At 54.0% G+C, this 281,924-nt stretch overlaps 1 protein-coding gene, 34 non-coding genes and 1 pseudogene across 35 annotated transcripts; 19 read left to right on the forward strand and 17 right to left on the reverse strand.

Annotated features, from left to right (window-relative positions):
- Nucleotides 1–1,099: 1,099 nt before the first annotated feature.
- On the forward strand, nt 1,100–170,295 carry LOC120375572 (zinc finger protein 850-like; the record flags this gene model as incomplete). Its single annotated transcript, XM_039496265.1, has 2 exons — nt 1,100–1,813; nt 169,195–170,295. Coding segments are annotated over 2 exons (1,815 nt in total), but the record flags the coding sequence as incomplete, so codon positions are not given.
- Nucleotides 24,429–24,500, forward strand: TRNAE-UUC. The gene has a single exon. It is a non-coding gene; the product is annotated as a tRNA-Glu (tRNA).
- TRNAA-UGC lies at nt 25,720–25,791 on the forward strand. The gene has a single exon. It is a non-coding gene; the product is annotated as a tRNA-Ala (tRNA).
- Nucleotides 28,825–28,897, forward strand: TRNAM-CAU. Its single transcript has one exon. It is a non-coding gene; the product is annotated as a tRNA-Met (tRNA).
- TRNAK-UUU lies at nt 30,125–30,197 on the forward strand. Its single transcript has one exon. It is a non-coding gene; the product is annotated as a tRNA-Lys (tRNA).
- On the forward strand, nt 58,967–59,039 carry TRNAK-UUU. Its single transcript has one exon. It is a non-coding gene; the product is annotated as a tRNA-Lys (tRNA).
- On the reverse strand, nt 60,050–60,123 carry TRNAT-UGU. Its single transcript has one exon. It is a non-coding gene; the product is annotated as a tRNA-Thr (tRNA).
- Nucleotides 62,503–62,575, reverse strand: TRNAR-UCG. Its single transcript has one exon. It is a non-coding gene; the product is annotated as a tRNA-Arg (tRNA).
- Nucleotides 67,759–67,951, reverse strand: LOC120376371. Its single transcript, XR_005587255.1, has one exon. It is a non-coding gene; the product is annotated as a U2 spliceosomal RNA (small nuclear RNA).
- LOC120376542 lies at nt 72,318–72,534 on the forward strand. Its single transcript, XR_005587400.1, has one exon. It is a non-coding gene; the product is annotated as a small nucleolar RNA U3 (small nucleolar RNA).
- TRNAS-AGA lies at nt 77,347–77,428 on the reverse strand. Its single transcript has one exon. It is a non-coding gene; the product is annotated as a tRNA-Ser (tRNA).
- Nucleotides 83,139–83,211, reverse strand: TRNAR-UCG. The gene has a single exon. It is a non-coding gene; the product is annotated as a tRNA-Arg (tRNA).
- On the reverse strand, nt 91,986–92,058 carry TRNAY-AUA. The gene has a single exon. It is a non-coding gene; the product is annotated as a tRNA-Tyr (tRNA).
- TRNAE-UUC lies at nt 98,406–98,477 on the forward strand. Its single transcript has one exon. It is a non-coding gene; the product is annotated as a tRNA-Glu (tRNA).
- TRNAA-UGC lies at nt 99,748–99,819 on the forward strand. Its single transcript has one exon. It is a non-coding gene; the product is annotated as a tRNA-Ala (tRNA).
- On the forward strand, nt 102,513–102,585 carry TRNAM-CAU. Its single transcript has one exon. It is a non-coding gene; the product is annotated as a tRNA-Met (tRNA).
- On the forward strand, nt 103,808–103,880 carry TRNAK-UUU. Its single transcript has one exon. It is a non-coding gene; the product is annotated as a tRNA-Lys (tRNA).
- Nucleotides 113,469–113,542, reverse strand: TRNAT-UGU. The gene has a single exon. It is a non-coding gene; the product is annotated as a tRNA-Thr (tRNA).
- TRNAA-CGC lies at nt 128,846–128,918 on the reverse strand. The gene has a single exon. It is a non-coding gene; the product is annotated as a tRNA-Ala (tRNA).
- On the forward strand, nt 129,031–129,104 carry TRNAI-AAU. Its single transcript has one exon. It is a non-coding gene; the product is annotated as a tRNA-Ile (tRNA).
- On the forward strand, nt 131,553–131,625 carry TRNAV-AAC. Its single transcript has one exon. It is a non-coding gene; the product is annotated as a tRNA-Val (tRNA).
- Nucleotides 133,517–133,588, reverse strand: TRNAG-UCC. Its single transcript has one exon. It is a non-coding gene; the product is annotated as a tRNA-Gly (tRNA).
- A 7,074-nt stretch (nt 170,296–177,369) lies between the features above and the next one.
- Nucleotides 177,370–177,441, forward strand: TRNAG-UCC. Its single transcript has one exon. It is a non-coding gene; the product is annotated as a tRNA-Gly (tRNA).
- Nucleotides 177,442–179,342: 1,901 nt separating this feature from the next.
- Nucleotides 179,343–179,420, reverse strand: TRNAV-AAC. Its single transcript has one exon. It is a non-coding gene; the product is annotated as a tRNA-Val (tRNA).
- Nucleotides 179,421–183,039: 3,619 nt separating this feature from the next.
- TRNAC-GCA lies at nt 183,040–183,111 on the reverse strand. Its single transcript has one exon. It is a non-coding gene; the product is annotated as a tRNA-Cys (tRNA).
- Nucleotides 183,112–184,466: 1,355 nt separating this feature from the next.
- Nucleotides 184,467–184,548, forward strand: TRNAS-AGA. Its single transcript has one exon. It is a non-coding gene; the product is annotated as a tRNA-Ser (tRNA).
- A 13,322-nt stretch (nt 184,549–197,870) lies between these two features.
- LOC120376618 lies at nt 197,871–198,073 on the forward strand (annotated as a pseudogene).
- A 2,714-nt stretch (nt 198,074–200,787) lies between these two features.
- On the forward strand, nt 200,788–201,003 carry LOC120375930. The gene has a single exon (XR_005586864.1). It is a non-coding gene; the product is annotated as a small nucleolar RNA U3 (small nucleolar RNA).
- Nucleotides 201,004–204,264: 3,261 nt separating this feature from the next.
- Nucleotides 204,265–204,475, forward strand: LOC120376588. The gene has a single exon (XR_005587445.1). It is a non-coding gene; the product is annotated as a small nucleolar RNA U3 (small nucleolar RNA).
- Nucleotides 204,476–209,415: 4,940 nt separating this feature from the next.
- On the reverse strand, nt 209,416–209,497 carry TRNAS-AGA. Its single transcript has one exon. It is a non-coding gene; the product is annotated as a tRNA-Ser (tRNA).
- Nucleotides 209,498–212,278: 2,781 nt separating this feature from the next.
- Nucleotides 212,279–212,350, reverse strand: TRNAQ-UUG. Its single transcript has one exon. It is a non-coding gene; the product is annotated as a tRNA-Gln (tRNA).
- A 13,650-nt stretch (nt 212,351–226,000) lies between these two features.
- On the reverse strand, nt 226,001–226,072 carry TRNAQ-CUG. The gene has a single exon. It is a non-coding gene; the product is annotated as a tRNA-Gln (tRNA).
- Nucleotides 226,073–228,364: 2,292 nt separating this feature from the next.
- Nucleotides 228,365–228,437, reverse strand: TRNAK-CUU. The gene has a single exon. It is a non-coding gene; the product is annotated as a tRNA-Lys (tRNA).
- A 7,467-nt stretch (nt 228,438–235,904) lies between these two features.
- Nucleotides 235,905–235,976, forward strand: TRNAC-GCA. The gene has a single exon. It is a non-coding gene; the product is annotated as a tRNA-Cys (tRNA).
- A 37,268-nt stretch (nt 235,977–273,244) lies between these two features.
- On the reverse strand, nt 273,245–273,317 carry TRNAK-CUU. Its single transcript has one exon. It is a non-coding gene; the product is annotated as a tRNA-Lys (tRNA).
- Nucleotides 273,318–280,942: 7,625 nt separating this feature from the next.
- Nucleotides 280,943–281,016, reverse strand: TRNAT-CGU. Its single transcript has one exon. It is a non-coding gene; the product is annotated as a tRNA-Thr (tRNA).
- Nucleotides 281,017–281,924: the final 908 nt, after the last annotated feature.

A 281,924-nucleotide genomic window follows, 5' to 3' on the forward strand; every position in this document is an offset into this window, starting at 1 on the left:
AACTCTCCTGCCACTTTGAGCCAAGGAAGCCGGCCTTGGGACGTTACTGCTTAAAAATGATCTGGGGTTAAAACCGTGGACTATTCTTTGTGACAAGTATCCCACAAATTCCACTGACCTCCCTTGTTTTCTTTACCTGACGTAGGGTTTCTAAATTCCAAACCTGATGTAATCTCGCAGCTGGAGCAGGGGAAGAGCTGTGGGTCCCAGACCTCCAGGGCTCTGAGAAAGAAGTGCTCCTGAGAGCTGCCTGCACAGGTGAGGGATTGGTTAAACCATCTCAAAAACTGTCCATGAATACAGGAAATATTTGGGATGCCCTACAAAGACCTTGTGAGCTCTCCAAATTCAGGATTGTTCCCTTCAGATGTGGAATCATTAGATGTCACTCATGGCTTCCCACCTACCCTAACTGACAACTGGCAGCAGGTCCCTCCCCAATCTCGCTTTCCCCTGAGTGTTGTGGTGAGATACACACCCAGAACTGATCCCTTCCTCTCTCCTCTGGGGAAGGGTTTGGGGAAAATGAGCTCCTGATAAGTTTGATCTCTCCCACACATATTTTGGTTTGTTCATCCCTTTTTCCCTTCCTGTCTCTGAGATTTCCTTTCTCTCTGGCGCAGGGAGTGACCTATGTCTGGATTCTCTCTGTCTCCCATCAGGTGTTGGGATGGTGAGTGAGAATGAGGAGAATCCTCAACAGGAAGATGATGAGCAAGTAGAATCACATAGGACATTATCAGGAAGATCCAAAGGGAATGTTTCCGGGAGTTGTGCACTGCCAGAAAAAGAAAAAGCCTGTGAGACTCAGCAGAGTCCAGAGGAAAACTTAAGTAGCCTCTCAGACCTTATTACACACAAGAGAATCAACTTGGAAGAGACACATTACACATGGCATGAGTGTGGGAAAAGCTTCAATGAGAGCTCAGACCTTTTCACACATCAGAGAATCCACAGAGGAGAGAGACCCTACATGTGCTCTGAGTGTGAGAAAGGCTTCAATCAGAGCTCTACCCTTATCGCACATCAGATAACCCACACAGGAGAGCTGCCCTACACATGCTCGGAGTGTGGGAAAAGCTTCAGTTGCAGCTCAAACCTTATCACACACCGTAGAATCCACACTGGAGAGATGCCCTACACATGCTCTGAGTGTGGGAAAAGCTTCAATCAGAGCTCACACCTTATCACACATCGTAGAATCCACACAGGAGAGCTGCCCTACACATGCTCGGAGTGTGGGAAAAGCTTCAGTTGCAGCTCAAAGCTTATCACACACCGTAGAATCCACACTGGAGAGACGCCCTACACGTGCTCTGAGTGTGGGAAAAGCTTCAATCAGAGCTCACACCTTATCACACATTGTAGAATCCACACAGGAGAGCTGCCCTACACATGCTCTGAGTGTGGGAAAAGCTTCAGTCGGAGATCAACCCTTATCAAACATCATAGAATCCACACAGGAGAGAAGCCCCACACATGCTCGGAATGTGGGAAAAGCTTCAGTTGGAGCTCAGACCTTATCACACATTGTAGAATCCACACTGGAGAGACGCCCTACGCATGCTCTGAGTGCGGGAAACGCTTCAATCGGAGCTCAGACCTTATTAAACATCGTAGAATCCACACCGGAGAGACGCCCTACACATGCTCTGAGTGCGGGAAAAGCTTCAAACGGAGCTCAGACCTTATCGTACATCAGAGAATCCACACCGGAGAGACACCCTACACATGCTCTGAGTGCGGGAAAAGCTTCAATCGGAGCTCAAATCTTATCGTACATCAGAGAATCCACACGAGAGACACCCTGCACGTGCTCTGAGTGTGGGAAAAGCTTCAGTCAAAACTCAAACCTTATCTCACATCGTAAAATACACACAAGAGAGACCCTACACATCCTCTGAGTGCGGGAAAAACTTCATTGAGTGCTCAGACCTTGTCATACGTCGTAGAATCCACAGTGGAGAGAGATTCTGCACATGCTCTGCATTTGGGAAAAGCTTCAATCAGAGGTCATTCCCTATTAGATATCAGAAAATCCAAATGGGAGAGAACTGTGAGAAATGCCTTGATTAGGGCTGGCCAAAGATTTGTTTTTTAAAAAATCACATTTGCTAATTCCAATATAGTGATCTCTGCACCATCTTCACCGTGGTCTCTCAGCTCCCCCAGATGAATTGCCTCCTTCTGCCTTTTGCAGCTCCCCCTTCTTTGGGGTCAGTTCTGTGATCTTTTCTATCAACTCCTTTCCTTTTGACTCATAGGAGCGTGTGTCCCTCCAGCCAGGAATGTTCATCAGCTCCAGGTCGGGGAGAGAGGGTTGATGCCGCCAAGCTACCCTGAGGCAAAAGCTACCTGTGTCTTACATCCACTAGGACTGTACATGGAATTGGCTGCTCAAGTTAGTGATTTTGGTGTAAAAAGACAATCATAGTTGTAGAGCAGAAGCAGCCCAGGGAGTGAACCTAACAGGTAATGATCAAGTGATCTCTCTCCTGCCATCCATCTCCACCCTCTGACAAACAGAGGCTAGGGACACCATTCCTTACTCATCCTGGCTAATAGCCATTCATGGACTTAACCTCCATGAATTTATCCAGTTCTCTTTTTTAAACCCTGTTATAGTCCTAGCCTTCAGAACCTCTTCAGGCAAGAAGTTCCACAAGTTGACTGGGCGCTGTGTGAAGAAGAACTTCCTTTTATTTGTTTTAAACCTGCTGCCCATTAATTTCATTTGGTGGCCCCTAGTTCTTGTATTATGGGAGTAAGTAAATAGCTTTTCCTTATCTACTTTCTCCACATCACTCATGATTTTATATACCTCTATCATGTCCCGTGTGGCAAAATACCTGCCCCTCTGCTTGTTAGCTCAGTCCGTCCTAGCTTCAGAGGCACAGGCTAGGCACAAGGGAAAAAAAAACCCTTCTCAATCTCCCAAGGCCGGGCTGATTCCTTCTCAGCCAGCCTCCTAGTTCTAGTTTCTTTTCCTCCCCTGGGGAGAATGCCCTCCGTCCTGCAGCGAGTCTCAGAGTTCAGCTGTCCCTCCTTGCTGGCAGCTGCCCTGCTTCTCTCGTCCTCCTTCCCCCCTGGCTTCCTTGTCAGGGAGGGTTTAAAAAGGTCTCTAGCAACTGGGGCCAGCTGAACCTGATTAGTTTCTTTCCAACCCCTGCCCCAGCTGAACCTTATTTTGCTGGCTAAGCCTTCCTGGCTAATTGTTACCCCTCTCCAGGTAGTTAATTGGCCTGAATTTGCCACACCCCCCTTAGTCTCCTCTTTTCCAAGCTGAAAAGTTCTAGCCTCTTTAATCTCTCCTCATATGGGACCCGTTCCAGACCCCTAATCATTTTAATTGCCCTTCTCTGAACCTTTTCTAATGCCAGTATATCTTTTTTGAGATGAGACCACATCTGTACGTAGTATTCAAGATGTGGGTGTACCATGGAGTTATATAAGGGCAATAATATATCCTCCGTCTTATTCTCTATCCCCTTTTTAATGATTCCTAACATCCTGTTTGCTTTTTTGATTGCCTCTGCACACTGCGTGGACATCTTCAGAGAACTATCCATGATGACTCGAAGATCTTTTTCCTGATTTGTTGTAGCTAAATTAGCCCCCATTATATTGTATGTATAGCTGGGGTTATTTTTTCCAATGTGCATTACTTTACATTTATCCACATTAAATTTCGTTTGCCATTTTGTTGTTCAATCACTTAGTTGTGTGAGCTCTTTTTGAAGTTCTCCACAGTCTCATTTGGTCTTAACTATCTTGAGCAATTTAGTGTCATCTGCAAACTTTGCCACCTCACTTTTTACCCCTTTCTCCAGATCATTTATGAATAAGGTGAATAGGATTGGTCCTCGGACTGACCCTTGGGGAACACCACTAGTTACCCCTCTCCATTCTGAGAATTTACCATTTATTCCTACCCTTTGTTCCCTGTCTTTTAACCAGTTCTCAATGTTAGAGAGAATCATGAACTGCTCAGAGACAATTAATGCAGAGAAGCAGGAAAATTTGTCAAACATATGACTGGTTCTGACTTATTTACTTGGTCTTCAAAGAGAACAACAAGCACCTGAGTCTCCTTCCTATCAGTAACCCCCTGCTCAGCCAATCAGGGTAGAGACTGAGGACGGGAGGCTGAAGGTTCTCACCAGAGAGCCCAATGGATGGCCCAGGTCACCGGTGGGGATCACTGCCCGAGCACTATTTCAGCCCCACATTTTTGGGTGGACCTCCCACAGTGGGAGGTGCAGAGCACTCCCCCGCAACACACACACACCCCGCTCCTGGTATTAGGAGGAGAACAGAAACGTTTGGTGCTGGGGCCCACAAAAGATTAATCCGGCCCTGATTGGCTGAGTACTAATTCAGCCCCACATTTTTGGGTGGACCTCCCACAGTGGAAGCTGTAGAGCACTCCTCCATGACACGCACCTCCTGGTGTTGGGAGGGGAACAGGAAAAAGGACAAAAGAAGCAAGAGACAAAGAGAAAGGAGGGAGAGAGGGAGGAAGAGGTGAAACAAAAAAGACAAACCCCAATGTCCCCAGTGATTCTAAGGGACAAAATCCCAGGAGCAGAATAAAATTCGGCCTCCTTAAGCTCGTGTTTTCCATGCCTAGAATTCAACTGTCACCAGATGGATCAGACTGAACAGGTTTCAAACCTTGAGGAGGCTCTTACCTTCTAAACAGGGACGGCTGTTTTCTAGTAAAATCACTAAAAGGGATGGAGAAAACTCGAAAGAGGTTCCTCCTGGCGCTCACGTACGTGAACCCGAATACTCTCTCAGTCCTCAGAGAGAGACCTGGAGAAGGAGACTTGCTGAAGCAAAGCCACAGGGGTCTCTGAGGTTTCCCTGGCCCCTCGCCCCTCTCCTGCCTGGCTGATGTCAGCATCTCTCTGTGAGGTCACCACCACCTTTGACCAATAGTCTGAGGTTCTGTAAAAGGCCTTTGTGATGTCACTGCCACACCCCTCCCTTGCTGTGCTAATGTCCTGCCCCTGGCCAGGCACTTTGGAGGTTTGAGCTACTCCCTGTGGATCACCCCACTCAAGGAGCGTTCGTTCTAGGAAGCAAGCCGGCTAGACAGGAAAACATCAGACACTGCTCCCAATGTTACACTCAGTTTTTCAGGCTTATCACAGGCCTCCTGTATGACACAATAGCTACTTTTCGGGCAAACACATTCCAGAAAGGCATCTAGTCTTCATTAAATGACATCAGGAGATGGAGAATCCACCGCTTTGCCTGATAGCTTGTTCCTGTGGTGAATCATCTTCGCTGTTGAATATTTGTGCCTTAGTTGTAATATGAATTTGTCTCTTTTCACCGTCCAGCCATTGGGGCTTGTTATGCCTTTCTCTGCTTTAATACCCAATCTTTTCTCTCGATTAAGGTCCTTCAACACTTCAATGACGTCACCTTTCAATCTTTTGATAAGCTAAACAGGTTGAGCTCATTCAGTAGCTCACTAGAAGGCATTTTTCTCCAGCCCTCAGAACATTTGATGGCTCTTTGCTGCCCCAGCTCCAATTTCACAACATGTTTTTTCTAATGAGGACACCAAAACTGGGATAGGGGCAGGTCTGAGCTCTCACACCAAATGGCTCATTGCAGTTGCCAGAATCTGTGAGCAGCTCATTTAGTTTATGCCGAGGGTTGAGTCCTGCTTTGTGCCCAGTGTCTGAGAATGAAAATCCTAAACCACCCTTTGAAATAACGAATGCAGCAGGACGTGTTATTGTCCCTGCCCCAGTGCAGACAGACCAGTGGAGAAATGCCATGAGTCCAGGGTAATACTCCCCTGCGGTTTTACCATTTCCACTCGCTAAACTCCCTCCCACCCTTCTGGGCTCCTAGAGCAGGGGACTGAGCCTGAGCCCAGACACGGACACTGCAACTTTACTCCAGACCAAGCCGCATGGCCCTGATTAACTCGACACGGGCCAGCCGAGGGTGTTTCATTGCACTGGAGACGTAGCCTAATGTTATGTCTACACTGTGATTAACACACCCAGGGCACCTGTCTCAAAGCCCGGGTCAGCTGACTCAGGGTTATGGGGCTTGGGCTGCAAGACTATAAAATTACAATGCAGACATATGGGCTTGAGCCCAACCTCTGAGGCCCCATGCGAGGGGAGGGTTTCTGAGCCCAGGCTTCAGCATGAACACAAATATCTGCCCCTCAGCTTTAGCTCCAGGAGCCCAAGTCAGATGACCCAGGCCAGCCCTGCTGCCATCTTTATCCCAGGAGAGATGGACTCTAAGGGTACGTCTCCATTGCAATGTAAGCCCAGGTGTGGCACGCTGTGCTCATAGCAGCACCTTGCAAGCCCCATATTCACCACTCTCATATAATGATGACATGGTTTGTACAAAGTCTGCCTGGTGAGGTGTCATTTCAAAAGTCTCGATCTGTTGAACATTAATATCATGTTGGATTGTGTGTGCTCGCATTGGTTGGGAAGTTATGAAGTTTTGCTCTGTGGGCTTGGCTACACTTGCACTTCAAAGCGCTAAGTGTAGTCAAAGCGCCAGCACTGGGAGAGAGCTCTCCCAGCGCTGTCCGCACTCCACCTCCCTGTGGGGAATAACGGACAGAGCTGGGAGCCGCGCTCCCAGCGCTGGGGCTTTGACCACACTGGCGCTTTGCAGCGCCGCAATTTGCAGCGCTGGAGAGGGTGTTTTCACACCCTGCTGCAGCGCTGCAAATTTGCAAGTGTAGCCAAGGCCTGTGTGTGTTACTGAGATATGGGTTGGGAAATGCCCATCGCCAGCCTTTCTGGTGTGACAATGGAGGAGCCAGACTCGCTGCTGGCCCATTAAAGGGATCCACACTGCCAAGGACTAGCCCAGGAACCGGGTACAATGCAGGCATCTCCGAGATAGCACAGCAACAAAGGACACTGCTTGACTCATGTCATAGCTAAGGAGCTTCCTAGCAAGTTGGAAGAAACTATGAAAGAGGGGTAGAGACATCATGACTTGGCCTCTCTCCCCCACAACTCAACATCTGGAAACACACCTGGAGGACAAAGACTGAACTGATCAGAAATCAGAAGAGAATAATATTAATACATTCAAACCAAAGTCCCCAAACAGACTAGTATTGGGTTCTCAGCAGAAAATTTTCAGTTTGGGGAATTTTGTTTTCTCAGTCAGACCTTGCCAAGGGAAGCAGGGAGAAAATGTTGGAGTTGCCTCCTTCAGAACAGCTTGGCCTAGACACTAGCTGTGGTTCACTGTTGTAGCCTTGCTCAGGATGGGAGTATTTCAATTATTTGGGGGAGGTCCCGGGGTGTTTGGGGGAGATGATGAGGATGTTACCTTTTGAGATAAAAACTAAGAAATACGGGACTAGAGATTTTTTTTTTAAGAAATCTGGGATTTAGACATTTTATTTAAAGCAAGGGGGGAATCTGAGTTTCTGAGAAGGTTTTTGTTTGCAAGAAGCAACATTGTTTGATCTGTCATTGTACCAAAGGGGGAGATGGTTGTCTACAAAGGAGGGGTGAAGACTAAATGCATCCGATGAAAATGGGATTCAAACCCATGTGTGCAGAGCACAATTGATTAGCAGTCCACCACCTTAACCACTCTGCCACCTCATCAGAACTATCAAGAAAAAGACAGGAGGAGGAATCTAAGGCCAGCAGAGATAGGGACACTATGGAGTTTTGAAATACTAAGCGGAAGCAGGGGCTGAATGAGCTCCCCCCTCACATCTAGTGAGGAGCTGGGGGAAAGACTTCAGGAACAGACCGTGTTTGCACAGACACACCTACTCTGCCTAGTTATGCAGCATGATGGGGCCACTTTCCCAAAATGACCAGTTTTGGCTGGTGGTGGGTTACAAATCACTTCAGGATTGAGTGGAATGAAATGTTGTTATCCTTCCTGCATGAGTGAAGGGCAGCAGAACATACCTAGTCGGTCCTGATGGGTGGGTGGGTGGATGAGTGAGGAATTGCTTTTATTGGACTTTGTAGAAGTGATTGAGAACATCACCCTAAACCAGTGGTCCCCAAACATTTCACACTGTGCCCTCTTAGCCATGGCTGTGGCCCCTCGGCAGCCGCAGTCAAAAACCGGGGCTGGGAGTGGGGCTGTTGCTTGCTGGGGAGAGGGGTGCAGACAGGGGTAAGGGGGTCGAGGCCAGGGGCGGCTCTAGGCACCAGCGGGGCGGCATCCTGGGAGGCGTCATTTGGTGGGGCTCCGCCCGGCCTGCGGCTCACCGGCCCGGGCCGAGCGGACCGACCTGCGCGCATAACTGCGGCGGCGGTCCCGTCTTCCCGCTGCCGGTTGAGCTCCCGCAGGCATGCATGCGGCAGGTCCGTCCGGGCTCCGTGAACCTGCCGTAGGCATGCCGGCGGGAGCTCAACCGGAGCCAAATACCGCCCTCCCCAGGATGCCGGAGCCGCGGGAAGAGGGGACCCGCCGCGGGACTGGGGAAGGGCGGCGCAGCGCTCCGCGCTGCTTGGGGCAGCCTGATTTGTAGAGCCGCCCCTGGTCGAGGCTGTGCTGGGAGTCAGGGGCCCAGGCTGAGGGTGGGGTTGGGGAAGAGCTGGGACAGTGTGGGGCTGAGTGGTGCTCCCTCCCTGCCCTCCATGGGGCCTGGCTTGGGCCCTGAGGTGCCCCCATGAATGTTCCTCTGTGTCTCCCTAGGAATCATGCCCCACATTTTGGGGACCACTGAACCCTACTGGCTAAGCAGGGGCTAGTGATGCCAAAACCCAGGGAAAGGGAGAACAGGGGCAGCAGCCCTGGCACCAGAACCATGGCCCCAAACACTTCTGCCTGCGGCCCTGCCCTCTTTCAACCCTTCCACGCCTTCCACCCACGGCCCCATCCACTGGGCACCTCTGTTTCACCCCTTCCCACTGGCCCCACCCTGCTCACTCATTTACCCTCCCCAGCCACTGCAGCCCTGAGACCAGAGAAGCTCAGTGTCCCTGCAGCCCCTGGGCCAGAGCGGGGATGGGAGCTCCTCTAGCGCTTGGGACGACATGGGAAACTTTCCAGGGCCCCAAATCAGCCGGGCACTCGGTGATCAAAGGGGCACCCTGCGGCAGTGCGAAGGTGCACACTGCCAGTGTAGTGTCAGACACGGCTTCTGGGGGCTCCACACACTTCGCCTGCTTGTACCCGGTGCAGGAACATTGTGGGGAGGGGCAAGTGATGACACAAAGTTGCAGCTCACCCACCCCCAGCGTCCCTCCGTGGCCCCATAGAGGGTTGGGGGGAGCGAGGAGCAACACGAAGTGCCCCATCCATCCTGGTCACTGTCCCCATCCAACCTGGGCTGTGCTGGGAGGGGAGCATCAGAAGCTGCTGCTCTCTGCCCTCCCCTGATGCAGCCCGGCTGAGGAACGTGACCTGGATGCAGGGAGCTCGGATGTGCTGGAGATATGTTGGGAAAAGGGACTGTCTGAATTGCCAAGGCAGGAAACGAACAATCTACAGCAACGTCATTAGCCACAGACACACTCTAGCCAGGCTCCAGCCAGTAGGGAAATGGGCAGGAATTCTTGCTGCTCAGCCACGGCCACACGTACAGAGCTGCACAGCAGTGAGTGTGCTGGGGAAGCTGGTGTGAGCAAACCACTGGAAATGACCCTTCAGTGAGAACAGAACCCGAGTGTAGAAAGGCTCCCGTGTTAAGTGGTTGTGGCTGAGGCCTTAGGGAGCTGGGGTATAACAACATAGGTGTCTTTCTGTGGAGGTTTGAGTCTTGCTAGGCAGGGAAGGCTGGTGTGTGGTGTCTCCATGGTTGTACTTTCAGTGATGCAGGTCTCTCTCTCCCATTGTTCCATTGGCATCCTACTAGATTGCCAGCTGCTTTCCAACTGCAATGTGGAGACAGTGAGTGTGTGTGGGGAGAGACAGTGTGTTGAGGTAGGTAGGAGCGGATCATTATTATCCCTACTTGAAAGAGGGAGAAGCTAAGGCTGAGAAAGGAGAATTGACTTGTCTTAGGTCACACAGCCAGTCACTGGCAGAGTTGGTAATAGGACCCAAGAGCCCTGATTTTCAAACTAACCATCGGATCTTGAATTTCAGACATTGAATGACCTGAATAAAGTGCTCTCCGATGAGCTCCACACCAACAACAGTGCACAGTAATTATTCAAGTATCAGAGGGGTAGCCGTGTTAGTCTGGTTCTGTAGAAGCAGCAAAGAGTCCTGTGGCACCTTATAGACTAACAGACGTTTTGCAGCATGAGCTTTCGTGGGTGAATACCAACTCCTCCCGATGCAACACACGAAGAAGTGGGTATACACCCACGAAAGCTCATGCTGCAAAACATCTGTTAGTCTATAAGGTGCCACAGGACTCTTTGCTGCCAGTAATTATTCAGCAAGTATTTGAGGAGAACTGCAATGTTAGAGAAAATCATGAACTGCTCAGAGACCATTTATGCAGAGAAGCAGCAAAATTCATCAAACATAGAACTGGTTCTGACTTATTTACTCGATGTTAAAAGAGAACAAGGACCTGAGTCTCCTCCCTGTCAATAACCCACTGCTCAGCCAATCAGGGTAGAGACTGAGGACGAGAAGCTGAGGGTTCTCACCAGAGAGCCCAAAGGATGGCCCAGGTCACCGGTGGGGATCACTGCCCGAGCACTATTTCAGCCCCACATTTTTGGGTGGACCTTCCACAGTGGGAGCTGCCGAGCACTCCCCATAACACACACACACACCTTCTGGTGTTGGGAGGGGAACAGATGAAAGGACAAAAGAAGCAAGAGACAAAGAGAAAGGAGAGAGGGATGGATGGAGGAAAAGGTGAAACAAAAAGGACAAACTCAAATGTCCCCAGTGATTCTAAGGGACAAAATCCCAGGTGTGGAATAAAATTCTGCCTCCTTAAGTTCGTGTTTTCCATGCCTAGAATTCAACTGTCACCTGATGGATCAGACTGAACAGGATTCAAACCTCAAGGAGGCTCTTACCTTCTAAACAGGGATGGCTGTTTTCTAGTAAAATCAGGAAAAGGGAAGGGGAAAACTCGAAAGAGGTTCCTCCTGGTGCTCACGTACGTGAACCTGAATACTCTCTCTCAGTCCTCAAAGAGAGACCTGGAGAAGGAGACTTGCTGAAGCAAAGCCACAGGGGTCTCTGAGGTTTCCCTGGCCCCTCGCCCCTGTCCTGCCTGGCTGATGTCAGCATCTCTCTGTGAGGTCACAACCTCCCCACCACCTTTGACCAATAGTCTGAGGTCCTGCAAAAGGCCTTTGTGATGTCACTGCCACACCCCTCCCTTGCTGGGCTAATGTCCTGCCCCTGGCCAGGCACTTTGGAGGTTTGAGCTACTCCCTGTGGATCACCCCACTCAAGGAGCGTTCGTTCTAGGCAGCAAGCCGGATAGACAGGAAAACATCAGACGCTGCTCCCAATGCTACACTCAGTTTTTCAGAAATTAGTCAACTTTATGGCCAGAAGAGACCATTAGAGCATCTAATCTGACCACTTGAGGATCACTTGAGCTGCAGTCAAGCACTCTACCACTGAGCTATACCCCCACAATGACCTGAGTATGGAATCGTGATCTCCAGGACTTTGAAGGACAAATCCTGCTTCATCGAGCTCCTTTGCCATTCCCAGACCACAGGTGGTTTTAAAAATGGGGTTTGATTAAACTTCTTAAATGTGGTAAACACCACAGCTTGCACCCCCACTGATATAGCTTCTCCCACTGACATAGCTGCCACCACTTCCAAAGTGGCATAACTGCACCCACAGGAAAACTCTCTCCCCTCAGCATAGAGCAGTGGTTCTCAAACTGTGGGTCAGGACCCCAAAGTGGGATGTGACTCTGATTTAATGGGGTCACCAGGGCTGGCATTAGACATGTTGGTGCCTGGGGCTGAAGCCAAATGTCTGAACCCCACCACCCAGGGCTGAATCCCTCAAGCTCTGGTTTTGCCCTCCCCTAACTGGGGCAGGGCTCAGGCTTTGTCTCCCCTGCCTCTGCTCAGTGTAGAGGGGCTTGGTCCCTCTTTCCAGGGCCATGTAGTAAGGTGTTTTTTTTTGGCAGAAAGGGGTTGTAGTGAAAGGAAGTTTGAGAAACCCTGGCATAGAGCCTCCGAATATGTCTAGACTTGGCTCCCTGTGGCAGACCAGACACTGAAAGTACAGCCATGGAGACACCACACACCAGCCTTGCCTACCAGGCAAGAATCAAACCTCCACAGAAAGACGCCTGTTGCTTTCTAACCCATCTCCCTAAGCTCTCAGCCACCCACACTTAACAAAGGGGCTTTTCTACACGATGGTTCTGGTCTCACTGAAGGGTCATTTCCAGTTGTTTGCTCAGACCAGCATTAGGGGAAAATGGTGCCCTGGGCAAAGCTTGTACTTTGGCACTTCCCCATTGCCCCTGGACGATCCCCCTCCCCCTTTACCGCTAGCTCCTGCACTCCCAGCCCTTGCACCTCCTTCACCCCTAACTCCTGCCCCTGCTGTGCCCCCTTTGCCCTTAACTCCCTGAGCCACCAGCCATTGCCCCTCTCCTGCAGCCCCTTCACATGGCTCCAGTGCTGGGGGGCCCTGCACTTGTTCTCCCTTTCCCTGGGCTTTGGCATCACTAGCCCCTGCTTAGCGAGTAGGGTTCAGTGGTTCCCAAAATGTGGGGCATGACTCCTAGGGGGACACAGAGGAACATTCATGGGGGCACCTCAGGGCCTGAGCCAGCCCCCATGGAGGGAGCAGCGCTCAGCCCCACTCTGCCCCAGCTCTTCCCCAACCCCACCCTCAGCCTGGGGCTCCGATTCCTTGCTCGGCCTCGACCCCCTTACCCCTGTCTGCACCCCTCTTCCCAGCAAGCAACAGCCCCACTCCCAGCCCCGGTTCTTGACCGCGGCTTCCGAGGGGCCACAGCCATGGATAAGAGGGCACAGAGTGAAATGTTTGGGGACCACTGGTTTAGGGTGATGTTCTCAATCACTGCTATGAAGTCCAATAAAAGCTATTCCTCACCCACCCAGCCCTCCATCAGGACGGACTAGGTATGTTCTGCTGCCCTTCACTCATGCAGGAAGGATAATAACATTTCATTCCATTCAATTGTAAAGTGATTTGTAACCCACCAGCAGCCAAAACTGGTCATTTTGGGAAAGCGGCCCCATCATGCTGCATAGCTAGGCAGAGTAGGTGTGTCTATGCAAACACGGTCTGTTCCTGAAGTCTTTCCCCCAGCTCCTCACTAGATGTGAGGGGGGGAGCTCATTCAGCCCCTGCTTCTGCTTAGTATTTAAAACTCCTTATTGTCCCTAGCTCTGCTGGCCTTAGATTTCTCCTCCTGTCTCTTTCTTGATAGTTTAGGTGAGGTGGACGAGTGGTTAAGGTGATGGACTGTTAAGGTGATGGACTCCCAGACGATCTTCTGCCTCTCGGCTGCCGTGTTTCTGCAACAGGGAGAGGGCGGCTCAGTAACAGGGGAACATAGAACATAAGAATGGCCAGACTGGGTCAGACCAAAGGTCCTTCTAGCCCAGTATCCTGTCTACCGACAGTGGCCAATGCCAGGTGTCCCATGGATCAAGTGATCCATCCCCTGTTGCCCATTCCCAGCTTCTGGCAAACAGAGGCCAGGGACACCATCCCTGCCCATCCTGGCTAATAGCCACTAATGGACCTGTCCTCCATGAACTTATCTAGTTCTTTTTAGAACCCTGTTAGCGTCTTGGCCTTCACAACATCCTCTGGCAAGGAGTTCCACAGGTTGACTATGTGCTGTGTGACGAAATACTTCCTTTTGTTTGTTTTAAACCTGCTGCCTATTCATTTCACTGGGTGACCCCTAGTTGTTGTGTTATGAGGAGTAAATAACACTTCCTTATTTACTTTCACCACACAAGTCACGATTTTATAGACCTCTACCATATCCTCCCCCCCCCGCCCAGTAGTCTCTTGTCCAAGCTGAACAGTCTCAGGCTTTGTCTACACTGGCACGTCTCTCCTGCCAACAAACAGCAGCTACTCTGTGCGCCTGTTAGCGGCACGGCTGTAGCGGCACAGCCGTGTTGCTAAAAGCTGCGGCGTGTAGCCATAGCCTCAGTCTTATTCATCTCTCCTCATACGGAAGCTGTTCCGGACCCTTCATCATTTCTGTTGGCCTTCTCTGAACCTTTTCCAATTCCAATGTATTTTTTTGAGATGGGGTGACCAGATCTGCACACAGTATTCAAGGTGTGGACGTACCATGGATTTATATAGAGGCAATAGCATAATTTCTGTTTTACTGTCTCTCTGTTTCCTAATGATTCCCCACATTCTGTTTGCTTTTTTGACGCCGCTGCACATTGAGTGGATGTTTCCAGAGAACTATCCACAGTGACTCTAAAATCTCTTTCTTGAGTGGTAACAGCTAATTTAGACCCCATCATTTTATGTGTATTTGATATTATCTTTTCCAATGTGCATTATTTTGCAGTTATCAACACTGAAATTCACCTGCTCGGTAACAGGGGAAAATCATAAATGCGCCTGGGGGCGGGTGGCAGAGTTATTTACCAGAACACAAGATCTCTTGCGGTGAGTGATGGGAAGTTCATTTATCCCAGGAAGGGAGGCGGGATCAGGGCCGGGGTGAGCTGTACATCACCTACAGGATGTACAGCTACAGGAGGGACACTTCTCCCCGAAACCTCATCAACGTGCACTGAGCCAAAGCCTCCATCTTTGCAGCCCACGTTTCATCTCCTTCCTCCCCATCCCCCGCAGGAGCTAGAAAAGATCCCTGGTCACTGTGACGTCCAGACAGCCCATGGGCAGGGGCTCTGGGCTAACACAGACTGACCCTGTGCTGCCCAGCAGCCTCCTGCGTCCTAAGGGCATCATGTTACCCCCGTGTCTGACCCTGCAGGCTCCCTGGGCTCCAGCGGGGATGGGTCCCTGGCTGAGGCAGGCAGGGTGGGCCCTGCACTCACCAGGTCATTCTTGTGCCAGGCAAACCCCAGTGGCGGGGGGCTCTGGGCACCTACCAGCAGCTCCTCGCTTTGCCGCTGCTCCTCGGCTTTGGCTGCTTCTCTCTCTTTTCCCAGAGGGGCCAGATGCTTTTGTGGTACCTCCTGGAAGAAGCAGGGGAGGGAGGGTTAGAAACTGCTGCAAACCTCCCAGCTGCCAGATTTCAGGGCCCGTCCTGCCCTGCAGACGCCTGGGCAGGGTCCCTGGGACTCAGACTGAGAGGAGCTGGTGAAACAGGGAGCAGCTTTTCCAGAGGAAACGCAGGGCCCCAGGCTGCAGTGACAGGGGTGCAGCCCAACCCCCAGCTCACCCACATCCCAAGCAGCCAACTTCAGACAGTCCCCCACTTTCCCCAGCGCCAGCCCCCAAAGCCCCCGCAGGGCCAGATCTGAACATGGAGCCCCCCAAACATCCTCCAATCTCCAGCCCTGACCCCCCAGCGCACCCCAAACTCCCAGCAGCCCCACAGTCCCCCCCAGCCCTGACCCCCCACCGCACCCCAAACTCCCAGCTCCCCCACAGGCCCCCCCTGCGCACCCCAAACTCCCAGCAGCCCCACAGCCCCCCCAGTCCCGACCCCCCAACACACCCCAAACTCCCAGCAGCCCCACAGGCCCCCAGCCCTGATCCCCAGCGCACCCAAACTCCCAGCAGCCCCACAGGCCCCTAGCCCTGATCCCCAGCGCACCCCAAACTCCCAGCAGCCCCACAGTCCCCAGCCCTGATCCCCCAGCACACCCCAAACTCCCAGCAGCCCCACAGGCCCCCAGCCCTGATCCCCAGCGCACCCCAAACTCCCAGCAGCCCCACAGGCCCCTAGCCCTGATCCCCAGCGCACCCCAAACTCCCAGCAGCCCCACAGTCCCCATCCGCTCCCCAGCCCGGCTCTGACACCAAATCCGCCCCCGATTCCCCTCCCCTCGCTCCCGGGCCCAGCCTGGGCTCCGAGCTCTGCAGCCGAGCCGCGCTCCAGCCCCTGCAGCTCCTGGGCTCCGCCCCGCCCGGGCCACTCGCCCCGTAGCCCCGGGCAGCCCCGCTCCGGCCGCGGGGAGCGCGGGGACCCCGGGCAGGGGCGAACCAGGCAGCCGGGCCCGGCCCCTCCCGGCAGGAGCGTGTCCGCCCCACGCGTGTCCCCGCCCCCCGGGCCCCGCCCCTCGCGTGTCCCCGCCCCGCGCTGCCCCCGGCCCCACCGCGCTGCCCCGCGGGCTGCAGGGCTGGAGCAGCCCCGCGCCGCGCTCCCGGCCCCGGCCATGGCCCCGCTGCCGCACACAGGGGCGGGGGCCGGGCCGGGGGGGGGGGCAGGAAGGGGCGGCGCCTACCCGGGCCTGGCCCCGCCCCCGGGCCCCTCGCGGGGGGGGTGGGCCCCGCGGGGAAGCGGGACCCGCCTCAGCCCGGAGGGGGCAGGAGAGGGGCCGGGTCTCCCCAGGGGAAAAGCGGGGGCGGGGCTGGTGCTGCTGAACCATCGGACCAAGGAGCCCCCGGCGGAGAAAGCAGCGAGCGCGGGTCAGTTCAGCGCTGGGGGTGGGACCCAGCGCGTGTCAATCACCTGCCGCTAAAGCGTCTAAATCCCCTGGGCACAGCTCGCCAGGGCACAGCTGGGAGCTGCACTGTGACTACAGCCTGCAGGAAACCTCCGCCCCTCCCCCCATAGCAGAGTGGCGCAGCGGGAGCGTGCTGGGCCCATAACCCAGAGGTCGACGGATCGAAACCATCCTCTGCTGGTTTGGTTTTTTATTACAGCCCTGGAAATAATCCAGCTGCCTGCGTGTGTTCAGAAAAGAAGAACAAATTCTCTCCCTGTTCACCCTTCCACGGTGATTAAAGGAAGGAAGAAAGCCCGGCAGAGCCCTGCCCCACAGAGTCCCCTCCTGGAGGGCGAGAGATGGGCAGTGACTAGGGCTCCAGCTCAGGGTTGCCAGGTTTATATAACTTTTGGTGATGCCCAGAACGGGTCCAAGTCCTGCCCCTTTCCCCCCCCCCCCCCCCGTCTGCCTAAGGCTCTGGGAGGGAGTGGGATGGGCAGGGCAGGGGAGGCAGTTTGGATGCAGGAGGGGTGCATGCTCTGGGAGGGAATTTGGGTGCATGAGGTGCAGGCTCTGGGCTGGGGCAGGGGTTGGGGTGCAGGGGGGGCAGTGGCAGACTCAGGGAGGGAGTTTGGGTGTGTGCAGGATCTGGGCTGGGGCAGAGTGTTGGGGTGTGGCACCTTATCTTGGGAAGCTCCTGAAAGTGACCCGCACCCACATCTGGCAGCAACTTCTACATGGAGGAGGCTGGGGGGAATCTCCTGGGGCCACTGCCCACAGGCACCACCCCTGCAGCTCCCATTGCCGCAGTTCCAATGGCAGAGTTGGTGCTTGGGGCAGGGGCAGCGTGTGAGAGACACACCCCACAGGGACGTGCCAGGTGCTTCTGGGAGTGGTGCGCCGTGCAGAGCGAGGGTGGGCAGGAATCCGCTTTAGCCCCACGGTGCTGCCGGTAGTAGTGGCAGGAGCCCCCGGGGCCTTTCTAATCGCCCGGGGCCAGCTGATCTGACTTTCTGATAGGGAAGCCACAGGAGTGGTCATGCACCCCTCATGAGCAGTTCTGGGGAGTCTTTTGGGGGCTCCTGGAGTAGGCAGCAGAGAGGTGCAGCCTCACCACAGAGTCTGTTTCCCTGGAGGGGAGAGGGGGCTGCAGGGTGATATCCCACCTCTGGGCATCCAGGAGCCTCTGCTCCCCACTGTCATGCTGGAGCCTCCACATTTATTTATTTATTGGCAAATAAAATTTGCAGAATTCTAAAATATTGTGCACAGAATTTTTATTTTTTTTTGGTGCAGAACTGACTCAGGGAACCTGCTTGGATTGTCGCTGCTTGGTGAGCCACTCAGCCACCACACCAATGCACAGACAGAGTGCCAAGCCCTACCGCTATATGGGGGTGGGGGCTGGGGTCGGGTCACACACATTCAGACTGTTCGCTCCCCCAGCTACAAACCGACATTAGCCGTTACTGACAAGGTTTGTCTGGGTTCTTTTCTTTATCTCATGCTGCTAGTTAGAAGGATCAGTATTGATTTTTTTTTCAAAAATACACAACCCCCTAAACCTGCTTTTAGCAATCAGCATAATTTAGTGTCCCCTTATTTTTGCCTGCCCCAGCACAAAAGAAGAGGCTTTTGTGGGTTTCCTGACTCAGAGGATGAAAATGACCGTGCGTCGGGCCGCACTGCTGTGAATCGTTGTCGAGTGGAACCCCTTGTTGGCATTGGTAGTGTAGACGCAGCCTCAGACTCGGTGCTGGCCAGGGGAAGTATTGCCCCTAGAGTCACCCAGGGATGGTGTGGGATTGTCCCAGGTTACTGGGTGGGGGCTCGAGCGGGTTCTGTGTTGTGTTGTTAAAAAGGATCCCCAAGATATTGAACCCTGGGCCATGTTGCTGCCGACTCCAACTGGCAGAAGGGTCACAGAGAGAAGCAGGGGGAGGGGAGGAGCACCAGTGAATTTACGCAGTTATTCAGGGAGGCAGAGGCCTGGCAGAAGGAACTACCTGTGCAAGCCCTGTTGGCAGAGAGGGGATCTGTGATGCCCTCGGCACTGGAGCTACAGCCCAGGGATGGGGCAGTAACTGGAGCGAGGAAGATCTGTGAGCTGGGAACCCCTCTCCCCGGGGATTTCCCCTGCAGGCCTGTTTCAGGGTCTCCCTTTGCTCTTTCCCTGTGTAACCCAGTGGTGCTCAAACTTTTGGAACTGGTGACCCCTTGCACAAAGCAAGGTGCCGAGTGCGACCCCCTCCCCCCCATCAATTCAAAACACATTTTTTCATATTTAACGTTATTTTAAATGCTTAATTTATAACCCAATTCTTTCAAATGAGTTTAACTTTTCTCACCACTTTTAAATTCATCCTAGAACACACGTCGATTGAATTATTGTTATAAGCAGAAAAGGGTTTTTAAAATAGTTACTGTGTAACACTGGGGGTGTGAAGACATTTGTCAATATCACTTTTCACAGCAGACTTTGCTCCATTGCCACCCTCACTGCTGCTGCCTTCAGAGCTGGGTGGTTTGTGACCCCCACATACAGGGGCGGCTCTACAGTTTTGGCCGCCCCAAGCAGTCATGCGCGAGGCGCCCGGGCCGCGGGAGCAGCGGACCTCCCGCGGGCATGACTGCAGAGGGTCCGCTGGTCCCGCGTGGCCCGGCTGGACCCCCCGCGGCTGCGGACGGTTCGCGGATCCCACGGCTCCGCTTGAGCTGCCGCAGTCATGCCTGCGGGAGGTCCAGCCGAGCCGCGGGACGAGCGCCCCCTCCGCAGTCATGCCTGCGGCAGGTCCGGTCGTCCCGGGGCTCCGGTGGACCTCCCGCAGGCATGACTGCGGCAGGTCCGCCGGCGCAGCCTGCCGCCCCCTAGATTTGGCCGCCCTAGGCACCAGCTTGTTTTGCTGGTGCCTAGAGCCGCCCCTGCCCACATAATAACCTCACCCCCCCCACGAGGGGCTGTAAACCCCCATCTGAGAACTCCTGGGATGCCCCCTTCCCGCTCTGGCTGGGACACTTGGCCCCTGTCCTGTTCCCAGGGGGCACCTGCTCTCCTGGAGCTGGATCGGCCACTCCTGAGGGGAGCCAGAGCCGGGGGGGGGGAGAGGGGATGTCAGTGGGGCCAGCAGCGCTGGGAGCCACAGACACAGGGGAGCAGAGATGGGCTGAGGAGGGGCCGCTTGTGCAGAGTCACTTCCCTGCCCACCCCCAGCGCTTGCCCCGCCTCCATCCTCTGGGCCCTGCCTTAATTCAGACAGTCCCTTTCCCGCCATATCCCCAGCACATCAGTGATTGCGATAGCAGGGGGCAGGTTTTCTCTGGGGCACTGAGCTTTGCCAGGGGGTTGGTGGCTCCTTTCTTTCCTCACTCTGGAGTAAACTCAGCTTTTTATTCCATCCTTGACGATTCATGGAATAACAACAGCAGCATGAAGAAAGAGGTGGGTACAGCGGGTCTCAGGGTGGGAGCAGAGAGGTGCAAGCGGTGGGGTGGGCTGGGCTGGGCTGGGCTGGGCAGGAGGGGACAGAGAGGCGTGGGTGGCAGGCAGGATGGGTGTCACAGGAGGGGCAGAGAGGTGTGGGTGGCAGGCAGGATGGGTCTCACAGGAGGGGCAGAGAGGTGTGGGTGGTGGATAGGATGGGTGTCACAGGAGGGGCAGAGAGGTGTGGGTGGCAGGCAGGATGGGTGTCACAGGAGGGGCAGAGAGGTGTGGGTGGTGGGCAGACCTTGGGGCAGAGGGTGTAGAGGCACGAGCAGCAGGTAAGGAGGAGGGAGGAGAGGAGCGAGCAAGAGGTGGACTAACTTCTAGGGAGCTTCCAGCGCTCATGCCCAGCCTCCCGACATGCAAGAGTCATGGGCCACCTGTTCTCTGGGTCGTCACTAACCAAGTCCCTCCCCAAGCTCTGTTGATGGGAGAAGCCCTCCTGTTGACACAGCGCTGTCTGCACATGGGTTAGGTTGATAGAATTGCATTGCTTGGGGGGGGGGTAAATTTTTTTACACCCCTGAGTAATGTAGTTAAACCGACCTAATTTTGCAGCATAGACCTGTGCAAAGAATCACACACCCACCTTGGGAGTAAAACTTCACCTGCTCCTCGGCTTTACAGAATCCAAACAAAAGCAAAGCTTGTCAGGCCCCAGTGGCAATGGCAAGGAGTCAGGTGTGGGCAGACACTGTGTTATAGCTACCCACAGGCACCCTGGCTTAAAGCATCTGTTTTGTAAACAGGAGATCCTGGGTTCAACTCCCAGTGGTGCCTGGTTGTTGGGGCACCTGCCATTGGCTACTGTCAGAAGACAAGATTCAGAGCTAGATGGGCCTTTGGTCTGGCCCAGTGTGGTTTTTCTTATGGTTTAAATAACACTCACAGGCACTGACAATAGAGTTACTGAACGTTTGGGAGTTAGGAGCAGGTAGGTCAGTGGTCCAGTCCCCACACAGATGACCCCCTTCCTCTGGGACAGGGGCAGGTCTGAGCTCTCACCCAAATGCTCATTGTGGCTGCCAGAATCTGTGAGCAGCTTATTTAGTTTACGCCAAAGGTTGAGTTCTGCTTTGTGCACCGTGTGTGAGACTGAAAATCCTAAACCGCCCTTTGAAATAACGAATGCAGCAGGACGTGTTATTGTCCCTGCCCCAGAGCAGACAGACCAATGGAGAAAAGCCGTCGAGTCCAAGGTAATACTCCACTGCCATTTTACCTTTTTTGCTTGCTAAACTCCTTCTTATCTGCCCGGCCCAGGCTGTCCTCTGCCTCAGCTGCTGCTCCCGGCCTGCTCTAGAGTCAAACACGCAGGGCCCCCAGGGGAACAGAGGCTGGGACAGGGCAGCAGCCTGGGCTGGGCTGGGAAGATGCTGGGAGTTCTCGTTCCCTGAGAACTGGCCCGGCTCCCTTCTCAACAGCAAACAAATCAATTCCACACCCCCTCCCCAGAAAAACCAGCCTGGAGCCAAGGGCAGCAGGGGACGATTCCCTCTAGTTCCCACCGAGGCAGGAGAGAACCCAGGGTGTTTCTAGCAGAGCTTGTGGAACTGACGTGGGGAAACCAGCCTTTAATAACAGGCAGTTCCAGTTTAAGCTCAGTGTTTTTAACAATTTCTACAACATTAAATAACCCTTCAATCGTAGTGTCACCATCCATAAAATTGCTTCAGCCTTCTAGGTTCCTAAGTGCACAACTAAACATCTCTTCAAATCCAAGGGAGTGGAGATCAGTCAATGTTCAGAGTCATCCCATATAAAAGAACCATGTTGTGGTACATACTGGCCCCATCATGTGGCCATTGCCTTTCCCTCCTCTCTGTTAAAAGTTTTAGTATTTTGCACAGAAACTTTCTTCCCTCAGGAGAGTCCTGGGAACCAGGGCTGCCAGCCAGACAAACACCTTTAAGAGGCAGCGTAATCTGTCAAAAAATTATCTCCCTCCTTCAGTTCAGTGACACCCTGAAATGTTACTTATCAGGGCAGAGCCAGAGGATTGAAAGCAACTACATGAAACCCCTGTGTAGCTAACAGGAATGAACACAAACACTCCCTTGTATCTGAAGAGATGTTTAGTTTTACCCTTGGTAAACTACAAGACTAAAGGGAAAGGCAGTGGTGGTGCCAGATATAAAGAGTGAAACACGAGACAATCATCATAGTTATGCCCATAGTGACTGCAAATTATTTCTAAATTCTTCTTATTATCATCAGTGTATTATTTTCTCTGGAGTCTAGACATTGACTATATCTTGACCAAGACATTTAGATCTTGATAAAATAATCGACTGCCCCTGGTGAAGGCAATAGACTTGATGCCCACTGGGGTGTCCCTACACAGGTTCAAGTATTAACAACAGTGGCTGCCTTTTAGCCATAGCTTTTAATCAGGGCAATAAATTGATACAAACTCCTGTAAAATCATTTTCCAGCCTGACTCCTTCACCCACATTTGTTAGGGCATTGGGCCACCATGTGAACATTTCATTTCCCTCCTCAATTTCACACAGAGACACAATTTCCTTTGCACAGATCCATGAACAGCAAAACCTCCCTGTGTCTCTTGTCTGAGCCAGGGCATTCGATTCCATTGAAACCTTCTCTCCTGCAATGGCGATGGTCAGACAGAGGGGACGTGGCCACCTTCACCTCTGACAGTGAGATATTGGCTCAGCTCTTTCTTTATGCTGCTGCTGTTAGTCCATGAAACATCAGGGATGGAATGCAAGGCTGAGTTCAACCCCCTGAAACATTTCAGTGCCCCAGAGAAATCCTGACCCCGGCTGTTGGAATGATATGGTGGAGATTCGAATAGGAAAGGGACTGTCTGAATTGTCAGTGTGGAGAATGAACAACAACGTATAGCAATGTCATTAACCACAAACACACTCTCATCCTGCTCCAGCTGGAAGGGAAATGGGCAGGAACTCTTGCTGTTCAGCCATGGACACACTTACACTAATGCAGCCGTGAGTGTGCTGGGGAAGCTGGTCTGAGCCATTTGAAGTGACAATTCTGTGAGAACAGAATCATGGTGTAGTGAAGTAACTGTACATTAAGTACTTGTGGCTGAGTGGTTAAGGTGATAGACTAGAAATCCATTGGGTTCTCCCCACACAGGTTTGAATCCTGCCAACTATGGAGGCATTAGTATGTTGGTAGTACCTGAGTGTCCACAGAGCCAAACTAGAGGCAGATTTGGTCTCACTGTGAGGTTGGCTACACTTAAAATGCTGCTCTAGCACTGTGGAGTAGACAGCTGCTACAGTGAGTGGAGGGGTTTTCCATCCCTGTAATAGCTACATTGACAGAACATTCTTTCCTTTCATTTAGCACTATCTAACCACGGCTTAGGTCAGCTTCATTATACTGGTTTTGGAGTTTTTCACACCCTGAAAGACCATCATGCTCCACCAACTGAGCTAGCTAGATTTGAAGTCAGTCAACTGCCCAGTCGCAGTGTAGAAGGAGCCTAAGGGTGTTTATTTGTGAGCTGAGGTTCCCTGTCTGACATTTGCCTTCTTTCCTGGTTTGTTATGTCTCCAGCGAGCAAACCGGCCCTGTCACAAGGCTGGTTAGATGCTGCTCTCTAGCCCAGAGAGCTGGGGTTGATTTAGCATGCTGTCGCCATCAGCTGGTCAGAGTAACCAGGGTGGGAGGGTTGAATTTAGGATTCTCCCACCAAGGGGAGGTGCTGTTGGACTCATCTAGTAGGGGAGAGTCTGAAAAAGCTTCTCAGCTCCCAGAAAGGGGGTAGACAAGCCAGTTCCCCCCCCACACACATTTTCAAAGGGAATCAGGTCCCCTGAGGAAAAACTTAAAAGAAGCCTGGCCCAGGAGTGTCAGAGAAGGGAATCACTGTTTGCTTTAAAAGGTGGGTGAGGGAAACCTGCAGGTCCTTAGATCCCTCCATCATCTGATACAACCATTTGTGGGGAAGGTCTGGGGAAGCAGAGGAGGAGGGAAAAGGGCTTGCAGCTGTTGTGCAATCCCCATGCTCCCAGCAGAAGGGTCCGGGGGGCTCAGCACTCAGAACTCACAAGATGGCAAAGCTCAGAGCCCCATTACATGGAATCAGAATGTGATCAGCTCACACCCAGGGGGAGCAACACCCCTCCCATGGTCTCTATGCCAGAGCTCCTATCAGCTCAGTGTCCTTCCTGCAAGAGTCGGCTGCTGAGAGGGTTGCAATGGGTTAAATGAAGGCAGAGGAGGATTGTTCCTCATGGGTTTTTTTGTGTGTCTCTGTGATCCTGCTGGAGGAAGCATGATTTGAGTTTGTTTCAGTGGCTTGGGTTGGGCTGAGGTTGTGACCCTGAGCACAGGGGTTCTCTGCTCTTAGCCCCTCAGGGAATGGACAATGGAGCAGTTTCAGAAAGTGGCTAGAAAGTAGCCTAAGAAAGTGTAGTATAAGTGAGAAGAACAGCACCATCATCACTTCCCTGGTGGTCTAGTGGTTAGGATTTGGCACTTTCACTGCCAAGACTTGGGTTCAATTCCCAGTCAGGTAAAAGTGACTTTAAACCAGAAATGCTTCAGTTATTCTTCACTTGCAATGTAAACAAATCCATGGGATTCTCCTGATTCCCCCCATCTTCCCAGTGTCTCCATGGCTGGCTCAAGGCAGCAAGCAGGTCCCTGGGGTGGTCAATGGAAAGAGGAGGCTTCAGCAGCAGTTTGGAGGGGAGGACTTGCAGCTTTTTTATTTTTCCCTCTGCTTGGGGCAGCAAAAACGCTGGATCTGGCCCTGCTCCATGAAAGACAATTTCTTAAATCCCAGACGAGTGGAGTTGAATCAGTTCTCAGCCTGAGTCCTTAGGTCTTAATCCTGAGGATATTGTCCCATCATGGAGCCATTTCCCGCCTCTCTTTCCTAGGGAAGCACAATTTTCCTTGCACAGACACAGGAACAGCAAGATCTTTCTCTGTCCCTTGTGCAAAGCAGGGGGCCAAATTCCAGGGAAACAATGCACAAGCAGGGGGCCCTGGGCACATCCAGCCCTGGCCGTGAGATGTTCCCTCCCCTCTTTCTTTATGCCCCTGTTGTTATTTCATGGATTGTCTGGGATGGGGGAAAAGCTGAGTTCACTCCAGGTGGAGGGGGAGGGGGAAAGAACCCTGAAAATCTCAGGACCCAACCCCTGCTACCAGGATCACCGAGCTGCTGGAGATTTGAGTAGGAAAGGGACTGTGTGAATTGTCAAGGTGGGGAATGAATAACAATCTACCACAAGATCCACCTCATTAATCACTGACACAGGCTAATCCTGCTGCTGATAGAAGGGAAACTGGGAGTGATTCTTTGCTGTTCAGCCATGGAAACAGTGACCCAATTGCACTGCAGTGAATGTGCTGGGGAAAGCTGGACTTCACAGGCAGGTGGAAACACCTGGAGCTCCCCACCCCACTTCTGCCGCCAGGGTGAGGTGTTGAGCTGCTCACAGCATCCCCCATCATGACCTTGCAGCACAGGGTGGCAGCACCCCCCCACCCAATGCAGGGGAGAGGGCTGAGTGTATCTCTGCACCCTGAGTCCAGAGCACAAACTCTCTCTGCCCCACACATAGAATCTGGCCCTGCTGAAAAGTGACCCCTATGAGCAAGTAAGCTGTGGGAGAGCAGGTCTGGCCCTCAGAGAGGGGAAAGGGCTTCTCGTGAGGCTTATAGGTCACTGGATGCAGTGGAAACAGGAGGGCTCTGAGTGTAATCCATAGTTTACCTAACCTGTGTGGGGATGTAGCTCAGTGGTAGAGCACATGCTTTGCATGTATGAGGCCCTGGGTTCAATCCCCAGCATCTCCAAGTTCATTTTTTCACCCTGGTGCTTTGCTCATGCCCAGAGGGGATGTGGCCCACCAGTCTCCCTGCACCAGTTTCAATCCTGCTCAGTAAGGGGCAAGTGCCAATTGCATGGGGGTGGGGTTCTGCTCCTAAGTCACCTTGGTACATTTAAGATTCCCACCCGCTGTGCTGCTTGGGACAAGGGTAGATTAGAAGGGAGAATCCTCCAGCACTGGAGGGAAAGGTCCCATCTGCACAGACTGAGAGGCCAGGAAACACAGGGGCAGTCAGTGCTCAGAGAGGAGAGAGGTCAGTGATTTACACCCACCAGGGGACACTGTCTTTTTGAGTATCACAGGGGTAGCTGTGTTAGTCTGGATCTGTAAAAAGAGACAGAGTCCTGTGGCACCTTATAGACTAACAGACGTACAGGAGCATAAGCTTTCGTGGGTGAATCCCCACTTCATCAGATGAATGGAGTGGGAATTCTGTGCCCGGCTAGCCAACTACGAAAGCAATTCCTCCTCCCTTAATGCTCACACCTCAGCTGCTAGAAGACTGATTCTTGCCTGCATATTTATATGTGCCCCTGGAAATTTCCATGACATTCATCTGACAAAGTGGGGATTCACCCATGAAAGCTCATGCTCCAAAACGTCTGTTAGTCTGTAAGGTGCCACAGGACTCTCTGTCTTTTTGAGGTGAGTGCAGTTTGCTTCGGATGATGCTGACGATGGGTAGAAAAGAGGCTGGAGTCAATGACTGATGAGATCACAGAAGGGGAAGGGGAATGGCAGCCCCACAGAAGGTCCTGGGTGCTCAGATGCCCCAGTTATTGCACCCTGGCCTGTCACAGAGAGAGAAAATACACCGAGGGACACAGCCCCCCTACAGTGATCCCATGGACAAGAACCTGGCTGGGAGTTGGGTGAAGGTTCCCTCTGGGCAAAGGGGAGCTGAAATCCCTCAGTGTCCTGGAGTTTGAGCAATGGAAGCTTCAAACCCTGCAGGGGTGTGGGCTGAGGTGCATCAGCAGAAGGTTGGGCTGGACAGGGGCGGCAGGTTTGTACAATTTTTGGTGGTGCCCAGAATGGGACCAAGTCCTGCCCCACCCCCACCCCCCTACACCTGCCTAAGGCTCTGGGAGGGAGTTTGGGTGTGGGAGGGAGAGGGTTTGGAGTCTGGGAAAGAGTTTGGGTGCAGGGCCTGGGCTCAGTCAGGGGGTTGTGCTGCAGCAGGGTGTGTGGGGGGCAGGCTCTTGGAGGGAGTTTGGGTGCAGGTGTGGGGTCTGGGTTGGGGTTGGGGGTGCAGGAGCGGGTGATGGGTGCAGCATTTACCTCGGGCATCTCCCAAAAGCAACCTGCACCCTCCTCTGGCAGCAGCCCCTAAGCGGGAGGGCCAGGGGTGTCTCTGTGCATGGCTGCCCGCAGACTTCATCCTTGCAGCTCCCATTGCCACAGTTGGCAGAGTTGGCACTCAGGGCGGGGCAGTGCACGGAGACCTCCCCCACACCAGGGACGTGCCAGCCGTTTCCGGGAGTGACGTGCCACATGGAGTGAAGGCGGGCAGGAAACTGCCTTAGTCCCCTTGTGCTGCTGGCGGTGGTGGCGGGGGTCTCCGGGCCCTTTTAAATTGCCCAAGGGTGGCAGGCAGCACTGAGGGGGACACTCCCAAGGGCCTAACGTTGCTTTGCACAATGATAAATCTTGGAACAGGACAGAAATGAAATGGCAGCAGAACCTAAGGAATTAAAAGCCTCCGGATTCTTGTGTGTGCACTGACTCCGAATGGAAACTGTAATTTGACTTGCTTTGTGTCTGCGGCTGGTAAAATATCAAGGCAAAATCATTCCAGTGATCGTGACCCTGGGATTGAGGAGGCTTTGGTCTTATTAAAATGTAACTAGCATGTTACACTTGTGTTTTTAAAGGTGGCTTCCCCAAGCAATCCCAAGTTGTTCTTCCCACAGCTGGCTGATGGGGGCAGCAGGGATCTCCCAATCTGGGGAATCTCTCTGGGCCCCACTGTTAATTCTCCATCCTTTCTCCCCTAACCATGCCCACCCTCCCCCACATTATCAATGTTTTGGAGAAACCCTCCCTCCCTTTATGGGATACAGACTCTGTGACAGAGACTGACTGGGGCTCCTCTCTGCACGGCCCCAGTGGGGAAGGAAAGAGACTGGAGGGAGGGGGAGAAGACGGGCAGAAGGAGTCAATTGGGGCTAAACCAAAACAGAGGACATTTTCTTTCTGTCAAAGTGTCCTCGAGTCTCATGGCTGAAAAGCCGCATCTTGAATTAGGTTTGATGCATCAGCCTTTCAATTACCAGGCAAAGGTGTGAATCACAGAGACTGATAACTGCCGGCTTCCCAGCTTTGCCTATGGCTTTGGCTACACTTGCACTTCAATGCGCTGCCGCGCAGCGCTTGAAGCGCTATGTAGTCAAGCGCCAGCGCTGGGAGAAAGCTCTCCCAGCGCTGTCCGCACTCCCCCTCCCTGTGGGGAATAACGTACCGCGCGGGGAGCCGCGCGCCCAGCGCTGGGGCTTTGACCACACTGGCGCTTTGCAGCGCCGCAATTTGCAGCGCTGGAGAGGGTGTGTTTTCACACCCTGCTGCAGCGCTGCAAATTTGCAAGTGTAGCCAAGGCCTGAGAAGCACCTGCACTGGTGCAACTGGTTAGCGCAGAGGGGGCTACTGCTGGGATTATGAATTCAAGCCTTATTTGGAGCACTGGTTTTTATTACCTGTGTAGTTTCCCCAACTTGCTTTGCTTAATTTGCATGGAAAGTGCCCTACTAGGAAAAGGAGAGTAAGTTCTAAAATATGGAAGTAGGTGCATAGCTTGGAAACATCCCCCCTGTGCTGCCATTAGTTCCAGTAGATTGTTCACTGGCAGCCTGAATTGATTTCTTTGCTGCTGTGAAAGCTGCCACGAAAAGTCTCTGGTCACCAGAGCTCCCTGCTTCTTCCAGCACATCTCTGGCTCCTTCCCTGCCCCAGTCACTGCTGTAGGAGGGTCCTATATACACTGAGCCTAAAACTTTTCCAAGCCTTCTTAGCGCAGTTGGCAGCGTGTCAGTCTCATAATCTGAAGGTCCTGAGTTCAAGCCTCAGAGAAGGCAATGGCTTTTGCTCCCTGCTTCAGATTTTCTACAGGAAATCAGAGAAAAGAAACTAGAGGAGAGTGGTTTCTAGACACCCTCCCACCCATCTCTCACTTTCTAGGGCATTTTCTTTTCCTTCTCTATGGACCTTGTATTTTTCACAGAGCAAAATAAAACAAAAACATGCAAGTCCAAGCCTAATACAGTATGAAACTCAATACAGATCAAATCTCACCCTCAGAGATCTTCCAATAAGCTTATTTTGCAGACTAGACTTATTTTATGTCTGGGCCCAATCTTTTCACCTCGTATAGTCCGTGTTCCAGCTCAGGTGGTAGCTAGGGGATGTCTCATGACTGCAGCCATGTTTGTTCAGTTCCACCCCCTTATACAGCTTTGGTACAAGGCAGGAATTCTTTGTCTCTCTCTTGGGGAAGAGCCCCAGGTTTAAGATGGATTCCTGTACCAGGTGACATGGTCACATGTCCTGTGAGACCCCCCCAAGCCTTCATTCTTCCTGGCCTGACTCACAGATGGTGCAGGACAGAGCCATCTCCAGTCAATTGTCCTGGTTAATGGGAGCCATCAAGAGTCCAAACCACTGTTAATGGCCCACACTTTGCATCATTACAACAGGACCTCAGAGTTATAGTTCATATTTCTAGTTTCAGATACAGGAATGATCGGTTCATACAAATAGGATGAACACACACCGTAGATTATAAGCTGTGTAATGATACCTTACAAGAGACCTTTTGCATGAAGAATAGTCCACTCACTTTATATTCACACTTATTAGCACCTTTTCATAAAATCCTATGGAGTGCAACGTCACAGCAGGGAAAGGGTTTGACTGCGGCACCTGGGAGCAGTTGAGTTTCATGTTCAGGCTGTGGTATGAGTTCCTCCAGGTTTCTCATAAGCAGACAGGGACCTTCGCGGGTGCTCTCGATACAGGAATGGCCCCGACACGATAAAGTGATGGGGATTGCATTTTCCTTTTTTATTTCTGTATTTCCAATGACATTTCTGTTTGTGATTTTGTTTTGCTTTGTATAACTGTGTTTTCTCCTGGATTTGATATTTAACTAAAAAAAGAATAAGACCTCAGGGCGCCGGATGGAGGAGCAGGCTGGGGCTAGGACTGCTAAGAGAGCACGAGTAGCAGGTTTTCTGTATTGTTTCCTGCCCTCATTTTCATGACGAGTTTCTCATCTGCACAAAATTTGTTTCTTTTATATGTGAGCCTGGCTAGCTCAGTTGGTAGAGCATCAGACTTTTAATCTGAGGGTCCAGGGTTCAAGTCCCTGGTCAGGTGAAGCAGGAGCCCTTCCCATCAAAATAGAAGAAGGCATCTGTCTAGGGTGTTATTTGACCTTTTTTCCCCAGGACTTGGCTTTTCACTAGGAAGGGCCATGTACTGCCTGGGACTGAAGGGGCAACTTCCTCACATGCCCACTGGCCTCTCAGGCTGGATTAAGAAAGGCCTCTGGGAGATGCAGCAAACTGCTGCATGACAACTTGGTGAGCAAAGGCAGGGCTGCCCCCACAGGATCATCCACACCAGAGCTCAGCAGAGGTCTGGGGGTTCCCTATTGGTCCCATGGTGTAAGGGCAGCACTGGGGACTTTGAATCCTGCAATCTGAGCTGAAGTCTCGGTAGGATCTGAGGGCAATTCCTGTGCCACAAACCCTGCTGGGTCTTCCAAGGCTCTGTCTTGCTCTCTCCAATGCCATGAAAGCCTGTCTTTTGCCCGCTAGCTGTTGTGACTTGAGCACAAGAGGGACGTTTGATCCAGAAGCCTGGCCGTGCCTGCAGTCCTGTAGGTAGGGATGCAAGCTCCATTTCCTCTGAGTCCTGAAGCTGGGCTGCAGCCTGGCCTGGGAGGCAGCCCTATTGGTTGACCTACTGGCCCAAAGTCAGTTGGGCGGTGTTGGTGTTCCCCAGGGATGCTGACGGGCCTAAGGGAGGGAGGCTCAATGCTCCCCCCATCAGGCAGGGCGGAAGAGGAGGGCTGCAAGCAGGGCCGGCTTTAGGCCGACTTGCCCGATTCCCCCGAATTGGGCCCCGCGCCTGAGAGGGCCCCGCGCCGGCAGCGTCTCCCGGAAGCAGCAGCTGTTGTTGCTAGGCAACGAGAGACCCTGGCCGGCTGAGGCAGAGGCAGCCGCCTGGGTGTTGCAGGTCAGGAGGGGGGAGGAGGCACATGTGCTTTGCAGCCTTCCTTCCCCTCCCCCACCCCCGGCACTCACCTGGAGGAGACGCCGAGGGAGCTTCCGGCCCGGTGGGAGACAGGAATCTCTGCCGTGACCTCACTCACCTGAGCAGCTGCTGGGGCTTCCAGCCGTGAGTGTTTGACCCTGTGATTCCCCGGAGGGTTGTAATATTGGGCTGGTGTTGTGGTTTTCGTGGTGTTGCTGTTTGAGGGTGAGTTGGTGCCTGCCTGTGTCTGGTTCAAAACTAAAGCCGGGATCATGTAACCCAGGAAAAAAGCCCCGAGCCGGTACTTAGTGCTGTGAACTCCAGGTGAGAGAGAGAGGGAGGTTTGGAGGAGGAAACCAAATACATCAAGAGGGGAGAATGCAAAAGGTCTGCAACATGGCAGGCTGAGACTTCTCTCCCCCCGCCCTTCCTGGCAAGAGGGGAAACTGAGGCACGGCATGATCTGATTCCCCTCTCCAAATTATTTTGCAAAGAAAGAGGACGGAGGCTCCTATCCAGACCAGTTCCCTCCCATCAACTCTGCTTTCCCTGCTGCAAGATCTCTGTAGGGGCTGAATATTTCCATTAAACTATGGCGCCTTCATTTGCCCTACAACAATAAATTAGACCAGCTTTTGGGGGGGGGGGCTATTCCCCTCCCCCAAAGCTGTGGGGATATTAAGGTTTTTTTGAGGGGGGGCATGATAATATTCCAGATCAATCAAATGCCCAGCTCAGCTTTCTAGCCATCCAGCAGCTCTAGGGCAGGGAAGGAAGGTGCTCTTGGTGCAGAGTGGTTGCAAAACAGGGGTGAATTTAGCGTGGGGAGTCCGGTTGAAATCCCGCCTCATGCAGCCATACAGAATCGCTGGCAGTGCTGGGAGAGGCCAGGAGTGGAAGCAGGTGGCCTGGGGGTGGGGGGACATTTGCCCTCAGTTCTGGGCTCTGGGATGGACTAGGCTAGGTGGTGGGTTCAGTCTAGTCTTCCAGCCTGTTGCTCTCACTGGGGTTTGTGGTTTTCATCTGGCTCCACTGAAAAGATCAAACAAGCCCAGTAGAAAAGCGGGGTGAGAGAGGCGGGAAAGGGTGTGTAATGGGTTAAAGTGCCCCATCAACGAAAGAGTAAAACCAGAGTTTGACTGGGTTTCCCCCCAGCCACCACTCCTGCAAACACTGGGCAAGGGGCAGCCCCAGTCCCCACCGAGGGTAGGGTGAGGGGCAGCAGAGGAGGAAGGAAGCCACATGTGATGGCAGTCCCCTCCCCTCCCCCTCCCAGCACCCACCACCCCCTCTCCGGCCCCCAAACTCTGTCCCAGAGCCTGCACCCAGCCCTCCGCACTCCCTCCCAGAGCCTGCACCCCTCCACCCTTCCTGCACCCCACCCCGTGCCCCAGCCCAGAGCCTGCACGCAGCACCCAAACTCCGTCCCACTCAGCCTGGGCAAAGCTCTCCTCCGTCTGGCTCCCAGCCCCTCTCCAAGGGTTGCAGCTATCTGGAGGTGCTGCCTTCCACACCTTCCTAATTCACACCTCATTCATTCAACAGGGCAACTGATTACAACGTGGGGGGAAGATCTTATTCTACTCCAAGCAAAAAGACATTTTTCTTTTACCTTAATTACACTACCTTTAGGGCCTGCTATAACATATTACCAAGGTTCAATACAAAGTCATATAAAAGTTATACAAAAATGCATAATGCAGAGATTTATCTACAACTGCATTGATTGACTTCTGTGTGCAGTAATATAGTGACCCCTGGGTCTTTGAATGAGGCTTTATACTTGGGGGGAAGGGTGAGGGGGTAAGTGGTGGGTGGGCACAGAGGCGAGCAGTGAGCCAGCAGGGGCTCTAGGGGCGGGCATGGGGGTTTCTGGCAGGGGAGGGAGAAGGTGAAAGGAGGCGAGTGGTGGGGACTGACTAGGAGGGACGCAGCAAGCCAGCGGGATGCTAGGGGGTAAGGAGGGGTGTGATGGTGGGGCCGAGCGGGGAGGGGGCAGGTCCTATTTTACTGCTGTGATCTGGTCACCCCATGTGTGCCGTTTCTTCCTCCCTCCCCAACCTTGTTTCCATGGGGCGGAGCTGGGGAAGGAGGGTTTGTTTCCACGGGGCCGGGCGGCGCTGGGGGGGGAAGAAGGGGGGCAATTTTATATTAATAAGGAAATAGTTTATACATTTTAATAAAATAAACATTAGTGAAGAAAATCAGTTGTACAACTATCAAAACAAGCTATTTTCCTGATATGAAAGTGCAAATCAGCTAATTAATATATGATGCAATGTATGTAATAGATAATTTTGTTATTATTTATATAGTCATGGAAAGTAAATAATACATGGAAGAAATGAAAGGGGTTTTTAAAGGGTTTTTTTGTTTTAGTCATCCCTGCCGGGGCCCCATCAAAACTGTTCGAATTGGGCCCCGCACTTCCTGAAGCCGGCCCTGACAATGAGGCTAATCATCTAGTGGAACAAGCTCCGCAAGGGACGTGGTTAATTCCCCATCACTGCCCTGTGTAAATGAAGACCGCAGCTCTTGCTGCGGGACACCTGGTGTGTGGGTGTCCCTGTTCCCCCTTCAGAACCTCTGGTACATGGTGCTTCCCTCCTCCCAGTTCAAGATCCCCATCATGTGGGTGCTCCCATCCAGGATCTCTGGTGGGTGTCTCTGTCCCCACCCCATGAACTAGCTCCCATGTGTGGTTTCCCCTGTCTGCCCCCATCTGGGATCTGTGGGTGTCTCTGTTCCCCTTTTCAAGATCCGTGTTGCAGGGGGGTGTCCCTCCCCCCAAGTCAGAATCCCCAGCGTGTGGGTGCTCCCATCCCCCCCTGCAGGCTCTGACTGTATAAAAAGAGACCGTGTCTCACTGTCTTTCCCAGGCTATGCTGCAGGGGCTATTCACAGGTGCGACCCCAATACTGATTGGCATGGGAGTTTTGACCTGCTCTGTTTCCGACCTGGGCCGGTTCACCCCTCCTTAGGCAACCTGGGGACCCCAAGCTTCCCTGGAATCACCATATTGATGCTGAACTTAGTGTGGACACCCGATCGGCAGGGGCGGCTCTAGAAATCACGCTGCCCCAAGCAGCGCGGTGCCGTGCGCCGCCCTTCCCCACGGCACCTCTTCCCGCGGCTCCGGTTGAGCTCCCGCAGGCATGCCTGCGGCAGGTCGACCGGAGCCCGGGATTAGCGGACCTCCCGCAGGCATGACTGCGGCGGGTGCCGTGGTCCCGCGGCTCCGGTTGACCTGCCGCAGTCATGCCTGCGGGAGGTCCAGCCGACCCGCGGGACGAGCGCCCCCTCCGCATTCATACCTGCGGCAGGTCCACTCGTCCCGGGCTCCGGTCCACCGGCCCAGCCTCCCGCCCTCCGAAACGGCAGGGGACGCCCCCTACATTTTGCCGCCCTAGGCATCAGCTTGGTTTGCTGGTGCCTAGAGCCGCCCCTGCCGATCGGCACAGCCCCCTGCAGCCCAGAACTCCTAAGTTCAAGCGATCCACCAGCCTCAGCCTCCCCAGGAGCTGGGATCACAGGCACCAGCCACGGAGCCCGGCTGGTTACAGGGTCTCCCGCTTCCAACTTCAGGCTTCAGCCTGGGAGCTCTGTGCTCTGAGCAGGTGGAAGTGGAGCCTGGAACTGAGCTGATGCGCTGAGGGTTATTTGCACTGCGCGCTTCACATGGAGGTGAAAACACGGGGCACAGATCTTTGAGCACAACCCTCGTCCTGAGCAATGGGTGAGTGGGGGGGGGGGCTGCATAAAGAGAAACCGGCTCTCCCTGGCAGGGCTGCAGCAGCTCTTCACAGGGGCAGTCCCATGGCCAATCGGTACCAGAGTTTTGAAAGCCTCCTTTCCTGGGCGGGCTCCCCTCTCTCTAGGGGGAACTGGTGGCCCCAAACTTCCCAGAAACCAGCATAGCAAGGCCAACCTGAGCACAGACACCTGCTCAGCACCCCGGGGTGCAGCCCTGAACCCCGGCAATCAGCTACGCTCAGCTGCCCACCCAACAAGCGTTACACGCAGGAGCCTTCGTGCCTCGCGTGTTCAGCTCCCTCCCAGCATCAGCTTCAAACTCCCCTGCTCAGTTCTAAGCGTTGGCCACACGGGGGCAGCCCGGAGCTCAGCCAACGCCTCCCGTTGCTGGTTGCGTTTCCCGCTCCTCGTGGCAGGTTCACACCCCGCAGGCAGATCTCTGAATCGGAGCCGAACCGTTCCCCAAATCCAGCGCTTTAGCAGCAGCTTTGCTAGGAAAGCGCTGACGTCACCAGGTAAAGTAAGAGCCAGAGCGCTGTGTCCAGGAGCCAGGCTCTGCGGGGGGGGGGGGGGTCTTAAAAGAGACCGTGTCTCACTGTCTTGCCCAGGCTACGCTGCAGGGGCTACTCACAGGCACAACCCCACTACTGATTGACACAGGAGTTTTGACCTGCTCTGTTTCCGACCTGGGCCGGTTCACCCCTCCTTAGGCAACCTGGAGACCCTGAGCTTCCCAGGGATCATCCTATTGATGCTGAGCTTAGTGCGGACACTTAATCAGCACAACCCCCTGCGGCCCAGAACTCCTGAGCTCAAGTGATCCGCCGGCCTCAGCCTCCCCAGGCGCTGGGATCAAAGGCACCAGCCATGGAGCCCGGCTTATTTTGCTGCCTGGCAGCTGGAGCTTTAAACTCTGCTTGTGAGCTCTGTGCCTTGGTCAGATGGGGACAGCCTGGAACTGGGAAATGCTCCTGCTTCCCCCGCCCCCGTCTCATGTGGAGCTGCAGGCGCCGCTGTCCTCCCAGGTAAGATCCCGGATGTTTCGGTGCCCCCTTCCCCCATCCAGGAGCCCAGGTGTCCGGGTACCTCTGCACCCCATACAGAATCCTGGATGTGTGGGTGTCCGTCCCTCTGCAGAGGATACCGGAGTGTGGATGCCCTTGTCCCCCCCTACAAGATCCTGGGTGTGTGGGTGCCACTCTCCCCCCAGCAGATCTCTGGTGGGTGGGTCCCCAGGGTGTGAGTTCTCCCATCCCCCGATACAGGCTGGGGGAGGGGTGTATAACTGGCTCTCCCTGTCCTGCCCAGGCGGTGCTACAGCAGCTGTTCACAGGGGCAGCAACCCCACTGTCAGCCTGCAGCTTTAACCTGCTCCAGGGGTGACCTGCTTCACCCTCCTGTGGGAGCCTGGGGACCCCGAACTTCCCAGAGTCACCTGATTGATGCCGAGCTTAGCACAGACACCAGCTCAGCCTGGCAGGGTGCAGCCCTGAGCCCTGACAACCAGCTTCCCTCCGCCTCCTGCTGCACAGCGAGGATCCCACGCGAGAGCCTTTGTGCCCCACGTGTCCAGCCAGGTCCGTTCCAGCTCCAGCTTTCAACTGTGCTTGTGAGCTCCCATCTCCGGCTACACGGGGGCAGCACTAACGGCCTCATCTAAATTTGACCCTTCAGACCGCAGATTATAACCCAGCGGGCAGATTATAACCCAGGAAACCAAATCCTTCCCCAAACTGACAGCTGAAGCAGAAGATCCCCTTGGAAAGATCAGGAATTTTGCCTTTAAAAACAAGGAAAATGTGCATTGGTCTCTTCTGTCTACAGCGAGAGACTGAAGAAACTCAATTGATTTCATTGACTGGAGGTTAAGAGGGGATTTAGTCACTGATTTTAAATACACAGTTTTAAAAATTCCCAGAGGGGGGAATATCTGATTTTAAAGGGTTCTTTAATTCACCAGACAAAGGTTGAACACGACCCCCTTGGTTTGCAGTCAATGTCACAAAACGCCAACTGGAAATGACCATTTTTTAACTGTGAGGCTAATTATCTAGTGGAACAAGTTCTGTGCAGGAATTGGTTAAATCCCCATCACTGCCCTGTGTAAATGAAGACCGCAGCTCTTGCTGCAAGACACCTGGTGTGTGGGTGTCCCTGTTCCCCCTTCAGAACCTCTGGTACATGGTGCTTCCCTCCTCCCAGTTCAAGATCCCCAGCGTGTGGGTGCTCCCATCCAGGATCTCCGGTGGGTGTCTCTGTCCCCCACCCCATGAACTAGCTCCCGTGTGTGGTTTCCCCTGCCTGCCCCCATCTGGGATCTGTGGGTGTCTCTGTTCCCCTTTTCAAGATCTGTGTTGCTTGGGTGCGTCCCTCCCCACAAGTCAGACTCCCCATCGTGTGGGTGCTCCCATCCCCCCCTCCAGGCTCTGCAGGGGGTGTCTGTATAAAAAGAGACTGTGTCTCACTGTCTTGCCCAGGCTACACTGCAGGAACTATTCACAGGTGTGATCCCACTACCGATCAGCACAGGAGTTTTGACCTACTCCATTTCTGACCTGGGCCGGTTCACCCCTCCTTAGGCAACCTGGGGACCCCAAGCTCCCCCGGGATCACCATATTGATACTGAACTTAGTGCGGACACCCGATCGGCACAGCCCCCTGTAGCCCAGAACTCCTGAGCTCAAGCGATCCACCAGCCTCAGCCTCCCCAGGCGCTGGGATCACAGGCACCAGCCACAGGGCCGGGCTTGTTTTGTAGCCTGGCAGCTGGAGGTTTAAACTCTGCTTGTGAGCTCTGTGCCTTGGCCAGACGGGGACAGCCTGGAACTGGGAAATGCTCCTGGTTCCCCCGCCCCCATCTCATGTCGGGGTGCAGGCGCCGCTGTCCTGCCAGGTAAGATCCCGGATGTTTCGGTGCCCCCCATCCCCTGTCCAGGAGCCCAGGTGTCCGGGTACCTCTGCCCCCCATACAGAATCCTGGGTGTGTGGGTGTCCGTCCCTCTGCAGAGGATCCCGGAGTGTGGATGCCCTTGTCCCCCCCTACAAGATCCTGGGTGTGTGGGTGCCACTCTCCCCCACTATAAGATCTCGGGTGCGTGGGTGCCCCTGTTCGCCCTTACAGCATCCCTGGTGCACGGGGGCCTCCCTCCGTCCCAACTCAGGGGCCCCAGGGTGTGAGCGCTCCCATCCCCCGATACAGGCTGGGGGGGGTATAACTGGCTCTCCTTGTCCTGCCCAGGCGGTGCTACAGCAGCTGTTCACAGGGGCAGCAACCCCACTGTCAACCTACAGCTTTAACCTACTCCAGGGGTGACCCATGCAGGTCGGGAGTGAGGGGCACCAGCAGAGCTGAGAGTCTGGAGGTCAGGACTGGGATAGCAGGGGCTGCGGGTGGGGAGTGAGGGGCACCGTCAGAGCTGGTTGACGCCTACGGGGCTGCAGGTTGGGAGTGAGGGGCACCAGCAGCACAGTAACTGGAGAGCTCAGCGAGGAATCAAGGGGGCTGCGGGTCGGGAGTGAGGGGCAACTTCAGAGCTGGAGGGAGCGCAGGGGGCTGCGGGTCAGGAGTGAGGGGCACCAGCAGAGCTGAGAGTCTGGAGGTCAGGACTGGGATAGCAGGGGGCTGCGGGTCGGGAGTGAGGGGCACCGTCAGAGCTGGTTGACGCCTAAGGGGCTGCGGGTCGGGAGTGAGGGGCACCAGCAGCGCAGTAACTGGGGAGCTCAGCGAGGAATCGAGGGGGCTGCGGGTCGGGATTGAGGGGCACCAGCAGAGCTGTGAGGGGTAGTGGTGACACCGCAGGGGGGGCTGCTCAAGAGGCAGTGGGCTGGGGGCAGGGCGGGAGCTCGGACAGGGGTGGGGTCAGGCTGTGCGGGTCTCCTGTGACTGGCACCAGACTGCAGGGAACCCCACGGCCGGCAGCCCCCTGCTGGGGGTCTGGACACTGCAGCCCCGCGGCACCCTGCTGGGGCTCTGGTCACTGCAGCCCCCGCTGCAACCTGCTGGGGCTCTGGTCACTGCAGCCCCCGCTGCACCCTGCTGGGGTCTAGTCACTGCAGCCCCGATGCACCCTGCTGGGGTCTAGTCACTGCAGCCCCCGCTGCACCCTGCTGGGGTTCTAGTCACTGCAGCCCCGCTGCACCCTGCTGGGGTCTAGTCACTGCAGCCCCTGCACCCTGCTGGGGTCTAGTCACTGCAGCCCCGATGCACCCTGCTGGGGCTCTGGTCACTGCAGCCCCCTGCACCCTGCTGGGGGCTCTGGTCACTGCAGCCCCGATGCACCCTGCTGGGGCTCTGGTCACTGCAGCCCCGATGCACCCAGCTGGGGCTCTGGTCACTGCAGCCCCCGATGCACCCTGCTGGGGCTCTGGTCACTGCAGCCCCAACCTCACACTGGAACAGGCCGGGAAGGTTTCTTCTCGCGCTCCCATTGGTCAGGGCTCTGCCTCCTCTTCCTATTGGCTGTCTCGGGAGGCGGAGTTTCGAGAGGGCGTCACGTGGCCTTGAAGCGTTCGCGAGGCGGCTCCTGAGCAGCCCAACCCCGAGCTCCCCCTCCCCAGTGCCGCCCCTCCCCTCCCTGCCCCGCCCCACCCTCCCCCGAGCTCCACCTCCCCACTGCCGCCCCTCCCCTCTCTGCCCCGCCCCAACCCCCAGAGCACCCTCCCCAGTGCCGCCCCTCCCCTCTCTGCCCCGCCCCCAACCCCCAGAGCACCTCCCCACTGCCGCCCATCCTCCCTGCCCCGCCCCCACCCTCCCCCAGGCTCCTCCGCCACTGCCGCCCATCCCCTCTCTGACCCCGCCTCCAACCCCTGAGCTCCCCTCCCCACTGCCGCCCATCCCCTCCTGCCCCGCCCCAACCCCGCGAGCTCCCCTCCCCACTGCCGCCCCTCCCTCTCTGCCCCGCCCCCAACCCCCGAGCTCCGCCTCCCGGTGCCGCCCCTCCCCTCTCTGCCCCGCCCCACCCCCGAACTCCCCTCCCGGTGCCGCCCTCCCTCTCTGCCCCGCCCCAACCCCTGAGCTCCCCTCCCCACTGCCGCCCATCCCCTCTCTGCCCCGCCCCAACCCCTGAGCTCCCTCCCCCAGTGCCGCCCATCCCCTCTCTGACCCCGCCTTCAACCCCCAGAGCTCCCCTCCCCACTCCCGCCCCTCCCCTCTCTGCCCCGCCCCAACACCCCCTGCTCCCCCTCCCCACTGCCGCCCATCCCCTCTCTGCCCCGCCCCAACCCCCAGGCTCCCCTCCTCACTGCCGCCCATCCCCTCTCTGCCCTGCCCCAACCCCCAGGCTCCCCCTCCCCAATGCCGCCCATCCCCTCTCTGCCCCGCCCCTAACGCCCCCAGCGCCCCCTCCCCACTGCCGCCCACCCCTCTCTGCCCCGCCCCCAACCCCACCTGAGCTCCCCTCCCCACTGCCGCCCCTCCCCTCTCTGACCCAGCCCCCAACACCGCCCCAGGCTCCCCTCCCCAGTGCCGCCCATCCCCTCTCTGCCCCCAACACCCCAGGCTCCCCTCCCCAGTGCCGCCCATCCCCTCTCTGCCCCTGCCCCAAACACCCCCAGGCTCCCCTCCCCAGTGCCGCCCTCCCCTCTCTGACCCCGCCCCAACCCCCAGCTCCCCCTCCCGGTGCCGCCCCTCCCCTCTCTGACCCAGCCCCAACACCCCCAGGCTCCCCCTCCCCAGTGCCGCCCCTCCCCTCTTCTACCCCGCCCCAACACCCCAGCTCCCCCTCCCCAGTGCCGCCCATCCCCTCTCTGCCCCGCCCCTAACACCCCCAGCTCCCCTCCCCAGTGCCGCCCATCCCCTCTTCTGCCCCCACCCCAAACACCCCCGAGCTCCCCTCCCCCAGTTCCGCCCATCCCCTCTCTGCCCCGCCCCAACCCCCAGGCTCCCCTCCCCAGTGCCGCCCATCCCCTCTCTGCCCCGCCCCAACCCCTGAGCTCCTCCCCCAAGTGCCGCCCATCCCCTCTCTGCCCCGCCCCAACACCCCCGAGCTCCCTCCCCACTGCCGCCCATCCCCTCTCTGCCCCGCCCCCAACCCCCAGGCTCCCCTCCCCGGTGCCGCCCCTCCCCTCTCTGACCCAGCCCCCAACACCGCCCGAGCTCCCCCTCCCCAGTGCCGCCCATCCCCTCTCTGCCCCGCCCCAACCCCTGAGCTCCCCTCCCCACTGCCGCCCATCCCCTCTCTGCCCCCGCCCAGACACCCCCAAGCTCCACCTCCTCCAGTGCCGCCCCTCCCCTCTCTGACCCCCCCCAACACCCCAGAGCTCCCCTCCCCGATGCCGCCATCCCCTCTCTGCCCCTGTCCCCAACACCCACCCAAGCTCCCCTCCCCACTGCCGCCCATCCCCTCTTCTTCCCCCAAATACCCCCAGCTCCCCTCCCCAGTGCCGCCCATCCCCTCTTCTGCCCCCACCCCAAACACCGCTCCGAGCTCCCCTCCCCAGTGCCGCCCATCCCCTCTCTGCCCCGCCCCAACCCCCAGGCTCCCCTCCCCACTGCCGCCCATCCCCTCTCTGCCCCGCCCCAAACACCCCCAAGCTCCACCTCCTCCAGTGCCGCCTCACCCTCTCTGACCCGCCCCAACACCCCAGGCTCCCCCTCCCCGATGCCGCCCATCCCCTCTCTGCCCCTGTCCCCAACACCCACCCAAGCTCCCCTCCCCACTGCCGCCCATCCTCTTCTTCCCCCAAATACCCCCAGGCTCCCCCTCCCCAGTGCCGCCCATCCCCTCTTCTGCCCCCACCCCAAACACCGCTCCAGCTCCCCTCCCCAGTGCCGCCCATCGCCCTCTCTGCCCCGCCCCAACCCCCAGGCTCCCCTCCCCAGTGCCGCCCATCCCCTCTCTGCCCCGCCCCCAACCCCCAGGCTCCCCTCCCCGGTGCCGCCCCTCCTCTCTGACCCAGCCCCAACACCCCCGAGCTCCCCTCCCCAGTGCCGCCAATCCCTCTCTCTGACCCTGCCCCAACACCCCCGAGCTCCCCCTCCCCAGTGCCGCCCATCCCCTCTCTGCCCCGCCCCAACCCCTGAGCTCCCCTCCCCAATGCCGCCCATCCCCTCTCTGACCCCGCCCCAACACCGCCCCGAGCTCCCCCTCCCCAGTGCCGCCCTTCCCCTCTCTGCCCCGCCCCAAACACCCCCAAGCTCCACCTCCTCCAGTGCCGCCCCTCCTCTCTGACCCCGCCCCAACACCCCAGAGCTCCCCTCCCCGATGCCGCCCATCCCCTCTCTGCCCCTGTCCCCAACACCCACCCAAGCTCCCCCTCCCCACTGCCGCCCATCCCCTCTTCTTCCCCAAATACCCCCAGGCTCCCCCTCCCCAGTGCCGCCCATCCCCTCTTCTGCCCCACCCCAAACACCGCTCCGAGCTCCCCCTCCCCAGTGCCGCCCATCCCCTCTCTGCCCGCCCCCAACCCCTGAGCTCCCCTCCTCAGTGCCGCCCATCCCCTCTCTGCCCCGCCCCAACCCCCGAGCTCCCCTCCCGCACTGCCGCCCATCCCCTCTCTGCCCCGCCCCAACCCCTCCCGAGCTCCCCTCCCCAGTGCCGCCCATCCCCTCTCTGCCCCGCCCCCAACCCCCAGGCTCCCCCTCCCCAGTGCCACCCATCCCCTCTCTGCCCCGCACCCAACCCCAGGCTCCCCTCCCCACTGCCGCCCATCCCCTCTCTGCCCCGCCCCAAACACCCCCAAGCTCCCCTCCCCAGTGCCGCCCATCCCCTCTCTGACCCCGCCCCAACACTGCCCGAGCTCCCCTCCCCAGTGCCGCCCATCCCCTCTGCCCCGCCCCAACCCCCGAGCTCCCCTCCCCACTGCCGCCCATCCCCTCTCTGCCCCGCCCCAAACACCCCCAAGCTCCACCTCCTCCAGTGCCGCCTCACCCTCTCTGACCCCGCCCCAACACCCCGAGCTCCCCTCCCGATGCCGCCCATCCCCTCTCTGCCCCTGTCCCCAACACCCACCCAAGCTCCCCTCCCCACTGCCGCCCATCCTCTTCTTCCCCCAAATACCCCGAGCTCCCCTCCCCAGTGCCGCCCATCCCCTCTTCTGCCCCCACCCCAAACACCGCTCCGAGCTCCCCTCCCCCAGTGCCGCCCATCGCCCTCTCTGCCCCGCCCCAACCCCCAGCTCCCCTCCCCACTGCCGCCCATCCCCTCTCTGCCCCGCCCCAACCCCGAGCTCCCTCCCCACTGCCGCCCATCCCCTCTCTGCCCCGCCCCAACCCCCTCCCGAGCTCCCCTCCCCAGTGCCGCCCATCCCCTCTCTGCCCCGCCCCAACCCCTGAGCTCCCCTCCCGGTGCCGCCCCTCCCCTCTCTGACCCAGCCCCCAACACCCCCGAGCTCCCCTCCCCAGTGCCGCCAATCCTCTCTCTGACCCTGCCCCAACACCCCCGAGCTCCCCTCCCCAGTGCCGCCCATCCCCTCTCTGCCCCGCCCCAACCCCTGAGCTCCCCTCCCCAATGCCGCCCATCCCCTCTTCTGCCCCGCCCTCAACACCCCCCAAGCTCCCCCTCCCCCAGTGCCGCCCAACCCCCTCTATGCCCCCGCCCCAAACACACCCCGACACTGCTCCTGGTTTTGGGAGGGGAACAGGAGAAAGGACAAAAGAAGCAAGAGACGAAGAGAAAGGAGGGAGGGATGGATGGAGGAAAAGGTGAAACAAAAAGAACAAACCCTAATGTCCCCAGTGATTTTAAGGGACAAAATCCCAGGTACGGAATAAAATTCTGCCTCCTTAAGCTCGTGTTTTCCATGCCTAGAATTCAACTGTCACCAGATGGATCAGACTGAACAGGTTTCAAACCTCGAGGAGGCTCTTACCTTCTAAACAGGGACGGCTGTTTTCTAGTAAAATCAGGAAAAGGGAAGGAGAAAACTCAAAAGAGGTTCCTCCTGGTGCTCACGTCCGTGAACCCGAATACTCTCTCAGTCCTCAAAGAGAGACCTGGAGAAGGAGACTTGCTGAAGCAAAGCCACAGGGGTCTCTGAGGTTTCCCTGGCCCCTCGCCCCTGTCCTGCCTGGCTGATGTCAGCATCTCTCTGTGAGGTCACCACCTCCCCACCACCTTTGACCAATAGTCTGAGGTCCTGCAAAAGGCCTTTGTGATGTCACTGCCACACCCCTCCCTTGCTGGGCTAATGTCCTGCCCCTGGCCAGGCACTTTGGAGGTTTGAGCTACTCCCTGTGGATCACCCCACTCAAGGAGCGTTCGTTCTAGGCAGCAAGCCGGCTAGACAGGAAAACATCAGACGCTGCTCCCAATGCTACACTCAGTTTTTCAGAAATTAGTCGACTTTATGACCAGAAGAGACCATTAGAGCATCTAATCTGACCCCCTGCATATCACAGGCCTCCTGTATGACACAAGAGCTACTTTTGGAGAAAACACATTCCAGAAAGGGATCTAGTCTTCATATGATGACATCAGGAGATGGTGAATCCACCACTTTCCTTGGTAGCTTGTTCCTGTGGTGAATCATCCTCGCTGTAGAATAAATGTGTCTTATTTGTAATATGAATTTGTCTCTTTTCGCCTTCCAGCCATTGGGTCTTGTTATTCCTTTCTCTGCTAGATTAAAGAGCCCTTTAATACACAACCTTTTCTCTCCATTAAGGCCCTTCAACACTTCAATGAAGTCACCTTTCAATCTTCTTTTGATAAGCTAAACAGGTTGAGCTCATTCAATAGCTCACTAGAAGGCATTTTTCTCCAACCCTCAGAACATTTTGTGGCTCTTTGGTCATCAGGCTCCTGAACTGCAGCTGGATGTGGTTCTTGTTCTTCTGCACAGCACAGCTCCTGGAGAAGAGGGATCTGCAAATGCACATTCATATGATCCCTTTGTTTAATTGATGAAAACATAAACTAGACACTTAGAGGATTGGAACTGATTTCAGCTGATGGACAGCTTTGCTAGGTTTTTATGCATTTGGACAGCGAAATGTTGAGTGTTTACATTCATATCAAGCACCCCCGTATAGTGGAGCTCCTGAACAGAATGGAGAATGGAAATGAAAATATTTTCCTTTTTAAAAAAAAAAGAAAGAAGGTTATAAGAGAACACAGGGGTTTCAACCAAGGACCACTTAACTGGCTGGCAAGCACTCTACCACTGAGCTATACCCCCATGACAACAGGAGTATGGAATCGTGATGTCCAGCACTTTAAAGGACAGACCCTGCTTCATCGAGCTCCTTTGCCATTCCCAGACCACAGGTGGTTTTAAAAATGGGGTTTGATTAAACGTCTTAAATGTGGTAAACACCACAGCTTGCACACCCACCGATATAGCTTCTCCCAGTGACAGAGCTGCCACCTCTTGGGAAGTGGATTAACTGCACCCACAGAAAACTCTCTCCCATCAACATAGAGCAGTGGTTCTCAAGCTGTGAGTCAGGACCCCAAAGTGGGTCATAACCCTGTTTTAATGGGGTCGCCAGGGCTGGCATTAGAGTTGTTTGGGCCTGGGGCTGAAGCCAAAAGTCTGAGCCCCCCCACCCAGGGCTGAATCCCTCAAGCTCTGGTTTTGCCCTCCCCTAACTGGGGCAGGGCTCAGGCTTTGCCTCCTCTGCCTGTGCTCAGTGTAGAGGGGCTTGGTGTGTCTTTCTAGGGTCATGTAGTAAGTTTTTTTGTTTTTGTTTTTTGCAAAAAGGGGTTGTAGTGAAAGGAAGTTTGAGAAACCCTGGCATAGAGCCTCTGAATATGTCTAGACTTGGCTCCCTGTGGCAGATCAGACACTGAAAGTACAGCCATGGAGACACCACACACCAGCCTTGCCTAGCAGGCAAGAATCCAACCTCCACAGAAAGATGCCTGTTGCTTTCTAACCCAGCTCCCTAAGCCCTCAGCCACCACCACTTAACAAAGGGGCTTTTCTACACTGTGGTTCTGGTCTCACTGAAGGGTCATTTCCAATTGTTTGCTCAGACCAGCATTAGGGAAAATGGTGCCCTGGGCAAAGCTTGTACTTTGGCACTTCCCCATTGCCCCTGGACGATCCCCACTCCCCCTTTACCGCTAGCTCCTGCACTCCCAACCCTTGCACCTCCTTCACCCCTAACTCCTGCCCCCTCCTGGGCCCCCTTTGCCCTTAACTCTCTGGGCCACCAGCCATTGCCCCTCTCCTGCAGCCCCTCACATGGCTCCAGTGCTAGGGGCCCCGCACTTGTTCTCCCTTTCCCTGGGCTTTGGCATCACTAGCCCCTGCTTAGCGAGTAGGGTTCAGTAGTTCCCAAAAAGTGGGGCATGACTCCTAGGGGGACACAGAGGAACATTCATAGAGTCAATGAAATCAATTGAGCTTCTTCAGTCTCTCGCTGCAGACATTTCCCTTGTTTTTAAAGGCAAAAATCCTGATCTTTCCAACGGGAGCTGCTGCTTCAATGTTCAGTTTGGGGGAGGGATCTGGCTGCACTCAGAGATCTGCCCGCGGGTTACAATCTGTGATCCGAAGGGCCGAACGCAAACAGCGTTTAGATGGGACCGTTAGTGCTGCCCCCGTGTGGCCAAAGACTAGAACTGACCAGCAGAGTTTACAGCTGGAGCCTGGGACGCTCCTGAACAAACTGGGCACAAAGCCTCTCGCGTGGGACCCTCGCTGTGCAGCAGGAGGCGGAGGGAAGCTGATTGTCAGGGCTCAGGGCTGCACCCTGCCAGGCTGAGCCGGTGTCTGTGCTAAGCTCGGCATCAATCAGGTGATTCTGGGCAGTTCGGGGTCCCCAGGCTCCCACAGGAGGGTGAAGCAGGTCACCCCTGGAGCAGGTTAAAGCTGCAGGGTGACAGTGGGGTTGCTGCCCCTGTGAACAGCTGCTGTAGCACCGCCTGGGCAGGACAGGGAGAGCCAGTTATACCCCCCCCCCAGCCTGTATCGGGGGATGGGAGCACTCACACCCTGGGGACCCATCCACCAGAGATCTATGGGGGGGAGAGTGGCACCCACACACCCAGGATGTTGTGGGGGGGGGGCAAGGGCATCCACACTCCGGGATCCTCTGCAGAGGGACGGACACCCACACATCCAGGATTCTGTATGGGGGCAGAGGTACCCAGACACCTGGGCGGGGGAAGGGGGCACCGAAACATCCGGGATCTTACCTGGGAGGACAGCGGCGCCTGCAGCTCGACGTGAGACGGGGGCGGGGGGAGCAGGAGCATTTCCCAGTTCCAGGCTGTCCCCGTCTGGCCAAGGCACAGAGCTCACAAGCAGAGTTTAAAGCTCCAGCTGCCAGGCTGTAAAGCAAGCCGGGCTCTGTGGCTGGTGCCTGTGATCCCAGCTCCTGGGGAGCCTGAGGCCGGTGGATCGCTTGAGCTCAGGAGCTCTGGGCTGCAGGGGGCTGTGCCGATCGGGTGTCCGCACTAAGTTGGCATCAATATGGTGATCCTGGGGAAGCTTGGGGTCTCCAGTTTGCCTAAGGAGGGGTGAACCGGCCCAGGTCGGAAACGGAGCAGGTCAAAACTCCCCTGCTGATCAGTAGTGGGATCACACCTGTGAATAGCCCCTGCAGCGTAGCCTGGGCAAGACAGTGAGACATGGTCTCTTTTTATACAGACACCCCCCACAGAGCCTGGATGGGGGGAGGGGAGCACCCACACGCTGGGGATTCTGACTTGGGGGAAGGGATGCACCCAAGCAACACAGATCTTGAAAAGGGGAACAGCGACACCCACAGATCCCGGATGGGGGCAGGCAGGGGAAACCACACACGGGAGCTAGTTCATGGGGTGGGGGACAGAGACACCCACCGGAGATCCTGGATGGGAGCACCCACATGATGGGGATCTTGAACTGGGAGGAGGGAAGCACCATGTACCAGAGGTTCTGAAGGGGAACAGGGACATCCACACACCACGTGTCTCGCAGCAAGAGCTGTGGTCTTCATTTACACAGGGCAGTGATGGGGAATTAATCACGTCCCTTGCAGAGCTTGTTCCACTAGATGATTAGCCTCATTGTCAGGGCGGCTTCAGGAAGTGCGGGGCCCAATTCGAACAGTTTCGATGGGGCCGGGGCAGGGACGACTAAAACAAAAAAACCCTTAAAAAACCCCTTTCATTTCTTCCATGTATTATTTACTTTCCATGACTATATAAATAATAACAAAATTATCTATTACATACATTGCATCATATATTAATTAGCTGATTTTCACTTTCATATTAGGAAAATAATTTGTTTTGATAGTTGTACAACTGATTTTCTTCACTATTTTATTAAAATTTATAAATATTTCTTTATTAATATAAAATTGCCCCCTCCTTCCCCCCCCCCCAGTGCCGCCCGGCCCCGTGGAAACAAACCCTCCTTCCCCAGCTCCGCCCCATCGAAACAAGGTTGGGGAGGGGGGTTGCGGGAAGAAACGGCACACATGGGGTGACCAGATCACAGCAGTAAAATAGGACCTGCCCCCCTCCCTGCTCAGCCCCACCATCACACCCCTCTTCACCCCCTAGCCCCCTGCTGGCTTGCTGCATCCCTCCTAGTCAGTCCTCCCCACCACTTGCCTCCTTTCACCTTCTCCCTCCCCTGTCAGAAACCTCCATGCCCGCCCCTAGAGCCCCTGCTGGCTCACTGCTCGCCTCTTTGCCCACCTGCCACTTACCCCCTCAGCCTTCCCCCCAAGTATAAAGCCTCATTCAAAGCCCCAGGGGTCACTATATTACTGCACACAGAAGTCAATCAATGCAGTTGTAGATAAATCTCTGCATTATGCATTTTTGTATAACTTTTATATGACTTTGTATTGAACCTTGGTAATATGTTATAGCAGGCCCCTAAGGTAGTGTAATTAAGGTAAAAGAAAAATGTCTTTTTGCTAGAAGTAGAATAAGATCTTCCCCCCACTTTGTAATCAGTTGCCCTGTTGAATGGATGAGGTGTGAATTAGGAAGGTGTGGAAGGCAGCACCTCCAGACAGCTGCAACCCTTGGAGAGGGGCTGGGAGCCAGACCGAGGAGAGCTTTGCCCAGGCTGAGTGGGACGGAGTTTGGGTGCTGCGTGCAGGCTCTGGGCTGGGGCACGGGGTGGGGTGCAGGAAGGGTGGAGGGGTGCAGGCTCTGGGAGGGAGTGCGGAGGGCTGGGTGCATGCTCTGGGATAGAGTTTGGGAGCCGGAGATGGGGTGCTGGGTGCTTGGGGGGGAGGGGAGGGGAGGGGACTGCCATCACATGTGGCTTCCTTCCTCCCGCGCTGCCCTTCACCATAGCCTCGGTGGGGAATGGGGCTGCCCCTTGCCCAGTGTTTGCAGGAGTGGTGGCTGGGGGGAAACCCAGTCAAACTCTGGTTTTACTCTTTCGTTGATGGGTCACTTTAACCCATTACACACCCTTTCCCACCTCTCTCACCCCGCTTTTCTACTGGGCTTGTTTGCTCTTTTCGGTGGAGCCAGATGAAAACCACAAACCTCAGTGAGAGCAACAGGCTGGAAGACTAGACTGAACCCACCACCCAGCCTAGTCCATCCCAGAGCCCAGGACTGAGGGCAAATGACCCCCCACCCCCAGGCCACCTGTTTCCACTCCTGGCCTCTCCCCGCACTGCCAGCGATTCTGTATAGCTGCATGAGGCGGGATTTCAACCGGACCCCCCCCCCCCTGCTAAATTCACCCCTGTTTTGCAACCACTCTGCACCAATAGCACCTCCCTTCCCTGCCCTAGAGCTGCTGGATGGCTAGAAAGCTGAGCTGGGCATTTGATTGATCTGGAATATTATCATGCCCCCCCTCAAAAAAACCTTAATATCCCCACAGCTTTGGGGGAGGGGAATATCCCCCCCCCCCCGAAAGCTGGTCTAATTTATTGTTGTAGGGCAAATGAAGGCGCCATAGTTTAATGGAAATATTCAGCCCCTACAGAGATCTTGCAGCAGGGAAAGCAGAGTTGATGGGAGGGAACTGGTCTGGATAGGAGCCTCCGTCCTCTTTCTTTGCAAAATAATTTGGAGAGGGGAATCAGATCATGCCGTGCCTCAGTTTCCCCTCTTGCCAGGAAGGGGGGGGGGAGAGAAGTCTCAGCCTGCCGTGTTGCAGACCTTTCGCATTCTCCCCTCTTGATGTATTTGGTTTCCCCCTCCAAACCTCCCTCTCCCTCTCACCTGGAGTTCACAGCACTAAGTACCGGCTCGGGGCTTTTTTCCTGGGTTACATGATCCCGAATTTAGTTTGGAACCAGACACAGGCAGGCACCAACTCACCCTCAAACAGCAACACCACGAAAACCACAAAACCAACCCAATATTACAACCCTGCGGGGAATCACAGGGTCAGACACTCACGGCTGGAAGCCCCAGCAGCTGCTCAGGTGAGTGAGGTGCACGGCAGAGATTCCTGTCTCCCACCGGGCCGGAAGCTCCCTCGGCGTCTCCTCCAGGTGAGTGCCGGGGGTGGGGGAGGGGAAGGAAGGCTGCAAAGCACATGTGCCTCCTCCCCCCTCCCCCCTCCCCCCTGCAACACCCAGGCGGCTGCCTCTGCCTCAGCCGGCCAGGGTCTCTCGTTGCCTAGCAACAACAGCTGCTGCTTCCGGGAGAGACGCTGCCGGCGCGGGGCCTTCTCAGGCGCGGGGCCCAATTCGGGGGAATCGGGCAAATCGGCCTAAAGCCGGCCCTGCTTGCAGCCCTTCTCTTCCGCCCTGACTGATAGGGGGGAGTATTGAGCCTCCCTCCCTTAGGCCCTTCAGCATCCCTGGGGACCACCAACACCGCCCAAGTGACTTTGGGCCAGTAGGTCAACCAATAGGGCTGCCTCCTAGGCCAGGCTGCAGCCCAGCTTCAGGACTCAGAGGAAATGGAGCTCGCATCCCTACCTACAGGACTCCCGGCATGGCCAGGCTTCTGGATCAAACGTCCCCTCTTGTGCTCAAGTCACAACAGCTAGCGGGTAAAAGACAGGCTTTCATGGCCTTTGAGAAAGCAAGATAGAGCTTTGGAAGACCCAGCAGGGTTTGTGGCACAGGAATTGCCCTCAGATCCTACCGAGACTTCAGCTCAGATTGCAGGATTCAAAGTCCCGAGTGCTGCCCTTACACCATGGGACCAATAGGGAACCCCCAGACCTCTGCTGAGCTCTGGTGAGGATGACCCTGTGGGGGCAGCCCTGCATTTGCTCACCAAGTTGTCATGCAGCAGTTTGCTGCAGCTCCCAGAGGCCTTTCTTAATCCAGCCTGAGAGGCCAGTGGGCATGTGAGGAAGTTGCCCCTTCAGTCCCAGGCAGTACATGGCCCTTCCTAGTGAAAAGCCAAGTCCTGGGGAAAAAAGGTCAAATAACACCCTAGAGAGATGCCTTCTTCCATTTTGAGGAGAATGGTTCCTGCTTCACCTGACCAGGGACTTGAACCCTCAGATTAAAAGTCTGATGCTCTGCCAACTGAGCTAGCCAGGCTCATGTATAAAAGAAGCAAATTTCGTGCAGATGAGAAACTCGTCATGAAAATGAGGGCAGGAAACAATACAGAAAACCTGCTACTCGTGCTCTCTTAGCAGTCCTAGCCCCAGCCTGCTCCTCCATCCGGCGCCCTGAGGCCTTATTCTTTTTTTAGTTAAATATCAAATCCAGGAGAAAACACAGTTATACAAAGCAAAACGAAATCACAAACAGAAATGTCATTGGAAATACAGAAATAAAAAAGGAAAATGCAAACCACATCACTTTATTGTTTCTGGGCCATTCCTGTATCGAGAGAACCCGCGAAGGTCCTTGTCTGCTTATGAGAAACCTGGAGGAACTCATACCACAGCCTGAACATGAAACTCAACTGCTCCCAGGTGCCGCAGTAAAACCCTTTCCCTGCTGTGACGTTGCACTCCATAGGATTTTATGAAAAGGTGCTAATAAGTGTGAATATAATGTAACTGGAACATTCTTCATGCAAAAGGTCTCTTGTAAGGTATCATTACACAGCTTATAATCTACTGTGTGTGTTCATCCTATTTGTATGAACCGATCATTCCTGTATCTGAAACTAGAAATATGAACTATAACTCTGAGGTCCTGTTGTAATGATGCAAAGTGTGGGCCATTAATAGTGGTTTGGACTCTTGATGGCTCCCATTAACCAGGACAATTGACTGGAGATGGCTCTGTCCTGCACTATTTGTGAGTCAGGCCAGGAAGAATGAAAGCTTGGGGGTCTCACAGGACATGTGACCATGTCACCTGGTACAGGAATCCATCTTAAACCTGGGGCTTTTCCCCAGGAGAGAGACAAAAAATTCCTGCCTTGTACCAAAGCTGTATAAGGGGGTGGAACAGAACAAAGGTGGCTACAGTCATGAGAAATCCCCTAGCTACCACCTGAGCTGGAACAAGGACTGTACCAGGCGAAAAGATTGGGTCCAGGCAAGAAATAAGTCTAGTCTGCGAAAGAAGCTTATTGGAAGATCTCTGAGGGTGAGATTTGATCTGTATTGAGTTTCATACTGTATTAGGCTTGGACTTGCATGTTTTTGTTTTATTTTGCTCTATGAAGAATACAAGCTCCACAGAGAAGGAAAAGTTAATGCCATAGAGAAGTCTCTCTGTGTGTGTGAGATGGGTGGGAGGGTGTCTAGAAACCACTCTCCTCTAGTTTCTTTTCTCTGATTTCCTGTAGAAAATCTGAAGCAGGAAGCAGAAGCCATTGCCTTCTCTGAGGCTTGAACTCAGGACCTTCAGATTATGAGACTGACACGCTGCTAACTGTGCTAAGAAGGTTTTGAAAAACTTTAGGCTCAGTGTATATAGGACCCTTCTACAGCAGTGACTGGGGCAGGGAAGGAGCCAGGGGTTTGCTGGAAGAAGCAGGGAGCTCTGCTGCCCACAGACCTGTCCAGGCAGCTTTCTCAGCAGCAAAGAAATCAATTCACGCTGCCAGTGAACAATCTACTGGAACTAATGGCAGCACAGGGGGGATGTTTCCAAGCTGTGCACCTACCTCTTCATTTTAGAACTTACTCTCTTTTTTCTAGCATGGCACTTTCCATGGAAATTAGGCAAAGCAAACTACACAGGTAAGAGAAACAAGTTGGAGAAGGTACATGGGGAACAGAATCTAGTGCTCCACATAAGGCTTCAATTTATAATCCCAATACCTTGCCCTGCTGTACTAACCAGTTGCACCACTGCAGATGCTTTTTAGATGCATTCGGGAAGCAGGTAGTTCCCAGTCTCTGTGGTTCACACCTTTGCCTGGTAATTGAAAGGCTGATGCATCAAACCTAACTCAAGATGCAGCTTTTCAGCCATGAGACTCCAGGACATTTTAACAGGAAGAAAATCTCCTCCTTTCTGGTTTAGCCCCATTTGACTCCTGCCCGTCTTCTCCCCTTGTCCCCCAGTCTCTTTCCTTCCCCATTGGGGCTGTGCAGAGAGGAGCCCCAGTCAGTCTCTGTCACAGAGAGTCTGTATCCCATAAAGGGAGGGAGGGAGGGGTAGCTCCAAAACACTGATAATGGGGGGGGGGAGGGGTGTCTGTGATTAGGGGGAGAAAGGATGGAGAACTAACAGTGGGGTCCAGAGAGATTCCCCCAGATTGGGGAGATCCCCTGCTGCCCCCCATCAGCCAGCTGTGGGAAGAACAACTTGGGATTGCTTGGGGAAGCCACCTTTAAAAACACAAGTGTAACATGCTAGTTACATTTTAATAAGACCAAAGCCTCAAACCCAGGGTCACAATCACTGGAATGGCTTTGCCTTGATATTTTACCAGCTGCAGACACAAAGCAAGTCAAATTACGGTTTCCGTTCGGACTCAGTGCACACACAAGAATCTGGAGGCTTTTAATTCCTTAGGTTCTGCCGCCATTTCATTTTTGTCCTGTTCCAAGATTTATCCTTGTGCAAAGCAATGTTACGCCCTTGGGAGTGTCCCCCTCCCTGGTCCTGCCTGCTGACCATGGGCAATTTAAAAGGGCCTGGGGACCCCCGCCACCACCGCCAGCAGCACAAGGGGACTAAGGCACTTTCCTGCCCGCCCTCGCTCTGTGTGGCATGCCACTCCCGGAGACGGCTGGCACGTCCCTGCGGCCCTGGGGTGGGAGGGGTCTCTACGCGCTGCTCCCTCCTCCAGTGCCAACTGTGGCAATGGGAGCTGCGGGGGTGGAGTCTGCGGGCAGCGGTGCGCAGAGACACCCCCAGCCCTCCCGCTTACGGGCTGCTGCCGTGGTGGGGTGGGGTGTGGGTTGCTTTTGGGAGATGCCCGAGGTAAATGCTGCACCCCTCACCATCTCCTGCATCCCCAACCCCCTGCCCCAACCCAGACCCCACACCAAAACTCCTTCCAAGACCCTGCTCCCCACACACCCTCCTGCACCCCAACCCCCTGACTGAGCCCAGACCCTGCACCCAAACTCTCTCCCAGAGCCCAGCCCCTCTCCTTCCCACACCCAAACTCCCTCCCAGAGCCTTAGGCAAGTGTGTGTGGGGTGTGGGGCAGGACTTGGTCCCATTCTGAGAATCACCAAAAATTATACAAACCTGCCTCCCATGTCCAGTCCAACCTTCTGCTGATGCACCCCAGCCCACTCCCGTGCAGGGTTTGAAGCTTCCATTGCTTAAATTCCAGGACACTAAGGGATTTCAGCTCCCCTTTGCCCACAGGGAACCTTCACCCCACTCCCAACCAGGTTCTTGTCCATGGGATCACTGTAGGGGGGCTGGGTCCCGCTGGGTCTTTTCTCTCTCTACGACAGGCCAGGGTGCAATAACTGGGGCATCGGAGCACCCAGGACCTTCTGTGGGGCTGCCATTCCCCTTCCCCTTCTGTGGTCTCGTCTGTCACTGACTCCAGCCTTTTTTCTATCCATCGTCAGCACCATCCGAAGCCAGCTGCACTCACCTCAAAAAGACAGAGAGTCCTGTGGCACCTTACAGAGTAACAGACATATTGGAGCATGAGCTTTCATGGGTGAATACCCACTTTATCAGACGCATGTGGCAGAAATTTGCAGGGGCAGGTATAAATATCCAGGCAAGAATCAGTCTAGAGATAACGAGGTTAGTTCAATCAGGGAGGATAAGGCCCTCTTCTAGCAGTTGAGGTGTGAGCATCAAGGGAGGAGAAATTGCTTTTGTAGCTGGGTAGCCGAGAGTCAGGGCCAAGTATCCCTAGGCCACCCCGACAGGTGTTTGAAGAACAGGGAAACAAAGGGTACCACAAACTTATGTTTTTTTGGATGAGCCAAGAAAAGGGAGCAGCATTGTCCCCCTTGGGTAGCCCCTGTTCAATTCCAGGTCAGAAAGCAAAACTCCTCTGCAAGAATATCCAAAAAATATTGTGTTTCACTTCACTTCATAAGTACAGTTGTGTGGCAATTAAATGATGAGCCTAAAGTTTCATAAAAGCAAAGAACATTAAACAAAATAGTGTGGGAAATACGGATGTATCTGAGGAAAGGGCTTGGAATGAAGGAAGACAAAACTTGATCGGTCGAGAGAACAGGCCCTGTTTCCCCCTGGTTTGGAGCTTCTCTCACAACTACTGGAATAGCAAAGCTAAGCAAATGGGGTTCTATTGTTGCACAGGAGATTGAAGTGAGGTTATTTTCTCCAGATGGTCATGTCAGGAGTGGGATTTGAAACTACGTCTCTATGCAGAGACCAGAACACCCAAGAGATAGGGAAAAAAGAGTCTTAAAACTGGCACTTTAGACCAGTCCACCATCCTCCTGCTACAAAAAACACGACTTATCAACCCTAGTTTTCATTAATAATTGATGAACTCTTTAGGGAGGTTGAGATGGCACATCTCTTTCGACTCCTAGAGACCTTCTACAGCACAGCTGATTTTTAGACACACTCACCCGGACCTAAAGTTACACGTTTCCTGGAGCTCCATGAGTTCTGTGGTGTTGGAATCTCCCTGCTCGCATTTTAAGTGAACAAAAGATGGGTGCTGGCATTCTGAGACAGTAATGGTGAACCTCAAAATCCTGCCCTGGGGGCCAGACAGTTAAGCAACCAGCACCCACAACCTCTACCATGACAGCACCCTGTCTGGGAACAACTCACTTACCAACAGCTGGGGTGTGAAATCCTCATTTCTTTGTTGTTCTATCACTGTAGTCCCCACTTTCCTATTGCTTGTTTGAATAATCTCTGTCTGGTGCTGTGATTCTTTCTGTCTGCTGTATAATTAATTTGTTGAGTGTAAACCAATTAAGGTGGTAGGGTATAATTGGTTAGATAATCATTTTATAATATGTTAGGATTGGTAAGTTACATTTCAGTAAAATGATTGGTTAAGGCATAGCTAAGCAGAACTCCAGTTTTACTATATAGTCTGCAGTCAATCAGGAAGTAAGGGGGGGGGGAATGGGATTAGAGGAATTAGAATTATGTTTTGCTAAGGGGGGGAATAGGAACAGCGAAGGGGAACAGGGACACAGGCAAGGCTCTGTGGTGTCAGAGCTGGGAAGGGGGATACTGAGGAAGGAAATTGGAATCATTGCTTGCTGGAAGTTTATCCCAATAAACACTGAATTGTTTGCACCTTTGAGCTTCGTGCATTGCTGCTCTCTGGTCACGCGAGAAGGACCAGGAAATGGGAGGGTGATGGGATAAACCCTCTAACAAGTACGTCTTTCAGGGTGTGAAAAACCCCAGAACCAGTATAATTAAGCTGACCTAAGCCATGGTTAGATAGTGCTAAATGAAAGGAAAGATTGTTCTGTGAATGTAGCTATTACAGGAATGGAAAACCCCTCCCCTCACTGTAGTAACTGTCTTCTCCACAGTGCTATAGCAGCATTTTAAGTGTAGACAGCCTCAGAGCAAGACCAGATTTGGCTCTGTGGATGCTCAGGCACTAAGACAACAGTAATTACAATATACTAATGCATCTGTAGCTGGCAGGATTTGAATCTGTGTGGAGAGACCCCAGTCAATTTCTAGTCCATTGCATTAACCGAGGGTAGTTGATTATTTTATCAAGAGCCAAATTTCTTGGTCAATCTCTAGACACCAGAGAAAATAATAATAAGTATATAGAAAGATTTTGCAGTCACTATGGGCATAACCATGACGATTGTTCTGTGTTTCACTCTATATATTTGGCACCACTGCCTTTCCCTTTAGTCTTGTAGTTTACCAAGGGTAAAACTAAATATCTCTTCAGATACCAGGGAGTGTTTATGTTCATTCCTGCTAGCTACACAGGGGTTTGATGTAGCTGCTTTCAATCCTCCAGCTCTGCCGGGACAAGTAACATTTCAGGCTGTCACTGAACTGAAGAGGGGAGATCATTTTTTGACAGGTTACGCCTCCTCTTAAAAGTTTTTGTCTGGCTGGCAGTCCTGGTTCCCAAGTCTCTCCTGAGGGAAGAAGGTTTCTGTGCAAAATACTAAAAGTTTTAACAGAGAGGAGGGAAAGGTGATGGCCACATGATGGGGCCAGTGTGTACGACAACATGGTTCTTTTATGTGGGATGACTCTCAACACTGACTGATCTCCACTCCCTTGGATTTGAAGAGATGTTTAGTTTTGCACTTGGGAACCTGTAAGGCTGAAGCAATTTTATGGATGGTGACACTAGGATTGAAGGGTTATTTAATGTTGTAGAAATTGTTAAAAACACTGAGCTTAAACTGGAACTGCCTGTTATTAAAGGCTGGTTTCCCCACGTCAGTTCCACAAGCTCTGCTAGAAACACCCTGGGTTCTCTCCTGCCTCGGTGGGAACTGGAGGGAATCGTCCCCTGCTGCCCTTGGCTCCAGGCTGGTTTTTCTGGGGAGGGGACGTGGAATTGATTTGTTTGCTGTTGAGAAGGGAGCCAGGCCAGTTCTCAGGGAATGAGAACTCCCAATATCTTCCCAGCTCAAAGCTGCCCTGTCCCAGCCTCTGTTCCCCTGGGGGCCCTGCGTGTTTGACTCTAGAGCAGGCCGCGAGCAGCAGCTGAGGCAGAGGACAGCCTGGGCCGGGCAGATGCTAGGAGCAGAGCACCAGAGGCCTCTACTGGCTCCCTCCTCAGCAGGAAACAATCAGTCCCCACACGCACCCCGGGACAGCAGCCTGGAGCCAAGGGCAGTGCCCAGTGGGGGTTTCTCTTTTTCCTCTTCCTGGGGTGAGCAGGGACCTGGGGGTGTTTCTAGCAGGGCAGTTGGAACTGAATTGGGAAACCAGCTTTTAATAACAGGCAGCTCAAGTTCAGACTAATTTTGTTACAATTTTCTTTATAATGTAAAATAATTCAAAAGTAATCAGGCAGGAATGATTGTAACTCTTTTCTCCCGGGCATAGAAAGAAACGGCTTTTTGGCTTTTCATGATACGGGAGTCAGGTTTGTTCACTGTTCAGAAGCAACGTGCTCAGAAGCCTGTTGTGTTTCATTTCTTAGGTTCTGCTGCCATCGTGTGGCCATTTCCTTCCTCTCCTTTCTGTCCAAAGCGCAGAGCCCAGTCCCTCCAGGGAGAGAACATCTTTCTTCTTTCCTTCCTCAACAGCCCCCTTCCTTGGAGAGCCCCTTGCTGGGGTCTGGGTGGGGAACAGCCGTTTTTGAGGATTAATTTCACACCATATTTGGTGTTGATATATAGATTTTACAGCCAGATTAGATCATTAGGTACCTCTGATCTGACCTGATTCAGAACAGAGTCCAGAGAATTTTATCCAGTGACTCCTACAACCACCCCAAGATCTTCTGGCTGAACGAGGAGGGTTCATTCAGAAAGTCATCGTGTTTGGATGTAAAGGTATGAAATGATGGGGAAATTGGCCCCTCTTTCAAGTTTAAATGTTGTAACTTCTACATCTAGACCGGGGTGGCCAACCTGAGCCTGAGAAGGAGCCAGAATTTGCCAACGTAACTGCCAAACGTGCACCTTTGTATGCAACTGCTGAGTCAGTTGTGAACCTTGCTACCATTATCATTATCCCTTCGAAATGATGATGGTGATGGACACTTGGCTCTATATCCCAGTGTGCCCTGGACGTCTACAGGTTGCATTAGCCAATCCAACCATTCGGCACTTGCAGATGGGCACCTCTGTATTGTGCCTGAGTCTTGTAGAGCTATGAAAGGCTGGTAGATGCCGATATTTTCCCATCTTTTTAGCCAGCACTAATACCAGGCCAGGCCAGGGCTGGGAAGAGAGAGAGAGCAGCAGGTTTCCCCTATTGTTTCCTGCTCACTTTTTCTTGACTAGCTTCACCTCTGCACCAATTGGCACTTTTCCTATGTGAGCCTGGCTAGCTCAGTTGGCAGAGCATCAGACTTTTAATCTGAGGGTCCAGGGTTCAAGTCCCTGGTCAGGTGATAAACTTCTCATTATGATTGTAAAAATCTGACTTTCTGGAGTCTTCTTTGGTGTTACTCTTTCTCTTCAGGATTTTCCTTTCCTAAGAAGGGCCTTTGTGTGGGGGGGATTGAAGGAACAACTCCTTGACATCCCCTCTGTCCTTGCAGCCTGGAGGAATAAAGGCCTCTGGGCATAGAGCATGTTCCTTCCCTACACACACACACAGAATATCCCTAAGGAATTAGAATCACCCGCTGCCTTCCCCTGTCCTGCTGGATCCCCAAATGAAGATGCTCTTCAGCCCAAACCCATGTCCCCTCTTTTCCCAGGGCCCCTCAGACCCAACCCTCAGTCCCTCCTATGCTCACTGCTCCTCACTCCCAACCAGAGCCTGCTCCTCTTCACCCTTCTCCTCTGTCCCAACCCACAGCCCCCTCCTATTCCCAGTGCCCCTCAATCCCAACCCACAGGCCCCTCCTCCTCACGCTGCTCCTCAATCCCAACCCACAGCTCCCTCCTTCCCTCCAGCAGCAGGTGCTTCAGACCCCCTCAGGAAGATTTTCTTGCAAGGTTTCGTGTATGGGTCTGCATGTGGATTTTACAGTATGTTGGAAATAGGTTGGGTTGCTTGCCGAAATGATCACTGGTGGCTGGTGTTGGATTCCCAGTCTCCATGTTATTGGGGCAGGAGAAACAAAGGGTTGTTATCCTTGAAGTGTGAATCAAGGACTCAACCCTGGGTGTAAACTAAATGAGCTGCCCACAGATTCTGGCAGCCACAAAGAGCATTTGGTGCGATAGCTCAGACCTGTCCCTGTCCCAGAGGGAGGGGGTCACCTGCAAGGGGCTTGGACCATTGACCTATCAGCTCTTAACTCCCAAACTTTCAGTAACTCTATTATCAGTGCCTGCGAGTGTAATTTAAACCATAAGAAAAACCACACTGGGCTAGACCAAAGGTCCATCTAGCTCTGTATTTTATCTTCTGACAGTAGCTAATACCAGGTGCTCTAAAAGCATCTCAACAAGGCACCACTGGGAGTTGAACCCAGCATCTCCTGTTTACAAAACAGGTACTTTAACCAGCTAAACCATGGTGCCTGCTTGTGGCTAAAGTACAGTGTCTGCTCACACCTGACTCCCTGCATCCCCACCTGGGCCCCACAAAGCAGAGCAGCAGGTGAGGTTTTTCTTGCAAGCTCTGTGTGTGTGTGTGTGAATCTTTGGCCAGGTCTGCACTACAAAGTTATTTCAGCAGAATTATATTGCTCAGGTGTGTGAAGAACACACTATGCTCCCTCGGTTGGCACTGCAATGCCACATCTGGTGACAAAACTGCCCTGTTTTGGTGACCAAATAAAACCACTTTGATGAGCTTTTTGCAGCAAACTTAAAGTGACAGAGTGTCAGTGTAGATGCTGCTGTTCATTATATCACCATAACTGGCCTCCTCCAGTATCCCACTACGCCCTCTGTGAACTCGCCTGCCCTGCATTCCTGCTACAGAGCCATGGGCCCCTCCCCTTTCATCGCTCCGGGAAGTTCTGACAGCTGAGCCTGCTGCTCTGCTGCAGCAGCCAGGAGCAAATCACTGCCGTGGATGCTGCTCTCTCCCACACTGCGAACACAGAGCAGGGTGGCGGGGACTTCCTTACATGGGGGACACTGGCATCCGAACTGTGACACCCCCAGGACACCCCTTCCCTAGAGGAGGCTCTTACCCTCTAAACAGGTTCGTCTGTTTTCTAGTAAAATCACTAAAAGGGAAGGAGAAAACTCGAAAGAGGTTCCTCCTGGCGCTCATGTCCATGAACCCGAATACTCTCTCAGTCCTCAAAGAGAGACCTGGAGAAGGAGACTTGCTGAATCAAAGCCACAGGGGTCACTGAGGTTTTCCTGGCCCCTCGCCCCTGTCCTGCCTGGCTGATGTCAGCATCTCTCTGTGAGGTCACCACCTCCCCACCACCTTTGACCAATAGTCTGAGGTCCTGCAAAAGGCCTTTGTGATGTCACTGCCTGTCACGGACTCACAGATCGTGCCCACTCTTGGCCCCGTGCGGTCCGTGGGGGGTGCCCCTTTCAGTGCGACAGCCCTTCACGGGGGTCCACTCTCTCTCGGGGTCAGGCCCCTCCACCTCCTGGAGCTGCCCCTCTCTGAGCCTTAGCACGTCTGTCTCTCGCCGTGGGCCCCTCAGGGAGTCCACGCGCTCTGGACCTCCTGGGCCTCCTCACCCCCGAAGGGGTTGATGCCCCCTGTTCTCTAGACCGGAGTGACTCTCAGCCAGCGTAAAACAGGAGGGTTTATTGAGCATTGAACACAGCACAGGAAACTCTCAGGGCCTCAGGCCTGGCCTCTCACAGCCCTGCAGCCAGGTGGGCTCTGCCTGCTTCCCCTTGCCAGCCCCAAGCCCCCCGCTTCCCAGCTGGGCCTCCGATATCCCGGGCCCCAAGCCCCACCTCTGTCCATTGTCTTTTCTCCAGGTAAACAGGGTTGCCTGGGCCTCCTCCCCTCTCTGCCCTCCTCTGGCTGGAACAGGTTGGTCACGGGGTCCTCTCTCTGCAGCCCATTGTCCTCTCACTGGCCAGAACTGGCTGTGACTCCTGAGCTGGGTCTCCGGGTCACCAGTCGCTGGGTTCTCCATCCTCCAGGCCATCAGCCGGGGTCCCAAGTCCCTCTCCGATCCTCTGTAACAACAAACTCCCTCTCCCCTCACCTCGTTAAACCAGTAACACCCGGGGACACTGAGTCCCGCTCCCTGTGCATGCAAACCACTGGAAAACACAGAAAACCCTAAGAAAATCCCCCACTTCGTCACAGAGCCCAGCACCTCTCCTCCTCTGGGCACCTGGAGCAGAGGCGGCTGGTGCTGACGGCTCCAAGGGAAGGCTTAAAAGCCACAGAACAACTGAGGTCAGGGCCAGAGAAGGGCAGGACCATGCCTAGGTGTGGCCTGCAGATGGCACAAAAACACCCAGCCAGGCTGCTCCCTGCCATGCCAAACACCCACTGAAGGCCACCCGCAGACCAGCATGTGGGGCAGCTGCTGATGCTTTGTGGCCAACATCAGAAGATGGTAGGAAAGCAGGGCAAGCCCCCCTGGTGGCGCCTCTTACTGTTCCCACTCTCCATGCTCACTTTGGCAGTGGGGCAGGAGATTTTTCCCCAGCTGGCGAGAAGCAGAGAAACACCCAGGCTCCATGTAGCAACCCCCTGAAGCACAGGGACAGGTGCACACTTGGAAGAGGGAAACTGCTCCACACGCTAGCCCGGGCAGCCGCCCATTTTCTCTGGCAAGTCAGGAAGGGCAAAGGTGAGACTGGAAGCACCTGGGGCTCATGCCCCAGCCTTTGTGACACCCAACCCCCAACTCCTTCCCCGGGGCTCTAGCTGAAGCCAGAGCACTGGCCTGAGCGGCCAAGAAGAGGTTCCAGCCCTGAAGGGAGCAGGACGTTCAGCCCAAAGGTAAAACTGCACAAGCACAACCACGAAGGGACTCGAACCCTCAATCGCCTGATCCGAAGTCAGACGCCTTATCCATTAGGCCACATGGTCACACAGGAAAAGGCCCTCCAGGCACTTCTATGGAAAAGGCCGACACTGACGCATCCGACGAAGTGGGGATTCACCCACGAAAGCTCATGCTCCAATACGTCTGTTAGTCTGTGAGGTGCCACACGACTCTTTGCTGCTTTTGCAGACACTGTGTTTCTCAGGTCAGCTACTGAGGGGGGCAGAGACTCTCTGGGCACAAGAAGGCGAGTTCCCAGTGAGATGTGAGACTTAATTCTCTGGAGCCAGGTGCAGGGCTTTGGCAGGGAGGTTCAGGCATGAGGGATTCGGGTGCAGCGGACGGACCGGCTGTCTAGGTGCAGAGATTTAGTCTCCCTGAGGAGGAGGAGGGGGAATCCTGCTGACAGGCAGTGGCCAGGGCCGGTGCAACCACTAGGCAAACTAGTCGGCCGCCCAGGGTGCCCAGTGGTTGGGGCACCAAAAAGCGCACTCAGGGGAGGCGGGGGAGTGGAGGTGAGCTGGGGCAGGGGGCTGGGAGGTGCGGGGGGGGGCTGCCCACAGCAAGTAACAGGGGTGGGGGTGTGCAGGGGCACCGCTCCCTGTCCCAGCTCACCTCTGCTCCGTCTTCTCCCCTGAGCACGCCGCCCCCGCTCTGATTCTCCTCCCGTCCCGGGCTTGCTGCACTAAACAGCTGATTGGCACCACAAGCCTGGGAGACAGGAGAAGTGGAGCGGCACCGGCGTGCTCAGGGGAGAAGGCGGAGTGGAGGTGAGCTGGGGTGGGGAGCTGCTGCAGGGGGGGCTTCCCGGCTCTTCCTCATGGCCCCCGCCCCTGCACTCACTGCATGGTAAGTGGAGTGACCCAGCCCCAGCCTGGTCCACTCCCCTGGCTCCCAGCCACGCCGCCGGCGAGTGCTGTGGGGCGGTTCCCCCCCTCCCCCAAGCTTGGGAGCCAGGGGAGCAAAGCAGGCTGGGGCCCCAGGCCTCCATGGGGGGAAGCAGAGGTGGGCTGGTCCCAGCCCTCCGTGGGGTGTGGGGGGCTGGCTACTTCCTGGGGGAAGTGGAGTGACCCAGCCCCAGCCTGCTCTGCTCCCCTGGCTCCCAGGCTTGTGTTGGTGTTGGCTGGATTTGTGCGGGTGTTTGTGTGTGTGTGGCTGGATTCATGCATGTGTTCGTGTATGTTTGCAATTGTGTGTGTGTGCATGCTCTGCTGCCTTCTGCCGGCGTGAGAACCATTTCTCCATATGTCACAGCCCCCATACCGTCGACCCTGATGGTGATTTCCCCATCTTACAAGGGCTGGCTGGCCTCACCTGTCTCCCCTCTGCAGAGTGTGGTGGGGCTGCAGCTCACCCCCTGTGGGGCAGGAGGGCCAAGGTGCAGGGCACTGGGCTTCAATGCACCTGGAGAGCAGCTCAGGTGAGGCTGGGCAGGGCCTGTGGTGTCTGTTCTGCGTTGCCTGGTGTGAGTCCATTGCACAATCCCCAGCCACGCCGCACAGCGCGCCCCGAGAGGGGGCCAAGCAGATGATCCAGCACGAGGGGATCATTCTCATTGGTAGCTGTCCAGTGGCAGTGAGTTCCACAGGCCTTGGCACATGCTGTGTGGGGCAGGAGGTCCTTGTGTTGGGAGCAGTGGGAGTGAACTGTGTGCATTTGTGTCTCTGAGCACGATTGTGAATATTATGGTGTGTGGGGGGTGATTGTGAGTGTGGCTGGAGATGTGATTGTTTCTCTCTTTGGGGGTTGGGCTAGCATGTCCCTCTGGGTGTGTTGTGTGTGAGTGTTCTTGGGATTGTGTGAGTCCCTTTGTGCGTCAATGTGTGTGTGTGTGTGTGAGAGAGAGAGACTTGCTGCAGGATACAAAGTCCTGCAAAGCCATTTCCTACTGGTTATCCCAGCAACACACTGACACAAACAGTGTCACAGACACACACACACACAGAGTAGGGCTCAGCCTCACCAGCAGAGGGCAGCAGGGACACATACATCTCTCCTGGGCCAGCTTGGACAATTTCCCATCAAGACCTGGCACAGCGCTGGTGCCCCCACACGGGGTGGGCAGTGACTGGGCGGGGGATGGGGGCAGGGCTTTAGGGGTATGGGGCGGAGGCAGGGCTTTGGGGAAGGGGCGGGGCGGGCTTTGGGGCGGGCACAGTGGGGCAGGGGCAGGGCTTTGGGGAAGGGGCGGGGCGGGCTTTGGGGCGGGCACAGCGGGGGCTGGGGCAGGGCTTTGGGGAAGGGGCGGGCGGGCTTTGGGGGCGGGCACAGCGGGGCAGGGGCAGGGCTTTGGGGGAAGGGGGTGGGCTTTGGGGCGGGCACAGCGGGGGCGGGGCTCGGGGACGGAGCCGGGCTCATTCAGCCCCGGGCCAGGCTGGGGGAGTCGCGGGGTGACAAGCTCAAGGGCGGGAACTCGGGGGAAGGGGCCATGTGGGGGTGGGTCCTTGGGGAAAGGGTGCAGGGGAGGGCTGTATGGGGGGCAGTGTGGGAGTGGGGAGCCAGGGGAAGGGGCAGAGTGAGGTGGGGTGCTGGGGAAAAGGGGCAATGGGAGGGTGGTGCCTTGGAGGAAGGGGCGGGGATTAGGGGGAACAGGCGATGTGAGGGGGACCTCGGGGTTAGGGGCAGAGTGAGGGGGCAGGGGCATGGCTTTGGGGCGGGGTGGGGGCAGGACGTGGGGAAGGGCACAACGAGGGGGCAGGGGTTTGGGGAAGGGGCGGGCAGGGGCAGGGCAGGGGCGGGGCTTTGGGGCGGGCACAGCGGGGCTGGGGAAGGAGCAGGACTCATTCAGTCCAGGGGCGGGTCTGTCCGGGGTGACACTGTCCCTGCAGCGGGTGTTTGAGCCGGGCTCCCGGGAGGGGCGGGGTTGGGGGCAGCGGGAGTCGGGGGTGACACGCGGCCGGTGCCTGGGCCCGTCGGACCCACCCAGACCCGCTCACACCCAGCGGGGTTACAAGGGCGCCGGGAACATCCGCGGGCGGACACGTGGATCCAGCCCCCGGGCAGAGCCGGCCCCGGCCCCGGCCCCGCCCCCGCCCCCGCCCCGACCAGCCGGGGGGAGGGGGGGGGGGGCAAGCGGCAGCACGTGCCTACGCGCTTCACACCCTGCACCGGGGGGCCGGGGCTCTCTGGGGGCGGGGCGGGGATGAGGAGTTGGTCGGGGGGGGGGGAGGTGTCAGGTTGACCCAGGGACCCGCCCTCACCTGGGCTGGAGAGGAGGAGGCGCCCCGGGGCAGGCTGGGAGTTGTAGTTCCTGGCTCGTCTCACAGCGGAAGTGACGCACAGTTTGCTCAGACAACGCGCCCCCTCCTGGTGCACTCTGGGAAGCGTAGTTCTCTCTCTCTCTCTTACACGCAACCTTCTATTGGAGGAGGGGCTGTATCTGGTCACTTCGCCGAGCCCCTCCCCGCTCCCTGATTGGCGGAGAGAGCGCGGGACAGAGACTCGGCGCGTGGGGGGAGGCCCCGGTTCCCTCCCCCGAGGCTTCGCTGCCCCCCCCCGCGCGCTGCGGCCGTTGGGATTCGAATCCCGCTCGCGGCCAGGGGCGGTCCCGGAGCGGGGGAGGGGGCTGGGCTGCTGCGCTCTGTCCTCTCCTTATGCAGCCCAGGTGCCGAAAGTGACCTGGATGCAGGGAGCCCTGATGTCGCTCCTTGCTCCCCCCTCACAGCCCCCTAGGGGGGGCACAGACCAACATTGGGGGGAGCAGTAGCTACATATGCGAGTTGCACTTTAATGATACAGAGATTGCACTAAAGCACTTTATATTTCACAGTGTAAATATTTGTAATAAAACTATATATAGTGAGCACTGTACACTTCGTATTCTGTGTCGTAATTGAAATCAATATAATTGAAAATGTAGAAAAACAAAATATAATCCCATAATTTTAAATTAGTATTCTATTTTTAATGGTGTGATTAAAACAGATTAATCATGACTTTTTTAAAGCTAATTGCGTAAGTTAACTGCGATTAATTGACAGCCCTAGATTTGAATTTTTCTGTCCCATGCAGGACAAGCTGGAATATCCGTGTGCAGGGAAAGAGCCTGGGGGGAATTGTGCTGTGAAATTATTTCCTGTTCTGACATGTCCCCAGTTGCCCTTTTTGCCCTAACAGGCTGCAGCGCAACATCCATGTTTTGCTCCAGCTCATTCCCTCCTCCCAGGGGCCGGGGAAGGGAAATGGCTGCAGTGGAGCCAGTTGAGGGAAGGATTATCAGGGAGTTGCTGGCGGGTTCCCTTGGCGGGGAGAAAAGGCAGTAAATACATAGGGGGTGGGGACTTCTTCCAGGAAGGTTGGTCTGGGTGGGAGAGGGCAGGAAATCCCCAGGGTGGGGGACAGGGAGTGACAAACCTGCTGGGATTTGTTTACTGTGAGGCTCCAGCATTTCTCAAATGTGGCCACCAGGGGCTTTTTATTGTGGCCACAGCCTCCTGGGTTGTAATTAAGGGAGTGCGGTGGGGCTCAGGCTTCAGGCTTCTGCTCTGGGATGGTGGGCGAAAGGCTCAGTCAAGATACATGGAACGTAGGCTGGGTGGGGATAAGTCTGTGTAACTCATCCAGTTATTGATATACATGTGACCTCGAATATTACCAATCTGTGTGTCCCTCCCAGACACACAACCCCCCCAACCAACCATCTCCCAAACAGACCCTCAGGCCACGTTTACACTTACCTGCTGGGTCGACGCGGCGAGTTCGACTGCTCGGAGTTCGAACTATCGCGTCTGATCTAGACGCGATAGTTCGAACCCCGGAAGCACTAATTCGAACTCCGGTACTCCACCGCGGCAGGAGGAGTTGCCGGAGTCGACCTTGGAGCCGCGGAGTTCGCTTCCGCGGCGTCTGGACGGGTAAGTAAGTCGAACTAGGGTAGTTCGAATTCAGCTACGTTATTTACGTAGCTGAATTCGCGTACCCTAGTTCGACCCCCGACCTTAGTGTAGACCAGGGCTCAGTCTGGAAAGCATTTGTCTCTCATGTTGTTGAAAAGACTCAAAGCAAACAGAAGAATCTCAGCTTTTAAAACAATCCTCTAGCAAGACAAAGAAACTTACATCTGTAGACTCAGAAAACACTCCCAAGATATTTTAACAATATGTTGTCACGAAGAAACCAAAGTGATAAAGAGGCCTGATTTTTTAAACTATTTTAAAAAAATCTTCTCAAATCAGCATCTTTAGAGTGAAACTTTTTCTGCTTTTCTAACCAGACAGTTTTCCCCAAAAGGAGAGGCACTGGTCCTGGAGACACTGCAATACCAGGTCAATGCATAGGGTGGACAGAGCAAGCTCCTATTCCATCCCCTTGTTTCAAAAATCAATTTAATATACAGTCCTCAAATAAAGGACCGATCAGATATTAAACTGATAAGAACTGACACTACGCTTGATCTTAGCTCCAAGGAGCCGAGAAGCGATGCTGAGAGTCTCGGATGCTAGGCAGCCGCTCTTCCCCCACTGCTTTCTACTTCAGCTCGAGGAGCTCCCAGACACGCACCAAACACCATTCCCGACACTTTGATAACTAGGTAACTCGAAGCATAGGCGGCAGGTTTGTATAATTTTTGGTGGGGCCCAAAATGGTGGGGCCCCCCTGATCCCACCCTGTAAGCTGATATAAAATGAAGCTACAACGCGTCAGTGCCACAAGATTACAAGGGTCAATTAAAAGTGGAAAGTCAGAAGCAGCACTTGCCTACTTCAATATACAGTATTATATTTTGTTGCACCTGTTGTGATGAAGTGGGAATGTTCTTAATATTTTATCTGAATACTGTGTGGGTGCCTCAGTTTCCCCTGCAAGATGCCAACTGAAGGTGTTGGGGACAAAGAGATCAGGTGGCCTCCCTGTCCGGAAGAGACACAGAGGCCAGAGGAGGGAGTGTCAGTTTGGAGCTGGCTGGGGAAATGGGGAGAGACCCAGAACTTGGGTCTGGGCTCCCCACCCCCCAAGATGGACCTGACAGAGGGGTTCTGTTTTCTGTACCAACAAGCTCTGTTTAAACTGAGGGGTTGACAGTGCAGGAGGGTGCTCAGGGTTGGGGTGCTGGGGGTGCAGGCTCTGGGGTGGGGCAGGGCTGGAGATAATGAACTTGGGGTGCAGACAGGCTACCCCAGGGCTAGGGCCAGAGAGGACCCCCCCCCAGGCAGCACACTCACTCTGCACCATGGTCACTGCACATGCTCCTAGGGCCTCTCTCAGGTCCAGAAAGCCCACTCGCCTCCCCTGTGGTGGGTACCAGGCGGGGGGTTGCCATCAAGTGTGGCCTCCCCTGTTGCTGACCCTCACCATAGCCTCACTGGGGATGGGGGATGGGGCTGCCCCTTGCCCAGCGTAGGGCAGGAGTGGGGACTGCAGGGTGGTGGCTGGGGGGGGGAACAGGGTGTCACAAAATTCACCCAAGCCCCAGCTGCTCATGTCTTGGGAGCCCCCCTCCCACATCTCCCCTGTGGTGGGTGGGTGGGTGCTGGGGGGCAGGGGGAACTGCCAGCACATGTGGCTTCCTTCCTCCCCTGCTGCAGCCTGCTGCCCCTCACCCTTGTCTCACTGGGGATGGGGCTGCCCCTTGCCCAGCACTGGCCAGGAGTGGGGTTGTGGGGGGAGGGGGCGGATCACAGGGTCAAACCTCGCAGAAGCCCCAGCAGCTGCTCAGGTGAGTGAGGTCCACTCCAGATGTCCATCTCCTGGCCAGAGTCCCCCTTGGCGTCTCCTCCAGGTGGGTGCTGGGGGGGGGCGGGAGAGAGGGCTCCCAAGCACGTGTGTGCCTCCTCCCCACTCCTCTCTCCCCCTCCCCCTCCCTCGGTGCTCCAACAGGCTGCCGGCCGCTGATCTCTATAGCCTTAGGCCAGGGGTCGGCAACCGGTGGCTCGCGGCTCGCCAGGGTAAGCACCCTGGCGGGCCGGCCCGGTTTGTTTATCTGCCGCATCGGCAAGTTCGGCCGATCGCGGCTCCCGCTGGCCACGGTTCATGGTCCCAGGCCAATGCGGGAGGCAGGAAGCGGCGCGAGCCGAGGGATGTTCTGGCCGCGGCTTCCTGCCTCCGCATTGGCCTGGGACCGCGAACCGCGGCCAGTGGGAGCCGCGATCGGCCAAACTTTCCGACGCGGCAGATAAACAAACCGGGCCGGCCTGCCAGGGTGCTTACCCTGGCGAGCCGCGAGCCACCGGTTGCCAACCCCTGCCTTAGGCAGAAGCAGCTGCAGGCAGCCTGCAGCACAAGCAAGGGAGAGAGGCACTGGCTGTTTGTTTTTTTATTCAGGCAGAGAAGCTCCAAGGTGGGGGGGCAGGGGACGCTCCAGGCAGGGCCAGGGGAGAAACCCGGCTCCAAATATTGGTGGAGCACAGCCCCCAGTCTTGAATATTCCTGGTGCTCGAGCACCTCGAGCCCATATAACCTGCTGCCCCTGGGTGGGGGCTTGGACCCAGGATGGACCGGCAGCCCCCTATCAGCTCCCCACTCCCCTAAGTTCCCTGTGCAGCAGCTGCCTGCAGTTCAGCTGTGTCCCTCCCCCCACTGCCATGTGCTGCTCCTGCCCTCTGCCTTGGAGCTGCTCCCCGAGACTCCTGCTTGCTGCTGGGGGGAGGGAAGGAAGAGGGAGGGCTAATGTCAGGGTGTCCCCCTGCTCCTGCACCTGCACCCCGCTTACCCCATCTTCCATAGAGCAGGACTCAGGAGGGAGAGAGCTTGCAGCAGCTGGGGTCTCAGCAAGCTGATCTAATTAACAAGGCAGTGTACTTAAGGGAAATGTGCATATCTCCCTCCATTCCTGCTGCCTTGCAGAGTGAGAGAGTTAATCCTTGAGGGCTCAGCCAATTGCTAGTTCATCATTTAGCAGTAAGGGAAATATCCCACCCTCTAACTCCTCCACCTCAACCAAGCTTCACAATCATCATCACTGTGTATCAGTATTAAATTGTTTGTTTAAAACTTATACTCTGTGTGCATGTGTGTGTGTGTATACGCACAAACAATCTTTTGTCCGGTGAAAAATATTTCCCTGGAACCTAACCCCCTCATTTACATTAATTCTTAAGGGGAAATTGGATTCGCTTAACATCGTTTCGCTTAAAGTTGCATTTTTCAGGAACATGACTACAAGGTTAAGTGAGGAGTTACTGTATAGACTGCTAGTTGGAAAAGGGAGAGGGGAGAGCACAGACTGAGTGGTTATACTTTGTATACTGAATAAAAGAAGGAGTTTTTTCAGTGTACCAGAAATCTAGTTATGAGGAAGGTTAGATCTAATAGCTTTATTTAGAAACTTGCATAACGCTTAGGTGCAGATAGTCTGGTTTTCTTTTTGCTGGGATGGGTTTTGAGTAAATCATTAGTCTGCTTGGTTTCTTTCATAATCTGAAGTGGATTGAGCCTCTAAATCCTTCTACTCCTCCCCCCTCCCTCCCAAATGTGAAGGGGAACAACCTCAACCTTTTATCTTATTCTGCTTTGTAGGAGAAAGATGCTCTATGTAAATAGTCATGATCCATTTAGGTTAATTCTTATGCTGAATGGCGAGTAGGAGAGGGTATAAATCATTGGAGACTCTTGCCCCACTCCCTCTGTGGCCTGTGTTTTTCTTTGTTTTAAAATGAGACTGTCTAGTTTTTATGTAAATATATTTGGGGGGTTTCACTCATATTTATATTGCTGTGAATTTCATGTGCTCTTGTCTCACAGCAGACATGGGGGGAAAGCCTGTGGCAATGGACTTTGCAAAATTATAGACTAGTGATTCTCAACCTGTGACCCAATCACCAGCTGCGGCCGATGTGGCATCCTCAGGGCCATACAGGTAGTATATAGTGTGTGGATTCTGCTCACATAACACAGAGAAAGTTGCCTATGCAGCTCACAATAGTAAATAGGGTCAGATCAGAAGATATCTTCTTTCCAAGTGGGAATTGTGCAGGGACGAACAACAGACCTAGTGCAGCTGTGTTGCTACTGTTTGCTAGCCCTGAAATCGTTCCAAATGCCTTGGTTCAAGTGGCACCAGTTCTAAAAGTAAGGGTGATTTAGTGCTGTGGTTCTCAAACAGGGGTATCCAATGGTCTTCCAGGGGGTACATCAACTCATCTAGATATTTGCCTAGTTTTACAACAGGCTACATAGAAAGCACTAGCAAATTCGTAACAAATTAAAATTCATACATTGATTTGTTTATACTGTTCTCTATACTACTATACACTGAAATGTAAGGACAATACTTATATTCAAGGGATTTATTTTTATAAATATTGCATCTGATTTTGTAAGCAAGTAGTTTTTAAGTGAGGTAAAACTTGGGGGTATGCAAGAGAAATCAGACTCCTGAAAGGGGTACAGGTGTCTCTAAAGGTTAAGACCCATTGATTTAGTGCAGGTACCACCAGTAACATAGAACCCTGCAAAAACTTCTAGTGCAGATGAATTTGAGAGCAAGCCAGAGAGAAACAGCTGCGGAGCATGCTAGAAAGGGCTGACCTGTCCGCATTGTCTGTGCCTGACAAGCTGTCATGTGGCACAGAGGCGCCTGTGAGAGGTATGGCAAAGCAAGAGGGTTTGATTAGTTGCTAGGAGCTCCACATGCTAATCAGGAGGTGTGTTTCTGTAAATAGCGACATAAACATCTTCTAATGGCCAGTCTTCTAAAGCTGTCTCAATTGTGCTTTAATGAAATGGGAACCTGGTTTTAGATTTTTGTTCTTTAATTCGCTGGGGGTGAAACCCCTTGTATGAAAACATTCACCATGGGAAAAAGCTTGCGCACATTAGCCTGGGTGTGTAGCTGAGCACAGCTTTATTAAGACTATACTTTCAGGGATCATTTCTATAGTTTGTAACTAGAGAATTGTGGTTAAAAGTGTCTGACCTTGCTAACCACGATGAGGAGTTAAAGTGTTCTTTTCTGAGCATGAAGTGAGTGGACAGTGTTGCTTTAATGCACCTGCTGTCTGCTATTGATGACTGTTCTTGCTTTCCTTTTGGGAAGCTGTTAGGAAGAGAACACAGACTGAGTGGTTAGTCCTTATAAAACAAATTTAAAAATAAATGTTTTGGGTTTTTTTTTCTGTTATCTGAATTTATTTAAAGCTTTTGTGCAGTTCTGTTTAGTAGCAAGTCTTAGTTTGTTTTGGTAGAATTTAGAAGAAAAGTAAAGGTAGTGTGAAAATGGTGTTTTAAAGGTTTTTAATTCAGTACTTACTGAAAGTTTTTTTAAAATTTCTTTATGCTGCTCTCTCTCTTTTTTTCTTGTAATCTATTTAAGGATTTAGGTAGGGTCCTGTGTCTGCATGTTCTCTTCCTTTTCCACTTGCCTCTCTGCTTCTCTTTTCTTCCCTTCCCATTTTTCAGGAAGCCCCTATTTTTTACTTCTCCTGCTCTGGCAGGGGGTACGCAGTTTGCTCTTGGCCCCAAGCCCATCAGACAATCCACACAAGATCTGAGAGTATCTGTCTCTTGGCCGTATAGTGGGTAGAGGGTTCTAAAGCTGTGTCAGGGTGTGTCTACACTATGGGATTATTCCGATTTTACAGAAACCGGTTTTTGGAAACAGATTATATAAAGTCACGTGAACGTGGCCACACTAAACACATTAATTTGACAGTGTGCGTCCATGTACCGAGGCTAGTATCAATTTCCGGAGCATTGCACTGTGGGTAGCTATCCCATAATTCCTGCAGTCTCACCCGCCCTTTCTGGAATTCTGGGTTGAGATACCAGTGCATGATGGGGCAAAAACAGTGTCATGGGTGATTCTGAGTAAATGTCGGCAGTCAATCCTCCCTCTGTGAAATCAACGGCAGACAATCATTTCGCGCCCTTTTCCCTGGATTGCCCGGGCAGACGCCATAGCATGGCAATCATGGAGCCCGTTCAGCCTTTTTTCACCGTCACTGTATGTCTACTGGATGGTGCTGACAGACATGGTACTGCAGTGCTACTCAGCAGCATCCCCTTGCCTTTTGCAAATTAGCAAAGATAGTTGCCAGCCACACTGTACTGTCTGCTGCTTTGCAAATTGACAATGACAGTTACACTGTACTATCAGCTGCTGTCATGGGTGCTCTTGGCCAGCCTCAGTGAGATCAGCTGAGGGTGCATGGACAAAAATGGGAATGACTCCCCAGGTCATTCCCTTCTTTAAGTTTTGTCTAATGGAAAGTCAGTCCTGTCTAGACTATCAGGTAAGCCAATTAAAGACCCAGACAGGCAAATGGTGGCTCCAGGTCAGAGCCCCAGACATCCAGCAGAAATGATGAGCTGCATGCCATTCTAGGGGGTGCCCCTGCAACAACCCCACCCATTGCTTCCCTTCTCTCCCACCTCTCCTGGGCTACCGTTATCCCCCATTTGTGTGATGAAGTAATAAAGAATGCATGAATTTGAAACAACACTGACTTTATTGCCTCTGCAAGTAGAGCTCAAAGGGGGGAAGGGAGGGCAGCCTCCAGCTACTATGATATTCCAGGCAGGACTGAATCTCCAGGAGACAAAGCTTAAAGAAGAGAATGACCTGGGAGTCATTCCCGTTTTTGCCCTGGCATCCCTGTCCGACCTCACTGAGGCCAGCCAGGAGCACTCGCGGGACGACGATGACAGATACCAGTCCTACTGTACCGTCTGCCGTCCGGAAGGGAAGGGGATGCTGCTGCACCGCGTCTGCCAGCAGAATCCAGTAGACATACGTTGACATTGAAAAAAGGCAAGAAACAATTTTTTTCCATTTGCTTTCGGGGGGGGGGCCCGACATAGACCCTGAACCACCCGCGACAATATTTTTGACCCTTCAGGCTTTGGGAACTCAGCCAAGAATTCAAATGGTTTTCGGAGAGTGCGGGAACTGTGGGATAGCTACAGACGTCAGTTGCCCCTCCCTCCATGAGCATCCATTTCATTCTTTGGCCTTCTGGTACGCTTGTCTCAGCTCCTTAAGTTTCAGCACTGTGTTGAGTCCCTGCTGTGATTCTGTCTATCATGGCCTTGGACATTTTTTCAAATGTTTTGGCATTTTGTCTTTTGGAACGGAGTTCTGATAGAACAGATTCATCTCCCCATACAGAGATCAGCTTCAGTATCTCCTGTACGGTCCATGCTGGAGCTCTTTTTTGATTCTGGGACTGCATGGTCACCTGTGCTGATCAGAGCTCCATGCTGGGCAAACAGGAAATTAAATTCAAAAGTTCGCGGGGCTTTTCCTGTCAACCTGGCCAGTGCATCCGAGTTCAGATTGCTGTCCAGAGCAGTCACAATGGTGCACTCTGGGATAGCGCCCGGATGCCAATACCATCGAATTGCGGCCACACTAACCCTAATCCGACATGGCAATACCGATTTCAGCGCTACTCCCCTCGTCGGGGAGGAGTACAGATACTGGTATTAAGAGCCCTTTATATCGATATAAAGGGCTTCGTTGTGTGGACGGGTGCAGGGTTAATGTGATTTAACGCTGCTAAATTCGATATAAACTCACAGTGTTGACCAGGCCAGAGAGAGCAGCAGGTTTCCCCTATTGTTTCCCACTCTTGTTTTCTTGACTAGTTTCTCCTCTGCACCAACTTGCTCCTTTGTATTGTGAGCCTGGCTAGCTCAGTTGGCAGAGCATCAGACTTTTAATCTGAGTGTCCAAGGTTCAAGTCCCTGGTCAGGTGATAAACTACTCACCAAGATCTTATGCTGTCTTGCTGGAGTCCTCTTTGATGTTACTTTTTCTCTTCAGGATTTTCCCTTTCCTCAGAAGGGCCTTTTTGTGTGGGGGTTTGAAGGGGCAACTTCCTGACAGCCCCTCTGTCCTTGCAGCCTGGAGGAATAAAGGCCTCTGGGCATAGAGCATGTTCCTCCCCTGCACACACACACACACACACAAACAGAATATCCCTAAGGAATTAGAATCACCTGCTGCCTTCCCCTGTCCTGCTGGATCCCCAAACGAGGATGCTCTTTAGCTTAAACCCATGTCCCCTCTTTTCCCAGTGCCCCTCAGACCCAACCCTCAGTCCCTCCTATGCTCACTGCTCCTCACTCCCAACCAGAGCCTGCTCCTCTTCACCCTTCTCCTCAATCCCAATTTAAACAGCCACACTGGGCTGGACCAAAGGCCCACCTAGCTCTGTGTTTTGTCCTGTCAGTAGCCAATACCAGGTGCCCTAAAAGTTAAGCAACAAGGCACCACTGGGAGTTGAATCCAGGATCTTCTGTTTACAAGACAGGTGCTTTAGCCAACTAAACCTTGGTGCCTGCCTGTGGCAAAAACACAGTGTCTGCCCACACCTGACTCCCTGCCATCCCCACCGGGGCCTGACAAGCTTTGCTTGTGTTTGGATTCTGCAAAGCAGAGGAGCAGGTGAGGTTTTCCTTGCAAGCTCTGTGTGTGTGTGTGTGTGTGTGTGTGAATCTTTGGCCAGGTCTGCACTGCAAAGTTATTTCAGCAGAATGATATTGCTCAGGTGTGTGAAAAACACACAACGCTCCCTCGGTCGGCAGCTTGTGGCTGCGGCACACACTGCAATGCCACGTCTGGCGACAAAATTGCCCTGTTTTGGTGACAAAATAAAACCACCTCGACGAGAGGCCTAGAGCTTTGTGCAGCAAACTTAAAGTGACAAATTTTCAGTGTAAATGCTGCTGGTCATTATATCACTATAACTGGCTTCTACCAGTATCCCATAATGCCTGCTGTGAACTCGCCTGCCCTGCAGTCCTGCTACAGAGGCTGGGCCCCTCCCCTTTCAGAGCCTTCCCATTTTTAAAAGCCCTGGGGTGTTGTTCCCCCCTGTTCAGGCACCCCTGGGGCCCTGCACTTCACACAGCTCTCCCTGATTTCAGCTGTTAGTGAGGGAGCCTCACTGCTAGCGCAGACTGGGCAGTTTCTTGCATGAGAGACTCTGTCCCAAAGCAGGACTAAAGTTTGGGAATAGATTCATAGACTTAAGGTCAGAAGGGACCATTATGATCATCTAGTCTGACCTCCTGCACAAGGCAGGCCACAGAATCTCACCCACCCACTCCTGTAACAAACCCCTAACCTATGTCTGAATTATTGAAGGCCTCAAATCGTGGCTTAAAGACCTCAAGGTGCAGGGAATCCTCCAGCAAGTGACCAGAGCCCCATGCTGCAGAGGAAGGCAAATGTCCAAGAACAATTCTAAGGGGAAGGTGAATGCAGAGCAATGACACTGGCGATGCCCAGACCTCCAATGGGGGCAGCGTGGAAATTAATAATGGGAAGATCATTTGCGAAATTAGTCATCACTGACAAGATTTGTCTCTGTTCCTATTTCATGCTGTGGTGTTAGTTAGAGGAATCAGTACAGATTTTTACTATATTGATTAAACACTTAATTTTATTTACCCAAGCCAAAAACTTAGTGTCACTTATTTGTTCTCTGTCCTAGCAAGAATGAATTGAATTTTGTGACTTTCTGGAAAGTGCAGCGAGACTAAATGTGGGGAATTCAGTCTGTGTATTTGTGAGCTGATGTTTTCCTCTCACAGGTCAGTGCCTGCATTGAAATACCCAGAGGGATCTAAGGGCTGGTGTACGCTGGGCACTGAACTGGCAGAGCGATGTCTCTCATGGTGTGACCCCCCCAACAAACCCATATAGTTAAGGTGACCTAAGCCCGGGTTAGATAGTGCTAAAGAAAAGGAAGAATTGTTCTGTCCATGCAGCTATTACAGGGATGGGAAAATCCCTCCAGTCACCGTCTACTCCAAAGTGCTAAAGCAGCAGCGTTTTAAGTGTTGACAGAGTGAAACTAGATTTATCTCCAGTTCGCACTGTGGATGCTCAGGCACTAAGACTACAATAATAACAACAGCAGCGCAGCGCTTGCGTAGTTGGCAGGATTTGAACCTGTGCAGGGAGACCCCAATGGATTTCTAGTCCATCGCCTTAACCACTCGGCCACAACTACTTGACATGCATCCCTTTCACTGCATGATGATTTTGTTCTCACTGAATTGTCACTTCAAATTGTTTGCCCAGACCAGCTTCCCCAGCACACTCACGGCTGCGCATCAGTGTAAGTGTGTCCTGGGCTGAACAGCGAGAATTCCTGCCCATTTCCCTTCCGGCTGGAGCAGGATGAGAGTGTGTTTGTGTGAACGACATTGCTGTAGATTGTTGTTCATTCCCCACTCTGACAATTCAGACAGTCCCTTTCCTAGTCAAATCTCCAGCACATCGTTCCAATAGCAGGGGGCAGGATTTCTCTGGGGCACTGAAATTTTTCAGAGGGCTGGCGCGTGTACTCAGCCTTGCATTCCATCCCTGGTGTTTCATGGACTAACAACAGCAGCAGAAAGAAAGAGCGAAGCCAATATCTCCCTGGCAGGGATGCAGGTGCCATGACCCCTCTGTCTGACCGTCGCCATTGCAGGAGAAAAAGGTTCACTGGCATTGAATGCCCTGGCTCAGACCAGAGACACAGGGAGGTTTTGCTGTTCATGGATCTGTGCAAAGGAAATTTTGTCTCTGTGTGAAACTGAGGTCAGAAATGAAACGTCCACATGGTGGCCCAATGCTCTAGGGAATGTGGGTGAAGGACTCAGGCTGAGAAATGATTTAACAGGGGTTTGTTTCAATTTATTGCCCTGATTAAAATCTATGGCTAAAAGGCAGCCACTGTTAGTACTTGTACCTGTGTAGGGATACCCCAGTGGGTGTCAAGTCCATTGCCTTCACCAGGGGCAGTCGATTATTTTATCAAGGTACAAATTTCTTGGTCAAGGCCTAGGCTCCAGAGAAAACAATACACTGCTGATAAGAAGAAGTACATCAAAAGATTTTGCAGCCACCATGGGCATAACTATGATGTGTCGTGTTTCACTCTTTATACCTGGCGCCACCTCCTTTCCCTTTAGCCTTGTAGTTGACCAAGGGCAAAGCTGAGCATCTCCTCAGATACCAGGGAGTGTTTATGTCCATTGCTGCGAGCTACACAGGGGTTTGATGTTGCTGCTTTCAGTCCTGCGGCTCTGCCGGGATAAGGAACAATTCAGGCTGTCACTGAACTGAAGGAGGAAGACCAGTTTGTGACAGGGAGAGGGACGCCTCCTCTTAAAGGTGTTTGTCTGGTTGGCAGTCCTGGTTCCCAGGTCTCGCCCGTGGGGCTCCAGCAGTTTTGGGACCGGGTCACTCCCTTGGCCCCACCTGCTGCCCCCAGGCGCTCCCCGCCAGGGGCCCCAGCAGTGCAGCGGAGCTGAGCAGCATCTGCCTGCTCACTCCAGTGGCTGCCGGCCCCTCCGCATGGCAGGGCAGGGTGGGGCTGTGCCTCCACGCGCTGCCCCTGCCCCGACCCCCTGCAGCCAATGGGACACTGCGGGGGTGATGCCTGGGGGCAGCAGCACGCGGAGGCCCCCCAGCCTGCCCCACCTTGGAGCCCCAGGGAAGCGCCACACTCCTGACCCCCTCCCAGAGCCTGCACCCCCCTCCACACACGCCTGCCCCCAACTCCCTCCGACAGCCTGCACCCTCTCCCTCCACACACCCCCTCCCGCCTGCCCCAATCTCCCCCAGAGCCTGCACCCCACCCCCTCCTCCTGTTCCCCACCCCTGCCCCAGCCCAGAGCCTGCACCCAGCACCCAAATTCCCAGAGCCAGAACAAGGAATTTTTGTGCCCAAGGCAAGGGCCGGCTCCAGGCTCTTTGGCGGCAGGTCCCTCAGTCCCTGTTGGAGGGAAGGACCTGCCGCTGAATTGCCACCGCTGCTTCATTCATCCTTCGGTGGCAATTCAGCAGCGGGTCCCTGAGTCCCTCTCGGAGAGAAGGACCCACTGCCGAATTGCTGCCAAAGAAGCAGCAGCAGTAGAGCTGCCACCGAAGTGCCGCTGATCGGGGTAGAGCTGTGCCCCTCCACTTTGCGCGCCCGAGGCAAGTGCCTCACTCGCCTCGCCCTTGTTAAAGCGCTGCAAACTCCATCCCAGAGTCTGCCCCCCAGAACCCCTCCCCCACCCAAACTCCCTCCCAGAGACCAGCCTCTCACCCCTTCTGCACCCAAACTCCCCCCAGAGCCTGCACCCCAATCCCCAGCCCCAGCCCAGGGCCTGCACCCTAGACCTCCTCCCCCCACCCAAACTCCCTCCCAGAGACCAGCCTCTTACCCCTCTGCACCCAAATTCCCCCCAGAGCCTGCACCCCTCCTGCACCCCAATCCCCAGCCCAGGGCCTGCACCCTAGATCTCCTTCCCCCACACAAACTCCCTCCCAGAGCCTTAGGCAGGTGAGGGGCAGAGTTTTGGGGGACAGGTTCTGGGCAGCATGAGTGACATTATTGGCACACTGGGAGGACTGGCACCGGCCCTAAGGTAAATTGAGGTTGAGACCCTGCTTTAAGGGATTGGAGCAATGCTGGAGAGACTGACAGGCAGGGAGCTGGGGAGCTGTGTGTGCTCCAAGGAGAGTTGTTGTTGTGCTCTGGTGACACAGAGTGGGGGTGGGGAGTTTGTAAGCTGTGGTGTTTGTATAGAGATAAAGTTTACTAACCCCCAGGTTAAAAACTGTTCCTGCTCTGGGCTATACAGGACACTCTCTGTTGTGAGGGTAGCTCAGTGGGTGAATGTTTCCCTGCAGGATAATAGGTTTGTAGTTCCAATTCAAGTGATTCCCTTTAAAAACTTTTTCGAATGAAAATCAATTTCCAGACCCATCTCCAGTATGTTCAGGAGTTCGCTGAATGGGGGCAGGGGGCTTGAAATGAATTTAAACACTCAGCATTTTCCTGTGCAAATGAATAAAGACCTGGCAGAGCTGTCCAGCAGCTGAAATCAGTTCCAGTCCTCGGCGTCTCTAAGAGGGACACTCCGTAGCTGAGGCATGTGGGACACCTCTGTGGTGATGACAGGTGAAAAAATGCTGGATTCAATGAAAGATGAGCCCATAGGAGGGGAAGGTGAACGGCAGCACCACACAGGGTCATAACACTCAGACACGGGGCTTTACTGTCACTGCCCCTGTGTTTTCCATTATTTCTATCCTAAGGAACACACCCTCCCCCTCCCCCACACACTGGCACACAGAACCTTCTCCCCCTGAGCCCCATCCCACCCCTACCCCTCTCCCCCCCACACACCACGGGACACAGCCTCTCGGTGACTCTCCCAGATGGGGGCTTGTCTCTGCATCTCCCCAGCAGGGGAGCAGAGAGCCGAAAGGGCCACAGGAGACCAATGGAGCTAGGCAGGGATAGAAAAGACCTCCCCTCTCTTCTCTTCTCTTCTCTTCTCTTCTCAAGAGTCCCGTTAATCTCACCCATGGGACATTCCAGCACCGGGTGGGCTCAAAGCACCAACCTTCCCCTGAGCAACAGAAGGGGGAACCAGCTCTATCACATGGAAGGAGGCTCCCCACCTCTGCTGCTGCCATCCTGCAGCCTTTAATATGGATTTGTTTTAGCTAATGCAACCCCACCCCCCCCACTCCGCTAATCCACCCATGAAACATGGAGAGAAGCTCCTGAAAGCAGGATCCAGGGGTGCAATGGGTTAGTGTCCAGTACTTACAAAGCAGTGCTGAGTGGAGTCATGCTCAGGTTGTGAGTTCAAACCTCATCTATAGCACTAGTTTCCTTTAAGCAAATGGCTTCTGCCAATCATTTTGCCCTTCAGAAAATACAATTGCAGCTCAGAAGACACCGAGGTCCCCTTGCTTTACAGAGAGCAGGGCAGATTCCACAGATCTACCAGGCTCTGCTCTCCACCAGCCGCCTGTGTCAGGAGGTGTCGAGCAGAGCCCAGAGCACTGCCCCTGACTCCCCCTCAGTCTTTGCTCCCCAAACCACCTGTGTGCTCACCCTCTTCGCTGTGAGACTCAAACCCTGCCTGGCTTTCTGTATGTTGGGTTTTTTGTTGTCTGTTGTGTTGATGTGCATGTGGGTCCTGTGTGGATGCCATATAGTTTTGTGTGTGTGTGTGTGTATGACTTTTGCATGCAGATCGTTTTTTGCTAAGTATTCTTTTGGTATGTGGTTTTTGTGCTTTCCTCTTGTGGGCTTTTGATGTATTTTTTGGTGTGGATTTGTTCTATGTTTTGTGTGGCTTTCCCTTATGTGTATATGGCTCTGTGTGCTGTGTGGGTTTGGTTTTTGTCTATGTCTGTGTGGGCCAGTGCAGTCTGTGATGTTCTCTTTCTCTCTATTTGTCTCTCTATTTGTATCTTCATGTGTAAATTCACTGGAACTTTTCAAACTCTCCACAGCTTTGCCAATTTTCACCAGGAATTTTACTCATTAACAAATTCTCACTTGTTCCCTACCAGTTGGTGACCATTGCCCCAGGGGCCTGTCAGTCTCAGGGTCCTGATTTCCCATTGACCCTTCCCCCTTCTATTGGGACTGGGAACTAGCCAACCAAAAAACCCCACTCAGTTTTAGTAAAGGGCCAACAGTCCCTTACACAAGCTGGGCCTGTGAGGGAGGGAGAGCTCAGTGGTTTGAGTATTGGATGGCTAAACCCAGGTTTGTGAGCTCAGTCCTCAAGAGGGCCATTTAGGGATCTAGGATAAAAATCTGTCTGTGGATTGGCCCTGCTTTGAGCAGAGGTTGGACTAGATACCTCCTGAGGTCCCTTCCAACCCTGGTATTCTATGATAGGGTCACCAATGTTCAGAGAAACTAGCACAAGCTGGGCCCATGGTGTAAGGGTTGGCATGCTGAAATCTGAGTTCAAATCTCAGTGGGACCTTGTGGTAAATCCCTGGAGATCCAAGTGCTTTCCTATCTCCAGCTGTATAAGAATGAGTTGTTTACCTTGTGCTGAGTGACTCATCCCCACTGGAGCCAGGTCTTTGGTTGGAATGGGGTCTAGAAGTGGCTATGGTTTGACTGGGTGTTTGGGATTTCTGATGCCCACAAGTTTGGCCCTTGTGCTTTCTACCACACTTTTCCTCTTGCCCACATGGCGCTTGAAGAAAGGAGTGTCAGGGCCAGGTTTCATAGTCAGGGAAAGGCAGGAGGGAGGCAGAGTCCCAGGCTGGAGCCCAACACACCTCTCCTCCTCTGGGCACCTGGAGCAGAGGCGGCTGGTGCTGACAACTCCAAGGGAAGGCTTAAAAGCCACAGAGCAACCAAGGGCAGGGCAAGGGGAGGGGAGAACCATGCCTATGCGTGGCCAGCAGACAGCCACAGAGACACCCAGCCAGGCTGCTCCCTGCTCCCTGGCATGTCAAACCCCCACTGAAAACCACCCGCAGCCAGCTGCTGATGCTCTGTGGCCAACATCAGAAGATGGTAGGAAAGCAGGGCCAGCGCCCCTGGTGGGGCCTCTTACCGTTCCCACTCCAGGTGCTCACTTTGGCAGTGGGGCAGGAGATTTTACCCCAAGAGGCTTTTCCCCAGCTGGCGAGAAGCAGAGAAATACCCAGGCTCCCAAGGTGCTATTTAGCAAGTACCCTCCAGCACAGGGACAGGCGCACACGCTAGCCCGGGCAGCCGCCCATTTTCTTTGGCAAGTCAGGAAGGGCAAAGGCGAGACTGGAAGCACCTGGGGCTCATGCCCCAGCCTTTGTGACACCCAACCCCCCAACTCCTTCCCGGGGCTCTAGCTGAAGGCAGACCATTGGCCTGAACAGCCAAGAAGAGGTTCCAGCCCTGAAGGGAGCAGGACTTTCAGCACAAAGGTAAAATTGCACAACCACGAAGGGACTCGAACCCTCAATCGCCTGATCCGAAGTCAGACGCCTTATCCGTTAGGCCACGTGGTCACAGAAACAAGACCTTTCCAAGCACTTATTTGGAAAAGGCAGACACTGTGTTTCTCAGGTCCTCTACTGAGGGGGGCCAAGACTCTCTGGGCACAAGAAGTCGAGTTCCCAGCGAGATGTGAGACAATTCTCTGGAGCCAGGTACAGGACTTTGGCAGGGAGGCTCAGGCATGAGGGATTGGGGTGCAGTGGACAGACCAGCTATCTAGGTGCTTAGATTTGGTCTCACTGAGGAGAAGGAGGAATCCTGCTGACAGGCAGTGGCTGTGGAGAAAAAGTGGGATGTCCAGGCTGCTCCAGTCTCCTTCTTCCAGCTCCTCATCTGGCTGAGCTGCTCCACCGGCCTGGACAAGTCCTCTGCATGCTCAGCAAATAGCCCAAGAGACATTTCTGCCCAAACCTGTGCTGGGGGGTGAGCGTCTGTCTTCCCTGTCCCATCCACGCTAGAGCAGACCACTAGATTGAGAGAGACAGTCAACAACTATTAAGGCTCAGATTATATAAAGGGGGTCACAGAATTTGTGACTTTCCGAGATCTCAGTGACATTTTCCACCTCAGCCCTGGGGCAGCAAGACTGGAGCTGTCGGCCGGTGGGGGCCTCACAGCTATCAGCCACCAGTGTCGGAAGGGGCTCCCACAGGCCCATACCACGGATGGACCCCACAGCTCTCAGCTACTGTGGGTGGATCCCAGAGCTCCCAGCCAGGGGGGGTTGTGCCAATCGGGTGTCCGCACTAAGCTCGGCATCAATATGGTGATCCCGGGGAAGCTTGGGCTCCCCAGGTTGCCTAAGGAGGGGTGAACCGGCCCAGGTTGGAAACAGAGCAGGTCAAAACTCCCGTGTCGATCAGTAGTGGGGTTGTGCCTGTGAATAGCCCCTGCAGCTTAGCCTGGGCAAGACAGTGAGACATGGTCTCTTTTTAGACACCCTCCATCCCCCGCAGAGACTGTATGGGGGGATGGGAGCACACATTGTGGGGATCCTGAACTGGTGGGAGGGAGGCACCATGTACCAGGGATCCCGAAACACAGAACAGGGACACCCACACACCAGGTATCTTGCAGCAAGAGCTGCGGTCTTGATTTACAGACTGCAAGTGATGGGGAATTTACCACTTCCCTTGCGGAGCTTGTTCCACTAGATAATTAGCCTCACGGTTAAAAAAATGGTCATTTCCAGTTGGGATTTTCTGACATCGACTGCAAGCCAATGGGGTCTTGTTCAGTCTTTGCCTGGTGAATTAAAGAACCCTTTAAATCACATAGTCCCCCATCTGGGAATTTGTAAAATGTATTTAAACCAGTGATTAAATCACCTCTTAACCTCCAGTCAAAGAAATCAATTGAGTTCTTCAGTCTCTCGCTGGAGACATTTTCCTTGTTTTTAAAGGCAAAAATCCTGATCTTTCCAATGGGAGCTGCTGCTTCAATGTTCAGTTTGGGGAGGGATTTGGCTGCACTCAGAGATCTGCCCGCGGGTTAGAATCTGCGAGCCGAAGGGTCGAACGCAAACAGCGTTTAGATGGGACCGTTAGTGCCGCCCGCGTGTGGCCACAGAGCAGAGTTTACAGCTGGAGCCTGGGACACTCCTGAACAAACTGGGCACAAAGCCTCTCGCGTGGGATCCTCGCCGTGCAGCAGGAGGCAGAGGGAAGCTGATTGTCAGGGCTCAGGGCAGCTCCCTGCCAGGCTGAGCCGGTGTCTGTGCTAAGCTCGGCATCAATCAGGTGATTCTGGGAAGTTTGGGGTCCCCAGGCTCCCAAAGGAGGGGGAAGCAGGTCACCCCTGGAGCAGGTTAAAGCTGCAGGGTGACAGTGGGGTTGCTGCCCCTGTGAACAGCTGCTGTAGCACCGCCTGGGCAGGACAGGGAGAGCCAGTTATACCCCCTCCAGCCTGTATCGGGGGATGGGAGCATTCACACCGTGGGGACCCACCCACCAGAGATCTACTGGGGGGAGAGTGGCACCCACACACCCAGGATGTTGTAGGGGGGGACAAGGGCATCCACACTCCGGGATCCTCTGCAGAGGGACGGACACCCACACATCCAGGATTCTGTATGGGGGGCAGAGGTACCCGGACACCTGGGCGGGGAAAGGGGGCACCGAAACATCCGGGATCTTACCTGGCAGGACAGCGGCGCCTGCAGCTCGACATGAGATGGGGGTGGGGGGAGCAGGAGCATTTCCCAGTTCCAGGCTGTCCCTGTCTGGCCCAGGCACAGAGCTCACAAGCAGAGTTTAAAGCTCCAGCTGCCAGGCTGCAAAACAAGCCGGGCCCTGTGGCTGGTGCCTGTGATCCCAGCATCTGGGGAGGCTGAGGCTGGTGGATCACTTGAGCTCAGGAGTTCTAGGCTGCAGGGGGCTGTGCCGATCGGGTGTCCACACTAAGTTCAGCATCAATATGGTGACCCCGGGGGAGCTTGGGGTCTCCAGGTTGCTTAAGGAGGGGTGAACCGGCCCAGGTCAGAAATGGAGCAGGTCAAAACTCCCGTGCCAATCAGTAGTGGGATCGCACCTGTGAATAGCCCCTGCAGCATAGCCTGGGCAAGACAGTGAGACACAGTCTCTTTTTAGACACCCCCCGCAGAGCCTGGAGGGGGGGATGGGAGCACCCACACGCTGGGGAATCTGACTTGGGGGGAGGGACGCACCCAAGCAACACGGATCTTGAAAAGAGGAACAGCGACACCCACACACCACAGAGCCTGGATGGGGGCAGGGGAACCACACACGGGAGCTAGTTCATGGGGTGGGGGACACACCCATATGCTCCGTTGCGCCATTCTTAATGAGAAGAACGGGGGCATCCGCACAACACGGATCCTTAACGAGCTGGGGGACACCCACACACTCCACTATTAACCAGGAGGGACAGGGGCACCAGACACCCCCAGTAGCGTGGAGAACCCCCACATCCACCGGATCCCTCATGGGGGGTAAGACAGAGGGGATTATAATGGGGCCCAGCGCACCCACGCACCGGGGATTGTTAAGGGTTGAAGGGACAGGGACACCCACACACACTGAGATCACGGCCTTGGAGGAACGCAAACCCTCCACAGAAGGACCTGGTCTGTTCCATGATGGCAGCCCAGCCTGGGTGAGTCAAAGTCTCTTTTTATACAGCCACGCCCCAGAGATCCTGACTAGGGGAGAGAGACACCCACCCACCAGAGATCCTTAATGGTCTAGGGTGCACCCACACACCAGGGATTCTTATGGGTGGGAGGAATGGAGACAGCCAGACACACTGAGATCACTTCCTCCCAGGAGCCTGGGCCAGACAGGGAGACACAGTCCCCCTTTACAGATCTGCCAGACAACCTTCCTCCCACTCCCTCCACACAATGTTCTTATCTGGAGGTGAAGCCAGGGAAACCACATGGAGGATTCTTATCTGGGGAACTGGGGGGACCCACTTACCACCAGAGATTCTTAAGGGCAGGAGGAACAGGGACTCCCACCTCTGTGGCATGGGGGTGGGTCGCATGCTGGGATCATCTGGGCATATTTCACCTCATCAGCTCCCTGCCATTGCCTTGGGGGCCCCTTGTTCGCTGCCTCTAGTACCCAGTTTAGCCTCCTTCCTGAGAGCTGAAACGCTTTGATCTATCTAAGGTCTGTGGGATCAATACGTGTCATGGTGTAATTCTGTGTTATTCGGGGGTCAGACTAGCTGAGCTAATGGCCCCTTCTGCCCTTAAACGCCATGAAAACATTTCCCTGGTTTCTCCTTGCGCCTGACAGACACCACGGTGAGGGGCCCAATAGAAGATCCTGGACACAGCGCTCTGGCTCTTACTTTACTTGGGGACGTCAGCGCTTTCCTAGCAAAGCTGCTGCTAAAGCGTTGGATTTGGGGAACGGTTCGGCTCCGATTCAGAGATCTGCCTGCGGGGTGTGAACCTGCCACGAGGAGCGGGAAACGCAACCAGCACCGGGAGGCGTTGGCTGAGCTCCAGGCTGCCCCCGTGTGGCCAACGCTTAGAACTGAGCAGCGGAGTTTAAAGCTGGCGCTGGGAGGGAGCTGAACACGCAGGGCACGAAGGCTCCTGCGTGTAACGCTTGTTGGGTGGGCAGCTGAGTGTAGCTGATTGCCGGAGTTCAGGGCTGCACCCCGGGGTGCTGAGCAGGTGTCTGTGCTCAGGTTGGCCTCGCTATGCTGGTTTCTGGGAAGTTTGGGGCCACCAGTTCCCCCTAGGGAGAGGGGAGCCCGCCGAGGAAAGGAGGCCGGCAAAACTCTGGTACCAATTGGCAGTGGGACTGCCCCTGTGAAGAGCCGCTGTAGCCCCGCCAGGGAGAGCCGGTCTCTCTTTATGCAGCCCCCGCCCCATTCCTCAGGACAAGGGTTGTGCTCAAAGATCTGTGCCCCGTGTTTTCACCTCCATGTGAAGCGCACAGTGCAAATAACCCTCAGTGCATCAGCTCAGTGCCAGGCTCCACTTCCACCCGCTCAGAACGCAGAGCTCCCAGGCTGAGCCTGAAATTGGAAGCAGGAGACCTCGTAACCAGCCGGGCCCCGTGGCTGAGCCTGTGATCCCAGCTCCTGGGGAGGCTGAGGCCGGCGGATCGCTTGAGCTCAGGAGGTCTGGGCTGTAGGGGGCTGTGCCAATCGGGTGTCCGCACTAAGTTTGGCATCAATATGGTGATCCCGGGGAAGCTTGGGGTCCCCAGGTTGCCTAAGGAGGGATGAACCGGCCCAGGTCGGAAATGGAGCAGGTCAAAACTCCTGTGCCAATCAGTAGTGGGATTGCACCTGTGAATAGCCCCTGCAGCGTAGCCTGGGCAAGACAGTGAGATATGGTCTCTTTTTATACACATCCCCCCGCAGAGCCTGGAGGGGGGATGGGAGCACCCACACGCTGGGGATTCTGACTTGGGGGGGAGGGACGCCCCCCTGCAACACAGATCTTGAAAAGGGGAACAGAGACAGCCACAGAGCCTGGGGGCAGGCAGGGGAAACCACACACGGGAGCTAGTTCATGGGGTGGGGGACAGAGACACCCACCAGAGATCCTGGATGGGAGCACCCACATGATGGGATCTTGAACTGGGAGGAGGGAAGCACCATGTACCAGAGGTTCTGAAGGGGGAACAGGGACACCCACACACCAGGTATCTTGCAGCAAGAGCTGCGGTCTTGATTTACACACGGCAGTGATGGGGAATTAACCAAATCCCGTGCGGAGCTTGTTCCACTAGATGATTAGCCTCACTGAAGTACCCAGATCTTTTAACAATAAGAAGTGAAATGAAATGGCCACATGATGGCAACAGAACCTAAGAAACGTGTTAGTCTCTAAGGAGCCACACGTACTCCTGTTCTTTTTGAGGATACAGACTAACACGGCTGCTCCTCTGAAACCTGAGATGAGAAGCCATGTTCTTGTTCAATGTGCATTGAAGCTGAAAAGGGAGATGTTTCCTCTTTGATTCCTAAGCCCCCAACTCTAATCCACTAAACACCCCTTTCCTCCCACAGCCAGGACTAAAACCCAGGAGTCATAACTGGTGGCCCCCCCCTTAACCTTCTCTCTGTGAGGAGGAAGAAGCTCTGAGACCCCTGGGCAGTCCCCTTGCCACCCTGCCTGGGCTGCACTTGAAACCCAATGGGGTTTCCTTGGGCAGTTCTGAATCTTGCTCCCAGGAAGGGTGTAATTTTAGGAGCAGGTTCCAAATAGTGCAATTAACCAGCCAGAAGGGACAGCAGGTATCGGTGTAGGAGCCATTGAAATAATCACAGCAAAGTAGTTCAGGGAAACTGTTATTAATGAAGTGTGAGTGAAAGGTGAGAATCTGATGGTGTCAGTGTCACACTAGAGGGCGCTGAGATGGTTTTAAATTTGTCATCCAACCCAGCCACCACCTAGCACATGGTTTAACCTCTTCTTCTCTTACCGTTGCTCCTTATCAGGGACGGGGAGAGACAACGAGCAATAGAAACAGAGACCTAGTGACCGACCCAACCTTTCTTTGCTCTGCAGTCACTCATCTTGCATCTGCGGCTGTTGAAGCTACAAGGCAGAGGACTAAGTACAACATTTAAACTGATGTTTGACCTCAGAGAATAAAACAAATGTGTCTGTAGAAAGAGGGAGTCGAGTTCAATCCCTGTCACCATCAATGTGCAAACCAGGAACCTGTTGGTGTCACTAGGCCTAAGTAAACCAAAGTTGTGAATTTGGGCCTGAGTGAACCCAAGTTCTTCCATGCTGTGAACTTTAACCAGCCTAAAGGCTTGGCTACACTTACAAATTCGCAGCGCTGCGGCAGGGTGTGAAAACACACCCTCTCCAGCGCTGCAGAAATTGCGCGCTGCAAAGCGCCAGTGTGGTCAAAGCCCCAGCGCTGGGAGCGCGGCTCCCAGCGCTGTCCGTTATTCCCCACAGGGAGGTGGAGTACGGACAGCGCTGGGAGAGCTCTCCCAGCGCTGGCGCTTTGACTACACTTAGCGCGTCAAAGCGCTGCCAAGGGCAGCACTGCCATGGCAGCGCTTTGAAGTGTAAGTGTAGCCAAAGCCTAAGATGCTAAAAAAACCGCAAGCAAAATGTGTAACTGTCAGCTGTCTCAGCTTGCAGCTGCAGGACAGTTTGAAACAGCAAAAAGCGGCGGGGAGGAGGGGGAGGAAAATCTGCATGCGTTTGTGCTGTGAAGGCCATAGATAAATATGCGAATGGGAACTTTTCTAACACGCTGAAATGTAATGTTTAAAGTAACTGCTGTTGGGAAGGGAGGGGTGAGGGGGAAAACCAAACAAAAGGCTTACACAAACAAGGGGGGTATAAATGCTGGGACCCCGCCTGCGCGCGGGTGTGCAGGATTTGAGATGCTTTTTCTCCCTGGCACCTTTTTTTGAGCTCAAATAAACGTGGTTTGCTTCTCCACCCTGGTGTGTTAATTAGTGCGACGCACACCGGGCAACGAACCTGCTGTTGCTCCACCTCGGGCCCTTTGAGCTGGCAACAAACCTGTTGCTTTGCATTCCTGATGTGTCACCATCATGTGGCTATTCTGTCTCAGTCCCTTTAATTAAAAAATTGTGTTTTTTTCATAGAAACTATATTTTCCTTGTAGAGACACAGGGGCAGATTAATCTACAAGGGGAAGGTGATTCCAAGGCAGTTCTGGAGGAGAAGGGAACATTTTCAGCATCACTAAATTATTTTGTTGTGCCTCACAGAGAGAGAGAGAGAGAAAATAAACCTATTAATTTGAGCTACCAACACAGTTCACAGCATGAAATACACAATTTTGTGTTCAATGAGTTGTGTTCATTTACATAATATGAAAAATATGTATTGGGCAATGCATGAAAACCTCAATGAATTGAACAACCCACTCGATATAGTCAATGTACTACAGAATATTTAAAGAAGTTAAGAAAGATGTGCTTATAAATTAATGTGTTGTGCCATTTACACACACACAAGACACAGAAGAAACTGAATTATTTGAGCTACTAAAATTTCCATTTTCTCACAGCATTTTAGGTCTCAAGGTTGTTTTAATTTGCTTATTTTTTTGGAACTAGAAATGGGGAAAGAGTACACTGAAGTCAGTGGAATTACCGCAGTGAGGGATTAGTCACATTTTTTGCCACTAACAAAACCTTTGTTAACACAGAGTTAACTTTGACTGTGACTATCTCTTACCTTCCAGAACATCGAGTTCAGTAAAACTCAAACTCTGGAAAAACAGGGAATACAGAGTGAGGGTACATGCCCAGATAACCTTAACTCTGCCCTCTAGAAGAGAATCCCTGATAGCATATGAGAACAAGGAAAGGTTTGGGGACAAATTACAGCTATTTCCCAAGAGTTTGTTTCTTCTGTAATTAATTGATCCTGGCCCCATCGATTGATCCTGGCCTGGTGTCTGGCTGTGGAATTTACTATTTACTATCTTTATCCCAGTATAGTTAAAGGCAAAACTGCTTTACAAAAGCTCCTTTATTCTAGGTTATACAAACAGGTCACTTCCCAGCTATTTCAAGGAGATGGAATTTTCCTGACCCACTGGGAACTTAAACTAACATGCTCAAGATCACACATTCCTTAGGAGAAAACGAAGGGGGGGGAAACCAAAACGTTGCTGATTTGCTACCCAAATGATCAATGAGACCTGAAAGTGAGACTGTGCAATTAACTGTCTGGTGCTACACTGACTCTGCAGTTACTTGGATGCAGACACACCCAGCTCTACGGTTGGTAAACGTACAGAGACTCTGCTGCTGCTCATGAACTAGCAGCACATGACCTCTAAGCAGCTGCCATTTGAATGTATCTGAAAGTCACAAGGAACAACAATCTGTGTTAAAGGAAGGCTGCCATTTACTACAGCCCCAGTTGATGCCGTGTGCACAAACAGAGGATTGAATGTGTAACAGGGAGTTTGTAAATCTTGGTTATTTTAGTTTTGTAACAGGCTCCTGTCCACCCCCAGTAGAGTTTTCAGTCCCAATGGCACCTTACTTACCAAATGTAATACAGACTAGTCCATGCCTCCCAAGTGGATGTGGTTCTTGTTCTTCTGCACATTGTAGCCCATGGAGGCCAAGGACCTGCAAATGTGTCTTCATGTGCCTTTGTTTAGTTGATGAAAACAAACCTAGACACTTAGCGGATTGGAACGGATTTCAGCTGAGGACATGTGTTTGCTAGGTTTTTATGCATTTGCACAGGAAAACATTGAGTGTGTCCATTCATTTCAGGAATCCCTATTTAGTGGAGCTCCTGAGCATACTGGAAATAGAATTAGTTTTATTTAAGAAATTGGGATACTTGGATTTGAACTAAGGGCCACTTGATTTATAGTCAAACACTCTGCCACTGAGCTATACCTCCATAACAGTTGCATAGGCAAGTCAGTGATCTTAAGGATTTTGAAGGACGGGCTCTGCCTCAGAGAGCTCCTTTTCTATTCCCAGGCCACAGGGGTTTTAAAAATAGGGTTTGATTAAACTTTATATACACATGTAGACACCACAGCTTGCACACCCACCAACATAGCTTCCCCCACTGACATAGCTACCACCTCTCGGGGAGATGGGTTAACTGCACGGACGGGACAGTTCTCTTCCCTCCGCTTAGAGCAGCTTCATTATTTATGAATAGGTGGGAAATAACCTCCTGAATGGATAGGAACCAATGTATCAGATATTGCTGTGTCTGCATTCAATATTGGTAACTAGTCATATTGGGCTGGATTAGTAGGAGCATTGCCAGCAGATCGAGGGAAGTGATTATTCCCCTCTAGTCAGCACTGGTGAGGCCACATCTGGAGCATTGCGTTCAGTTCCCCCCACCCCTCTGCCCCTCCCCTGAGACCCACCCTGTCCATCCAAACAGCATCTGATGTTTTCCTGTCTAGCCGGCTTGCTGCCTAGAACGAACGCTCCTTGAGTGGGGTGATCCACAGGGAGTAGCTCAAACCTCCAAAGTGCCTGGGGAGGGGCAGGACATTAGCCCAGCAAGGGAGGGGTGTGGCAGTGACATCACAAAGGCCTTTTGCAGGACCTCAGACTATTGGTCAAAGGTGGTGGGGAGGTGGTGACCTCACAGAGAGATGCTGACATCAGCCAGGCAGGACAGGGGCGAGGGGCCAGGGAAACCCCAGAGACCCCTGTGGCTTTGCTTCAGCAAGTCTCCTTCTCCAGGTCTCTCTTTGAGGACTGAGAGAGTATTCGGGTTCACGTACGTGAGCACCAGGAGGAACCTCTTTTGAGTTTTCTCCTTCCCTTTTCGTGATTTTACTAGAAAACAGAAGTCCCTGTTTAGAAGGTAAGAGCCTCCTCGAGAGAAGGGGTGTCATGGGCATGTCACAGTTCGGATGCCAGTGGCCTCCCTACACTATAAGGAAGTTCCCACCACCCTGCTCTGTGTTCGCAGGGCGGGAGAGAGCAGCATCCACGGCAGTGATTTGCTCCTGGCAGCCGGAGCAGAGCAGCAGGCTCAGCTGTGAGAATTTCCCAGAGTGATGAAAGGGGAGGGGCCCATGGCTCTGTAGCAGGAATGCAGGGCAGGTGAGTTCATGGCGGGCATTGTGGGATACTGGGGAAGGCCAGTTATGGTGATATAATGAACAGCAGTGTTTACTCTGTTACTTTAAGTTTGCTGTAAAAAGCTCTAGACCTCTTATTGAAGTCGTTTTATTTTGTCAGCAAAACAGGGCACTTTTGTCGCCAGACATGGCATTGCAGTGTGTACACCAGCCACAAGCCACTGACCGAGAGAGTGTTGTGTGTTTTTCACACACCTGAGCAATATAATTCTGCTGAAACAACTTTGTAGTGCAGACCTGGCCAAAGATTCACTCACACACAGCTTGCAAGGAAAACATCACCTGCTCCTCTGCTTTGCAGAATCCAAACACAACCAAAGCTTGTCAGGCCCTGGTGGCGATGGCAGGGAGTCAGGTGGGGGCAGACAGCGTATTATAGCTACCCACAGGCACCATGGCTTAGCTGGCTAAAGCTTCTGTTTTGTAAACAAGAGATCCTGGGTTCAACTCCCAGTGGTGCCTTGTTGACTGGTTGTTGGGGCACCTGGTATTGGCTACTGTCAGAAAACAAGGTTCAGAGCTAGATGGGCCTTTGGTCCAGCCCAGTGTGGTTTTTCTTATGGTTTAAATAACACTCACAGGCACTGATAACAGAGTTACTGAATGTTTGGGAGTTAGGAGCGGGTAGGTCAATGGTCCAGTCCCCACACAGATGACCCCTGTCTCCCTCTGGGACAGGGGCAGGTCTGAGCTCTCACCCAAATGCTCATTGTGGCTGCCAGAATCTGTGAGCAGCTTGTTTAGTTTACGGCAAAGGTTGAGTCCTGCTTTGTGCACTGTGTGTGAGAATGAAAATCCTAAACTGCCCTTTGAAATAACGAATGCAGCAGGACGTGTTATTGTCCCTCCCCCAAAGCAGACAGACCAATGGAGAAATGCCATCGAGTCCAAGGTGATACTCCTCTGCCATTTTACCTTTTTTGCTGGCTAAACTCCTTCTTATCTGCCTGGCCCAGGCTGTCCTCTGCCTCAGCTGCTGCTCCCGGCCTGCTCTAGAGTCAAACACGCAGGGCCCCAAGGGGAACAGAGGCTGGGACAGGGCAGCAGCCTGGGTTGGGCTGGGAAGATGCTGGGAGTTCTCGTTCCCTGAGAACTGGCCTGGCTCCCTTCTCAACAGCAAACAAATCAATTCCACGTCCCCTCCCCAGAAAAACCAGCCTGGAGCCAAGGGCAGCAGGGGACAATTCCCTGCAGTTCCCACCGAGGCAGAAGAGAACCAGGGTGTTTCTAGCAGAGCTTATGGAACTGACGTGGGGAAACCAACCTTTAACAACAGGCAGTTCCCGTTTAAGCTCAGTGTTTTTAACAATTTCTACAACATTAAATAACCCTTCAATCGTGGTGTCACCATCCATAACATTGTTTCAGCCTTATAGGTTCCTAAGTGCACAACTAAACATCTCTTCAAACACAAGGGAGTGGAGATCATTCAATGTTCAGAGTCATCCCACATAAAAGAACCATGTTGTCGTACATACGGGCCCCATCATGTGGCCATCGCCTTTCCCTCCTCTCTGTTAAAAGTTTTAGTATTTTGCACAGAAATTTTCTTCCCTCAGGAGAGACCTGGGAACCAGGGCTGCCAGCCAGACAAATACCTTTAAGAGGCGGCGTAATCTGTCAAAAAATGATCTCCCTCCTTCAGTTCAGTGACAGCCTGAAATGTTACTTATCAGGGCAGAGCCAGAGGATTGAAAGCAGCTACATGAAACCCCTGTGTAGCTAACAGGAATGAACACAAACACTCCCTTGTATCTGAAGAGATGTTTAGTTTTACCCTTGGTAAACTACAAGACTAAAGGGAAAGGCAGTGGTGGTGCCAGATATAAAGAGTGAAACATGAGACAATCATCATAGTTATGCCCATAGTGACTGCAAATTATTTCTAAATTCTTCTATTATCATCAGTGTATTATTTTCTCTGGAGTCTAGACATTGACTATATCTTGACCAAGAAATTTAGATCTTGATAAAATAATCGACTATCCCTGATTAAGGCAATGGACTTGATACCCACTGGGGTGTCCCTACACAGGTTCAAGTACTAACAACAGTGGCTGCCTTTTAGCCATAGCTTTTAATCAGGGCAATAAATTGATACGAACTCCTGTAAAATCATTTTCCAGCCCGACTCCTTCACCCACATTTGTTAGGGCATTGGGCCACCATGTGAACATTTCATTTCCCTCCTCAATTTCACACAGAGACACAATTTCCTTTGCACAGATCCATGAACAGCAAAACCTCCCTGTGTCTCTTGTCATAGCCAGGGCATTCGATTCCATTGAAACCTTCTCTCCTGCAATGGCAATGGTCAGACAGAGGGGACGTGGCCACCTTCACCTCTGACAGTGAGATATTGGCTCAGCTCTTTCTTTATGCTGCTGTTGTTAGTCCATGAAACATCAGGGATGGAATGCAAGGCTGAGTTCACGCACCAGCCCCCTGAAACATTTCAGTGCCCCAGAGAAATCCTGACCCCGGCTGTTGGAATGATATGGTGGAGATTCTAATAGGAAAGGGACTGTCTGAATTGTCAGTGTGGGGAATGAACAACAATCTATAGCAATGTCATTAACCACAAAGTATCAGAGGGGTAGCCGTGTTAGTCTGGTTCTGTAGAAGCAGCAAAGAATCCTGTGGCACCTTATAGACTAACAGACCTTTTGCAGCATGAGCTTTCGTGGGTGAATACCCACTTCTTCGGATGCAAGTAGTGGAAATTTCCAGGGGCAGGTTTATATAGGCAAGCAAGAAGCAAGCTAGAGATAACGAGGTTAATTCAATCAGGGAGGATGATGCCTTGTTCTAGCAGTTGAGTGAAAAGCAAGGGAGGAGAAACTGGTTCTGTAGTTGGCAAGCCATTCACAGTCTTTGTTTAATCCTGAGCTGATGGTGTCAAATTTGCAGATGAACTGGAGCTCAGCAGGTTCTCTTTGAAGTCTGGTCCTGAAGTTTTTTTGCTGCAGGATGGCCACCTTAAGATCTGCTATTGTGTGGCCAGGGAGGTTGAAGTGTTCTCCTACAGGTTTTTGTATATTGCCATTCCTAATATCTGATTTGTGTCCATTTATCCTTTTCCTTAGAGACTGTTCAGTTTGGCCGATGTACATAGCAGAGGGGCATTGCTGGCATATGATGGCATATATTACATTGGTGGACGTGCAGGTGAATGAACCGGTGATGGTGTGGCTGATCTGGTTAGGTCTTGTGATGGTGTCGCTGGTGTAGATATGTGGGCAGAGTTGGCATCGAGGTTTGTTGCATGGATTGGTTCCTGAGCTAGAGTTACTATGGTGCAGTGTGTGGTTGCTGGTGACAATATGCTTCAGGTTGGCAGGTTGTCTGTGGGCGAGGACTGGCCTGCCACCCAAGGCCTGTGAAAGTGTGGGGTCATTGCCCAGGATGGGTTGTAGATCCCTGATGATGCGCTGGAGGGGTTTTAGCTGAGGACTGTATGTGATGGCCAGTGGAGTCCTGTTGGTTTCTTTCTTGGGCTTGTCTTGCAGTAGGAGGCTTCTGGGTACACGTCTGGCTCTGTTGATCTGTTTCCTTATTTCCTCGTGCGGGTACTGTAGTTTTGTTAACCACAAACACACTCTCATCCTGCTCCAGCTGGAAGGGAAATGGGCAGGAACTCTTGCTGTTCAGCCAAGGACACACTTACACTAATGCAGCCTTGAGTGTGCTGGGGGAGCTGGTCTGAGCAATTTGAAGTGACAATTCTGTGAGAACAGAATCATAGTGTAGTGAAGTAACTGTACATTAAGTACTTGTAGCTGAGTGGTTAATGTGACAGACTAGAAATCCATTGGGCTCTCCCCACACAGGTTTGAATCCTGCCAACTATGGAGGCATTAGTATGTTGCTAGTACCTGAGTGTCTACAGAGCCAGATCTGGTCTCACTGTGAGGCTGGCTATACTTAAAATGTTGCTATGACACTGCTCTAGCACGGTGGAGTAGACAGCTGCTACAGTGACTGGAGGAGTTTTCCATCCCTGTAATAGCTACATTGACAGAACAATCTTTCCTTTCACTTAGCACTATCTAACCACGGCTTAGGTCAGCTTAATTATACTGGTTTTGGGGTTTTTCACACCCTGAAAGACCATCATGCTCTACCAACTGAGCTAGCTAGATTTAAAGTCAGTCAACTGCCCAGTCGCAGTGTAGAAGGAGCCTGAGGGTGTTTATTTGTGAGCTGAGGTTCCCTGTCTGACATTTGCCTTTTTTCCTGGTTCGTTATGTCTCCAGCGAGCAAACTGGAGCTGTCACAAGGCTGGTTAGATGCTGCTTTCTAGCCCAGAGAGCTGGGGTTGATTTAACATGCTGTCGCCATCAGCTGGTCAGAGTAACCAGGGTGGGAGGGTGGAATTTAGGATTCTCCCACCAAGGGGAGGTGCTGTTGGACTCATCTAGTGGGGGAGAGTCTGAGTCTGAGTTCCCCACATGCCACACACACATTTTCACAGGGAATCAGGTCCCCTGGGGAAAAACTCAAAAGAAGCTCAGGCCCAGGAGTGTCAGAGAAGGGAATCGCTGTTTTCCTTAAGAGGTGGGTGAAGGAAACCTGCAGGTCCTTAGATCCCTCCAGCGCCTGATAGAACCATTTATGGGGAAGGTCTGGGGAAGCCGAGGAGGACAAGGAGACGGGAAAAGGGCTTGCAGCTGTTGTGCAATCCCCATGCTCCCAGCAGAAGGGTCTGGGGGGCTCAGCACTCAGAACTCACAAGATGGCAAAGCTCAGAGCCCCGTTACACGGAGTCAGAATGTGATCAGCTCACACCCAGGGGGAGCAACACCCCTCCCTTGGTCTCTGTGCCAGAGCTCCTATCAGCTCAGTCCTTCCCGCAAGAGCGGGCTGCTGAGAGGGTTGTGATGGGGTAAATGAAGGCAGAGGAGGATTGTTCCTCATGGGGGTTTTTTTGTGTGTCTCTGTGATCCTGCTGGAGGAAGCATCATTTGAGTTTGTTTCAGTGACTTGGGCTGGGCTGAGGTTGTGACCCTGAGCACAGGGGTTCTCTGCTCTTAGCCCCTCAGGGAATGGACAATGGAGCAGTTTCAGAAAGTGGCTAGAAAGTAGCCTAAGAACATGTAGCATAAGTGAGAGGAAAGCCACTATTATCAGCTTCCCTGGTGGTCTAGTGGTTAGGATTTAGCACTTTCACTGCCAAGGCCTGGGTTCAATCCCCAGTCAGGAAAAAGTGACTTTAAACCAAAAAATCTTCAGTTGCAATGTAAATAAATCCATTTTATTTTCCTGATTCCCCCATCTTCCCAGTGTCTCCATGGCAGGGCTGGCTCCAGGCACCAGTGCAGCAAGCAGGTGCCTGGGGCAGCCAATGGAAAGGGGAGGCTTCAGCAGCAATTCGGCCCTCTCAGTCCCTGTCAGAGGGAAGGACTTGCAGCCAAAAGTGGCAGAGGTAGAGCTGCTGCTGATTTCAGCTTTTTTTATTTTTTTTCTGCTTGGGGTGGCAAAAACACTGGATCTGGCCCTGCGCCATGGAAGACAATTTGTTAAATCCAAGATGAGTGGAGCTCTATCAGTTCTCAGCCTGAGTCCTTAGGTCTTAATCCTGAGGATATTGTCCCCTCATGGGTCCATTTCCCGCCTCTCTTTCCTAGGGAAGCACAATTTTCCTTGCACCGACACAGGAACAGCAAGATCTTTCTCTGTCCCTTGTGCAAAGCAGGGGGCCAAATTCCATGGAAACAATGGACAAGCAGGGGGCCCTGGGCACATCCAGCCCTGGCTGTGAGATGTTCCCTCCCCCCTTCCTTTATGCCCCTGTTGTTATTTCATGGATTGTCTGGGATGGGGGAAAAGCTGAGTTCACTCCAGGTGGAGGGGAAAAAGGACCCTGAAAGTCTCAGGACCCAACCCCTGCTACCAGGATCACCGAGGTGCTGGGGATTTGAGTAGGAAAGGGACTGTGTGAATTGTCAAGGTGGGGAATGAATAACAATCTACCACAAGATCCACCTCATTAATCAGTGACACAGGCTAATCCTGCTGCTGATAGAAGGGAAACTGGGAGTGATTCTTTGCTGTTCAGCCATGGAAACAGTGACCCAATTGCACCGCAGTGAATGTGCTGGGGAAAGCTGGACTTCACAGGCAGGTGGAAACACCTGGAGCTCCCCACCCCACTTCTGCCACCAGGGTGAGGTGTTGAGCTGCTCACAGTGTCCCCCACCATGACCTTGCAGCACGGGGTGGCAGCACCCCCCACCCAATGCAGGGGAGAGGGCTGAGTGTATCTCTGCACCCTGAGACCAGGGCACAAACTCTCTCTGCCCCACACATAGAATCTGGCCCTGCTGCAAAGTGACCCCTATGAACAATTAACCTCCAGGAGAGCAGGACTGGCCCTCAGAGAGTGGAATGGGCTTCTCGTGCGGCTTATAGGTCACTGGATACAGTGGAAACAGGAGGGCTCTGAGTGTAATCCATAGCCCACCTAACCCCTGTGGGAATGTAGCTCAGTGGTAGAGCACATGCCTTGCATGTATGAGGCCCTGGCTTCAATCCCTGGCATCTCCAAATTCACTTTTTCACCCTGGTGCTTTGCTCATGCCCAGCTGGGATGTGGCTCACCAGTCTCCCTGCACCAGTTTCAATCCTGCTCAGTAAGGGGCAAGTGCCAATTGCATGGAAGGTGGGTGTTCTGCTCCTAAGTCACCTTGGTACATTTAAGATTCCCACCCGCTGTGCTGCTTGGGACAAGGGTAGATGAGAAGGGTGAATCCTCCAGCACTGGAGGGAAAGGTCCCATCTGCACAGACTGAGAGGCAAGGAAACACAGGGGCAGTCAGTGCTCAGAGAGGAGAGAGGTCAGTGATTCACACCCAACAGGGGACACTGTCTTTTTGAGGTGAGTGCAGCTGGTTTGGGATGGTGCTGACGATGGGTAGAAAAAAGGCTGGAGTCAATGACAGATGAGACCACAGAAGGGGAAAGGGAATGGCAGCCCCACAGAAGGTCCTGGGTGCTCAGATGTCCCAGTTATTGCACCCTGGCCTGTCACAGAGAGAGAAAAGACCCAGCGGGACCCAGCCTCCCTACAGTGATCCCATGGACAAGAACCTGGCTGGGAGTGGGGTGAAGGTTCCCTCTGGGCAAAGGGGAGCTGAAATCCCTCAGTGTCCTGGAGTTTAAGCAATGGAAGCTTCAAACCCTGCAGGGGTGTGGGCTGAGGTGAGTCAGCAGAAGGTTGGGCTGGACAGGGGTGGCAGGTTTGTACAATTTTTGGTGGTGCCCAGAATGGGACCAAGTCCTGCCCCACCCCCCCACACACACCTGCCTAAGGCTCTGGGAGGGAGTTTGGGTGTGGGAGGGAGAGGGGCTGGGCTCTGGGAGAGTTTGGGTGCAGGGTCTGGGCTCAGTCAGGGGGTTGTGCTGCAGGAGGGTGTGCAGGGGGCAAGCTCTTGGAGGGAGGTTGGGTGCAGGTGTGGGGTCTGGGTTGGGGTTGGGGGTGCAGGAGAGGGTGAGGGGTGCAGCATTTACCTCGGGCATCTCCCAAAAGCAACCTGCACCCTCCTCTGGCAGCAGCCCCTAAGCAGGAGGGCCAGGGGTGTCTCTGTGCATGGCTGCCCGCAGACTTCACCCTTGCAGCTCCCATTGCCACAGTTGGCAGAGTTGGCACTCAGGGCGGGGCAGCGCACGGAGACCTCCCCCACACCAGGGACATGCCAGCTGCTCCTGGGAGTGGCGTGCCACATGGAGTGAGGGCGGGCAGGAAACCGCCTTAGTCCCCTTGTGCTGCTGGCGGTGGTGGCGGGGGTCCCTGGGCCCTTTTAAATTGCCCAAGGGTGGCAGGCAGCACTGAAGGGGACACTCCCAAGGGCCTAACGTTGCTTTGCACAATGATAAATCTTGGAACAGGACAGAAATGAAATGGCAGCAGAACCTAAGGAATTAAAAGCCTCCGGATTCTTGTGTGTGCACTGACTCCGAATGGAAACTGTAATTTGACTTGCTTTGTGTCTGCGGCTGGTAAAATATCAAGGCAAAATCATTCCAGTGATCGTGACCCTGGGATTGAGGAGGCTTTGGTCTTATTAAAATGTAACTAGCATGTTACACTTGTGTTTTTAAAGGTGGCTTCCCCAAGCAATCCCAAGTTGTTCTTCCCACAGCTGGCTGATGGGGGGCAGCAGGGGATCTCCCCAATCTGGGGGAATCTCTCTGGGCCCCACTGTTAATTCTCCATCCTTTCTCCCCCTAACCATGCCCACCCCTCCCCCCACATTATCAATGTTTTGGAGAAACCCCTCCCTCCCTTTATGGGATACAGACTCTGTGACAGAGACTGACTGGGGCTCCTCTCTGCACGGCCCCAGTGGGGAAGGAAAGAGACTGGAGGGAGGGGGAGAAGACGGGCAGAAGGAGTCAAATGGGGCTAAACCAAAACAGAGGAGATTTTCTTTCTGTCAAAATGTCCTCGAGTCTCATGGCTGAAAAGCCGCATCTTGAATTAGGTTTGATGCATCAGCCTTTCAATTACCAGGCAAAGGTGTGAATCACAGAGACTGATAACTGCCTGCTTCCCAGCTTTGCCTAAGGCTTTGGCTACACTTGCACTTCAAAGCGCTGCCGCGGCAGCGCTTTGAAGCGCTAAGTGTAGTCAAAGCGCCAGCGCTGGGAGAAAGCTCTCCCAGCGCTGTCCGTACTCCACCTCCCTGTGGGGAATAACATACAGTGCTGGGAGCCGCGCTCCCAGCGCTGGGGCTTTGACCACACTGGCGCTTTGCAGCGCCGCAATTTGCAGCGCTGGAGAGGGTGTGTTTTCACACCCTGCTGCAGCGCTGCAAATTTGCAAGTGTAGCCAAGGCCTGAGAAGCACCTGCACTGGTGCAACTGGTTAGCGCAGAGGGGGCTACTGCTGGGATTATGAATTCAAGCCTTATTTGGAGCACTGGTTTTTATTACCTGTGTAGTTTCCCCAACTTGCTTTGCTTAATTTGCATGGAAAGTGCCCTACTAGGAAAAGGAGAGTAAGTTCTAAAATATGGAAGTAGGTGCATAGCTTGGAAACATCCCCCCTGTGCTGCCATTAGTTCCAGTAGATTGTTCACTGGCAGCCTGAATTGATTTCTTTGCTGCTGTGAAAGCTGCCACGAAAAGTCTCTGGTCACCAGAGCTCCCTGCTTCTTCCAGCACATCTCTGGCTCCTTCCCTGCCCCAGTCACTGCTGTAGGAGGGTCCTATATACACTGAGCCTAAAACTTTTCCAAGCCTTCTTAGCGCAGTTGGCAGCGTGTCAGTCTCATAATCTGAAGGTCCTGAGTTCAAGCCTCAGAGAAGGCAATGGCTTTTGCTCCCTGCTTCAGATTTTCTACAGGAAATCAGAGAAAAGAAACTAGAGGAGAGTGGTTTCTAGACACCCTCCCACCCATCTCTCACTTTCTAGGGCATTTTCTTTTCCTTCTCTATGGACCTTGTATTTTTCACAGAGCAGAATAAAACAAAAACATGCAAGTCCAAGCCTAATACAGTATGAAACTCAATACAGATCAAATCTCACCCTCAGAGATCTTCCAATAAGCTTCTTTTGCAGACTAGATTTATTTTATGTCTGGGTCCAATCTTTTCACCTCGTATAGTCCGTGTTCCAGCTCAGGTGGTAGCTAGGGGATGTCTCATGACTGCAGCCATGTTTGTTCAGTTCCACCCCCTTATACAGCTTTGGTACAAGGCAGGAATTCTTTGTCTCTCTTCTGGAGAAGAGCCCCAGGTTTAAGATGGATTCCTGTACCAGGTGACATGGTCACATGTCCTGTGAGTCCCCAAGCCTTCATGCTTCCTTGCCTGACTCACAGATGGTGCAGGACAGAGCCATCTCCTGTCAATTGTCCTGGTTAATAGGAGCCATCAAGAGTCCAAACCACTATTAATGGCCCACACTTTGCATCATTACAACAGGACCTCAGAGTTATAGTTCATATTTCTAGTTTCAGATACAGGAATGATCGGTTTATACAAATAGGATGAACACACACAGTAGATTATAAGCTTTGTAATGATACCTTACAAGAGACCTTTGCATGAAGCATAGTCCAGTCACTTTATATTCACACTCATTAGCATATTTTCATAAAATCACATGGAGTGCAACGTCACAGCAGGGAAAGGGTTTTACTGCAGCACCTGGGAGCAGTTGAGTTGCATGTTCAGGCTGTGGTATGAGTTCCTCCAGGTTTCTTGTAAGCAGACAGGGACCTTCGCGGGTGCTCTCGATACAGGAATGGCCCCGACACGATAAAGTGATGGGGATTGCATTTTCCTTTTTTATTTCTGTATTTCCAATGACATTTCTGTTTGTGATTTCGTTTTGCTTTGTATAACTGTGTTTTCTCAGGGATTTGATATTTAACTGAAAAAAGAATAAGGTCTCAGGGCGCCGGATGGAGGAGCAGGCTGGGGCTAGGACTGCTAAGAGAGCGAGAGTAGCAGGTTTTCTGCATTGTTTCCTGCCCTCATTTTCATGACTAGTTTCTCTTCTGCACGGAATTTGCTTTTTTATGTGCAAGCCTGGCTAGCTCAGTTGGTAGAGCATCAGACTTTTAATCTGAGGGTCCAGGGTTCAAGTCCTTGGTCAGGTAAAAAGAGAACAGTTCCCCACAAAAGGAAAGAAGGCATCTCTTCAAGATGTTACTTGACATCACCTTTTCCCCCAGGAATTCGCCTTTCACTAGGAAGGGCCATGTACTGCCTGGGACTGAAGGGGCAACTTCCTCACATGCCCACTGGCCTTTCACAGTCTGGTTTAAGAAAGGCCTCTGGGAGCTGCAGCAAACTGCTGCAGGCCAACTTGGTGAGCAAATGCAGGGCTGCCCCCACAGGGTCATACACACCAGAGCTCAGCAGAGTTCTGGGGGTTCCCTATTGGTCCCATGGTGTAAGGGCAGCACTCGGGGCTTTGAATCCTGCAATCTGAGGTGGAGTCTCAGTGGGATCTGAGGACAAACCCTGTTCCACAAACCCTGCTGGGTCTTCCAAGGCTCTATCTTGCTTTCTCAAAGGCCATGAAAGCCTGTCTTTTGTCCACTGGCTGTTGTGACTTGAGCACAAGAGGGGATGTTTGATCCAGAAGCCTGGCCATGCCTGGAGTCCTGTAGGTAGGGATGCGAGCTCCATTTCCTCTGAGTCCTGAAGCTGGGCTGCAGCCTGGCCTAGGAGGCAGCCCTATTGGTTGACCTACTGGCCCAAAGTCACTTGGGCGGCTTTGGTGTTCCCCAGGGATGCTGAAGGGCCTAAGGAAGGGAGGCTCAATACTCCCCCCTATCAGTCAGGGCGGAAAAGGAGGGCTGCAAGAGTGGGCAGGTTGATGGCTGGGCCTTCTAGCGTTCAGTTGGGGGCGAGGTGGGGGAACGCAAACTGGGAGAAATGGTTGCTGACCTGTGAGGAATGGTTTGGCTGGTGGCGTAAGTGGACCTTGTCATTACCTACAAGGTTGTCATGCTCAAGACCCATCTGTGGGGAATTTCCTGAGCCATGTGTTTCCCCCTGCTCCACGAATGCTGCTAAGACCGAACACGATGGCCTTCCACTTCCTGTGGGGCAATAGGACGTCCCTACTTAGTCAGGAGAAGTGCGGCTTTTCTGCCATATTAGAAGGGGGGTTGAGTCTGGTGGGCCTTGAAGCCTTTTACGGCTCTACTTTTTTGTGTTTCAATTTTCAGTGGGTGGCTGAGCTGGAGGGCAGGTCAGGCCCAAGGGGAATGGTGGTGCAACCGCAAAGAACCCCACTAACTCTTCCGATATGGCTGTATTTTCTTTTTACCCCACAGGGTGCAGCACCAGGTATGGAATGGCCGATGATGGCAGAAGGGGGAGGAGATTAGGAAGCCCCCCTCCCCCGGTGTTCTTCTATTCCCACCTTACACCCTACAGGATTTTCAGTGGGTGGCTAGGTGGAAGGTGCTTCCAGGATGGCTTCATGCGCAACAGTGGCCACTCTCACAGCAGCGGTGGCCACAGCAGCGAGGCCCCCCTCCCTTTGGCTCAGTCTGAACAGAGGTCAATGTACCACTGGGTGAGACAGGCTAATTTTAGGGAGCTTCCTCTGATGGTGAGAAACTGTCCCCAGAACTTACTGACAGGAGCTTTAAAGTATTTGCAAAAAAATTCATCTCGCCTTCGTGGGTGCTCGCAATGATGCCCTTTTTGTGTGCCAGGGCTGACAAAAACATCCCAGACAGAGAAGCAGCAGGCCAAAAAAGTGCCATTTATATGCTGAAGTAGCTCAGCGCTGGACATCTAGAGGTTCCCTAGTTCAATCCCAGGCTTTGGCATGCTCTTTTGGTCCCTTTGTGTGCTGTGGTGGGATGTTTTCTGGAAGCACAGCAGTGCCTTTACCCACCATGAGTTCCTCATTTTGGGCTCCCAAGGAAGAAAAGACAGCATGGACTTGTGCACCGAGTTGGCCCACCTGACCTTTCTTTCTTCTCTTGCTCTTTCTCAGCAAGTGGAAGAAAAAGAAGCTCTGCCTCTAGCTGGAGTCAGAAGGGTGACGTAAGGATGACTTCCTGAATGCCGGCTCCAGTCCTTTGCTCTACCAGCTGACCTATCGAAGGGCTGCCACCTCTCTCTCCAGGTTCGCCCATCGGTGTGTTCAGAATGGAGAGGGGTCACTAGTGGTGTTCCCCAAGGGTCAGTCCTAGGACTAATCCTATTCAACTTATTCATAAATGATCTGGAGAAAGGGGTAAACAGGGAGGTGGCAAAGTTTGCAGATGATACTAAACTGCTCAAGATAGTTAAAACCAAAGCAGATTGTGAAGAACTTCAAAGAGATCTCACAAAACTAAGTGATTGGGCAACAAAATGGCAAATTAAATTTAATGTGGATAAACGTCAAGTAATGCACATTGGAAAAAATAACCTCAGCTATACATACAATATGATGGGGGCTAATTTAGCTACAACTAATCAGGAAAGAGATCTTGGAGTCATCATGGATAGTTCTCTGAAGATGACCACGCAGTGTGCAGTGCCAGTCAAAAAAGCAAACAGGATTTTAGGAATCATTAAAAAAAGGAGAATAAGATAGAGAATATCTTACTGCCTTTATATAAATCCATGGTAGACCCACATCTTGAATACTGCATATAGATGTGGTCTCCTCATTTCAAAAAAGATATACTGGCACTAGAAAAGGTTCAGAGAAGGGCAACTAAAATGGTTAGGGGTTTGGAACGGGTCCCATATGAGGAGAGATTAATGAGACTAGACCTTTTCAGCTTGGCAAAGAGAAGACTAAGGGGGGATATGATAGAGGTCTATAAAATCATGAGTGGTGTGGAGAAAGTGAATAAGGAAAAGTTACTTACTTGATCCCATAATATAAGATCTAGGGGCCACCAAATGAAATTAATAGGCAGCAGGTTTAAAACAAATACAAGGAAATTGTTCTTCACACAGACACAGTCAACATGTGGAACTCCTTGCCTGATGGGGTTGTGAAGGCTGGTGCTATAAGGGGGTTTAAAAGAGAACTAGATAAATTAGTAAGTTTCAGAATGGAAGCCATGTTAGTCTTTATCAGCAAAAAGAATGAGGAGTACTTGTGGCACCTAACAGACTAACAAATGTATTTGAGAAACAGCTCTGACATCATAATAAAAAAGGCTGACAAAGGAGGTGCTGTCGTCATCATGAATAGGTCGGAATATGAGCGAGAGGTACCTAGGCACCTCTCAAACACCACATTCTACAAGCCATTACCCTCTGATCCCACTGAGAGTTACCAAAAGAAATGACACCATCTGCTCAAGAAACTCCCTGAAAAAGCACAGGAACAAATCTGCACAGACACCCCTAGAACCTCGACCAGGGTTATTCTATCTGCTACCCAAAATCCATAAACCTGGAAATCCTGGATGCCCCATCATCTCAGGCATTGGCACCCTGACAGCAGGATTGTTTGGCTATGTAGACTCCCTCCTCAGGCCCTACTCTACCAGCACTCCCAGCTATCTTTGAGACACCACTGACTTCCTGAGGAAACTACAATCCATTGGTGATCTTCCAGAAAACACCATCCTGGCCCCTATGGAGGGAGAAGCCCTCTACACCAACATTCCACACAAAGATGGACTACAAGCCGTCAGGAACAGTATCCCCGATAATGTCATGGCAAACCTGGTGGCTGAACTTTGTGACTTTGTCCTCACCCACAACTATTTCACATTTGGGGACAATGTATACTTTCAAGTCAGCGGCACTGCTATGGGTACTCACATGGCCCCACAGTATGCCAACGTTTTTATGGCTGACTTAGAACAACGCTTCCTCAGCTCTCGTCCCCTAACGCCCTACTCTACTTGCCCTACACTGATGACATCTTCATCATCTGGACCCATGGAAAAGAAGCCCTTGAGGAATTCCACCATGAGTTCAACAATTTCCATCCCACCATCAACCTCAGCCTGGACCAGTCCACACCAGAGATCCACTTCCTGGACACTACAGTGCTAGTAAGCGATGGTCACATAAACACCACCCTATACTGGAAACCTACTGACCGCTATACTTACCTACATGCCTCCAGCTTCCATCCAGACCAGTCCACACGATCCATTGTCTACAGCCAAGCTCTAAGATACAACCGCATTTACTCCAACCCCTCAAACAGAGACAAACACCTACAAGATCTCTATCAAGTGTTCTTAACTACAATACCCACCTGCTGAAGTGAAGAAACAGATTGACAGAGCCAGAAGAGTACCCAGAAGTCACCTACTACAGGACAGGCCCAACAAAGAAAGTAACAGAACCCCACTAGCCGTCACCTTCAGCACCCAACTAAAACCTCTCCAGCGCATCATCAAGGATCTACTACCTATCCTGAAGGACAATCCCTCACTCTCCCAGATCTTGGGAGACAGGCCAGTCCTTGCTTACAGACAGCCCCCAACCTGAAGCAAATACTTACCAGCAACCACACAACAAAAACACTAACCCAGGAACCTATCCTTGCAACAAAGCCCGTTGCCAACTCTGTCCACATATCTATTCAGGGGACACCATCATAGGACCTAATCACATCAGCCACGCCATCAGAGGCTCGTTCACCTGCACATCTACCAATGTGATATATTCCATCATGTGCCAGCAATGCCCCTCTGCCATGTACATTGGCCAAACCAGACAGTCTCTACATAAAAGAATAAATGGACACAAATCAGACATCAAGAATTATAACATTCAAAAACCAGTTGGAGAACACTTCAATCTCCCTGGTCACTTGATAACAGACCTAAATTCGCAATATTACAACAAAAAACCTTCAATAACAGACTCCCACGAGAGATGCTGAATTGGAATTAATTTGCAAACTGGACACCATTAAATTAGGCCTGAATAAAGACTGGGAGTGGATGGGTCATTACACAAAGTCAAACTATTTCTCCGTGTTTATTTGTCCCCCTACTGTTACTCACACCTTCCTGTCAACTGTTGGAAATGGCCGTCCCGATTATCACTACAAAAGGTTTTTTTCTCCTGCTGATAATAGCTCACCTTAACTGCCCACTCTCATTATAGTGTGTATGGCAACACCCATTTTTTCGTGTTCTCTGTGTGTGTATATATATATATCTTCCTGCTGTATTTTCCACTGCATGCATCCGATGAAGTGGGTTTTAGCCCACGAAAGCTTATGCTCAAATAAATTTGTTGGTCTCTAAGGTGCCACAAGTACTCCTGTTCTTTTTGCAGATAAATTAATGGAGGTTAACTCCATGAATGGCTATTAGCCAGGCTGGGTAAGGAATGGTGTCCCTAGCCTCTGTTTGTCAGAGGGTGGAGATGGATGGCAGGAGAGAGATCATTTGGTCATTACCTGTTAGGTTCGGTCCCTCTGGGGCACCTGGCATTGGCCACTGTTGGCAGATAGGATGCGGGGTTGGATGGACCTTTGGTCTGACCCAGTATGGCCATTCTTATGTTCTTATGAAGGGAGGGGCAGAGCACCACAACAGAGTTTCTGTAGTGTAGTGGTTATCATGTTTGCCTAACATGCAAAAGGTCCCTAGCCTGAAACCAGGCAGAAACGTGATGGTTTAACTTTCCCAGCTCCTACTGGCCTGTCCCTGCTGTTGTAGGAGCAGCAGTGATTTCTTTGCTCAAAAGGTCTGTTATACTTCCCCTGCTCCCACTTTTGTCTCCACTCCCTCTCTGAATGCCTGTGAAGTGGCTTTTCCCCTCCCGTTCCCCCCTGGAATGCTTGTGGGATGAATGGGCTGGTTGAAGAGCAGAAGAGCTCCCAGGTAGACAAGGTGTCTGGGACTCTGATTAGGCAGCGATCAGACACCCAGAGCATGGACACGGCCCAAGGTGGAGTGTGACCAACCAGATGCAACCAAGTCATCTCTGGTCGCAGGCCATGAGGTGCAGGCCCTTAAAAGGGGAAGGGACCCTGTGCTCAGGAGAGCACTCACAAGCTTGTACCTCCAGTGAATGCCCTTCGCCCGGACCGCCTGGCCAGTGGTTCACAGCGTTGCATTTCACTGTGCCTCAGGGAGACTTACCTTCATTGCACCATCCATAGCTGCGCTGTGGGACACTTACCTTGCAGAATCCTGACATCTCCAGTGCTGTGCCCGTCCTGGGAGTGTGAGTATGCGAGTGCGAGTGTGACACCCCCTGCCCCCGCTTATTTTGAGCTTAGCTGTCAGTATAACAAATGTGCTGCTTTCTGCCAAACTCTGGTGGGTCATTTGTCCTCCTTACACTTACTAGTTGGCCCAATTTTGGGTAACACCTGTGATAAACTCAACCCCTGCAGGACAGAGGGTGGTGAAATGAGCTGAGAAAAAGCCTTGGCATCAGCAGGGGAAAGCTAGAGGATCTTGGCCTGTCACCTTTTGAAGCCTTGTGGCTTGGTCTCCTCTGCCCTTGGAGGTTGGCCTATGGTGGCCGGCTCTTGCTGCTGGCCTCCTTTGTGTGACTTGCCAAAGGAGGGAGTGAGGCAGGGATGGGGCAAAAGAGGAAAGTCGAGCTGAGGAAGGCAGGGCAGAAGCTAAGCGCCTCAGTGCGGCTAAGTGGGGTTAGTAGAGCACCACCAGTCGTTCTGCAAAGCCTGGGGAGGTGCGGTTGGCTGCTGGGAGGCAGAATCCTGTGCCTGCCTCTTGGCTTCCCAGGGGTGGCTACTTGCAGCCCAGGAGAAGGATGGTTCTGGGTGAAAGGAAGACAAGCAAAGCTCTGGGAGGAAATTTGGGTGCGGGGTGCTGGCTCTGCCCTGGGGGAGGGGGTTGGGGTTCAGGAGGGGTGGCGCTTACCCCGGGCACTGCAGCTCCCAAATTGACCCGTACACACAACCCTGCGGCAGCAGCTCCTAGGTGGGCAGGGCCAGGGAGTCTCCGTGCGCCGCTGCCTGCAGGCGCTGCCCCCAGAGCTCCCATTGGCTGCAGTTCCTGGCCAATGGGTGCTGCGGAGTTGGTACTCAGGGCAGAGGCAGTGAATGGAGACACTCCCCCACCCCAGGGGATGCTGGGACATGCCGGCCATTTCTGAGAGTGGCACGGAGGGACGGAGGCAGAGTGGGCAGGGAGCCACCTTAGTGCTGTTGGCACATCTCTGCACACCCATGGGGGGAGGGGAGCAGAGGGCCTCCATGTGCTGCCTGGGGTAGGGGCAGTGCACAGAGCTGCCTCCCCTCCCGGGTCTATTACAGGAGTAGGTGGGTGGGGTCTTTTGGCCTGCAAGGTGCAGCAGGTCGCACTAGATGATCACACTGGTCCCTTCTGACCTTAAAGGCTCTGAGTCTAAAAGGGAGATGGAAGTAAAGGAAGTTTTTTAAAAAATAAACCAAACATTGTAATATCAGGATAACTCCACCAACTCATTGTATAGTCCTGCCCCTTTCTTCCTCCACTGGGTGTTTAATGACCTGCAGCACATGGATTCTCTCATTCCATTGATAAACTGATACAATGTGACTGAAATTAAATCACTTCCCAGCAGAGAAAACATCACATCATTGCATTAGCTGGGAATTGAACCTAGGTCAATTAGCTTGGAAAGTAGCTATGCTCACCACTATACCACCAATGCATCTGGCAAAAGTGTCACTTATGCTTGCCTAATGAGGTTAGACCAGCGTTGAAGAGATTTTTCTGCCTGTTAAAATGTACTGGATTCTCATCACTAAAAAAAACCACCTCCATCTTCACTTGGGTTTCAACCATCAGCCTTTCAATTAGCCACCAATGTTGTTAATCACAGGGTATGTCTACACTACGGGATTATTCCGATTTTACAGTGCATCCGAGTTCAGATTGCTGTCCAGAGCAGTCACAATGGTGCACTGTGGGATGGCGCCTGGAGGCCAATACCATCGAATTGCGGCCACACTAACCCTAATCCGACATGGCAATACCGATTTCAGCGCTACTCCCCTCGTCGGGGAGGAGTACAGATATTGGTATTAAGAGCCCTTTATATCGATATAAAGGGCTTCATTGTGTGGACGGGTGCAGGGTTAATGCCCTTTAACACTGCTAAATTCGATATAAACTCACAGTGTTGACCGGGCCAGAGAGAGCAGCAGGTTTCCCATATTTTCTTGTTTTCTTTACTAGTTTCTCCTCTGCACCAACTTGCTCTTTTTCTTCATGAGCCTGGCTAGCTGAAGTGGGGATTCACCCATGAAAGCTCATACTTCAAAACCTCTGTTAGTTTATAAGGTGCCACAGGACTCTTTGCTGCTTTCAGTTGGTAGAGCATCAGACTTTTAATCTGAAGGTCCAGGGTTCAAGTCCCTGGTCAGGTGATAAACTACTCACCAAGATCTTACACTGTCTTTCCCATGTCCTCTTTGATGTTACTTTTTCTCTTCAGGATTTTCTCTTTACTCAGAAGGGCCTTTTTGTGTGTGGGTTTGAAGGGGCAACTTCCTGACAGCCCCTCTGTCCTTGCAGCCTGGAGGAATAAAGGCCTCTGGGCATAGAGCATGTTCTTTCCCTGCACAGACACACACAGACAAAGACACAGAATATCCCTAAGGAATTACAATCACCTGCTGCCTTCCCCTGTCCTGCTGGATCCCCAAATGAATATGCTCTTCAGCCTAAATCCATGTCCCCTCTTTTCCCAGTGCCCCTCAGACCCAACCCTCAGTCCCTCCTATGCTCACTGCTCCTCACTCCCAACCAGAGCCTGCTCCTCTTCACCCTTCTCCTCTGTCCCAACCCACAGCCCCCTCCTATTCCCGGTGCCCCTCAATCCCAATCCACAGGCCCCCCCCTCCTCACGCTGCTCCTCAATCCCAACCCACAGCTCCCTCCTTCCCTCCAGCAGCAGGTGCTTCAGGCCCCCTCAGGAAGATTTTCTTGCAAGGTTTCGTGTATGAGTCTGCATGTGGATTTTACAGTATGTTGGAAATAGGTTGGGTTGCTTGCCGAAATGATCACTTTTGGCTGGTGTTGGATTCCCAGTCTCCATGTTATAGGGGCAGGAGAAATAAAGGGTTGTTATCCTTGTTGTGTGAACCAAGGGCAGCACAACTGTGCTTGGCAGACCCCGATTGAGGGACTCATCCTCAGTTCAATAGCACTTGCTAGGCAGGGGACATGGGTTCCAAAGCTGAGTGGGTTGGGGCTATGTCCATACTGTAATGAAACACTCATGGCTTTCCTGTGCCAGTGCAGGCTCCCAGGCTAGGGCCATGGGGTGGTAAATTTGCACCGTAGACATCTCAGCTCAAGCTGAATATTGGGCTCTGGGAGCCCTCAAGGTTGGAAGGGAGTTTAGCAAGCAAAAAAGATAAACTGGCAGGGGAGTATTACCCTGGACTTGACAGCATTTCTCCATTGGTCTGTCTGCTTTGGGGAAGGGACAATAACACGTCCTGCTGCATCTGTTATTTCAAAGGGCGGTTTAGGATTTTCATTCTTACACATGGTGCATGAAGCAGGACTCAACCCTCAGTGCAAACTAAATGAGCTGCCCACAGGTTCTGGCAGCCACAATGAGCCATTTGGTGTGAGAGCCCAGACCTGCCCCTGTCCCAGAGGGAGGGGGTCATCTGTGACAGGCTGGACCACTGACCTATCAGCTCTTAACTCTCAGTAATTCCATTATCAGTGCCTGTGAGTGTAATTGAAACAACCATATTGGGCTGGACCAAAGGCCCATTTAGTTCTCTGACAGCTGCCAATACCAGTTGCCCCAAGAGTTAGTCAAGAAGGCACCACTGGGAGTTGAACCCAGGATCTCCTGTTTACAAGACAGGTGTTTTAGCCAGCTAAGCCATGGTGCCTGCTTGTGGCTCAGGGACACTCTCTGCCCACACCTGACTCCCTGCCATCCCCACTGGGGCCTGAAAAGCTTTGCTTGTGTTGGATTCTGCAAAGCAGAGGAGCAGGTGAGGTTTTCCTTGCAAGCTCTGTGTGTGTGTGTGTGTGTGTGTGTGACTCTTTGGCCAGGTCTGCACTACAAAGTTATTTCAGCATCATTATATTGCTCAGCTGTGTGAAAAACACACAACGCTCCCTCGGTCAGCAGCTTTTGGCTGGTGCACACACTGCAATGCCACGTCTGGCGACAAAATAAAACCACCTCGACAAGAGGCCTAGAGCTTTGTGCCAAATTGTCAGTGTAAATGCTGCTGGTCATTATATCACCATAACTGGTCTCCACCAGTATCCCACCATGAACTCGCCTGCCCTGCATTCCTGCTACAGAGGCCGGACCTCTCTCCTTTCATAGCTCCAGAAAGTTCTGACAGCTGAGCTGCTATCTACACCGGGATTAGGTTGATAGAACTGCATTGCCAGCCTAAGTAATGTAATTACACCAACCTAATTTCATAGTGTAGACCTGTCCAAAGAATCGCACACACACCTTGGGAGCAAAACTTCACCTGCTCCTCTGCTTTACAGAAGCCAAACACGAGCAACACTTGTAAGGGCCCAGTGGGGATTGGCAGAGAGTCAGGTGTGAGCAAACACGCTGCTTTAAGCAACAGTAGTTACCATGGCTTGGCTGGTTAAAGCACCTGTTTTGTAAACAAGAGATCCTGGGTTCAACTCCCGGTGGTACCTTAAAGACTGGCTTTTGGAGCACCTGGTATTGGCTACTGTCAGAAGACAAGATTCAGAGCTAGATGAACCTATGGTTTAAATTACACTCGCAGTCACTGATAAAGAGTTACTGAAAGTTTGGGTGTTAAGAGCTGATAGGTCAGTGGTCCAGTACCCTCAATGTGGTTTTAGCTGGAAACACACCTGGAGGACAAAGACTCAACTGAACTGATTCAGAAGAGAATAATAACAATAATACTTTCAAACCAAAGTCCCCAAACAGATTAGTACTGGTTTTTCAGTTTGGGGAATTTTTTTTCCCCAGTCAGACCTTGCCAAGGGAAGCAGGGAGAAAATGTTTGAGTTGCCTCCTTCAGAACAGCTTGGCCTAGACACTAGCTCTGGTTCACTGCTCTGGCCTTGCTCGGGTTGAGGGTATTTTAATAATTTGGGCTGGTCCCAGGGTGTTTGGAGGAGATGACGAGGATGTTACCTTTTGAGATATAAATTAAGAAATACAGGACTAGAGAATTTTTCTTTTTTTAAGAAATCTGGGATTTAGACGTTTTATTTAAAGCAAGAGAGTTCTGAGTTTCTGAGAAGGTTTTTGTTTGCAAGAAGCAACATCATACCAAACGGGGACATGGTTGTCTACAAAGGAGGAGTAATGACTAAATGCATCCGATGAGGATGCGATTTGTACCCACGCGTGCAGAGCACAATGGACTAGCAGTCCATCACCTTAACCACTCAGCCACCTCATCAGAACTATCAAGGAAAAGACAGGAGGAGAAATCTAAGGCCAGCAGAGCTAGGGACAATAAGGAGTTTTTAAATACTAAGTGGAAGCAGAGGCTGAATGAGCTCCCCCTTCACATCTAGTGAGGAGCTGGGGGAAAGACTTCAGGAACAGACCGCGTTTGCATAGACACACCTACTCTGCCTAGCTATGCAGCATGATGGGGCCGCTTCCCCAAAATGACCAGTTTTGGCTGGTGACAGGTTACAAATCACTTTAGGATTGAGTGGAATGAAATGTTGTTATCCTTCCTGCATGAGTGAAGGGCAGCAGAACATACCTACTCGGTCCTGATGGAGGGGTAGGTGGGTGAGGAATAGCTTTCACTGGACTTCATAGAAGTGATTGAGAACGTCATCCTAAAACAGTGGTCCCCAAACATTTCACACTGTGCCCTCTTATCCAGTTGGGGGAGGGCAAAACCAGAGCTTGAGGGATTCAGCCCTGGGTGGTGGAGCTCAGACTTTTGGCTTCAGCCCCAGGCACCAACAAGTCTAATGCCAGCCTTGGTGACCCCATTAAAACAGGGTTATGACCCACTTTGGGGTCCTGACCCACAGCTTGAGAACCACTGCTCTATGCTGAGGGGAGAGAGTTTTCATGTGGGTGCAGTTAATCCACTTCCCCAAGAGGTGGCAGCTATGTCAGTGGGAGAAGCTATATCGGTGGGTGTGCAAGCTGTGGTGTTTGCCATATTTAAGAAGTTTAATCAAACCCCATTTTTAAAACCACCTGTGGTCTGGGAATGGCAAAGGAGCTCGATGAAGCAGGGTTTGTCCTTCAAAGTCTTGGAGATCATGAGTCCATGGTCATGGGGGTATAGCTTAGTGGTACAGTGCTTGATGGTAGATCAAGTGATCCTTGATTCAAGCCCCAGTGTTCTCTTATAACCTTCTTTCTTTTTTTTTTAAAAAGGAAAACATTTTCATTTCCATTCTTCATTATGTTCAGGAGCTCCACTATACAGGGGTGCTTGATATGAATGTAAACACTCAACATTTCACTGTCCAAATGCACAAAAACCTAGCAAAGCTGTCCATCAGCTGAAATCAGTTCCAATCCTCTAACTGTCTAGTTTATGTTTTCATCAATTAAACAAAGGTATCATAGGAATGTACATTTGCAGATCCCTCTTCTCCAGGAGCTATGTTGTGCAGAAGAACAAGAGCCACATCCAGCTACAGTTCAGGAGTCTGATGACCAAAGAGCCAATAAATGTTCTGAAGGATGGAGAAAAATGCCTTCTAGTGAGCTCAACCTGTTTCGCTTATCAAAAGAAGATTGAAAGGTGACTTCATTGAAGTGTTGAAGGGCCTTCATGGAGAGAATAGATTGGGTATTAAAGGGCTCTTGAATCGAGCAGAGAAAGGCATAACAAGAGCCAGTGGCTGGAAGGTGAAAAGAGACAAATTCATATTACAACTAAGGCACAAATATTCAACAGCCAGGATGATTCACCACAGGAACAAGCTACCAAGGAAAGTGGTGGATACACCATCTCCTGATGTCATTTCATGAAGACTAGATGCCTTTCTGGAATGTGTTTGCCCCAAAAGTAGCTCTTGTGTCATACAGGAGGCCTGTGATATGCAGGGGGGCAGATTAGATGCTCTAATGGTCTCTTCTGGCCATAAAGTCGACTAATTTCTGAAAAACTGAGTGTAGCACTGGGAGCAGTCTGATGTTTTCCTGTCTAGCCGGCTTGCTGCCTAGAACGAACGCTCCTTGAGTGGGGTGATCCACAGGGAGTAGCTCAAACCTCCACAGTGCCTGGGCAGGGGCAGGACATTAGCACAGCAAGGGAGGGGTGTGGCAGTGACATCACAAAGGCCTTTTGCAGGACCTCAGACTATTGGTCCAAGGTGGTGGGGAGGTGGTGACCTCACAGAGAGATGCTGACATCAGCCAGGCAGGACAGGGGTGAGGGGCCAGGGAAACCTCAGAGACCCCTGTGGCTTTGCTTCAGCAAGTCTCCTTCTCCAGGTCTCTCTTTGAGGACAGAGAGAGTATTCGGGTTCAGGTACCTGAGCGCCAGGAGGAACCTCTTTCGAGTTTTCTCCTTCCCTTTTCCTGATTTTACTAGAAAACAGCCGTCCCTGTTTAGAAGGTAAGAGCCTCCTCGAGGTTTGAAACCTGTTCAGTCTGATCCATCTGGTGACAGTTGAATTCTAGGCATGGAAAACACGAGCTTAAGGAGGCAGAATTTTATTCCGTACCTGGGATTTTGTCCCTTAAAATCACTGGGGACATTAGGGTTTGTTCTTTTTGTTTCACCTTTTCCTCCATCCATCCCTCCCTCCCTCCTTTCTCTTCGTCTCTTGCTTCTTTTGTCCTTTCTCCTGTTCTCCTCCCAAAACCAGGAGCAGTGTCGGGGTGTGTTTGGGGCGGGGGCAGAGAGGGGGATGGGCGGCACTGGGGAGGGGAGCTTGGGGGTGTTGGGGCGGGGCAGAGAGGGGATGGGTGGCATCGGGGGAGGAGCTTGGGGGTTGGGCACGGGGCAGAGAGGGGATGGGCGGCACTGGGGAGGGGAGCTTGGGGGTGTTGCGGGCGGGGCAGAGAGGGGATGGGCGGCATCGGGGGAGGAGCTCGGGGGTTGGGCACGGGGCAGAGAGAGGGGATGGGCGGCACTGGGGAGGGAGCTCTGGGGGTTGTTTGGGGGCAGGGGCAGAGGGGATGGGCGGCACTGGGGAGGGGGCCTCGGGGGTGTTTGGGGCTGGGGCAGAAGAGGGGATGGGCGGCACTGGGGAGGGGTCCTCGGGGGATGATGGGGCGGGGGCAGAAGAGGGGATGGGAGGCACTGGGAAAGGGAGCTCGGGAGGTGTTGGGGCGGGGGCAGAGAGGGGATGGGCGGCACTGGGTGAGGGGAGCTCGGGGTGTTTGGGGTGGGGGCAGAAGAGGGGATGGGCGGCACTGGGGAGGGAGCTCGGAGGTGTTAGGGGACGGGGCAGAGACGGGGATGGGTGGCACTGGGGAGGAGCTCGGGGTGTTGGGGGCAGGGGCAGAGAGGGGATGGGCGGCACTGGAGGAGGGGAGCTCGGGGGTGTTTGGGGTGGGGGCAGAAGAGGGGATGGGCGGCACTGGGGAAGGGAGCTGGGGGTGTTAGGAGCGGGGGCAGAGAGGGGATGGGCGGCACTGGGGAGGGGAGCTCGGGGTGTTGGGGCGGGGGCAGAAGAGGGGAGGGGCGGCACTGGGGAGGAGCTTGGGGGTGTTTGGGGCGGGGTCAGAGAGGAGGCGGCACTGGGGAGGGGAGCTCAGGGGTGTTTGCGGCAGGGGCAGAGAGGGGATGGGCGGCGCTGGGGAGGAGCTCGGGGTGTTTGAGTGCGGGAGCAGAAGAGGGGATGGGGGCATCGGGAGAGCTCGGAGGGTGTTGGGGCAGGGGCAGAGAGGGGATGGGCGGCAGTGGGGAGGGGAGCTCGGGGGTGTTGGGGCGGGGCAGAGAGGGGATGGGCTGCATTGGGGAGCTCGGAGGGGTGTTGGGGGCAGGGGCAGAGAGGGGATGGGCGGCAGTGGGGAGGGGAGCTCGGCGGGGTGTTGGGGCGGGGGCAGAGAGGGGATGGGCTGCATTGGGGAGCTCGGAGGGGTGTTGGGGGCGGGGCAGAGAGGGGAGGGGCGGCACCGGGGAGGGCAGCTCAGGGGGTTTGGGGCAGGGCAGAGAGGGGATGGGCGGCACTGGGAGGGGAGCCTGGGGAGGTTGGGGCGGGGCAGAGAGGAGGATGGGCTGCAGTGGGGAGGGGAGCTCGGGGGTGTTGGGGCGGGGCAGAGAGGGGATGGGTGGCAGTGGGGAGGGAGCTCAGGGGTTGGGGGCGGGGCAGGGAGGGGAGGGCGGCAGTGGGGAGGGGGAGCTCGGGAGGGGTTGGGGGCAGGGCAGAGAGGGGATGGGCGGCAGTGGGGAGGGGAGCTCAGGGGGGTGGGGCGGGGTCAGAGAGGGGATGGGCGGCAGTGGGGAGCGGAGCTCAGGGGGGGGTTGGGGCAGGGCAGGGAGGGGATGGGCGGCACTGGGGGGAGCTCTGGGGTGGTGGGGCGGGGCTGAGAGGGGATGGGCGGCAGTGGGGAGGGGAGCTGGGGGTTGGGGTCAGGGCAGAGAGGGGATGGGCTGCAGTGGGGAGGGGAGCTCAGGGGGTGTTGGGGCGGGGGCAGAGAGGGGATGGGCGGCAGTGGGGAGGGGAGCTCAGGGGTTGGGGGCGGGGCAGGGAGGGGAGGGGCGGCAGTGGGGAGGGGAGCTCAGGGGTTGGGGGCGGAGGAGGAGGGGGCGGGGCGGCAGGGGGGGAGGGGGAGCTCGGGGGGGGGTTGGGCTGCTCCGGAGCCGCCTCGCGAACGCTTCAAGGCCACGTGACGCCCTCTCGGAAACTCCGCTTCTCCCGAGACAGCCAATAGGAAGAGGAGGCAGAGCCCTGACCAATGGGAGCGCGAGAAGAAACCTTCTCCCCCCGCCCAGTTCCAGTGTGAGGTTGGGGGCTGCAGTGACCAGAGCCCCCAGCAGTGTGCATGGGGGCTGCAGTGACCAGAGCCCCAGCAGGGTGCATCGGGGCTGCAGTGTCCAGAGCTCCCAGCAGGGTGCAGCGGGGGCTGCAGTGACCAGAGCCCCAGCAGGGTGCATCGGGGCTGCAGTGACCAGAGCCCCAGCAGTGTGCAGCGGGGGCTGCAGTGACCAGAGCCCCAGCAGGGTGCATCGGGGGCCTGCAGTGACCAGAGCCCCCAGCAGGGTGCAGTGGGGAGCTGCAGTGACCAGAGCCCCAGCAGGGTGCATCGGGGCTGCAGTGACCAGAGCCCCCAGCAGGGTGCATCGGGGGCTGCAGTGACCAGACCCCCAGCAGGGTACATCGGGGCTGCAGTGACTAGACCCCCAGCAGGGTGCATCGGGGGCTGCACTGACCAGACCCCAGCAGGGGCTGCCGGCCGGGGTTCCTGCAGTCTGGTGCCAGTCACAGGAGACCCGCAATAGCCTGACCCCACCCCTGTCCGAGCTCCCGCCCTGCCCCCAGCCCACTGCCTCTTGAGCAGCCCCCTGCGGTGTCACCACTACCCCCTCGGCTGTGTCCTCCCGCAGCTTCCCAGCCCCCCAGCTCCCCTCCGGTGGCCCCCCCACACTTCCTCCCTGCAGCCTGCCCCGTCCCCCCCCTGAGTCCCAGCTTCACCTCATCTCTCCAACCCACCTCCCCCCATCGCAGCCTCTGCCCCCCAGTGCCCCGGCCCTGCTCCCCGGGGGGGGCTTGAGAGGCCCCCACCCCCCGGCCGCTCCACTCCCCACAATGGGCAGCTGCTGGCGCTGAGGAAGGGGGGTCTGGGCCAGGCCAGGTGCTGGGCCGATCCTGGTGAAAGAGAGACGAGCCGGCAAGGCTGAGAGGCCCCTCCCTTGTCTGGGGGGGGGACAGGGGCTCCCACAATTTGGCCAGTGTCACCCTCCCCCATCCAGAGGAGACGTCCGCTCCCAGCAGGCCGTGCTCCATCTCCACCCCGCAGGGGGGAGCCCCCAGTCCAGCAGTGCCCCCCACCCGCCCCCATCAGCAGCCAAGCCGGGAACCTGCCCCTTCTCCCCTGCGAGGGCTGCAGGACTCCCTGCCCCCGCAGCACCAGCCTCCCCCCATGTCCCCGGGGTGGGGTGGGGGAAGGGGGGATTCCTTCTTCCCATTGCCCAGATCCCACCCCCACCCCGGGCTGCCCAGATGGGAGCCAGGGGCTGCAGCAGTTGGCTGCTTCCCCAGGGCTACCAAGGAGCCGCCGGGAGAAGGGACGAGATTCTCCACGGCGCTGCAGCCGTTCACACTGGGACCCGTCTCACACGGGGGAAACTGAGGCACCAGGGAGGGCGCTATGGCCTGCACCAGCTCAGATTGGGAGTCTGTGGGAGAGCCAGGAATAGAACCCAGGAGTCCTGGCTCCATGGGCAGCTTGGGACTCCTCCACTTGGGGAGGCTGGGCGGGCCCGGACTGTGGCCCTGCCCCAAGGCCTGCTGCCACTCAGCCTCCTCCTGCCAAAGCCCCGCCCACACGCCCCGTCCACCCCGCCCACACTCCCCCTTCAGCCCCACCCACACGCCCCTTCAGCCCCGCCCACACGCCCCCCCTCAGGACCCCTTTGTTCCACTCCCTGACCCCGCCCACCTCTCACGTCTCTTCCCGAGGCCCTGCCACTTGTGCCTCTTCGCCCCACCCCAAGGCCCCACCTGCCTCTCTGCCGTTTGCACCCCCGGCCTCTCCCCCCACGGCCCCATGTGGCCGGATGGAGCTTGGGGAAGGGCGAAGTGAGGATGGGGCCTTGCGGGGGAGAGGACGAGTGGGAGCAGGGCCTCTGGGTGGAGCACGGGCCAGGTGCCTCCCCGGGCCCCTTATACCCACCGCCCCTGCCTGGCTCCCGGCCTCCCCGGCTCTAACCACTAGACCCAGCGGCACTGGGACAATTTGTATAGTGGGAGGTGCTGAGAGCCAGTGAACAAAACTGTAAACCCTGCACAGGATGGAAACCACTTCAAGCCGGGGGGGGGGGGGGCACCATGACTCGCCCCCACTCCCTTCCCAGAGCCAGCGGTGGGACCCGGATACCCTGGCTCCCAACCCCCACTCTAACCACTAGCCTGCACTGCCCTGCCACAGCTGGGGAGAAGAACCAGGAGTCCTGGCTCCCAGCCCGGCCGTGGGTGGAGCAGGACGTACTGGCCATGGGCTCAGCTGGGCATCGCTTCCCATTAGGCTGGATAGTATCCCAGTGCTGACCTCCAGCCCCACAGCTCTGCTGGTGCCCCTCACTCCCGACCCGCAGCCCCTTGGTTCCCCCCAGCACTGACGGTGCCCCTCACTCCCGACCCGCAGCCCCTACTATCCCAGTCCTGACCTCCAGACTCACAGCTCTGCTGGTGCCCCTCACTCCTGACCCACAGACCCCTGGGCTTCCTTCAGCTCTACCGGTGCCCCTGGGTTCCCCCCAGCTGTAGTGGTGCCCCTCACTCCTGACCCGCAGCCCCCTCGATTCCTCGCTGAGCTCCCCAGTTACTGCGCTGCTGGTGCCCCTCACTCCCGACCCGCAGCCCCTTAGGCGTCAACCAGCTCTGACGGTGCCCCTCACTCCCGACCCGCAGCCCCTGCTATCCCAGTCCTGACCTCCAGACTCTCAGCTCTGCTGGTGCCCCTCACTCCCGACCCGCATGGGTCACCCCTGGAGCAGGTTAAAGCTGCAGGTTGACAGTGAGGTTGCTGCCCCTGTGAACAGCTGCTGTAGCACCGCCTGGGCAGGACAGGGAGAGCCAGTTATACCCCTCCCCCGCCCCAGCCTGTATCGGGGGATGGGAGCGCTCACACCCTGGGGCCCCTGAGTTGGGACGGAGGGAGGCCCCCGTGCACCAGGGATGCTGTAAGAGTGAACAGGGGCACCCACCCACGCACCCGAGATCTTCTAGGAGGGGAGAGTGGCACCCACACACTCAGGATCTTGTAGGGGGGGACAAGGGCATCCACACTCCGGGATCCTCTGCAGAGGGACAGACACCCACACATCCAAGATTCTGTATTGGGGGCAGAGGTACCCGGACACCTGGGCTCCTGGACAGGGGATGGGGGGCACCGAAACATCCGGGATCTTACATCAGAGGACAGCGGCGCCTGCAGCTCGACATGAGACGGGGGCGGGGGGAGCAGGAGCATTTCCCAGTTCCAGGCTGTCTCCATCTGGCCAAGGCACAGAGCTCACAAGCAGAGTTTAAAGCTCCAGCTGCCAGACAGCAAAACAAGCCGGGCCCCGTGGCTGGTGCCTGTGATCCCAGCGCCTGGGGAGGCTGGCGCGTCGCTTGAGCTCAGGAGTTCTGGGCTGCAGGGGGCTGTGCCGATCGGGTGTCCACACTAAGTTCAGCATCAATATGGTGATCCCGGGGAAGCTTAGGGTCCCCAGGTTGCCTAAGGAGGGGTGAACCAGCCCAGGTCGGAAATGGAGCAGGTCAAAACTCCTGTGCTGATCAGTAGTGGGATCGCACCTGTGAATAGCCCCTGCAGCGTAGCCTGGGCAAGACAGTGAGACACAGTCTCTTTTTATACAGACATCCCCCACAGAGCCTGCAGGGGGGGACGGGAGCACCCCCATGCTCGGGATTCTGACTTGGGGGGAGGGACGCCCCCCTGCAACACGGATCTTGAAAAGGGGAACAGAGACACCCACAGATCCTGGATGGGGGCAGGCAGGGGAAACCACACACTGGAGCTAGTTCATGGGGTGGGGGACAGAGACACCCACCGGGGATCCTGGATGGGAGCACCCACACGCTGGGGATCTTGAACTGGGAGGAGGGAAGCACCATGTACCAGAGGTTCTGAAGGGGGAACAGGGACACCCACACACCAGGTGTCTTGCAGCAAGAGCTGCGGTCTTCATTTACACCCGGCAGTGATGGGGAATTAACCACGTCCCTTGCAGAGCTTTTTCCACTAGATAATTAGCCTCACAGTTAAAAAATGGTAATTTCCAGTTGGCGTTTTGTGACATTGACTGCAAACCAAGGGGGTCGTGTTCAACCTTTGTCTGGTGAATTAAAGAACCCTTTAAAATCAGATATTCCCCCCTCTGGGAATTTTTAAAACTGTGTATTTAAAATCAGTGACTAAATCCCCTCTTAACCTCCAGTCAATGAAATCAATTGAGTTTCTTCAATCTCTCGCTGTAGACAGAAGAGACCAATGCACATTTTCCTTGTTTTTAAAGGCAAAAATCCTGATCTTTCCAAGGGGAACTTCTGCTTCAACGGTCAGTTTGGGGAAGGATTTGGCTTCCTGGGTTATAATCTGCCGGCTCGGTTATAATCTGTGGTCTGAAGGGTCAAATTTAGATGAGACCATTAGTGCTGCCCCCGTGTGGCCGGAGAGAGGAGCTCACAAGCAGAGTTGAAAGCTGAAGCTGGGAGGGACCTGGCTGGACACGCGGGGCACAAAGGCTCTCGCGTGGGATCCTCGCTGTGGAGCAGGAGGCGGAGGGAAGCTGATTGTCAGGGCTCAGGGCAGCTCCCTGCCAGGCTGAGCCGGTGTCTGCGCTAAGCTCGGCATCAATCAGGTGATTCTGGGCAGTTCGGGGTCCCCGGGCTCCCACAGGAGGGTGAAGCAGGTCACCCCTGGAGCAGGTTAAAGCTGCAGGGTGACAGTGGGGTTGCTGCCCCTGTGAACAGCTGCTGTAGCACCGCCTGGGCAGGACAGGGAGAGCCAGTTATACCCTCCCCAGCCTGTATCGGGGGATGGGAGCACTCACACCCTGGGGACCCACCCACCAGAGATCTACGGGGGGGAGAGTGGCACCCACACACCCTGGATCTTGTAGGGGGGGACAAGGGCATCCACACTCCGGGATCCTCTGCAGAGGGACGGACACCCACACATCCAGGATTCTGTATGGGGGGCAGAGGTACCCGGACACCTGGGCGGGGGAAGGGGGCACCGAAATGTCCAGGATCTTACCTGGGAGGACAGCGGCGCCTGCAGCTCGACATGAGACGGGGGCGGGGGAAGCAGGAGCATTTCCCAGTTCCAGGCTGTCCCCGTCTGGCCAAGGCACAGAGCTCACAAGCAGAGTTTAAAGCTCCAGCTGCCACACTGCAAAACAAGCCGGGCCCTGTGGCTGGTACCTGTGATCCCAGCTCCTGGGGAGGCTGAGGCTGGCAGATCACTTGAGCATAGCCTGGGCAAGACAGTGAGACATGGCCTCTTTTTAGACACCCCACCCCCGCAGAGCCTGGATGGGGTGGGTGGGAGCACCACACGCTGGGGATTCTGACTCGGGGGGAGGGATGCCCCCTGCAACACGGATCTTGAAAAGAGGAACAGCGACACCCACACACCACAGAGCCTGGATGGGGGCAGGGGAACCACACACGGGAGCTAGTTCATGGGGTGGGGGACACACCCATATGCTCCGTTGCACCATTCTTAATGAGAAGAACGGGGGCATCCGCACAACACGGATCCTTAACGGGCGGGGGGACACCCACACACTCCACTGTTAACCCGGAGGGACAGGGGCACCAGACACCCCCAGTAGCATGGAGAACACCCACATCCACCGGATCGCTCATGGGGGGTAAGACAGAGGGGATTATAATGGGGCCCAGCGCACCCACACACCAGGGATTGTTAAGGGTTGAAGGGACAGGGACACCCACACACACTGAGATCACGTCCTTGGAGGAACGCAAACCCTCCACAGAAGGACCTGGTCTGTTCCATGATGGCAGCCCAGCCTGGGTGAGTCAAAGTCTCTTTTTATACAGCCATGCCCCAGAGATCCTGACTAGGGGGAGAGAGACACCCACCCACCAGAGATCCTTAATGGTCTAGGGTGCACCCACACACCAGGGATTCTTATGGGTGGGAGGAATGGAGACAGCCAGACACACTGAGATCACTTCCTCCCAGGAGCCTGGGCCAGACAGGGAGACACAGTCCCCCTTTACAGATCTGCCAGACAACCTTCCTCCCACTCCCTCCACACAATGTTCTTATCTGGAGGTGAAGCCAGGGAAACCACATGGAGGATTCTTCTCTGGGGAACTGGGGGGACCCACTTACCACCAGAGATTCTTAAGGGCAGGAGGAACAGGGACTCCCACCTCTGTAGCATGGGGGTGGGTCACCTGCTGGGATCATCTGGGCATATTTCACCTCGTCAGTTCCCTGCCATTGCCTTGGGGGCCCCTTGTTCGCTGCCTCTCGCACCCAGTTTAGCCTCCTTCCTGAGGGCTGAAACGCTTTGATCTATCTAAGGTCTGTGGGATCAATACGTGTCATGATGTAATTCTGGCTCTTACTTCACTTGGGGACGTCAGTGCTTTCCTAGCAAAGCTGCTGCTAAAGCGCTGGATTTGGGGAACGGTTCGGCTCCGGTTCAGAGATCTGCCTGCGGGGTGTGAACCTGCCACGAGGAGCGGGAAACGCAACCAGCACCGGGAGGCGTTGGCTGAGCTCCGGGCTGCCCCCGTGTGGCCAAAGCTTAGAACTGAGCAGCGGAGTTTAAAGCTGGCGCTGGGAGGGACCTGAACACGCGGGGCATGAAGGCTCCTGCGTGTAACGCTTGTTGGGTGGGCAGCTGAGCGTAGCTGATTGCCGGAGTTCAGGGCTGCACCCCGGGGTGCTGAGCAGGTGTCTGTACTCAGGTTGGCCTCGCTATGATGGTTTCTGGGAAGTTTGGGGCCGCCAGTCTCCCTAAAGAGAGGGGAACCAGGCCAGAAAAGGAGGCATTCAAAACTCTGGTACGAATTGCCAGTGGCACTGACCCTGTGAAGAGCTGCAGCAGCCCCGCCAGGGAGAGCTGGTCTCTCTTTGTGCAGCCCCCTCCATTCCTCAGGACAAGGGTTGTGCTCAAAGATCTGTGCCCCGTGTTTTTAACTCCGTGTGAAGCGCGCAGAGCAAATAACCCTCAGGGCTTCAGCTCAGTTCCAGGCTCCACTTCCACTCACTCAGGCAAGATGGTGCAGAGCAGGGCCGGCTTTAGGCCTATTCCACCAATTCCTCCGAATCGGGCCCCGCACCTAAGAGGGCCCCACGTCCAGTGAGATCCCTTCCCTGGCTAGAGGCGCCTTTTTAAATTTTACTCACCTGGCGGCGCTCTGGGTCTTCGGCGGCACTTCGGCGGCGGGTCCTTCAGTGCCGCCAAAGACCTGGAGTGAGTGAAGGACCTGCCGCCGAAGACTCGGAGCACCACCCGGTGAGTACAAGCCCCGCACTTCCTAAAGCCGGCCCTGCTCTGCACCGCGCTTCCTCGAGCCCACCCCTCCGACAGCAAGGAGCAGGAGGACCACTCCGCCCAGGGGCACCACCACTCAAAGTCAGCTTCACTTGCTTCCTCTTCTACCCCTTTCCTCCCAAGTTATGCGCGCCTCACGGGAGCCGGCCCTGGGAAGACGCAGGCACGGCACTCTGACTTGCGGAAGCCAAACGCCCCACACCGAGAGTTTAGCACGGGCTCTTGAGGCACTGGAGGAACCCCATGCAGACGCACTGACGGAGCTAAGCTTTACGGCCAAGGGCCCTACCTGTGCAGAAAGCCAACTTGCTTGTGAAAAAGACTCCTCTTTCGGCTCCCCTTCCAAACTTCCAAATGCCTCCAAATGGGAAAACACACACACTGAAACACCCAAACGGTCCTAACGCTGGGGCCAGGCGAAAAAGAAAAGCAAGGAAAAGATTTCTAAATGGCCACCCTGCCAGAGTCGTACAGCTCCGCAAGTGAAACCCGTGGGAGGGACATTACACAGAAAAGGGGAATGGAAAGCTGCCCAAATTGAGATGCTGTGGAAAGCTACAGCCCCATCGCTACTCCTACACTGCACACTTCTTGCAACAGCTGATGAACGGCCAGGTGCTTTTGGCATCCAAGCCCACACCAGGGGAAGACCTTGAGAAGCTTCCCGTGGCTTGCCTGGTTCAGCTGGTCAGAGTGCAGCACTCGTGGAGGCAAGATGGTGCAGAGGAGCCCCTGGGTGGCTGTGGGCCTGGGGAGGGTGGCTTTGGATTTTTCGGCCTGACCGCTACGGGCAGCAAGGCCAAAAGTCAGATGGCCGGCTCTCCCGTCCACCACGCTCATCAGGAGCCCTTAGTCGACAGGCTCGGAGAATGCGGGCAGCGTCCCCCACTACCTCTCACATGCAAAGCGAGCGCTCTGCCGCTTGAGCTAATTCCCCACAGCTGGCCTGACTCTCAGGCACCGGGCAAAAAAAGGCAAGGGCTCTGTGGCCTTAAGCAGAACACAGCCTGAAATGGGCGGGAGGGGGGCGTGCTACCCAGAGCTGGGGAAGGGGGTCCGAGTCCCAGCCACGCTCCTCGGCACAAACACCAACGCTCCCTCCCTGGAGTGTGTCTGGGCTGAGAGTTAGCCCCTGAAACAAGCACCAAACTTCAGAAGACAACGCAGGGATAGATCACTTGACAATTGCCTGCTCTGGCCATTGCCTCTGAAGCGCCTGGCATCGGTTACTGTCAGAAGACGTGATAGTGGCCTAGATGGACCATTGGTCTCACCCAGGAGGGCCGTTCTTATCTTCACCACTTTCCTCTAACCCAAGCAAAGCCAGGAGCAGGCCCAGCTCAGCAACTCTAGCAGACTCCCTGGCCCCTGGCCCAGCATACAGCAAAACGACCCTGCCTCCGCCAGGATAGACAGCCACCGACTCCCTCTTCCAGACCGACGCAGCCCTTCCCCGCTTTGGCTGTCTCCAAGCTGTCTGCGTGCTCTGCTCTGCTCCACGGCTGCCATGCTGCCTGAGATCAGGAGGCTGCGAGGTCTCACGGTCTCAGCTGAGCTGGTATCGCGTGCCACCCCACCCATCTCCTCATTCTCTTCATGGACCCCTGGGATGTGAGTAATTCTGTATTTGAGTGGCTCTCCCTCCCGGCCAATGAGCTTGGCGTAGACTAGCAGGGAGGGAGGAGGAAAGGGATTGTGCTCCAGTGAGAGCTCAGAAAGAAAGGTGCAGGTCCCCCACTAGAGCCCAGCCCAGCAGAGCCCAGCAGAGCAGAGCAGGCTGGAGAATGTGTGTATGGGTCTGACTACTTCTCCCATGCTCTTCCATTTGAGCTAACTTCCCCCAGCTGTCGCCAGCCTCCCAGTCAGCGCAAGGGGGAGAAGGCCCGGGGAGGAAGAGCTTTGTGCTCCGCAAGGGCTGGCCTTTTGGGAGGCCAAGCGGGGAGAGGGATGGAGGCCACTGGAGGAGCTGAGCAGGCTGACTGTCCATGGCTTCTAAAAGAAGGGCAAGAGAAGGTCCTGCGGCTGCCTTGCCGCTGGAGAATGCGGGCGTTGATCCCGCTGCCTCTCGCATGCGAAGCGAGCGCTCTACCACTTGAGCTAACTCCCCTACCTTGGCAGGTGGTGTCTTGATCCATCCATTCGATAACGGAGGCCACATCGTTCCCCGCGCCAGCTGGTGACTCCTTCCAAAAGGGTCAGGCAAGGGAGGGCTTCCCATAGGCCGGCTAGCTCAGCTGGTTAGAGCGTGGTGCTAATAACACCAAGGTCATGGGTTCAAGCCCCATGCTGGCCACTGCAGGAGGAAGAGGGTGACTTCTGGTCTTTTGGCTGACTGCTAGGGGTGGCAGAGGCCAAAACCAGGTGGGCCGGGAGCGGGCAAGAGCCCTGCTGGGCGCCGGGCAGGACGAGGCTCCGGACACCTCCCTGGGCTCCCCTCCCTGGGCTCCTCGCTCCACCTGCTGCCTGAAAGAAACTTGGGCCCCGGGAGGAGACGGGTGAGCCCGGACGGCTGCCTTCCAGGCTCATAGGAGGCCAGGCTTGAGCTGCCCGCCCGCGAAGCCAAAATCGCAGGCCTGCCGGCTCGCCCCCATTGTCCACAGAGGGTTGACCTGATGGTCCGAATTCTTGCCGGCCGCCAGCTCCACCCAAATGTACCCGACGCCGGATCACGCTCCCCAGCCCAAGCCACAGAGGAAGGCGTAATACTCGGCACCCCAACCTAGGGGAGAGGCTTCACACTCCACCAGCGCAGGGTGACCTTTGGGACTTCCCTGGACACCATCCTCCCACCGCCCACAGCCAGACCCCCCGAGCCCACACTCGAGCCCACCCCTCCGACAGGAAGGAGCAGGAGGACCACTCCACCCAGGGGCACCACCACTCGAATTCATCTTCACTTGCTTTCTCTTCTACCCCTTTCCTCCCAAGTTATGCGCGCCTCATGGGAGCCGGCCCTGGGAAGACGCAGGCACGGCACTCTGACTGGCACAAGCCAAATGCCCACACCGAGAGTTTAGCACGGGCTCTTGAGGTACTGGAGGAACCCCATGCAGACACACTGATGGAGCTAAGCTTTACGGCCAAGGGCCCTACCTGTGCAGAAAGCCAACTTGCTTGTGAAAAAGACTCCTCTTTCGGCTCCCCTTCCAAACTTCCAAATGCCTCCAAATGGGAAAACACACACTGAAACACCCAAACGGTCCTAACGCTGGGGCCAGGCGAAAAAGAAAAGCAAGGAAAAGATTTCTAAATGGCCACCCTGCCAGAGTCGTACAGCTCCGCAAGTGAAACCCGTGGGAGGGACATTACACAGAAAAGGGGAATGGAAAGCTGCCCAAATTGAGATGCTGTGGAAAGCTACAGCCCCATCGCTACTCCTACTCTGCACACTTCTTGCAACAGCTGATGAACGGCCAGGTGCTTTTCGCATCCAAGCCCACAGCAGGGGAAGACCTTGAGAAGCTTCCCGTGGCTTGCCTGGTTCAGCTGGTCAGAGTGTGGCACTCGTGGAGGCAAGATGGTGCAGAGGAGCCCCTGGTTGGCTGTGGGCCTGGGGAGGGTGGCTTTTGATTTTTCGGCCTGACCGCTACGGGCAGCAAGGCCAAAAGTCAGATGGCCGGCTCTCCCGTCCACCACGCTCATCAGGAGCCCTTAGTCGACAGGCTCGGAGAATGCGGGCAGAGTCCCCCACTACCTTTCACATGCAAAGCGAGCGCTCTGCCGCTTGAGCTAATTCCCCGCAGCTGGCCTGACTCTCAGGCACCGGGCAAAAAAAGGCAAGGGCTCTGTGGCCTTAAGCAGAACACACCAAGTGCATGCTTGGGACAGCAAGCTGCGGAGGGTGCTCTGCCGGTCGCCGCGAGGGCAGCAGGCAGGCTGCCTTCAGCGGCATGCCTGCGAAGGGTCCGCTGGTCCTGCGACTTTGGCGGACCTCCCGCAGGCAAGCCGCCGAAGGCAACCTGCCTGCCGTGCTTGGGGCGGCAAAATGCCTAGAGCCGCCCCTGCCCACAGAGTCCTCCCTGCTGGAAGTCTACAGTAATCAACAGGTGCTCTGCTGGTCCAATGGTGTAAGGGCAGCACTCAGGACTTTAAATCCTGCAATCTGAGTTGAAGTTTCAGTGGAATCTGAGAACAATTCCTGTGCCACAAACCCTGCGGGGCCTTCCAAGGCTCTGTCTTGCTTTCTCAAAGGCCATGAAAGCCACTACAAAAGGTTTTTTTTCTCCTGCTGATAATAGCTCACCTTAACTGATCACTCTCGTTATAGTGTGTATGGCAACACCCAATTTTGCATCTTCTCTCTGTGTGTGTGTGTATGTATGTATGTATGTATATAGATAGATAGATAATCTATATCTTCCGGCTGTATTTTCCGCTGCATGCATCCAATGAAGTTGGTTTTAGCCCAGGAAAGCTTATGGTCAAATAAATTTGTTAGTTTCTAAGGTGCCACAAGTACTCCTTGTTCTTTTTGCAGATAAATGAATGGAGGTTAAGTTCATGAATGGCTATTAGCCAGGATGGGTAAGGAATGGTGTCCCTAACCTCTGTTTGTTAGAGGGTGGAGATGGATGTCAGGAGAGAAATCACTTGCTCATTACCTGTTAGGTTCAGTCCCTCTGGGGCAGCTGGCATTGGCCACTGTTGGCAGATAGGATGCGGGGTTGGATGGACCTTTGGTCTGACCCAATATGGCCATTCTTATGGTCTTATGAAGGGAGGAGCAAGGTACTGGGACAGAGTTTCTGTAGTGTAGTGGTTAGCACGTTTACCTAACATGCAAAAGGTTCCTGGTTCAAAACCAGGCAGAAACATGCTGGCTTAATTTTCCCAGCTCCTACTGGCCTATTCCCTGCGGTTGTAGGAGCAACAGTGATTTCTATGCTCAAAAGGTCTATTATACTTCCCCTGCTCCCACTTTTGTCTCCTCTCCCTCTCTGAATGCCTGTGAAGTGGCTTTTCCCCTCCCGCTCCCTCCTGGAATGCTGGTGGGATGAATGGGCTGGTTGAAGAGCAGAAGAGCTCCCAGGTAGACAAGGTGTCTGGGACGCTAATTAGGCAGCGATCACACATCCAGAGCATGGACACTGCCCAAGGTGGAGTGTGACCAACCAGATGCAGCCAAGTCATCTCTAGTCGCAGGCCATGAGGTGCAGGCCCTTAAAAGGGGAAGGGGCCCTGTGCTCAGGAGAGCACTCACAAGCTTGTACCTCCAGTGAATGCCCGTTGCCCGGACCGCCTGGCCAGTGGTTCTCTGCGTTGCATTTCATTGTGCCTCAGGAAGACTTACCTTCATCGCACCATCCATAGCTGCGCTGTGGGAAACTTACCTTGCAGAATCCTGACATCTCCAGTGCCGTGCCTGTCCTGGGAGCGTGAGTGTGTCACCCTGCCCCCCTTCGTTTGAGCTTAGCTATCAATATAATAAACGTGCTGCTTTCTGCCAAACTCTGGTGGGTCATTAGTGCTTCCTACGCTGACTAGCTGGCCCAATTGCGGGTAACACCTGCGATAACCCCAACCCCTGCATGACAGAGGGTAGTGAAATGAGCTGAGAAAAAGCCTTAGCATCAGCAAGGGAAAGCTAGAGGATCTGGGCCAGGCACCTTTTGAAGCCTTGTGGCTTGGTCCCCTCTGCCCTTGGAGGTTGGCCTATGGCGGCCGGCTCTTCTGTGTGACTTGCCAAAGGAGCAAGTGAGGCGGGAATGGGGCAAAAGAGGAAAGTCGATCTGAGGAAGGCAGGGCAGAAGCTAAGCGCCTCAGTGCGGCTAAGTGGGGTTAGTAGAGCACCACCAGTCGTTCTGCAAAGCCTGGGGAGGTGCGGTTGGCTGCTGGGAGGTAGAATCCTGTGCCTGCCTCCTGGCTTCCCAGGGATGGCTCCTTGCAGCCCAGGAGAAGAAGGATGGTTCTGGGTGAAAGGAAGACAAGCAAAGCTCTGGGAGGAAATTTGGGTGCACGGTGCTGGCTCTGTGCTGGGGGAGGGGGTTGGGGTGCAGGAGGGGTGGCGCTTACCCCGGGCAGTGCAGTTCCCAAAGTGACCGGTAAACACAACCCTGCGTCAGCAGCTCCTAGGTGGGCGAGGCCAGGGGATCTCCGTGTGCCACTGCTGCAGGCACTGCTCCCAGAGCACCAATTGGCTGCAGTACCTGGCCACTGGGAGCTGCAGAGTTGGTACTTGGGGCAGGGGCAGTGAATGGAGACACTCCCCCGCCCCAGGGGATGCTGGGACATGCCGGCCATTTCTGGGAGTGGCACGGAGGGACAGAGGCAGAGTGGGCAGGGAGCCACCTCAGTGCTGCTGGCACATCTCTGCACACCCATTGGGGGAGGGGAGCAGAGGGCCTCCATGTGCTGCCTGGGGGAGGGGCAGTGCACAGAGCTGCCTCCCCTCCCGGGTCTATTACAGGAGTGGGTGGGTGGGGTCTTTTGGCCTGCAAGGTGCAGCAGGTCGGACTAGATGATCACACTGGTCCCTTCTGACCTTAAAGGCTCTGAGTCTAAAAGGGAGAGGGAAGTAAAGGAAAAAAATAAACCAAACATTGTAATACCAGGATGACTCCACTTGCTCATTGTATAGTCTTGCCCCTTTCTTCCTCCACTGGGTGTTGAATGACCTGCAGGACATTGATTCTCTCGTTCCATTGCTAAACTGATACAATGTGACTGAAATTAAACCCATTCCCAGCAGAGAAAACATCACCTTACTGCATTGGCTGGGAATTAAACCCAGATCAACTGCTTGGAAGGCAGCTATGCTCACCACTATACCACCAATGCATCTGGCAAAAGTGCTGCTTATGCTTGCCCAATGAGGCTAGACCAGAATTGAGGCATTTTACTACCTGTTAAAATGTACTGGAGTCTCATCACTAAAAAAACCCTACCTCTATCTCCACCTGGGTTTGAACCATCAGCCTCTCAATTAGGTCACCAAAGTGGTTAATCACAGACACAGGTAACTACCCTACTTCCCAAGCTTGTCTATGAAGCACCTACAGGGGCACACCTGGCTAGGGAGGGAGGCGCACGGCTGGGGTTATGAGGTCAGGCCTCACCCAAAGCATCGGTTTTCAGTAGCCATGGAGCTTCCCCCACTCACTTTGTCTAATTCACATGGAAAGTGCCAGACGAGGGTGATGAGAGCAAATTCTAAACTCTGAAATGGGGCGGTGGCCCATAGATTGGGATAAGGGGTTTGAAGAGCAAAAGCTTTAAAGATATAAAACCAGAGTCTCCAGGGGCAGGTACAGTACAACACCTCAACAGGGAGCCATTTGGGGGAGGGGGTTTCACTTCCTCTGTTCAATGTCCTGAGAGGTATTTTAAGATGAAGGTAACACCATGGCTAACAGTTGACTGGCACGTCCTGGGTTAAAGAAAGGAAGGGACTTAGGTTAATAGTCGGAAGATTTGTGTTACCGTCACTGTCTGACCCCCCTTCAGTGCAGAGGTTTGTACTTTGTGGGTGGAACGCACAGACTCCTGGAGAGCAGGGGCAGCTGTTTCCATGGCAGAGAGTCTGGCACTTAGGAGACTTTCTACACTTGCTGTTTTGAAGCAATTCAATAAAATAACGGTGGAGCTACAATGTCCAGTCCAAAATTTCAGGCCCCCCCAGTGCAAAAATGCTATTTTAGGATCTAAACAGGAGGCTTCCGGCGCTAGGGCACCTGACCAGAGAGCTCAGTGGGGGGTGTAAGAGCTGCTGACTCTGAGGGTCCTGGGCTAAATCCACTTGCAGGCGGAAGTGTTTTGATTTACTTGATGGATACTGAGCACCAGCTACCAGGGGAGAAGCCCTGCCAACCTGCGGCCACTCCAGCTGCTGCCCCGGCGGGGGGCGGGGGGAGCCCCAGGGGGCCTGCTGCTGCTCCGACCACCCCAGGAGTGCTGCTGCCAGGGGCCACCGAGCTGTGGCTGCTCCTGCCAGTCAGTCAGTCAGTCAGTACTGCCTACCAGCAGATAAAAACCACAGGAGGGAGATGATTTTTTGACAGTGACGGACGCCTCGTCCTAAAGGCCTTTGTCTGCCCCCTTCTAGTGACTGGTTGGTACAGGAATGCAGCCCTCACTCCTGAGTCTCTCTTGGGGAAATAATGTTTCTGTGCAAAACACCAAAGCTGTTGACAGAAAGGAAGAAAAGGAAATGGCCACACGATGGGACTAGGACATAAGGAATGAAACACAAGATGCTTCTCCCATGTGCATTGACTTTGAACCTTGTTGTTTGCGGTGTTGTCTCTCATGTCCTGGGACCAACATGGATACAACAAGGGGGAGGAGGTCACATATCTTCTAAAGGACCAAGGAAGGGAGTATTATTTACTCCTTCTCATAACACAAGAACTAGGAGGGGTCACCATATGAAATGAATAAGCTGCAGGTTTGAAATGAACACACTTCTCTCAATCTGCTGGCAATGCTTCTAGTAACGCAGCCCAATCTGCTGTTAGCCTTCTTGGCAACAAGGGGACTGTTGACTCATATCCAGCTTCTCATCCAGTGTAATCCCCAGGTCCTTTTCTGCAGAACTGCTGCTTAGCCAGTCGGTCCCCAGGCTGTAGCACTGTATTGGATTCTTCCTTCCTAAGTGCAGGACTCTGCACTTCTCCTTGTTGAACCTCCTCAGATTTCTTTTGGCCCAATCCTCCAATTTGTCTAGGTCACTCTGGATCCAAACCCTGTCCTCCAGCGCTTGGATTCTTTACATGCTTTCACAGAGTGAAGAGCACATGTTCCATGATTTCATATGGCAGAGTTTTATGCTATAGGGAGCTTTCCCTGTGTGAATTTGACAGGTGAATCAACATAGAGACACATTGTGACCCTTCTCAGGGAGCTGAGGGCTGCGAGTTTCCTTGTTGCCACCTTCCACTAGGAAGAGGGAGTTTTGCATTTGGCAGCTGGATGTTAGTGACCAAACTCACCCAGCCCATCAGGCACTCAAGGACCCTCCTCTGAGCTACAGCAGCCACCCTAACCCCTGAGTTCCTTCAATGTGTCCCCCTCTGGACCACGGCTACTGTATCTCACACAGCACTTGAGTATAGTTATCAAACAAGCAGAAATTTATTTAACAACCAATAGAGATTTAAACAAACGTGAATGATGGAAATCAACTGTTACCAACTAAACAAAATCAGAAAATGCAACCTACACTTATTAATAGTTACCTTTCCTATGTAAGTAGATTCTCACCTCACACTTCAGTCAATTTCACTGACTCCTAGTCCCTAGGAGCCACGGCCCTGCCTTTCATGAAGTGCCACTGTGTTGCATCGCAGGCGTATATGAACAAAGCTCTTCAGTCAGTTTGATTGGCAGCAAAGTCATTTATTTCTCTCCAGCATACATCTTTATACTCTTGAAGCAGGCAAGCAAGCAGTTGCTAATTGGTTAACAAAATTTACACAGCCGCAGCTGTAACCCCATAGGGTAATTATCATCCTAACACCTGTTTGACTTATCATCCTATTTACTGCCTACCAGCAGATAAAAACTAGCCTCGACCTTGAAGTCTAAACACTTCAGCTCTCACATACTTATCTGCCAAGTTCCCACATCTCCCGCCTTTTCTCAAAATAAAAAAAAAAAAAAAAAAAAAGGCATAAGCAAAACATTCCCAACACATAACATCATAACACTACAATCTATCACAAACCAAAATTAAAACTTTATAAAACCAACCTATATAACCATGCAATTCTTAACATAACCCCAACAACACCAAACAAAAACAAAGCACAACAAATAAATGGTGTAAATTCTACAGGATTCCCCCCTTCTCTATAGCACACCAACTTGTGGCAAACTTCTAATACCAAATCATCCCTCAGATGTCAGGCGATCAAACTGACACTGAGGGGGGGGGGGTCCTAGAAAAACACAACATAAACCACATAAAACGCAAAAAACAATTCTGGCCAGAAACAAACAAAAAAACAAACAAACAAACATAAAACACATAACATAAATTTAACTCTGTAAACAAATGCATGGTATATCAAATACTAAGCAGCTAACATCCATATTCCTCAATTATCTAAAATACAAAAACAAATATACCCCTACTGGGCAATCAATCATTACTTAAAATACACAAATACCCTTATTAATTTCAGACAAAACAGGGGAATCACTTCATCAATTAAATCATTTACAGTAATACAATTGCATCTTGGCTTACTTCTAAATTCAAAGCTATTCACAGCTTAAGGGTTCTTACTATTAACTTCTACCTTTAAACCCCCCCCAAAAAAAATCACCACTTATATACCCTTAGCCTAATACAATTACAATAACATAACACAATATAGAATCTTCAACTAATGCAACAAAATTATTTATTACCAAACAATTGCAAACTAATTTCTTTGCTTAAATTTATTTACAAACATTTCAAAAACACCAAAAACTTTTCTCTTTAGCATCTTTACAAAATTCAACTGCTATTCCCTCCAGCAACCACAGAGTTAACTTTGTACTCTGCCTAACATTACTCGCTAGTAGTTAATTACCTTTTCTATCAACTACACCCTCAAGGTTATCAACCAGTATTCCAAGCTTGTTGTCTGTTGCCGCCGCCTGGCCCGATCCTTTTTTCCTCTTCAAGTTCTCTATCTATTGCGTGCCTGCCTGGGCCCGATCCAAAGCACTTTACATAAAGGTATTTTGGGTCACATAAATTCAAAGCCATTCTCCCAAATTACCTAAATTTATGCCTAAATAACACCATAAACTCCCCCCCCTTTGAGAATACTCAACAAACCTTTTGGCTGAGTTTTCTCAAACTTTAAAAACAAAAAACAATTAGGCTCTAAAAAACAGGGGTAGTAATGGGGGGGTAGTAATACCATTTACAATCCAATTAGGGAGGGCAATACATGCTAAAAAAAAATTCCACAACACAGGGCGCAGCCTGCAAAATAAACCCCAAAATCCAATCAATACCACATTTTTTAGCAGGAGTCCCAAATTTTTTCCTGCCAGTGTGCAATTCTTTGCTTCTTTACCAGGATCAGTTCTCAATGCCCTTTTAGTCAGGAATTTCTAGACATTGGCAATATCAATGATGTGAGTGTTTTTTCTTCTGTTCCACCACCATCGTGGTTCAAGTTCTACGGGGGAAATTATCAGGATATCATCCTATACATTCAGGCAAAGCAAAAATTATTTCAATCAATTAAATCAATCAGGGAGGATCAAACAAACGGGATCCTGGCACAGCTAACAAGCAGTTGTTCTCCAGGGGCTCAGGGTGTGTACATCTTGTTGCTTTCTCAGTCATTCCATCCACCATTGCAGCAGTCATCTCTAATACTGACACTGTTGCAGTTTCTTCAGTCCTACTGTTTGCAGCCTCAAATCCTGAATGAGCAGTGGTAATATCTTGGACTAGTTCAGGAAATAGTTTTCCAGGCACTGCTTCTAAAGGCTTTAAAGTTTCAGCTGAGGTTTCCATAGATGTTACAGTTTCTGCAATGATTTGTTCTTCAATTGCTGCAGCTGTAACAGGCACAAATGTTTTTTGAGCCCCAGAGCTTTCAATACTAAAAATGGGTGAGCCAGTATCTGCCAGCTGCACAGCTAAATTCTCTTGCTCCTCTTCGTCTCCCTTTCCACACACAGGCAGTTCTTGAGGACACATGGCGCTCTGTAGAGGGGCCCCATTTACAACTGCCCCTGGGCATTCTGATACTAGGTTAGATGGCGCATCTCCTACATCATTCTGCATGGGGGCCTCAGCTGCAACCGCTTCAGTGGGCTCTGATTCCAAGGTAAACACAGTATCTTCTACCTCTGTCGTCACAGGTGCCTCAGTTACCCCACTCTGCATTGCATCCCCAATAAAAGCTCCCTGAGTGATCTGCCGCTCATCGGATCCCTGAAGCCGAGCAGTTCGGGTGGGCTTGCGCAAAGTGATGTCCATAGCAAAGGCAGTGTGGGGAGGGCCAGTGGATCCAAACCCTCGAGACCCGCGGTCAATCGGGGTCGATCGGGGCACACATCCCTTGAAAGGTATTAACTGAGCAAGACGTGTACCAGCAGTTATAGTCACAGGGGGACAAAGGGCACGTACCATTATCCCAATATTCCCCGTATAATCGGCATCAATAAGGCCAGGCAAAACAAAAATACCTTGTTTTGATGTTGACGAGCGGCCAATCAAAAGGGCACTCAGGCCAAATCCTAATGGACCATCGGTGTTGGAAGGAAGAACTTGAACCTCGTCAGTCTCTAAAACTACATCTGTCGCTGTGGCCAAATCCACTCCGGCACTGCCACGGGTTGCTCCGGTGAGGTGTTCCAGGCAGCCGGGTTGGCGGGTGGAGGCACTTGTGTCGTCGCGCTCCTCCGAGGCGCTCCGTGATCCGTTTCCCGGCAGCGGTGTTCCATCCTTCTTGTAACGCGCCCAACAGTCGGTGGCGCGATGTCCAAACTTATCACATCGTGTGCAAGCGCCAGTTGCAGCTTCAGGTAACACATCAGAGGCCCGCTGCCCATTTTGCATAGGGCAGTCCCGCCGGAAATGCCCGGGTTTTCCGCAGCAAAACAGGGGCGGCTGGCGGTCGGTTTTCAGCCCCGCTGTCGCCCGAGCAGGGGTTGTAACGCCACGGCCAGTGCAGAGGCCTGTGCCTTAGCATGAATTGCTGCCTTATCCGTCTCCTCAAGCATGGCCCTACCACATGCCTCAATCATTTCCATCAGGGTCGCAGTCTTGGGCAAGGTGGCTAATATATGGCGGCAAGTGGGATTTGCATTCTGGGTTGCAAGATCAAGTCCAACTGCAGTTCTGGCCTCTGGCGTCAGATTAGGAGATCTATCAATAGCCTCTCGAAGGCGATCCAAAAAGGTGGAATACGGTTCCGATGGGCCTTGCATAATTTTAGCGTAGGGAGGGCTCGGCTTTCCCATCTGGGGCACCGCTTTAAAGGCAGCCAAAGCCAGTTCCTGCGACTGCTGCAGGATCCGGGGATCGAGGCGGGCTTGCAAATGCGGGTCAACAAAGCGACCGGCTCCCCAAAACATATCAGCAGTGGCCACGCGCCGAGGATCATCATCCGGTAAATCCAAATTGCGGACAAGAGCCAAGTCAACTCTCTTAGCCCAATCATCTTTCCACAACAATTTCTGTGTAGGTGTAAGAAGCATGTCAGCTAGCTTAATCGCATCATACGGACACATTGCTTGGCCAGCAAATACCTGTTCAATGATAGACTGTACATACGGATTATCTAGTCCATAAGCCATGATCGATTTCTGTGCCTCACGGATCAACTTCCAGTCCAAAGGGGCCCACCGTCTATGATTAGGGTGTTGAGGGTCTGGCGTAATCACCGGAAAGGCCTCAGGTGTTAGACCTTCAAGGATGGCTTCTCTTAAAACTCCATGCCAGCGCTGTACCGGATCCGGAGGGTCCCCAGTTGGAGGGTCCCCGGGGCCAGGCGGGGCGGGGGGGCGAGTCGAATGAAAGCACTTGTGAAGATGCGATCGCGATGATCCAGGTGGAAGACCTTCCAATTGGTCCAACTTGTCACATATATGCTGCAGCTGTCGACCCTGGCGCTCCATCTCCTTATAGAAGGCATCAGACTGAGTAAACTGAGTAAACGTAGTCAAATCGGGATATGGGTTCGATGGCACGTTCCACCCGAGCCTCCTCTGTCCCCCCGCAATCGTGGCACCCCCAGGCCCCGTGGACACGGCATGGCTTTGGAGGGGGTGCATACGGCAAGGCTGTCTCCATAGGCTCGGGCGTATCGGGGGGTAACGGGACCGTAGCAGGATCAATCATGTCGGGGCCGATAGCCACATTGGAGGGTAGTGGGGCCGTAGCAGGGGCAACATCATCCATGGGGAAGGGGTCGGAAGCCAAAGGTATCACCGTGTCCTCACCACCGAAAAACTCTCTGGCTCCAACCGGCAACACAGAAGGCATTCCGGGCGTTGGGCGGCAAAGCTCAGAAAGGGCCGCCTGCACTCCTGCCTCGGCCGTGAGAGTTTCTACTATCTCCTTCGCCTTATTCCATACTGGACTCAGGGAGAAGGCCTCCTTATCGCCCTGAGCCACCGACTTCCAAAGCTCGGAGCCTAGCCGCTCCCAAACAGTTTTATCAAAAATTGTACTTGGTTGAACAGAAAGTCCCCTTCTCCGTCCCCACCGCAGCAGACGGGATAACGTATTAGAGGGGAGCTTCTCTCCCTGCCGCTCCGCGATGCGCATCAAACATTCATGCACCGTCCTTTCTTCCGCTGATGCAGTGGTTCCCATATTAGCTGCTCACCTCTGGGCTGGGGTGTGCCTCCCTTTTCAGACGCCCTGCGGCTTGCCACTCGACACTGAGCTCAGGTGCGCCCCTCTTTTCGGACGCCCTACGGCTCCTAGCCGCTCAACACTGAACTCAGGTGCGCCCTTCTTTTCGGACGCCCTGCGGCCGCCGCTCGACACTGAGCTCAGGTGCGCCCCTCTTTTCGGACGCCCTGCGGCTCCTAGCCGCTCGACACTGAGACTCAGGTGCGCCTCCTTTTCTTCTTTTCAGTTCAGGCCACCAACACTGTCCTCATTCAATCACGTCGGGGTCACCATTTGTTGCATCGCAGGCGTATATGAACAAAGCTCTTCAGTCAGTTTGATTGGCAGCAAAGTCATTTATTTCTCTCCAGCATACATCTTTATACTCTTGAAGCAGGCAAGCAAGCAGTTGCTAATTGGTTAACAAAATTTACACAGCCGCAGCTGTAACCCCATAGGGTAATTATCATCCTAACACCTGTTTGACTTATCATCCTATTTACTGCCTACCAGCAGATAAAAACTAGCCTCGACCTTGAAGTCTAAACACTTCAGCTCTCACATACTTATCTGCCAAGTTCCCACACCACTGGTCATTAGGAATCTCCTTTGTGAATAGACCCAGAGTGTTTTTCTCCACCCTGTTATGAACTGAATCAGTCTTTTGTCTTTATATTCACAGAAAGGACAATCTCCTCATTCTCATATTGTCCTTGTCACTTCCACAGGGTTTCGATGTCTATAATTTGTCTTTGATGGTTTTCCATTGGCTTTTCTGGGTTGGTGCAAAGGCTGACAATGGAGCAATACATCACATAACTGGCTAGCAAGGGAGAGGTGCCAATTCCCTCCCACTGGAATGGGCCGTCCCCACCAAGACCTATGGTTGGGGTGACTCACTTTCACAACAATACCATATGGGCATAATTTTCCATGTACTTACATTACCCCTTAACTATGACTCGGACACACCTCTCGCAGTGATTAGGAGTATCAATAATTTACAAGCTTTCAGTAGAGATCTCACTGCTATGCTTCCTGGATAAATATCATAAAAGCAGTGTATTAGCTGTGAGGAGTTTGTCAGGTCTGAGACAGGAGTTGCTTGTGAAGAACTGTGACCCCCTTTGCCAATTGGCACCAATGAGCTTTTGTCACAGATGCACTGAGCTATATAGTCACATCCTGATAGAACAGAAAGGCCAGCACAAAAAAACAGAGAGAGGAACAATAAGATACTAAAAAGACAATGGCTGGAACTCTCCATTTCTCTCAGTCTTTGCATTCATGGGCACTAAGAGCTGTAGCTACAGTTGAGGAACCAGGTGAGCGGACAGCTGGCTCCCCCTCCATACGAGTAACTTTCTCACACATAGGGAGATGGGTCAAATTTGGAATTGATGTTAAGGCTGTGTCTACACTTCAAACACTGGAAATATTCTTCTGACAATCTAACACTGTCTACACTGGGGCTCAGGTCACATTAACTACTTCTCTCAGTGGAGAGGACTTTTCACACCCCTGATAGATGTGCTCTGCCAACACAGCTTTTCAACATCGACCAGCCTTTAGCTGGCTTATTGACCTGAAAGGCAATGGATTTCAGTCTTTCTTTATATTGATGGTTGATGAGTGCAGCTGTCCTACCTGCTGGACACATCCTGTGACAGATGTCAGGCCTTTCCTTTGCAAATTAGAGAAGTGGGGAAGACAGTGACCCTTACAGTCTAAGTTGGTAAAAATGTATACAACTTGTCACCTCGAGTAGCTTTCCTTTGAATAGAAATTGACTTAGAAACTAAACAAAATAAATTCTATTTGAAAACACAAAATATTAAAATGTATACTGGGCCAATATTCTCTTATACACACTTTCTCACACACATTCTCCGACCCCAACCTTTGGAGTGAGGTTTTCCACCAGAACTCCTTACACTACAGGGGGTAAATTAAATCAAATTAACTTTTCAAGATTAGCCACCATTTCCTGTACGACTAACAAAACAAAACAACAAAAGACAACTTTCAGTTTTCCAAAATACTTCAGATTATCACACATTTATTCTCTTCTTCTTTAACCAATAACTTCACCAATAATCTCATTTTAATAGATGATAAAAACATATTCAAAGATCACAAATTCTTATCATATATGTTAGTTTTCTTCTAATGCCCATTGCCAAAAACTGAACCTTGGCTCAAGATGTGGTTTGTCCCAACCACTTGTGTGAGTTCATATATCTCAGGATCTTCTACAGTATGTGTTGGTGGAAGGGGTCTCCTATGTGGGAATCTTTGCATCATGAGGAAAAATACCTCTCGTGTCACACACTTAATCTTTCAAAGTGAGAGAAGATAGAGAAGTGATGTAAATGCATAAAACACAAGAGAGAACTGTCTGGTCTACACTAAAGACATTTATCGGTTAACTATATTACTCCGATGTGTGAAAAATCCACACCACTGAGCAATGTAGTTACACAGCCCTAACCCCCTGTGTAGATAGCGATACATCAGCAGCAGAACTTCTCCTGCCAAAAGAGCCACTGCCGCTTGCGAGGGTTGGACTAATCAAGTCCGATGAGAGAAATCTCTCCCATTGGCTGAAAGCGTCTGTAATAGCAGCGCTACAGCAGCGCAGCTACATTGGTGTAGCTGCACCAACATCAGCTTTATTGTGTAGCCATAGCATCAGACACAAAACCATAGAATCAGAACTCAACATGCGAGTATCCAGAAGTCTGAAATTGGAGCCTGATACATTCATTGCCTCATTGGTTACCATCATTTCTACAGCCTTGAAGTCCTTGTTACCCAATCAGGCAGCCAGTTTGGGATCCACGGGGAAGGAATGTCCTTTGAAGCGCTCTCTCTTTGGATCCAAATGGTAAAGGATGATTGTTCTCAATGTAACCTGGCATCCTTTGGAACTGTAATCAGTGACACTGAACTAGGAAATGGAGTTGTACAAACAATTTTCCTTGGGTCATTGGTCACCATAGCTTCCTTTACTGGGGTGGAAACCAAGAACTGGATGTGGACTCTTTCAGCCCCAGCTCTTTCTAAATCCTTGGTCTTGGTTAGGGTAAATTTACACTTCTCTGAAGTAGAATCCTTTACAAAACCACTCCAAATCTCAGCAGTGTTAGTGAGGCTTACCAAAACATGGAGGCTTACCAAAACATGCCCAGCTTTTCTTTAATTTGGTGGCACAGTTCCAGGCAAGGGACTGGATACAGGGCTGGATCACAATCTTCATTAGTGACCAGAGTTGGAGTTTCTATTCAAAAATAACTATTTTTCTGCAGCTATTAGATTTCCAAAACTGATTTGATTCGATATACATTTTAGCACCTACAAAGGATAAATTCAACAAAACTCCACTTCTATTTCCTCAACATCTGCATCATGAAGGGCAGCATCTCTGATACAATAAGATTAGCTAGGAAAGAACTTCTGTAGGGCCTGGGTTACAAAGGCTTTGGAACCAAATACCTGGGCATTGTGCCTAGTTCAAAAATCACTTAGCATGGAATTTTCTCCCCAGAACATCTGGGACAATATTGACTTAAACAACTGAACTACACTATGATCATATGCACTTCCTTCTGTTAGTTGGGGTTCTGCTGTTGTTCACCATTTCTGAGTAGAGATTTTAAATCACTGCTGTTTCTTTGTTAGCCTGTCCAGTAAATTGGAGAGTTCTCTAATGCTGACAGAACTGCACTTCAACCTTTCTCCATGACATCATGCAGGGATGGGGAAAAAGCAAAGGTGAAGTGGGAAATGATGACTTTAGCAAATAGTCATTTGTCTTAAATTCTCCAATAAATCTGAGCTACATCCTATCAAACTGAACTACTATCCAACTGAGTGACCAAACAGCCTTCAGGAAAGATAGAAACCCACATCACAGAGAGCTAGAATACATGGCAATGAAAGTGTGAAGTGAAATTCCAGAGCAGGTTACATCTGATTATTCAGAATCAGGACAAGAGATTCTCCCATCACATTCTCCTCTGATCCATTCGAACATACTTCACTCAGCACTGTCTCAATAGCCAGTTATGTTTATTTACAAAATTTTTAGTATCCAAGCATTGCTATAATTTGGGACAAAACCACTCACACCTTGCCAGAAGTGGCTTTACCAATAGATGGAACCTGGGATTTAAACTCCCAATGATCACACTGTGTTTGGGATCCATTTGAATTCCCCTTCCAGGTCTTTGACACTTTCATCTCCAGTCAGAGTGACTCTGATATAAGATTAAAGAAGTCAAAGCATCATCTCCAAGCACAGACAGCTGAGAACTGTTCCTCACAGGACACTTTGAGAAGTGAATGGATAGAATGTGATGATGATAACCTCTGCATGGCTCAGACAAAAGGTAACAGTTCTGCAGTGATGGGGAAGGAGGGAATCTCTGCGTCTCCCCATCTCCTTCCAGTGTCACAGAGGCTGAAATTACACTTTTTTTCCTGCCCCTGCTCCTCTTCATTTAACTATAATTTGAAAAATTCCCATTATATCTGCTCTTCAGCACAACCCAGAGCAACGTGAGAACAAGTGGCAATGATACAATCAGTATCACTAGTGACTAACAATAACTTTGAAATAGGAGGAATAGTATGAATGTGATGCTCTCTGGTTCCTGATAGGAAGGACACACTAGAATTACTCATGGGATAATGGAGTTGATAGAAAGGACAAATGGGTCCACCTCAAAACAGGGCAAACGGCAAAAGGCAAAAATGGGCCACTCATCTGGTCAAACTGAGGGAGAACCATGCTGCAAACAGATCAAACACCTTGAAAAGTTACTATGTGGGAATAAGGAAAATTATTAAAGAAAAAAAAAGTATTGATAGCCCTAGAGGTGTTTATGTTGTAGATCTCCCCTGCAGATTCTCTGATGACTAACATGGGCTAAGTGCCCACAGAAGGTTTTCCCGCACTCACGGCATTTATAGGGTCTCCCACCGTGTGGATTTTCTGATGTTTAGAAAGGCCTGAGCTGCTAGTGAAGTTTTTCCCACACACACTGCATTCATAGGGCCTCTTCCCTGTGTGGTTTCTCTGATGTTGAGAAAGGGCTGAGCTGTCAGTGAAGCATTTTCTACACTCACTGCATTCATAGGGCCTCTCCCCTGTGTGGATTCTCTGATGTTGATAAAGGCCTGAGCTGCTAGCGAAGCATTTTCCACACGCACTGCATTCATAGGGCCTCTCTCCAGTGTGGATTCTCCGATGCCTAATAAGGACTGAGCTGCGCCTGAATTTTTCCCCACACTCACTGCATTCATAGGGCCTCTCCCCTGTGTGAATTCTCTGATGTTCGGAAAGGGCTGAGCTGCTAGTGAAGCTTTTCCCACACTCACAGCATTCATAGGGCCTCTCCCCTGTGTGGATTCTCTGATGTTTAGTAAGGCCTGAGCTGCTAGTGACACTTTTCCCACACTCACTGCATTCATAGGGCCTCTCCCCTGTGTGGATTCTCTGATGTTGATAAAGGCCTGAGCTGCTAGCAAAGCATTTTCCACATGCACTGCATTCATAAGGCCTCTCCCCTGTGTGGATTCTCTGATGGGTAAGAAGGTTTGAGCTGCGATTGAAGGTTTTCCCACACTCACTGCATTCATAGGGCCTCTTCCCTGTGTGGATTCTCTGATGTTTAGAAAGGCCTGAACTGCTAGTGAAGCTTTTCCCACACACACTGCATTCATAGGGCCTCTCCCCTGTGTGGATTCTCTGATGTTGATAAAGGCCTGAGCTGCTAGTGAAGCATTTTCCACACGCACTGCATTCATAGGGCCTCTCTCCTGTGTGGATTCTGTGATGCCTAATAAGGACTGAGCTGCGCCTGAATTTTTCCCCACACTCACTGCATTCATAGGGCCTCTCCCCTGTGTGAATTCTCTGATGTTCGGAAAGGGCTGAGCTGTTAGTGAAGCTTTTCCCACACTCACAGCATTCATAGGGCCTCTCCCCTGTGTGGATTCTCTGATGTTTAGAAAGGCCTGATCTGCTAGTGACACTTTTCCCACACTCACTGCATTCATAGGGCCTCTGCCCTGTGTGGATTCTTTGATGCCTAATAAGGTGCGCACTGCGATTGAAGGTTTTCCCGCACTCACTGCATTCATAGGGCTTCTTCCCTGTGTGGATTCTCTGATGTTGATAAAGGCCCGAGCTGCTAGGGAAGCTTTTCCCACACTCACTGCATTCATAGGGCCTCTCCCCTGTGTGGATTCTTTGATGCCCAATAAGGTGCGAACTGCGATTGAAGGTTTTCCCGCACTCAATGCATTCATAGGGCCTCTTCCCTGTGTGGATTCTGTGATGCTTTATAAGGATGGAGTAATCACATATGTGTTCCCAAACTCAGTGCATGTATTTTTTCTCTTTCCGCTGAGGATTTCCTGCTGGGTTGTGGTTTCCTTGAGGTCCTTCTGAGTTTCCTGACAGGAAATACATTTACCCACTTTCTCCCCTGGCTGCTTTCCCTGCTCTCTTTCTGGTCTGTGCTGAATGTCATGAGATTTTTCCTGCTTATGACTCCAGGACACATTCCTTTTCGATCTTTGTGATAATGCTCTGTGTTTATCCACGTGCTCAACATTTTCCTGCTGAGAATTCTGCTCCTCTTTCTCACATACCATTGCGTCACCTGCTGTGATAGAGACAGAAACCTCAAACAGGGATGGAAAGGGGAAGGCCAAACCAATACAAGTACTGGAGACAGGTCAAATAAAAATCAGGAACTGAACTCCCCCAAGTTCTTCCCCCAAACAGGAGAGAGGAGGGGATCAATTCAGCCTTCACATCCCATCCAAATTCACGGGGGAAGGGAGGAAGCTACTGTCTATTGTCATCTAGGGTCTACAGGAAGCCATGAGCTATATTTACTCTAAGGATACGACCCCTGCTAGGGACAATAATGAACTGAGAGACCTTCCAAGGGCATTGTAGGGCATCCCAGATGATTCCTTCAGGCACTTACAGATTCTGAGTTGCTTTAATGTTTCCTCACCTGTGCAGGGAGCTCTCAGGATCTCTCTTTCTTCTGAACGCTGGAGGTCTGGGACCAATGGCTCTTCCCGTTGTTCCAGCTGGGAGATCACATCAGGCTGGGAAACTGGAAACCCTGCTCAGATGAAAGAAAACAAAGGAGTTCAGTTGATTTCATAAGACTGTCATAAAAAAAAAAACACTATTAATTTAACTTCACTGCTTAGTGTGAGCTGGTGTGCCTGGGGCAGTCCACACTGAAAATGCCAAGGTCAGGGCAGGCTGAAAAAGGGAGAGCAGATGCTCCCAAAACTGGTGGTTAACACTGAAGTTAAACTCACTGACCAGTCACAAACTGTGCTTCTGATCCCCCACGCTGGTTATCGAGAAGCTGAAAAAAGAAATTACACAGCCCCTTTTATTGCATTCCAGTTCTCCGACTCCCAATCAGCACCTAGGTCCCGTACAGTGAGAGGTTATTTAAAAACTCTGCTCATAGAGAAAATGTTTTTCTGACCCCAAAGGGTCAGCCACATTACAAGATCACTATAGGTTTGGATCTTACCCAAAAGACCACACTGCCAGCCAATCCTTTAGCATGGAAAGACAAGACAGGACACGAAAAAAGTTGTTAAATGGGAAAGCAGTGAGATGCATTCCAAAATCTATATATCAAGTTCTTAGCAGTATTGGTGAGTTGTTGGCTTAAAAGTCCGTCTGGAACACATCCACAGTTTGGATGGGTCATTCAGTCCTTTGTTCAAGGCTTCAATTTGTAGAGAAGTTGCTCCAGAGGTAAGAAGAGGGATTGAAGACAAAATGGAGATGATGCAGCTGCCCTTTATATTCCCTTTGCCATGTGGCTTGTACTTCCTGTGTCCCAAACACAAGCTTCACAGCACATGGCATGGAACAGCCTCGGAGGTCTCAGCACACAGACATACCCCTGCATGTCTTGCTGACTCAATAGGTTTATGCCCTTGATCAGGGATGGGCAAACTACGGCCCACGGGCCACATCCAGCCGACAGGACCATCCTGCCCGGTCCCTGAGCTCCCGGCTGGGGAGGCTAGCCCCTCCCCCGCAGCCACACCACCGTGCGGGTAGTGCTCCTGCGGGGCGGGGCTGTGCGCTCCTGCTGGGCAGTGTGTCTGGCTCTGCGTGGTGCACGTGGCTGCCAGACACGCTGCTCTGAGCGGCATGGTAAGGAGGTGGGGGCGTTGGATAAGGGGCAGGGAGTCCCAGGGGGCAGTCAGGGGACAGTTGGATGGGGCGGAGGTTCTGGGAGGACGGGGGCTGGATAGGTGTGGGAGTCCCAAGGGTCTGTCAGTGGGCAGGGGGGTGGATAGAGGTCAGGGCAGTCAGGGGACAGGTAGCAGCGGGGTTGGGTAGGGGGTGGGGTCCTGGGAGGGCAGTTGGGGGGGTCTCTGGAGGGGGCGCTTACGGGACAAGGAGCAGGGGGGGTTGGATTGCTCGGGGATTCTAAGGGGGGCAGACAGGGGGCGGTAAGTTTGCCCACCCCTGCCCTTGATCCTTTCCATGGTCTCACTGTACAGCTGATGGGCCATCAAACAGCCTAGGCAGCGCTGATGCCAATATGTCTCACCCAGAAACACTGCACAAGTCTGGAAATACAGATCTACTCTACAAATCTATAACTCACAATACAAAGGTGATACAAACATAGAAACAAAATCATCATACTTGGAAAAGCATAACATTTTCACTGACACCTTACCTGGCATATCTAGCACGAGTCACTTCAATGTTATCAAATTGGTATTGATAATAAAAAAAATAATATAAAATGTCTCAATTCCATACACTGTCACACTTGGTAAAGCAGTGAATTCCCAGGACCAGCTCCCCCGGTCCTTGAAGATGCTGAACACTGTGCTTATGACGTATTGAAATACCCACATATCTGCTGGGAACACACACAGACAGACACTGTGTCAGTCTGTACCCCTATGTTCACTCTTCTAGAAAATTATGATCAATTTTGTACACAGAATGGCATTTTGAAAACACATAATCTACTGAATATTATCCTGCTAAAATGTGTAGCAACACTGTATGTAAAGTTTTGAGATTTTACTGTATGATATTACTGAAAAAGTTACAATGCTCGGGAAGATCAGTTCCTCGGAGACAGCGAGGCAAACAGCTGGTCAAACAGGTGTGAAGACATTTACATTCCATCACAGGGACACTTCAAGCTCATATCTCCAACAGACAGCCTGGCACCATGACTCAGCTGAGAACTGAAGTTGTTTCTAGTACAAAGGACTGAATTATAAAAAGAGGTGAGGAAAATACTTGAGACTTTCTCTCTCCCCTTCCCCTCTGCTCATGACAACTTCTGAAGAACTGAACATGGGCGGCAGGGGCGGGTTAGGGGGAGTCCTGGCTGAAAGGAAAACCAGCCTGTCTCAGCACGTGATGAGAGAACATTTGCTTTCCATCCATTTCAGCTTGTTAACTTAGATCAGGGGTTGGCAAACTTTTTGGCCAGAGGGCCACATCGGGGTTGCAAAATTGTACGGAGGGCCGGGTAGGGAAGGCTGTGCCTCCCCAAACAGCCTGGTCCCGCCCCCATTTGACCCCACCCACTTCCCGCCCCCTGACTGCCCCTCTCAGAACTGCCGACCCATCCAACCCCCCCCAGCTCCCTTCCCCGGACCTCCCCCTCCAGAGACCCCATGCCACTAACCACACCCTCCAGAACCCTCCTGGGATCCCACCCCTATCTAAGCCCCCGAGCCTTGTCCCTAACCGCCTCCCACCTTGCCTCCCCCAGAACCCCACTCAACCCCTCCTGCTCCCTGTCCCCTGACTGCCCCAACCCATATTCACACCCCCACCCCCTGACAGACCCCGGGACTCCCAAGCTTATCCAACCCCCCCCTGTTCCCCATCCCCTGACCACCCGCTCCCTGTCCCGACTGCCCCCCAGGACTCTTGGCCCCTTATCCAACCCCCTGGCCCCCTTACCACAGCCACACGGCTCGCCGGAGCTAGACACAAGGTCCCTCAGGAGCGCGCAGACCAGCCCCCTTACCATGCCACTCAGAGCAGTAGGAGCTCGCAGCCCCACCGCTGCAGCACTGCCCAGGAGCGGTGGGCCAGAGCGCTGGCGGCGCGGCATGTTGAGGCTGCAGTGGGACAGCGGGGGCGAGGGGACAGCAGGGGAGGGGAGGGGAGGGGGGAGCCTCCTCGGCTGGGAGCTCAAGGGCCGGGCAGGCTGGGCCCGCGGGCCAGATGTGGCCTGCGGGCCGTAGTTTACCCACCCCTGACTTACACGTTAGTTTGTAAAAAGAACAAGAGTACTTGTGGCACCTTAGAGACTAACAAATATATTTGTGTTTTATCTGCATTTCTTTTGTAAACAATTCTGACTTTTATGACTAGTTACCTGTAGTCACTTAAAATCTTTTTTTTTTTTTTGGTAATTAACAATCTTGTTTTATTGTTTTATCCAACTAGTGTGTTTGGATTAAAGTGTGTTGGAAACTGCATTTGGGATGTAGCGGGGTGGACCCCCGCTCATGCCCTGAAGAGTTAAAAACAGCCCTGGGAGGGGGCTGTGGCTGGAGAAAGCAGCTTTTAGGCTGGGCTGATTGGGGGAAGTGGCTGCAGCTGGGACTCAGCTGCCCTATAAAGGCAGAGAAGCCAGGGGCAGACAGAGTCTCTCTCTGTTTGTAGAGGGAGATGGGCCTGGCTGCAGGGAGCTGGACACAGGGTACCTGAGTGGAGCAGGGCTGGGGAAAGGCAGAGGAGCTGGGGAGCTCCAGCCTGGAAAGCCCCAGGCTGCGGCCTAGCAGAAGGCAATAGGTACTGGGGGGCTGCAGAGGGCAGCCCAGCGGTAGGCACAGGCAGCAGGTCCAAACCCTCCTTGCCAGTGATGAGTGGCTGATACTGCAGCCTGCCCCAGGGTGTGGGGCTAGACGATGACTGGCCTTATACTGAGCCGAGGTGGGACTAGTGGGTGGGAGTTCCCTGGGGAGGGGAGACCCTAAGACTGAGGGGTTACTGCCAGATGGCAGCACCTCAGGTAAAAGGGGCACCAGATCCAGGGAGGGACACGGGGGCCAGAGGACAGGTGGCTCACCGGCCTGCAGAGGGTGTGCGGGAGCTGGAATGAGCTAATTCCCAGAAGTCACCAGCAGGGGGTGCCGCAGGGATGAGTCCACTCATCTACATGGGATAACAAGGCTGGTGCATGTTATTTTCCACTGATGAAATGACAGACTTCATATGAGCTTGCAGTGTTCAGTAGTGTGCTGGACAGGGAAAGATGCACATTTCTGGGGGAAGTCTGGGAACAGAGACTTTTCTGGGGTTTTCCTGTGCTGCACTGTAACTCCTGAGTCACTGACCAGCAGCACTCAATACTGTAGCTGGGAGCGAGTTACATGCTGGAGACTGTGTGTTACCTGCCCAGGAGCGGCTGCTCTCACAGTAAAACAGTGTAAAAGTCACCCCAGCCTGAGGAACCGAGGGGACACAGCTGTTCAACACTCCAGGTTGCACTGTGGTTAATGTCACAGACACTCAATTTCAAAGAGGCTCCTAAAACACAGAGAAAGTAAATCCATGTCCCAGAAATCCAAGACTCCAGAGAGAGGGCAAGTCTCCCTGCCACTGCTTCTTGCTGACGGAGAGGTCCAGAGACAATGAGAGAGTCCTGGGGAAGCTGGGAACAGTAACCATGGGCTGGTGGGGTTCAGTGGAGAAAGGGAACAGGAAGGGCAGGGATAGTACTGAATGCAGGATCTCAGCAGTACTAGATGTCAGGATAGCACATAGTGCAGCCCATTGGAAAACATAATCCCAACTAGACATATAAAATGATGAGGTCTAAATTAGCTGTTTCCACTCAAGAGAGAGATCTTGGAGTCATGGATAGTTCTCTTAAAACATCCACTCAATGTGCAGCAGCAGCAGTCAAAAAATGAACGGAATGTTGGGAATCATTAAGCAAGGGATAGAAAAGACAGAAAATATCATATTGCCTCTATATAAATCTATGGTGCGCCCACATCTCGAATACGGCTGTAGGAGCTGGATTTTATAATGTACTTTGAAAATTAATGTATGATTTGATTTCATCCTGTCAGCCACCCTGTTTGAATAGCAGAAAGGAATGACAGACCAGAACAATCCTTCTGATTATGGTCATCTTTTGTTTTAGGATAAGTTACACTGTCTACTATGGTTTCCTCTATGTATTACAAATTAGGCATTCTAGTTAAATATACATGTCTTTGTTTTAAGGTTTAGTAAGTAAGAGACAGGATTCACTATTGTGTCTATGTTAAGTAGATTAGAGAAACATTGAAGGCAAGGTTTCATTTGCAATGCCTTTTTGCTCGATATAAAACACTACTGTTTGTATTCTCAGTGGGTTTGTGTGAATGAGGATGTATGCATCAGGAAAAGAGAAGGTGTAAAGGCCATTGTTATAGCCAGAGTCAAGGAAGAAGGAGTCAAGAGACTTAAAGGACATCAAAGAATCAACAACGTGCATCCATAATGAAGGGCAGATTGATGACCCTGAGGTCAAGGCTGGCACCCCTGAGGACAATTGATTAAATCAGAACAAAGGACAGGCTGACCCTCTCGGAGGTGCACTGGAATGTTTACACCAGTTAAGAAGTAACCGATCACAAACTGATAAGTGTGTGTGTGTGTGTGTGCAAGTGATATGCTAACGGTTGTATTCTCAATAAATGCTGTGTATTTACCTTCCTCTATAAAGATCCCGTGTGCTTTGTAGGAGCATAACGCTGCATGCAGATGTGGTTGCCCCATCTCAAAGAAGTTTACTTATGCAAACAGGAGATATTTGACACTGTGCAATACTGTTCCTGTGTTCTGCAGCAGGGGAGGGTCTGTGGCAGTGTGTGAGTCACTGGCATATTGGGGTGATGCAGAGACAAGACAGTGTAGAGGTGGCATTGTGGGGCTGGCATGAACCGTATCTCTGCATTTCCCCTTGCAAGAACTGAGGGGACAGGAATCCTTACCCAGCAAGGTCACATTCTCATAGTTCTCCTGCATGACATCTCTGTAGAGGGCTCTCTGAGCAGAGTCCAGCAGAGCCCACTCTTCCCTGGTGAAATACACAGCCACCTCCTCGAAGGTCACTGGCCCCTGAAAGAGCAAGGGTCCAATACTCAGTACCTGATGTCCCACTCCAACTATTCGTGGGGGAGAGGAGCCAATCAAATGCAAGCTCTGGGTGGATCACAGTCAGAGTCCCACCTCCACCCCACTCAGAGCATCCTGGAAACACCAGGTTAAGGGGATGAAGCAAGAGCCCCTTTTCTCTCCCAGCAGATCCATCACACGCCTACTAGCCACAGACCGATACAGGAGATGGAGCCCCTAGCAGGGACCAGGGAGAGCTCCCTGGTAGGAAGCCCAACACCCTCCTCATTGTGAGGAGCTGGATATGAAGGGAGGGGAATCTCCCCTAACCCTCACTGATGGGTGCCCCTTTCCTATCTCACAGCAACCGCTGGTCAGTCAGGTCAGGCTCCAGCACTGGGAGTCTGGTCAGTTTTCCTAGCCCCATGTAGGAGGGTTATTTTCTGTTTCACAAATTGGGGTATTTCCACCTCCTAATCTCATGGGTCTGTTCCTAGAATCTAGGCCACTTATTAAACTCCCCCCAGCAGGAATGTCACAAGCTGTCCTCCTCCCTTCCCCACCTTGTGCATTTCCTGCCCTGCTCCAAACCAGACTGCAAATATTTTTTTCTTTCTTTTTTATAGTTGGAGATGTACCAATCTCCTAGAACTGGAAGGGACCTTAAAAGGTCATTGAGTCCAGCCCCCTGCCTTCACTAGGAGGACCAATTTTTGCCCCAGATCCCTAAGTGGCCCCCCTCAAGGATTGAACTTACAATCTGGGGTTTAGCAGGCCAATGCTCAAACCTCCCCCCTCAATCAACTCTTCCCATCTCCGGTGTATTTGCTGTCCCTCTCCCTCCTGCAGGAACCCACCAGCAACCCCCCGATAATCCCTACCTGAACAGCCTCCTCTGCAGCCATTTCTCTCCCCTGTCCCATGGCAGGATGGGATGAGCTGGAGTGAAACACGGACGTCATTCTGGAGCCTGGGAAGGTGAGAAGGGCAGTTGTGGGGGTTACAGAACAGGCTTTAGTTAATGTCAAAGGACGATTCCTACAGGCCCTTTCCCTGCAGACAGACATCCTAGATTCTGCCATCCTGGGAAAATGCTCAATCTCTTTATTACAGTGTGGAGCTGGCCCCTCCTGCCAGGCTAAGCCCACAGAGAGATTTTTAACCTCCCTTCTCCGTCCCTCCATCTCATAACAAAGTATCTGAACACAAGGCTAGAAAAGAGCAGAACCCAAGGAGTCACTGTGGGGGATTTCCCTCGGACACTGACCCCCCGGCAGTCACACCCCAGCAGGGGGAATATGGAGTCAAGAACCAGCTTTTCCTCTGTCTGATCCTTTTCTTGATCACTGGAAAGTGGTTCTGCCCAGGGATGCTGCAATACATGTGTCTGGGTGCACTAGAGAGCTGGAAATCTCTCCCCACACTCATTTCTCCCACTGCCCCTTTCAGTCTCTCCTTCCCCTGTCGTCTCTCCCTCCCCCTCTGGCTGGGACAGTCCCATTCCTGGGGGCTTTGCTCTCCCATGGCTGGATTTGCTCCTGGCAATTGCTACTGGGAGGAGAGGCTGTTTGTGTAGAGTCACTTTCTTGCTAGTCCCCAGCACTTTCTCAGAGGTCTTTCAGTGACCTGGAGTCTGTGGTAGAATTTGCATTAACAGGGCCCAGGACTGCCCCAAGGGGCTAGGACCAGCTGCAGAAAGTCATCCCCTGGGCCGGGCAGGGAAGAAGCTTTAATTAAGGTCACATCCCAGCACAGAGTCCCACTGGGGGAGCAGGAGCTGCTAAGCCTGGTCTCCCAGATCACAATTGAGGCTGCAGCGTCTGACCCAGGAAGCTGAACCCCAATATCCCGGGCAGAGAGGGACAGAGCGTTTGAGCAGCTTCCCTCCTTTAGCTCTCTGGGGAGAGCAGCTAATGAGAGCCCCTCCTCACAGGGAGAACTGCTGATCTCATTTGCCCCACTGTCCATCTGGAGTCACTCCTTGTCTTTCCATGCAGTGACTCTGGATTAACAATGGTCTCAATGAAACCAGATTTCAGAAAGAAGGAGTCCAGAACGCTGTGGAAGAGACCATTGTGTGGCATTTCTAGCCCCCTTCCCACCTGCCTCACACGCCGGCTCTAGAACAAGGACTGGGAGCTTGAATATTCCCTATGGGACCAGAAGTTCCTGCAGTTTTCAAGAGCAGAAAAAAGCAAAATCTGTGATTTCACCTGACAGTGTTTGGTAAGTGGATAGAAAGTTATCAGGGTGAGGGGGCCTGGCTGGGGGCTGCCTGGCCGCGCTTGGAGCCAGGATAGTGGCACAAACTGATCCGGGAGCAGGATCAGGGTTAGCAGCAGCCCCCAGACACCCCCCAGAGCCCAGTGCCCAGACCCCACAGCCGGGGCCCCAGACACCCCCACAGCCCCAGCCAGGGTCCTGCCAGATCTTCCCTGGCCCCCAGTCCCCAGAGCCCCTGGCCAGGGCCCCAGACACCCCCAGAGCCCCCCCAGCCCCAGGGGGAGCTGTACACGGGGGAAGGGCAGAGAAAATGGGGCACAATCGGGGGGGGGGGACGGGGAACTTCTCAGGGGTGGGGGGAGGGGGCTCACCCTGGGGGCTGCTCGTGGCTCTAGGGAGAAAGGGGGCGGGGCGGTCCCCACGGGGGGGCGGCGGTAAATCCTCGGGGGTCTCAGCCCCCCCTTTCTCTCCCCGCTCCTCGGGGGTCACCGGCTCCCCCCCCCGGCCATGTCCGGGCTGCACCGACACTTCCCCCCCCGCCCCCTTCCCAGCCCCCCCCGGACCCTCCCGTCCGGCCCCGCCCCCGGGCTCGCGCCGGGACCTGGAGGCTGCAGCTCCGCAGCGGGGGCGGGGCCGGGCCGGGCACGGGGGGGGTTAATGAAGGTCTCTCCCGCCGCGATCTGCGCATGCCCAGAGCCCCAGCGGCACAAACCTTCTCCGGCCCGGGAGAGGCTCCAACGGCCCCGCACGAGCCAGGCAGAACCGCAGCGCCCCGCACCCGTTCGCCCTCCGGCTCCGCCTCCCTCGACGACGTCACTTCCGCTCCACGGAGCGTCCGGAACTACATCTCCCAGCCTGCCTCGGGGGCGCGTCCGGCCTCCCCAGCCCAGGTGAGGGAGGGGTCAGCAGCTGGAACTGCGCATGCTCCGTGCGAGCCCCGCTGGGGGCGGGAGAACAAAGCTGCTGCTGCCGCCTCCGTGTGAGCCGGTGAGTGAGAGACCCCGGGGGGGGGGCACGTGACTCTGCCCCGGGGAACCTGGGAGAAGCCTCGGAGCCGGGAGTTGCAGCAGGATCGGCCCCGCTGGGAGGGGAGGAGCCGGAGTTGCGGGGGAGGGTCGGTGGGGTGCGGGGTTGAACTGTCTCTGGGCAGCCCGGAAATTCCCGGGGCGGGGGGTGAATTGGCTCCTGTCCCTGTTGGCGCCCCTCGCCCCCCCCCCGGCACAGAGTCTCTCCGGTTCTGCCCGTTTCTCGCTCGGGGTCTCGCTCGGGCTGTAACATCCGGGAGATTCGCCCCCGATCCGCTCTCTCGGCTCCCCTGTCCCCGGTCTCTCCCCGTTTTACCTGCTGCGATTTGTCCTTGTCCGGGTGGGACATTGTTGCCCCGGGTCAGTCCCCAGCACGTGGCTGCCCCTGGCGGGGGGGGGGGGGGGGGTGGGATGCCCGGTCTCTGCCGGGGCGGGGGCGGGGGGGGCCCGGGGCCCCCGTGGGGGCGGCCCGGACCCCGGTTTTCCGATCCCAGTTACTGCCCCCAACTACCACCTGCCCGTCCCCCACTGCTGCCCCCTTCCCTCATCCAGGGACCTGCCAGCTCCCCCCCCCCCCTTTGCCCTCTTAACGCAGCTCCTCACCGGGCTCCCGGCTGCCCGTGGGAATGGTGGGGGGAACCATCACTTTCTGTTTCTGTATTGGATACTAATATAAAATTCAGTCCAACAGTCCTGCTTTTCCCTCTAGTTATGTAACAGTAATATAAAATCCCCTCAGATCTTGCTGGTGGCCATAGAATCATAGGGTTGGAAGGGACCTCAGGCAGTATCTAGTCCAACCCTCTGCTCAAAGCAGGACCAATCCCCAACTAAATCCTCCAACAGATTTTTACCACCGATTTCTAAATGGCCCCCTCAAGGACTGAACTCACAACCCCGGGTTAAGCAGGCCAATACTCAAACCACCGAGTTATCCCTCTCCCCTCTCATGTTATCAACTGTGTAGTTTCTGACACGTATTCTCTGCAAATCTCAAAGATTGATAAAAATTATCCTAAGCCCCACTTTTTCTCCAATTGTCTATTTCTAAATGACTATGGCCTGAGATTTTTCCCTGTCTCTCTAATTATAAAAAAGTAAGAAAATCTCAAATTTACACCTTTTCTCAGATTCCTGAACATGGATATAAAATGTTGGCAAATGTTGCCCATTTTCTCTCTATTCAGTTATCAGATATTGATGTGAAACACTCAGATTTTACCTCGTATCAACAACTGATATAAAATCCCTCTGATTTTCCACTTTCCTCTCTAAACGGATTTAATACCCATCAAATCCAGAGGCCTCCCCCTGTTTGGGGGATCAGTGGTTCCCAGCTGGTAACAGGAGAGTTGGCTGGACCCTTTTCTTTTCTCCAGCTGGCACTGGGTGAGGAGGTCACTCTGAGTGCAGCCTGGGTCCAGAAGTATCCCAAAGCCCATGACAAATGGTCTCTGGGAGGGGCTGCTTCCCGCAGTGCGAAGATGTAGCTAGTGACAGGGCATGGACCTTTCTTGCTCTCCAGGCCTTCCATTCTCCTGTTAAAGCAGCACCGCCCAGGGATCCCTCTGCCCGGGTGACTGGCCAGCAGGGGACAGTGATAACTTTCTATCCACTTAGCAGACACAGTGAGGTAACTGTTGCTGGGGTAGGGGATGGGGTGTCTGTGTGGGAGATTGCAGCTGGAGCTGAAGGGGCATTGTGGGAGGAGGCCTCTGGGTGACTGGGCAGGGGTTCTGGAGGTTTGAGGGGTGGGTTCTGATGTGCCCAGCCCTGAGGCTGTGGGTCCTGGAGGTGGGTATCGCTGGGGACTTGTTGGTGCAGAACAGTGAGGGTGGGCGTCTCTTGGGGAGGCGGGGCAGGGGGCTGGAGGGAGCCTGGTGCTGTGCCAGGGGCTCAGTCGTGCCCAATGCACAGAACTGGGTGGGGGAGTGCCAGGCGCTAGGTGGGGTGCCAGGCAAGCAGAGGGAGGGGTCCCATTGTAAAGCATCAGGGGGTCCCAGGCAAACGGCCTGGCAGGTCCTGCTGGAGGGCAGGTGGGGTCCTAGGCAGGCAGTAGGGGAATCCTGGGCAGGCAGTGAGGCGCTGACTTCCCAGTGTGGGGGCCCCTGGGGGGGTGGGCCCGGGCTGTTGGGGGCTCTTGGTGGGGGGAACCTTTAGGATTCCCAGCCTGCCAGTGATGGTCTGGTGGGGGTTCTCTGGCCAGTGGGGTGCTGAGGGGTATCTGGAGTCCCTGGTCAGGGATTTTGGGGGTTGGGTCCCAGGGAATATCTGGTGGGACTCTGGCTGCGGGGTCTGGGCTCTGGGTACTGGGGGTGTCTGGGGGGCCCTGGATGGAGGCTCTGGGGGCTGCTACTAACCATGCTCCTTCTAGCTCATCAGCTTGTGCCAGAATCCTGGCTCCAAGCACTGCCCAGCATTCCCCAGCCAGGCCCAGTCACCATGATAACTTTCTATCCACTTATCAAACATCTTGAAAACTCCAGGACCTTCCAGTTCCATTGGGAAAATTTGTCCCCCGGGTCCTTATACTAGATCTTGAGGGTGCGGCAGGTGGGAAGGGGGCTAGAAATGCCACACAATGGTCTCTTCCACAGCATTCTGGACTCATTCATTCTGAAATCTGGTTTCATTGAGACCATTGTTAATCCAGAGTCACTGCATGGAAAGACAAGGAGTGACTCCAGATGGACAGTGGGGCAAATGAGATCAGCAGTTCTCCCTGTGAGGAGGGGCTCTCATTAGCTGCTCTCCCCAGAGAGCTAAAGGAGGGAAGCTGCTCAAACGCTCTGTCCCTCTCTGCCCGGGATATTGGGGTTCAGCTTCCTGGGTCAGACGCTGCAGCCTCCATTGTGATCTGGGAGACCAGGCTTAGCAGCTGCTGCTCCCCCAGCAGGGCTCTGTGCTGGGATGTGACCTTAACTAAAGCTGCTTCTCTGCCTGGCCCAGGGGATGACTTTCTCCAGCTGGTCCTAGCCCCTTGGGGCAGCCCTGGGCCCTGTTAATACAAATTCTACCACAGACTCCAGGTAACTGAAAGTCCTCTGGGAAAGTGCTGGGGACTGGCAAGAAAGTGACTCTGCACAAACAGCCTCTCCTCCCATTAGCAATTGCCAGGAGCAAATCCAGCCATGGGAGAGCAAAGCCCCCAGGAATGGGACTGTCCCAGCCAGAGGGGCAGGGAGAGAGGACAGGGGAAGGAGAGTCTGAAAGGGGCAGTGGGAGAAATGAGTGGGGGGGAGAGATTTCCAGCTCTCTAGTCCACCCAGACACATGTATTGCAGCATCCCTGGGCAGAACCACTTTCCAGTGAACAAGAAAAGGATCAGACAGAGGAAAAGCTGGTTCTTGACTCCATATTCCCCCTGCTGGGATGTGACTGCTGAGGGGTCAGTGTCCGAGGGAATCCCCCACAGTGACTCCTTGGGTTCTGCTCTTTTCCAGCCTTGTGTTCAGAGACTTTGTTATCCGATTGGGGGAGGGAGAAGGAAGGTTAAAAATCTCTCTCTGGGCTTAGCCTGGCAGGAGGGGCCAGCTCCACACTGTAATAAAGAGACTGAGCATTTTCCCAGGATGGCAGAATCTAGGATGTCTGTCTGCAGGGAAAGGGCCTGGGGGAATCGTCCTGTGAAATTAACTAAAGCCTGTTCTGTAACCCCCACAACTGCCCTTCTCACCCTCCCAGGCTGCAGAATGACGTCCGTGTTTCACTCCAGCTCATCCCATCCTGCCATGGGACAGGGGAGAGAAATGGCTGCAGAGGAGCCTGTTCAGGTAGGGATTGTCCGGGGGTTGCTGGTGGGTTCCTGCAGGAGGGAGAGGGACAGCAAATACACTGGAGATGGGAAGATTTGCACAGTCTGGTTTGGAGCCGGGCAGGAAATGCACAAGGTGGGGAAGGGAGGAGGACAGCTTGTGACATTCCTGCTGGGGGGAGTTTAATGAATGGCCCAGATTCTAGGAACAGACCCATGAGATTAGGAGGTGGAAATACCCTAATTTGTGAAACAGAAAATAACCCTCCTACATGGGGCTAGGAAAACTGACCAGACTCCCAGTGCTGGAGCCTGACCTGACTAACCAGTGGCTGCTGTGAGATATGAAGGGGGCACCCACTAGTGAGGTTTAGGGGAGATTCCCCTCCCTTCATATCCAGCTCCTCACAATGGGGAGGGTGTTGGGCTTCATACCAGGGAGCTCTCCCTGGTCCCTGCTAGGGGCTCCCTCTCCTCTATCAGTCTGTGGCTAGTAGGAGTGTGATGGATCTGCTGGGAGAGAAAAGGGACTCTCTATTCGTCCCCTTAACCTGGTGTTTCCAGGATGCTCTGAGTGGGGTGGAGGTGGGACTCTGACTGTGATACACCCAAAGCTTGCATTTGATTGGCTTCTCTCCCCCACAAATAGTGGGGCTCTGAGTGGGGCAGCAGGTACTGAGTGTTGGACCCTTGCTCTTTCAGGGGCCAGTGACCTTCGAGGAGGTGGCTGTGTATTTCACCAGGGAAGAGTGGGCTCTGCTGGACCCCACTCAGAGAGCCCTCTACAGAGACGTCATGCAGGAGAACTATGAGAATGTGACCTTGCTGGGTAAGGATTCCTGTCCCCTCAGTTCTTGGAAGGGGAAATGAAGAGAAAAGGTTCACGCCAGCCCCACAATGCCACCTCTGCTCTGTCCTGTCTCTGCATCACCCCAGTATGCCAGTGACCCACACACTGCCACAGACCCTCCCCTGCTTCAGAACAGTTTGGGAACAGAGCACAGGAGCAGTGTCACACAGTGTCAAATATCTCCTGTTTGCACAAGTAAACTTCTTTGAGATGGGGCGACCACATCTGCACGCAGTGTTATGCTCCTACAAAGCACATGGGATCTTTGTAGAGGAAGGTAAATACACCGCATTTATTGAGAATACAACAGTTAGCATATGCTTTTTAGTCACCCACCCGTGATGTTCATAGTTACCAGTCTCTTGTAGCTCGCATCAATCTAATGGCCAGTTAGATTGAGCATGAGTGTGGGGCTGGGCTCTTGTCGGTCACGATCCAGTGCTCCTGGAGTGTGGCAAGACAAACCCAAAGTCCCATGGCCAAGCACCCTGGTTCTTATAGGCTTTTTGCCTTTGTTGAACTCTATGGATTTTGCTGTATCAGTTAGTGATCGGTTACTTCTTAACTGGTGTAAACATTCCAGTGCACCTCCGAGAGGCTCAGCCTGTCCTTTGTTCTGATTTAATCAATTGTCCTCAGGGGTGCCAGCCTTTACCTCAGGGTCATCAATCTGCCCTTCATTATGGATGCGTGTCGATGATTCTTTGATGTCCTTTAAGTCTCTTGACTCCTTCTTCCTTGACTCTGGCTGTAACAATGGCCTTTACACCTTCTCTTTTCCTGATGCATACATCCTCATTCACACAGACCACTGAGAATACAAACAGTAGTGTTTTATATCGAGCAAAAAGGCATTGCAAATGAAACCTTGCCTTCAATGTTTCTCTAATCTACTTAACATAGACACAATAGTGAATCCTGTCTCTTACTTACTAAACCTTAAAACAAAGAAATGTAGATTTAACTAGAGTGCCTAATTTGTAATACATAGAGGAAACCATAGTAGACAGTGTAACTTATCCTAAAACAAAAGGTGACCATAATCAGTCAGAAGGATTGTTCTGGTCTGTCATTCCTTTCTGCTATTCAAACAGGGTGGCTGACAGGATGAAATCAAATCGTACATTAAATTCTCCCAGTACATTATAAAATCCAGCTCCTACAGCCGTATTCAAGATGTGGGCATACCATAGATTTATATAGAGGCAATATGATATTTTCTGTCTTTTCTATCCCTTGCTTAATGATTCCCAGCATTCCATTCGCTTTTTGACTGCTGCTGCACATTGAGTGGATGTTTTCAGAGAACTATCCATGACTCCAAGATCTCTCTCTTGAGTGGAAACAGCTAATGTAGACCTCATCGTTTTATATGTCTAGTTGGGATTATGTTTTCCAATGGGCTGCACTATGTGCTATCCTGACATCTAGTAGTGCTGAGATCCTGCATTCAGTACTATCCCTGCCCTTCCTGTTCCCTTTCTCCACTGAACCCCACCAGCCCATGCTTCCAGTTCCCAGCTTCCCCAGGACTCTCTCATTGTCTCTGGACCTCTCCGTCAGCAAGAAGCAGTGGCAGGGAGACTTGCCCTCTCTCTGGAGTCTTGGATTTCTGGGACATGGATTTACTTTCTCTGTGTTTTGGGAGCCTCTTTGAAATTGAGTGTCTGTGACATTAACCACAGTGCAACCTGGAGTGTTGAACAGCTGTGTCCCCTCAGTTTCCCAAGCTGTGGTGACTTTTACTCTGTTTTACTGTGAGAGCAGCCGCTCCTGGGCAGTTAACACACAGTCTCCAGCATGTAACTTGCTCCCAGCTACACAGTATTTAGTGCTGCTAGTCAGCGACTCAGGAGTTACAGTGCAGCACAGGAAAACCCCAGAAAAGTCTCTGTTCCCAGACTTCCCCCAGAAATGTGCATCTTTCCCTGTCCAGCACACTACTGAACAAGGCAAGCTCATATGACGTCTGTCATTTCATCAGTGGAAAATGACATGCACCAGCCTTGTTATCCCATGTAGATGAGTGGACTCATCCCTGCAACACCCCCTGCTGGTGACTTCTGGGAATTAGCTCATTCCAGCTCCGGCGCACCCTCTGCAGGCTGGTGATCCGCCTGTCCTCTGGCCCCCGTGTCCCTCCCTGGACCTGGTGCCCCTTTTACCTGGGGTGCTGCCCTTTGGCAGTAACCCCTCAGTCTTAGGGTCTCCCCTCCCCAGGGAACTCCCACCCTCTATTCCCACCTTGGCTCAGTATAAGGCCAGTCATCGTCTAGCCCCACCCCCTGGGGCAGGCTGCAGTATCAGCCACTCATCACTGGCAAGGAGGGTTTGGACCTGCTGCCTTTGCCTACCGCTGGGCTGCCCTCTGCAGCCCCCCAGTACCTATTGCCTTCTGCTAGGCCACAGCCTGGGGCTTTCCAGGCTGGAGCTCCCCAGCTCCTCTGCCTTTCCCCAGCCCTGCTCCACTGAGGTACCCTGTGTCCAGCTCCCTGCAGCCAGGCCCATCTCCCTCTACAGACAGAGAGATTCTATCTGCCCCTGGCTTCTCTGCCTTTATAGGCCAGCTGAGTCTGTATGGGGCCTGGCCCCAGCTGCAGCCACTTCCCCCAAGCAGCCCAGCCTAAAAGCTGCTTTCTCCAGCCACAGCCCCCTCCCAGGGCTGTTTTTAACCCTTCAGGGCAGGAGCGGGGGTCCACCCCGCTACATCCCAAATGCAGTTTCCAACACACTTTAATCCAAACACACTAGTTGGATAAAACAATAAAACAAGATTGTTAATTACCAAAAAAAAAAGATTTTAAGTGACTACAGGTAACGAGGCATAAAAGTCAGAATTGTTTACAAAAGAAATGCAAGATAAAACACAAACTAACATGCAAGTCAGAGGTGGGCAAACTACGGCCCACAGGCCACATCCGACCCGCGGGCCCAGCCTGCCCGGCCCCTGAGCTCCTGGCCGGGGAGGATCCCCCGTCCCCTCCTCTCCCCTGCTGTCCCCTCGCCCCCGCTGTCCCCCTGCAGCCTCAACATGCCGCGCCCTCAGCGCTCTGGCCCACCGCTCCTGGGCAGTGCTGCAGCGGTGGGGCTGTGAGCTCCTACTGCTCTGAGTGGCATGGTAAGGGGGCTGGTCTGCGCGCTCCTGAGGGACCTCGTGTCTAGCTGCAGCAGGCCGCGTGGCTGTGGTAAGGGGGCCAGGGCCAGGGGGTTGGATAAGAGGCAGAGAGTCCTGGGGGGCAGTCAGGGGACAGGGAGCAGGGGCGGGTGGTCAGGGGATGGGAATGGGGAGTTGGATAGGCGTGGGAGTCTCGGGGTCTGTCAGGGGCGGGGGCTGGATATGGGTTGGGGCAGTCAGGGGACAGGGAGCAGGAGGGGTTGGGTGGGGTTCTGGGGAGGGAGGCTGGGGGTTTGGGAGAAGGCGGTTAGGGGACAATGATCGGGGCTTAGATAGGGGGTGGGATCCCAAGAGGGTTCTGGGCGGGGGTGTTAGTGGTGGTGAGGGTCTCTGGAGGGGGAGGTCAGGGGACAAGGAGCAGGGGGGTTTGGATGAGTCAGCAGTTCTGAGGGGGGCAGTCAGGGCGGGAAGTGGGTGGGGTCGGATAGGGGGTGGGACCAGACTGTTTGGGGAGGCACAGCCTTCCCTACCCAGCCCTCCATACAATTTTGCAACCCCGATGTGGCCCTCTGGCCAAAAAGTTTGCCCACCCCGATCTAAGTTAACAAGCTGAAATGGATTGAAAGCAAATGTTCTCTCACCATCTGCTGAGACAGGCTGGTTTTCCTTTCAGCCAGGACTCCCCTAACCCGCCCCTGCTGACCAAGTTCAGGTCTTCAGAAGTTGTCATGAGCAGAGGGAAAGGGGAGAGAGAGAGTCTCATGCATTTTCCTCACATCTCTTTACAATTCAGTCCTTTCTACTAGAAACAAATCCAGTTCTCAGCTGAATCATGTTGACAGGCTCTCGTAGATATGAGCTTCAAGTGGTCCCTGTGATGGAATGTAAATGTCTTCTTCACACCTTCCCCCTGCCGCAGAGTGGCTATTTGTCCAGCTGTTTGCCTTGCTGTCTCCGAGAAACTGATCTTCCCGAGCACTGTAACTTTTTCAGTAATATCATACAGTAAAATCTCATAACTTTAGATACAGTGTTACACATTTTAGAGGATAATATTCAGTAGATTATGTGTTTTCAAAATGCCATTCTGTGTACAAAATTGATCATAATTTTCTAGAAGAGTGAACCTAGGGGTACAGACTGACACAGTGTCTGTCTGTGTGTGTTCCCAGCAGATATGTGGGTATTTCAATACATCATAAGCACAGTGTTCATCATCTTCAAGGACCGGGGGAGCTGGTCCTGGGAATTCACTGTGGAATTCACTGGGAATTGAATTTTACCAAGTGTGAGACTGTATGGAATTGTGAGACATTTTATGTTATTTTTTTTATTATCAATACCAATTTGATAACATTGAAATGACTCGTGCTAGATATGCCATGACAGGTGTCAGTGAAAATGTTATGCTTTTCCAAGTATGATAATTTTGTTTCTATGTTTGTATCACCTTTGTATTGTGAGTTATAGATTTGTAGAGTAGATCTGTATTTCCAGACTTGGGCAGTGTTTCTGGGTGAGACATATTGGCATCAGCGCTGCCTAGGCTGTTTGATGGCCCATCAGCTGTACAGTGAGAGCATGGAAAGGATCAAGGGCAGGGGTGGGCAAACTTTTTAGCCCGAAAGCCACATTGGGGTCCCCAAACACCCTGGCCCCACCCTCTATCCGCCCCCTCCCACTTACCGCCCCGTCTGCCCCCCTCAGAATCCCCGAGCAATCCAACCCCTGCTCCTTGTCCCGTAGCGCCCCTCCAGAGACCCCCAACTGCCCTCCCAGGACCCCACCCCTACCCAACCCCGCTGCTACCTGTCCCCTGACTGCCCTGACCTCTATCCACCCCCCTGCCCACTGACAGACCCCTGGGACTCCCACACCTATCCAGCCCCCGTCCTCCCAGAACCTCCGCCCCATCCAACTGTCCCCTGACTGCCCCCTGGGACTCCCTGCCCCTTATCCAACGCCCCCACCTCCTTACCATGCTGCTCAGAGCAGCGTGTCTGGCAGCCACGTGGGCCACGCAGAGCCAGACACACTGCCCTGCAGGAGCGCACAGCCCCACCCCACAGGAGCGCTGCCCGCACGGTGGTGTGGCTGCGGGGGAGGGGCTAGCCTCCCCAGCCAGGAGCTCAGGGACCGGGCAGGATGGTCCTGTCGGCTGGATGTGGCCCGTGGGCCGTACTTTGCCCATCCCTGATCAAGGGCATAAACCTATTGAGTCAGCAAGACATGCAGGGGTATGTCTGTGTGCTGAGACTTCCGAGGCTTTTCCATGCCCTGTGCTGTGAAGCTTGTGTTTGGGACACAGGTAGTACAAGCCACATGGCAAAGGGAATATAAAGGGCAGCTGCATCATCTCCATTTTGTCTTCAATCCCTCTTCCTACCTCTGGAGCAACTTCTCTACAAATTGAAGCCTGGAACAAAGGACTGAAAGACCCATCGAACTTGTGGATGTGTTCCAGACGGACTTTCAAGCCAGCAGCTCAACAATACTGCTAATAACCTGATATATAGATTTTGGAATGCATCTCACTGCTTTTCCATTTAACAACTTTTTTTGTGTCGTGTCCTGTCTTGTCTTTCCATGCTAAAGGATTGGCTGGCAGTGTGGTCTTTTGGGTAAGATCCAAACCTATAGTGATCTTGTAATGTGGCTGACCTTTTGGGGTCAGAAAAACATTTTGTATATGAGCAGAGTTTTTAAATAACCTCTCACTGTACTGGACCTAGGTGCTGATTGGGAGTCGGAGAACTGGAATGCAATAAAGGGGGCCGTGTGATTTCTTTTTTCAGCTTCTCGATAACCCGTGTGTGGGATCAGAAGCACAGTTTGTGACTGGTCGTTGAATTTAACTTCAGTGTTAACCACCAGTTTTGGGAGCATCTGCTCTCCCTTTTTCATCCTGCCCTGACCCTGGCATTTTCAGTGTGGACTGCCCCAGGCACACCCGTCACACTAAGCACTGAAGTTAAATTAATAGAATGTTTTTTATGACAAAGTTATGAAATCAAGTGACCTCCTTTGTTTTCTTTCATCTGAGCAGGGTTTCCAATTTCCCAACCTGATGTGATCTCCCAGCTGGAACAAGGGGAAGAGCCATGGGTCCCAGACCTCCAGGGTTCAGAGGAAAGAGAGATCCTGAGAGCTCCCTGCACAGGTGAGGAAATATTAAACCAACTCGGAATCTGTAAGTGCCTGAAGGAAACATCTGGGATGCCCTACAATGCCCTTGGAAGGTCTCTCAGTTCAATATTGTCCCTAGCAGGGGTCGTATCCTTAGGGTAAATATAGCTCATGGCTTCCTGTAGACACTAGCAGACACCAGGCAGTAGCTTCCTCCCTTCCCCCTGTGAATTTGGATGGGATGTGAAGCCTGAATTGATCCCCTCCTCTCTCCTGTTTGGGGAAGACCTTGGGGGAGTTCAGTTCCTGATTTTTATTTGACTTCTCTCCAGTACTTGTATTGGTTTGGCCTTCCCCTTTCCATCCCTGTTTGAGGTTTCTGTCTCTTTCACAGCAGGTGACACAATGGTATGTGAGAAAGAGGAGGAGAATTCTCAGCAGGAAAATGTTGAGCAAGTGGATAAACACAGAGAATTATCGCAAAGATTGAAAAGGAATGTGTCCTGGAGTCATAAGCAGGAAAAATCCCATGACATTCAGCACAGACCAGAAGGAGAGCAGGGAAACCAGCCAGGGGAGAAAGTGGGTAAATGTATTTCCTGTCAGGAAACTCAAAAGGACCTCAAGGAAACCACAATACAACAGGAAATCCTCAGCAGAAAGAGAAAAAATACATGCAGTGAGTTTGGGGAAAACGTATGTGATTACTCCATCCTTATAAAGCATCACAGAATCCACACAGGGAAGAGGCCCTATGAATTCACTGAGTGTGGAAAATGCTTCCCTAGCAGCTCAGCCCTTTCTCAACATCAGAGAATCCACACAGGGGAGAGGCCCTATGAATGCAGTGAGTGTGGAAAATGCTTCACTGACAGCTCATCCCTTTCTCGACATCAGAGAATCCACACAGGGGAGAGGCCCTATGCATGCAGTGAGTGTGGAAAATGCTTCACTGACAGCTCAGCCCTTTCTCAACATCAGAGAATCCACACAGGGGAGAGGCCTTATGAATGCAGTGAGTGTGGGAAAAACTTCAGTAGCAGCTCAAACCTTCTTGCCCATCAGAGAATCCACACAGGGGAGAGGCCCTATGAATGCAGTGAGTGTGGGAAAAACTTCAGTAGCAGCTCAAACCTTCTTGCCCATCAGAGAATCCACACAGGGGAGAGGCCCTATGAATGCACTGAGTGTGGAAAATCCTTCACTGACAGCTCATCCCTTTCTCAACATCAGAGAATCCACACAGGGGAGAGGCCTTATGAATGCAGTGAGTGTGGTAAATGCTTCACTAGCAGCTCAGGCCTTTCTCAACATCAGAGAATCCACACAGGGGAGAGGCCCTATGAATGCAGTGAGTGTGGGAAATGCTTCACTGACAGCTCAGCCCTTTCTCAACATCAGAGAATCCACACAGGGGAGAGGCCCTATGAATGCAGTGAGTGTGGGAAAACCTTTATTACCAGCTCACACCTTATTAGGCATCAGAGAATCCACACAGGGAAGAGGCCCTATGAATGCAGTGAGTGCGGGAAAACCTTCAGTCGCTGTTCACACCTTATTAGGCATCAGAGAATCCACACAGGGAAGAGGCCCTATGAATGCAGTGAGTGTGGGAAAACCTTCAATCGCAGCTCAAACCTTCTTACCCATCAGAGAATCCACACAGGGGAGAGGCCCTATGAATGCAGTGAGTGTGGAAAATGCTTCACTCACAGATCATACCTTATTAGGCATCAGAGAATCCACACAGGGGAGAGGCCCTATGAATGCAGTGAGTGTGGAAAATGCTTCACTGACAGCTCAGCCCTTTCTCAACATCAGAGAATCCACACAGGGGAGAGGCCCTATGAATGCAGTGAATGTGGGGGAAAATTCAGTCGCAGCTCAGACCTTATTACACATCAGAGAATCCACACAGGGGAGAGGCCCTATGAATGCAGTGAGTGTGGAAAATGCTTCACTAACAGCTCAGCCGTTTCTCAACATCAGAGAATCCACACAGGGGAGAGGCCCTATGAATGCAGTGAGTGTGGGAAAACCTTTATTACCAGCTCACACCTTATTAGGCATCAGAGAATCCACACAGGGAAGAGGCCCTATGAATGCAGTGAGTGCGGGAAAACCTTCTGTGGGCACTTAGCCCATGTTAGTCATCAGAGAATCTGCAAGGGAGATCAACAACATAAACACCTCTAGGGCTATCAATACTTTTTTTTTCTCTAATAATTTTCCTGATTCCCACATAGTAACGTTTAAAGCTGTTTGAACTGTTTGCAGCATGGTTATCCCTCAGTTTGACCAGATGAGGGGCCCATTTTTGCCTTTTGCAGTTTGCCCTGTTTTGAGGTGGACCCATTTGTCCTTTCTATCAACTCCATTATCCCATGAGTAATTCGAGTGTGCCCTTCCTATCAGGAACCAGGGAGCATCACATTTATACTATTCTTCCTATTTCAAAGTTATTGTTAGTCACCAGTGATACAGATTGTATCATTGCCACTTGTTCTCACGTTGCTCTGGGTTGTGCTGAAGAGCAGGTACAATGGGAATTTTTCAAATTATAGTTAAATGAAGAGGAGCAGGGGCAGGAAAAAAAGTGTAATTTCAGCCTCTGTGACACTGGAAGGAGATGGGGAGACGCAGAGATTCCCTTCTTCCCCATCACTGCAGAACTGTTACCTTTTGTCTGAGCCATGCAGAGGTTATCATCATCACATTCTATCCATCCACTTCTCAAAGTGTCCTGTGAGGAACAGTTCTCAGCTGTCTGTGCTTGGAGATGATGCTTTGACTTCTTTAATCTTATCTCAGAGTCGCTCTGACTGGAGATGAAAGTGTCAAAGACCTGGAAGGGGAATTCAAATGGATCCCAAACACAGTGTGATCATTGGGAGTTTAAATCCCAGGTTCCATCTATTGGTAAAGCCACTTCTGGCAAGGTGAGAGTGGTTTTGTCCCAAATTATAGCAATGCTCGGATACTAAAAATTTTGTAAATAAACATAACTGGCTATTGAGACAGTGCTGAGTGAAGTATGTTCGAATGGATCAGAGGAGAATGTGATGGGAGAATCTCTTGTCCTGATTCTGAATAATCAGATGTAACCTGCTTCTGGAATTTCACTTCACACTTTCATTGCCATGTATTCTAGCTCTCTGTGATGTGGGTTTCTATCTTTCCTGAAGGCTGTTTGGTCACTCAATTGGATAGTAGTTCAGTTTGATAGGATGTAGCTCAGATTTATTGGAGAATTTAAAACAAATGACTATTTGCTAAAGTCATCATTTCTCACTTCAGCTTTGCTTTTTCCCCATCCCTGCATGATGTCATGGAGAAAGGTTGAAGTGCAGTTCTGTCAGCATTAGAGAACTCTCCAATTTACTGGACAGGCTAACAAAGAAACAGCAGTGATTTAAAATCTCTACTCAGAAATGATGAACAACAGCAGAACCCCAACTAACTGAAGGAAGTGCATATGATCACAGTGTAGTTCAATTGTTTAAGTCAATATTGTCCCAGATGTTCTGGGGAGAAAATTCCATGCTAAGTGATTTTTGAACTAGGCACAATGCCCAGGTATTTGGTTCCAAAGCCTTTGTAACCCAGGCCCTACAGAAGTTCTTTCCTAGCTAATCTTATTGTAACGGAGATGCTGCCCTTCATGATGCAGATGTTGAGGAAATAGAAGCAGAGTTTTGTTGAATTTATCCTTTGTAGGTGCTAAAAATGTATATCGATCAAATCAGTTCTGGAAATCTAATAGCTGCAGAAAAATAGCGATTTTTTAATAGAAACTCCAACTCTGGTCACTAATGAAGATTGTGATCCAGCCCTTTATCCAGTCCCTTGCCTGGAACTGTGCCACCAAATTAAATAAAAGCTGGGCATGTTTTGGTAAGCCTCACTAACACTACTGAGATTTGGAGAGGTTTTGTAAAGGATTCTACTTTGGAGAAGTGTAAATTTATCCTGGCCAAGGATTTGGAAAGAGCTGGGGCTGAAAGAGTCCACATCCAGTTCTTGGTTTCCACCCCAGTAAAGGAAGCTATGGTGACCAGTGACCCAAGGAAAATTGTTTGTACAACTCCATTTCCTAGTTCAGTGTCACTGATTACAGTTCCAAAGGATGCCAGGTTACATTGAGAACAATCATCCTTCACCATTTGGATCCAAAGAGAGAGTGCTTCAAAGGACATTCCTTCCCCGTGGATCCCAAACTGGCTGCCTGATTGGGTAACAAGGACTTCAAGGCTGTAGAAATGATGGTAACCAATGAGGCAATGAATGTATCAGGCTCCAATTTCAGACTTCTGGATACTCGCATGTTGAGTTCTGATTCTATGGTTTTGTGTCTGATGCTGTGGCTACACAATAAAGCTGATGTTGGTGCAGCTGCACCAATGTAGCTGCGCTGCTGTAGCGCTGCTATTACAGACGCTTTCAGCCAGTGGGAGAGATTTCTCTCATCTGACTTGATTAGTCCAACCCTCGCAAGCGGCAGTGGCTCTTTTGGCAGGAGAAGTTCTGCTGCTGATGTATCGCTATCTACACAGGGGGTTAGGGCTTTGTAACTACATTGCTCAGTGGTGTGGATTTTTCACACATCGGAGTAATATAGTTAACCGATAAATGTCTTTAGTGTAGACCAGACAGTTCTCTCTTGTGTTTTATGCATTTACATCACTTCTCTATCTTCTCTCACTTTGAAAGATTAAAAGTGTGACACGAGAGGTATTTTTCCTCATGATGCAAAGATTCCCACATAGGAGACCCCTTCCACCAACACATACTGCAGAAGATCCTGAGATATATGAACTCACAGAAGTGGTTGGGACAAACCACATCTTGAGCCAAGGTTCAGTTGTTGGCAATGGGCATTAGAAGAAAACTAACATATATGATAAGAATTTGTGATCTTTGAATATGTTTTTATCATCTATTAAAATGAGATTATTGGTGAAGTTATTGGTTAAAGAAGAAGAGACTAAATGTGTGATAATCTGAAGTATTTTGGAAAACTGAAAGTTGTTTTTGTTTTGTTTTGTTAGTCGTACAGGAAATGGTGGCTAATCTTGAATAGTTAATTTGATTTAATTTACCCCCTGTAGTATAAAGAGTTCTGGTAGAAAACCTCACTCCAAAGGTTGGGATGGGAGAATGTGTGTGAGAAAGTGTGCATAAGAGAATATTGGCCCAGTATAGATTTTAGTATTTTGTGTTTTCAAATAGAATTTATTTTGTTTAGTTTCTAAGTCAATTTCTATTCAAAGGAAAGCTACTCGAGGTGACAAGTTGTATAAATTTTTACCAGCTTAGACTGTAAGGGTCACTGTCTTCCCCACTTCTCTAATTTGCAAAGGAAAGGCCTGACATCTGTCACAGGATGTGTCCAGCAGGTAGAACAGCTGCACTTATCAACCATCAATATAAAGAAAAAGACTGAAATCCATTGCCTTTCAGGTCAATAAGCCATCTAAAGGCTGGTCGATGTAGAAAAGCTGTGTTGGCATAGCCACATCTCTCAGGGGTTTGAAAAGTCCTCTCCACTGAGAGAAGTAGTTAATGTGACCTGAGCCCCAGTGTAGGCAGTGTTGGGTTGTCAGAAGAATATTTCCAGTGTTTGAAGTGTAGACACAGTCTTAACATCAATTCCAATTTTGACCCATCTCCCTATATGTGAGAAAGTTACTCGTATGGAGGGCTGAGCCAGCTGTCCGCTCACCTGGTTCCTCAACTGTAGCTACAGCTCTTAGTGCCCATGAATGCAAAGACTGAGAGAAATGGAGAGTTCCAGCCATTGTCATTTTAGTATCTTATTGTTCCTCTCTCTGTTTTTTGTGCTGGCCTTTCTGTTCTATCAGGAGGTGACTATATAGCTCAGTGCATCTGTGACAAAAGCTCATTGGTGCCAATTGGCAAAGGGGTCACTGTTCTTCACAAGCAACTCCTGTGTCAGACCTGACAAACTCCCCACAGCTAATACACTGCTTTTATGATAGTTATCCAGGAAGCATAGCAGTGAGATCTCTACTGAAAGCTTGTAAATTATTGATACTCCTACTCACTGCGAGAGGTGTGTCCAAGTCATAGTTAAGGGGTAATGTAAGTACATGGAAAATTATGCCCATATGGTATTGTTGTGAAAGTGAGTCACCCCAATCATAGGTCTTGTTGGGGACGGCCCATTCCAGTGGGAGGGAATTGGCACCTCTCCCTTGCTAGCCAGTTATGTGATGTATTGCTCCATTGTCAGCCTTTGCACCAACCCAGAAAAGCCAATAGAAAACCATCAAAGACAAATTATAGACATTGAAACCCTGTGGAAGTGACAAGGACAATATGAGAATGAGTAGATCGTCCTTTCTGTGAATATAAAGACAAAAGACTGATTCAGTTCATAACAGGGTGGAGAAAAACACTCTGGGTCCATTCACCAAGGAGATTCCTAATGACCAGTGATGCTTCATGAAAGGCAGGGCCATGGCGCCTAGGGACTAGCAATCAGTGAAATTGACTGACGTGTGAGGTGAGAATCTACTTAGATAGGAAAGGTAACTATTAAGAAGTGTAGGTTACATTTTCTGATTTTGTTTAGTTGGTAACAGTTGGTTTCCATCACTCACGTTTGTTTGTTTAAATCTCTATCGGTTGTTAAATAAATTTCTGCTTGTTTGATAACTATACTCAAGTGCTGTGTGAGATACAGTAGCAGTGGTCCACAGTAAAACTAGTAACCTGGGATCTACCATTGCTTTGGGCAGAGAGAATCTGGGATTTGTCTGAGTATCTGGTGATCTGGGCTGGACCCCAGAGGGAGACACATTGAAGGAACTCAGGGGTTAGGGTGGCTGCTGTAGCTCAGAGGAGGGTTCTTGAGTTCCTGAAGGGCTGGGTGAGTTTGGTCACTAACATCCAGCTGCCAAATGCAAAACTCCCTCTTCCTAGTGGCAGGTGGCAACAAGGAAACTCACAGCCCTCTGCTCCCTGAGAAGGGTCACAATATGTCTCTATGTTGATTCACCTGTCAAATTCACACAAGGAAAGCTCCCTATAGCATAAAACTCTGCCATATGAAATCATGGAACATGTGCTCTTCACTCTGTGAAAGCACTAAAGAATCCAAGCGCTGGAGGACAGGGTTTGGGTCCAGAGTGACCTAGACAAATTGGAGGATTGGGCCAAAAGAAATCTGAGGAGGTTCAACAAGGAGAAGTGCAGAGTCCTGCACTTAGGAAAGAAGAATCCCGTGCACTGCTACAGCCTGGGGACCGACTGGCTAAGCAGCAGTTCTTCAGAAAAGGACCTGGGGATTACAGTGGATGAGAAGCTGGATATGAGTCAACGGTCCCCTTGTTGCCAAGAAGGCTAACAGCAGATTGGGCTGCGTTAGTAGAAGCATTGCCAGCAGATTGAGGGAAGTGTGTTCATTTCAAACCTGCAGCTTATTCATTTCATTTGGTGACCCCTACTAGTTCTTGTGTTATGAGAAGGAGTAAATAATACTCCCTTCCTTGGTCCTTTAGAAGATATTATGTGAGCCCCCCTCCTCCTTATGTCTCATGTTTTGGGACCAACATGGATACACCACCACCGCAAACAACAAGGTTCAAAGTCAATGCAGATGGGAGAAGCATCTTGTGTTTCATTCCTTATGTCCTAGTCCCATCGTGTGGCCATTTCCTTTTCTTCCTTTCTGTCAAAAGCTTTGGTGTTTTGCATAGAAACATTATTTCCCCAGGAGAGACCCAGGAGTGAGGGCTGCATTCCTGTGCCAAACAGTCACTGGAAGGGGGCAGACAAAAGCCTTTAGGATGAGGCATCCGTCACTGTCAAAAAATCATCTTCCTCCTGTGGTTCCGCGGGCAGCAGGAGCAGCCGCAGCTCGGTGGCCCCCGGCAGCACTCCTGAGGTGGCCGGAGCAGCAGCAGGCCCCCTGGGGCTCCCCCCGGAGCACCAGCTGGAGTGGCCGCAGGTTTGCAGGGCTTCTCCCCTGGTAGCTGGCGCTCATTATCCATCAAATAAATCAAAACACTTCCCCCTGCAAGTGGATTTAGCCCAGGACCCTGAGAGTCAGCAGCTCTTACACCCCCCACTGAGCTCTCTGGTCAGGTGCCCTAGCGCCGGAAGCCTCCTGTTTAGATCCTCAAATAGCATTTTTGCACTGGGGGGGGGGCTGAAATTTTTGACTGGACATTGCAGCTCCACCGTTATTTTATTGAATTGCTTCAAAACAGCAAGTCAAGAAAGTCTCCTAAGTGCCAGGCTCTCTGCCATGGAAACAGCTGCCCCTGCTCTCCAGGAGTCTGTGCGTTCCACCCAACAAAGTACAAACCTCTGAACTGAAGGGGGGTCAGACAGTGACGGTAACACAAATCTTCCGACTATTAACCCAAATCCCTTCCTTCCTTTAACCCAGGACGTGCCAGTCAACTGTTAGCCATGGTGTTATCTTCATCTTAAAATACCTCTCAGGACATTGAACAGAGGAAGTGAACCCCCCTCCCCCGAATGGCTCCCTGTTGAGACGTTGTACTGTACCTGCCCCTGGCGACTGTCTGGTTTTATATCCTTAGAGCTTTTTCTCTTCAAACCCCTTATCCCAATCTATGGGCCACCGCCACATTTCAGAGTTTAGAATTTACTCTCTTCACCCACATATGGCACTTTCCATGTGGATTAGACAAAGTGAGTGGGGGAAGCTCCATGGCTAATGAAAACCGATGCCTTGGGTGAGGCCTGAACTCATAACCCCAGCAGTGCGCCTCCCTCACTAGCCAGGTGTAGCCCTGTAGGTGCTTCATAGACAAGCTTGGGAAGTAGGGTAGTTACCTGTGTCTGTGATTAACCACTTTGGTGATCTAATTGAGAGGCTGATGGTCCAAACCCAGGTGAAGGTAGAGGTAGGTTTTTTTAGTGATGAGACTCCAGTACATTTTAATAGGCAGTAAAATGCCTCAATTCTGGTCTAGCCTCATTGGGCAAGCATAAGTGGTCTTTTTGCCAGCTGCATTGGTGGTATAGTGGTGCGCATAGCTGCCTTCCAAGCAGTTGACCTGGGTTCGATTCCCAGCCAATGCAGGGATATGATGTTTTCTCTGCTGAGAATGGGTTTAATTTCAGTCATATTGTATCAGTTTAACAATGGAAGGAGAGAATCAATGTCCTGCAGGTCATTAAACACCCAGTGGAGGAAGAAAGGGGCGGGACTATACAATGAGCAGGTGGAGTTATCCTGGTATTACAATGTTTGGTTTATTTATTTTTTTTCCCTTTACTTCCCTCTCCCTTTTAGACTCAGAGCCTTTAAGATCAGAAGGGACCAATGTGATCATCTAGTCCGACCTGCTGCACCTTGCAGGCCAAAAGACCCCACCCACCCACTCCTGCAATAGACCCGGGAGGGGAGGCAGCTCTGTGCACTGCCCCTACCCCAGGCAGCACATGGAGGCCCTCTGCTCCCCTCCCCCAGTGGGTGTGCAGAAATGTGCCAGCAGCACTGAGGTGGCTCCCTGCCCACTCTGCCTCCATCCCTCCGTGCCACTCCCAGAAATGGCCGGCATGTCCCAGCATCCCCTGGGCTGGGGGGAGAGTCTCCATGCGCTGCCCCTGCCCCGAGTACCAACTCTGCAGCTCCCATTGGCCAGGTACTGCAGCCAATGGGAGCTCTGGGGGCAGCGCCTGCAGGCAGCGGCACACGGAGACCCCCTGGCCCCGCCCACCTAGGAGCTGCTGCCAGAGGGTTGTGTGTACGGGTCAATTTGGGAGCTGCACTGCCCGGGGTAAGCACCACCCCTCCTCTACCCCAAGCCCCTCCCCCAGCGCAGAGCCCGCACCACACACCCAAACTTCCTCCCAGAGCTTTGCTTGTCTTCCTTTCACCCAGAACCATCCTTCTTCTCCTGGGCTGCAAGTAGCCATCCCTGGGAAGCCAAGACGCAGGCACAGGATTCTACCTCCCAGCAGCCAACTGCACCTCCCCAGGCTTTGCAGAACGACTGGTGGTGCTCTACTAACCCCACTTAGCCGCACTGAGGCACTTAGCTTCTGCCCTGCCTTCCTCAGCTCGACTTTCCTCTTTTGCCCCATTCCCACCTCACTTCCTCCTTTGGCAAGTCACGCAGAAGAGCCGGCCGCCATAGGCCAACCTCCCAGGGCAGAGGAGACCAAGCCACAAGGCTTCAAAAGGTGCCTGGCCCAGATCCTCTAGCTTTCCCCTGCTGATGCCAAGGCTTTTTCTCAGCTCATTTCACTACCCTCTGTCATGCCGGGGTTGGGGTTATCGCAGGTGTTACCCGAAATTGGGCCAGCTAGTCAGCATAGGGAGCACTAATGACCCACCAGAGTTTGGCAGAAAGCAGCATGTTTATTATATTGATAGCTAAGCTCAAACGAAGGGGGGCAGGGTGACACACTCACGCTCCCAGGACAGGCACAGCACTGGAGATGTCAGGATTCTGCAAGGTAAGTGTCCCACAGCGCAGCTATGGACGGTGTGATGAAGGTAAGTCTTCCTGAGGCACAATGAAATGCAACGCAGAGAACCACTGGCCAGGTGGTCCGAGCAAAGGGCATTCACTGGAGGTACAAGCTTGTGAGTGCTCTCCTGAGCACAGGGCCCCTTCCCCTTTTTAAGGGCCTGCACCTCATTGCCTGCGACTAGAGATGACTTGGCTGCATCTGGTTGGTCACACTCCACCTTGGGCAGTGTCCATGCTCTGGATGTGTGATCGCTGCCTAATTAGCGTCCCAGACACCTTGTCTACCTGGGAGCTCTTCTGCTCTTCAACCAGCCCATTCATCCCACCAGCATTCCAGGGGGGAGCGGGAGGGGAAAAGCCACTTCACAGGCATTCAGAGAGGGAGAGGAGACAAAAGTGGGAGCAGGGGAAGTATAACAGACCTTTTTCAGCATAGAAATCACTGCTGCTCCTACAACCGCAGGGAATAGGCCAGTAGGAGTTGGGAAAATTAAGCCAGTATGTTTCTGCCTGGTTTTGAACCAGGGACCTTTTGCATGTTAGGCAAACGTGATAACCACTACACTACGCTACAGAAACTCTGTCCCCGTACATTGGCCATATTGGGTCAGACCAAAGGTCCATCCAACCCCGCATCCTATCTGTCAACAATGGCCAATGCTAGGTGCCCCAGAGGGACTGAACCTAACAGGTAATGAGCAAGTGATCTCTCTCCTGTCATCCATCTCCACCCTCTGAAAAACAGAGGCTAAGGACACCATTCCTTACCCAGCCTGGCTAATAGCCATTCATGGACTTAACCTCCATTCATTTAGCTGCAAAAAGAACAAGGAGTACTTGTGGCACCTTAGAAACTAACAAATTTATTTGAGCATAAGCTTTCCTAAGCTAAAACCAACTTCATTGGATGCATGCAGTGGAAAATACAGCAGGAAGATATATATATAGATATACACACACACACACACACAGAGAGAGACCATGAAAAATTGTGTGTTGCCATACACACTATAACGAGAGTGATCAGTTAAGGTGAGCTATTATGACAGGAAAAAAAACCCTTTTGTAGTGGCTTTCATGGCCTTTGAGAAAGCAAGGCAGAGCGTTGGAAGACCCAGCAGGGTTTGTGGCATAGGAGTTGTTCTCAGATTCCACTGAGACTTCAACTCAGATTGCAGGATTCAAAGTCCTGAGTGCTGGCCCTTACACCATGGGACCAGCAGAGCACCGGTTGATTACTGTAGACTTCCAGCAGGGAGGACTCTGTGGGCAGGGGCGGCTCTAGGTATTTTGCCGCCCCAAGCATGGCAGGCAGGTTGCCTTCAGCGGCTTGCCTGCGGGAGGTCTGCCGAAGTCGCAGGAGCAGCGGACCCTTCGCAGGCATGCCGCCAAAGGCAGCCTTCCTGCCGCCCTCGCAGCGACCGGCAGAGCGCCCCCCGTGGCTTGTTGTCCCAAGCATGCGCTTGGCGTGCTGGGGCCTGGAGCCGCCCCTGTCTGTGGGGACAATTTTTTCTGGCAGGGAGGACTCAGTGGGAACACGCCTCTCTGGCCAGCCCTGCATTTGCTGAAAAAGTCAGCACACAGCACTTTGCTGCAGGCCCAGAGGCCTTTCTTCCTCCAGACTGTGAGGCCAGTGGACAGGTGAGGCAGTAGCACCTTCAGTCCCAGGCAGTAAAGGGCCCTTCCTGGGAAAGGCCATGTCCTGAAAAGGAAAAACTAAAGTCAAGGAGAGTCCTTCTGAAACTCTTCAGGGATGTCACAGGGGGAAAGTGTTTCTTTGCTTCACCAGGGACTTGAACCCTGGACCCTCAAATTATAAGGCTGATGCGCTGCCAACTGAGCTAGCTAGGCTCACAGTCTACAAAAAGCAAATTTCAAACAGAAGAGAAACTAGTCAAGAAAAATGAGGGCAGGAAACTATACAGAAAACCTGCTACTCTCGCTCTCTTAGCAGTCCTAGCCCCACCTGCTCCTCCATCTGGTGCCCTGAGGCCGTATTCTTTTTTTTGTTAAATATCAAATCCAGGAGAAAACACAGTTATACAAAGCAAAATGAAATCACAAACAAATGTCATTGGAAATACAGAAATAAAAAAGGAAAATGCTCCCCTGGCTCCCAGGCTTGTGTTGGTGTTGGCTGGATTTGTGCGGGTGTTTGTGTATATTAGCAATTGTGTGTGTGTGTGTGTGTGGCTGGATTAATGCATGTGTTCGTGTATGTTTGCAATTGTGTGTGCATGCGCATGCTCTGTTGCCTTCTGCCGGCGCGACAACCGTTTCTCTGTATGTCACAGCCCCCATACCGTCGACCCCGGTGGTGATTTCCCCATCTTACAAGGGCTGGCTGGCCTGACTCTTTTCCCCTCTGTGAAGTGTGGCAGAGGCTGCAGCTCATCCCCTGTGGGGCAGGAATGCCAAGGTGTGGGGTGCTGGGCTCCAATGCACCTGGAGAGCAGCTCAGGTGAGGTGGGGCAGGGTGTGTGGTGTCTGTTCTGCGTTGCCTGGTGCTGGGCCATTGCACAATCCCCAGCCATGCCACACAGCGCGCCTGAAAGGGAGTGGGGGGCCAAGCAGATGATCCAGCATGAGGGGATCATTCTCATGGGTAGCTGTCCAGTGGCAGTGAGTTCCACAGGCCTTGGCACATGCTGTGTGGGGCAGGAGGTCCTTGTGTTGTGAGCAGTGGGAGTGAATTGTGTGCAGTTGTGTCTCTGAGCACGATTGTGAATATTGTGGTGTGGGGGGGTGATTGTGAGTGCGGCTGGGGGTGTGATTGTTTCTCTCTTTGGGGTTGGGCTAGCATGTCCCTCTGGGTGTGTTGTGTGTGAGTGTTCTTGGGATTGTGTGAGTCCCTTTGTGAGTGTGTGTGTGTCAGTGTCACTTGCTGCAAAGCCATTTCCTACTGGATACAAACAGTGTCTCACACACACACACACACACACACACACAGAGCAGGGCTCAGCCCCACCAGCAGGGGGCAGCAGGGACACACACGTCTCTCCTGGTCCATCTTGGACAATTTCCCATCCCGACCCGGCACAGTGCTGGTGCCCCCACACGGGGGTGGGCAGTGACCGGGCAGGGCTTTGGGGGCGGGCACAGCGGGGGGGGGGGCGGGGGGAAGGACTCATTCAGGTCTCTCCGGGGGTGACGCTGTCCCTGCCGGGAGGGTGGGGAGGTTACAAGGGGCGCCGGGAACATCCCCGCGGGGCGGACACAGGGATCCAGTCCCCGGACAGAGCCAGACAGACTTCGACACCCCCCGCGCTCCCGCCCCAGCTCCACCCCGACCAGCTGCGGGGCAGTTTAATACAGGGGGGGGGCAGGGCTGGGCCTGGACCCCGGGACACGCGAGTTCGTGTTAGGAGACGGTGGGGGCGGGGCCGGGGCGGGGATGAGGAGTTGCGTTGGGGCGGGAGGTGTCAGGTTGACCCAGGGACCTGCCCTCACCTGGGCTGGAGAGGACGGAGGCGCCCCGGGGCAGGCTGGGAGTTGTAGTTCCTGGCTCGTCTCAGAGCGGAAGTGACGCGCCGGTTGCTCAGGCAACGCGCCCCCTCCCGGTGCACTCTGGGAAGCGTAGTTCTTCCTCTCACACACGCGGCCTCTATTGGAGGAGGGGCTGTAGCTCGTCTCTTCGCCGCGCCCCTCCCCGCTCCCTGATTGGCGGAGAGAGCGCGGGACAGAGACTCGGTGCGTGGGGGAGGCCCCGGTTCCCTCGCCCCGAGGCTTTGCTGCCCCCCTCCCCCAGTCCCCGGGCGCGCGCTGCGGCCGTTGGGATTCGAATCCCGCCTGGGATCTGGGCTGGGGGAGGTGGGCCCCCGGGCAGAGGCAGCGCGGAGTGAAAGGGCTTCACTGACATGACTAGTTTTCAGTCCCAATGGCAACTTACTTACCAAATGTAATACAGACTAGTCCATGCCTCCCACGTGGATGTGGTTCTTGTCCTTCTGCACATTGTAGCCCATGGAGGCCAAGGACCTGCAAATGTGTCTTCACGTGCCTTTGTTTCATTGATGAAAACATAAACTAGACTCTTAGAGGATTGAAAGTGATTTCTGCTGGGGACATGTTTGCTAGGTGTTTATGCATTTGCACAGGAAAACAGTAAGTGTGTCCATTCATTTCAGGAATCCCTATATAGTAGAGCTCCTGAGCATACTAGAAATGGAATTATTTTTATTGAAGAAACAGGCTTGTAAGGGGGCTCTTGGATTTGAACCAAGGACCACTTGATCTGCAGTCAAACACTCTACCACTGAGCTATACCCCCCTCACATTTGCATAGGCAAGTCTGTGATCTTAAGGATTTTGAAGGACGGGCTCTGCCTCAGAGAGCTCCTTTTCTGTTCCCAGACCACAGGGGTTTAAAAAATGGGGTTTGATTAAACTTTATATACACATGTAGACACCACAGCTTGCACACCCACCAACATAGCTTCCCCCACTGACATAGCTACCACCTCTCGGGGAGATGGGTTAACTGCACGGACGGGACAGCTCTCTCCCCTCCGCTTAGAGCAGCTTCATTATTTATGAATAGGTGGGAAATAACCTCCTGAATGGACAGGAATCAATGTATCAGATATTGCTGTGTCTGCATTCAATATGGGTAACTGGTCATATTGGGCTGGATTAGTAGGAGCATTGCCAGCAGATGGAGGGAAGTGATTATTCCCCTCTAGTCAGCACTGGGGAGGCCACATCTGGAGCACTGCGTCCAGTTCCCCACATACACACACACACACTACAGAAACAAATTGGAGAGAGTCTAGCGAGCAGGGGACTTACAGGGAGAGGCTGAAGGCAGGGCTGCCCAGAGGGGGGCGTGGGGGGGTCAATTTGCCCCAGGGCCCCCAGGAGAATACAGGATTCTATAGTATTGCAACTTTTTTTATGGAAGGGGCCCCTGAAATTGTTTTGCCCCAGGCCCCCTGAATCCTGTGGGCGGCCCCCTCCACCCCTTCCTCGTTCTCCTCCCTCCGAGGCCCCCTGTGCTCCACCTCACTCCCATTTGGCCACTTCCCACCCCTGCTCTTTGGCTGAGGCCTGCTGGTCGCTCGCTCCTCTCCGCCCCCCAGGCCTCCTCGCGCCTCTCCCCCTCGTACCCCAAGGTCTGCCTGCTGCCCCCGCCCTCCCCTGAGACCTACCCTATCCATCGCCCACACCTCTCTGCCCCTCCCCTGAGACCTACCCTGTCCACCTCTTTCTTTGATCATCTCTTGTTATTCCTTGAAACATCAAGGATGGAATAAAAAGCGAGTTTACTCCAGGGTGAGGAAAGAAAGGAGCCATCAACCCCCTGGCAAAGCTCAGTGCCCCAGAGAAAACCTGCCCCCTGCTATCACAATCACTGATGTACTGGGGATATGACGGGAAAGGGACTGTCTGAATGATCGAGGCAGGAAATGGACAAAAATCTACAGCAACATCATTAACTACAAACACACTCTCCTCGTGCTCCAGCCAGAAGGGAAAGGAGCAGGAATTCTTGCAGTTCAGCCATGGACACACTTACACAAGGGCACAGCAGTGAGTGTGTTGTGGAAGCTGGTCTGAGGAAACAACTGGAATTGATCACTCAGTGAGAACAGAACTAGAGTGCAGTGAAAGCCACATATCAAGCAAGTAGTTGTGGCCGAGTGGTTAAGGCGATGGACTAGAAATCCATTGGGGTCTCCCTGCACAGGTTCAAATCCTGCCAACTACGCAGGAAGTTGTGGTTCTTTAGTTTCAATGGAGCTGGGTCTTGTCTCACTTTTCAGTTATGTCTACATGAAAGAATAATGTGGCTTAAGTTAAAGTGTTTTAATTGAACAGCTGTTGCATGTCCACCCTATGCCCCTGTGTCACCAGAGCACATCCATGCTAGCATCTCTTGGATTGCCACAGAGAGCAGTGCACTGTGGGTAGCTATCCCACTGTGCAGCTGGCTGCAGGGTGCTTTGGGAAGGGTTTGCAATGCCTCACGGGCTGGTACAGCATCACATGATGCAGGTTTCTATCCCATTGTTCCATGGGCATCCTACTAGATTGCCAGCTGCTTTCCAACTGCAATGTGTGTGATAGAGTAGAGAGCATGTGTGTGGGGGGGGGGGAAGACAGTGTGTGTGTTGCGGAAGAGTGAGTGTGTCGCACACTGTCTCTAAGTTCAGACAGCTGCTGGAAGCGACCAGTCCTGAGGCAGGGGACAGCCCCGACATCAGCCCCCTTCTCTCCCTGGCTCAGCTCAGCACAGCACTCTCTGTCACACACACACACACACACACACACACTGCTGCCTGCTTAGCTCGGTGTCAGGGGTGCTGGAACAGGGGGTTATAGGGCCATGTCCCCACCACTCTTTACTGGCTGTTAGGACAAATGATGGAGGGGCGGGAAAGGGTGCAGTCTTGGGGAAGAGGCGTCTGTGGGTGTGGCCTCGGGGGGCGAGGTGCTGTGAGTGGGGGTCCTTAGGGAAGGGGTGTCATGGGAATGCCACAGTTCGGACAACGGTGCCCCCCCCCCCACTGTAAGGAAGCTTCTGCCGCCCCTGCTCTGTGTTGGCAGAGCGGGAGAGAGGCAGTGATTTGCTCCCCGGGGCTCCGGCAGGGGGGCTCGGGAGGTGATTTAAAGGGCCCGGGGCTCCGGCCGCAGCAGGGAGCCCTGGGCCCTTTAAATCACCAGCCTGGGGAAGCCGGGCCGGGCTGGCACAGCGTATCAGCTCTTGCCGGTACCCCATACTGGAACATACCGGCTTACTTTCACCTCTGGAAGGTCCTCACATGGATCAATAACTGGTTAAAAGACAAGAAACAAAGGGTAGGACTAAATGGTCAGTTTTCAGGATGGAAACAGGTAACTAGTGGTGTCTGTACTGGGACCAGTACTAGTCAACATATTCATAAACAACCTGCTAAACAGTGAGCTGACAAAATTTGCAGATGATCCAAAACTACCGGCTTGCTGCCTAGAACGAACGCTCCTTGAATGGGGTGATCCACAGGGAATCATAGAATCATAGAACTTAAGATCAGAAGGAACCATTATGATCATCTAGTCTGACCTCCCGCAAGATGCAGGCCACAAAAGCTGACCCACCCACTCCTGAAATAATTCTCTCCCTTGACTCAGCTGTTGAAGTCCCCAAATCCTGATTTAAAACTTCAAGTAGCAGATAATCCTCCAGCAAGCAACCCCTGCCCCATGCTGCGGAGGAAGGCAAAAAACCTCCAGGGTCTCTGCCAATCTACCCTGGAGGAAAATTCCTTCCCAACCCCAAATATGGCGATCAGCTGAACCCCGAGCATGCGGGCAAGACTCTCCAGCCAGACACTCAGGAAAAAGACTTTCAATATCCCAACATTGACCCTCGGTACTAATTACCAGTGGTTGCACGTTATTGACCTATTGACTAAATCACGTTCTCCTATCAAACCATTCCCTCCATAAACTTATCAAGATTAATCTTAAAGCCAGAGAGGTCCTTCGCCCCTACTGTTTCCCTCGGTAGGCTGTTCCAGAATTTCTCTCCCCTGATGGTTAGAAACCTTCGTCTAATGTCAAGCCTAAACTTCCCGACTGCCAATTTATATCCATTTGTTCTTGAGGGAGTAGCTCAAACCTCCAAAGTGCCTGGCCTGGGGCAGGACATTAGCCCAGCAAGGGAGGGGTGTGGCAGTGACATCACAAAGGCCTTTTGCAGGACCTCAGACTATTGGTCAAAGGTGGTGGGGAGGTGGTGACCTCACAGAGAGATGCTGACATCAGCCAGGCAGGACAGGGGCGAGGGGCCAGGGAAACCTCAGAGACCCCTGTGGCTTTGCTTCAGCAAGTCTCCTTCTCCAGGTCTCTCTCTGAGGACTGAGAGAGTATTCGGGTTCACGGACGTGAGTGCCAGGAGGAACCTCTTTTGAGTTTTCTCCTTCCCTTTTAGTGATTTTACTAGAAAACAGCCGTCCCTGTTTAGAAGGTAAGAGCCTCCTTGAGGTTTGAAACCTGTTCAGTCTGATCCATCTGGTGACAGTTGAATTCTAGGCATGGAAAACACGAGCTTAAGGAGGCAGAATTTTATTCTGCAACTGGGATTTTGTCCCTCAGAATCACTGGGGACATTAGGGTTTGTCCTTTTTGTTTCACCTTTTCCTCCTTCCATCCCTCTCTCCTTTCTCTTTGTCTCTTGCTTCTTTTGTCCTTTCACCAGTTCCCCTCGCAACACCAGGAGAGAGAGAGAGTGTGTGTGTGTGTGGGGGGGGGTGGCAGGGGAGTTCTCGGCAGCTCCCACTGTGGGAAGTCCACCAAAAATGTGGGGCTGTGATCCCCAACATTGACCTGGACCATCCTTTGGGCTCTCTGGTGAGAACTCTCAGCCTCCCGTCCTCAGTCTCTACCCTGATTGGCTGAGCAGGGGGTTATTGACAGGGAGGAGACTCAGGTCCTTGTTGTTCTCTTTTAAGACCAAGTAAATAAGTCAGAACCAGTCATATGTTTGATTAATTTTGCTGCTTCTCTGCATTAATTGTCTCTGAGCAGTTCATGATTCTCTCTAACATTGCAGTTCTCCTCAAATACTTGCTGAAACTATGCTCTGCTGTTGGTCTGGAGCTCATGTGAGAGCACTTTATTCAGGTCATTCAATGTGTGAAATTCAAGATCTGATGGTTAATTTGAAAATCAGGAAAAGGGAAGGAGAAAACTCAAAAGAGGTTCCTCCTGGCGCTCACATCCATGAACCCAAATACTCCCTCAGCCCTCAAAGAGAGACCTGGAGAAGGAGACTTGCTGAAGCAAAGCCACAGGGGTTTCTGAGGTTTCCCTGGCCCCTCGCCCCTGTCCTGCCTGGCTGATGTCAGCATCTCTCTGTGAGGTCACCACCTCCCCACCACCTTTGACCAATAGTCTGGCTCCGCTTGCTGCAGCTCTTCTCCCTGCACAGATCTGCTCCCTGGGCAGCTTCTACGGCTCGTGCTGCTGCGGCTCGGCTCCCAGCACAGATCTGCTCTGGTTCTCCCCGGCTGGTGCAGCTCTGCTCCCTGGCTCTTCTCGGGCTCCTGCTCTCTCCTTAGCTCTGCCCCACTCTGGCCCAGGCAGTTCCAGCTCCCACGGAGGATGGGACCCCCTGGCCTGGTGATTCCCTCATTACACTGCCTGGCCTGTCAGTGCGGCTAACTTGGAGCTTTGGCCTCTCCCCATTGCCCCTGGGGATTGTCAGTCTCAGGGTCCTGATTTCCCATTGGCCCTTCCCCCTTCTATTGGGACTGGGAACTAGCCAACCAAAAACCCCACTAAGTTTTAGTAAGGGGCCAACAGCCCCTTACATGAGCCAGCCCCGGTAGAGTCACCAATGTCCAGAAACAGCAGGGTGAGCTGGTCCCATGGTGTAACGGGCAGCACTCAGGACTCTGAATCCGGCAATTTGAGTTCAAATCTCAGTGGGACCTTGTGTTGGTTTGTGGTAAAGCCCTGGAGCTTCCAGTGCTCAACTTCCCTGTCTCCAGTTGTGCAAGAGCAAATCTTTCCCCTCCTGCTGGGTGACTTGCCCATTAGGGTTGAGGCTCTAAAACTTGCTTCCCTGGTTGCTGATTCCTGTGGTTTGACCAGATGCTTGGGATTCTCACAGCTTCACCTGATGCCCACAAGTTTGGCCATTTTACTTGCAGCCACATGTTACCTCTTGTCCACATGGCACGTGAAGGAAGGCGTGTCAGGGCCAGGCTTCATAGTCAGGGCTAGGCAGGAGGGAGGCACAGTCCCAGGCTGGAGCCCAGCACCTCTCCTCCTTTGGGCACCTAGAGCAGAGGCGGCTGGTGCTGACAGCTCCAAGGGAAGGCTTAAAAGCCACAGAGCAACCGAGGTCAGGGCCAGAGGAGGGGAGAACCAGCAGACGGCCACAAAGACACCCGGCCAGCCTGCTCCCTGCCATGCCAACCCCCCACTGAAGACGTGCTTAATCCACTTGCTGATCAGAAGGAAAACCTGTCAAAATCTGTGTGCGAGGAGAACACACTTGGCTTGGAAGGAGCGAGGAAAAAGAGCGAGTGAAAAAAATAACCAGCGAGAGAGAGAGCGAAAAGAACGTGAAAGGCAGAGAAAGAAATAAAGGGAGAGAAAAAACATTAGAAAAAGAAGGAAAGAAAGGAAGAGCGTGAAAGGTAGAGGGGAAAAAAGAAAGCAAGAACATACAAGCTAGAGAAGGAAAGGAATGAAAAAGAACGAATGAGCCACAAGCGCTAGTTGAAGCTGGAATGGGAGAGTCAGAGCTGACCCATTAAGCAAGGTTGCACCTCAGATTCTCCATGTTGGGGGCACAGGCCTCCCATTTCCATCCTGGCCCTGCTTGGGGGGACCATCCATAGGTGCCTACTGGCACCTCCATGCTCCAAGGAGGGGACAAGCCCCCTCATACCCTCCCCTCAGGACACGGGCTCTCCCCAATCCCGACCCTCTTCCCGCACGCTCCTGGGAATGGGGGGAAGGTGGGGGGAAGGCATGTGCTGAGCAGCACCGTGGGTGTCTCTCTCTGGGGCGAAGGAAGAGGATATTTTTAGTACCAGAAGGAAAGAGCAGGGGGCAGGGGCGTTTGTGGAGCCGGGGCGCACACCAGAGAGAGGAACTGAACGCAGCCCAGCGTGAGCCCAGTGCCAGTTGGAGCTAAGACGCCCATACCTGGAGGACCATCTCCAGAACCTACTTTGATGGTGCCGTCCATCGCCGCTCCCACACTGAGCTCCCCGCCTAGACCTCCCTGGACGAGGTGAGGTGGTGCATTGGCAAAGGGGGCTGTTTGAGAGAGAGAGAGAGAGAGAGAGAGAGTGAGAGTGTCTAATTTTGGAAAGTGAAGTCACAAACTGCTTGGGTTGGTTTCCTGTTGGTGTGAGGTTTTTGGGGGGTTTTTGGTCATCTTCTTGTTTTAGGGCTAGGGCTGGGTGGCTTTTTGCACGGCCATTGACGAGGGCAGTGGCACAAGGGGCTCAGGGCGGAGAATCGGGGTGGGGGAAGGGTGCATGGGAGGTCACAGGGAAAAGAATCACATTTAGCCCTTGCACGGCAATGGTGGTGCACTCACGCACTGCCACACCTTCTAGTATAACGACTATTTATTTGTACAACAGCAGCACCTACAGAGACCGGGGCAGAATCAAGGCCTCCGTTGTACCAGGGGCTGCACAGACACAGAGACAGTCCCTGCCACAGCTGAGATCAGGGTCCCGTTGGGCCAGGCGCTGCCCAGACACAGCGAGAGACAGGCCCTGCCCCAGAGAGTTTACAGGCTCCATACCCAAAAAGTGGGAGGAGAAACAGAGGCCCAGTGTAACACAGCAGCACTGAGAGTAGAACCCAGGAGTCCTGGCTTCTCCTGCTCTAACCACTAGACCCCACTCTGCTCCCAGAGTTGGAGACAGAACCCAGGAGTCCTGGCTCCCTAAAAGGGCAGGAGTGGGGTCTAGTGGTTAGAGGAAAGGAAGATGGGTGTCAGGACTCCTAGGTTCCAGTCCCAGTGCTGGGGTTAGAGTGGAGTCTCGTAGCTTAGCACAGGGGGGGGGGGAGCCAGGACTCCTGGGTTCTCTCCCTGGCTCTGACTCTCTCTTGTGCAATCCCTCGGCAGTTACCCAACTCGCCAGCTTGTGGGAGCGAGGGGCTGGGGCCAGGTTGCGACATGGCCCAGAGTCCCGTACTGCCCCTTTGTTACCCAACCGGGGCAGGGTGGGGGATGGCCTGGGAGACCCGCTAAGAAAGGCGCTTCTGGTGGGTTTCTGTGTGGGTCACGCTGCCCCCGGCTGGATAGACCCCTCTAGGTCAGAACCAGTCTCAGCCCGGGTCAGACCCGGGGAGCCCCTCTGTCGCCATGGCCATGTCTATTGGTCTCCTGGAAAGGTCCATTCTCATTGGGAGCTGTCCAGTGGCAGTGAGTTCCACAGGCCTCGGCACACGCTGGGTGGGGCAGGAGGTCCTTGTGTTGGGAGCAGTGGGAGTGAACTGTGTGCGGTTGTGTCTCTGAGCACAATTGCGAATATTCTGGTGTGTGTGTGATTGTGAGTGTGGCTGGGGGTGTGATTGTTTCTCTCTTTGGGGGTTGGGCTAGCATGCCCCTCTGGGTGTGTTGTGTGTGAGTGGTCTTGGGATTGTGTGAGTCCCTTGTGCGTCAATGTGTGTGTGTGTCACTTGCTGCAGGATACAAAATCCTGCAAAGCCACCACACACACACACACAGAGCGGGGCTCAGCCCCACCAGCAGGGGGCAGCAGGGACACACACGTCTCTCCTGGGCCAGCTTGGACAATTTCCCATCACGACCCGGCACAGTGCTGGTGCCCCCACACCGGGGTGGGCAGTGACCGGGTGGGGGGCGGGGCAGATGTGCTGGATTCAGAAGGAAGCACTTTGGGAAAATCAGCCAAGGCCCTTAGCAGAGCTGGGACACAGACCCAGTGAACCCTGCACCACCCTGAGAGGGGAGTGGGGTCTAGTGGTCAGAGCAGGAAGGGGGCTGGGCACCAGGACCCCTGGGTTCTATCCCTGGCTCTGGGAGTGGAGGGGGTCTAGAGCAGGGGGACTGGGAGCCAGGACTCCTGGGTTCCATAGGGGAGACTGTTTTTTCCTGTGCTTCCCTCCCTAGAGATCCCAGCCCAGCCCCCTAGTGGAGAGTGAGTGGGAGCAGGGGAAGTTACTCCCCCACATGATTCAACCCTCCCCTCCCCCATAGGCTGTGACATCATGGACCTCTCCCTCCCCAAGGCAGACAATAGAAGCCCCACCCCATCAGAGAAGGGCGGGGGGAATCTATTTGCACCCACAACAACCCCACTCATGGTTGCAAACAAATCCCCACAAACCACTGCTAGGACAGGCTCTGCTGCTTTCTTTTCACCATGAGCTGCTCCCCACCAGGCACCACACCCCATTCACACGCCTTTGGTCACTATGCAGCTCAGGGGCAATAACTGCCCCGAAGTGACTCCGGTGCAGGCACCCACAGCACGAACACCCCACACCGGATTCTGTCCACACGCAGAGAATTCTCTCCGCCGGGCTCCTTCGGTTCCTCTCGCTGCTCCCCGTCCTGCAGCCAGACACTGCTCATCTGCATAGCCCCGCCCATGGACACGTGACACCTTCTGTCCTTTTAGTCCCAAGTGAATGAGTTGCCCGCGGGGAGTGAGCCCGTCACCGCGCGTCACAGCCCCAGCGCACGTCACAGCCCCAGCGCACGTCACAGCCGCCGGGCGGGGATTGTCTGTGAGCCCCGCGCTGGGGGCGGGGCTTCAGGGAGAGACTCAGCCCCATAGACAGACTGGGGTAGGGAGACATTGGGGGAAGGGATGAGGGGAGGGTGGAGAAGGGTGCGGGAGAGACCCAGCCCCATAGACCTGCAGGGGCAGGGAGATATTGGGGTCAGGAAGGGAGAAGGGGGATTGGCAGAGACCCAGCCTGGGGTGCAGGAGAAATGGGGTGGGGTGGAGGGAGACATGTCGGGTGCGGGTGGGGTGTGTGAAATGTTGGTCCAGGGAAACTGAGTCATTCCCAGGACATCGTGTGCAGGGGGGAGCACAGGGGCAGGGAGAGAGCCCCAGCCCCACAGAGCCCCAGAGGGATATTGGGGGCAGGGGAGGGGATGGAGGGAGGAGAGACCCAGCCCCATAGACCCCTAGCGGCAGCGGGGTTGGGGGCGGAGGAGGGTGGGGTGCTGAGGACAGGGAGGAAGAGGTTGGGGTGCTGAGGATGGGGAGGAGAAGGAGGGTGGGGTGCTGGGGGAGGGGAGGAGTTTGCTGAGGACAGGGATGGGGAGGAGGTGGAAGGGGGTGGGGTGCTGAGGATGGGGAGGGGAGGAGGATGTCGGGGTGGGCTGGGAGGGGAGGTCGGGGCGCTGAGGGGAGGAGGTGGGGGCAGGGTGCTGAGGACAGGGATGGGGGGGAGGAGGAGGAGGGCGGGCGGGGCGAAGGGAAAGGCCCCGCACAGCGGACAGGGTGGGGGAGGGGACGCTCTGGGAGGGGAGTGGGGGGAAGGGGGGTAGAGTGGGGGAGGGGCTGGGGTGCCTGCTGCCCTCGCGGTGACCAGCAGAGCCCCCCCCCGCCGCTTGCCCCCCCCAACCACGCGCTTGGGGTGCTGGTGCCTGGAGCCACCCCCAGTTCCAGCCCCTCTGCCCAGGCAGCTCCCCCAGCCTGACACACACACACAGCCCCTGCACCGCCCCACCCCAGGGCTCCTCAGCCCAGAGGGGAGCCCCCCCCCCCGGCTGAGTGGGGCATCAGAACCCCCCGAAATTACCCTGGGACCAGCTTGATCTGCCTCCGCCCTGCCCCACTCTGCATGTATTCGGAGTGAGTCAGTTTCCCTGTCCCAACCAGTGTCCTGCCCGGTGTCGCGTCTCCTCCCCAGTTCCTCCAAACCAGCCCATTTCCACTGCACCCCGGGCTGGGTCTCTGCCAACCCCCCTTCTCCCCTCCTGCCCCCAATATCTCCCTGCCCCTACAGGTCTATAGGGCTGGATCCCTCCCCCCCCTCCCCTCATTTCCTGCATCTGGGAGTCTATGGAGATGGGTCTCTCCTCTGCCATCCCCTCTCCTGCCCCCCCATATCCTGCTGCCTCTAGGGGTCTATGGGGCTGGGTCTCTCCCCCCATCCCCTCATCCCCTCCCTCAATATCTCCCTGCCCCAGGCTGTGACATGCTATGACGTGTGCTGGGGCCAGGGCCGGCTCCAGGGTTTTTGCTGCCCCAAGTGGCAGGAAAAAAAAATCCGTGATCACAATCGGCGGCCGCTCCACCGCCCAACTTTCTTCTTCGGCAGCAATTCGGTGGCAGCTCCTTCCCTCCGAGAGGGACCGAGGGGCCCGCTGCTGAAGACCCCAACGTGCTGCCCCTTCCCGTTGGCCGCCCCAAGCACCTGCTTGCTGAGCTGGTGCCTGGAGCCGGCCCTGGCTGGGGCTGTGACGGGCTGTGACCTGCTCACTCCCCCAGGGCAACTCACTCACTTGAAACCAGCAGGACAGGAGGTGTCACGTGTCCATGGGCGGGGCTATGCAGATGAGCAGTGTCTGGCGGCAGTAGGGAGAGCAGCGAGAGGAACCGAAGGAGCCGGGCGGAGAGATTCTCTGTGTGTGGCCAGAATCCCACCAGTTTTCTCTGTGTTGGGGGGGGGGGGGGGCAGATTTCATGAAGTCACAGTCCTTGGGGGAGGGGTTTGAATCATAACTCCAAAGTGGGAGAACAACTCCCCCCACTTGTGCTCAGTCTCCTCTAGGGGGCTGGGCTGGGATCTCTAGGGAGGGAAGCACAGGAAAAAGCCCAGCCCCTCCCTGCTCTGACCACTCGACCCCACTCCCCTCCCAGGGTGGTGCAGGGTCACTGGGTCTGTGTCCCAGCTCTGCTAAGGGCCGTGACTGATTTTCCCAAAGTGCTTCCTTCTGAATCCATCCAACGAAAAGTGGGGATTCACCCACGAAAGCTCATGCTCCAATACGTCTGTTAGTCTATAAGGAGCCACAGGATCTTTGCTGCTTTTACAGATCCAGCACATCTGCCCGCCCTGCCCGGTCACTGCCCACCCCCGTGTGGGGGCACCAGCACTGTGCCGGGTCGTGATGGGAAATTGTCCAAGCTGGCCCAGGAGAGACGTGTGTGTCCCTGCTGGTGGGGCTGAGAGCTGCTCTGTGTGTGTGTGTGTGTGTGTCTGTGACACTGTTTGTATCAGTGTGTTGCTGGGCTAACCAGTAGGAAATGGCTTTGCAGGATTTTGTATTCTGCAGCAAGTCTCTCTCTCTCTCTCTCTCTCTCTCTCTCTCTCTCTCTCTCTCTCTCACACACACACACACACACACACACACACACACACACACACACACACACTCTGACGCACAAAGGGACTCACACAATCCCAAGAACACTCACACACAACACACCTAGAGGGACATGCTAGCCCAACCCCCAAAGAGAGCAACAATCACCCCCCCACACACACACCATAATATTCGCAATTGTGCTCAGCGATACAACTGCATGCCGTTCACTCCCACTGCGCCAAATACAAGGACCTCCTGCCCCACATAGCATGTGCCAAGGCCTGTGGAACTCACTGCCACTGGACGGCTACCAATGAGAATGATCCCCTCGTGCTGGATCATGTGCTTGGCCCCCTACCCCCTCTCGGGGTGTGCTGTGCGGCACGGCTGGGGATTGTGCAATGGCCCAGCACCAGGCAACGCAGAACAGACACCACACACCCTGCCCTGCTTCACCTGAGCTGCTCTCCAGGTGCATTGGAGCCCAGCACCCCGCACCTTGGCACTCCTGCCCCACAGGGGGTGAGATACAGCCCCACCACACTCCGCAGAGGGGAGAAAGGTCAGGCCAGCCAGCCATTGTAAGATGGGGAAATCACCACCGGGGTCGACGGTATGGGGTCTGTGACCTACGGAGAAACGGTTGTCACGCTGGCAGAGGGCAGCAGAGCACACACACACACACAATTGCAAACATACGGAAACACATGCATGAATCCAGCCACACACACACAATTGCTAATATACACAAACACCCGCACAAATCCAGCCAACATCAACACAAGCCTGGGAGCCAGGGGAGCAGAGCAGGCTGGGGCCGGGTCACTCCACTTCCTGCAGGATGTAGCCAGCCCCCCATGTCCCACGATGGCCTGGGGCCAGCCCCCTTCTGCTTCCCCCCATGGAGGCCTGGGACCCCAGCCTGCTCTGCTCCCCTGGCTCCCAAACTTGGGCGGGGGGAACTGCCCCACAGCACTTGCTGGCGGCGTGGCTGGGAGCCAGGGGAGTGGACCAGGCTGGGGCTGGGTCACTCCACTTACCAGGCAGTGAGTGCAGGGGTGGGGGCCATGAGGAAGAGCCGGGCAGTCCCCCTGCAGCAGCTCCCCACCCCAGCTCACCTCCGCTCCGCCTTCTCCCCTGAGCACGCCGGTGCCGCTCCACTTCTCCCGCCTCCCAGGCTTGTGGTGCCAATCAGCTGTTTACTGCGGCAAGCCTGGGAGGGGAGGAGAATCAGAGCAGGGGCGGTGTGCTCAGGGGAGAAGACGGGGCAGAGGTGAGCTGGGACAGGGAGCGGTTCACCTGCACGCCCCCTCCCCCCCCGTTACGTGCTGCGGGCAGCCCTCCCCCTGCACCTCCCCCAGCCCCCTGCCCCAGCTCACCTCCACTCCCCCGCCTCCCCTGAGTGTGCTTTTTGGTGCCCCCAACCACTTGGCACCCTGGGCGGCCGACTAGTTCACCTAGTGGTTGCACCGGCCCTGGCCACTGCCTGTCAGCAGGATTCCTCCTCCACCTCCTCCTCAGTGAGACTAAATCTCTGCACCTAGACAGCCGGTCCGTCCGCTGCACCCCAATCCCCCATGCCTGAGCCTCCCTGCCAAAGCCCTGCACCTGGCTCCAGAGAATTAAGTCTCACATCTCACTGGGAACTCGACTTCTTGTGCCCAGAGAGTCTCGGCCCCCCTCAGTAGCTGACCTGAGAAACACAGTGTCTGCAAAAGCAGCAGAGTCGTGTGGCATCTTATAGACTAACAGACGTATTGGAGCATGAGCTTTCGTGGGTGAATCCCCACTTCGTCGGATGCGTCAGTGTCGGCCTTTTCCAAAGAAGTGCCTGGAGGGCCTTTTTCTGTGTGACCATGTGGCCTAATGGATAAGGCGTATGACTTTGGATCAGGCGATTGAGGGTTCGAGTCCCTTCGTGGTTGTACTTGTGCAGCTTTACCTTTGAGCTGAAAGTCCTGCTCCCTTCAGGGCCTGAACCTCTTCTTGGCTGCTCTGGCTTCAGCCAGAGCCCCAGGAAGGAGTTGGGGGTTGGGTGTCACAAAGGCTGGGACATGAGCCCCAGGCGCTTCCAGTCTCGCCTTTGCCCCTTCCTGACTTGCCAAAGAAAATGTGCAGCTGCCCAGGCTAGTGTGTGGAGCAGTTTCCCTCTGTCCCTGTGCTGGAGGGGGGTTGCTACATGGAGCCTGGGTGTTTCTCTGCTTCTCGCCAGGTGGGGAAAAGCCTCTTGGGGTAAAATCTCCTGCCCCACTGCCAAAGTGAGCACCTGGAGTGGGGCCAGTCAAAGGCCCCACCAGGGGGGCTGGCCCTGCTTTCCTACCATCTTGTGATGTTGGCCACAGAGCATCAGCAGCCGCCCTGCATGCTGGTGACCTTCAGTGGGGTTTGGCATGGCAGGGAGCAGCCTGGCTGGGTGTTTTTGTGCCTGTCTGAAGGCCACACATAGGCATGGTCTTGCCCTCAGTCGCTCTGTGGCTTTTAAGCCTTCCCTTCATATGTTAGGTGCCACAATGAGACATGCATACAGTGTGCTGTTTGTCAGTCTCGCTGTCTCTCTGATCATAGGGAGATTTGATGTATTAAATTACACATTGTAACCACTAAATATGGGCGCTTTAGACGTTAGACTACAGGGCAGCCCAGAGGATTCCGGGGGCCCGGGGTCTTCGGCGGCGGGGGGCCCTTCTGTTCCGGGACCCGCCGCCGAAGTGGCCCGAAGACCCGCGGTGGGAGCCCCCCGCCGCCGAATTACCGCCGAAGCGGGACCCGCTGCCGAAGTGCGGCAGGGGGGTCCCCGCCGCAGGTCTTCGGGGCACTTCGGCGGCGGGTCCCGGAACGGAAGGGCCCCCCGCCGCCGAAGACCGGGCTGCGCTTCGGCGGTGGGTCCCGCTTCCCCCCCACCCTGGCCCCAGCCCCAGCCCCAGCCTCTTACCACTGGCTCCCTCCTCACCCGGAGTCTCAGCGCCTCGCCCGACAGCCTCAGCGTGCCTCCGGCGGGGCCTGAGCTCCATCCTGCTCAGAGCCGCGTGGTGAGGGGGCAGGGCTGCATGCTCCACGCCGAGCGGAGGGAGCTGAGCTCAGCCCGGAGCTCCCAGCCCCGCCTCTCACCATGCGGCTCTGAGCACGGCGGGGCTCAGGGGCCCCGGCGGAGACACGGCGCTTGATGTGCTGAGGCTCCAGGAGAGGGGCGGAGGCAGGAGCCTCCGCTGTTCTCTTGGGGGCCCCTGCGGAGCCCGGGGCCCAGGGCAAATTGCCCCCTTTGCCCCCCCTCTGGGCGGCCCTGTTAGACTATAGCCGTGGGAGGTTGTTTTAACACAAAGTGATTGGTCTCCCTAAGTAGGAGGATGAGTTAAAGTGCTCTTTCCTGAGTGTAAAGCGAGTAAGCAGTAGTGCTTTGATGCAGTTGTTGTCTGTTATTGATGATTTTTCTTTCTTCCCTCTGGGGGTTGTAGAAGGGAAAGAACACAGACTGAGTGGTTAGTCTGTATAAACTACATTAAAAACATTTTTTTGAAGTTGGTGTTTACATTTTGTTTCTGATGTGTATATAGAGAGAAGGGATGTAGTGATTGTAACTAATATTATTACTTCTGTATTGTGGGAGGATGTGGGTGTTTTTCAGTGAGTTTTCTAATAGCATGAGAGAAGAAAATGCAGTGTAAAATACAACAGTTTTTATTTAAACAGTTGCTTAATTGAACTTCTAATTGTTTGAACTTCTAAGTCCACCTTTTTATGCAGTGTCCTTCTCTTTTGTCCGCCCTCGTTCTAGTTTAAAGTAATAGGCTCATGGATATTAATTCTGCAAGTTCTCTTCACTTTCCACTTTTTCTTCTTTTCTCCACCCTCTCCCCCATTTTGAGTAGCCCCTATTTTTACCCCTAATGCTCTGCCAGTTCGTTGGTATGCAACTTTCTGGAAGCCTCTCTGAGCCCTTAGTACAGGCTGTAGGGTGGAAGTGGGGGAGGAGAAAATGGGACCCACAGAACCCCTGGCAGGTAAGGGGACTGGGAGAGCTTGGTTTGGGAAGGAGGGAGGAATGGGGGAGAAGAGGCAAATAGGGGTGCACACAGTCTCTACAGTGGTGGAGAGAATGGGGGCCCTGAAATGAAGTGAGGGGATAAGTGGAGGTACACAGAACCCCTAGTCCTATGGAGATTGGAAGAACCTGGCATGGGGGGAAGGGAGGGTACACAAAGACCCCGGCATGGGGGAATAGAGGGAACACAGAGTCCCTGCCATGGGGAAGTGGGAATGGGGGTGTGAACAGAGCCTTTGGTGTGGGAAGAAGTGTGGGGAACTTGGTATGGGGAGAATAAGGGTGCAGAGATTCTCTGGTAAGGTCTGAGATTGGGGGAATTTCAGGGAGTCCCTAAAAAGAGTGGGATGGGAGAGGGCACATAGGGAGCTTGTAGGAGTGAATTGAGGGGTGCTAGGAGCCTCTGGGGCGGGCACTAAACTCGACCTGTACAAACTACAAAGTGTGCTCCCCCCACTGCTGTGAAGAACGTGGCCATCTGCTGACAAAAAGGCTGTTTGCAAAAGGTCCGATCCATTTTCTTTCGCGACCCCTTGTTTTTAAAAACGAGTCATTACGACGTTAATCAGGGTAGCCGGGGATTGGCAGTAGGGAGGGTGTCTTTGCAGGAGAAATGGCCGGCGCTTAGCTAGAGACGTGCTTGCCAAAGGGATTGTTGGAGGACGATTTTTACCATGTTTTCTTCCAATCCGGCACCGAATAGGCGGGATTGCTTGAATGCAGCTGCTGTCTGGCGCTGATGCCCGCTGCTTCCTCCCGCTGGAGAAGCGGGAGGGAGACAGCATAGACTGGGGGCGGGGTTTGTATTAAATGAATGAACGAAAAAGCTTTGAAATATGACTTTTTAAATTATGCTTTGGGAAGTTTATAACAGCTGGTTTTGTTTCTCAATCTATAGAATACTTCGTTTTTCTAGGCGTTGTTGTGAGGGGTTTGTTCATCAGCCTTTCTTTTTATTTGTTTGTGGTGGGGGATTTTGAAAACCAGTTTAGAAATCAGTGGGAATTGAGTGTCCAGATCACTTGTATGGCTTTGAAAATTATCCTACAGGCAGCTTTAAGCCTTTGCCTTTTCCCGCTTTTCAGGAGAAAGAGACTGTAGTTAAATGCCTGTTACACCTCTACAGATGGTTACCGAACACTCTCCAGGGAGATGAACGTGTCCAGCACCTGACTCCGATGGCAGCTCTCTCTAGCTTTCACTCCAGACTGTTTGGCTGGGCTCACTAACAGTTACTGATATTTAGATCGCTATGAATTCTGGGTGCTGCTGTTTCAAGGGGGGAATCGTGGCGATATACTTGCAGAACTCGAGACTTGCTGTCTCCTGGCTACACCGCGCACGGCGCTGGGGAATTGTGCTGAGAGCAGCAATTGAACCAAATCCCGCTGCTCGGCCTCCGCTTTGCAGCATTTAAACGGTTGAAGTTGCACTAGTACGATGTAGGGGCGCCGAGTTTCCACTATGCTGGGGGCTGCGCCCCCCCCCCCCCTCGGGCTCCTCCCAGGCCCCACCCCACCTCACCCCACCCCCCCCTTTCCCCAATGCCCCACTCCCGCATTCAGCTCCTCTCCCTCCCCCCTGTCAGCGGGCGGGAGGCGCTGGGGGAGCGCGAGGTGGTGACGGGGGCGGGGGCTGCTGCTGCTGGGCACTAATGACCCATCTGGTTTTCCCCCGGGATGCTCCAGTCTCGAAGCAGCCAGAGGCGGCGCCTGCCCCCGGTCACGTGACACGCGGAGTCTCTAGTGCCGGGAACCGGAGGGAAGCAGCTGCAGCCCCGGGCGGGCAGAGCTGCGCCTGGCCGGGCTCCGCCTGCGGGGAAACGGGCGCGGCGCCGGCACGTTGCAGAGCAGAGCCGGTGAGAGGCGGGGCCGGTTCGGGCAGTAACAGCAGGAGGGTTTGATTGGTCGGTAGGAGCTCCGCATGCTAATCAGGAGGCGCGTTTCTGTAAATAGCGACATAAACATCTTCTAATGGCCAGTGGGCTAAAGCTGCCTCAATTGTGCTCAATGACATGGGGACCTGGCTTTAGATTTGTGTCCTTTAGTTCGCTGGGGGGGGGGGTGAAACCCGCTGTATGAAAACACTCACCGTGGGGAGAAAGCATGTGCCCAGTAGCCTGGGTGTGTAGCGGAGGGAAAAGGGGCTATTTTAAGACTGTATTTTCAAAAAAAAAATGTATAATTTGTAAGTAGAGAAGTGCGGTTGAAAGTGTCTGATCTCACTAACCACGAGAAAGACTCAAAGTGTCTTTTTCGAGCACGCAGGGAGCGGACAGCGTTGGTTTAAAGCAATTTCTGTCTGCTATTGATGTCCATTCCTGCTTTCATTTTGGAGAGCCTAGAGGGAGAGAGCACAGACTGAGTAGTTAGCCCTTACAAAGCAAATTTAGGAATATGTTTCTGCATTTTTTGTGTTACATTAATCTGTTTATAGTATTTGCTGATAGTCTGTTTGATAGCAAAACTTAATTTGTTTTGGTAGGATTTAGAAGAGAAGTAAATTTAGTGTGAAAATGGTGTTTTAAAGGTTTCTAGTTCAGTACTTACTGAAAATTTTTTAAAGTTCCTTTATGCTGTTATATCTTTTTCTCTTGTAATCTATGTCAGAATTTCGGCAAGGGTCCTCTGTCTGCACGTTCTCTTCCTTTCCCACTTTCTTCTCTGCTTTCATTTTCTTCCCTTCCCATTTTTCTGGAAGCCCCTATTTTTACTCCTACTGCTCTGGCAGGGGATATGCAGTTTTCTCTTGCCCCCAAGCCCATCAGACAATCCACACAGGATCTGAGAGTTGCTGTCTCCTGGCCGTATAGTGAGTAGAGGGTGGAGTGGGGAGAAAAGCAGCTCACACAGAGCCCCTGCCATTGGGGAGAATGGGGGACCTTGCTATGGGTGGAATCAAACACACACAACCCCTGCCATGGAGAAAGACTGGGGAACCCTGGAATGGGTGGAGGAGACAATGAAGGGCATGGGGGGGAGGGGTTTACATGAGGGATTTGCATCTGTCAACATCTCCCATGCCCCACTGGGTGTTTTCCTTCCCATCTTATTTCTTCTCTTTTCTGTTACTCTCTTTTTTTCTGTCTGAGGTAAATGAAAAATCCACACCCCTGAGAGACGTAGCTGAGCTGACCTAAACCCTCCTACAGTAACTCCTCACTTAAAGTCGTCCTGGTTAACGTTTCGTTATGTTGCTGATCAGTTAGGGAAAATGCTTATTTAAAATTGTGCAATGCTCCCTTCTACTGTTTTTTTTGTTTGTTTTTTGTTTTGTTTTAAAAAAAAATTACAGGTGCTGCTTCCTTTGTCTCCTGCTTGCAGGAAGAGCAGCCCGTTGCAGCTAGCTGGTGGGGGATTTGAACCAGGATGGGCCGGCAGCCCCCTATCAGCTCCCCACTCCCCTAAGTTCCCTGTGTAGCAGCTGCCTGCAATTCAGCTGTGTCCCTCCCCCCACTGCCATGTGCTGCTCCTGCCCTCTGCCTTGGAGCTGCTCCCCGAGACTCCTGCTTGCTGTGCCAGGGGGAGGGAAAAAAGAGGGGGGGCTAATGTCAGGGTGTCCCCCTGCTCCTGCACCCCACTTACCCCATCTTCCATAGAGCAGGGCTCAGGAGGGAGAGAGCTTGCAGCAGCTGGGGTCTCAGCAAGCTGATCTAATTAACAAGGCAGTGTACTTAAGGGAAATGTGCATATCTCCCTCCATTCCTGCTGCCTTGCAGAGTGAGAGAGTTAACCCTTGAGGGCTCAGCCAATTGCTAGTTCATCATTTAGCAGTAAGGGAAATATCCCACCCTCTGACTCCTCTACCTCAACCAAGCTTCACAATCACACACAGTCTTTTGTCTGGTGAAAAAAATTTCCCTGGAACCTAACCCCCTCATTTACATTAATTCTTATGGGGAAATTGGATTTGCTTAACATTGTTTCACTTAAAGTCACATTTTTCAGGAACATAACAACAACGTTAAGTGAGGAGTTACTGTATAGACTGCTAGTTGGAAAAGCGAGAGGGGAGAGCACAGACTGAGTGGTTAGGCTTTGTATACTGAATAAAAGAAGGAGTTTTTTTAGTGTACCAGAAATCTAGTTATGAGGAAGGTTAGATATAATAGCTTTATTTAGAAACTTGTATAATGCTTAGGTGCAGATAGTCGGGTTTTCTTTTTGCTGGGATGGGTTTTGAGTAAATCATTAGTCTGCTTGGTTTCTTTCATAATCTGAAGTGGATTGAGCCTCTAAACCCTTCTACTCCTCTCCCCTCCCCCTCAAATGTGAAGGGGAACAGCCTCAACCTTTTGTCTTATTCTGCTTTGTAGGAGAAAGATGCTCTATTTAAATAGTCATGATCCATTTAGGTTAATTCTTATGCTGAATGGCGGGTAGGAGAGGGTATAAATCATTGGAGACTCTTGCCGCACTCCCTGTGTGGCCTGTGTTTTTCTTTGTTTTAAAATGAGACTGTCTAGTTTTTATGTAAATATATTTGGGTGGTTTCACTCATATTTATATTGCTATGAATTTCATGTGCTCTTGTCTCACAGCAGACATGGAGGGAAAGCCTGTGGCAATGGACTTTGCAAAATTATAGACTAGTGATTCTCAACCTGTGACCCAATCAGCAGCTGCGGCCGATGTGGCATCCTCAGGGCCATACAGGTGTGTGGATTCTGCTCACATAACACACAGAAAGTTGCCTGTGCAGCTCACAATAGTAAATAGGGTCAGACCAGAAGATATCTTCTTTCCAAGTGGGAATTGTGTAGGGAGGAGCAACAGATCTAGTGCAGCTGTGTTGCCACTGTCTACTAGCACTGAAATGGTTCAGAATGCCTTGGTTCAAGTGGCACCAGTTCTAAAAGTAAGGGTGATTTAGTGCTGTGGTTCTCAAACAGGGGTATCCAATGGTCTTCCAGGGGGTACATCAACTCATCTAGATATTTGCCTAGTTTTACAACAGGCTACATAGAAAGCACTAGCAAATTCGTAACAAATTAAAATTCATACATTGATTTGTTTATACTGTTCTCTATACTACTATACACTGAAATGTAAGTACAATACTTATATTCAAGTGATTTATTTTTATAAATATTGCATCTGATTATGTAAGGCAGTAGTTTTTAAGTGAGGTAAAACTTGGGGGAATGCAAGAGAAATCAGACTCCTGAAAGGGGTACAGGTGTCTCTGAGAGCCACTGATTTAGTGCAGGTACCACCGGTAACATAGAGCCCTGCAAAAACTTCTAGTGCAGATGAATTTGAGAGCAAACCAGAGAGAAACAGCTGCGGAGCATGCTAGAAAGGGCTGACCTGTCCGCATTGTCTGTGCCTGACAGGCTGTCATGTGGTACGGAGGAGCCTGTGAGAGGTATCCCAAAGCAAGAGGGTTTGATTAGTTGCTAGGAGCTCCACATGCTAATCAGGAGGTGTGTTTCTGTAAATAGCGACATAAACATCTTCTAATGGACAGTGTTCTAAAGCTGTCTCAATTGTGCTTAATGAAATGGGAACCTGGTTTTAGATTTTTGGTCTTTAATTCTCTGGGGGTGAAACCTGTTGTATGAAAACATTCACCATGGGAATAAAGCTTGCGCACATTAGCCTGGGTGTGTAGCCGAGTACAGCTTTGTTAAGACTATACTTTCAGGGATCATTTCTATAGTTTGTAACTAGAGAAGTATGGTTGAAAGTGTCTGATCTTGCTAACCACGATGAAGAGTTAAAGTGTTCTCTTCTGAGCATGAAGTGAGTGGATAGTGGTGCTTTAATGTATCCGCTATTTGATGAGTGTTCTTGCTTTCCTTTTGGGAAATTGAGAGGAAAAGAACACAGACTGAGTGGTTAGTCCTTATAAAACAAGTTTAAAAATAAATGTTTTGGGTTTTTTTTCTCTTATCTGAGTTTATTTAAAGTTTTTGTGCAGTTCTGTTTAGTGGCAAGTCTTAATTTGATTTGGTAGAATTTAGAAGAAAAGTAAAGGTAGTGTGAAAATGGTATTTTAAAGGTTTCTAGTTCAGTACTTACTGAAAGTTTTTTTTAAATTTCTTTATGCTGCTCTCTCTTTTTTTCTTGTAATCTATTTAAGGATTTAGGTAGGGTCCTGTGTCTGCATGTTCTCTTCCTTTTCCACTTGCCTCTCCGCTTCTCTCTTCTTTCCTTCCCATTTTTGGGAAGCCCCTATTTTTACTTCTCCTGCTCTGGCAGGGGGTACGCAGTTTGCTCTTGGCCCCAAGCCCATCAGACAATCCACACAGGATCTGAGAGTAGCTGTCTCTTGGCCGTATAGTGGGTAGAGGGTTCTAAAGCTGTCTCAGGGTATGTCTACACTATGGGATTATTCCGATTTTACAGAAACCGGTTTTTGGAAACAGATTATATAAAGTCAAGTGAACGTGGCCACACTAAACACATTAATTTGACAGTGTGCGTCCATGTACCGAGGCTAGTATCAATTTCCGGAGCATTGCACTGTGGGTAGCTATCCCATAATTTCTGCAGTCTCACCCGCCCTTTCTGGAATTCTGGGTTGAGATACCAGTGCATGACGGGGCAAAAACAGTGTCATGGGTGATTCTGAGTAAATGTCGTCAGTCAATCCTCCCTCCGTGAAATCAACGGCAGACAATCATTTTGCGCCCTTTTCCCTGGATTGCCCGGGCAGACACCATAGCACGGCAATCATGGAGCCCGTTCAGCCTTTTTTCACCGTCACTGTATGTCTACTGGATGGTGCAGACAGACATGGTACTGCAGTGCTACACAGTAGCATCCCCTTGCCTTTTGCAAATTAGCAAAGATAGTTGCCAGCCACACTGTACTGTCTGCTGCTTTGCAAATTGACAATGACAGTTACAAGTTATACTGTACTATCAGCTGCTGTCATGGGTGCTCTTGGCCAGCCTCAGTGAGATCAGCTGGGGGTGCATGGACAAAAATGGGAATGACTCCCCAGGTCATTCCCTTCTTTAAGTTTTGTCTAATGGAAAGTCAGTCCTGTCTAGACTATCAGGTAAGCCAATTAAAGACCCAGACAGACAAATGTTGGCTCCAGGTCAGAGCCCCAGACATCCAGCAGAAATGATGAGCTGCATGCCATTCTAGAGGGTGCCCCTGCAACAACCCCACCCATTGCTTCCCTCCTCCCCCACCCCTCCTGGGCTACCGTTATCCCCCATTTGTGTGATGAAGTAATAAAGAATGCATGAATTTGAAACAACACTGACTTTATTGCCTCTGCAAGTAGAGCTCAAAGGGGGGAAGGGAGGGCAGTCTCCAGCTACTATGATATTCCAGGCAGGACTGAATCTCCAGGAGACAAAGCTTAAAGAAGAGAATGACCTGGGAGTCATTCCTGTTTTTGCCCTGGCATCCCTGTCCGACCTCACTGAGGCCAGCCAGGAGCACTCGCGGGACGACGATGACAGATACCAGTCCTACTGTACCGTCTGCCGTCCGGAAGGGAAGGGGATGCTGCTGCACCGTGTCTGCCAGCAGAATCCAGTAGACATACGTTGACATTGAAAAAAGGCGAGAAACAATTTTTTTCCATTTGCTTTCGGGGCGGGGGGCGACATATACCCTGAACCACCCGCGACAATATTTTTGACCCTTCAGGCTTTGGGAACTCAGCCAAGAATTCAAATGGTTTTCAGAGAGTGCGGGAACTGTGGGATAGCTACAGACATCAGTTGCCCCTCCCTCCATAAGCATCCATTTCATTCTTTGGCCTTCTGGTATGCTTGTCTCAGCTCCTTAAGTTTCAGCACTGTATTGAGTCCCCGTTGTGGCCTCTGTCATTCATGGCCTTGGAAATTTTTTCAAATGTTTTGGCATTTTGTCTTTTGGAACGGAGTTCTGATAGAACAGATTCATCTCCCCATACAGAGATCAGCTTCAGTATCTCCTGTACGGTCCATGCTGGAGCTCTTTTTTGATTCTGGGACTGCATGGTCACCTGTGCTGATCAGCGCTCCATGCTGGGCAAACAGGAAATTAAATTCAAAAGTTCGCGGGGCTTTTCCAGTAAACCTGGCCAATGCATCTGAGTTCAGATTGCTGTCCAGAGCGGTCACAATGGTGCACTGTGGGATGGCGCCTGGAGGCCAATACCATCGAATTGTGGCCACACTAACCCTAATCCGACATGGCAATACCGATTTCAGTGCTACTCCCCTCGTCGGGGAGGAGTACAGATACCGGTATTAAGAGCCCTTTAGATCGATATAAAGGGCTTCGTTGTGTGGATTGGTGCAGGGTTAATGTGATTTAACGCTGCTAAATTCGATATAAACTCGTAGTGTTGACCAGGCCAGAGAGAGCAGCAGGTTTCCCCTATTGTTTCCTGCTCTTGTTTTCTTGACTAGTTTCTCCTCTGCACCAACTTGCTCTTTTGTATTGTGAGCCTGGCTAGCTCAGTTGGCAGATTATCAGTCTTTTAATCTGAGTGTCCAGGGTTCAAGTCCCTGGTCAGGTGATAAACTACTCCCCAAGATCTTACACTGTCGTGCTGGAGTCCTCTTTGATGTTACTTTCTCTCTTCAGGATTTTCCCTTTCCTCAGAAGGGCCTTTTTGTGTGTGGGTTTGAAGGGGCAACTTCCTGACAGCCCCTCTGTCCTTGCAGCCTGGAGGAATAAAGGCCTCTGGGCATAGAGCATGTTCCTCCCCTGCGCACACACACACACACACACAGAATATCCCTAAGGAATTAGAATCACCTGCTGCCTTCCCCTGTCCTGCTGGATCCCCAAACGAGGATGTTCTTTAGCTTAAACCCATGTCCCCTCTTTTCCCAGTGCCCCTCAATCCCAACCCTCAGTCCCTCCTATGCCCACTGCTCCTCACTCCCAACCAGAGCCTGCTCCTCTTCACCCTTCTCCTCAATCCCAATTTAAACAGCCACACTGGGCTGGACCAAAGGCCCATCTAGCTCTGTGTTTTGTCCTCTGTCAGTAGCCAATACCAGGTGCCCTAAAAGTTAAGCAACAAGGCACCACTGGGAGTTGAATCCAGGATCTTCTGTTTACAAGGCAGGTGCTTTAGCCAACTAAGCCATGGTGCCTGCCTGTGGCTAAAACACAGTGTCTGCCCACACCTGACTCCCTGCCATCCCCACCGGGGCCTGACAAGCTTTGCTTGTGTTTGGATTCTGCAAAGCAGAGGAGCAGGTGAGGTTTTCCTTGCAGGGGTGGGTGGGTGTGTGTGTGTGTGTGTGTGTGTGTGTGTGTGTGTGTGTGTGTGTGTGTGTGTGTGTGTGTGTGTGTGTGTGTGTGTGTGTGTGTGTGTGTGTGTGTGTGTGTGTGTGTGAGAGAGAGAGAGAATCTTTGGCCAGGTCTGCACTGCAAAGTTATTTCAGCAGAATTATATTGCTCAGGTGTGTGAAAAACACACAACGCTCCCTCGGTCGGCAGCTTGTGGCTGGTGCACACACTGCAATGCCACATCTGGTGACAAAATTGCCCTGTTTTGGTGACAAAATAAAACCACCTCGACGAGAGGCCTAGAGCTTTGTGCAGCAAACTTAAAGTGACAAATTTTCAGTGTAAATGCTGCTGGTCATTATATCACTATAACTGGCTTCTACCAGTATCCCATAATGCCCGCCGTGAACTCGCCTGCCCTGCAGTCCTGCTACAGAGGCTGGGCCCCTCCCCTTTCAGAGCCTTCCCATTTTTAAAAGCCCTAGGGTGTTGTTCCCCCCCTGTTCAGGCACCCCTGGGGCCCTGCACTTCACACAGCTCTCCCTGATTTCAGTTGTTAGTGAGGGAGCCTCACTGCTAGCGCAGACTCGGCAGTTTCTTGCATGAGAGACACTGTCCCAAAGCAGGACTAAAGTTTGGGAATAGATTCATAGATTCATAGACTTAAGGTCAGAAGGGACCATTATGATCATCTAGTCTGACCTCCTGCACAATGCAGGCCACAGCATCTCACCCACCCACTCCTGTAACAAACCCCCTAACCTATGTCTGAGTTATTGAAGGCCTCAAATCGTGGCGTAAAGACCTCAAGGTGCAGGGAATCCTCCAGCAAGTGACCCGTGCCCCATGCTGCAGAGGAAGGCGAATGTCCGAGAACAATTCTAAGGGGAAGGTGAATGCAGAGCAATGACACTGGCGATGCCCAGACGTCCAGTTGGGGCAGCGTGGAAATTAATAATGGGAAGATCATTTGCGAAATTAGTCGTCACTGACAAGATTTGTCTCTGTTCCTATTTCACGCTGTGGTGTTAGTTAGAGGAATCAGTACAGATTTTTACTATATTAATTAAACACTTAATTTTATTTACCCAAGTCAAAAATTTAGTGTCACTTATTTTTTCTCTGTCCTAGCAAGAATGAATTGAATTTTGTGACTTTCTGGAAAGTGCAGCGAGATTAAATGTGGGGAATTCAGTCTGTGTATTTGTGAGCTGATGTTTTCCTCTCACAGGTCAGTGCCTGCATTGAAATACCAAGAGGGATCTAAGGGCTGGTGTACGCTGGGCACTGAACTGTCAGAGCGACATCTCTCAGGGTGTGAATCCCCCCTCCCCACAAACCCATATAGTTAAGATGACCTAAGCCCGGGTTAGATAGTGCTAAAGAAAAGGAAGAATTGTTCTGTCCATGTAGCTATTACAGGGATGGGAAAACCCCTCCAATCACTGTCTACTCCAAAGTGCTATAGCAGTGCCAGTGCAGCATTTTAAGTGTTGACAGAGTGAAAGTAAATCTGGCTCCAGTTTGTACTGTGGATGTTCAGGTACTAAGACTACAGTAATAACAACAACAGTGCAGTGCTTGCGTAGTTGGCAGGATTTGAACCTGCGTGGGGTGACCCCGATGGATTTCTAGTCCATCGCCTTAACCACTCGGCCACAACTACTTGATGTACACATGTATCATTACATGATGATTATGTTCTCACTGAATTGCCACTTCAAATTGCTCAGACCAGCTGTCCCAGCACACTAACGGCTGCGCATCAGTGTAAGTGTGTCCTTGGCTGAACAGCGAGAATTCCTGCCCATTTCCCTTCCAGCTGCAGCAGGATGAGAGTGTGTTTGTGTGAACGACATTGCTGTAGATTGTTGTTCATTCCCGTCTCTGACAATTCAGACAGTCCCTTTCCTAGTCAAATCTCCAGCACATCGTTCCAATAGCAGGTGGCAGGATTTCTCTGGGGCACTGAAATTTTTTCAGGGGGCTGGTGCGTGAACTCAGCCTTGCATTCCACCCTTGATGTTTCATGGACTAACAACAGCAGCAGAAAGAAAGAGCCGAGCCAATATCTCCCTGGCAGGGATGCAGGTGCCATGACCCCTCTGTCTGACCATCGCCATTGCTGGAGAGAAGGATTCACTGGAATCGAATGTCCTGGCTCAGACCAGAGACACAGGGAGGTTTCACTGTTTATGGATCTGTGCAAAGGAAATTTTGTCTCTGTGTGAAACTGAGGTCAGAAATGAAACGTCCACATGGTGGCCCAATGCTCTAGGGAATGTGGGTGAAGGACTCGGGCTGAGAAATGATTTAACAGGGGTTTGTATCAATTTATTGCCCTGATTAAAATCTATGGCTAAAAGGCAGCAACTGTTGTTAGTACTTGTACCTGTGTAGGGACACCCCAGTGGGTGCAAGTCCATTGCCTTCACCGGGGCAGTTGATTATTTTATCAAGGTACAAATTTCTTGGTCAAGGCCTAGGCTCCGGAGAAAACAATACACTGCTGATAAGAAGAAGTACGTCAAAAGATTTTGCAGCCACCATGGGCATAACTATGATGTGTCGTGTTTCACTCTTTATACCTGGCGCCACCTCCTTTCCCTTTAGCCTTGTAGTTGACCAAGGGCAAAGCTGAACATCTCCTCAGATACCAGGGAGTGTTTATGTCCATTCCTGCGAGCTACACAGGGCTTTCAATCCTCCGGCTCTGGCGGGATAAGGAACAATTCAGGCTGTCACTGAACTGAAGGAGGAAGATCAGTTTTTGACAGGGAGAGGGACGCCTCCTCTTAAAGGGGTTTGTCTGGCTGGCAGTCCTGGTTCCCAGGTCTCGCCTGTGGGGCTCCAGCAGTTTTGGGACCAGGTCACTCCCTTGGCCCCACCTGCTGCCCCCAGGCGCTCCCCCCCCCCAGGGGCCCTGTCAGTGCAGCGGAGCTGAGCAGCATCTGCCTGCTCGCTCCAGTGGCTGCCGGCCCCTCCCATGGCAGGGCAGGGTGGGGCTGGGCCTCCATGCGCTGCCCCTGCCCTGAGCCCCTGCAGCCAATGGGACACTGCGGGGGTGATGCCTGGGGGCAGCAGCACACGGAGGCCCCCCAGCCCACCCCACCTTGGAACCCCAGGTAAGCGCCGCACCCCTGACTCCATCCCAGAGCCTGCACCCCCACCCCTCCTCCTGTTCCCCCACCCCCTGCCCCAGCCCAGAGCCTGCACCACCATCCCCTCCCCACATACACCCTCCTCCCTGCAAACTCCCTCCCAGAGCCTGCACCCTCTTCACAGACACCTGCCCCAACTCCCTCCCACAGCCTGCACCCTCTCCTCCACACACCCTCCCACCCACCCTAATCTCCCTCCCAGAGCCTGCACCCCCACCCCCACCTCCAGTTCCCCTACCCCCAGCCCCAGCCCAGAGCCAGCACCCAGCACCCAAACACCCACAGCCAAAAGAAAGAATTTTTGTGCCCGAGGCACGGGCCGGCTCCACGCTCGTTGGCTGCAGGTCCTTGAGTCCCTGTTGGAGGAAGGACCTGCCGCCCAATTGCCGCCGCTGCTTCATTCATCCTTCGGCGGCAATTCAGCAGCGGGTCCCTGAGTCCCTCTTGGAGAGAAGGACCCACTGACGAATTGCAGCCGAAGAAGTGGCAGCGGTAGAGCTGCCACCGAAGCACCTCTGATCGTGGTAGAGCTGCGCCCCTCCACTTTGCACGCCCAAGGCAAGTGCCTCACTCGCCTCGCCCATGTTACAGCACTGCAAACTCCATCCCAGAGCCTGCACCCCAGAACCCCTCCCCCACCCAAACTCCCTCCCAGAGACCAGCCTCTCACCCCTTCTGCACCCAAACTCCCCCCAGAGCCTGCACCCCTCCTGCACCCCAATCCCCAGCCCCAGCCCAAGGCCTGCACCCTAGACCTCCTCCCCCCACCCAAACTCCCTCCCAGAGCCTTAGGCAGGTGAGGGGCAGAGTTTTGGGGGGCGGGTTCTGGGCAGTATGAGTGACATTATTGGCCCACTGGGAGGACTGTTAATTCCTAGTCTCCCAGTTCCCTAGGTTGATAAAGCCAAGGAGTGACCCCAAAACATTCTCAGTGGGGTTAAGAGCAGGTAGCGACAAGTGTTGTACTCGGTGGGGTGGATCCTTCTTAAGGGTTCCAGGCCCCATTTGACCCTTTTGTTCTTCTCTGTGTAATAACAGAGCTGGTTAAGACTCAACGTAGAGTCTTGCTGCAGACCAACAGATCTGAAATCACTGAGAAGCAGCTCTAAGCATTAGTCCTGCTTTGGGACAGTGTCTCCCATGCAAGAAACTGCCCAGTCTGCGCTAGCAGTGAGGCTCCCTCACTAACAGCTGAAATCAGGGAGAGCCGTGTGAAGTGCAGGGCCCCAGGGGTGCCTGAACAGGGGGGATTCTAAGGGTTTGCAGCAAATCAACATATCTTCAGAAGGTCCCACTGAGATTTGAACTCAGATTCCAGGATTCAAAGTCCTGAGTGCTGCCCATTACACCATGGGACCTGCTGCTGTTTTATTTTCTAGATCCCTGTGACTCTTGGCGGGTTTGCACTCTGCACTTATTACTTCCCACCAGCAGCTTCCTCTCACAGGACTCTCTCTCCTCCTCCAGCAACTGTGGTCATAGAATCATAGAATCTCAGGGTTGGAAGGGACCTCAGGAGGTATCTAGTCCAACCCCCTGCTCAAAGCAGGACCAAACCCAACTAAATCATCCCAGCCAGGGCTTTGTCAAGCCAGACCTTAAAAACCTCTAAGGAAGGAGATTCCACCACCTCCCTAGGTAACCCATTCCAGTTCTTCACCACCCTACTAGTGAAAAAGTTTTTCCTAATATCCAACCTAAACCTCCCCCTCTGCAACTTGAGACCATTACTCCTTGTTCTGTCATCTTCTACCACTGAGAACAGTCTAGATCCATCCTCTTTGGAACCCCCTTTCAGGTAGTTGAAAGCAGCTATCAAATCCCCCCTCATTCTTCTCTTCTGCAGACTAAACAATCCCAGTTCCCTCAGCCTCTCCTCATAAGTCATGTGTTCCAGCCCCCTAATCATTTTTGTTGCCCTCCGCTGGACTCTCTCCAATTTATCCACATCCTTCTTGTAGTGTGGGGCCCAAAACTGGACACAGTACTCCAAATGAGGCCTCACCAGTGCTGAGTAGAGAGGAATGATCACATCCCTTGATCTGCTGGAAATGCCCCTACTTATACAACCCAAAATGCCATTAGCCTTCTTGGCAACAAGGGCACACTGTTGACTCATATTCAGCTTTTCGTCTACCGTAACCCCTAGGTCCTTTTCTGCAGAACTGCTACCCAGCCATTCGGTCCCTAGTCTGTAGCAGTGCACGGGGATTCTTCCGTCCTAAGTGCAGGACTCTGCACTTGTCCTTGGTGAACCTCATCATATTTCTTTTGGCCCAATCCTCTAATTTGTCTAGGTCCCTCTGTATCCTATCCCTACCCTCCAGCATATCAACCACTCCTCCCAGTTTAGTGTCATCTGCAAACTTGCTCAGGGTGCAGTCCACACCATCCTCCAGATCGTTAATGAAGATATTGAACAAAACCGGCCCCAGCACTGACCCTTGGGGCACTCCACTTGATACCGGCTGCCAACTAGACATGGAACCATTGATCAGTACCCGTTGAGCCCGACCATCTAGCCAGTTTTCTATCCACCTTACCGTCCATTCATCCAGCCCAGACTTCTTTAACTTGCTGGCAAGAATACTGTGGGAGACTGTATCAAAAGCTTTGCTAAAATCCAGAAATAGCACATCCACTGCTTTCCCCTCATCCACAGAGCCGGTTAGCTCGTCATAGAAGGCAATTAGGTTAGTCAGGCATGACTTGCCCTTGGTGAATCCATGCTGACTGTTCCTGATCACTTTCCCCTCCTTTAAGTGGTTCAGGATTGATTCCTGCACTATCAGATCCGCGAGTCCTGCCCTGAGTCTCCCCCATCCCCCTGCTTGATCTCCATTCCCTGCAGGCTGCAAAAATGTCAGGGGAGGCCGCCCCTCCCTTCACTCGGTGCTCCCGCTCATATCGGCCAACTGCAGCCTCATCTCCTGGAACTCGGGCAGCTGTCGCTTGATCCGATCGTACAGTCACACACTGACTGGCTCCCCTGCCTGGATGCTCTTGTGGAAATCCCACGGGCGACGCTGCAGGACTTGGCACTGTTGGTTTCTTTAATGTTGTGGTGTTTGCCCGACTGCTGGAACAAAGCCGCCAACTCCTCCCTCACCAACTCCCACCAATCCCCCTGGTAACCACAGAGCCCTCTGATGCTTTCCCGTTCTGCCAACACCGCCAGGCCTCACCCCCTGCTCCTTTATCTTGCAAGCTCTGGCTGTTCAGCTTCCAATATCTTCTGCCCTGGGTCAGGGACAGGGGCGGGTCCAGGCACCAGTGCAGCAAGCTGCGGGGGGTGGCCTGCCGGTCACTGCCTTTGGCAGCCTGCCTGCAGGAGGTCCCCTGGTAATGCGGATTAGGCGTCATGCCTGCAGGAGCTCTGCCAGTCCCGCGGCTGCAGCGGCAATTCGGTGGTGGTTACGCCGAAGGCGCGGGACCGGCAGACCTTCAGCAGGCATGCCGCTGAATCCGCCTTACCAGAGGACCTCCAGCAGGTGTTGGGATAGATCTGTATTACATTATACACTAATGTTAGATGTGTAGAAAGTGTGACTAGAAAGGAGCAGTGTGACGGTGCTGCCCGTGGGAGCCAGCTGAGGTCACTCAATCAGGGTGAACTGCAAACAAAACGGGGCAGACAAACCCCAAACGCTGGTGGTTATTCTAATACTTAGATTTACCAACCAGCACAAAACAGCTTCTGTAGCACCTCACTGGTTACTCAGAAGTCCAAACCACGCAGTTCCCTTAAAGTGCCCAGCCTCAGGCCTCCGTCACGACACTCGTCAGATATGATGATGATTCCTGAAAATCTTATCTCATTATATCAAAGAAAAGGTTCTTCCAATCCCAAAGGATCAGCCACCTACCCAGGTTCAATTATAACTTAGATCTTACCCCAAATACATGCTATAGACAACTCTTATTAACTAAGCTAAAATTTATTAAAAAAGAAAAGAGAGAGAGTGTTGCTTAAAAGATCAATATACAGACAGACTTGAAGTCAATTCTTGAGGTTCAGATGCATAGCAGAGATGAGCTTGTAGTTGCCAAAAGACCTTTTAGAAATAGTTGAGAGATTATAGTCCAATGTCCATATTCAGGGTGACTCCAGTCAATGACTTGGGATCTCAATCCTTACGGCTTAAGGTTTCCCCCTCTTGAAACCCAAAGCAGATCTGAGATGAAGCAGGATTATGTCCCACGGTTCTTATACATTTCCAGCAGCCTTTCAGCCTGAGAAAACAACAGGCTTAACTCCTTCTCCCAAACATCCTGGCAATTAGCACAGGGTAATTTACCCATTAAACAGTTCAGATCCAGGTTAGCACAACCTTCAAAGAGACACAGAGACAATAATACTATTTCACTCAAGTATCATCATAAATATTAATATTCCTTTTTTGATCTTTGAATTAAAACTACAGCAATAGACAAGACTTGTTTGCTGACATCACAAGCCCTGAGCAAACATCTCCCCTTCTACCTCTAACAATGCAGACTTGCATTTCAAAGCTCTATTCATTTACAGATCTTCCTAACCAGTCCTTAAGGTTCACCCATGGGTCAGGTCAGTGGGTGAGGTGAGTTGATTAACTCTTTCTAGCCCTTTCACCTTTCAATGAAATATTATATTACACTCATAACGTCACAGGAGGTCAGGAATGGGATGGCAGGGGTTGCGGGTCGGGAGTGAGGGGCACTGGTAGAGCTGGGGGAAGCCCAGGGGGCGGCGGGTTGGGAGTGAGGGACACCGGCAGAGCTGTGAGTCTGCAGGTCAGGACTGGGATAGTGGGGGCTGCGGGTCGGGAGTGAGGGGTACCGGCAGAGCTGTGGGTCTGGAGGTCAGGACTGGGATAGCGGGGGCTGTGGGTCGGGAGTGAGGGGCACCGGCAGAGCTGTCGGTCTGCAGGTCAAGACTGGATAGCAGGGGCTGCGGGTCGGGAGTGAGGGGCACCGGCAGACCTGTGAGTCTGCAGGTCAGGACTGGGATAGCAGGGGCTGCGGGTCGGGAGTGAGGGCACCAGCAGAGCTGTGGGTCTGGAGGTCAGGACTGGGATAGCGGGGGCTGAGGGTCGGCAGTGAGGGGCACCCGCAGAGCTGTGGGTCTGGAGGTCAGGACTGGATAGCGGGGGCTGCGGGTTGGGAGTGAGGGGCACCGGCAGAGCTCTGGGTCTGCAGGTCAGGACTGGATAGCAGGGGCTGCGGGTCGGGAGTGAGGGGCACCGGCAGAGCTGTGGGTCTGGAGGTCAGGACTGGGATAGTGGGGGCTGCGGGTCGGGAGTGAGGGGCACGGGCAGAGCTGTGGGTCTGCAGGTCAGGACTGGATAGCAGGGGCTGCGGGTCGGGAGTGAGGGGCACCGGCAGAGCTGTGGGTCTGGAGGTCAGGACTGGGATAGCGGGGGCTGCGGGTCGGGAGTGAGGGGCACCGGCAGAGCTGTGGGTCTGCAGGTCAGGACTGAGATAGCAGGGGTTGCGGGTCGGAAGTGAGGGGCACCGGCAGAGCTGTGAGTCTGCAGGTCAGGACTGGGATAGTGGGGGCTGCGGGTCGGGAGTGAGGGGCACCGGCAGAGCTGTGAGGCTGCAGGTCAGGACTGGATAGCGGGGGCTGCGGGTCGGGAGTGAGGGGCACCGGCAGAGCTGTGAGGCTGCAGGTCCGGACTGGGATAGCAGGGGCTGCGGGTCAGGAGTGAGGGGCACCGGCAGAGCTCTGGGTCTGCAGGTCAGGACTGGGATAGTGGGGGCTGCGGGTCGGGAGGGAGGGGCACCAGCAGAGCTGTGGGTCTGCAGGTCAGGACTGGGATAGCAGGGGCTGCGGGTCGGGAGTGAGGGGCACCGGTAGAGCTGTGGGTCTGGAGGTCAGGACTGGGATAGCGGGGTCTGCGGGTCGGGAGTGAGGGGCACTGGCAGAGCTGTGAGTCTGCAGGTCAGGAATAGGATAGTGGGGGCTGCGGGTCGGGAGTGAGGGGCACCGGCAGAGCTGTGGGTCTGGAGGTCAGGACTGGGATAGCGGGGGCTGCGGGTCGGGAGTGAGGGGCACCGGCAGAGCTGTGGGTCTGGCGGTCAGGACTGGGATAGCGAGGGCTGCGGGTCGGGAGTGAGGGGCACCGGCAGAGCTGTGGGTCTGGAGGTCAGGACTGGGATAGCGGGGGCTGCAGGTCGGGAGTGAGGGGCACGGGCAGAGCTGTGGGTCTGGAGGTCAGGACTGGATAGCAGGGGCTGCGGGTCGGGAGTGAGGGGCACCGGCAGACCTGTGAGTCTGCAGGTCAGGACTGGGATAGCAGGGGCTGCGGGTCGGGAGTGAGGGGCACCAGCAGAGCTGTTGGTCTGGAGGTCAGGACTGGGATAGCGGGGCTGAGGGTCGGGAGTGAGGGGCACCCGCAGAGCTGTGGGTCTGCAGGTCAGGACTGGATATCCGAGGCTGCGGGTCGGGAGTGAGGGGCACCGGCAGAGCTCTGGGTCTGCAGGTCAGGACTGGATAGCAGGGGCTGCGGGTCGGGAGTGAGGGGCACCGGCAGAGCTGTGGGTCTGGAGGTCAGGACTGGGATAGCGGGGGCTGCGGGTCGGGAGTGAGGGGCACCGGCAGAGCTGTGGGTCTGCAGGTCAGGACTGGATAGCAGGGGCTGCGGGTCGGGAGTGAGGGGCACCGGCAGAGCTGTGGGTCTGGAGGTCAGGACTGGTTTCGCTTGGCTGCGGGTCGGGAGTGAGGGGCACCGGCAGAACTGTGGGTCTGCAGGTCAGGACTGGGATAGCAGGGGCTGCGGGTCGGGAGTGAGGGGCACCGGCAGAGCTGTGAGTCTGCAGGTCAGGACTGGATAGCAGGGGCTGCGGGTCGGGAGTGAGGGGCACCGGCAGAGCTCTGGGTCTGCAGGTCAGGACTGGATACCAGGGGCTGCGGGTGGGAGTGAGGGGCACCGGCAGAGCTGTGAGTCTGCAGGTCAGGACTGGGATAGTGGGGGCTGCGAGTCAGGAGTGAGGGGCACCGGGAGAGCTGTGGGTCTGCAGGTCAGGACTGGGATAGCAGGGGCTGCGGGTCGGGAGTGAGGGGCACCGGGAGAGCTGTGGGTCTGGAGGTCAGGACTGGGATAGCGGGGGCTGCGGGTCGGGAGTGAGGAGCACTGGCAGAGCTGTGAGTCTGCAGGTCAGGAATGGGATAGTGGGGGCTGCGGGTCGGGAGTGAGGGGAACCGGCCGAGCTGTGGGTCTGGAGGTCAGGACTGGGATAGCGGGGGCTGCGGGTCGGGAGTGAGGGGCACCGGGAGAGCTGTGTGTCTGCAGGTAAGGACTGGGATAGAAGGGGCTGCGGGTCGGGAGTGAGGGGAAACGTCAGAGCTGTGAGTCTGCAGGTCAGGACTGGATAGCAGGGGCTGCGGGTCGGGAGTGAGGGGCACCGGCAGAGCTGTGAGTCTGCAGGTCAGGACTGGATAGCAGGGGCTGCGGGTCGGGAGTGAGGGGCACCGGCAGAGCTGTGGGTCTGGAGGTCAGGACTGGGATAGCAGGGGCTGCGGGTCGGGAGTGAGGGGCACCGGCAGAGCTGTGAGTCTGCAGGTCAGGACTGGATAGCAGGGGCTGCGGGTCGGGAGTGAGGGGCACCGGCAGAGCTGTGAGTCTGCAGGTCAGGACTGGATAGCAGGGGCTGCGGGTCGGGAGTGAGAGGCACCTTTTCACCAGGAGCTGCTCCCGGCCACCACACCCCATTCACACGCCTTTGGTCACTACGTAGCTCAGTGGCAATCACTGCCCCGAAGTGACTCCGGTGCAGGCACCCACAGCACGAACTCCCCACACCGGATTCTGTCCACACGCAGAGAATTCTCTCCGCCGGGCTCCTTCGGTTCCTCTCGCTGCTCTCCGTCCTGCCGCCAGACACGGCTCATCTGCATAACCCCGCCCACGGACACGTGACACCTTCTGTCGTTTTGGTCTCCAGTGAATGAGTCGCCTGCAGGGAGTGAACACGTCACCGCACGTCACAGCCGCTGGGCGGGGATTGTCTGTGAGCCCCGCGCTGGGGGCGGGGCTTCAGGGAGAGACCCAGCCCCATAGACAGACTGGGGCAGGGAGCTATTGGGGGAAGGGATGAGGGGATGGGGGGAGAGGGGAGGGAGAGACCCAGCCCCATAGACCTGCAGGGGCAGGGGATCTTGGGGTTAGGAGGGGAGATTAGGGATTGGCAGACACCCCGCGTGGGGTGCAGGATATTGGGGGTGGGGTGGTGGGAGACTTGGGGGGGGGGGGTGGGGTGTGTGAAATGTTGGGCCAGGAATCTGAGTCACTCCCAGGACATCGTGTGCAGGGGAGCACAGGGGCAGGGAGAGCCCCAGCCCCAGCCCCACAGAGCCCCAGAGGGATATTGGGGGTAGGGGAGGATGGAGGAGAGACCCAGCCCCATAGACCCCTAGAGGCAGCGGGATATGGGGGCAGGAGAGGGGATGGCAGAGGAGACACCCATCTCCATAGACCCAAAGAGGCAGGAAATGAGGGAAGAAGGGGGGAGGGAGGGATCCAGCCCTATAGACCTGTAGGGGCAGGGAGATATTGGGGGCAGGAGGGGAGAAGGGGGGTTGGCAGAGACCCAGCCCGGGGTGCAGTGGAAATGGACTGGTTTGGAGGGAACTGGGGAGGAGAAGAGACACATGGCAGGACACATGGTGGGACAGGGAAACTGACTGACTCCGAATACATGCGGAGCAGGGCAGGGCGGAGGCAGATCATGCTGGTCCCAGGGTAATTTCGGGGGGTTCTGATTCCCCACTCAGCCGGGGGGCTCCCCTCTGGGCTGAGGAGCCCTGGGGTGGGGCGGGTGCAGGGGCTGGGTGTGTGTGTCAGGCTGGGGGAGCTGCCTGGGCAGAGGGGCTGGAACCAGGGGCGGCTCCTGGCACCAGCACACCCAGCGCCTGGTTGGGGCGGCAAGCGGCAGGGGGCTCTGCTGGTCACCGTGAGGGCAGCAGGCACCCCAACCCCTCCCCCACTCTACCCTCTAGTCCCACTCCCCTCCCAGAGCTGGGGGAGAACCCAGGAGTCCTGGCTCTCAGCCCTGCCCCTCCCCCGTATTTCCATATGGCTCCATCCAACAGCCCCGCCCCTGAGTGGGAGAGCCGAGGCCAAGGGAGAAGCAGGCGGGGCGCTGGGGCGTGGCGCTGCGGGGCAGGCGCAGGGCCAGGCCGAGACCCGGGCCACGGGAGTTCGTGTCAGGAGCCGGAGGGGGGCGGGGCCGGGGCTCTCTGGGGGGCGGTAGATCCTGTCCTAGCGGTGGTTTGTGGGGATGTGGGGGTTTCTTTGCAACCATGAGTGGGATTGTTGTGGGTGCAATTAGACCCCCCCCTTCTCTGGTGGGGCGGGGCTTCTATTGTCTGCCTTGGGGAGGGAGGGGTCCATGATGTCACAGCCCATGGCGGGGGGGGTTGAATCATGTTTCTGAAGTGGGAGAGCAACTTCCCCTGCTCCCACTCACTCTCCACTAGGGGGCTGGGCTGGGATCTCTAGGGAGGGGAGCCCAGGAAAAAACAGTCTCCCCTATGGAACCCAGGAGTCCTGGCTCCCACTCCCCCTGTTCTAGACCCCCTCCACTCCCAGAGCCAGGGGTAGAACCCAGGGGTCCTGGTGCCCAGCCCCCTCCTGCTCTGACCACTAGACCCCACTCCCCTCCCAGGGTGGTGCAGGGGTCACTGAGTTGGTGTCCCAGCTCTGCTAAGGGCCGTGACTGATTTTCCCAAAGTGCTTCCTTCTGAATCCAGCACATCTGCCCCCCCCCCGTTCGCTGCCCACCCCCGTGTGGGGGCACCAGCACTGTGCCCGGTCGTGATGGGAAATTGTCTAAGCTGGCCCAGGAGAGACGTGTGTGTCCCTCTGTATGTGTGTGTGCATCTGTGACACTGTTTATATCAGTGTGTTGCTGGGCTAACCAGTAGGAAATGGCTTTGCAGGATTTTGTATCCTGCAGCAAGTGACACACACACACACACTCACAAAGGGACTCACACAATCCCAAGAACACTCACACACAACACACCCAGAGGGGCATGCTAGCCCAACCCCCAAAGAGAGAAACAATCACACCCCCAGCCACACTCACAATCACACACACACACCAGAATATTCGCAATTGTGCTCAGAGACACAACCGCACACAGTTCACTCCCACTGCTCCCAACACAAGGACCTCCTGCCCCACACAGCGTGTGCCGAGGCCTGTGGAACTCACTGCCACTGGACAGCTACCCATGAGAATGGACCTTTCCAGGAGACCAATAGACATGGCCGTGGCGACAGAGGGGGCTGGGCTCCTAGGGTCTGACCCGGGCTGAGACTGGTTCTGACCTAGAGGGGGTCTATCCAGCTGGGGGCAGCGTGACCCACACACAGACCCACCAGAAGCGCCTTTCTTAGCGGGTCTCCCAGGCCATCCCCCACCCTGCCCCGGTTGGGTAACAAAGGGGCAGTACAGGACTCTGGGCCGTGTCACAACCCGGCCCCAGCCCCTCGCTCCCACAAGCTGGCGAGTTGGGTAACTGCCGAGGGATTGCACAAGAGAGAGTCAGAGCCAGGGAGAGAACCCAGGAGTCCTGGCTCCCCCCCGACACACACCCTAACCACTGGACCCCACTCCCCTCCCAGGGCTGGAGATAGAACCCAGGAATTCTGACCAGCAACCCCCCTTCCCTGTTCTGACCACCAGACCCCACACTCCCCTTTTAGATTTTAGTCCCGCTGCCTCTTCTATCCACCCACCCCACCTGTCCATCCCTTTGCTGCAGGTTTCTGGGGTGTCACCCCTGCTCTGCGCTCCCCCAGTGCAGCCCAAGGCTTTTCCTCCCCCCAACCACACATCCTCTCCCCCCTCGTGCTGGATCATCTGCTTGGCCCCCTGCCCCCTCTCGGGGTGCGCTGTGCGGCGTGGCTAGGGATTGTGCAACGGCCCAGCACCAGGCAACACAGAACGGACACCACACGCCCTGCCCTGCCTCACCTGAGCTGCTCTCCAGGTGCATCGGAGCCCAGTGCCTGCACCTTGGCACTCCTGCCCCCAGGGGGTGAACTGCAGCCCCCGCCACACTCCGCAGAGGGGAGAAGGGTCAGGCCAGCCAGCCCTTGTAAGATGGGGAAATCACCACCGGGATCGACGGTATGGGGGCTGTGACATACAGAGAAACGATTGTTGCGCCGAAAGAGGGCAGCAGATCATGCACACACACACACACACACACACACACAATTGCAAACATACACAAACACATCCATGAATCCAACCACACACACACACACTTGCTAATATACACAAACACATGCACAAATCCAGCCAACATCAACACAACTGCTAACAGATGCAAACACATGCACAAATCCAGCCACATGAACACACACACTTGCACAGCCACAAACACAACCCCCACAGCTGTAATAACACCCCCCCATACACAAAACCCTTACAGAAAAACACACATGCACAAACACATGCAAAAATCAATCCATTCATCCATCCACCCACACACACACACTCCATCCCCACTCTGTGCACACACCTTGGGTCTCTGCAACACTGAATACTTCAATTGGATGGGGGGCCCAGCACCATGGCTTTTCCCTGCCCCCCAGGGCCCACAGGGGGTGGATTGGGGGGGCACAGGGGGCACGATCCAGTGCCAGCCAAGGGGGGATCAGAGGTGGGGAGGGGGGGCCGGCCGTGGTTTCTGCACCACCCGGTTCCTGGCACAGGCTCCTTCGAGGATTTGCATTTCTTGGTAGTTTTCACCCCATCATCACTTCCTGCCCAGCCCCCTCCTGCTGTGCAAGGTGGTTTCGGGGGGATGGAAAGAACCCAGGAGTCCTGGCTCCCAGCCCCATCAGTGCTAATGTGCAAGACTCCACTCTAACCCCAGTGCTGGGACTGGAACCTAGGAGTCCTGACACCCATCTTCCTTTCCTCTAACCACTAGACCCCACTCCCACCCTTTTGGGGAGCCAGGACTCCTCGGTTCTGTCCCCAACTCTGGGAGCAGAGTGGGGTCTAGTGGTTAGAGCAGGAGGAGCCAGGACTCCTGGGTTTTATTCTCAGTGCTGCTGTTTGACCCTGGGCCTCAGTTTCTCCTCCCACTTTTTGGGTGTGGAGCCTGTAAACTCTCTGGGGCATGGCCTGTATCTTGCTGTGTCTGGGCAGCGCCTGGCCCAACGGGGCCTGATCTCAGCTGGGGCAGGGACTGTCTCTGTGTTTGTGCAGCCCCTGGCACAACGGGGGCCCTGATTCTGCCTTGTCAACGGCAGCGCAGAAAGCCCTAGTGCCAAAAGAAGATGGGGGGGGGGAAGCTTTGCAAAAATCGGTCACACCAATAGGAAACCAGCCCCAGCAGTTTGTGACTTCACTTCCCAAAATTAGACACACACACACACACACACACACAGAACCCTGCTCAAACCACCCCCTTTGCCAATGCACCACCTCACCTCGTCCAGGGAGGTCTAGGCAGGAAGCTCCATGTGGGAGCGGTGATGGACGGCACCATCAAGGCAGGTTCTGGTGATGATCCTCCAGGTGCGGGCATCTCAGCTCCAACTGGCACTGGGCTCACGCTGGGCTGTGTTCAGTTCCTCTCTCTGGTGTGCGCCCCGGCTCCACAAACGCCCCTGCCCCCTGCTCTTTCCTTCTGGTACAAAAAATATCCTCTTCCTTCGCCCCAGAGAGAGACACCCACGGTGCTGCTCAGCACACAGCTTCCCCCCCCCACCTTCCCCCCATTCCCAGGAGCGTGCAGGAAGGGGGTCAGGATTGGGGAGAGCCCGTGTCCCAAGGGGAGGGTATGGGGGGGCTTGTCCCCTCCTCGGAGCATGGGGGTGCCAGTAGGCACCTATCATGGGCGGCAGGTTATATCTGTGTGCGGTGCCCGGGCTCCAGGAATATTCAGGGCTGGGGGCCCTGCTCCAGCAATATTTGGAGCTGGGTCTCTCCCCCGGCCCTGCCTGGATTGGGCCCCAGCCCCCGCGGGCCTCTCCCTGCCCTGCGTGCCCCCCCCGCCCCCCCGCCCAGCCCGCGTCCCTGCCTGACAGAAAGCAGCACGAGCCTCTCCCCTGCCTGCTCTGTGCTGCGGGAGATCTGCTGCCGCAGGGTCCTAGCGCCTGCCCTCCACTAATGGCAAGGCAGGCTGCCCTTACCCTGCCCTTCCGCCCTCACCCTGAGCCTCCCCAATGCCCCAAACCCTCAGCCCCAGCCAGAGCCCTCATCCCCCGCACCCTAATCCTCAGCCCCAGCCCTGAGCCCCCCCCCGCAGGATGAACCCCTCATCCCCCCGCACCCTAATCCTCAGCCCCAGCCCTGAGCCCCCTGCGCAGCATGAACCCCTCATCCTCACCCCACACCCCAAACCTCTGCCTAGCCCTGAGCCCTCCTGCATCATGAACCCCTCATCCCCAAGCCCCAGCCAGAGCCCTCATCCCCTGCACCCTGATCCTCTACCCCATCCCTGACCCCCACAGCATGAACCCTCATCCTCAGCCCCACAGCCCTCACCCCTCTGCCCTAGCCCTGAGCCCCCCCACAGCATGAACCCCGCATCCTGAGCCCCACAACCCTCACCCTCGCACTCCCTCCTATCCCCCAACTCCCTCCCAGAGCCTGCCCCACCGCCCCCGTCCAATGCCCCCAGCCCAGAGCCTGCACCCAAACTCTGTACCAAAGCCAGCACCCCTCATCCTCCTGCACACCCATGCCCTGCCCCAGCCCGGAGCCTGAACCCAAACTCCCTCCCAGAGCCTGCACCCCTCACCCCCTCCTGCACACCCATGCCCTGCCCCAGCCCGGAGCCTGCACCCAGCACCCAAACTTCCTCCCAGAGCCTGCACCCCTCACCCCGTCCGACACCCCCACCCCCACCCCAGAGCCTGCACCCAAACACCAACCCAAAACCAGCACCCCAATCCCTAGCCCAGGACCTGCACCCCATACCTCCCCCCCGAAACCCCGCCCAGAGCCTTAGGCAGGTGGGGGCAGAGTTTGGGGGGTGGAGTTGGGGGGGGGCGAGTTCTGGGCACCACCAAAATTTCTACAAACTTGCCACCCATGGCACCTATGGATGGTCCCCCCAAGCAGGGCCAGGACAGAAATGGGAGGCCTGTGCCCCCAACATAGAGAATCTGGGGTGCAACCTTACTTAACAGGTCAGTCTGTCCTTTCTCTGACTGTCCCATTCCAGCTTCAACTAGTGCTTGTGGTTCATTCGTTCTTTTTCATTCCTTTCCTTCTCTAGCTTGTATGTTGTTGCTTTCTTCTTTCCCCTCTACCTTTCATGCTCTTCCTTTCTTTCCTTCTTTTTCTAATGTTTTTTTCTCTCCCTTTCTTTCTTTCTCTGCCTTTCACGTTCTTTTCACTCTCTCTCTCTCTCTCTCTCTGGTTATTTTTTTCACTCACTCGTTTTCCTCGCTCCTTCCGAGCCAATTGGGTTCTCCTCCCACACAGATTTTGACAGGTTTTCCTCCTGATCAGCAAGTGGATTAAGCACGTCTTCAGTGGGTGTTTGCCATGCCAGGGAGCAGGCTGCCCGGGTGTCTTTGTGGCCGTCTGCTGGCCACACATACGCATGGTTCTCTCCTCCTCTTGCCCTGCCCTTGGTTGCTCTGTGGCTTTTAAGCCTTCCCTTGTAGCTGTCAGCACCAGCCGCCTCTGCTCCAGGTGCCCAGAGGAGGAAAGGTGTTGGGCTCCAGCCTGGGACTCTGCCTCCCTCCTGCCTAGCCCTGACTGTGAAGCCTGGCCCTGGCCCTCCTTCCTTCAAGTGCCAGGTGGACAAGAGGTAACATGTGGCTGCAAGCACAATGACCAAACTTGTGGGCCTCATGTGAATCAGCAAGAATCCCAACCACCTGGTAACAAGTTCTAGAGCCCCAACCAATTTTGGTCATTCACCACCCAAGACCTGGCTCCTGTGGGCAAGTCACCCAGCAGGAAGGGAAAGATTTGCTCTTGCAGAGCTGGACACAGGGAAATTGAGCACTGGGAGCTCCAGAGCTTTACCACAAGCCAACACAAGGTCCCACTGAGATTTGAACTCAGATTGCAGGATTCAGAGTCCTGAGTGCTGCCCGTTACACCATGGGACCAGCTTGTGTTGCTTTCTCTGCACATCGGTGACCCTCACAGGGCTGGCTTGTGTAAGGGACTGTTGGCCCCATACTAAAAGTTAGTGGGGGTTCAGTTGGCTAGTTCCCAGCACCAATAGAAGGGCGAAGGGCCAATGGGAAATCAGGCCCCTGAGACTGACAGTCCCCAGGGCAATGGGGAGAGGCCAAAGCTCCAAGTTAGCCGCACTGACAGGCCGGACAGTGTAATGAGGGAGTCACCAGGCCAGGGGGTCCCATCCTCTGTGGGAGCTGGAACTGCCTGGGCCAGAGTGGGGCGGAGCTAAGGAGAGAGCAGGAGCCCGAGAAGAGCCGGGGAGCAGAGCTGCACCAGCCAGGGAGAACCAGAGCAGATCTGTGCTGGGAGCCGAGCCGCAGCAGCACGAGCTGTAGAAGCTGCCCAGGGAGCAGATCTGTGCTGGGAGAAGAGCTGCAGCAAGCGGAGCCAGAGGAGCAGCCCAGGGAGCTGGAGGCAGAGCCGCAGCAGCACTGGGGCTGGAGGTGGGTGCAGTGAGCAGCGTGGGAGAGCGAGGGGGACCCTGGGCAGAAGGCCCAGTGCAAGGAGATGCCACCCGTCAAGAGATCTTGCAGGCCAGACTTTTGGGGGTGGGGGGATCATATCCCCTACATGGGGGCTGACACTGGGGACAAGGGGCCTGTCACCTAGAGCGTGTGGCCACTGCCAGAGCAAGTGTCCAGCCTGTGGTGTCCCTGCAGCACAGCCAGGGCCTGGAGAGGAGGCCTGGGACATGTGAGGGAGAGATTGTGACCTGCCGTGACCCTCCAGAGATGCTGGTTGTGATCTCCCTGCGCCACAGAACAGGGTGACGTGTTTTCCTTTCCCATCTTTCCTTATGTTTTACATTGATTGCTGGGTAGTAAATGGTGTTTGCTTGAAGCACATGCAATGAGGAGTGGGTCAGGGAAGTGCCCAGAGTGGGGACACTGTAGCCCCCGTTCAAGTGATCATGACAAGATTGGGGGTCATCAAACCCCCCAGGATTCCTGAGCCCAGCCTTGTTGGGGTTACGAGGTCTCTGCCACACAGGAGAGTAGAAAGAGCCTCCTTGGGGTCAGGCAGCCTCTGGGTAAGGGGCTGGGGACTCAGATCCTTCCACCGGCCAATTGCACCAGGGTCGTGTTGTCATAAACAGATAGTTAAGGGTTAAAGTCTCTTTTACCTGTAAAGGGTTAACAAGCTCAGTAACCTGATGAACACCTGACCAGAGGACCAATCAAGGGACAGGATAATTTCAAATCTCTGTGGAGGGAAGGCTTTGTCTGTGCCCTTTGTTTGAGTTGCCGTGCTCTCTTTGGATCTAAGAGAGGCCAGACATGTCTCAAGCTCTCCTGGAGTATTTCCTACTATCCAGTATAGTGAGTATTAGAAAGGCGAATTAATCTTCTAATTAATTTCTGCATTTGCAATTGTGTGGTTGCTGGAGAAATATCTTTATTTCTGTTTGCTGTTACTTTGATTCTTCTGAGGAAGGAGGAGGTGGGGAAAGCCTCTCCAGGCTTCTAAGTTAGACCCTGTATTTTTGCATCCTGGTAATACAGAGATAGTGTACTTTTTCTCTCTTTAATAAAATCTTTTCTTTTAGAACCTGAGTGATTTCTTCCCTTGTTTGGATTTTCAGGGGAAGGAGGAGGAAAAGTGAATCCCTCTTTGTTTTGATTCAAGGAGTATGAATCCAGGTATCTCTCCCAAGGACAAGGGAGGGGAAGAAGGTGGGGAATGAATTATTTCCCTTTGTGTTAAGATCCAAGGAAGTTGGGATCTGTGTTCCCCAGGAAAGTTTTGGGGAACAGGAGTGTGTCAGACACTTAAAACTTGACTGGTGGCAGCGAGAACCAGATCTAAACTAGGATTTTAGTTTAGAGGAGTCCATGCAGGTCCCCATCTTGTGAACGCTAAAGTTCAAAGTGGGGAAAAAACCTATGACATGTGTGTAAACCAGGGAAGTTCCCCACAGTAGCCGGACCTGAACCCCCTGTACACTTGTGCTCTGTTCTCATTGCTTCTCTGTCTCTCTTCCCCTCATCTCTGCTGCTCCCCCTCTGGGCTTTCTCAGCACCTGGCCCCGCAGCGCTTCCTGCCAGCCAGAGACTGCGTGTTCTAGGCCTGCTCCTGTGGATGTGGCCTCTCTCCTGATTCCTGAGGAAAGGAACCTTCCCAGGAAATGGCCACAGCTTCTGGGAATCCGCATGTGGCTGGTGGAAAGCGCCAGGAATCATTTGGCTCCTGGCACACAAGGCAACTTAAAAGCTGAGCACCCAGACAGGGGCTTGAACCCTGGACCCTCAGATTAAGAGCCTGATGCTCTACCAACTGAGCTACATGGGCTTGTTGAGGCCAGCTTCACCGTTCACCACAAGAGTGAGCAGGCAGGCAGGCAAACAAGAGGCAAAAAATGTCCCCGGAACCCCTCCTCTTTTTCTGCACAGCCACTGCCTGTCAGCAGGATTCCTCCTCCTCCCTCCTGTGCCTCAGTGTGACTAAATCTCCACACCTAGACAGCCGGTCCGTCCGCTGCACCCCAATCCCCCATGCCTGAGCCTCCCTGCCAAAGCCCTGCACCTGGCCCCATAGAGTTAAGTCTCAGGTGTCGCTGGGAACTCGACTTCTTGTGCCCAGAGAGTCTCAGCCCCCCTCAGCAGATGACCTAAGAACAATGTCGGCCTTTTCCAAAGAAGGGCTTGGAGGGGCTTTTCTCATGTTACCATGTGGCCTAATGGATAAGGCGTCTGAGTGTGGATCAGAAGATTGAGGGTTTAAATCCCTTGGTAGTTGTGTTTCTGCAGTTTTACTGTTGTGCTGAACATCCTGCTCCTTGCAGGGCTGGAACCTCTTCTTGGCCGCTCAGGCCAATGCTCTGGCTTCAGCTAGAGCCCCGGGAAGGAGTTGGGGGGTGGGCGTCACAAAGGCTGGGGCATGAGCCCCAGGTGCTTCCAGTCTCGCCTTTGCCCTTCCTGACTTGCCAAAGAAAATGGGCGGCTGACTGGGCTAGCGTGTGCGCCTGTCCCTGTGCTGGAGGGTACTTGCTACACAGCGTCTTTGGAGCCTGGGTGTTTCTCTGCTTCTCACCAGCTGGGGAAAAGCCTCTTGGGGTAAAATCTCCTGCCCCACTGCAAAAGTCAGCACCTTGAGTGGGACCAGTCAGAGGCCCCACCATGGGGGCTGGCCCTGCTTTCCTACCATCTTGTGATGTTGGCCACAGAACATCAGCAGCCGCCCCACATGCTCCTCTGTGGGTGGCCTTCAGTGGGTGTTTGGCATGGCAGGGAGCAGCCTGGCTGGGTGTTTTTGTGCCTGTCTGTAGGCCACACATAGGCATGGTCCTGTCCTCCTCTAGCCCTGACCTCAGTTGCTCTGTGGCTTTTAAGCCTTCCCTTGGAGCTGTCAGCACCAGCCGCCTCTGCTCTAGGTGCTCAGAGGAGGAGAGGTGTTGCTGGGTCACTTTTACAGATGCCCCTTCCCTGGTAGTGCTCTTGCTCAGCTGCGCAGAGGAGCTTCCATCCCCAATCCCTGCCTGTCACTGCCCAGCAGCCCTCTGGCACCATTCCTGAGGCACAAAAACACCCAGCCAGGCTGCTCCATTCCTGAGGGCTGCCCTGCCTTACTCTTTCCCTGACATATTTGGAAAGACAGCTCCCCTCTCTCCTTCTTAAAGGTCAGGTGGGCCAACTAGGGGCAGAAGCCCATTCTATGTTTTCCTACTACAGAGCCCAAGCTCAGGGACTCACCTTGGGTGCAGGCACTGCTATGCTCCCAGAAAACAAGCCACCCCTGCACAAAGAGGGATGAAAGGACCCACCAAAGCCTGGGATTGAACCAAGGACCTTTGATCTTCAGTTTAACACTCGCCCAGCTGAGCTACTTTGGCACCTGCATTGAAGTATTTTGGCCTCTTGCGTCTCTGTCTGGGATGTTCTTGTCAGCAGTTGCACAGAAAAAGGACAGGAAAACGAACGGCTGCTCCACACCCCCACCGGAGGAACCCGGCGCCCTTAGCTGTGGGGAGTAAGAAGTGGCTGTTGGCTGACAGGGCCTGTCCCCAAGGAGCTGGAACAGCAGCTGCCGCCTCCCCCTCGGCTCCAGGCTGTGGGAAATGCTCATTGCCTGGCTGCATGGGCGGCTGCTGCTCCGTGCTCTGGAGAGCGTCTGTATTGCTCTGTCAACCCCCCATCTTCACTGAGCCAGTCTGGTAAGGTCCCAAGTGCCCCCTCCGGCCTGGCAGCTGAGAGTCTGTGCAGACATCAGCCCCCCTGCCAGCCCCACAGGCAGCAGCAGTGCCAGCCCCCCAGCACCACAGGGGCACTCGATGCACTTCCTGTGGGGAAATGGCTCCTTGGCGTCCAGCTGCTAGAGTGAGAGCCAAGAGAGAGCAGTGTCTGGCTCACCGTGGGGGAGAGAAGAGACCTGGTGAGTGCGGATCTCCCTCAGCCTCCCCCGCAAGGCTGGTCAGTTTTATTGTCACTGTGAGAGTCGGTGCTTCCCTTCAGGGCCGGCCCTAGAGGGGTGTGGTGCCCAGGAAAAATCCCCCCTTTCCTCCTCCACCCCTTCCCCCAAGCCCCCACCCCTGTCCCATTCCTCTCCCTCCCCCACCTCTTTCCGTCTCTGCTCCTCCCCCTCCCTGCCCAGCCCCTCCTGCACCCCACTGAACAGCTGATCACTGGCAGGTGGGAGGTGCTGAAGGGGAAGAGGAGGAGCTTGTCGGCAAGGCCTGTAGTGGGGGGGGGGGAGCTGGCTGCCAGTGGGTGCTGAGCACCTATTTTTTCCTTTGTTGGTTCTGCAGCCCCGTAGCTCCCATGGAGTCGCTGACTCAGCTCCTTTCGCACTCTAGAGAGAGGAGCAGAACCAGGGCTATGGCTGATCTATGGGGCACCAGGTGAGTGGCAGAGGCTTCAGGTGCCGAGAGTTTGCCTGACCCCTCAGGGACACAGTGTGAGGGGGTGTCCCAGGGATCTCTATGAAAGGAGCAGAACAGGATTTCCTTGGGGTGGGGAGAGAATTGAGAGTGTCTCAGGGGGTTGTACAGAGGTGTTGCCCGGGTGAGGGACTGGCTAAAACACAGGCCTCACTGTGAGCAGGATTCAAACCTGTGGAGGGGAACCCTATTGGATTTCAACTCCAACACCTTAACCACTCAGCCATGAGCACAAAATTGCCCCCATGCCAGAGAAACTGGTAAAGAATCACAATGTCCAGGCTTGAAGTCATCTAACTACAGAATTCCCACCACAAACCTGGCTCCCAAAGCACAGGGGGGATTTGGGGTTTGTTCTGTTTGCTTAGTCATGTGCAGTAGCTCATGCTCCAATACGCCTGCTAGTCTATAAGGTGCCACAGGACTCTTTGCTGCTTTTACAAATCCAGACTAACACGGCCCCTCTGATACTCTTAGTGACACTCTCCGATGGATCCCCATCCTCCAGTCACCCTGAGGTAGGTAGGAGTGGATCGTTATTATCCCTACTTGAAAGAGGGAGAAGCTAAGGCTGAGAAAGGAGAATTGACTTGTCTTAGGTCACACAGCCAGCCAGTGGCAGAGTTGGGAATAGGACCCAAGAGCCCTGATTTTCAAACTAACCATCAGAACATGAATTTCACACATTGAATGACCTGAGTAAAGTGCTCTCAGATGAGCTCCAGACCAACAGCAGTGCACAGTAATTATTCAGCAAGTATTTGAGGAGAACTGCAATGTTAGAGAGAATCATGAATTGCTCAGAGACCATTAATGCAGCGAAGCAGCAAAATTTGTCAAACATATAACAGGTTATGACTTAATTCCTTGGTCTTAAAAGAGAACAACAAGGACCTGTCAATAACCCCCTGGTCAGCCAATCAGGGTAGAGACTGAGGACAGGAGGCTAAGGGTTCTCACCAGAGAGCCCAAAGGATGGCCCAGGTCACTGATGGGGATCACTGCCCGAGCACTATTTCAGCCCCACATTTTTGGGTGGACCTCCCACAGTGGGAGCTGCAGAGCACTCCCCCGCAACACACACGCACACGCACACACACACACACACACACACACACACAGCTCCTGGTGTTGGGAGGAGAACAGGTGAAAGGACAAAAGAAGCCAGAGACAAAGAGAAAGGAGGAAGGGATGGATGGAGGAAAAGGTGAAACAAAAAGGACAAACCCTAATGACCCTAGTGGTTCTAAGGGACAAAATCCCAGGTGCGGAATAAAATTCTGCCTCTTAAGCTAGTGTTTTCCTTGCCTAAAATTCAACTGTCACCAGATGGACCAGACTGAACAGGTTTCAAACCTCGAGGAGGCTCTTACCTTCTAAACAGGGATGTCTGTTTTCTAGTAAAATCACTAAAAGGGAAGGAGAATACTCAAAAGAGGTTCCTCCTGGCGCTCATGTACATGAACCCGAATACTCTGTGAGTCCTCAGAGAGAGACCTGGAGAAGGAGACTTGCTGAAGCAAAGCCACAGGGGTCTCTGAGGTTTCCCTGGCCCCTCGCCCCTGTCCTGCCTGGCTGATGTCAGCATCTCTCTGTGAGGTCACCACCTCCCCACCACCTTTGACCAATAGTCTGAGGTCCTGCAAAAGGCCTTTGTGATGTCACTGCCACACCCCTCCCTTGCTGGGCCAATGTCCTGCCCCTGGCCAGGCACTTTGGAGGTTTGAGCTACTCCCTCAAGAACAAATGGATATAAATTGGCAGTCAGGAAGTTTAGGCTTGAAATTAGATGAAGGTTTCTAACCATCAGGGGAGTGAAATTCTGGAACAGCCTACCGAGGGAAACAGTGGGGGCGAAGGACCTCTCTGGCTTTAAGATTAAGCTTGATAAGTTTATGGAGGGAATGGTTTGATAGGAGAACGTGATTTAGTCAATAGGTCAATAACGTGGAACCACTGGTAATTAGTACCGAGGGTCAATATTGGGATATTGAAAGTCTTTTTCCTGAGTGTCTGGCTGGAGAGTCTTGCCCGCATGCTCGGGGTTCAGCTGATCGCCATATTTGGGGTCGGGAAGGAATTTTCCTCCAGGGTAGATTGGCAGAGACCCTGGAGGTTTTTCGCCTTCCTCCGCAGCATGGGGCAGGGGTCGCTTGCTGGAGGATTATCTGCTACTTGAAGTCTTTAAATCAGGATTTGGGGACTTCAACAGCTGAGTCAAGGGAGAGAATTATTTCAGGAGTGGGTGGGTCAGCTTTTGTGGCCTGCATCTTGCGGGAGGTCAGACTAGATGATCATAATGGTCCCTTCTGATCTTAAGTTCTATGATTCTATGATTCCCTGTGGATCACCCCATTCAAGGAGCGTTCGTTCTAGGCAGCGAGCCGGTAGTTTTGGATCATCTGCAAATTTTGTCAGCTCACTGTTTAGCAGGTTGTTTATGAATATGTTGACTAGTACTGGAAACTAGTTACCTGTTTCCATCCTGAAAACTGACCATTTAGTCCTACACTTTGTTTCTTGTCTTTTAACCGGTTATTGATCCACGTGAGGACCTTCCGGAGGTGAAAGTAAGCCGGTATGTTCCAGTATGGGGTACTGGCAAGAGCTGATACGCTGTGCCAGCCTGGCCCGGCTTCCCCAGGCTGGTGATTTAAAGGGCCCAGGGCTCCCTGCAGCGGCCGGAGCCCCTGGCCCTTTAAATCACCTCCCGAGCCCCCCTGCCGGAGCCCCGGGGAGCAAATCACTGCCGTGGGTGCTGCTCTCTCCTGCTCTGCCAACACAGAGCAGGGGTGGCAGAAGCTTCCTTACAGTGGGGGGGGGCACCATTGTCCGAACTGTGGCACCCCCATGACACCCCTTCCCTAAGGACCCCCACTCACAGCACCTCTCCCCCCGAGGCCACACCCACAGACGCCTCTTCCCCAAGACTGCACCCTCCCCCTCCATCATTTGTCCTAACAGCCAGTAAAGAGTGGTGGGGCCATGGCCCTCTAACCCCCTGTTCCAGCACCCCTGACACAGAGCTAAGCAGGCAGCAGTGTGTGTGTGTGTGTGTGTGTGACAGAGAGTGCTGTGCTGAGCTGATCCAGGGAGAGAACGGGGGCTGATGTTGGGGCTGTCCCCTGCCTCAGGACTGGTCGCTTCCAGCAGCTGTCTGAACTTAGAGACAGTGTGCCGACACATTCACTCTTCCGCAATGCACACACTGTCCCCCCCCCCTCTACCCTATCACACACATTGCAGTTGAAAAGCAGCTGGCAATCTAGTAGGATGCCCATTGAACAATGGGATAGAAACCTGCATCAGGTGATGCTGTACCAGCCCCTGAGGCATTGCAAACCCTTCCCAAAGCACCCTGCAGCCAGTTGCACAGTGGGATAGCTACCCACAGTGCACTGCTCTCTGTGGCAATCCAAGAGATGCTAGCATGGATGTGTTCTGGTGACACAGGGGCATAGGGTGGACATGCAACAGCTGTTCAATTAAAACACTTTAACTAAAGCCACGTTACTCTTTCATGTAGACAAAGCTTGAGAGTGAGACAAGACCCAGCTCCATTGAAACTAAAGAACCACAACTTACTGCGTAGCTGGCAGGATTTGAACTTGTACAGAGAGACCCCCAATGGATTTCTGGCCCATCACCTTAACCACTTGGCAACAACTACTTGCTTGCTTGGTGGCTCTCACTGCACTCTAGTTCTGTTCTCACTGAGTGATCAATTCCAGTTGTTTCCTGAAACCAGCTTCCACAACACACACACTGCTGTGCCCTTGTGTAAGTGTGTCCATGGCTGAACAGCAAGAATTCCTGCTCCTTTCCCTTCTGGCTGGAGCATGAGGAGAGTGCGTTTGTGGTTAATGACGTTGCTGTAGCTTGTTGTCCATTTCCTGCCTTGATCATTCAGACAGTCCCTTTCCCATCATATCTCCAGTACATCAGTGATTGTGATAGCAGGGGGCAGGTTTTCTCTGGGGCACTGAGCTTTGCCAGGGGATTGGTGGCTCCTTTCTTTCCTCACCCTGGAGTAAACTGAGCTTTTTATTCCATCCTTGATGTTTCAAGGAATAAGAACAGATGACCAAAGAAAGAGGTGGGCAGGGTGGGTCTCAGGGGAGGGGGCAGAGAGGTGTGGGCGGTGGGCAGGTCTGGGGAGGGGGCAGAGAGGTGCGAGCGGAGGGCAGGGTGGGTCTCGGGGGAGGGGCAGAGAGGTGGGGGCGATGGGCAGGGCAGGTCTCAGGGGAGGGGGCAATACTATAGAATCCTGTATTCTCCTGGGGGCCCTGCAGGGCCTGGGGCAAATTGCCCCACCTGACACCCCTCTGGGTGGCCCTGCCCTCAGCCTCTCCTTGTAAGTCCCCTACCCCCGAATCATTTTTGTTGCCCTCCTCTAGACTCTCTCCAATTTGTTTCTGTAGTGGGAGGGTGGGGGGAAAACTGGACACAATGCTCCAGATGTGGCCTCACCAGTGCTGAATAGAGGGGAATAATCACTTCACTCCATCTGCTGGCAACGCTCCTACTAATCCAGCCCAATATGACCAGTTACCCATATTGAATGCAGACACAGCAATATCTGATACATTGGTTCCTGTCCATTCAGGAGGTTATTTCCCACCTATTCATAAATAATGAAGCTGCTCTAAGCAGAGGGGAGAGAGCTGTCCCATCCGTGCAGTTAATCCATCTCCCCGAGAGGTGTCACTGGGGGAAGCTATGTTGGTGGGTGTGCAAGCTGTGGTGTCTCCATGTGTATATAAAGTTTAATCAAACCCCATTTTTAAAACCCCTGTGGTCTGGGAATACAAAAAGGAGCTCTATGAGGCAGAGCCTGTCCTTCAAAATCCTTAAGATCACTGACTTGCTTCTGCAAATGTCATGGGGGTATAGCTCAGTGGTAGAGTGTTTGACTGCAGATCAAGTGGTCCTTGGTTCAAATCCAAGTGCCCCCTTACAAACATGTTACTTCAGTAAAAATAATTCTATTTTCAGGAGCTCCACTAAATAGGGATCCCTGAAATGAATGGACACACTCAATGTTTTCCTGTGCAATTGCATAAAAACCTAGCAAACAAGTCCCCCAGCTGAAATCAGTTCCAATCCTCTAAGTGTCTAGGTTTGTTTTCATCAATTAAACAAAGGCACATGAAGATACATTTGCAGGTCCTTGGCGTCCATGGGCTACAATGTGCAGAAGAACAAGAACCACATCCACTTGGGAGGCATGGACTAGTCTGTATTACATTTGGTAAGTAAGTTGCCATTGGGACTGAAAACTCTACTGGGGGTGGACAGGAGCCTGTTACAAAACTAAAATAACCAAGATTTACCAAACTCCCTGTTACACATTCAATCCTCTATTTGTGCACACGGCATCAATTGGGGCTCTAATAAATGGCAACCTTCCTTTAACACAGATCGTTGTTCCTTGTGACTTTCAGATGCATTCGAATGGCAGCTGTTCAGAGGTCATGTGCTGCTAGTTCATGAGCAGCAGCAGAGTCTCTGTACGTTTACCAACCGTAGAGCTGGGTGTGTCTGCATCCAAGTAACTGCAGAGTCAGTGTAGTCCCAGACAGTTAATTGCACAGTCTCACTTTCTGGTCTCATTGATCATTTGGGTAGATACAGCAACGGTTTGGTGGGTTTTGTTTTTTTCCCCCTTCGTTTTCTCCTAAGGAATGTGTGATCTTGAGCATGTTAGTTTCAGTTCCCTGTGGGTCAGGAAAATTCCATCTCCTTGAAATAGCTGGGAAGTGACCTGTTTGTATAACCTAAAATAAAGGAACTTTTAAAGAAGAAACTGCTTTACAAATATGCTGGGATAAAAACAGTAAATTCCACGGTCAGACACCAGGCCAGGATCAATGGATGGGGCCAGAATCAATTAATTACAGAAGAAATAAACTCTTGGGAAGTAGCTGTAATTTGTCCCCAAACCTTTCCTTGTTCTCATATGCTATCAGGGATTCTCTTCTAGAGGGCAGAGTTAGGGTCATCTGGGCATGTACCCTCACTCTGTATTCCCTGTTTTTCCAGAGTTTGAGTTTTACTGAACTCGATGTTCTGGAAGGTAAGCGATAGTCACAGTCAAAGTTAACTCTCTGTTAACAAAGGTTTTGTTAGTGACAAATAATGAGACTAATCCCTCACTGCGGTAATTCCACGGACTTCAGTGTACTCTTTCCCCATTTCTAGTTCCAAAAAAAATAAGCAAATTAAAACAACCTTGAGAACTAAAATGCTGTAAGAAAGTGGAAATTTTAGTAGCTCAAATAATTCAGTTTCTTCTGTGTCTTGTGCATGTGTAAATGGCACAGCATGTTAATTTATAAGCACATCTTTCTTAACTTCTTTAAATATTCTGTAGTACATTGACTATATCGAGTGGGTTGTTCAATGCAATGAGGTTTTCATGCATTGCCTCATACATATTTTTCATATTATGTAAATGAACACAACTCATTGAACACAAAATTGTGTATTTCATGCTGTGAACTGTCGGTAGCTCAAATTAATAGGTTTATTTTCTCTCTCTCTCTCTGTGAGGCACAACAAAATAATTTAGTGATGCTGAAAATGTTCCCTTCTCCTCCAGAACTGCCTTGGAATCACCTTCCCTTTGTAGATTAATCTGCCCCTGTGTCTCTACAAGGAAAATATAGTTTCTATGAAAAAGACCACAATTTTTTAATTTAAGGGACTGAGCCAGAATAGGTTACTCAGACATAGGTCAGGGGTTTGTTACAGGAGTGGGTGGGTGAGATTCTGTGGCCTGCGTTGTGCAGGAGGTCAGACTAGATCAGGGGTCTCAAACATGCGGCCCGCGGAGCTCCCCAGGGCCGCCCAGAGGGGGGGGGGCAAAGGGGGCAATTTGCCCCGGGCTCCACAGGGGCCCCCAAGAGAAAAGCGGAGGCTCCCGCCTCCGCCCCTCTCCTGGAGCCTTGGCGCATAGAGCGCCGAGTCTCCGTCCGAGCGCCTGAGCCCCGCCCCGATCCGAGCCGCGTGGGGAGGGGCGGGGCTGGGAGCTCTGGGCTGAGCGCTGCGCTCGGCGTGGAGCCACAGCCCGCCCCTCACCACGCGGCTCTGAGCGGGACGAAGCTCAGGCCTCGCCGGAGACGCGCTCGGGTAAGGGGGGGGAGCGGGAGTCGCCGGGGCCGGGGCCTGGGTGGGAAGCGGGCCCGGGGCCGGTCCGGGCCGGGCCGGGGGTGGGGAGGGAAGCGGGACCTGCCGGGACCGGGCGGGGGTGAAGGGAAGCGAGACCGCCGGGCCGGGCCGGGGAAGGGCGAGACCCACTGGGGCCGGGCCCGGGCCGGGCCAGGGGTGGGGATGGAAGCGAGACCGCCGGGGCTGGGGTGGGAAGCGGGACCGGCCGGGGTGGGGAAAAGAGGGACCCGCCGCCGCCGAAGCGCAGCCTGGTCTGAGGGCCGCATGAGGACTAGTGCATTGGCCCGAGGCCGCATCACTGACACGCCCCTTGCTGCCCCTGGCCCCACCCCAATCCACCTTCCATGAGGCCACGCCTGCCCGGGGTCCCGGCGGCGGGGCCCTTCCGTTCCGGGACCCGCCGCCAAAGTGCCCCGAAGACCTGCGGCGGGGGGGGTCTTTGGGGCACTTAGGCGGCGGGTCCCGGAACAGAAGGGGCCCCCCGCCGCCGAAGACCCCGGGCAGGGGCGGGGCCTCATGGAAGGGGTGGATTAGGGGTGGGGCCAGGGGCAGCAAGGGGGCGTGTCAGTGATGCGGCCCTCGGGCCAATGCACTAGTCCTCATGCGGCCCTCGGGGTCATTTGAGTTTGAGACCCCTGGACTAGATGATCATAATGGTCCCTTCTGACCTTAAAGTCTATGAGTCTATGAAAATAGCCACATGATGGTGACGCATCAGGAATGCAAAGCAACAGGTTCCTGGTTTGCACATTGATGGTGACAAGGGATTGAACTCGACTCCCCTCTTTTCACAGACACATTTGTTTTATTCTCTGAGGTCAAACATAAGTTTAAATGTTGTACTTAGTCCTCCACCTTGTAGCTTCAACAGCCGCAGATGCAAGATGAGTTTCTACAGCCTAGACCTTGTGTCCGTGTTTAGGTGGTTTTCACCTAAACGTTCAAGCAGCTCACAGCAATGTCCCAAGCTCCCCAAGTCCCACTGACAGCTGAGCTCTTCCTGCCCACTGAGCCCAGCCCAGACAGTGGGTGGGGGGTGAGTTTGTACCCAAATAACTGACAGAGCCAAGCAAGGAGCAAAGAAATGTTTGCTCCGGTCACTAGGTCTGTGTTTCTATTGCTCGTTTGCTCTCTCCCCTTCCCTGATAAGGAGCAACGGTAAGAGAAGAAGAGGTTAAACCATGTGCTAGGTGGTGGCTGGGTTTGGATGACAAATTTAAAACCATCTCAGCGCCCTCTAGTGTGACACTGACACCATCAGATTCTCACCTTTCACTCACACGTCATTAATAACAGTTTCCCTGAACTACTTTGCTATGATTATTTCAATGGCTCCTACACCGATACCTGCTGCCCCTTCTGGCTGGTTAATTGCGCTATTTGGAACCTGCTCCTAAAATTACACCCTTCCTGGGAGCAAGATTCAGAACTGCCCAAGGAAACCCCATTGGGTTTCAAGTGCAGCCCAGGCACAGTGGCAAGGGGACAGCACAGGGGTCTCAGAGCATCTTCTTCCTCCTCACAGAGAGAAGGTTAAGGGGGGCCACTAGTTATGACTCCTGGGTTTTAGTCCTGGCTGTGGGAGGAAAGGGGTGTTTAGTGGATTAGAGTTGGGGGCTTAGGAATCAAAGAGGAAACATCTCCCTTTTCAGCTTCAATGCACATTGAACAAGAACATGGCTTCTCATCTCTTCGGTTTCAGAGGAGCAGCCGTGTTAGTCTGTATCCTCAAAAAGAACAGGAGTATGTGTGACACCTTAGAGACTAACACGTTTCTTAGGTTCTGTTGCCATCATGTGGCCATTTCATTTCACTTCTTATTGTTAAAAAGGTCTGGGTACTTCAATGAGGCTAATCATCTAGTGGAACAAGCTCCGCAAGGGACGTGGTTAATTCCCCATCACTGCTCTGTGTAAATGAAGACCGCAGCTCTTGCTGCAAGACACGTGGTGTGTGGGTGTCCCTGTTCCCCCTTCAGAACCTCTGGTACATGGTGCTTCCCTCCTCCCAGTTCAAAATCCCCATCATGTGGGTGCTCCCATCCAGGATCTCTGGTGGGTGTCTCTGTCCCCCACCCCATGAACTAGCTCCCATGTGTGGTTTCCCCTGCCTGCCCCCGTCCCGGATCTGTGGGTGTCTCTGTTCCCCTTTTCAAGATCTGTGTTGCAGGGGGGGCGTCCCTCCCCCCAGGTCAGAATCCCCAGCGTGTGGGTGCTCCCATCCCCCACTCCAGGCTCTGCGGGGGTGTCTGTATAAAAAGAGACCATGTCTCACCCAGGCTACGCTGCAGGGGCTATTCACAGGTGCGATCCCACTACTGATCAGCACAGGAGTTTTGACCTGCTCCATTTCCAACCTGGGCCGGTTCACCCCTCCTTAGGCAACCTGGGGACCCCAAGCTTCCCCGGGATCACCATATTGATGCTGAACTTAGTGTGGACACCCGATCGGCACAGCCCGCCGCAGCCCAGAACTCCTGAGCTCAAGCGATCCGCCAGCCTCAGCCTCCCCAGGAGCTGGGATCACAGGCACCAGCCATGGGACCCGGCTTGTTTTGCAGCCTGGCAGCTGGAGCTTTAAACTCTGCTTGTGAGCTCTGTGCCTTGGCCAGACGGGGACAGCCTGGGACTGGGAAATGCTCCTGCTCCCCCCGCCCCCATCTCATCTCGAGCTGCAGGCGCCGCTGTCCTCCCAGGTAAGATCCCGGATGTTTCGGTGCCCCCCATCCCCTGTCCAGGAGCCCAGGTGTCCGGGTACCTCTCCCCCCCATACAGAATCCTGGGTGTGTGGGTGTCCGTCCCTCTGCAGAGGATACCGGAGTGTGGATGCCCTTGTCCCCCCCTACAAGATCCTGAGTGTGTGGGTGCCACTCTCCCCCCCTAGAAGATCTCGGGTGCGTGGGTGGGTGCCCCTGTTCGCCCTTACAGAATCCCTGGTGCACGGGGGTCTCCCTCCGTCCCAACTCAGGGGCCCCAGGGTGTGAGCGCTCCCATCCCCCGATACAGGCTGGGGCGGGGGAGGGGTATAACTGGGTCTCCCTGTCCTGCCCAGGCGGTGCTACAGCAGCTGTTCACAGGGGCAGCAACCCCACTGTCAAGCTGCAGCTTTAACCTGCTCCAGGGGTGACCCATGCGGGTCGGGAGTGAGGGGCACCAGCAGAGCTGAGAGTCTGGAGGTCAGGACTGGGATAGCAGGGGCTGCGGGTCGGGAGTGAGGGGCACCGTCAGAGCTGGTTGACGCCTAAGGGGCTGCGGGTCGGGAGTGAGGGGCACCAGCAGAGCAGTAACTGGGGAGCTCAGCGAGGAATCGATGGGGCTGCGGGTCGGGAGTGAGGGGCACCGTCAGAGCTGGAGGGAGCGCAGGGGGCTGCGGGTCAGGAGTGAGGGGCACCAGCAGAGCTGAGAGTCTGGAGGTCAGGACTGGGATAGCAGGGGCTGCGGGTCGGGAGTGAGGGGCACCGTCAGAGCTGGTTGACGCCTAAGGGGCTGCGGGTCGGGAGTGAGGGGCACCAGCAGCGCAGTAACTGGGGAGCTCAGCGAGGAATCGAGGGGGCTGCGGGTCGGGAGTGAGGGGCACCAGCAGAGCTGTGAGGCTGGAGGTCAGGACTGGGATAGTAGGGGCTGCGGGTCGGGAGTGAGGGGCACTGGCAGAGCTCTTGGTGTGGAGATCAGGATTGGGATAGGAGGGTCTGCGGGTCGGGAGTGAGGGGCAGCAGCAGAACTGTGAGTCTGGAGGTCAGGACTGGGATAGCAGGGGCTGCGGGTCAGGAGTGAGGGGCACCACTAGAGCTGGGGGGAACCCAGGGGTCTGTGGGTCAGGAGTGAGGGGCACCAGCAGAGCTGTGAGTCTGGAGGTCAGGACTGGGATAGTAGGGGCTGCGGGTCGGGAGTGAGGGGCACCAGCAGAGCTGTGGATCTGGAGATCAGGATTGGGATAGGAGGGGCTGCGGGTCGGGAGTGAGGGGCAGCAGCAGAGCAGGAGGGAGACCAGGGGGCTGCGGGTCGGGAGTGAGGGGCACCGTCAGAGCTGGTGGACGCCTAAGGGGCTCCGGGTTGGGAGTAGGGGGGCAGCAGCAGAACTGTGAGTCTGGAGTCAGGACTGGGATAGCAGGGGCTGCGGGTCGGGAATGAGGGGCACCGGCAGAGCTGGAGGGAGAATAGGGGGCTGCGGATCGGGAGTGAGGGGCACCAGCAGAGCTGTGAGGCTGGAGGTCAGGACTGGGATAGTAGGGGCTGCGGGTTGGGAGTGAGGGGCACTGGCAGTGCAGTAACTGGGTAGCTCAGCGGGGAATCCAGGGGCATGCGGGTCGGGAGTGAGGGGCACCAGCAGAGCTGTGAGTCTGGAGGTCAGGTCTGGGATAGTAGGGGCTGCGGGTCGGGAGTGAGGTGCACCAGCAGAGCTGTGAGTCTGGAGGTCAGGTCTGGGATAGTAGGGGCTGCGGGTCGGGAGTGAGGGGCACCGGCAGCGCAGTAACTGGGTAGCTCAGCGGGGAATCCAGGGGGATGCGGGTCGGGAGTGAGGGGCACCAGCAGAGCTGTGGGTGTGGAGATCAGGACTGGGATAGCAGGGGCTGCGGGTCAAGAGTGAGGGGCACCACTAGAGCTGGGGGGAACCCAGGGGGCTGCGGGACGGGAGTGAGGGGCACCGGTAGAGCTGAAGGGAACCCAGGGGTCTGTGGGTCAGGAGTGAGGGGCACCAGCAGAGCTGTGAGTCTGGAGGTCAGGACTGGGAAAGCAGAGGCTGCGGGTCGGGAGTGAGGGGCACCGTCAGAGCTGGTGTACGCCTAAGGGGCTGCGGGTCGGGAGTGAGGGGCACCGGCAGCGCAGTAACTGGGGAGCTCAGCGAGGAATCCAGGGGGCTGCGGGTCGGGAGTGAGGGGCACCAGCAGAGCTGTGGGTGTGGAGATCAGGATTGGGATAGGAGGGGCTGCGGGTCGGGAGTGAGGGGCACCAGCAGAGCTGTGGGGCTGGAGGTCAGGACTGGGATAGCAGGGGCTGCGGGTCGGGAGTGAGGGGCACCGGCAGAGCTGTGGGTCTGGAGATCAGGATTGGGATAGCAGGGGCTGCGGTCGGGAGTGAGGGGCACCGGCAGAGCTGTGGGTCTGGAGGTCAGGACTAGGATAGCAGGGGCTGCGGGTCGGGAGTGAGGGGCACCGTCAGTGCTGGGGGGAACCAAGGGGCTGCGGGTCGGGAGTGAGGGGCACCAGCAGAGCTGTGGGTCTGGAGGTCAGCACTGGGATACCATCCAGCCTGATGGTAAGCGATGCCCAGCTGAGCCCATGGCCAGTACGTCCTGCTCCACCCACGACCGGGCTGGGAGCCAGGACTCCTGGTTCTTCTCCCCAGCTGTGGCAGGGCAGTGCAGGCTAGTGGTTAGAGTGGGGGTTGGGAGCCAGGGTATCCGGGTCCCACCGCTGGCTCTGGGAAGGGAGTGGGGGCCAGTCTTGTGCACCCCCTGGCTTGAAGTGGTTTCCATCCTGTGCAGGGTTTACAGTTTTGTTCACTGGCTCTCAGCACCTCCCACTATACAAATTGTCCCAGTGCCGTGGGGTCTAGTGGTTAGAGCCGGGGAGGCCGGGAGTCAGGCAGGGGCGGTGGGTATAAGGGGCCCGGGGAGGCACCTGGCCCGTGCTCCACCCAGAGGCCCTGCTCCCACTCGTCCTCTCCCCCGCAAGGCCCCATCCTCACTTCGCCCTTCCCCAAGCTCCATCCGGCCACATGGGGCCGTGGGGGGAGAGGCCGGGGGTGCAAACGACAGCGCGGTAGGCGGGGGGGGGGCGAAGAGGCACAAGTGGCAGGGCCTCGGGGGAAGAGACGTGAGAGGTGGGCGGGGTCAGGGAGTGGAACAAAGGGGTCCTGAGGGCGTGTGGGCAGGGCTGAAGGGGCGTGTGGGCGGGGCTGAAGGGGAGTGTGGGCGGGGTGGAGGGCGTGTGGGCGGGGCTTTGGCAGGAGGAGGCTGAGTGGCAGCAGGCCTTGGGGCAGGGCCACAGTCCGGCCCGCCCAGCCTCCCAAGTGGAGGAGTCCCAAGCTGCCCATGGAGCCAGGACTCCTGGGTTCTGTTCCTGGCTCTCCCCCAGACTCCCAATCTGAGCTGGTGCAGCCCATCTCGCCCTCCCTGGTGCCTCAGTTTCCCCCGTGTGAGACGGGTCCCAGTGTGAACGGCTGCAGCGCCGTGGAGAATCTCGTCCCTTCTCCTGGCGGCTCCTTGGTAGCCCTGGGGAAGCAGCCAACTGCTGCAGCCCCTGGCTCCCGTCTGGGCAGCCCGGGGTGGGGGTGGGATCTGGGCAATGGGAAGAAGGAATCCCCCCTACCCCCACCCCACCCCGGGGACATGGGGAGGCTGGTGCTGCGGGGGCAGGAGTCCTGCAGCCCTCGCAGGAGAAGGGCAGGTTCGGCTTGGCTGCTGATGGGGCGGGGTGGGGCACTGCTGGTCTGGGGGCTCCCCCCTGCGGGGTGGAGATGGAGCACGGCCTGCTGGGAGCGGACGTCTCCTCGGGATGGGGGAGGGTGACACTGGCCAAATTGTGGAGCCCCTGTCCCCCCAGACAAGGGAGGGCCTCTCAGCCTTGCCGGCTCGTCTCTCTTTCACCAGGATCGGCCCAGCACCTGGCCTGGCCCAGACCCCCTTCCTCAGCGCCAGCAGCTGCCCATTGTGGGGAGTGGAGCGGCCGGGGTGGGGCCTCTCAAGCCCCCGGGAGCAGGGCCGGGCACTGGGGGCAGAGGCTGCGATGGGGAGGTGGGGTTGGAGAGATGTCAGGGGTGAAGCTGGGACTCAGGGGAATGGGGCAGGCTGCAGGAGGAAGTGTGGGGCCACCGGAGGAGCTGGGGGCTGGGAAGCTGGGGGACACAGCGGTGGGGGTAGTGGTGACACCGCAGGGGGCTGCTCAAGAGGCAGTGGGCTGGGGGCAGGGCGGGAGCTCGGACAGGGGTGGGGTCAGGCTATTGCGGGTCTCCTGTGAATGGCACCAGACTGCAGGGAACCCCACGGCCGGCAGCCCCTGCTGGGGGTCTGGTCAGTGCAGCCCCGATGCACCCTGCTGGGGTCTGGTCCCTGCAGCCCCGCCCCCGATGCACCCTGCTGGGGGGTCTGGTCACTGCAGCCCCCGATGCACACTGCTGGGGCTCTGGTCACTGCAGCCCCCGATGCACCCTGCTGGGGCTCTGGTCACTGCAGCCCCGCTGCACCCCTGCTGGGGCTCTGGTCACTGCAGCCCCCATGCACCCTGCTGGGGCTCTGGTCACTGCAGCCCCCGATGCACCCTGCTGGGGCTCTGGTCACTGCAGCCCCGCTGCACCCTGCTGGGGCTCTGGTCACTGCAGCCCCCGCTGCACCCTGCTGGGGCTCTGGTCACTGCAGCCCCCATCCTCACACTGGAACTGGGCGGGGGGGGGAAGGTTTCTTCTCGCGCTCCCATTGGTCAGGGCTCTGCCTCCTCTTCCTATTGGCTGTCTCGGGAGAGGCGGAATTTCCAGGAGGGCGTCACGTGGCCTTGAATCGTTCGCGAGGCGGCTCCTGAGCAGCCCAACCCCCGAGCGCCCCCACCCCACTGCCGCCCATCCCCTCTGCCCCGCCCCCAACCCCCGAGCTCCCCTCCCCAGTGCCGCCCATCCCCTCTCTGCCCCGCCCCCAACCCCTCCTGAGCTCCCCTCCCACTGCCGCCCCTCCTCTCTGCCCCCGCCCCAACCCCCATGCTCCCCCTCCCCACTGCCACCCATCCCCTCTCTGACCCCGCCCCACCCCCAGGCTCCCCTCCCCACTGCCGCCCATCCCCTCTCTTCCCGCCCCAACCCCTGAGCGCCCCAACCCCAGTGCCGCCCCTCCCCTCCTCCCCGCCCCAACCCCTGAGCTCCCCTCCCCACTGCCGCCCATCCCCTCTCTGCCCCCCCCCAACCCCCAAGCTCCCCTCCCCACTGCCGCCCATCCCCTCTCTGCCCCGCCCCCACCCCCGACCTCCCCCCCCAGTGCCGCCCATCCCCTCCCTGCCCCGCCCCAACCCCTGAGCTGCCCTCCCCACTGTCGCCCATCCCCTCTCTGCCCCGCCCCCAACCCCCATGCTCCCCCTCCCCAGTGCCGCCCATCCCCTCTCTGCCCTTCCCAACCCCGAGGTCCCCTCCCCGGTGCCGCCCATCCCCTCTCTGCCCCTGCCCCAAACACCCCTGAGCTCCCCCTCCCCAGTGCCGCCCCTCCCCTCTGACCCCGCCCCAAACACCCCCAGGCTCCCCTCTCCAAGTGCCGCCCCTCCCCTCTTCTGCCCCTGCCCCCAACACCCCAGGCTCCCCTCCCCAGTGCCGCCCATCCCCTCTCTGCCCCCGCCCCTAACACCCCCAGCTCCTGCTCCCCAGTGCCGCCCATCCCCTCTCTGCCCCTCCCCAACCCCTGAGCTCCCCTCCCCACTGCCGCCCATCCCCTCTCTGCCCCCGCCCCCAACTCACCCTGAGCTCCCCACCCCCAATGCCGCCCATCCCCTCTCTGCCCCGCCCCAACCCCACCCAGAGCTCCCCCTCCCGGTGCCGTCCCTCCCCTCTTCTGCCCCCGCCCCACCCCTGAGCTCCCCTCCCCAGTGCCGCCCATCCCCTCCTGCCCCTCCCCAACCCCCAGGCTCCTCCCCACTGCCGCCCATCCCCTCTCTTCCCCGCCCCAACCCCGAGCGCCCCAACCCCAGTGCCGCCTCCTCCTCTCTGCCCCGCCCCCAACTCACCCTGAGCTCCCCTCCCCACTGCCGCCCCTCCCCTCTCTGCCCCGCCCCAACCCCCATGCTCCCCTCCCCACTGCCACCCATCCCCTCTCTGACCCCGCCCCAACACCCCCAGGCTCCCCTCCCCAGTGCCGCCCCTCCTCTTCTGCCCCGCCCCAACACCCCTGAGCTCCCCCTCCCCAGTGCCGCCCCTCCCCTCTGACCCCGCCCCAAACACCCCCAGCTCCCCTCTCCAAGTGCCGCCCCTCCTCTTCTGCCCCGCCCCCAACACCCCAGGCTCCCCTCCCCAGTGCCGCCCATCCCCTCTCTGCCCCTGCCCCTAACACCCCCAGCTCCTGCTCCCCAGTGCCGCCCATCCCCTCTCTGCCCCTCCCCAACCCCCAGGCTCCCCTCCCCACTGCCGCCCATCCCCTCTCTGCCCCGCCCCAACTCACCCCAGCTCCCCACCCCAATGCCGCCCATCCCCTCTCTGCCCCGCCCCAACCCCACCCCAGCTCCCCCTCCCGGTGCCGTCCCTCCCCTCTTCTGCCCCGCCCCAACACCTGCCAGGCTCCCCTCCCCAGTGCCGCCCATCCCCTCTCTGCCCCGCCCCTAACACCCCCAGCTCCTGCTCCCCAGTGCCGCCCATCCCCTCTCTGCCCCTCCCCAACCCCTGAGCTCCCTCCCCACTGCCGCCCATCCCCTCTCTGCCCCCGCCCCCAACTCACCCTGAGCTCCCCACCCCCAATGCCGCCCATCCCCTCTCTGCCCCCGCCCCAACCCCACCCCAGGCTCCCCTCCCCGGTGCCGTCCCTCCCCTCTTCTGCCCCGCCCCCAAAATCCCCGAGCTCCCCTCCCCAGTGCCGCCCATCCCCTCTCTGCCCTGCCCCCAACCCCAGGCTCCCCTCCCCGGTGCCACCCATCCCCTCTCTGCCCCCGCCCCAACCCCCATGCTCCCCTCCCCACTGCCACCCATCCCCTCTCTGACCCTGCCCCACCCCTGAGCTCCCCCTCCCCAGTGCCGCCCATCCCCTCTCTGCCCCTCCCCAACCCCCTGAGCTCCCCTCTCCAAGTGCCGCCCCTCCCCTCTTCTGCCCCGCCCCAACACCCCCAGCTCCCCTCCCCAGTGCCGCCCCTCCTCTTCTGCCCCGCCCCAACACCCCCTGAGCTCCCCTCCCCAGTGCCGCCCTCCCCTCTGACCCCGCCCCAAACACCCCTGAGCTCCCCTCTCCAAGTGCCGCCCCTCCCCTCTTCTGCCCCCCCCCAACACCCCCAGGCTCCCCTCCCCAGTGCCGCCCATCCCCTCTTCTGCCCCCGCCCCAAAATCCCTGAGCTCCCCTCCCCAGTGCCGCCCATCCCCTCTCTGCCCTGCCCCCAACCCCGAGCTCCCCTCCCGGTGCCACCCATCCCCTCTCTGCCCCGCCCCAACCCCCATGCTCCCCTCCCCACTGCCACCCATCCCCTCTCTGACCCGCCCCACCCCAGGCTCCCCCTCCCCAGTGCCGCCCATCCCCTCTCTGCCCCTCCCCAACCCCTGAGCTCCCCTCCCACTGCCGCCCATCCCCTCTCTGCCCCGCCCCAACTCACCCAGGCTCCCCACCCCAATGCCGCCCATCCCCTCTCTGCCCCGCCCCAACCCCACCCCAGGCTCCCTCCCCAGTGCCGCCCATCCCCTCCTGCCCTGCCCCAACCCCTGAGCTGCCTTCCCCCACTGTCGCCCATCCCCTCTCTGCCCCGCCCCAACCCCCATGCTCCCCCTCCCCACTGCCACCCATCCCCTCTCTGACCCCGCCCCACCCCCAAGTGCCGCCCTCCCCTCTTCTGCCCCTGCCCCAACTCACCCTGAGCTCCCCTCCCCAGTGCCGCCCATCCCCTCTCTGCCCCCGCCCCTAACACCCCCAGCTCCCGCTCCCCAGTGCCGCCCATCCCCTCTCTGCCCCTCCCCAACCCCCAGGCTCCCCTCCCCACTGCCGCCCATCCCCTCTCTGCCCCGCCCCCAACTCACCCCAGGCTCCCCTCCCCACTGCCGCCCTCCCCTCTCTGCCCCGCCCCAACTCACCCAGAGCTCCCCACCCCAATGCCGCCCATCCCCTCTCTGCCCCGCCCCAACCCCACCCTGAGCTCCCCTCCCCGGTGCCGTCCCTCCCCTCTTCTGCCCCGCCCCAAAATCCCCGAGCTCCCCTCCCCAGTGCCGCCCATCCCCTCTCTGCCCCGCCCCAACCACCCCCAGGCTCCCCTCCCCAGTGCCGCCCATCCCCTCTCTGCCCTGCCCCAAACTCCCCAGGCTCCCCTCCCCACTGCCGCTCATCCCCTCTCTGCCCCTGCCCCCACACCCCGAGCTCTCCGTCCCCAGTGCCGCCCATCCCCTCTGCCCCGCCCCACCCCCAGGCTCCCCTCCCCAGTGCCGCCCATCCCCTCCTGCCCTGCCCCAACCCCCAGGCTGCCCTCCCCACTGTCGCCCATCCCCTCTCTGCCCCGCCCCCAACCCCATGCTCCCCCTTCCCACTGCCACCCATCCCCTCTCTGACCCTGCCCCACCCCCAGGCTCCTCCCCAGTGCCGCCCATCCCCTCTCTGCCCCTCCCCAACCCCCAGGCTCCCCTCCCCCACTGCCGCCCATCCCCTCTCTGCCCCCGCCCCAACTCACCCCGAGCTCCCCACCCCAATGCCGCCCATCCCCTCTCTGCCCCGCCCCAACCCCACCCCAGCTCCCCTCCCCGGTGCCGTCCCTCCCCTCTTCTGCCCCCGCCCCAAAATCCCCCGAGCTCCCCTCCCCAGTGCCGCCCATCCCCTCTCTGCCCTGCCCCAACCCCCTGAGCTCCCCCTCCCGGTGCCACCCATCCCCTCTCTGCCCCGCCCCAACCCCACCCCGAGCTCCCCCTCCCGGTGCCACCCTCCCCTCTTCTGCCCCGCCCCAACACCCCTAGCTCCCCCTCCCCAGTGCCGCCCATCCCCTCTCTGCCCTTCCCCAACCCCGAGGTCCCCCTCCCGGTGCCGCCCATCCCCTCTCTGCCCCTGCCCCAAACACCCCTGAGCTCCCCTCCCCAGTGCCGCCCCTCCCCTCTGACCCGCCCCAAACACCCCAGGCTCCCCTCTCCAAGTGCCGCCCCTCCCCTCTTCTGCCCCTGCCCCAACACCCCCAGGCTCCCCTCCCCAGTGCCGCCCATCCCCTCTCTGCCCCGCCCCTAACACCCCCAGCTCCCGCTCCCCAGTGCCGCCCATCCCCTCTGCCCCTCCCCAACCCCTGAGCTCCCCTCCCCACTGCCGCCCATCCCCTCTCTGCCCCCGCCCCCAACTCACCCCGAGCTCCCCACCCCCAATGCCGCCCATCCCCTCTCTGCCCCGCCCCAACCCCCACCCTGAGCTCCTCCCCGGTGCCGTCCCTCCCCTCTTCTGCCCCCGCCCCAAAATCCCCTGAGCTCCCCTCCCCAGTGCCGCCCATCCCCTCTCTGCCCTGCCCCCAACCCCCGAGCTCCCCTCCCGGTGCCACCCATCCCCTCTCTGCCCCGCCCCCAACCCCCATGCTCCCCCTCCCCACTGCCACCCATCCCCTCTCTGACCCCGCCCCACCCCCAGGCTCCCCTCCCCAGTGCCGCCCATCCCCTCTCTGCCCCTCCCCAACCCCCAGGCTCCCTCTCCAAGTGCCGCCCCTCCCCTCTTCTGCCCCTGCCCCAACACCCCCGAGCTCCCCCTCCCCAGTGCCGCCCCTCCCCTCTTCTGCCCCGCCCCAACACCCCTGAGCTCCCCTCCCCAGTGCCGCCCCTCCCCTCTGACCCCGCCCCAAACACCCCCAGGCTCCCCTCTCCAAGTGCCGCCCCTCCTCTTCTGCCCCTGCCCCAACACCCCTGAGCTCCTCCCCAGTGCCGCCCATCCCCTCTCTGCCCCCGCCCCTAACACCCCCAGCTCCCGCTCCCCAGTGCCGCCCATCCCCTCTCTGCCCCTCCCCAACCCCCAGGCTCCCCTCCCCACTGCCGCCCATCCCCTCTCTGCCCCGCCCCCAACTCACCCCGAGCTCCCCACCCCAATGCCGCCCATCCCCTCTCTGCCCCCGCCCCAACCCCCACCCCAGGCTCCCCCTCCCGGTGCCGTCCCTCCCCTCTTCTGCCCCGCCCCAAAATCCCCGAGCTCCCCTCCCCAGTGCCGCCCATCCCCTCTCTGCCCCGCCCCAACCACCCCCGAGCTCCCCTCCCCAGTGCCGCCCATCCCCTCTCTGCCCCGCCCCAAACTCCCCGAGCTCCCCCTCCCACTGCCGCCCATCCCCTCTCTGCCCCCGCCCCCACCCCCGAGCTCTCCGTCCCCAGTGCCGCCCATCCTCTTCTGCCCCGCCCCAAACACACCCCGACACTGCTCCTGGTTTTGGGAGGGGAACAGGAGAAAGGACAAAAGAAGCAAGAGACGAAGAGAAAGGAGGAGGGATGGATGGAGGAAAGGTGAAACAAAAGAACACACCCTAATGTCCCCAGTGATTTTAAGGGACAAAATCCCAGGTACGGAATAAAATTCTGCCTCCTTAAGCTCGTGTTTTCCATGCCTAGAATTCAACTGTCACCAGATGGATCAGACTGAACAGGTTTCAAACCTCAAGGAGGCTCTTACCTTCTAAACAGGGACGGCTGTTTTCTAGTAAAATCAGGAAAAGGGAAGGAGAAAACTCGAAAGAGGTTCCTCCTGGCGCTCACGTACGTGAACCCGAATACTCCCCCAGTCCTCAAAGAGAGACCTGGAGAAGGAGACTTGCTGAAGCAAAGCCACAGGGTCTCTGAGGTTTCCCTGGCCCCTCACCCCTGTCCTGCCTGGCTGATGTCAGCATCTCTCTGTGAGGTCACCACCTCCCCACCACCTTTGACCAATAGTCTGAGGTCCTGCAAAAGGCCTTTGTGATGTCACTGCCACACCCCTCCCTTGCTGTGCTAATGTCCTGCCCCTGGCCAGGCACTTTGGAGGTTTGAGCTACTCCCTGTGGATCACCCCACTCAAGGAGCGTTCGTTCTAGGAAGCAAGCCGGCTAGACAGGAAAACATCAGACGCTGCTCCCAATGCTACACTCAGTTTTTCAGAAATTGGTTGACTTTATGACCAGAAGAGACCATTAGAGCATCTAATCTGACCCCCTGCATATCACAGGCCTCCTGTATGACACAAGAGCTACTTTTGGGGCAAACACATTCCAGAAAGGCATCTAGTCTTCATTAAATGACATCAGGAGATGGCAAATCCACCACTTTCCTTGGGAGCTTGTTCCTGTGGTGAATCATCCTCGGTGTTGAATATTTGTGCCTTATTTGTAATATGAATTTGTCTCTTTTCACCTTCCAGCCACTGGGTCTTGTTATTCCTTTCTCTGCTAGATTAAAGAGCCCTTTAATACACAACCTTTTCTCTCCATTAAGGCCCTTCAACACTTCAATGAAGTCACCTTTCAATCTTCTTTTGATAAGCTAAACAGGTTGAGCTTGTTCAATAGCTCACTAGAAGGCATTTTTTCCAGCCCTCAGAACATTTGTCATCAGACTCCTGAACTACAGCTGTATGTGGTTCTTGTTCTTCTGCACAACATATCTCCTGGAGAAGAGGGATCTGCAAATGTGCATTCATATGATACCTTTGTTTAATTGATGAAAAATAAACTAGACACTTAGAGGATTGGAACTGATTTCAGCGGATGGACAGCTTTGCTAGGTTTTTATGCATTTGGACAGCAAAATCTTGAGTGTTTACATTCATATAAACACAGGGGCTCCCTCCCTCCCTCCCGTATAGAGGAGCCCCTGAACAGAATGGAGAATGGAAATGAAAATGTTTTCCTTTTTTTTAAAAAAAGGAAAGAAGGTTATAAGAGAACACTGGGGTTTAAACTGAGGATCACTGGAGCTGCAATCAACCACTCTACCACTGAGCTATACCAGCACAATGAGCTGAATAGAGAATTGTGATTTTCAGGACTTTGAAGGACAAACCCTGCTTCATCGAGGTCCTTTGCCATTCCCAGACCACAGGTGGTTTTAAAAATGGGGTTTGATTAAACTTCTTAAATGTGGTAAACACCACAGCTTGCGCACCCACCGATATAGCTTCTCCCACTGACATAGGTGCCACCTCTTGGGAAGTGGATTAACTGCACCCACAGAAAACTCTCTCCCATCAACATAGAGCAGTGGTTCTCAAGCTGTGTGTCAGGACCCCAAAGTGAGATGTGACCCTGTTTTAATGGGATTGCCAGGGCTGGCATTAGACTTGTTGGTGCCTGAGGCTGAAGCCAAAAGTCTGAGCCCCACCACCCAGGGCTGAATCCCTCAAGCTCTGGATTTGCTCTCCCCTAACTGGGGCAGAGCTCAGGCTTTGTCTCCCCTGCCTCTGCTCAGTGGGGAGGGGCTTGGTGCTTGATCCCTCTTTCCAGGGCCATGTAGTGAGTTTTTTTTTTTTGGCAGAAGGGGGTTGCAGTGAAAGGAAGTTTGAGAAACCCTGGCATAGAGCCTCTGAATATGTCTAGACTTGGCTCCCTGTGGCAGATCAGACACTGAAAGTGCAGCCATGTAGACACCACACACCAGCCTTGCCTAACAGGCAAGAATCAAACCTCCACAGAAAAATGCCTGTTATTGTTTAACCCATCTCCCTAAGCCCTCAGCCACCACCACTTAACAAAGGGGCTTTTCTACACTATGGTTCTGGTCTCACTGAAGGGTCATTTCCAATTGTTTGCTCAGACCAGCATTAGGGAAAATGGTGCCCTGGGCAAAGCTTGTACTTTGGCATTTCCCCATTGCCCCTGGACGATCCCCACTCCCCCTTTACCGCTAGCTCCTGCACTCCCAGCCCTTGCACCTCCTTCACCCCTAACTCCTGCCCCTGCTGTGCCCCCTTTGCCCTTAACTCCCTGGGCCACCAGCCATTGCCCCGCTCCTGCAGCCCCTCACATGGCTCCAGTGCTAGGGGCCCCGCGCTTGTTCTCCCTTTCCCTGGGCTTTGGCATCACTAGCCCCTGCTTAGCGAGTAGGGTTCAGTAGTTCCCAAAATGTGGGGCATGACTCCTAGGGGGACACAGAGGAACATGCATGGGGGCACCTCAGGGCCTGAGCCAGCCCCTATGAAGGGAGCACCACTCAGCCCCACTCTGCCCCAGTTCTTCCCCAACTCCACCCTCAGCCTGGGCCTCTGGATTCCAGCTCGGCCTCAACCCCCTTTCCCCTGTCTGCACCCCTCTCCCCAGCAAGCAACGGCCCCACTCCCAGCCCCGGTTCTCGACTGCGGACTAGGGGGATTAGGGATAGAGGAGGGTGGGGTTACCAAGGTGCATTGTGGGAAGGTGGGATTTAGAGAGCCCAGAGTGGATGGGTGGGGGTGGGTTGGAGGACCCTACAGTGGCTGAAAAGGGGAACCCGGCAGGTTGGGGGGCAGCAGAGATTGGAGCTGAGGAACCTCACACCCTGGGGATGGACTCGGCCGGTGGGGGAATGGGAAAGTGGGGCCCAGCTATGGGGAAATGGGCTGGAGGCAATTAGGGGTGGGATGCTGAGGGGGAGGAGGAGGGTGGAGTGGTGAGGAGGAGGTCGGGGCAATAAAGGTGATATACCAATCTCCTAGAGCTGGAAGGGACCTTGAAAGGTCATTGAGTCCAGCCCCCTGCCTTCACTAGCAGGACCCATTTTTGCCCCAGATCCCTAAGGGGCCTTCTCAAGGATTGAACTCAGAACCTGGGGTTTAGCAGGACAATGTTCAAACCACTGAGCTCTCCCTCCCCCCAGGGAAGTGGGGGGTGAAGGGAAAGGCCGGGCAGAGCAGACAGGGTGGGGGAGGGGACGCCGGGGGCGGGGCTGGCGGGAGGGTCACAGCGGGGGGGGGGGGCCACGGCGGGGGCCGGGTGGGGGGGGGGGCGAAGGGGCCCCCCGGCCCCAGGCTGCCGCTTGTGGGGCTGCTCCCAGGCAGCTCAGCCCCCCCCCCGGAGCTGCCCCCCAGGCCCAGCTGGGGGGGTGAAGCCCTTTCACTCCGCGCTGCCTCTGCCCTGCGCCCCCCCCCCCGCCCGAATCCGAACGGCCGCAGCGCGCCCGGGAGGGGGCGGGGGGCAGCGAAGCCTCGGGGCGAGGGAACCTGGGCCTCCCCCCACGCGCCGAGTCTCTGTCCCGCGCTCTCTCTGCCAATCAGGGAGCGGGGAGGGGCGCGGCGAAGTGATGAGCTGCAGCCCCTCCTCCAATAGAGGCCGCGTGTGTGTGAGAGAGAGAGAGAGAACTACGCTTCCCAGAGTGCACCGGGAGGGGGCGCGTTGCCTGAGCAACTGCTCGTCACTTCCGCTCTGAGACGAGCCAGGAACTACAACTCCCAGCCTGCCCCGGGGCGCCTCCGTCCTCTCCAGCCCAGGTGAGGGCGGGTCCCTGGGTCAACCTGACACCTCCCCAGCGCAACTCCTCATCCCCGCCCCCCAGAGAGCCCCGGCCCCGCCCCTCTCCTGCTCGTGACGAGAACTCGCGTGTCCCTTGGCCTCGTCTCTCCCCACTCGGGGGCGGGGCTGTTGGATGGAGCCATATGGAAATACGGGGGAGGGGCAGGGCTGGGAGCCAGGACTCCTGGGTTCTCCCCCAGCTCTGGGAGGGGAGTGGGGCGAGGGGAGTAGAGTGGGGGAGGGGTTGGGGTGCCTGCTGCCCTCGCGGTGACCAGCAGAGCCCCCCCCCCTGCAGCTTGTCCCCCCCCCCACGCGCTGGGTGTGCTGGTGCCTGGAGCCGCCCCTGGTTCCAGCCCCTCTGCCCAGGCAGCTCCCCCAGCCTGACACACACACCCAGCCCCTGCACCCACCCACCCCCGGGCTCCTCAGCGCAGAGGGGAGCCCCCTGGCTGAGTGGGGAATCAGAGCCCCCCGAAATTACCCTGGGACCAGCATGATCTGCCCATGACAAAGTGTTGATCCTCACTCCCCCCAGCCCCACTCTTGACACCCACACACCCCATCCCCATTCACTGTGACATTGAATACTTCAATTGGATGGGGGGCCCAGCACCATGGCTATTCCCTGCCCCCCAGGGCTCACGGGGCCGATTGGGGGCACAGGGGGCACGATCCAGTGCCAGCCAAGGGTGGATCAGAGGTGGGGATAGGGCTGTGGTTTCTGCACCACCCGGTTTCTGGCACAGGCTCCTTCGAGGATTTGCATTTCTTGATAGTTTTCACCAGTGATGAGCTGCCAAAATGCTAACAACCGGTTCCCTCCTCCTCCTCCTCACCCCATGACGGGTCTTGCCCACCACCGGGACTCCTGCCCCATCCAACCCCAGCCATGTTCCTTGACAGCCCCCACCCCAGGACCCATGCCCTATCCACCCCCTTCCCTGTCCCGACTGCCCCTTGCCACCCCATCCAACTCCTTCTCTGATTCCTGATGGCACCCTGGGACCCCTACCCCATCCAACCACCCCTTCTCTCTGTCCCCTGACTGTCCCTGGAATCCCTACCCCTAACTGCCCCCCCACTGCCCCATCCAACCCCTGCTCCTTTCTGACTGCCTCCCCCGACCCTTGCCCGTTCAATCCCCTGTTCCTGCCCGCTGACCGCTCCGACACTAATCCATTCCCCCAACTCCCTGCCCTCTATCCAACACACCCTCCCTGTTCCCTTACCGTCCTACCTGGACCCGGGGCCAGCCCCGGGGGCCGGGCAGGCAGGAGCCGCGCCGCCTGGCTGGACCCGGACCGGGGCCGGGCAGGCAGGAGCCGCCCCAGCTGGACCCGGCCCGGGCAGGCAGGAGCCGCGCCCCCTCCACCTCCGGCTGGACCCGGACCCGGGGCGGACAGGCAGGAGCCGCACCACCCCGGCTGGACCCGGGGCTGGGCAGGCAGGAGCGCGCCCCGCGGCTGTACCGGGGCCGAGCAGGCAGGAGCCGCCCCCCCGGCCCGCTGGACCCAGGGCCGGGCAGGCAGGAGCCGCGCCCCTGCCCCGCTGGACCCGGGCCGGGCAGGCAGGATTACATGATAATCAGTAAGAACAGAAGGCACAGATATCATTACAAGTAAAACAAACAAAACAAGCTTTCTAGTGACTAAAACTTAACTTCATAGAGTTACAATCTTTATCTAAGCAGGCAAGGTCCCAGGCGGGTGTTGTGTGAGGAGCTGTGTAGGCCCGGAAAGGCGTCCTGCTGGGCAAGGGCAGGTGTTAGCCAAATAGGCTCGTTCCCCCTGGAGCTGTCCCAATTACCCCAAGGAGGCACGGAGAGACAGGGGGACGGTTACCAGATTCTTTATTCAATCAGCTGAGTGGGTGTCTTTCTCGGCTCGTGCCTGAGAGAGAGCACACCGTACAGGTCCGAAGCATGTTCTTTTATACCCATGAACAAAAAAAACCTTGCGTGTCGAATTCTGCTAACCTATGCATTCTTTACATTTGTGCCTGGTCATAATTAGGAAGCATCTGTTCCCCCTTACCCCCTCCTCACATTCCTTTCCCATGGTCGTGGAACATCTGTTTAACTCATCCCCCTTTTCACATATATAAATCACATATATGTATATATCCTGTGTTCGTGTAACTTTTGGCATGGGTAGCAACTGGAAAAATAAGCGGGGAGGATGACAATTGCATTAGCATACATTTGGCCTAAACATATATCTGGCTCTTGCGTCTAACAATTCCCCCCTAAAAAGCATTTTGAGAGCCCTATGGCCCCCAGTCCTCAGCCTTCACTGGCTGATACATAGCCATCATTTGTTGACGCATTACTTGGTTCGCAATTCGTCTGACAAAGGTGACTACACAGAGGAGCAAGCTAGGGTCAATAGGGTTGTAATAAAGAGTACAAAGAGAAGAAAGCCTTCTCGGACCCATCCCAGTTGCGGCAACCAGGACGTAAACCAATCCGTATTCCACCCACCCCAGGTTTGAACCGGGACATGGGCTAACTTCCTCAATTCCTTTGTGATCTGTTTTACTGCTTTTCCATTATCATCTATTTGTAAGCAGCAATTAGACTCGTTTAACTTTGCACAGATTCCCCCTTCCTCTGCCAACAAATAATCAAGAGCTAGATGGTGCTGATAGATCACATTTCTCATCTGAGTGGACTGATCAGCTAAGAGATCAAGGGCCTCAGCCGTCTGATTAGTTATTATCTCCAAGATAGCTTGCAGCCTGATTATCCGATTTAAGTTGTAAATGGGCTCTCTTGCCCCTGCGATCCATTCATTTGGATTCCATGTAGCTGGCCCATAATGTTTTATAATTCTCTCAGGAGGCCATTCCTGAGCTCCCCACGTTTGGGAGCTTCCAACGGTTAATGAGGAATCCACAGACCGCCTTTCCCTAATCAGATCATCATATACCTTAACTCCCAGTTTGCCTCCCTGCACCTGGGGTAGTAGAAAGAACAAGGGCCTAATGTAGCCGACGTAACATATTCCTGACCAATTTGGGGGCAATCTCCGATAAGCGTATTGCCCACATATCCAATAGTGACCCTTTAGGGCCCAATTTCCTTTTGCAAAGGGGCCCTCCCAAGTCTCGGGGTAGTCCTCGGGGCCCGGCTCCTCATAGTATAAAGAGTTACCCATCTCTAGGGGACCCCCTAGCACGATGGACGTACCTTCGGGATTGCAATACTCACATTTCCATGCCCCAGCCCCTTCCCTCCAACCACAATTACAACCGAATTTAGGATTATTGGTTGTAGACCAGAAATGGTTAAAATGGGTTACCCGAGTTCCATTAGAGTGTTGCCATGCCCACTGGTACCAGCGTACCACATGGTCCTTACTGATAGAATTATCGCGCTGGCAACTTAAAAAGAGGGCATCAAAGAACCCATCCAGTCCTACGGCCTTACAACCCTCGCCAGTATGCTGTTGGTAGGAACATGGTACCCAGCTATGATTAGTGAGTTGTACGTGGGTGTCGTTCCATCGCCCTTGATATTTAGAACAGTCATACGTGTGGCAACTAGGGTGATCGTGGCAGTCAAACCCTAGAGATAGGGTCCAATCACATCGACTTTCACCCACATACACTCCCTCTTGTCGAGTCCGATTTAGACAAAGGATCCCTACTCCAGAAGAATAGAGGCGCCAGGGACTGCTATCCTCAGTCCAATGTCCCGTTCCATCATGGACTATACTCAAGTTACTAATCCACCATTTAGCTTGTACTGGCTGGGCTACCCAAGGCCACTCATTCCAATCCCCTGGACCCCCACAAACCCAGCAGCTGCTAAGATTAAAGGAATTAGCTATTGTCTCCCCTAGTTGCACAAACCTATTCTCCCAATCAGAATAACAGTGCGAATATACAAACAATAGTATTAATAGTAAATGCATCATCATTTTCTCTTAAACAATCCTTTTAGTCCGTCTAGTCCTTGATATTCCCAGACGGTGTCTTCGCCCGTGCCACCCCGGGCCTCCGGAGCCGGGGCGGACAGAGGGCTGATGTCCTCTTCTGTTGACTCGGCTTCCAGGTTCGGGGTCAGGAACCGCTTAACCCGTGTGTGGTGTGTCCATTTGTCGCTCCCGAGGACCTTAACCGCGGCTTGGCTGATGAGCGAAACAGTGTGTGGACCGTCCCACCTCGGCGTGAGAGGGTCGCGCTTCCACTTTTTGATAAGGACCTGGTCACCGATCCGGAATGGATGCACGGTCTGGTCCAAGGGAAGGGCCTGGAAAGGCGCCGCGTAGCGATGCAGCTGTAACAAAACAGATTGCAACCCGGAGACCTGTTTCCATAGCAAGTCATTTCCCACTTCCCAGGTTACGTCCTCCCGGAACCCCGGGATAAGTACTCGGGGAGGAAATCCAAAGACCAGCTCAAAGGGTGAAAGTTTAAGACCCTTTCGCGGGGCCCTCCGAATGCGAGTGAGGGCGAGTGGCAAAGCATCGAGCCACTTTAAGTTAGATTCTGTGCATATTTTAGTAAGAGTATCTTTGAGAGTTCTATTCATCCTTTCCACTTGACCCGAGCTCTGCGGCCTCCAGGGTGTATGCAGTTTCCACTGTATGCCGAGAGCCCGGGACACCTGCTGGACCACTTGTGAAACAAAGTGGCTTCCCCTATCAGACTCAATTACTTCGGGGAGATGGAAACGAGGAAGTATTTCTTGTACCAGGGCCTTGGTAACAGCCCGGGCTTGACAATGCCGGGAGGGGTAACATTCCACCCATCCGGTAAGTTGATCCACAAATACAAGCAGGTATCTATAGCCCCTGCAAGGGGGCACCTCAGCGAAGTCCACTTGCCACCTTTGAAAAGGGAACATAGCCCATGGTCGGCCTCCCATCGGGGCAGGAGGGCCACATCCCCTCTGGTTTGTTTGCTGACAGACGGCACAGTTACTAACAATTCTTTGGGCTTCCATGTGCATACCTAGTCCCTTCAGGGATCTGGCGGCCAAATCAACCATTGCCCCAGACCCCAAATGTCCCTCTTTATGCAAGAGCCGGAAGATTTCCTGGAGTACTGGCCTGGGGACAAAAACCTCTCCCCCAGGCAGTCTCCACCATCCAGAGGAAACCTGCCGGCCTCCCGCAGCCTGGGCTTGACCTATCTCCTCGGCCGTGTATTGGGGAGGAGGGGTTTTAGCCTCGGTATCCTGAACCATGAGAAGCCATAAGGCCCCGTCTCGGGCGGCCTCCTTCGCGGCCCGATCAGCTAGCTGGTTATACCTCCGCTGTTCGGCCTCTGGGGCTTTCCCATGGGCACGCACATGTATCACGGCAACCCGGAGAGGGAGCATTAGGGCCTCGAGCAACGTTTTAATGAGGCTCCCATGTGCAATCTTTTGGCCTGAGGCCGTAATGAATCCTCTTTCTCTCCACAGGGTCCCATGTGCATGCACTACCATATAGGCATACCGACTGTCAGTATACAAGTTAAGGGTTTTCCCGGCTCCCAAGCGGAGAGCTTCAATGAGAGCCACTAGTTCTGCTGCCTGAGCAGATAAGTTGGGGCTGAGTTTAAATTTGTGTATCCCTTTATCCTTAATCACTACTGCCGCCCCAGTAAATCGCTTGCCATTTACCACATAACTAGACCCGTCAACATATCCCTCAACATCGGGGTTGGGCCAGGGCAGGTCTGAGAGATCAGATCGGGGTTTGGTCTCTTGTTGTAAGACTTCAATACAGTCATGAATAGGACCGGCCTCAGAGGAGGCCTGAGGGTCGGGCAGTAGAGTGGCCGGGTTAAGGGAACTGACTGTCTTAAAGGTCAGATTGGGGGCCAACAGGAGCCCCACTTCATATCTAGTATGTCGGCTGGGGTTTAGATGCTTTTCCCCAGCACCAGTTCCCAGTATCTGAGGCACCCCGTGGGGGACCACAACTTCAGTATCTCCACCCAGGGTTAATTTTTCGGCTTCCTGTACGAGGAGGGCGGTTGCCGCTACGGCCCGTAAACAGGCAGGCCATCCCTTGGCGACGGGGTCCAAGACTTTTGAATAGTACCCGATGGGTCGCCAGGTTGGCCCTGACCTCTGGCACAGGACTCCAGCTGCCACCCCTCTCCTTTCATGCACGTATAGGGTGAATGGCTTTCGGGAATCTGGGAGGGCCAGAGCAGGAGGCTGAACCAAGGATTCTTTAAGCTCTCGAAATGCTTTTTCCATTTCCTTGGTCCATCCCCAGTGAAGCAAACCTTCCTTAGTTAGGGACTCATATAATGGTTTAGCTTTTCCCCCATAGTCAGGAATCCAGAGTCGACAAAAGCCAGTCAGTCCCAGAAATGCTCTTAATTCTCGGGGGTTCCGGGGCTGAGGGCTGTCGAGTATAACCTGAATTCTTTCTTTCCCCAAACTGCGACTCCCTTGGCAGAGGTGATACCCGAGGAAGGTGACCTGTTGCTTAACTAATTGAGCTTTCTCCCGTGAAACCTTATATCCTTGTTCCCCAAGGTAATTAAGGAGCTCTATTGTGTGTTCTTTACATGCTGCCTCTGTTTCAGTGCTTAAGAGTAGATCATCACAATATTGAACTATGTTACATGCAGGGTGGTTAGCTAGGAATGGAGCCAGGTCCCTTTTTAGCTGGCTGCCAAAAATCTCAGGCGCACAGGTAAGCCCCTGTGGGACAACGGTCCAGAGATATTGGGCCTTGTAGTGGGTGTCCGGATCCTCCCATTCAAAAGCAAACAACTTTTGAGATTCTAAATCAAGGGGAATGGAAAAGAAGGCGTCTTTTAAATCTATTACCGAGAACCACCCGTGGTCTTTAGGTACTTGGCCTAAAATCGTATGGGGATTTGGGACAACTGGGTAGGGGGCTTCTATTAGTCTGTTAATCTGTCTCAGGTCCTGGACCAATCGATACTGTCCATTTGGCTTAGGCACTCCCATTATCGGAGTGTTGTATGGGGATGTGCCTTCTCTTAGCCATCCACACTGCAGGAATTTTTGAATCAGAGGTTTCAGCCCGATTCGAATGGTTAGCTTAAGGGGGTATTGTCGAATTCGGGCCGGACTACTTCCCGCCTTAAGGGAGATTCGCACTGGTGCAGCATTCTTAGCTCGGGCAGTTCCTCCCCCCTCCGCCCAAACCTCAGAGTTAACCCCCGGCAACTGGCTCTCGCCACTCCCCTGACACTCCGAGGAGTGATTTCTAGCACTTATGAGAGCCATCTGGTAGTTAGAGGTTTGTTGTTTCGGGACCCTGACTTCCATTGTCCCATTCTCGAATGAGATTTCCGCCTGTAATTTAGTGAGGATGTCTCGTCCGAGCAGTGCTATGGGACAGGAGGGGCTACAGACGAACTGGTGAGAGATCTGTTGGTCCCCGACTTTTACTAGGAGAGGGAGAGTTTTCTCCAAAGCTGTAGTCTGTCCCTCAATCCCTTGAACAACAGCACGTCCCGGAGCCCTACCCCGGGGAGCCTTATCGAGGGGGAGTAAACTAAGGGTAGCCCCAGTATCGATTAGGGCTTCAATTGGGCGGCCCTCCACTTTAATTTTTACCGTGGGATCCAAGCTGGCAGCTTGTGCTGCCAGGAGGGGCCGCTGGGTCCCCCGGCCCCCCTATGGGGAGGATCTCTCTCCCGAAAGTCCTGTACCGTTGTAGTAAACGGGGGAGGGAAAAACCCTGTCCGTGTGCTCTTTTCCTTTGGCATGTCGCCGGGGGCATTCGTTTTTCCAATGTCCTTCCTCCTTACAGATAGCACATTGATTTCGCCCTAAACGGGGACCCTTTCCCTTACTCTTACTCGGTGGCCCCGGTCGTCCTTTAGCCTTGCCCCCCTTCTCCTCATTTCCCTCCCTTAGGGCCAGTGCCAAAACGCGGGCCCCTTTCTTTCGTTCCTCATCGTCCCTGCGATCATAAACCTTTATTGCGATCTCTAAAAGCTCCCTTATATTTTTACCCGATGCCCCTTCCAATTTTTGCAACTTTTTCCTGATGTCCTCATAAGATTGTCCAATGAAGAGGGGAATCAACACCTGCTTTCCATTGTCACTGTCCGGATCAATGTCTGTGTATTTCTTACAAGTGTTACACAGACGTTCATAAAAGGCAGCTGGATTCTCACTCTTTTCCTGTCGAACATTATACAGCTTAGACCAATTTGGTGTTTTTCTAATACAGCGCTTCATGCCCTGTACTACAGCGGCGGCATAGTTGCGGTGTTTAGCTAAATCACCGGTACCATGCCCCCAATCAGGAGGGTTTTCTGGCAATAGTTCTGCCAGCTTGGCTGGGTCTTTTTCTGTCTCTTCTAGCTGTTCACGGGCTTTTAAGAAGACTAAACGCCTTTCCTCGGCAGTGAGTAGGGTATTTAGAGCTACTCTCATATCGCCCCAGGTAGGATTATGGGCCGAGATCAAGGTCTCGAATACTGTCGTTAGCGGGGCTGGATCCTCCGAAAACGGGGGATTCTGGTGCTTCCAATTATATAAATCACTGCTAGTGAAGGGGACATAAAGCATAGTGAGTTGACCGTTTGAGGTTAAAGCCTCCCTTAAGGGCATTGTGTGCACCGTGTTACCCTCACCCCCGTCTGGGGAGTGAGTAAGGGTTAGTTGGGTATCTTCAGGTGGTATCTTCCCCACCTTCCTTGTGAAAGGTATTGCGGGGCTGAGGTGAATCGTTGTCCTGCTCCTAGTGTTCTCCCAGGGGCCTGAGGGGGTTTGAGGGGGCTCCTGCCTGGAGGTTCCTGGGATGCTTGACTGGTCCTCCTGCTTTGCAGTTGAGGCGATATCCTCAGAGGGAGGGGGGCCCTTTATTGGGGCTGCCAGGACCGGGAGGCCGGGATACAGAGGGGGAGGGGGCATGGGATCAGGGGCAGAGGGAATTACAGCTGGCGGACAAGACTTCTTGACAGGAGTACCGGCCTTCCTAATGGGGGCACGGGCCATTAGAGTTTTAATAGTCCGTGTTTTACATTTTTGCAACCATGGGGGGGGGTTGGCCGCGAGGTCCTGCCAAATATCTATATAAGGATACTGATCCCAATTGCCTTTTTGGGTTACAGCGCTATGCACAGCTTGTATGATTTCTGGTTTGAGTGTTCCCCCCTCGGGCCATTCCACCCCGAGTGATGCCCATTCCAGAGTACAGAACTTTATAAGATTGTCCTTACATAATACAATGCCATAGTCAGCCTGGCGTCTAAACGCTCTCCAATTATTCAACATACACCCTAAGGGTGTCCCAGGAAAGGTGCTTTGAGAGGACCCCATTATATTTTGACCTGACCTATTAGAGGGAAAGAAGAAGAGGAGTATCATTCATTCAGGGTTCCACTGGGTCACGAGGTTCGGCTGACCCCCCTTGCGATCAAGATTTTCTGGTCATCGAGTTTCCTCTCGCAGAAATCTTGGGGCGGCTAGGATCAGCTTAAGTCCCAGACCTGGTCAGCGGCATTCACTCCTTTCATACATACACAGGTTCCCTAACTGCCTGCTCAAATGATTATAATTTCGGTTTCCAACAAAACATTAATAGAAAGAACAAGAAAACAATTGTCAAAAACAGGATCAATCCCTGGGGTTGTTCCAAGTCCCAGTAATTGCCCAGAACAGCCCACGAACTGGTGGAGTTAGTCATTGGCAAGTAATCATTTAACAAGGAACATTATACATTTGATATAACAACATAGCATACTGCAGTCCACTATCCCATGCACGTGCTACCTAGAGGGTTCCCGTGTCCAACCTACACTGCAGGGGCGCTCCTGTTAGGTATTATACCTCAAACCCGACAGGCAAACGCACTTACCGCCTGGAGTGGCCGCGTCCGGCAGTTGGACTCCCCTCCGCTTCGTCCGCCCTGCTTCCGTGACCTATGGAGTTCTCTATAGAGGGGGCGCAGCCGTCCCGGCCGATTGAGGCGACCTGGAGCTCGAGCAAACCACAGCCCGAGGTGGCCACTCTCCTAGGTCGTCCTCGGCCGCCGGTCAAACGTCCCCTACAGGGAGAGAACTCCTGGCTGGCTCGCCATTGTTAGCCAAATAGGCTCGTTCCCCCTGGAGCTGTCCCAATTACCCCAAGGAGGCACGGAGAGACAGGGGGACGGTTACCAGATTCTTTATTCAATCAGCTGAGTGGGTGTCTTTCTCGGCTCGTGCCTGAGAGAGAGCACACCGTACAGGTCGAAGCATGGTCTATTATACCCATGAACAAAAAAAACCTTGCGTGTCGAATTCTGCTAACCTATGCATTCTTTACATTTGTGCCTGGTCATAATTAGGAAGCATCTGTTCCCCCTTACCCCCTCCTCACATTCCTTTCCCATGGTCGTGGAACATCTGTTTAACTCATCCCCCTTTTCACATATATAAATCACATATATGTATATATCCTGTGTTCGTGTAACTCTTGGCATGGGTAGCAACTGGAAAAATAAGCGGGGAGGATGACAATTGCATTAGCATACATTTGGCCTAAACATATATCTGGCTCTTGCGTCTAACACAGGTGAGGAGGGCCAGGGCTTTTCCCAGGGCTGTTGCTGCGGCCAAAGACTTTGGGAAGCAGAAGAGGGCCAGGAGTGTTGTTGCCCGCTGGGCCCCATGCGACGGTGTAGGTGTACGCTGACCATAGCTGGTCTGTGGGAGCTGGGGCCACCCACCGTGCCCCTTTCCTCGTTAGTATAGTGGTGAGTATCCCCGCCTGTCATGCGGAGACCGGGGTTCGATTCCCGACGGGAGGATGACCCCTTTTGAAGGGGACAAAGAAATCCCTGGCCTGCCCGCCACATGCCTTGTATTCTCCTTCGACGGCCACTTCCCTTCGCACCCCGCACTGATGACTTTCACCTCCAGAGAGACAGTTACCTCGCAAGGACACGCTCGCCCTAGCCAAAGCCTCCCCCGGGGCCTGCACGTGGGGGCACGTTTCAGAGCGGCAAAGGGAAATAGGCTGGCCAGGGCCATGAGGACAATGGCCCAGACAAACGGGGAGGGACTTGGTCCAGGGGTGGAGGAAGACAGAAAAAGGGACAGGCATGGGATTGGCTTCCTCTCTTTTTTCCTTTGCTCAGCATTTGACCTGTGACTGTAATGGGGAGACTTGAGAAAGACCTGTGGCCGCCGGCGAGGTAGGTGGCCGCCCCGAGAGCGCAGAGCTGAGCATTTTCCGCTGGGGTGCTGGCCTGCGCCCCCAGCGCCTGGCCGTGATCGTATAGTGGTTAGTACTCTGCGCCGTGGCCGCAGCAAACTCTGTTCAAATCCGGGTCACGGCATTGCTTTTTGGTGGGGAGGGGCTATCCTGCAGCACGCCTCGTGGCTCAGTCTGATGGCGTCCGTTTGCAAAGAGAGCCATCAGCCGGTCCTCAGTTTCTGCTTGGTAAAGGCAAGTCAGTGGGGTCCATCGGTCAGAAAAAGAGTCCCAGGACTTCTTGCTGGGCGCCAGGGTCCAAAAGCAGCGCATTCCCTCCTGGAAAGGGCTGTGTTTCGAATGTCCGTCCAGTGTGCGTTGAAGGGAAGGATCTGCGTGCCAGGGAAGCTGCGTCCCTCCAGAGGCGCTTGAGAAGCCAAAGGGGCCGTGGGTGAGTTTGTGATGAGGTGAGTGTGAAGTGTGGAATGGGGAGGGTGTCAAGAGGAGGTTTTGAGGGGAAAAAAGGTGCTGCTGAGCTGGTAGGGGAGGGCAAGGTCCCAGGCGGGTGTTGTGTGAGGAGCTGTGTAGGCCCGGAAAGGCGTCGTGCTGGGCAAGGGCAGGTGAGGAGGGCCAGGGCTTTTCCCAGGGCTGTTGCTGCGGCCAAAGCCTTTGGGAAGCAGAAGAGGGCCAGGGGTGCTGTTGCCTGCTGGGGCCCATGCGACGGTGTAGGTGTACACTGACCGTAGCTGGTCTGTGGGAGCTGGGGCCACTCACCGTGCCCCTTTCCTCGTTAGTATAGAGGTGAGTATCCCTGCCTGTCACGCGGGAGACAGGGGTTTGATTCCCTGATGGGGAGGGTGACCCCTTTTGAAGGGGGGAACAAAGAAATCCCTGGCCTGCCCACCCCATGCCTTGCGTTCTCCTTCAATGGCCACTTCCCTTCGCACCCCGAACTGATGACTTTCACCTCCAGAGAGACAATTACCTCACAAGGACACGCTGGCCCTAGCCAAAGCCTCTCCCTGGCCTTCCGCCCCCGGGCCCAGCTTCGGGGCCTGCACGTGGGGGCACGTTTCAGAGTGGCAAAGGGAAATAGGCTGGCCAGGGGCATGAGCACTGATTTCCCAACACCCCCCTGCAGTTTTGTGAACTAGTTACATGCCAAACCTGGTTGCTGAACTTCGCGACTTTGTCCTCACCCACAACTATTTCACATTTGAGGACAATATATATCTTCAAGTCAGCGGCACTGCTATGGGTACCCAAATGGCCCCACAGTATGCCAACATTTTTATGGCTGACTTAAAATAACGCTTCCTTAGCTCTCGTCTCCTAATGCCCCTACTGTACTTGCGCTACACTGAGGACATCTTCATCATCAGGACTCATGGAAAAGAAGCCCTTGAGGAATTCCACCATAATTTTAACAATTTCCATCCCTCCATCTACCTCGGCCTAGATCAATTCACTCAAGAGGTTCAGTTCCTTGACAGTACTGTGCTAATAAGAGATGGTCACATAAACACAACCCTTTACCGGAAACCCACTAACCGCTATACTTACCTACATGCCTCCAGCTTCCATCCAGGACAGCCCACATGATCCATTGTCTATAGCCAAGCTCTAAGATACAACCGTATTTGCTCCAATCCCTCAGACAGAGATAAACACCTACAAGATCTCTATCAAACATTCTTAAAACTACATTACCCACCTGCTGAAGTGAAAAAACAGGTTGACCGAGCCAGAAGAGTACCCAGAAGTCACCTACTACAAGACAGGCCCAACATAGAAAATAACAGAACACCACTGGCCTTTACGTTCATCCCCCCAATTAAAACCTCTCTAGCGAATCATCAAAGATCTACAGCCTATCCTGAAAGATGATCCCTCACGCTCCCAGATCTTGGGAGACAGGCCAGTCCTTGCTTACAGACAACCCCCAAACCTGAAGCAAATCCTCACCAGCAACCACAGAACAACAACACTAACCCAGGAATCTATCCTTGCAACAAAGCCCGATGCCAACTCTGTCCACTTATCTATTCAAGTGACACCATAATACGACCTAATCACATCAGCCATGCCATCAGGGGCTCGTTCACCTCCACATCTACCAATGTGATATATGCCATTATGTGCCAGCAATGCCCCTCTTCCATGTACATTGGCCAAACCAGACAGTCTCTGTGCAAAAAAATAAATGGGATGTAAAGCAGACGTCAAGAATTATAACATTAAAACACCAGTAGGAGAACACTTCAACCTCTGGCCATTCAGTAACAGATTTAAAGGTGGCAATTTTGCAACAGAAAGCCTCAAAAACAGACTCCAACGAGAAACTGCTGAACTTGAATTAATATGCAAACTAGATACAATCAACTTAGGCTTAAATAGAGACTGGAAATGGCTGAGCCATTACACACATTGAATCCATTTCCCCATGTTAACTATCCTCACACCTTCTTGTCAAACTATCTTAAATGGGTCATCTTGATTATCACTACAAAAGTTTTTTTTCTCCTGCTGAGAATAGCTCATCTTAATTAATTAGGCACTTAGAGTTGGTTGGGCAACTCCCACCTTTTCATGTTCTCTGTGTGTATGTGTGTGTGCATATACATATATCCTCACTATATGTTCCATTCTATGCATCCGATGAAGCCATTTATCAACATTGAATTTCATCTGCCATTTTGTTGCCCAATCACCCAGTTTTGTGAGATCCCTTTGTAACTCTTCGCAGTCTGCCTGGGACTTAACTATCTTGAACAGTTTTGTATCATCTGCAAATTTTGTCACCTCACTGTTTACCCATTTTTCCAGATCATTTATGAGTATGTTGAACAGTAATGGTCCCAGTACTGACCCCTCTGGGATCCCACTATTTCTCTCTCTCCATTCTGAAAACTGATAATTTATTCCTACCCTTTGTTTCCAAGATTTTAACCAGTTACTGATCCATGAGCGGACTTCCCTCTTATCCCATGATGGCTTACTTTTCAAAAGTCAATTTAAATTAAATACATTTTTTTAATTATATATATTTTTAGAAAGCTAGACCTGTTATGTGTAACTTGCATTATCCTTATATTAAATTTGCATTATCCTAACAAAACATTTACTTTATTCACATCTCTTTTATATATCTCATTGGCCCTGACACCCCGCCCCCGTAAATTCAAACACCCCCCCTAATTTCAATTCCTGGGGAAACTACTGGGCGCCGCCTCCTGCCTGGCGAGAAGCCGCAGCACCGGGGGGGTGCGGGGGGTCACAGGGCGCGATGGGTTTCTGCGCACCTCTGTTTTCTGCCGGTCGAAGGGTGACGGTTCCTGCCCGTGGGGGCCGGGGGGTCCCGATGGCAGCTGGGGTCTCTGGCATCCACCTGTGGCAGCTGGGAGCTACAGGGCCATCTGCAATGGCCGGGGGCTGCGGCTTCTCCTCACCCCCCCCAGTGACTGGGAGCTCCCGGCTCTGCCTGCAGTGTCTGAGCGCCGGGGGCTCCTCTCCTGCCTGGGGCGGCCGGGAGCTCCCGGGGCTGCGGCGCTGCAGGGTCTGTGAGCAATGACGTGGGGCTGCGGGGTCCTCCCGCCATCAAGGCCTGTTGGGAAATCCTGGGTCCATCCACAGCAGCTGGGAGCTCTGGGGTCCACTCGTAGGAGCTGCAGGGTCCATACGCAGTGGTGTGGGGCTGTGGGGGCTCCCCGGCCACCCATGGCTGCTGGGAGCTCCAGGGTCTGCCTGTGGGAGCTGTGGGGAGATGAGGGGTTTGGGGTGGAGGAGGGGGCTCCAGCCTGCAGGATGGGGCCGAGGGATTCAGAGTGCAGGAGGGGGCTGTGGGTTGAGGCCGGGGGTTGGGGTCCAGGACGGGGTGATGGCTCTGGGGTGGGGGCAGGGATGATGGGTTCCAGGTGTGGGAGGAAGCTCTGGGCTGGGGCAGGAGGTTGAAGTGCAGGGGGGTGAGGGCTCTGGGGTGCAAGAGGGGGCTCTGGGTTTGGGGGGGTTCAGGGCTGGGGCAGGGGGTTGGGGTGCAGACTTACCTCGGGCGGCTCCTGGTCAGCGGTGCAGCAGGGGGGACCTACTGGCCACTTCCAGGGCACAGTGCGGTGCCCTAGGACACGTAGGGACCAGCCTGCCTGAGCCCCGCAGCACCGCTGACCGGACTTATAACGCAGTCACCCGACTGGGAGCTCCAGGGTCCCCCTGTCACATGTGGTACCTGGGAGCTCTGGGATCCACCCACAACAGCTGGGAGCTGTGGGGTCCATCCGTGGTGGCATGGGCCTGTGGGAGCCCCTTCCGACACTGGTGGCTGATAGCTGTGAGGCCCCCACCGGCCCACAGCTCCAGTCTTGCTGCCCCAGGGCTGAGGAGGAAAATGTCACTGAGATCTCTGAAAGTCACAGATTCTGGGACCCCCTTTATATAATCTTAGCCTTAATCGTTGTTGACTGTCTCTCTCAATGTAGAGGTCTGTTCTAGGGCAGATGGGACAGGGAAGACAGAAGCTCACCCCCCAGCACAGGTTTGGGCAGAAATGGCTCTTGGGCTATTTGCTGTGCATGCAGAGGACTTGTCTAGGCCAGTGGAGCAGCTCAGCCAGATGAGGAGCTGGAAGAAGGAGACCTGAGCAGCCTGGAGATCCCACTTTTTCTCCACAGCCACTGCCTATCAGCAGGATTCCTCCTTCTCCTCAGTGAGACCAAATCTAAGCACCTAGACAGCCAGTCCGTCCGCTTCCTGAGCCTCCCTGCCAAAGCCCAGCACCTGGCTGCAGAGAATTGTCTCACATCTTGCTGGGAACTCGACTTCTTGTGCCCAGAGAGTCTCGGCCCCATTCAGTAGAGGACCTGAGAAACACAGTGTCTGCCTTTTCCAAATAAGTGCTTGGAAAGGTTTTGTTTGTGTGGCCTAGTGGATAAGGCATCTGACTTTGAAGCAGGCAATTGAGAGTTCAAGTCCCGTTGTGGTTGTGCAATTTTACCTTTGTGCGGAACGTCCGGCTCCCTTCAGGGCTGGAACCTCTTCTTGGCCGCTCAGGCCAATGCTCTGGCTTCAGCTAGAGCCCCAGGAAGGAGTTGGGGGTTGGGTGTCACAAAGGCTGGGGCATGAGCCCCAGGTGCTTCCAGTCTCGCCTTTGCCCTTCCTGACTTGCCAAAGGAAATGGGCGGCTGCCCGGGCTAGAGTGTGGAGCAGTTTCCCTCTTCCAAGTGTGCACCTGTCCCTGTGCTGGAGGGGGGTTGCTACATAGCACCTTGGGAGCCTGGGTGTTTCTCTGCTTCTCGCCAGCTGGGGAAAAGCCTCCTGGGGTAAAGTCTCCTGCCCCACTGCCAAAGTGAGCACCTGGAGTGGGAATGGTCAGAGGCCCCACCAGGGGGGCTGGCCCTGCTTTCCTACCATCTTCTGATGTTGGCCACAAAGCATCAGCAGCTGGCTGTGGGTGGTTTTCAGTGGGGGTTTGGCATGGCAGGGAGCAGGCTGGCCGGGTGTCTTTGTGGCTGTCTGCTGGCCACGCATAGGCATGGTTCTCCCCTCCTCTTGCCCTGCCCTTGGTTGCTCTGTGGCTTTTAAACCTTCCCTTGGATCTGTCAGCACCAGCCGCCTCTGCTGCAGGTGCCCAGAGGAGGAGAGGTGCTGGGCTCCAGCCTGGGACTCTGCCTCCCTCCTGCCTAGCCCTGACTATGAAGCCTGGCCCTGGCCCTCCTTCCTTTAAATGCCATATGGGCAAGAGGAAGAGTGTGGCAGCTGCAGGTACAGGGACCAAAGTTGTGGGCATCAGGTGAAGCAGTGAGAAACAACCATATGGTCAACCCACAGGACTCTCTAGCCAGACTGTTAAGCTCATTGAACCAGCCAGACCAAAGACCTATCTCCAGTGGGCATCAGTCACCCAGCAGGAGGGAAAAACCTCACTCTAGTTCATCCTGAGAGAGGGTAGCCAAGCACATTGAGCTCCAGGGGTTTGCAGCAAAATCACATATCTCCAGGAGGCCCCACTGACATTTGAACTCAGATTGCAGGATTCAAAGTCCTGAGTGCTGCCCATTACACCATGGGACCAGCTCTATGTGGGTGGCAGACATTGGGAACAAGGGGCCTGTCCCTAGAGCATGTGGCCACTGCCAGAGCAAGTGTCCAGCCCGGGGTGTCCCTGCAGCACAGCCAGGGCCTGGAAAGGAGGCCTGGGACATGTGAGGGAGAGACTGTGACCTGCCCTGACCCTCCAGAGACGCTGGTTGTGATCTCCCTGCGCCGCAGAACAGGGTGACGTGTTTTCCTTTCCCATCTTTCCTTGTGTTTTACATTGATTGCTGGGTAATAAATGGTGTTCGCTTGAAGCACATGCAATGAGGAGTGGGTCAGGGAAGTGCCCAGAGTGGAGACACTGTAGCCCTGTTCAAGTGATCATGACAAGATTGGGGGGGTCAAGCCCCCCAGGATTCCTGGGCCCAGCCTTGTTGGGGTTACGAGGACTCTACCACACACCAGAGTAGAAAGAGCATCCTTGGGGTCAGGCAGCCTCTGGGTAAGGGGGTGGGGACTCAGATCCTTCCGCCAGCCAATTCCACTGGGGTCTTGTAAAATCCAGGGAAGTTCCCAACAATAGCCAGAACAGACTCTCCTTACACTTACGGTCTGTCCTCATTGCTTCTCTCTCTCCCTTCCCCCCATCTCTGCTGGTCCACCTCTGGGCTTTCTCAGCACCTGGCCCCACAGCGCTTCCTGCCAGCCAGCGACTGTGTGTTCTAGGCCTGCTCCTGTGGATGTGGCCTCTCTCCTGATTGCTAAGGAAAGGAACCTTTCCAGGAAATGGCCACAGCTTCTGGGAATCCAGCTGTGGCTGTGAACAGAATTTGGGTCCTGGCACACAAGGCTACTTAGAAGCTGAGTGCCCAGACAGGGGCTTGAACCCTGGACCCTCAGATTAAGAGCCTGATGCTCTACCAACTGAGCTACCTGGGCTTGTTGAGAAACATTTTCACCGTTCAGCACAAGAGTGAGCAGGCAGGCAAAAGAGAGGCAAAAAAAGTCCCAGGAACCCCTCCTCTTTCTGTTCAGCCACTGCCTGTCAGCAGGATTCCTCCTCCTCCTCAGGGAGACTAAATCTAAGCACCTAGACAGCAAGTCCGTCTGCTGCACCCCAATTCCCCATGCCTGAGCCTCCCTACCAAAGTCCTTCACCTGGCTCCATAGAATTACATCTCACGTCTTGCTGGGAACTCGACTTCTTGTGCCCAGAGAGTCTCCCCCCCCCTCAGTAGATGACCCAAGAAACACAGTGTCCACCTTTTCCAAAGAAGTGTGTGAAGTAGATTTTTAACCTTCCTTTGCTCCTGTGTCTACGTGGTCTAATGACTAAGATATCTGACTTTGCTCAAGTGATTGAAAGTTCAAGTCACTTTACGGTTGTATTGCTGCAGTTTTACCTTTGTGCTGAAAGTCCTGCTCCCTTCAGGGCTGGAACCTCTTCTTGGCCGCTCAGGCCAATGCTCTGGCTTCAGCTAGAGCCCTGGGAAGGAGTTGGGGGTTGGGTGTCACAAAGGCTGGGGCATGAGCCCCAGGTGCTTCCAGTCTCGCCTTTGCCGTTCCTGACTTGCCAAAGAAAATGGGCGGCTGCCCGGGCTAGCGTGTGGAGCAGTTTCCCTCTTCCAAGTGTGCGCCTGTCCCTGTGCTGGAGGGGGGTTGCTACATAGCGCCTTGGGAGCCTGGGTGTTTCTCTGCTTCTCACCAGCTGGGGAAAAGCCTCTTGGGGTAAAAATCTCCTGCCCCACTGCAAAAGTGAGGACCATGAGTGGGAACAGTCAGAGGCTCCACCATGGGGGCTGGCCCTGCTTTCCTACTGTCTTCTGTTGTTGGCCACAGAGCATCAGCAGCCGCCCCGCATGGTGGTCTGCGGGTGGCCTTCAGTGGGGGTTTGGCATGGCAGGGAGCAGGGAGCAGGCTGGCCGGGAGTCTAGTTGCCTGTCTGCTGGCCACACATAGGCATGGGCCTGCCCTCATCTAGCCCCGCCCTCAGTTGCTCTGTGGCTTTTAAGCCTTCCCTTGGAGCAGTCAGCACCAGCCGCCTCTGCTCCAGGTGCCCAGAGGAGGAGAGGTGCTGGGCTCCAGCCTGGGACTCTGCCTCCCTATCAAGCCTGGCCCTGGCACTGCTTTCTTCAAGTGCCATGTGAGCAAGAGGAAAGGTGTGGCCACAAGCACCAAACTTGGGGGCATCAGGTGAAGCAGTGAGAATCCCACCCACCAGACAGCCACAGGCACTTCTGGACCCCGACCAAAGACCTGGCTCCAGTGGGGAAGGAGTCACCCAGCAGGAGGGAAATGATTCACTCTTATATAGGTGGAGCTAGGAAAGCACTTTGAGCACCAGATCTTTACCACCCACTAACACAAGGTCCTACTGACATTTGAACTCAGATTACAGGATTCAGAGTCCTGTGTATTACACCATGGGAGCAGCTTGTGCTGCCATCTCTGGACATTGATGACGCTCACAAGACTGGCTTGTGTAAGGGACTGTTGGCCCTTTACTAAAACTGAGTGGGGTTTTTTTGGTTGGCTAGTTCCCAGTCCCAATAGAGGGGGGAAGGGTCAATGGAAAATCAGGACCCAGAGACTGACAGGCCCCTGGGGCAATGGTCACCAACTGGTAGGGAACAAGTGAGAATTTGTTAATGGAGAAAAATCCCTGGTGAAAATTGGCAAAGTTGTGCAGATTTTGAAAAGTTCCAGTGAATTTACACATGAAGATACAAACAGAGAGAATGAGAAAATCACAGACTGCACAGGCCCACACAGACATAAACAAAAACCAAACCCACACAGCACACAGAGGCATATACCCATAAGGGAAAGCCACACAAAACATAGAAAGAACAAATCCACACCAAAAATACAGCAAAAGCCCACAACAGGAAACACAAAACCCACATACCAAAAGAATACTGAGCAAAAAACAATCTGCATGCAAAAATCATACACACACCCACGCACACAAAACTATGCCAGGCATCCACCAAAATCGCACAGGACCCACATGCACATCAACACGACAGATGAACCCCCCCTCCCCAACATAGAGAAAGCCAGGCAGGGTTTGAGTCTCACAGCGAAGAGGGTGAGCACACAGGTGGTTTGGGGAGCAAAGACTGAGGGGGAGTCGGGGGCAGTGCTCTGGGTTCTGCCTGACCCCTCCTGACACAGGCGGCTGGTGGAGAGCAGAGCCTGGTAGATCTGTGGACTCTGCCCTGCTCTCTGTAAAGCAAGGGGACCCCGGTGTCTTCTGAGCTGCAATTGTATTTTCTGCAGGACAAAATGATTGGCAGAAGCCATTTGCTTAAAGGAAACTAGTGCTGTAGGTGAGGTTTGAACTCACAACCTCAGCATGACTCCACTCAGCACTGCTCTGTAAGTACTGGGCACTAACCCATTGCACCTCTGGTGCCTGAGTGAGTGTCTTTTCTCCTTGATTCATGGATGGATTAAGGGTTGAGGGGGGTTGCATTAGCTAAAACAAATCCATATTAAAGGCTGCAGGATGGCAGCAGCAGAGGTGGGGAGCCTCCTTCCATGTGATAGAGCTGGTTCCCCCTTCCGTTGCTCAGGGGAAGGTTGGTGCTTTGAGCCCACCCGATGCTGGAATGTCTCATGGGTGAGATTAACGGGACTCTTGGGAAGGGAAGGGAGGGGAAGTCTTTTCTATCCCTGCCTAGCTCCATTGGTCTCCTGTGGCCCTTTTGGCTCTCTGCTCCCCTGTTGGGGAGATGCAGAGACAAGCCCCCATCTGGGAGAGTCACCGAGAGGCTGTGTCCCATGGCGAGTGTGGGGGAGAGGGGTAGGGGTGGGATGGGGCTCAAGGGGAGAAGGTTGTGTGTGACAGTGTGTGGGGGAGGGGAAGGGTGTGTTCCTTAGGATAGAAATGATGGAAAACACAGGGGCAGTGACAGTGAAGCCCCGTGTCTGAGTGTTATGACCCTGTGTGGTGCTGCCGTTCACCTTCCCCTCCTATGGTCTCAGCTTTCATTGAATCCAGCATTTTTTCACCTGTCCTCACCACAGAGGTGTCACACATGCCTCAGCTACGGAGTGTCCCTCTTAGAGACGCCGAGGACTGGAACTGATTTCAGCTGCTGGACAGCTCTGCTAGGTCTTTATTCATTTGCACAGGAAAATGCTGAGTGTTTAAATTCATTTCAAACCCCTGCCCCCCTGCTGGGGATTGGGGTGCAGGAGGGGTGCAGGCTCTGGGGGGAGTTTGGGTGCAGAAGGGGTGAGAGGCTGGTCTCTGGGAGGGAGTTTGGGTGGGGGAGGGGTTCTGGGGTGCAGGCTCTGGGATGGAGTTTGCAGCGCCGTAACATGGGCGAGGCGAGTGAGGCACTTGCCTCGGGTGCGCAGCTCTACCCCGATCAGCGGCGCTTCGGTGGCAGCTCTACCGCGGATGAATGAAGCAGCGGCGGCAATTGGGCAGCAGGTCCTTCCCTCCGAGAGGGAGTCAGGGACCTGCCGCCAAAGAGCCTGGAGCCGGCCCTTGCCTCGGGCACAAAAATTCCTTGTTATGGCTCTGGGAGTTTGGGTGCTGGGTGCAGGCTCTGGGCTGGGGCAGGGGCGGGGGACGCAGGAGGAGGGGGGGGGGTGCCGGCGGTGGGAGGGAGGGGGGGGGCTGGGGGGGGGGACGGAGGGCGTGCAGACTCTGGGAGGGGCCGGCAGCCACTGGAGCGAGCAGGCAGATGCTGCTCAGCTCTGCTGCACTGACGGGGCCCCTGGGGGGGAGCGCCTGGGGGCGGCAGGTGGGGCCAAGGGAGTGACCCGGTCCCAAAACTGCTGGAGCCCCACGGGCGAGACCTGGGGACCAGGACTGCCAGTCAGACAAACACCTTTAAGAGGAGGCGTCCCTCTCCCTGTCAAAAACTGATCTTCCTTCTTCAGTTCAGTGACAGCCTGAATTGTTCCTTATCCCGGCAGAGCCAGAGGACTGAAAGCAGCAACATCAAACCCCTGTGTAGCTCGCAGGAATGGACATAAACATTCCCTGGTATCTGAGGAGATGTTCAGCTTTGCCCTTGGTCAACTACAAGGCTAAAGGGAAAGGAGGTGGTGCCAGATATTGAAACACGACACATCATAGTTATGCCCATGGTGGCTGCAAAATTTTTTGACGTACTTCTTCTTATCAGCAGTGTATTGTTTTCTCTGGAGCCTAGGCCTTGACCAAGAAATTTGTACTTTGCTAAAATAATCGACTGCCCCTGGTGAAGACAATGGACTTGACACCCACTGGGGTGTCCCTACACAGGTACAAGTACTAACAACAGTGGCTGCCTTTTAGCCATAGGTTTTAATCAGGGCAATAAATTGAAACAAACCCCTGTTAAATCATTTCCCAGCCCGAGTTCTTCACCCACATTCCCTAGAGCATTGGGCCACCATGTGGACGTTTCATTTCCGACCTCAGTTTCACACAGAGACAAAATTTCCTTTGCACAGATTCATAAACAGCAAAACCTCCCTGTGTGTCTGGTCTGAGCCAGGGCATTCGATGCCAGTGAACCTTTTTCTCCTGCAATGGCGACGGTCAGACAGAGGGGTCATGGCACCTGCATCCCTGCCAGGGAGATATTGGCTCGGCTCTTTCTTTCTGCTGCTGTTGTTAGTCCAGGAAACATCAGGGATAAAATGCAAGGCTGAGTTCACGCGCCAGCCCTCTGAAAAATTTCAGTGCCCCAGAGAAATCCTGCCCCCTGCTATTGGAACGATGTGCTGGAGATTTGACTAGGAAAGGGACTGTCTGAATTGTCAGAGTGGGGAATGAACAACAATCTACAGCAATGTCGATCACACAAACACACTCTCATCCTGCTCCAGCCGGAAGGGAAATGGGCAGGAATTCTCGCTGTTCAGCCCAGGACACACTTACTCTGATGCGCAGCTGTGAGTGTGCTGGGGAAGCTGGTCTGGGCAAACAATTTGAAGTGACAATTCAGTGAGAACAGAATCATCATGCAGTGAAATGGATGCATGTTAAGTAGTTGTGGTTGAGTGGTTAAGGCGATAGACTAGAAATCTATTGGGGTCTCCCTGTGAGGGTTCAAATCCTGCGCAAGTGCTGTGCTGCTGTTGTTATTATTGTAGTCTTAGTGCCTGAGCATCCACAGTGCGAACTGGAGATAAATCTAGTTTCACTCTGTTGACACTTAGAATGCTGCTGTGGCACTGCTATAGCACTTTGGAGTAGACAGTGACTGGAGGGATTTTCCCATCCCTGTAATAGCTGCATGGACAGAACAATTGTTCCTTTTCTTTAGCATGATCTAACCCAGGCTTAGGTCACCTTAACTATATGGGTTTGTGGGGGGGGGTCACACCCTGGGAGACATCGCTTTGTCAGTTCAGTGCCCAGCGTACACCAGCCCTTAGATCCCTCTTGGTATTTCAATGCAGGCACTGACCTGTGAGAGGAAAACATCAGCTCACAAACACACAGACTGAATTCCCCACATTTAATCTCGCTGCACTTTCCAGAAAGTCACAAAATTCAATTTATTCTTGCTAGGACAGAGAAAAAATAAGTGACACTAAGTTTTTAGCTTGGTTAAATAAAATTAAGTGTTTAATTAATATAGTAAAATCTGTCCTGATTCCTCTAACTAACACCACAGCGTGAAATAGGAACGGAGACAAATCTTGTCGGTGACGACTAATTTCGCAAATGATCTTCCCATTATTAATTTCCACGCTGCCCCCATTGGAGGTCTGGGCATCTCCAATGCCATTGCTCTGCATTCACCTTCCCCTTAGACTTGTTCTCGGACATTCGCCTTCCTCTGCAGCGTGGGGCACAGGTCACTTGCTGGAGGATTCCCTGCACCTTGAGGTCTTTAAGCCACCATTTGAGGACTTCAATAACTCAGACATAGGTTAGGGGTTTGTTACAGGAGTGGATGGGTGAGATTCTGTGGCCTGCATTGTGCAGGAGGTCAGACTAGATGATCATAATGGTCCCTTCTGACCTTAAGTCTATGAATCTATGAATCTTTTCCCAAATTTGGAAAATTGTGCAGTTCAGAATGTGAATAGTGACCCCGTCTCCTTCCTGCACCTGCTCTACATTGCTCCACAGCAGCTTCTCCACCTGCAGTGTCACCCCAGCACGGCAGTGCAGCCACCCAGGGGTCAGCAGGGGCCCCTGGCAAGGACAGTGGGTGCAGCTAACAGCCTGGTGTGCCTGGCAGTGAGGCAGCTGTAAAAAAGCAACCCCCCCGCCCAGAAGTACAGAGACTGAATTCCCCAACTTTAACATCATGACCCCCTGTAGAAAGCCACACGTGTCAGTTGTAGTTTCACAGGGAGAGGCAGAAATCAAGTGACACCAATTTTCAAGTTGAGTAAATAAAGTTGAGGAGATAGTTATTAACCTCCCAAAAATATAGTAAAGATCCCTCAACATAACACCTGAAGGTGAAATATGAACAGAGACAAACCTTGTCAGCAAAGGCTCATTTCCCAAACGATCCTCAAAATGTTACTAATTCCTACCCCTCCTCCACAGGAGCTCTGTGCAGTGTCACTGTTCTGCAGGCAGCTTCCCATTAAATGCTGTTGTGGGACATTCCCAGGCCTGGAAATGTACCAACGACAGAATTTGAAGAGCAAACCTGGCTCCCCGCACCAGGCGGGATTTGAGTGTTTTGTCCCTGTCACTTAGTCTGTGTCAATAGTACAGACGCCATGGGCAGGACTCCAGGCTCTGCTTGAGGGATCCCGGCACAGGGGCTGCGGGGGGAGAAAGGATTGTAGATTCTAACCTGTGCTCTGGAGAGGAGGTAATAAGTGAAGCAGCATTTTTAACTCCTCCCCTCCTCAGGGCTGGAATTCTACATTCCACAGGGCCAAACAAGGGGGTCATGCCATTTGGCTAATGAAAACCAGTGCTCTAGGGGAGGCTTGAACTCACAATCTCAGCATAGTTCCTCTCAGCACTGCCCTATAAGTACTGTGCGCTAACCAATTGTGCCACTGGAGCACCTGTTAATTGTAAGTCTCTGAGACCCCCTAGGCTGATAAAGCCAAGGCATGACCCCAAAACATTCTCAGTGCAGCTGACAGCAGGTAGTGACAAGTGTTGGTACTTGGTGGGGTGGATTCTTCTTAAGGGTTCCCGGCACCATTTGACCCTTTTGTTCTTCCCTGTGTAATAACAGAGCTGGTTAAGACTCAATGGAGAGTCTTGCTGCAGCCCAACAGAGCTGAAATCACTGAGAACCAGCTCTAAGCATTAGTCCTGCTTTGGGACAGTGTCTCTCATGCAAGAAACTGCCCAGTCTGCGCTAGCAGTGAGGCTCCCTCACTAACAGCTGAAATCAGGGAGAGCTGTGTGAAGTGCAGGGCCCCAGGGGTGCCTGAACAGGGGGGAACAACACCCCAGGGCTTTTAAAAATGGGAGAGCTCTGCCTTGCCACTTTGTAATGACCGTAAGGGTGGGGAGGGGGCAGAGAGCAGTGTCTTGGAGAAAGAGGCAGCGTAGGAGTCCATCTAGCTCTGAAACTTGTTTTCTGACAGTAGCCAATACCAGGTGCCCCAAAAGCCACTCCCAAAGGTACCACTGGGAGTTGAACCCAGGATCTTCTGTTTACGAAACAGGTGCTTTAACCAGCTAAGCCATGGTACCTGCTGTTACTTAAAACATCATGTTTGCCCACACCTGACTCTCTGCCGATCCCCACTGAGCCCTGACAAGTGTTGCTCGTGTTTGGATTCTGTAAAGCAGAGGAGCAGGTGACGTTTTGCTCCCAAGGTGTGTGTGTGATTCTTTGGACAGGTCTACACTACAAAATTAGGTTGGTGTAATTACATTACTTAGGCTGGCAATGCAGTTCTATAAACCTAATCCCGGTGTAGATAGCAGCTCAGCTGTCAGAACTTTCCCTTGGAGCAGGGGGACACTGAAAGGGGAGGGACCCAGCCTCTGTAGCAGAAATACAGGGCAGGCGAGTTCACAGCAGGCATGGTGGGATACTGGTGGAGACCAGTCATGGTGATATAATGACCAGCAGCATTTACACTGACAATTTATCACTTGAAGTTTGCTGCAAAAAGCTCTAGGCCTCTCGTCGAGGTGTTTTTTATTTTGTCACCAAAACAGGGCAGTTTTGTCGCCAGACGTGGCATTGCAGTGTGTGCACCAGCCACAAGCTGCCGAACGAGGGAGCATTGTCTGTTTTTCACACACCTGAGCAATATAATTCTGCTGAAAGAATTAGTGCAGACCTGGCCAAAGATTCACACACACACACAGCTTGCAAGGAAAACGTCACTTGCTCCTCTGCTTTGCAGTATCCAAACACATGCAAAGTGTGTCAGGCCCCGGTGGGGCTGGCAGGGAGTCAGGTGTGGGCAGACACTGTGTCCTAGGGCTTGGCTACACTTACAAATTTGCAGCGCTGCAGCGGGGTGTGAAAACACACCCTCTGCAGCGCTGCAAATTGCGGCGCTACAAAGCGCCAGTGTGGTCAAAGCCCCAGCGCTGGGAGCCGCGCTCCCAGCGCTGTCCGTTATTCCCCACAGGGAGGTGGAGTA

The sequence above is a fragment of the Mauremys reevesii genome, linkage group 12 (assembly GCF_016161935.1).
Source record: "Mauremys reevesii isolate NIE-2019 linkage group 12, ASM1616193v1, whole genome shotgun sequence".
In the NCBI taxonomy this organism is placed as follows: Eukaryota; Metazoa; Chordata; order Testudines; family Geoemydidae; genus Mauremys; species Mauremys reevesii.